The sequence below is a fragment of the Aricia agestis genome, chromosome 16, assembly GCF_905147365.1.
Source record: "Aricia agestis chromosome 16, ilAriAges1.1, whole genome shotgun sequence".
NCBI lineage: Eukaryota > Metazoa > Arthropoda > Insecta > Lepidoptera > Lycaenidae > Aricia > Aricia agestis.
In genome coordinates this window covers 2,441,476-2,702,868 of record NC_056421.1, presented here as the reverse complement: position 1 = coordinate 2,702,868, position 261,393 = coordinate 2,441,476, and the positions used below count along the sequence as shown (strand labels likewise).

The window sequence follows — 261,393 nt, the reverse complement described above, 5'->3', positions numbered from 1 at the left end:
AAAAATATCCACAGCCAAACGTATAACCTCCTCTTTCTTGGAAGTCGGATTAAAAAAATTATCTACGAACTTCTTTAAATTTATCTACGAACATATAATTTACTTTGGAAACCCAGATCTATTTAATATAGGTAGGTACTTATTTTTCTAACTTTGAAACCTACAAAAGGTTTGCAACATCTGAATAAAAAAATCGCTTACCTGCCATTTTCAGGTTTACACTTAGTGAAGCTACTCGAAATTAACTTAAAACAACGTAGCCTTCCGTCAACAACAATAGTTTGGGTTCAATTAAATAAATTAAGTTAATACAAGCGTAAAAACCAAAAAAAAACCATAAAGCTTTTTGAACGTGGCGAATGACACGGTAGCCGTGTCATCTACTCCTATGGCGTAAGACACGGCTCACGTGTCACGGGAAAATTGTATGCCGCCACGACTGAAAGTCTTCAAAAAGATGCGTCGCATTGAATCGGTTAAATGATGTGCACTGCACTGAATTTTAGTCAGAAGTAAGATCATCACACATAATATAGTCTGTCAAAAAAGTAAAGAAATTAAAAAGTGGCAACATCGTAGTATCATCCCTTTTTTTCTTAGATTTATTTGAAAGGGATGATGTTGCCACTTTTTCTGGGAGTCCCCAGTACACGGAACTAACTTTTTTCTGATACATACAACTTTACCACTTTGTGAGTGCCTTGTTTACGATGAGTCCGACAAACTTTTCTATGCGAAAAATTTCGACGCTACTGCGTTTTCGAATGCTTGACTCCTGCAATTGTCGATATGACGTCACCATGGCTCCTCGTACATACAACTTTCATTTTTTTGGAATTTGTTTAATAAAGTTAATTTAAAAACTGTGGTCAACTTGTCCGACAAGAATCACGCTGAGTCTGGAGTGTCCGACACTCCAAAAATGTCGCTATTACGTCACTGTGACTCTTCGTACATACAACTTTAATTTTTTCAAATTTGTTTAATAAAGCTAATTTAAAAACTATGGTCAACTTGTCCGACAAGAATCACGCTGCGTATGGAGAGTCCGACAGCCCAAAGATGTTGATATTACGTCACTATGGCTCTTCGTACATACATGTCGGACAAAAATTAAGTTATATCGGAGCTGAGCTACGATTATTTTAGTATATTTATTTTTGCATATTATGTTTACAAAATCAATAGTAATTAACATTACTTTATGAAGCTATCCTTAACAAACAGGCGTAGAAAGGGTATATTAATCTGTTGGATATATATTTCTCACTAACTATTGCCCACGACTTCGTCCGCGTCAAATTTGAATAATTTTTTCATACATATTTTCACACTGGGTTTAACTCTCATCCGACTAAAATATAGCCAGACTTGAGACTATATTTCATTAGACAGTGGTTTTCAAAAGGCCGGATGCAATATTAGGCAATTATAATTATTTTTCTTGTGTATTAATGTGTTGTGGGTAAAATGACTCTAGGGTGTTGTTTCCATAACATAATGTCAATTATTTCCACTGCAGTATGCAAAGTAGTATGATGCCCGACGCCACCAGCTTTCGGCAGAATTTTCAATCCAGCTTTTAATCTACCCGACTACCGGTACTTCCCGACTCATTATAGAAGTACAGCTGCAGGAATGTTTTATAGAATACCTACTAGCTGTCCCGGTAAACTTCGTGTCACTTTAAAAACCTTCCCTGGACTTCTACGAATATTTTAAGACTAAAATCAGCCCAATCCGTTCAGCCGTTTTCGACTTTTAGCGCGACTAACACATTTGAAAATCTATTTTTATATATAAGAAGATATACTTATAAGAAGATTAACTATTTACTTATACAAAAATATGAAAAAATCAAAACGGCCCTCTTTAAGAAATTCGAGAAAAAATGGTTTTGCATTTTTTTGCAAAAGCAAAATAAATAGTTAAAAAACTCACGCGGCGCGTAGATTGTATGTTAAATGGCTAAGTCTTCTCTAAAATGTACGAATAACTAAAATTAAAAATAAATGATGAGATGAATAATTAATTTTTCTTGTATCTACAGGTTGTAACATAAGTGATAATACTTTAGTTAGGGTATACATCATGTGTTCCTTGTATAAAGTTCACTCTGAAAAGAGCAGGGCTGATAGACCAAAAAAATTTTTTTTGTGATTTGCGCGCCCTGGCGTATAGATTTCCCCATACAAAAGTGAAAAAAAAATCTCTTTCAGCGCTACTACTTTCACAGTAAATTCTAATACACGGAACTCATACACAGTACACACCCTAAAGTATTATCACTTAGTATTGTTATACCCTATATACTAATATTATTAAGTTGAAGTGTTTGTGTATTTGAAAGTGCTAATCTCAGGAACTGCTTATTCGATTTGAAAAAATATTTTTGTGTTGGATAGGTCATTTATCGAGGAAGGCTTTAAGCTAATAAATAACGCCGTTTAATTGTATTTTCCTGAATATTCATGTTATGATTGAATTTACGTTTAGTAGAAAATACGAACTTAAAATGCCTAATATCTCGGCTCCGATATAGTTTAGCCATATGTCCCCCGTAATACAGTTTACTCCCCTTGATATGTTCTTTCATAATATGCCGGTTCGGTGAGTGGCCGCGAGATTTGAAAATGACGCCAATATTACCCAAACCCCTTTAAAGTTGCATGTACGGGGAGACATAATGACGTCACATCAACATTTTTGGGCTGGTCGAAACTCCAATATGCAGCGTGATTCTTGTCGGACAAGTTGACCACAGTTTTTACATTAATTTATTAAACAAATTTGAATAAAATTAAAGATGTATGTACGAAGAGCCATAGTGACGTAATATCAACATCTTTGGGCTGTCGGACACTCCATACGCAGCGCGATTCTTGTCGGACAAGTTGACCATAGTTTTTAAATTAACTTTATTAAACAAATTCGAAAAAATTAAAGTTGTATGTACGAAGAGTCATAGTGACGTCATAGCGACATCTTTGGAGTGTCGGACACTCCAGACGCAGCGTGATTCTTGTCGGACAAGTTGACCACAGTTTTTAAATTAACTTTATTAAACAAATTCGAAAAAATTAAAGTTGTATGTACGAAGAGTCATAGTGACGTCATAGCGACATCTTTGGAGTGTCGGACACTCCAGACGCAACGTGATTCTTGTCGGACAAGTTGACGACAGTTTTTAAATTAACTTTATTAAACAAATTCCAAAAAATGAAAGTTGTATGTACGAGGAGCTATGGTGACGTCATATCGACAATTCCAGGAGTCAAGCATTCGAAAACGCAGCAGCGCCGAAATTTTTCGCATAGAAAAGTTTGTCGGACTCATCGTAAACAAGGCACTCACAAAGTGGTAAATTTGTATGTATCAGAAAAAAGTTAGTTCCGTGTACTGGGGACTATTTTTGGACGACTATAGACAGTAGTAAGTTGAGTTATGCTTAAACACTCAACGTTTGACGTTTGTGTAGAAAAATATAATAAATAAAACTTCAACAAATTGATACTAAAACAAAAAACAAATGCAGCTTATAAATGGACGCTGTTAAGCATTTGTGTATCATCCCACAAAAAATATGTATAAAGAACTTTCTTTACGGCCAACGCTAAAACTCGCGCGGGCGCACGCCTCGCGTGTTTATGATGAAAAATAGTATGAGCAGCGCGACGGAGCGCGGTCGCGGACGACGGACTGTCACTCGCTCGACGGACGGGCGCGGCGGGCACACGGCGCGGGCGCACGCTTTTCGCAATCGACGTTGTTTCCGTTGACGTCTTTTTGCCAAATAAGGGCGTTTGTGCACTAAACGGAATTTTACCATCCGGCGCGGCGTCCCGATTTCTTACGTTTTAATATGGTAAACGTGAAAGTTATGAACGCCGGACGGTAAAATTCCGTGTAGTGCACAAACGCCCTAATAAATCAGTAAATAATACATGGTAATCTACTCGACACAAATGTACACGCTCGAGATAAAAATTATACTAGCAGCGCTAAATGAGATGGGCGCACGCGACGGGTGCCCGCTCGCGGATGCGTAGCCCGCGGCGGTCTTCCGACGCGTGCGCCCGCTCCCGCGCCCGCCCGTGTTTTAGCGTTGGCGCTTAGAATTATTTAGATCATATTATAGAACAAGACTGCATTCGTAACTCAATATTTTGTTTGTGGGTAAATACATAAAATGCTTAACAGCGACCAAATAGCAATAACGCTAGCTTGACTAAACTATGAATAATATTTAGTTACTCGCTGCATAATATTGATTAACCCCTCAAGCCCCGTAAGGACACCGGTGACCGGGCCGTTTGTTCTGCGCCATGGGAGTAAAGTTTTTTTTTAGGTTACAGATGTATAGTTATTTGAAAAGTGCTTGCCCCGCTGTCGCGTACCTTCCTGTGATGAAAAGTAGTAATTTCCTGCATTCTACTCTTTTGGCTATGTCAAAATATAAAGGTGCCGGTTGGCAGCGGGCGACATGAAGCAACCGCAGACGACATGTCGTCGCGACACTACTGCCTGCCTAGCATACGCCAAGGAGATATCTCACTCTCGAGATAATTAAAAACTACTCGTCTCATAATGTCAAAATCTCGACATTATCTCGACAAAACTCTATAAAAATGTGTTTTTCGATGATAGATCTACGCGAGAAAAAATGTTTATCATGCTAGGGTCAATAGAGATGAAGAGACAAACCATCAAACATCGAGAAAACATGTAGAGTGAGATATCTCGTTGGCGTATGCTAGACAGGCTGGTCTGTATGTATTTCTATGAAATACCCTCCGCAGCTAGCGACACTTATTCATAGAAATACATATAGTCTGTCAAAAAAGTCATGAAATTAAAAAGTGGCAACATTGTAGTGTCATCCATTTTTTCTTAGATTGATTTGAAGGGGATGACACTACGATGTTGCCACTTTTTAATTTCATGACTTTTTCACCAATAGTGTCGCGACGACACGTCGTCTGCTGCCGCTTCATGTAGCCGGTTTCCAACTTGTACCTCTATTGCGATAAATTATTTTGACTGATTTCATCTTTAATTTAACCTTACCCGTACTTATTTGACTATCGCAAGGGAAAGCTGTCTTTTCCGCAATGAAAATCAGTCTATGTAGAGATATTATTCTAGAGCCTAAGCTACTACTTTTTAAAATTAAAATCCGTTTCGCAGTTTTGTCGTGAAGTAGCAAACATACTCACGCCTTTACAATATCAGTGTGATTATTATTAATTTATTACATTACTATATTACACAACGAATCCCCATAATATTATGGTACCATCCAATGATAATTTATGTTACTAACGTAACTAGATTGGAAGTTTACGGTAGCAACGCGTTGCCACTTCGAAGATGCCTGCAGGCATATCTCACATACATAATGACATAACGAATATATGACTTGACATTGTCTTTTGAACAAAAAAGTGGTTACGCATTTCTGAGAATCTTTTGTAAGACATTGCTACTCTAGTATTTTAGAAACTCATTGGTACCATCGAAGAAATTGATTCACAGGCAGTGGGCTCACCTATGACATTTGGTCAGGTTATGTCAATTTAATGTTCGGCTAGGTTTAACATAACGCGACCAGATTACGTAGGTCTGCCGTCTGCTTAAAAATCAACATCTCAGAGCGTGTAGCTAAGATGTTTTCTTTTTCGCTTCTTTATAAAATCGCTAATCAAAATGTTCAGATTTAGGAATTGACATAAGACGAGTCGAATGTAAACTTAATAATATTAACGAACGCTAATGTCAATTCCATACGTTTTGATCGACGATTCTTTATAGAAGAGATAAAGAAAAGGGTAGTTAAAGGGCGTGATAGTACCATCGAGGAAATTGATTCCTAGGCAGTTGACGGACCAAGTCATGTGGTCGGCTAATGTCAATTCAATGTTACTTGTGATCGGTTGGCTGGGTTTGACGTAACGCGATCAAATTACTTAGGTCCGCCATCTGCTTGGGATCAACTTCTCTGATAGTAAAGTTACGCTTCGGGGTTTTTCCTCATGAGTTCGAGGTCCGCTTCCATCATCTCTTTGACGAGCTGTTCGAAGGTTGTCTTCGGTGTCCAGCCTAGTATCCGTTTCGCCTTAGCCGGGTCACCCAGCAGGAGATCCTGAAAGGAGAAAATATTTAAACTCATATATTGAAAGATTCTTTGATAGCTAACATTTTAAACTTTCGCGTTGCAAACTTATTAATCGGGACTTAACGCGACTTATTCAAATAGTATTCGAAGTCGAAGATCAGAGCGCCCGGTGCAAACGAAGACGTCGCGCTCCTGCAGTCCCCTCGTGACCACGGCCGAAACGTCGAGAAAAAGTATGTACTCATTATTACTATTTAGTATTTGAATAAGTCGCGTTAAGTCCCGATTAATAAGTTTTAATTCTTTGATAGTATTTTTGACTTCATTCTTAAAAACATATTTTATTAAAATATACTGGTCTACAACAACTTTTATAAATTCCTCAAGACTCTTCGGTGGGTTACGACTTACGAAGTCCTTCGTTTCAACACTTCGAAGTTAACTTCATGCAAGCAGGCTGTGGCCGACGTCATGTCGTCGACGTGTTACATACCACGGAAAAGGTAGGAAATACATCGTGTTGTTGCTTACGCTTCTGCAATCTGCCCCCTAGGCGCTGTCTTCATCTGTGCCCGCAACACTCCACCATACTTCGGCACGCTACTCACCACTTCTGTGGGTCGGAAGTACTTCGGGTTGACCCGCACTCGCAGCTGGCCGCTGTCAGCATCGTGTCCTCGCTCGTCACTACCCGTCCCGCTCCACACTAGGCGGCGGCCGACGCACGCGAACGCTCTCTCGACGAATTCCCGCACGCTGTGCGTCTCGCCCGTCGCCACGACGAAGTCCTCGGGGGTTTCTTGCTGCAGCATCAGCCACATCGCCTTAGATAATAATTAAAATTAGTTCAAATTCTGGACAAAAATTTACGTTAATGCTGGGGTTGACTAGAGTTCTTAAGTAGCTTAAGTTTTTAAATTAAATTCTTAGGTGGGATTAAATTCTTAGACCCAATTTCACCAACCTCTGTTTGTTAAATCCTAACAAGGTATTACTTAACGGACCTTGGAAAATTAAACAGACTGTTAAAATACTTATGTCCCACAGTAAAAATTTAACAGCGGATTAGTAAATGCAATGTTAAGTGAACAACGAGTGAACAACTATCAATTCGTTCATTCTTGTTATAAGGCGACGAAATTGCAATGTACAAGATTAATACGACATGTTTGCTGCAATGTGTCACTTTCTTCCTTATTAGTATAATAGTAGATAAAGCGACCAAATTAAAATATCACTGATCGCATACATTTGTTACGCTTCTTAATTTACCAGGTTAATAATTATTATCTGTCAAAGCTGAAAACATGAATCATAATACAAACTTTTATTTACATATTTTGGTTTGGTAATTTTTATACAAGTTAGTATATTTGCAATGTCAAGGAAAATCCGAAGGCTGAATTTTTGACAAAGTGAAAATAAATAATTATTCATAACTATGAAAATAATTATTAATAAGGACGTAGCGGAAACATGGCGGAAAGACTCAAAAGTCAAAACAGATTCTTTTATTGATATTGCATACCTATTATTGTCTTTGAAAGTTGTTATTTTGAAATGTTAAATATTTAACGGACCTCCACAGCAGCAGGCTTACTATCAACGCATAATACGATTTATTTTAGGACCTAAACTGAATGGCATTTGATATTTCGTACCATCAACTTCGTTTTACGAACCAATTTAGGTCGACACCTAAACTAAGCCGCATTTGAATATCATTCGTTCTTTTTCTAAGTAAATTCGTACCATCACCTTACTCTAACTGACGTTCCAGCCTAAACAAAATCGCTCAACTGTCAAAACTTGCGATTCAAAACAAGTTAGTAATTTTGATGCTGATTTTGATTCTTTTGTTGTTAGTTTTAATTTTTACTTGTTTAAAGTGAAAAAAGCAGTGAATTTAAGTGTCGCGAGATTGGTCGCGAGGTAAAAACATGAATTGGTATCAAATAGCATTGATTTCGATAGTTCTACTAAAAGTTAAAGTGCAGTTTTATTCGTAGGATGTGTGACGAGGAATTGATACTTTTCGAGTTCTTGGAAGCCGATAGTGAGGAAAACTCTATGAGGAGAAGGAGACTCGACGCTCGAGCACAATTCGACCCATTCGATTTGGAAGATAATGAATTTATAAAACGTTATCGTCTTTCCAAAGAATTGGTAGTCGGATTGTGCGACGAGATAAGACCGGCGATGAAAGCGCCAAGGAGGTCCACAGATATATCTGTAGAAACAAAGGTAAGGCCAATATGCAATATGCAAAACCTATGTCACACAATTAGTTGCTTTAAATGTGTCCTATTTCTCACTTTGATACGTAAGAACTTGGTAAGTATCTATAAAGCAGTAAGTACTATTATTTTTTTTAGGTTTTAACAGCGTTATCATTCTACGCAACTGGCTCCTACCAAAGACCCGTAGGAGATATAAGTGCGCACTCAATGGCACAACAGACAGTTTCTTCAGTGATTGCTCAAGTGACTGCGTGTATAGACTCTGTTGAAATGCGAAAAAAATACATCACTTTCCCAAAGAGCAATGACGAAAGAAATGAAATTAGAGTAAGGTAAGTAAATAAATAGACATTTTATGAAATAAGTCGTAATTTTCATTTTATAGTAACTAACATACTTATTTAATTTTTCAGGTTTTATCACAAATTTGGCATACCAGGTGTTGTGGGATGCATTGACTGCACACAAATTGCAATAGTCAGGCCGAATAGAAATGAGGAGCGTTATTTTTGTAGAAAACACTATCATTCCCTTAATGTCCAACTTGTAAGTAATACCATAATATCCTAATATTTTCTTTCTTAATATAATAAAATAACAGGAACATACTTTCTAATTAATCTCACATCAACTTATGTTTTATATTCTAAAAATTATCACACCTAGTCTAGTTTCAACTTAAAAAGAAAACAAACAAGAAACCATCTTAAGATATTGAATACATAGAAAATATTAAAGTTCACTTAGATCTATAATAATACTTTGTATAATAAAACTTTAAATAATTTCAGACCGATTAGTCAAATTATCAATTAAAAAACAATTTCTTAATTTTCTAATCTTACACAGGCACATAGGAACAAAAAATCAACAATATCTATAACTCAAAACTGTATAAAAAACTGCTTTTCCCTACTAGCTTTCCACCTCAAATTTCATAAAGAACCTGAAGAAAAATATGTTATTCTTCCTTGGATATCAAAATACATATCAACTTAAAATTTCATCAAAATCGGTTCGTCCGTTCTGGCGTTAAAACACAGCATACAATTTAACACACATTTACTTTAGTATTAGTTTGTGAGTGTCGTAGAGTCTGTTAATCTAATAAAAACCTTTTAATTTAGTATTTTTCTTTGAATTGCAGATTTGTGATGCAGATATGCAAATTATAAGTGTGGACGCTAGTTTCGGTGGAGCTACACACGATTCTTTCATTTGGAATGACCACCCTATAAAACAACATCTTGAGAATTTACAAGAATCAACTTGGTTGCTAGGTAAGTGAGAAATATAAATCATGAAACAATTTATTCATTGGTGACATTTGATAGATATGTAATATGTATTATTATTTTCAGGTGATTCTGGATATCCCCTAAGGAAATATTTAATGACCCCGATTGTCAATGCTATCCCGAACACACCTGAAAGCCATTACACAGACATGCATGTTCGGGCTAGGAATGTCATCGAGAGAACTATTGGTCTCCTAAAAGCATGCTTTCGCTGCCTTCTCGTGCATAGAGTTCTCCATTACAAGCCACGGGTTGCTGCGTCTATTGTAAATGCTTGTGTTATATTACACAACATTTGTAATAGAGCCAATCTTCCTGCACCACAATTAAGTAGTAGGGAAATAATGGAGGAATCACAGATGCAATTAGCCGGGTCCACACCAAACGATCCATCTTGGAGCGGCGATCTCGCGATCCGCGATCCAGGATCGAGGAGCGTGGAGCGTGGAGCGCGTTAGACCGATCCAAGAACTTGGAAACTGCGATCCTAATATGCGCTCCAAGCGATCCGAAGGCGATCCGTTATTCAAGTTAGTCAGTATCTTGCACGATATGGAGTCACACGTACAGCGGCGGCTCCTTCTGTATCCTCCCGCCAGAGACCGCATTTTTTTCTTTAGATCTTCTATTGGCTTGTTCCCCATTTTGCGAGAAATCTGAGCCAAAGCTCTCTTGCACCTCTATTCGTAAAATAGTAATAATATCTTTTGGGTCCGATAAACATTTAAACTCCTTATAAAGCGATATCAGACGACGACTTTGAAATATCCATGGTATGATGGATCGCTCGAATCACATAACCGTCCACACCGCGCGCGCCACGTAACTGAGGCACCTTTGAAGCGGGCAAGAAAACCGACAACGAACGGATCGCGAGCGCCAGGGAGCGCGCGCTCCAAAACTTGCGCATGGATCGCGCGCGGCACGTCCACACCAAACGCTCCGTGCAACGCGCTTCATGCCGCGCGCGATCGGAGCGCGTTGGATCGTCTGGTGTGGACCCGGCTATTAGGTGTTGCATTTGAAGATCAACCAAATACCAGTAGTAATAACCAGGCACTTCAACAAGGAGTTGCTACAAGGAACCAGTTAATTCTTCGGTTGTGGGAAGCTCGCCGTTCCTGAAATATAAAATTATAATTTATTTTTACATATAGTTTTTATTTAGGTATATTTATATTGTTTTAGTTTTTAAATGAATTATAGAGTGGAAAGACCCTGATTATTTTTTCTACTACTTATTTTTACACTATATACTTATTACACTATACTATAAACAATATTAAATATTACCGTGATCGCAAAACTTCTTTTATTTCTCTGAGCTCCTGAACCAATTGCTCCAGCAAAGTGCTTCTACGCTCCTCCATTTCAGCTCGTCTATTTGACATTTGCACAAGCAAACGCCGAGCTGCTTGCTGCGTCATAGGTGGCTCCGCAGGCACCCTCCGGCGGCGGGGGGAGAAGATTCTCCGCGGCGGGTGGGTGGTGCGCTCGCGGCGCGCGGTGGGCGACCTGCGCGGAGGAGTCTGCGGCGCGCCCGCCGAGGGCGACTCCTCGGCCTGCGCTGCACCCGTTGCGTGTGCTGTACCTTCAGGACCGGGAGCATCATTTGGTGGAGGCATTATTGTGCTGGATGGTCCTGGCACAGGTTCTGGCATTAAAATGCTCTGAGACACCTCAGAACTTTCTACAGCCTGTGTAATTATTATCAAGGGTGTCTCACTCATCTCAGCATCAGTTATTCCAACTTCAGTGACCTGAAAGTATTTTTTTTAAATAAATAGATCAACAACAATAAAATCTAAGTTTTTCATCTGATAAGTATATTGGTACCTTCACTAACACAACTATTTTATTTAATAATTATTAAATAATAAATAACTATAACTACACAAACAAGTTGGATATAAGTAGTTGTAATATTTGTTGCCACTTGTCACACATTTTCTGTTGTGGTGCACACAAAAGTTGTAAATGAAAATAATAAACAAATAAAGGTAATTATACCTCTTCAAATGGCTCCACTCTTGCTCCTGGTACACCTTGACCAAAGTCTTCTCCCAACAAGTTTAAAAAATTTTTTTCTATTTCATTCATTTCCCTGACTTGGGATGGGCCACCTCCGGTCCGCTGCTGGGAAACCCTCAGCGCTGCTGTCATTTTTTTTAATTTTGATTTGTAATCATTCCAATACTGAAAATTAAGCATAAAATTAGCATCATAATTCATTATTTGTATACCATAATAATAAATTAATAACAATATCACTTTTACAGAATACTTGAATGTTGTCCTCTTTGGAATAGTTCAAATTCTTATGCTATGATTACACTTTATGTTTGACTTATAAAGTAGGTAATTTAAATACTGTATGTATGTATGACTATGTACCGTCGAGAAAATTGATTCCTAGGTAGTTGACGGACCTAAGTAATCTTGTCGGCTTATGTCAATTCAATGATCGTCGGATGAGTTTGACTTAACGCGACCAAATTACTTAGGTCCGCCATCTGCCTAGGAATCAACTTCTCTGATAGTACATACATATTATATACTTACATATTACATAGGTACCTATAGGCTATAGGTACTCAGTAAAATACTTACTTTGCACCATCCTTTCCAGTCCTTTATGGCTCCATCTCCATGAGAATTTAAAGTTTGCGTAATTTCCTCCCACATTCTCTTAGAGAATTCCCTAGCTTGAGCAGTTTTATTGAAACCTGTGGCAATATGCCTATTTCTATTTAGGAATTCCCACAACTGCTCAAGCTGGGCGTATGTGACCCTGCGACGCGAAGGAATTCCACTGTAAAAAAAAAACACTTTAACCACTTGAAAACACCCAGTCGGTATGCAGTCCCGGCTTGAAAAAGTTTAGATAAGAACTATACTGTTTATGCGTTTGTATTAAACACATGAAATCGCATTTTATGAATAACTAAATATATTTTAATAACTTACCTCATTATTATTTCAATCTTTTACACAAACAATCACAACTTATATACTTAATGTAGTATTCTCACTATTCTATTTGTTTACAATATTTCGAAGTCGCCGCCACCAATTCTACGCTACACTCACGTCCAGGGTTGCCAGGTCATTTTCAAATAAATACCGAACAAACAAAAATTAATTTTATTTTGTTTTTAGGATTTGTTGTTGTAGTGGCAACAGATATACACAATCTGTGAAAATTTAGAAGTCTAGCTATATAATAGCGGTTCTTGAGATACAGCTTGGAGACAGACAGACGGACAAACAACGAAGTCTTAGTAATACCCCTAGGTTCCCGTTTTTACCCTTTGGGTCCGTACCCATGGAATGGAACCCTAAAAAAGAGTTATAATAATAAGAAATAAAATAATAATTATTAACTTATAATACAAAAATACCGAACCGTTCGGTAGAATACCGAACACCTGGCAACCCCGCTCCCGTCACGAATTGTCACACAACACCCGTTCAAAAACTTGATAAAATTTTGTGTCCGGTACAAGAACTATAAATAAAATATTTTTTTTTTATAATATGTAAGTATATCATTAGAAAATTTGTGTCACTTTATAACTAGAATTTATAAAATAATACCAACTGTATACAATATTATGAAAACGATACAAAGTTTTAGAACGCGGCATTCGAATCAAGAGAAACAGCCTATTCATTATTCTCGTTGTCTCTTTCCCACTTCGACCTTGGGATTGCGGATCAGAGACAAAATGTGTTTTTTTCAACGATTTCGTTCGTTCTTTTCGGCTCCGTAACGTTTCAATTGAGGCGCGGTTTTAATAAGGTGATGGTACGAATGTTAGCGATTTTGTTTAGGAACCCAAATTAAACTGCTCTGAATTTGAGTCGTCTTTTAAAAGTTGATAGTAGGCCTGCAGGAATTAAATTTAACACCGTGTTAGGTGATTTAACATGACATTAGGGCATGGTGGAACGCTCGATAGCTCTAACAGGCCATTAACTGATTTAACAAGCCATTATTTATTTAACATTGCTTGATGAATGAAACTGGGTCTTAGTTAACTTTATTTTACAAATCTATTGTAATGCTGAACTTGCAAATAAATCTTTCTATTTGAGGTTCTATTAATAATTTTGATTATTATGGCCGCGACGCGGCCTAAGAAATGACTGTTTACTCAACGGGTATTTTTTCATTAAGTTAACTGAATACTCTCTCTAGTCTAGTCTCTAATCTAGTCTTGGCGACACTCCTAAGACTAAAAAGGTCAATGACCGCTACCGCCTCGATTCGCTGGGTACACTATAGCCTCATGAGTCATGGCATACCAGCTATCTCTTACCTCAACATAATCCTTAGCGTGTCCCCAATCTCTCTTGCTATCCAAGTTCCCCAGCTCAAGACAGTCCATCAGCCCGAGCTCTATCTTGGCGACTCCCCTGGTGATCTTCCTGGTGACAAAGTTCTCCCCTCGTCGCGGGCTCTCGTGGTTGAAGAGGACGCCGTTGCAAGCAAACATGTTGTATGCCTCTCGGTAGTTCACTACAATCCAGTAGCCGTAGAGTTTCGCGCACGCTGGAATAGATGATTGAGGTATTTTTCTATATAAAATAAGGGGGAAAACGAGCAAACGGGCCACCTGATGGAAAGCAACTACCATCGCCCATGGACAATCGCAACATTAGAAGAGCTGCAGGTGCGTTGCCGGTTTGTTTTGGGCGAAGCCCCCCGCATAGTAATCAAACCTCACGCGAAAACTGAATGTATTGTTTTTCTTGAGATATTCACATCAAATCAATAACTTAGTATTTTCTTAAAACATGATACAAAAACGCAACACTAACGACGCGAAGCCGTTTTGTTTTAAGCAACCGATTCTTGGCGCGGGGGGAAGGGGGGGGGGGGACGGAGCTCCCCAATTAGGGGGGTTCGGGGGGCGAAACCCCCCCCCCCCCATAGTAATTAAACCTCCCACGAAAACTGAATGTGTTGTTTTCCTTGAGATATTCACATCAAATAAGTAACTTAGTATTTTCTTAAAACATGAGAAAAAAACGCAACACTAACGAAGCGAAGCCGTTTTGTTTTAAGCAACCGATTCTTGGAGCGGGGGGAAGGCGGAGCCCTCCAAGTAGGGGGGTTCAGGGGGCGAAGCCCCCGCATAGTAATTAAACCTCACACAAAAACTGAATGTGTTGTTTTCCTTGAGATATTCACATCAAATATGTAACTTAGTATTTTCTTAAAACATGAGAAAAAACGCAACACTAACGACGCAAAGCCGTTTTTGTTTCGAGTAACCGATTCTTAGAGCGGGGGGAAGGGGGGCGCAGCCTCCCATGTAGGGGGGTTCGGGGGGCGAAGCCCCCCGCATTGTGTTTAAACCTCACACAAAAACTGAATGTGTTGTCCTTGAGATATTCACATCAAATAAGTAACTTAGTATTGTCTTAAAACATGAGAAAAAAACGCAACACTAACGACGCGAAGCCGTTTTGTTTTAAGCAACCGATTCTTGGAGCGGGAGAAGAGGGGGGCGGAGCTCCCCAAATAAGGGGGTTCGGGGGGCGAAGCCCCCCGCATAGTAATTAAACCTCACACAAAAACAGATTGTGCTGTTTTCCTTGAGATATTCACATCAAAGTTTAGTTTTAAGCAACTATTTTCGGGAAAGGAGGGCTCGGATGCCCAAGCCCACGCATAGAATACAAATATCACTCGAAAACTAAATGTGTAGCGTTTAAAATAATTTCGCTATTATTTTCACTTAAATAACTTATCACTCTTAAAAAAGAAGATATCGGAGAGCAAAGCACCCTCCGACGAAATGAAACGTTCGAAAAGTAACAAAATGTGTAAGTAGGTTAAATTAGAACGACTTCGTTATTATATTATTCATCCTCATGTTGTTTCTGGCCCCTTTTAATTACTGATCTGCCTGAACTCGTTCAGAACGCAAATTTGCCATTAGAATGCGATGTTTTCATTATCAGCCTATCGCTGGTCACCAGTGTGGTTAACGCGTGAGGAAGCTCGTCGCACATCACAATATTGGGATCTGCTTCGACGACCGTTGTTATTTCATTTCCCGCTCGCCATTGTAAATAGATAGGAGTAGAATGAGGTAATATTTTTTTCGTGGGTATTTAACTTTTTTTTTTCAAATGACCTCACTTTGTTATAGCCAGAATCGGCAGTTAAAAAAAACATGAAATTAATAAAGTCGAAAAAAAAATTAAGAGTGGGTCGCACCAGAGGCGTGGTTATATTTACAGTTATGGCTAACTTAACTTTTACCTTAACTTTGACCACAGAATTTGACAGATGTCTGAATTTGCGTTTTTTTCTTTTGTTAAGGCTACAGTTAATGGAGTTGAGACTTGAGAGTATAAAAAATGAATGACTTATCCGTAAAAATCTACAGGAAAAATATTTGCTATGACAAAACTGTGCGCCATAGTTACGATTATTATTCATTACGGTTACAATAATTATTATTTTCACGAAAACTTTTCAATATAAGTTTGAGCGGTTATGGTTATCGTTAAATAAGGCGTCCATTATTGACTTTAACCAAAGATTTTGCGTTGTAGTTATAGTTTAAGTTACAGTTATGGTGCAACCCACCCTAAGGGTTATTTTAGTGGTATTATAATATTACATAATATTGTCTCCGTCATCACACTCTTAGGTAGGCGATTCACGCAGGAGCAATTCAAAAGAAGAAGTATTCCTTGTTCTATAGTCTATCGAAATGTCAATGTCAAATGTCAAAACTTGTTAGGAAATGTGGGTATTTGATAAAAATATATTTGTTTTTGTGTCAAATTGAACTTGGAAAGTGTCATCATAGTGTTTTTATTTTTACAAATACGTGATAATTCGGCTATTATGGATATATGTTGTCGATTCAAAACCCTTATTTTATTTAGATCTACGTGTTATTATGCCAAAAATACCGAATCTTCGTAACAAACAGGTAAGAACATTTTGTATGGGGATAATTAAATTGTCGTTATTGGCATATAACTCGCAACTTTTTCATTATTTCTCATCTTTAAAACCTTCCCTGGACTTCTACGAACATTTTAAGTCTTAAATCAGCCCAATCCGTTCAGCCGTTTTCGAGTTTTAGCGCGACTAACACATTTGAAAATCCATTTTTATATATATATAGATAACTGGCGACACCTATTTCTATGACCGTATTGGATCCAATCTCTCAGCAAATGTCAAAAATGTATGATCAAGGAAGAAATGAATTATATGTCTATGTTACATTATCCAATATCATTGACTCAATGATCTCGGATCCAATATATATGATAATCTAATATCCCCCTTATACCAAAATGCCCATGATCCTTTCTCTGATAGTACTTTGAAAAACATGGTCGCCAATAAAATTTTAATTACTAGGCTAATTATGACATCTCTTAGCCTAGTTATATAGCTATGTATATTTACCATCATGAGTCATGACCCAGTAATAAGACCTCGTAATAAAATACTAGCTAGTTTGTTGATATATTCGGCTATCTAATCACCACGCCATTTTAATAGGTAACTCGTGTTTAAGGTTATAAAGTAGTTAAGTAATAAAGTAGGTACCTAAACATTATTTATCAAAATTGCATAAATGTTCAACAAAAAAAAAATACAATTTTTGACACGATATACCCGGAGGCTACATAGCGGCACCTAGCGACAAATAGAATTTCATTATTCAGTAGAAAGGCGCTTGCGGTGCAGTGGGTTGATCGTGCCCGTAACTTTGCCTAAGCGGGGAGTGGAGCACCATTGGGTTTTTGTGGGTAGTTCCTCGGAGAGTCCCACATACCCCGGCCGATGTCCCCAATCCGCCGGGAATGCGTAATGCATTTCCCCATGTAAAAAAAAGGGTAGAAAGGCGTCTTTTCTTTCTGGGCCACTTCCACCACCACCATCCCGTAGAGCTCCGAGGTGGAGGCTTGGTAGATCCTCGTTTTCTTCTCCAGGCCAGCAGCCCGCACCACATCCAGCAGCCTCTGGCTTTGGAATTACACTCACCATAAGGCGACCTCGGGTAAAATGGCGTCTTCTCTGTCTGTGGCACTTCCACGACTTTCCCGTAGAGCTCCGAGGTGGAGGCCTGGTATATCTTCGTCTGCTTCTCAAGGCCAGCAGCCCGCACCGCCTCCAGTAGTCGCAGGGTGCCCAGGGCGTCCACCTGCGCGGTGTACTCGCTCAGCTCAAACGACACTTTGACGTGGGACTGGGCACCCAGATTGTAGATCTCTTTCGGTCGCACCTGGAATGGAATTGGTGATGAGTTTAGACTTTAGACTTACGATGAGACTTAACTAGAACTTGACTAGTACTTCATCACGCCTAAATTGGTTTGTCGTGCGGGAATCGTACATTTTTAAGGGATATAAATTATAAACTATCCTATGTCCATTTTCATGTAAGTAGAGGTAAGTAAAGTAAGGTAGGATAATAAGCTATACCTAGACTATAGTGTACCATGAGAATAGAAGTTGCCCAAAATTTTGTTGCGCCATTTATGGTAAGGGAACCGTACATTTTCGAGGGATAAAAACTGTTCTATATATACTTTTTGCTAAATAGATATATTTACCGATTATACATAATATTTGTAAAAGTATTAAGTACTTACATAAAAAAATAAAAATACATATCTTCATCCTTCATAGAAAAATTACATAATGACTTATTACATTAGCGAGGAATGAGGATACACATAACACATAATGTGCCGGAAATGAATTAAAAAAACCATTTCACAGTCGTGACTCCGATGTTAGTGTGAACTGTGAAAACGTACATTGTATGGAGCGGAAATTCCAAATTGTGTACACAATATATTCGTCACATACAAACCGCAATTATTACACCGCGATCAGCATGGCATCCACAGAAAGAAGTTTATTTTTTCGGCATAATAGACATACTGCCGCACTTAGAAACGAATATTAATTACATATATTAAATTAGATATTTCACAAAAAAATTGTCCACAAAAAGGCCTATGATCCTTCACGTGGTCTACTTCTTATCTGATCCAAATAACAGAAAAAATGCTCTAGTGGTTCGTGAGATAAACCCTTTCAAATAATTTCCCCCTTTTTTTCCACATTTTCCTCTATTTCTTCGCTCCTATTAGTGTTAGCGTGATAAAATATAGTCTTCCTCGTTAACTGGGCTATCTAACACTGTTTTTTTTATTGTACCAGCAGTTCCTGAGATTAGCGCGTTCAAATAAGCTCCCTTTTAAATAATTTCCCCCGTTTTTTCCACATTTACCTCTATTTCTTCGCTCCTATTAGTCTTAGCGTGATAAAATATAGCATATAGCCTTCCTCGATATATGGACTATCTAACACTGAAATAATTTTTCAAATCGGACCAGTACTTCCTGAGATTAGCGCGTTCAAACAAACAAACAAAGAAACTAACTAACACACTCTTCCGCTTCATAATATTAGTATATAGTATAGAAGTTAGTATATTAGTCCAGGGTCGATAATTTTTAAAACCAAAAAAAATCATAATAGGATGAAACCCATTAGAAAAGCAGGGAAATATGATAAAAATGAAAGGAAAAATAATTTACGGGCGATCTGAGGTTGGGAAGGGGATGGGGGTGAGTTTTTAAAGGTAAAAAACGGTTTTTCTCGATTTCCGGCAAAACTAAAAGTCCTATCGAAAAAAGTCATATTGGAAAGTTGTAGATAATAAAAAGATCTAAAACTTTTGTATTTACACTTTTTTCACATAACCTCAAAATTTATGTGAAAAATTCAAAAAACCAAGTTTTTGGTTTTTTATTTCTATCTTTTACAAAAATTTTTATTTTTTAACGAAATTTTGTGAAAACTTACCTTTTTATGTCCCAAATACGCTGTAATTTATTTAATTAAAAATATTTATTTTTTCACCTTATTTTGAATTAATATCGAAAAAACACCGTAATTTTCAATCGAAAATTCACCCGTCAAAATATCAGCTTTTTTCAAAAAGTTGGTGTGGTTTCTGTTCGTTGGAATCTCTACTTTCCGATGGTAAAAAAAAAAAATATGTTAGTATGGTAAATCTTCTCAGAAAATGCAAAAATAAAAAAAAAACTTGAATTCGAAAAATTTTTTTTAATTATTATAAATAATTTCATCTAAAAAATGTGATTGCTGCAATTTGTTTCAATTAAAAAGTTGATTTATTTAATTCTAATTACATTTATTTTTAGTTTTGCCGGAAATCGAGAAAATCCGTTTTTTACCCTTAAAAACTCACCCCCATCCCCTTCCCAACCTCAGATCGCCCGTAAATTATTTTTCCTTTCATTTTTATCATATTTCCCTCCTTTTCTAATGGGTTTCATTCTATTATAATTTTTTTTCACTTTTCATTATTTTTAAAGGCTTCTACCCTGGTCTATATAGTATAGAAGTATATATTAAAATATGAAGACTTTGATATATAAGCCCCATACAATATATTTTGTCACTCTTCATTAAAAATTTAATCATCATTAAATTACTCTGTATGGGCAAAATATTGATAATAATAGATAATTGAGACTATATCGGTAAATTACAATAATTGATTTAATGATTTTGATATTCAATATTAATAGTTAATACCATCCTTTACAAAACTAATCAATCAAATATCTTTTACGATAACATCGCGTTTCCTTTGAATTTGGATTTTCGTTAAACCTGTAACACACTTCCAAGAAAAAGAGGCGTGTCCTCTTTTAAATATAAATATCTACTCTGAGGATATAGATTATAGACGATGTAACATTTTAAACTTTCGCGTTGCATTATAATTAAACTTTTTAATCGGGACTTAACGCGACTTATTTAAGTAGTAATGCTACTACGAGTACATACTTTTTCTCGACGTTTCGACTAACTGTACAGTAGTACAGTTAGTGTTGTGTGTCGCAGTGAACCTACTGACTTTCAGTGTATTGGAACACAAATATTGGACAACTCGAGGGTAGTCGTAGAACCGACCGCCCGGTGCAAACGAAGACGTCGCGCTCCTGCAGTCCCCTCGTGACCACGGCCGTTGCAACACGGCCGAAACGTCGAGAAAAAGTATGTACTCGTAGTAGCATTACTACTTAAATAAGTCGCGTTAAGTCCCGATTAAAAAGTTTAATTATAGACGATGTAGTTACACAAATCACAATCATTTGTCTCATTATCATTATCATTTTGTTCCATTTACAGAGTGCGAGGTTAAGAGACACGTCATGGCGATATCTTCGAATTCCGTTGGTGATGATGGCATCAGTCGCAAAATGATTATCCCGATCCTTGACCTAATTTCACCCGTCCTTTTGCATATTTTCAATTATTGTATATCCACTTGTTCCTTTCCTAATACTTGGAAATCTGCCCACATTATTCCCTTACCAAAATCCATTCGTCCTAAAGTTGCTTCTGATTTCCGTCCAATATCAATCCTCCCTTTCCTATCCAAAGTACTAGAGCGACTCATATATCACCAACTTATAAATCACGTTACCGAAAATAACCTCCTTAGCGCCTACCAGTCCGGATTTCGTAAGGGCCATAGTACCACTTCGGCCCTGGTTAAGGTGGCAGACGACATTCGATCTGGTATGGATAATAAGAAGCTTACCATTCTTACTTTACTTGATTTCAGTAACGCGTTCAATTCTATCGACCATGATGTACTTGTTGGTCTGTTAGCGTCTCTTAATCTTTCTCCTTCTGTGATTCAATTACTTCGGAATTACCTTGGGGGTCGTCGGCAGAGAGTAAAAATTTCGGAATCTTTTTCAGACTGGACCGATACTACTGCCGGTGTTCCTCAGGGTGGCGTCCTTTCTCCATTACTTTTCGCGCTTTTTATTAATTTTATCACACTGATTATTTCTGCTTATTTTCATTTGTACGCAGATGATCTGCAAATTTATACCCAGTCAACTCTGGATGCATTACCTGCAGCTGTGGATGTTATAAACCGTGACTTATCAGCTATATGTAACTGGAGCAAAGAACATGGACTTCTGATCAACCCCGTTAAGTCGCAGTTAATAATACTGGGCAGTCCAGGGCTTGTATCGAGAATTGACTGGGCCACTCTACCTTCAGTGACTATGAATGGTATAATAATACCATACAGTAAGATTGTTAAGAATCTTGGCGTTTACTTTGATGAGCATCTATCCTGGTCATATCAACTGAAGGAGATTAGTAGGAAAGTTTACTCAACGTGGCATTCTCTGAAGCGACTTCGGTATTTACTGCCGGTACCTACTAAAGTAGCCTTGGCAGAATCACTATTTTTGCCCCTTTTCGACTACGCGGATGCTTGCTTTATCAACTTGACCGAAGACCAACTTAACAAACTTGAGCGTCTTCAGAATCTTTCAATTAGGTTTATTTTTGGCTTGCGCAAATTTGATCGCGTATCTGAGTTCCGCAAGAGGCTCAAATGGTTACCCATCCGCTTTCGTCGCAATGCCCGTGCACTCTCCTTCCTTTATAACATCCTATTTGATTCCAACAGTCCTAAATACCTAAAAGAAATCTTTAACTTCCGTTCCCCCGACAGGCATGAGCTGCGTCCTTCAAAAAAAATCCTTCTTGATATCCCTATTCACCACACCAAGTATTTCCACTCATCCTATACCATACAATCCGTCTTACTCTGGAACTCTCTCCCCACCAATATAAGACTATCAAAAACATTAAACACATTCAAGTCATCCCTGAAAGAATACTATCTCAATACCTCTTCGTAATATCATTACATTAATTGATTTGGAACTGTGCATAATTTTCATGTGTTATTTTACGCAAATCATATACCTAGTATTTATCTTATGTTATCTACAATATTAAATACTCAGTAATTATATATGTAATAGTATTATTGATAAAATATTTATTTTATAATATTTTGCGTGTAGTATTGTATTATATTGTAATATATATTATATTACTATTATAACATATATTATATATGTAAGTATTTTATTTATTATTTATGATTGTATTTATATATTGTTATTGATAGTGTTTAGTTTTAATCTTTTATTTCTAATCTTTTTATACTTTAAGCACAACGCCCTTTTCTCCAGCAATTTGTTTCTATCTTTCAAAGGTTGCCTGGAAGAAATTGCTATGTAGTAATAAGGCCGCCTTTGTGTGCTCTCGCCATTTTATGTCTTTTTATTTTATGTATATTGTTATTGTAACTGTGATTGTGCACAATAAAGTATTCATTCATTCATTCATTATCAGTAGGATATCTACTAGTGATTTTTTCGGGATAAAAAGCATGTCCTTTCCCCAAACTCATATTATCTCCACTTCAGCAAAATCGGTACATTGTTTTGGGCTTTAATATTTGGGTTATAATATTAGTATTGATACCGGCTACTCTTATGGACTACATCAGTTTGACAAAATTTGATGAAAAACATTGTGTGTATAGGCTATAAGGATAAAATTATCAAGAATATGATAACATATTCAACTAACCTGTTTAGTCACTGATTACAATCTGAACATTAGTTAATAAATGTTAGCATATGAGTGACAATAATATAATATTCACAGGAAAACTAAATAAAAATATATCATGTGACTCATAATAATATGAAAGACAGACAACAAAATAGTAATAAAAAGTTATTAAAGAATTTATGTTGGAATAGATATCTGCAGCTTCATAGGTATGGAAATCTCCAAAAGTAATAAAAAGTTACATTCTATGGTCAACTTCCTATGGCAAAAAATTATTTCAAATCTCATTAAAACTGTCCCATTATCCATACAGCAATTTGCTGTCAGGATATAGACAGAAAACAGCAGAATTGTGTTATTTTGTTCGCATATTTTGACAATGTAACTATGTCAGTAATAACTGAATAAATAATTTAATATTTAATTAATTCAATTATTCATAAAGGCTACATTATGTGACAATTTAGTTTTTCAAGGTTGCGGTAAAAAAGTTGTCACATATTGTGTTAGCTGTGATGACATGCATTTTTAAGCCATCTAAAACCTTGATGCAAATAGAACCTAATAAATAATCATTATTATCTCTAAGCAATAGTAACTAAACAACACATCATTACTTTTATTGCCTTTTGTAGGTCAGTCTGTTTCCATCTATCAGTTTTGCGTCCATACTTCTTTCCATTAGCTTATGGTTTTTCCTTTCTGTTATACACCAAGTTTGGCATCCGTAAGTCAGTAACGAGAGAGTATTTTTTTGTCATTTGTCGCATTGGTATTTTTTAATTTTTCACAAAAGTAACAGATGTAATCTACGAATAATAAAAACTAAGGAAGAGTAACTCCGTCAAAAAACATGCTCCAAAATACTTGTCAAAAAAGTGTACCTTAGGTACACATTTCAATACATTTGCAATATTTAGGTGGCCTTGAGCGGTATAAAAGCTGACGTTACATGACAGTTCGAATGGAACCAAATTTAAAACGGTAATAGTATGGGAGTTACGTTTCCTTAGTTTTTATTATTCATAGGATGTAATGGAAAAATCCTTAAATGGCGCTGGACTGGACACATAACTACATACTTGTTAGATCCCATAGGATCTAACAAGGAAATGTGGACCAAAGATGTAACAGAATGATACCCGAGAAACAGTAAGAGGAAACAAGGAAGGCAACTTAATAGGTGGAAAGATGATCTACCAAGGAACCAACAATGAAATAAAATTATAGTGTAAATTGTAAATGTAAAAATATTTGTTGTTAATAAAGGCCTATCTTATCTTATCTCACTAAAAAATAAACATAGTGTTTTATATTTAACTAAGCTAACACAAGTAATGAGAATGTATGCTCCAGCTGGGCTACCATGGCCACCAGTAGAAATGCGAAAGTATAGACAAACTGTGGACATAAACTTAAGGTACCGTTCCAATCTTTTTTCGTTTCCGAAAAATTCAATTAAAATGCCACTTTATGACAGACTATAGTCCTAAAAATTGAAATAATATCCTACTTTATGACATACACTATAGTCCGCCATAAAGTGGCATTTTAATTGAATTTTTGTCGGTAGCGATTAGCCGCAGTAAATATCGGAACGGCACCTTAAGTTTATGTCCACAGTTTGTCTATACTTTCGCATTTCTACCGGTGGCCATGCTAGGGGTACTGGTAGTACAAAAAGAATGTATTTTTTAGTTGTAAAGGAAATCTAGAAATTAGCACATTGAACTATTGTTACTGGTTTTTTTCACCCGGGAACAGGTATGTATTAATGTTTTTAACAGGTCTGCATTAAAACAGGTATGTCTACATGCAATGTGGCGCGACTATAGAAATATATGAGACTGATGTTAATTTTGTAGACTGATCTAAAAAGAAGTTATTTTTTTTGGCTATTACAGGCTTCTTGTAAATAATAATTCAGTTTAAAATCTAGTTTAACTTACCTTTGTGATAATACTGATAAGGCATGTTGTGTCAGTCAGGTCCCCATAGTGTAAATGCATCTGCCCTCCCGTGTGGCACGCTGGCTTTCCATACAAATGTTGTATTCTACCTGTTGTAGTATGAGAGAGTTGATAACTGTTTCTGCAGTATATACTAATAAGTTAAAGAAAAAATTGTTTAGGCCTATTTGTATAAAGTTTTGCACAACCATAAAGTAGACCAAGAAGAAGGGTATTATAGGCAAATTTTCGATCACTGTAAACTGTCAATTTGTAGAATTTGTTTTGATAAAGTTGCAGGCTATATAATATTATATTTTATTTATACCTGTATTAAATGACGAAGATCTTCTGAGTATACCATGGACTTCATACCCTTTTTCTATTAAAAATTCTGCTAAGTACGAGCCATCCTAGAACAACGTATATAAGATTCAAAATTATTTCTTGAATATAGTACTTAATATTACAGTTTTAGGTAAAAATCAAGCGAAGTGTTTGTAAAAAATGCATTTATAATGCGAACGTACCTGTCCGGTTATTCCGGTTATTAGTGCTATTTTCTCGTTGTTATTCATTGTGGATCCTTCGCCGGACATTGTAGAAATGCGTGTTGATGCCGATTGCCAGTTATAGCACAAGTATTGGTAAAGCGATCGCCCAATACGAACCGGTACACTGATAAGCTTATCAGACACTCAAAATACTGTTGTACGGCTTATAAAAAGTACACGTATAAAATATTTATATCAAAAATAGTTATACTATTTCAAAATGTAATAAAGCATCTTATAATTTTCTTATTTTTAATGCGAATGTCGAAGGAATGAAGAAAACAAAATTTTGTTTGGAATTTGGATGAGATTTATGAATTTTGATTTTTATTTGACATTGACAAAAGGTTTTTTTAACATCAGTCATAATCAAAAGGCAAAAGCCAATTAAGGCCGAGCCGGCCGCAATTATTTTACTGACCCACAATGATATTTTACTTATACAGATATGTTACGTCCATACTATTTTCCGGCTTAAATCTCTTCCAAACAATTTTCAAATTCAAAATTGCAAACATTGACAAATTTGACAGATAAGTGAAACAAAAGATACAAAAAATTTACATTTTTTGTATCTTTTGCATTTACATAAAAGAGACAGTTCTATTTTTAAAAGTCGAATCGTACCGCTGTCTCTTTCTTCGCCTGAGCCATGACGAAAATTCGATTTTTTCCAGATTGTTTGAAAAAATAATTGAAAATGTAAATAATCGAGGTATTTATTGCAATCTCATTGCAATCAAGACATGTGGTAAGCCGTAAGAGATTCCATGTGTTTTGTTTACTTTCGAGTCATAATTGGTACATTTTCGATACACGCACGACGTCATTTTCAATTTATTTAGGTAAGACAAGACGCAGCACGTTCGTGACTGCGCTCGATGTGGACTAAACAACAGACGGCCCAATTGGGCCGTATTTGAATCTTCACAATGCGCACGGTAGTAACATATCTGCTTTGAGTTTTTCATCATTGCCGACCCACAAAAATTCAAATAAAATGTCACTTTATGACTTAAAATTTTTATTTTCTACCGACATTGAATAGCAACCCATACCGCCACTGCTTTTTATTAGTTAGGCTTAGGCGTAGAGCAAAATGAAACCTATAGCGATTGCGTTATATATTGCATCTCGTTCTATTCCTGTTTCGCATTGGTTTCGCAGATATTTCGCAGTTCACAGCGTCGGTGGACTAGAGGCGTTAGGTAACGATATTTTTGGGTTCCGCATTCGTATTACATAATATGGGTTTTGAAACTAATATTTTTTAAAGTTGTATGAAAACTGAAAAGGTTGGTTGTTAGTTGTATGAAAAGACGAAGAAGAAGACAAATGTAACTGTCAGTTGTTTAGCTTGACAGTTGACATTTTGAACTTTACTGTTTGATTGGCGATTCAGTTTTGATTAGCCGTTTTTTATGTGTTTTTGATCAATTTTTAGTATAGAACGAATAGTTTTATAAAAATTAAAAGTTATTATGATGCGCAGTACAACAAATCAGTGATTAAAATCAGAGTACCTGTATTGTAATCATAGTGCTAGAGCCTAGAGTTGAATCTATGTACACAGTGTCAAAAAACTATTCCGCATTTTAATTCAGTAGGTACTCCAGTGTGTAAGTGATAATGCCAGACATAAAGATAACGCCACTCGGGGCAGGCCAGGATGTCGGCAGAAGCTGCATTTTGCTCTCGATGGGAGGGAAGAACATAATGTTGGACTGCGGCATGCACATGGGTTACAACGACGAAAGACGATTTCCGGACTTTTCGTACATTGTCCCCGAAGGTCCCATCACAAGTCAAATAGATTGCGTCATTATTTCACACTTCCATCTCGATCATTGCGGCGCTTTGCCGTACATGTCCGAAATGGTGGGATATACCGGGCCTATCTACATGACGCATCCTACAAAGGCGATAGCGCCGATTCTACTCGAAGACATGAGGAAAGTCGCCGTCGAGAGGAAGGGGGAGTCCAACTTTTTCACATCACAGATGATCAAGGATTGCATAAAAAAAGTCACAGCGGTCACATTGCATCAGTCTGTAATGGTTGATAATGAATTAGAGATTAAGGCATACTACGCTGGGCATGTTTTGGGAGCTGCCATGTTTTGGATAAGAGTTGGCTCCCAATCGGTCGTGTACACAGGAGATTATAACATGACTCCCGACAGGCACTTGGGGGCTGCATGGATTGATAAATGTAGACCGGATTTGTTAATCTCAGAGTCTACATACGCTACTACTATAAGAGATTCCAAAAGATGCAGAGAGAGGGACTTTCTAAAGAAAGTTCATGAATGTGTTGAGAAGGGTGGAAAGGTTTTGATTCCAGTTTTTGCCTTAGGTAGAGCACAGGAGCTGTGCATTCTATTAGAAACATACTGGGAACGCATGAACTTAAAGTACCCTGTTTACTTTGCCCTTGGTCTGACTGAAAAAGCAAATAACTACTACAAAATGTTTATCACATGGACCAATCAGAAGATACGTAAAACTTTTGTACAGAGGAACATGTTTGATTTTAAACACATTAAGCCATTTGACAAATCCTACATAGACAATCCGGGGGCAATGGTAGTTTTTGCTACACCGGGCATGTTGCATGCCGGTCTCTCTCTCAACATATTCAAAAAGTGGGCACCCTACGAACAGAACATGCTAATCATGCCCGGATTTTGTGTCCAAGGCACAGTAGGCCACAAAATTTTAAATGGAGCAAAGAAAGTGGAGTTTGAGAATAGACAAGTTGTTGAAGTTAAAATGGCAGTAGAATATATGTCATTCTCGGCCCATGCTGATGCTAAGGGCATCATGCAGTTGATACAATACTGTGAACCAAAGAATGTGTTGCTTGTGCATGGTGAGGCGGCCAAAATGGAGTTCTTGAAGGAGAAAATTGAACAAGAGTTCAAAATAAGCTGCTTTATGCCAGCCAATGGGGAAACCTGCACAATAAACACACCTACAAAAATTCCAATAGATGTCTCTTTAAGGTTGTTAAAAGCAGAGGCTGTTAGATACAACGCCCAACCACCGGATCCAAAACGGAGAAGAGTGGTCCACGGGGTCCTTTGCGTTAGAGAAAATAGACTCTCATTCTTAGATATAGATGAAATCTGTGATGAAATAGGTATAAATAGGCATGTCGTTCGTTTTACTAGCACAGTGCGTTTTGATGATCCAGGGCCAGCTGTGAAGACTGCTGAAAAGCTGAAGAATCTTCTGGCTGAGAAGATGCAGGGTTGGTCCATCACCGTTGCCGATGGTAATATATCAGTGGAATCTGTTCTCATTAAAGTAGAAGGGGACGAAGATAACACAAAGAGCATCTATGTGTCGTGGACCAATCAGGATGAAGATTTGGGTAGTTATATTTTGGGTTTGCTGCAGTCAATGGTACAGTAAAAGTGATTATTTGTTAACAGTTTATTTTAATAAATAATATGTTTAAATATGTTTGGTTTTTAAGAGCACCATGTTACGTCTGCATTGCATTTTCCCTGGTACCAAAGATACAGCAGTTGGTTCATCTTGTTGAGTCCTTTAATTTTTTCATCAGTGCTGGCATTTTGTACCTGTAACAAATTAACGTGACTATGGAATAACTTAAACAAGCTGTTTTATTCCAATGTAATGTGGATGTAAACAGAAAAAATGATGACTAATTATTGTGATAATACCAGTAGCGGTGTTAGGGGTGGGGGCGACCGCCCAGGGCGCCGGAAAAAAGGGGCGTCGAACGCAAACAAGAGGGGCGCCGAAGAAATTTCGCTCAGGGCACTGGTAGTGCTAAAACCGGCCCTGGATACTACTATTATTTATTATCATGTACTCATTTTATAAATATTTTATTCCAAAAAATCATCGTAAAAAATTTCGAAAATCGGTTCACAAACAGCGGAGTAATCGTTGAACATACAAAAAAAAAATATATATCCACAGCCGAACATATGACCTCCTCGTTTTTTGGAAGTTCGTTAAAAACTCGTAAGCAGTTTTACTCGTAACTTAATTCCGAATTTCGATATTCCTTCGCAAGCAAAGCACTTGCTTAGCAATAAACATTAATTTCGTTTCATGTGCTGTTGGCCTATTTTGAATTTGTCGTTTATTTAATCTTATCACTAACTCCCTGATAAGAATTTAACAATCGTAACCTAGTTAAAATAATAACTGAGGCAAGAAAATTTAAACTGTTTATAGTCCAACGAATAACAAGCAAAAATTATACTGGAATACTTAACTTTTTCCGTCCCATGTAATTAGCGTTGAGGTTGGTTAGGTTTGTGTTAGCTAAGGGTTTTAAAAGAAGGATTAAGGATATAAGTTTATAGAAGGGTCAGGTCTGTTGCAGCTTTACATTTAATGTATCGAGTCGACTGATAACAAGAATCGTCATTTTGAAGTCGAAAGAGATTTAATAATCTCTTTGAAGCTTTCTGTAGGATAAGGACCTACTAAGGACTCATGAATATTACGTTTTTTTTTAATGAAATAAGGGGGCAAACGAGCAAACGGGTCACCTGATGGGAAGCAACTTCCGTCGCTCATGGACACTCGCAGCATCAGAAGAGCTGCGGGTGCGTTGCCGGCCTTTTAAGAGGGAATAGGGTAATAGGGGAGGGTAGGGATGGGAAGGGAAGGGAAAAGGGGAGGGTAGGGAAGGAAATAGGGGGTAGGGGATTGGGCCTCCGGTAAACTCACTCACTCGGCGAAACACAGCGCAAGCGCTGTTTCACGCCGGTTTTCTGTGAGAACGTGGTATTTCTCCGGTCGAGCCGGCCCATTCGTGCCGAAGCATGGCTCTCCCACGTATACCTAAGTACTTGGTGTCTACTTGTAGTTTGTACCATTCTGAACTAAAGTTAATCTTGATCATTATAACTAGTTAGTTGATAGTTCATCCTTTGAAACATCAAAGAAGAGGTGATAGTTTGAGTTTTTTAAAAGTAGAAAGTGGACTACGAGCTACTAAAAAGTAAAATCTGTTTTGTAAATATGTAATTATTGTGAGAGTGTATGAAAGTGGAGCCATTTCAAGAGAATGTCTCATGACTCATGAGTCATGAGTCGTGACTCGTGACATGTATCTGATACCGGATTGGAGCAAGTGGAAATCCAACAAAGAGTTTACCATTTTCGGCGGAAACAATCTCCTGAAGTCTCCTCTATGAAGATATTCCTTGTGAGCACCAAGCAGGCTACTCTTCAGCCTGCTCGTCATGCAGGGTTTGCAGAGACCACAGATCAGGGACTCCTCGCAGTTCTCTCTGCATGTGGTGGAGCAGACTTCGCTCCACACCGCTATGTTCTTCTGGGATGATACCATGTTTTGAGTCGCTCGGTCTTCACTGAAAGGTAACGTTTTAAAATTTAGTTAATGGAGGAAATGCTGACTTCCAGACTAATAATAATAGTAACTCCCACACCCTTTTCGGTGACGGTGGCCGGTTTCATGGCAACCATGCCAGTTACGCAGGAGTAATTTTATAGTGCCCCAGTGTGTTCGCAGTACACAAGAGCACTCTCTATTCCTACTCTCATAAGCCAGTGGGACGGAAGACCGACACGACTGGCGAGAGATCAGGCGCAGGTCCAACTTTTTACATGCACATCCGACGCATGGATCATTTTACTTGTCAGACAATCAGGTGGTTAGGACAATGCCAGCCTGCATAGTCCTAAACAGAAACACATTATTTCCAATCTTAGAAATAACGAGTTTCCAACGCGGGAATCCAAACCCACGGGCCACGACCGGACTTGAGTCAAGACTCAAGAGCCACGCTCTAAACCACTGGACCACGGAGGTGTTTTCCTGACTAATATTATAAATTGCGAAAGTTTGTCTGTCTATTAATATCGTGATTATATACCTAAGCGTGAAGATTGCATAAACAGCTGAACCGATTTAGATGTAATTTGGTAACGAGATACTTTGAGCGTCAGGAAAGGACATAGGATAGCTTTTGTTACGCAAAAATGTAGGGTACGCTTCTCGTGCGAAAAGCCAATTTCGGCGCTGCGGGTTAAACGAATATAATATTATGTACCTTGAAATAGGTAGCACAGTTAATATTTCTATACTTTATATTAAAAATGCAAAACTGTATAGGTAGTGTGTATAGTTAAAAGTTGTACTTACCTTATCCTTCACAAATCACAGTTCACACTTAAACCGCTGAACCGATTAATACTTATGTGATGCTTTGCGTCCCAAAAATAGACATAGGATATTAAATAACTAGGTAAGTATGTATCTACTTTTAATGATTTAAAAATTTACGGTTCCCTAACGAATGAAGTCGAATAAACGTATTCAATGTAAAACTATAGTACCCTAGTTATGAGTTCAACTACCCTTGAAAATCAAATCAAAAATGGATATTTCACGATTTAGATAAGAATGCCGGGGTAAAGGTCGCATAGCATCGCAATCTCATATGGCATTCTGGGAGGGCTGAAATTGGGCCGCCCACGCGGTGCGTTATGACAGTACTTCGTGGAATACACTAGAATAGAGCCTGGACGCTACTGCCCATATATAATAAGAATATTTCGGCGCCCCACCGAATAATCGGACAATCGTAAAAATGAAAATGTTCAGGAGAGCCGAAAAACTGAAATTGTTAATAACTCCGTCAAAAAAAAAGCATCAAAGACATTTTATATCTCAAATGAAAGCTAATTTTTTTGCCTATCTTGCTATCTTAACAATATTTAGTTACCACCGAAGGTTTTTTTTAAATAAAGCAAAACGCAACTTATCGTTCTGGAGTAGGTCAAGCTCTGATCATTATTGTCTATTGCATGATTAATCGGGTAATTTTGCGTTTTGACATAAATAAAATGCACATATAATATCTCATTGCAATATTATTCGGGGAAATTGTTTGGGATAAGAGTATTGGTAAACACCTATTACTTAACACAATGATTTTCTACTATAGTTAAATTAAAAATAATATGTATTTTTGTTTTAATACATTCATTATCTGATGACATAAATGACAATTTTCTTGCAATTGAAACAGCTGTTAGTTCAAAAAAATATACTCTGGAGACTGGCTCTATCATTTTAATAGTACTTATAATCATTGCAGTTAATTAAAATGTTAATCATAACCCTCATCGCCACCGGAGTACCAGAATTGGTGTCACAATAATCAATTTTATATTATGTTCTAATAAAATGAATGATAATGGCAGTAAATTGCTTTAGACGGTCTTCTGAGAGCATCTTAGGCCTTTCTTATATGACGGTGCTTTAATCGTCGACTTCTGTTTACATCGTAATACAGTTCAATGTAATCAGGATCAAAACTATGTTAAAAACTTCTCAAGTTACAATACAATACAATATTTACACAACACACTATAACAACACATTTTATAGTAGCTAGCAATCGCATTCCTAAGTAAATACTGAATTGTGTAAAATAAAAATATGAGGAAGGACTTTACCACTTGATGTCTTCCAAAACGACCGCTGGTCGTTGTTACGCCTATGACGACTTAAGAAATCCAAAAAAGCTAGCCAGGGACTTCTTATTCTTTTTAATGAAGAAAGTCTGACAATTCCTGACTCCCTTGGATCCTGTCCTCTGCGATGACTGATCTGATGCTGGTCTGAGACTGGAGGCTGGAGGTGAGTGGACTGAGATGATCACCGTGATATGATGGTCGTCCGACTCAGATTCTACAAGTTGTCCAAAATAAAACCCAACCAATATGCCTTTATGCCCCAAAGGTGCAACGAAGACGCCCTCTGTAGGCTATTACATACATAGTACATCAGAGATAAGATAGGGAGAAAATTTCTGTTGTGGTATCGCTGGACACAGAGGGGGCCTTCGACAATACTTGGTGGCCAGCTGTAAAGGTTCGGTTAGCTGAAGTTAGGTGTCTGGGGAATCTGAGGCGAGTGATCAGCGCCTACCTGAGTGGAAGGAGTGTGAAAGTGTGATGCGCAGGAGTGGAAGTGTGCAATAGGCAGCAATTTATTTACCCGAATAGTCATGCAATAGTCGTTTATCGTCAATTCGTTTTGACATATTTTTTCGCAATAGCCTATTGCCCAGTTTTTGGTGTAAAATACAATTTTAAGTATTGTTATGGAATAAACACATAATTTTTTATATCTTTGTAAATATTCACAGAAAAATTCTGAAAAAAATTCACATGATGTATTTTGACTTCTAGATGCCAAAATTCGCATAACAGCAAAAACCCCACAATAGCACATTGTCTGATTATTCGGTGGGGGCGTCGATTTAAACAATTACAAGACGCCTGATAGACAAGGACAATGGTTGTTAAGCATTGTTTAACTATTTTATGGGAAAAGGGGTTATGATTTGATTAATAATATTAATCACCTATATTATTAATCAAATCAATCGAATATAAGTAACCTTTGGCACTTTTACATTGATGACTTTACTGTATTCAAAATTATTGTATGGTCTAGTTCAGGGGTCGGCAGACCGCGGCTCGCGAGCCGCATGCGGCTCTTCCATACATGGGCGTACCCAGGTTCTGGGCCAGGGGGGGGCAGATTACCCAGGTTCTGGGCCAGGGGGGGGCAAATTACGCAGATTCTGGGCCAGGGGGGGGGGCAAATCAGATTTTTTATAAGCTAGGTGTATATAAAGAATAAAAACCTGCCTGCTGCTGCTGCTGCTGCCATCTATAAATGAATCAGATTAAAAGTAAATTAAGAAGCAAATTAACCGACGACAATTATTTACAGTCGTGGCTTCAATTAACAAAAACGAGTAATTACTTGCCAGTCATACCTAGGCAGGCTTTCGAAATTCGAAAGCAATGCAAGGACCCCAACTAAAATCTAAAACTAAAAAATATAATAATGTATATTAATTAATGAGTGTTATTGTAATTAGTAATTAATTTTTTTTTAAACTGTAAATGTAGCTTTGTAGAGTGAAGCAAATTAGACTCTAATTATTATTATGTACTAGAGTTAGGTATAAAATGTACGTAGCGGCTCTTTGAAGGTATGGGAAAATCTACAAACTTGATATTTGGCTCATCTGATTGGTAAGTCTGCCGACCCCTGGTCTAGTTGAAATTTGAAATGAGAACTTTCATGGCTATTTCGACATTTGCATGCAAGTTCACCATAGCCCCTTTGAACCCATCATAGGTAGGTACTATTTTAGATGTGATACGAAATACGGAGAGGTTTAGGACTTTAGGTATGTGTCTCAGTCCCAGCACCCTCCTATTATAATATAAGGTAGGTTAAGTAATTATTAGGTTAGTCATTAAACATATTTCGCGAAACAGCTCATCTTTTTATTATTCTCCCTAAGCCTGACATTGCATTAAGCGGGGAATTGACCGCCGGGCGAAAAATCCAAAGAAATCAATGCCGATGCTGATCTATCATTTGTTACAAAGAAGATTGAGTCCATGAGTCCACGACAGAGCTGCTGCCCTCTATCTATTCGACTGACTTGCCTGTTCTGTGTGTGTTCAATAGGGGGCAAGCGCCAGACTTGTGCCAGACCGGGCGGCCCGCAGGTAGCCCGGTAGTGAATTCCCCGCTTTATGCCATGACATCTCACAGCTCAGGCTCAGCGCAGCGATGCTATTGAAACTTAATACCTAACACATTCCTCGCAACATATCCTCCGGCGGAAACGCAGCCTTATACTGTATCTACTATCTAACACTGTGTACAACTTACAATTTCCCCGGCTGCACATGCGAAGCCACCCCCGTGATGCTGTACAGGCTATACAGCACCTGCTCGTACAGTAGCTGGTTGGGCGGGTAGTGCGCGGAGCTGAGGTTGGGAGACATGTTGGCCTCCAGCAGGTAGACCTTCAGACCCTCGTCCACCACCAGGTCGAAGCGCATCATCTCGAAGAAGTGGTCCGGTGACGGGTATTTCTTGAGCTGGAGAAAACAAGTCGTGATTTTTTGTCCACTGTGTAAGTAGGAGTGCAAAGAGCAACATTATTTTATGATTTGTATGGGCAAGCGCTTCAGTGCAGCGTCAAAATTTTTTCATACAAAAGCTGAAAAAAAAGTTACTTTTTCAGCGCTGCTACTTTCTCATCAGACTTAGATATAGGGGACTCATACACACCCTAAAGTATTATCAGGTATTATCATTTTGTTTTGTTACACCCTGTATACTTAGTAGGATTTTAAAAACTCCTCCGTGGTTCAGTGGTTATAAGCCTGACTCTTTGCGTCGTTGGTTCGATTCCTACGACAGTACGTACAACATGTTTCCAAGTTTAAGACAATACAGGCTGAACACCTGACTTTCAGGAAAGTAAAATTGGTCTTGCGAAGAATTTCAGTTACAATTTACAACATAGTAAGCCTAAAGAGAGTACAATCTTACGTTCTTACGCTGCCGCCCTTAGGCCGTGGTTTATAACGGCCTATTACCTATATAAATCCGGAGCTAGTTTTTATGTAAAGAACCAAAAAAATAATCTCCAGCTTCCAACCAGTTTCAATGAAACCGGCTGCTATCACCAAAACCGCTTAGTAACGACAAAAATATCCCGCGAATGGATCGCGCTCGCAGTTCGCAGGGACGTCCCTTACATATTCAGAAGCCTCCTCGTGGATGCCCTCATTCCTTGGCCTTGCCCTTATTCAATGTCAGCCCTAACCTCGGCCCTTATTCTCCTTATTACTGTGTCCTCACGCGTTTACTTTGCATAGCTGATAAGTTTTACGCTAATGGTTTTGATTGTATAATATTATTTTAGTTAAGATTACGTATGTTGAAACGAAAACTGTATAATTATATACCTAGTATGATATAGGACCTAGATACAATTCTGAATCAAAATCATAAGAGAGATCTCAATGCTAAGATTGCGCTCCGGCCACATTCCATCAAACGTTTTTAAATTTATGATAGGTATGGTTGACTCTCCAAATTGTGCATTATGTGGAACACCTGAACATGTACAACATGTATTGATGGAGTATGGTCGGGGCGAATCCCGACGTAGTAGCCTCGGTGATTGTCTTTTAGGAAATATAGGAGTCTGTAATAGTTTTCTAGTCTCACCTAATTCAAGGGAAGCCCGTATCCTACTAGACTTATATTTAGATTTCGTTGTAAGTAATATTTAGGTATAGATAGTATATATTATAATGTTATGGTTGATTTGTTTATAAGCTTTATGGGGGTGGCATTGTCGGTCACCGACAAAACCCCTTAAATAAATTGAAAAAAAAAATAATAATAAGAGAGATCTCAATATCTTCACAGCAACAGCTAAATAAACCAGTACGAATAATAATTAAGCACTTTAGTACAATATTATAAATTATAATACAATAAGACGTAACTATAACAAAAGTATGATAGATATATTCATACTGTTATTATAGTTACTTAGTAATTACTTATTCTTATTGATTTTAAGCTATTCGTCTTCTGTAAAAATTTACAGTTGATGTAAAGATATTGTTAGACTGTTCTATCTTTATCTACAACCAAATCCCCTTTTTGGAAGTCCGTAAAAACTAAAAGTGAACGAATATACCAGCTAGCAACACAGTCGCACTTTACAAACATGTGACTTGTCTCATTACTCACCGCCTGTATAACATGATGTTCTTTTTTCAGAAGCACTTCTGTGATGGCCGCCTCTACTTCCTCCCACATTCTGGTCACGTCCCCACCCTGAAACAACGGGTCAATGTACCCACGATATGAATTAAACTTTTATTTGACACGTAAAACACTTGTCAGTCATTGACCGTGAATAAGAGGAAAAGTGAAAAATGTGCTTTAAATATTTCATAAGCGTACGTGTGCCGAGGTCAATGTCTCGGTTGCTATGCGGTAGAGATAGCTTGCAAAATTTTGGTTTTGCACAGTTAGTCAGAACCTTCAAGAAAAGAGCGTAGGTATCACCTTCTTAAAAGGCTGGAACCATGTGTCCATGGGCGACGGTAGTTGCTTTACATCAGGTGACCCGTTTGCTCGTTTGACCCTAATTTTTTAAAAACAAAACGTACCTAGAGACAGAAACTGTGTGCAGAAAAGTTACACTCACACCTGTATGCTAAAATATACTATTATAACACACGTGTTCAAGTGTATATGTCGCAGCCGACTGGTTTAAATAGCCGTTCAATCAAACAGCTAGCCCTTTGACTGAACAACGCCATTCAATCACACGGCTATACGTCGTTAAGCCGACTTGTTGACTACAACGTTCAACACTACAGCTAGACGACGCTTAGCCAACTGGTTTAATGGCAAATTAACTAGGGCAACCATTAGCTTAATATGTAATTTGGGAGAATAGGAAAACTTTTTGTATTTTATTGAAAGATTAAGTTTAAGGGGTGACCAAAAGTTTAATGCAATAAGTAAAAAAAAATCTGAGGCGTGTTTTGTTGCGGTCGCCGGTTGCTGCCGCAGCACGGTCACAGTTCTAACCTAACCTACTTTTGGACTTTCTGGATTGTATTTGTTTTTGTTTTGGCGGGGGGCTGCGCCCCCCGAGCCCCCTTTTTGTTTGACGACGGTCGCCGGCTGCTGCCGCAGCACGCTCGCTGCGCTCGCTCGGCTCCCTCTGTGTTGTGGTCTAAGTTCTAATCTAACTTAACCAACTTTTGGACTTTCTGGTATGTGTTTGTTTTTGTTTTGACGGGGGGCTGTGCCCCCCGAACCCCCCTTTCCAGTGGGCTGCGTCCATCCATTTCATAAACCCGTAATTTCTCCTGGAATATTTGTTGAAATTTTGATTCACTCGTATGTGCCTCTACAATTTTTGTCTCTTTAATAACACTTGTAACTTTTATTAACTACTTTCTTTCCGAAAAACAACCACAAACACCAACAACCACCTGCCTGCCTGTAGTTGACGCCATATTGTAAATAAAACGCACCTAGCGCCGCAGCGGTGCGCGCTGAACTAATAATAATAATAATGTTTATTCGACAATATGACACAGCATTACACTACAATATTAAATTACACGTTACAATACAAGGAAAGGAAATTAAAAACATCACATACTTACGCAAAAGACACAAAATTATAAAAAAAGAGAAAATAAAAAAGAAGGAATAATACATGAGACACGGTGATAAGACAGTAGGTAACGTAAGGACGTAAACTATGGGGACATCTTCATAGTGCTTATGGGTTAGCCATACGAGTAGTGTCGTGTTATGTCTATTGTAGAATAGGATACCACTCAGGCTTATTACCGTGGTGTACACCACAGTGCCTGGTGTTATGTGGTTCCTAATAACAGTCATCTAGAAATAGGGACAGATATGCACTCAGCGTTAACATTTTAACCTAAAAAATTGTATTTTAAATATTACTTATATAATTATTATTATACATTCTATAAAGTCACATAATACGATGATATCAAATTATGAAAATAAAATAACAAATAAATAAACAGGTATTATTTAAGAAGCAACGCGCGTGACTCATTGCTAGCTAAGCTATGGCATGATTTACGGCTATTCCAGCCCCCCGCCGCCCGTGCCCCTCGTAAAACCCGTGCACTCACTATAACTACTTCAATTAGACGGCGGCTTTTGAATCAGCTGTAGTGTTGAACGTTTTGAGCGACTAAAATATTCAATATAAAAAGCTAGACGTGTGATTGAATGGCGTTGTTCAGTCAAAGGGCTAGCTGTTTGATTGAACGGCTATTTAAACCAGTCGGCTGCGACATATACATAATATATTATCTGAATGGTATACTGTCTGTTGGAATGTTAGTTGTTACTTGTTACCTACTTGTTACCTCCAAACATTTGGCACCAAACTGAATTTGATTAAATTTGGTGTAAAGATGGGGATACTTTGAATTCTAGGTTATGGGCTTATAGGGTATTCCGTATTTATACCTGAAAACGAAACGGTTACGCGAAACAAAGTTGTGTTCAATAATTTTACACTAGCTATTTGACCGAGCTTTGCTCGGTATTCGATAAATCACGAATAAAGTTACATTTTCTAAAAATTATTCCTAGCTAGATCGATTTATCGCCCCCGAAACCCCCTATATACTAAATTTCATGAAATATATATATACAAGAATTGAATTGCTCGTTTAAAGATATAAGATATTTATTACGTCAGATATTTGGCCTATAATATTTTCCTTTTTTTTTTTTTAGTCGGGAAATGCCATTATGCATCCCCGGCAGTGCTGGGGAAGACAACCGGGGTATGTGGGACTCGCTGCGGCCGATGAGATGGTAAGTGACCGCAGCTCTACCCACTAAAACCCGACCGTGTTCCTTTCTGCGCCGCTACTCGCAGAACCACGGGAAATGTGGGGCCACCGCAGTTCTATCAGCGGGCGTCTGCCTGGTCGTCGGCAGACACGTCTGATCGAGGGTGTTCAGACACCCTCCAGGCCTAACAGAGACCCTACTAGGGCTTGTTTAGGTCATTCCTCTGTGTTTACGTCGCGATGCACTGGAACACATAGCGCGTCGCGACCCGCTCGGGGGCTCTGTACAATGGACATCGGCGTCCCCACACCGATGCCCCGAGCTCCCCGGCTATGGCGGAACGTTTCGGTCGTCATTATTGACCCTACGTCGCCTTGGCCGGCTACGTCTTCGAGGGTCGAGCGCCTCCCGCTCGCGTATGCGCTCGGCCTCCTCTTTGGCGGCCATTACATGCTGAGCAAAGTCTTCAACCGCCCTCCATCCTTGATTGCTGCCCAGCATCGAGCGAACCAATGCTGGGAGCGAGGTGTCATATCCGATGGCGGCCGTGAGGGCCGCACGTTGTCCATTCCAAGAGGGACAGACCGATACAGTGTGCTCGGTCGTGTCCCTGTCTTCGTCACAGTGGTGGCATCTTGGGGTCTCTTCCCTTCCGACGATCTCGCACAGGTACCGACCGAAGCACCCGTGCCCGGTCAGCACCTGTGTGAGGCGAAATGAGAGAGTTCCATCCTTGCGATCAAGCCACTGTCTGAGTACTGGGCGGATGGCCAGAACTAAGTCCACGCTGGCTTGCGGCTCTTCTAGCCGCTCTTGCCACAAATCAATTGCCATGTCTCTCGCATCGCTCCTCCACCGACGTACGGCATCCGGTAGGGGGTTGCTGCCCCCCGCGCGGACCGCAGCGCAACGCCAGAATACATCGGCGAGGGCACGCGCATCCAAATCCCAGGGGATGGCCCCCGCGAGCAGGCAAGCCGCATCTTTGGAGATTGTGCGGTAGCCGCGGACTGCCCGGATGGCCATCACCCTTTGTAGTCTTTCTAGCGCGAGACTGTTTTCCTTGCGCAATCGGTCTGCCCAGATCGGCGCCCCGTACATTAAGCCATTGAGCGCACGACTCCCAAATAAAGTCGCCTGCAACTCAGGCTTGGACCCCCGAGATTTGGGAGCAGCGAGGCCAGGGCACCTGCCGATTTTGACACCTTCGTTTGGAACTGTTTGAAATGCTCCCTAAAAGTCCATCTTCCGTCCAGGACGAGACCCAGGTAAGTCATAGATGGAGTGACTTTTATCTGGATCCCGCCAACTACTATCTCCAGTCCGGGTGGTGGAGGGTTCCGGGGCCTGTGGAAGCACATAGCCTCGGACTTTTCCAGGGCCACTGTCAGTCCTAGTCCGTGGATCTGACGGACGATCTGAGCGACTCCAGCCGTCGCGCGGACCACTGCCTCATGATATGTCTTGCCGCGGCTGATGGCAAGAGTGTCATCCGCATAACAAATTATCTCGACGCTTGGTATATCGGCGCCAGAGAGCACTTCGTCGTATCCTAAGTTCCACAGGGGTGGTCCAATAGCTGACCCCTGTGGAACGCCGCAGTCCACCTCTTCTTCCTCCCATCCATCTTGGGTTGGAAACTGCACGGAGTCTTCAAAGAGTCTAGTACATCATTGACATAATATTAAGTAGATAATCATGCGTTTAACTAATACAATATACCTATTTCCTACTTGCAGTGCCGGATCAAGCCAGCGCGGGGCCCACAGCAAATTCTGCCACGATTTTTGCGTTTCTAAGTTCACGATGTTTATTTATTTTTTTACCATTTTTCAGGCATCTTGGGTCATATTATAAATACCTTGCTAACATAAATATATTTACACTTAAACTAACACTAAACACGTATTGTCTGCGACGTGGGGCGCGACCTGTTTGGAAGTCGTCCTCGGAATCTCTAAGACGACTCCAATCGGCCAGAGTTTAATGATAACAATAAAAATCGTAACACAACACGGATCATAATATTATGACTTTCAATATTTTTAAAAGCCATTGTGTGTTTGACTCAACGACCGGCCCCAAAATGTGTGTGCACGAATGAGCCAACCTGAAATCGAAGTATGCTAGTACGTTGTATTGTCAGCCCTGATTTTATCATGCTCAATACTTTTACGCTTTTTTTTATGGGAGCCTCCCTTTAATATTTATCTTATTTAATTATTAATTATTAAAGTACAAATATAATTAAGGATGCTGTGAAAGTTTCAAGTGCCTAGCAGCTGCCATTATTGATTACGATCAAAAAAAAAAAATTACGTTTGATGTATGGGAGCCCCCTTAAATATTTATTTTATTTTTAGTATTTTTTGTTATAGCGGCAATAGAAATGCACAATCTGTGAAAATTTCAGAAGTCTAGCTATAGCGGTTCTTGAGATACAACCTGGAGACAGACAGACAGATGGACAGACAGACGGACAGACATCGAAGTCTCAGTAATACATACATAAAAATGGGACCCTTTTTACCCTTTGGGTACGGAACCCTAAAAAGGCCTTCCAAGGCGCTCGTAGCATTTGCTACGCTTACTATATCCGCCACTTCCTGCTCAATACGTGTAATTAGCTAGCATTAGCGACTGTACAGCTTCGGGGTCGCGTGTCCGGCTCCGGTGTACTTAGACAAGTTGCATTCGATAATTTTGACTTCTAAGGGTCAATTCAGACCGACACAACACGACCAAAGCGACGTGTAATGCATTTCTGTACTGTTGACAGATTTCAATTATTGCGTGAGACGTCTTGCAAATTTGTCAAATCCATACTTTAATAGAAATGCATCTACGCGTCACGTTGCGGTCTGAATTGACCCTAAGTGAGAAATGATACACATTGTACGGAGTTTCGACGTAGCGCGTTGCATGTTAGTGACATGGCCCACAAATCTCTCAAGTATTTATTTGTTCGGCGTTGAAATTATCGAGTGCGACTTGTCCAAGGGCCCTGTCCGGGCAGTGCAGCGTGAAATCGTGACAACACCGCTGGATATACGCTAATCCTATTGTAGAGTGGATACATGTTACATGACAAACGTAGGGTTCAATTGCATGTATTTATTGCAATGGGCGGCGCTAGTTCTTGATCCAATGTAGTGACATTTGAGTGATTATGGATCAGATGTATTCGCAGAAAATGAGTAAGTACACAGATAGTAATGGAAATATAGTAAACTAGCTGTTGCCCGCGACTTCGTCCGCGTGGACTTCAGTTTATAGCGCGCGGTGTCAATAAAATTGGTGTCAAAAGCTTTTTCGGAACCCTGGTACTGGTAATCAAAATACCCAAAACAGCCGTGTAGTGTGCACATAATATGTTTTTTTTAATTAAACTTTTTTATACCAAGCTTATTTAGGGTTACACAACTTAGCTGCATTACACAACTTTAGCTTTGCCCAATACCCATAAACTATTTAGTATTTATTATTGGTAGTCTATTGTTTCTGATATCTATGTTGGTACGTGAGTTATTTAATAACATACTATAACAATTGAAAGAATCTAAATATTAACTCAATATGGTACCACCTCTTATAGAAATACATATGAGCAAGCGATAGCGCGATCTAGGCGACTCTTGGCGCCATCTGTTCTAGTTTTTGGAACTAACTTAATTTGAACAAATTTACGCATAAACACCTATAATATAGGTACATAGAAGTAGCCTATGTCCTTTCTCAGGCTTTAGACTATCTGTGTACAAAATTTCATTACAATCGGTTCAGTGGTTTTGGCGCTGTTGTTTTTGAATTTGATATCTAAGTTGGTAGGTGAGTTATTAGTTAGTAACGTGTATAACAATCGAAAGAATCGAAAAGTCTAACTCAACATGGTACCACCTCTTATAGAAATACGCATGAGCAAGCAATAGCGCGATCTAGGGGACTCTTGGCGCCATCTGTTTTGAGTTTTTGGAACTAACTTAATTTGACCAAATTTACGCATTTTCACCCCCTTACAACCCCTTTTTCCAGTTAAAAAATAGCCTATGTCCTTTTTCAGGCTTCAGACTATCTGTGTACAAAATTTCATTACAATCGGTTCAGTAGTTTTGGCGTGAAAGCGAGACAGACAGACAGACAGACAGAGATACTTTCGCATTTATAATATTAGTATAGATAACTACGGTACCATGCAGTTTCCTTAAAAAACAAGACTACTATGCCGTAGATTCAAAATAAAAAATAAATAAATAGAATAAAAATGGTTTTATTTCTTAAATAGATTTTAAGAAAATGCTTTCAGAATGTTGATACTACGGTGCCTACCACCGGTTCGGGAACTATTTTGGCGAGAAAAACCGGCGTAAGAACTTTGTTTACCAAAAAAAGAGATAAAAAATTAATCTTTTAATTTATTCAGAATATTAAAACTAAAGTTGTAAAGGCTGTTAACTATCTGTCCATTACTATCTGTGTAGTTTGTACTTATTCCTTCTGCGAATACATTTGATACAGTCAAAAACGGTACTCTTTTTATACTTAAATAATGACATATTATTTAAAAATCTAATTTTACGTAGTTGCAACAACCACAGCGCCTTAAGGACGATTCATAAAGTATTCCGCGGCCGTATTTACCACTATTCAAAGGCGTTGGACAAATTCAATGTTTTGTAGCTTGATCTCAGAAACGAAAGGTTCTCGGAAGGCAATAAGAATAATATTACGCTCTCTGATGTTGTCGCGAATTCCCATACACATTTTCTCATTGCCAGAAAGGATGTCTTGAAAATATTATGTAAGTACCTATTTTGGCTATAGTTTAAAGGATATACATTTTTACGACGACTAGACGTTTTCCCCAAATTCGTTTATCAATTATCAAACATAAGCAACCCATTTTTCAGGATAAAACTATTCTGTCCTTTCTCAGAACTCTAAGTATCTCAATATATTATCTTATATCTTTAAACGACCAATTCTTGTATATACGTGGGTCACACTGAAAGAGTTTAGAACTAGCTAGTTAGAAACATTACTAATGAAAACTTTTTTTTAAAATTACAATTTTAGAACTCTTTGGTAACATAATTTGGTATATTACATTTATTTGTCATTTGTTTTGGTGAATTGGCGGCAAATCTAAAACCCTTGTTACACGTGAAAATGAACTTAACGCGAAAAAATTTTAAGTTAATGATTTTTTATGACTTTCGTTGTGGGCTTACTCAGTAACAAAGCTTTGATAGGCTGCTATTACTATTTCATAATGAAGCCCCATCTCGTGTCACTATTTACAATTGGTTTAGGTAACGAGTTTAAACGTGGACGTAGCAATCTGACTGATGATCCGCGTGAGGGACGTCCTTTAACAGCGACTACTAAAGTTAACATTAGTGTTGTGCGACGCATGATAGAGGGAGATAAAAGAGTGACCTACCAGCAGATACGGGCAAGCCTAGGCATTGCTATGAGTCAAGTTCAACAAATATTACAAACATTTATGCGTCAGGAAGCTTTGTACCAGATGTAATCCCCATACTTCAATCGACGACCAGAAACGTCTTCGCATGGACTGGTGTCGCCAAATGTTAGATAAGTTCAACGGCGGTGACTCAAATGCTGTATTTGACAACCTCACAGGTGATGAAAGCTGGATATATTGCTTCGAACCCGAAACCAAAAGACAATCAGCTCAAGGGGTGTTTCCTTTCGAGGTTTGGCCTACTAAGGTAAAGAAAGGAAGAAGTCAAGGCAAAAGGATGATTGCCTCATTATTTGGTCGGAAATGTAATTTTGCGACAGTTGTGCTAGAAGATGAAAGGATAGTTACTGCAAAATGGTATGTCAATCGCTGTGTGCCTGTCGTCTTGGAAATATTTCGACAGCAGCGCCCTCGAAGCAGGACACTCCTTCACCACAACAATGCTTCAGCGCACTCCGCGAGACGGACTGTTGTATATTTGACTATGGCACGTGTTGAGATATTGAGTCATACGCCATATAGTCCTGGCCTAGCGCCCTGCGGCTTTAATTTGTTCCCAAGAAATAAAGATAAAATTCGAGGTACTCGCTTTGCGAGCCCTAAAGATGCGATGAAAACGTACGAAAATGCCACAGAAGAGTCCCCTAAGGAAGACTGGGCCCACTGCTTTTTTCGGTGATTCCATCGAATGTGACGTTGTGTAGAGAGGAGCGGAGATAACTTCTAAAAACAATAAAAGTATTGGCAACTTTCTACATTAAGCCGTTTTTCATTTTCTAAACATTTTCAGTGTTACCTAAGTATATAATTGGAATCTCGGAATCGGCTCCAACGATTTTCATAAAATTTAGTATATAGGGGGTTTCGGGGGGCGATAAATCGATCTAGTTAGGAATAATTTATAGAAAATGTCATTTTATTCGTGTTTTATCGAATACTGAGCAAAGCTCGGTCAAATAGCTATTATTAATTTTCATCAAAATCAGTATTCGCTCGCCATGGACGACATCGTTGCTCGGAAACAAGACAGCAAGCTGCAAAATAAACGAATGCGAACGAGATACATACATACAAAAACTGCCTGGAATTTCCAAGCCCATTGGATATTCGTCAATTTGTATTTGCAACATTGAGCGATATGAAATATCTGGAGCAATTAGAATCAATATCGCCGAAATAATTGCCGCAATTTATTGATATTGCTCCATATTGCTCCACTAATAATTGCTCCAGATCGGTCCTCTTAAAAAGCCGCATTCAGATAATATTTTAAGTAACTAGCTGTCCCGGTTGCTTAGCCATATAAAATATTAAACTATTAATACTGTACACGTAACATACACCAGATAATATCGCCCATATTATTTTATTGAAGTTACTAAATCATTATGTTACCATGGCAACGTCGATCGCTATCCCGTCGCACAAACAATGGTCGCCGTCAGTCTCTACTTGTAATAATTTACTAATATTTATTCAACAAAATGCACTAAATCAACATAAAAAGTACCCAGTAGCCGATTCTCAGACCTACTGAATATGCATATAAAATTTGGTAAAATTCAGTATGTAAAGCCGTTTCAGAGGAGTACGGTGACTAACATTGTGACACGAGAATTTTCTATTATATAAGAAGATGATGATTAAACTTCAATTTAATGAAGAGTTTGACATTTATAATATGTACGGGGCTTATATTGTCAAAATCTTCATTTAATTACAATTAAGTAATTAAATTAATATTCGTCTCTGAATGTTAGAGGAAGTGGAACAGACATTTAACGATTACTCAACTTAAAATGAAGATTTTGAAATTTATTAGCTCCGCTAGTCAACTAAACACTTACTTTCTTTACTTTAAACATTAAGGGCCTGTTTTACCATTTCCTGATAAGTGCCGGATATGCTATCCATAACTTATTTGTCAGATACTCCATACTCCATCTGTAAAAAAAATGTGGATAGGCTATCCGGCACTTATCAGAAAGTTCCTGATAAGTGCCTATGCCTATGGATCTTATGACATATGGGACTTATCTGACAGATAGAGTATAGAGTATCTGTCAGATAAGTTGTGGATAGCTTAGCCAGCACTTATCAGAAAGTGGTGAAACAGCAAAGTGATATTTTTACCTTAGAAGTAACATAATGGTCGAAAGCCTCCTTCATGCTGAAGCCCAGGGCGGTGTAGGGGTGTGCCAGGGACGGTACCTCCCAGGTGGGAAGGTAGTCGTCCCCCACCACGTACTTGTCCACCACATTCGGGTCAAACGGATAATACTTCGCCGGACAGTATCTGTAATAACATTACAAATAATTACAACCCCAGACAGTGTCTGGCGCTCCCTCATTGATGAGTTTCCAGAGGCGATAGTTCGTGTTCGCAAGGTTTATGCCCTTAACAAAGATTTAATACATTCGTAGATGAAGTTGCTCAGGTCAGAGATTTTTAGGGGCGAAAAATCGAGAATTAACCTTTATAATCGAAGTCCATGAATAACAAATACAACCGTAGACAAAGTTAAATAAAAATCACAGCTGATGTAGTCAGGGAATGTCTGAATTATCAGCGGGGCTAAAATGGTCACATTTAGCAATTCCTCTCAATGAATTCAGCAAATGAATTGTCAAAACTGTCAAACTGACAAATGTCAAATCAGTACAAAAGTACAGAAGTGAATTGCAAGCAGAGTTGCATTTTGCGATTGTAGAAAAATGAATCATATTATGATTCATATCATGATTCTTCAAAGCGACCATTTTAGCCCAGCTGATCATAGTTAATTTTCCAGAGACTAAAGTTAACAAAAGTGCATTTGCAAGGGAAACCCTCAGGCCTCAAGGCTCAAGTAATTAATTAAATGATCATGATATTTGATATCTGTGCCACGGGGTAATGCAAAAATGATGGGCTTCTTACAAACCAGCTGTCGTGGTAAAAAATCGATCATCATAAAGTTTTCACCATATAGGCCTATAGGCTATAAGGCCGCTGTCAATCCTGGCGACACAGGAGATACAGTGGTGGGAATGTGTGGTGGGCCAAAGCCCGTTTAAAAAAAAAAAAAAAAAAAAAAAAGGCTATAAGGTACGAGTACAGAAGCTTTGTAATATGACTGGATTATTGTAATAATAGGTGCAGATGTAATCTGTGGCTATAAAATATCCTATTCTAAAAACATACATACACGACTGCTTCCATTGGTGTAGCTCAAACTACATCTCAAACAGTAAACCACTGCCATTATCAATAAACCGTTTGGCAATAAACTAAAAACGATATTTGGCAATTTATCAGGACTATTGGCTCACCTGAACAGCACATCGCCCTTATACCAATACGCTCGCAAAGGATTCACCGATGTGAGCACCACGTACACGCCAATGTCGAACTTATGCCCATCCACTAGGTACGGTTTTTGCACGTACTCCTGCACGAAGCTCTCGCCGCTGGTCAGGTCTATGTTGGTCACGTTTTTCAAATATACACCTCTATGCTGGTTGTGTTTCTCCAGGAACAGCGCATCTTTATTTATGGCGGCGTACTTTAAAAATGCCTCCTTATTTTGCGGGATTTTAAACGCTTTCGGAATATATTTGGAGTCGGTCGTCGCTAGATCGACTTTATTCGTGATAAATCCGGTGCCAGGAAAATGGTTGACTTTCTGATTGGGGCCTAATCTTTGTAGATCTGTGTATAGAACTCTGAACGGGTAATCGTGGGACCATAGGAGGTTCCAGGGCTCCTTGTTCGTGACTTTCTCGTACCCGACTCTATCTAGGACTAGGTGGACGTGTTTTAGGAGACCGTTCGGGTTGTCCACGTCGTTGTAGGCAGAATACACCCAGTAGGTCCTTCTAGTCGATGTCTGCTCCTTGTGCACGTGCCTTCTGTTTTGGGCGTTTATTATTTCTAGGGCGATGGCCAGACACACTCCGATGACACACGTTAATAGAAATATATTTTTATTCTTGTCGAATCTTATCGTGTCGAGTAATCTGTCCCGTCTGGCCGGCCCGTCAGTGGAATTATTCTGCTCAATTATTTTCGTAGTTTCCTGAAAACGGAACATGTGTATCGTTATTTATATCATCGTTTATATCGTAACATTTGACACCCGGGTGACCCGGGATGGGAGGATCTTTCGTCTCTAAATACCATTTATTAATGTCCTTGTCTTAAATAATGGCATATTTAATTCGTATTTAAGTCGGAAATGATCACGCAATTATTTAGTCTTTATCATTTTAAGTCAGCATCAAAATATATAGATGGAAGTCTCTTAAATGATTATTCACCTCTAAAAAGCGGTAACTACTAACTGTGATAATTATTTCCAAAATAAAATCAAGTTGAATAAACTTTCTACGAGTTGAGCGTACTTTTCCATTGTCAATGGTCGGTTAACATTATTACGATCCACTCTCTCAATCTAGTGCTGGAATACAATTCACTGTATTCCAGTTCCCCTTTTACAGTATCCCAGTAGCAATCCAGGATCACTGCGTTAGAATAATGTAAACCCGCTATGAGGTGTATAATATTTTAATTTGTGGTTTATATACAAGATGTTACAGTGATTTCCCAGAGGTAGATTAGAGATTAATATCTTCAGAAGCGATATTTTCTAACCCCTGCCCGACTGTATAACTCTATACATAAAAGTTTAATTGTACTTAACAGGCCTTGGCTTAGGCATAGAATTTTTATAATTATCGTTGAGAGTTAGTAACATTGATGTAAATCATCCATTTATCTACTAATTATACTGTACAGTAATATCATAAAGTTTGTCGGTCTGTTAGATATTCTAAATCCTGAAATATTATGAAAATAATTTAACCTAAATCGATTTAAATGACATTTAGTATCTAGTTATACTAGATACACTTTCCCCAAAGGAAAATAGTGCGGGTCGCTTATGATAAACGATTTTTCGCGCGAAAAAGTTGCCAAAGCTCTCTCTAAAGACTTAATTTTTATAATAAACAATATTACAAATAAATAAAACTTGGTAACTTATGCTTTTTTTTAAAAAAAGGTAATACTCACCTCATTATCACTATCCTTATCCATTACTAGTAAATAAAAAACACAACTATCTGTCACTATGGTTACGGAAATCTGCGTACGCGCAGACCTAAAGTATAACCTGTTTAGAAAGAGATAGAATACACAGGTTGCATGACGAGAAAGAGATGAGAATAACTTTCTAAATGATGGTGGTGGTATTTAAGGTCACATCATTGTGTGTATGTGTGTAGCATAGTAAGTATGTTTGCTCAGTACATTTTGCCTTGCGCGGCTATTCCCTATCAACTCTTGCTAAAATTCTACAGGAATCGTGCAAAATGTACGGTATATTTTATCAAGATTTGTTAAGGCATTTTAAAATCCGAGCCTTAAAATGCAAATCAATAATATTAAATTCAAAGAATTCTGTTTAATTAAATAGAAGTTCATTAAATTACCTTTGTACTTAAATGTTACACTAAAGTGTACTCTTTAGATTAAGAAGGTCTTAAGGTTGAAAATTGTTTATAACTTATTATATTCACTAATTGCATTTTTTAAATTATACTTACTCATCTATCCATACTTTCATACTTAATATAATATTATAAATGCGAAAGTTTGTCTGTCTGTCTGTCTGTTACCTCTTCACGCCCAAACCGCTGAACCGATTTTGCTGAAATTTGGCATGGAGATACTTTGAGACCCGGGAAAGGACATATGATACTTTTTATCCCGGAAAAATGTACGGTTCCCGCGTGATAAACTATTTTTGGCGCAACAGAGTTGCGGGCATCATCTAGTTCTTTATACTTGATGAGTAATTATAAGTATATAATATACAGGGTGTAACAAAAATAAGTGATAATACTTTAGGGTGTGTACGTGTTCCTTGTACAGACTGTACAGAGTTCACTGTGAAAGTAGCAGCGCTGAAAGACCAAACATTTTTTTGACTTTTGTATGGGGAAACTCGTGAGTCGTGACGCTCGGGCCCTTGCCCATACAAAAGTGAAAAAAAATTTTTGTCTTTCAGCACTGCCACTTTCACAGTGAATTCTCTACAAGGAACACGTACACACCCGTATTATTACTTATTTTTGTTACACACTGTATAGTAAGATAAGTAATATTCTGCATATCCATTCATCGTTACATTAACATATATGTTATGGTATCGCGGCATTTACAGTCAGAATTTGACGTTCATTTCTGAAATTCATGGTCAGTAATTCTACTACATCAATCCAACATTAATATTGCTTCGATACAGTTCAATGCACTCTCTCTATACTAAACGTCAAACCAAAGAAAAACGCGTACTGATTGGTCAACTTTAAACCACGTTTGACGTACTTATATGAGAATATAATAATACGAGCTTTTGCCCGCGGCTTCGCTCGCGTTAAGAAGTATTATTATATACAAACTTTCATCCCCTATTTGAACCCCTTGGGGTTGGAATTTATCAAAATCCTTTCTTAGCGGACGCCTACGTCATAACATCTACCTGCATGCCAAATTTCAGCCCGATCCGTCCAGTAGTTTGGGCTGTGCGTTGATAGATCACTATGTCAATCAGTCAGTCAGTCACCTTTGAGTTTTATATTATATATAGATTATCTTCATTGCTGTTTTACGAGTATGTGATCCGCAGGATGATTTTGTATCTAGCCTAGCAACAAGCTAAAACTGAGAAGTTATTACTCTTTAGGTAATTAGTCTTTAGTTATTATCTAATCTAATCTAATATATTAGGTCTACCAGAATTTGATAGCAATTTTTGACAGCAGATTTTTAAAAATTATCGTTCATCATTGGATAAAATTTTATATTTGCATGTTTAACACACAGAATCAGCCGCTATAAAAAAGGATCAAAATGTTTTATTCCAATTACCATAATATTATTGCTAGAGTCAATTTATTTTCTCACTTTTGCCATCAGATTCTGGTAGACCGTCGTAGTACCGTCGAACACATTGGTTCATAGGCAAGCACACATCATTTGGTCATGTCAATTCAATGTTAATAATTGTGATCTGTCGGCTGGGTTTGACTTAACGCGACTAAATTACGTAGGTCCGTTGCCTATGTGTTAACTTCTCTGATAGTACAATTTTCGCCCGTTGCATTGCCGTCACATAAGATACGCCCCTCCGATAACGAAGCTGTATTCATGCGGGATTAAACGTTAGAATCTAGGTACAGGATTGCGACGCCACAAAGTACCTAGATTTAGGTACACCTAGGTCATCAATGCCATAGTTGTGGTGATGATGCATAGGATTGCATCAGTACATTCCATCTGTAACGCCGCGATCACACGTAACGAGTATAGGCGAGTTCGTTGTAGTGGTGGAAACTTCTTGGAATTTTCCTGTGTCCCGGATAATCACATGGAACTTTCAAGAAAACTTTTTTAATTTATTTTCCAGACTAAGGGCCTGTTTCACCACTTTCTGATAAAGTGCCGAATAGGCTATTAACAACTTTTTTGACAGATTCCCCATACTTGATCTGTCAAGTTAATTGGTGGATAGCCTATTCGTCACTTACCAGGAAGTGGTAAAACAGGCCCTATAGGCTGGTATTATTACGAAGTTGTCTTAACGTCGACCTCGTCTCGGGGGCTGCTGTCCGTCATGTGTGCGCTGCGACGACACAGCGCGCAGTATGAACACTATGAACACAAGAAGATACACATTAAATTGACAGATTTGCCGCAAGAGGCGTGCGGCTGCCTTTTCTAATTTTTAATTACTACGCCTCCTCCACGTTGTAATGTGAACAGAGTCTAACTGCCGCACTCAGAGTGGAACATTAAGGCTGCGTCCCCATCAGACACGGCGCGGCGCCGGCACCGTGTTACGGCACGACGCCGCCACCGTGACACGGTGCGGCGCCGTACCGTATCACGGTGGCGGCGTCGTGCCGTAACACGGTGCCGGCGCCGCGCCGTGTCTGATGGGGACGCAGCCTAAGGGAGATCGCAGACGACAGACTTTTTGTGCGATCGAGTCTGCGGCGCCCATACATTCGGCATAGCGCGGCCATGCCGACTGTATGAGCGCCGCATACTCGATCGCACAGAAAGTCTGTCGTCTGCGATCTATCTTTACTTAAATGTAATTAATTCAAAATTTTGACATAAGCCTCATACATTATGTGCCAAACTCATTAAATTAAAGGTTAATCCTTATTAAATGTCTCTGAGTACGGCGGTAAGAGTTTATTTTACTTATGGCTACTCGAAACGTGTACAAGACATAACTGTAGGTCGCGAGAAATATACTCCACTTAGCGCCGACACGACTAATCCAATTGTCTCCAGCGGTGTTAGGGATCGGCGCGGATTATATGCACTTTGAACTACTTGCCGTTTCTTTAAACACGTTTTTATTGGTGTGAACTAAATAATAAACTATGGTTTATTCCAGTCAAGTTATAGAGGAAAGTCACTTATAGAAATAGATTTATTGGCTGGTAGGCGGAATTAGGATTATGTCAAGTCAATGGAAGTTGTCACCTGTTACCTGGCTTGACATAAGGGTCAATTCAGACCGCAACGCGACGCGTAGATGCATTTCTATTTTGTATGGATTTGACAGATTTGCACGACGTCTCACGGAATTGAAAAAATCCATACTTACAAAATTATAAATCATCTACGCGTCGCGTTGCGGTCTTAATTGACCCTAACACGACCAAATAACATAGGTCCGTCATCAGTTTATGAATCTGTGGCGGTAACCACAATTAGCACCACATTCCTGCATCGCGTTATCGAAGTTTTCTAAGTGCATACCGATATTTAAACGACAGTTGAAATGTATCACGTGGGCTCCGGCCTGACCAAGCAAAACACCTCGCTCGGTCGGAAGATCTTCCTTTAGCGTCACATTATGTATATCCCACAAATCAATTTCTCTGATAGTACATCCCAAATCGTTGCGGTGCGTCACAGACGTTCCAACGATTTTCAACGACGCAACAACAAAACAATGCGGCCATGCCAATATATACATGCCAATAATATTAACACAATTTAATATTATTGTAATTTTTGTGTTCTTTATTTCTTTGTGTATTTTTGTAGTAGCACAATAGACATAACGATAGTAGTGTTATATTGTTTTTTTTTTATCAAATAAGGGGGCAAACGAGCAAACTGGTCACCTGATGGAAAGCAACTTCCGTCGCCCATGGACACTCGCAGCATCAGAAGAGCTGCAGGTGCGTTGCCGGCCTTTTAAATGGGAATAGGATAATTATAGGGGAGAGTAGGGACGGGAAAGAGAGGGAAAAGGGGAGGATAGGGAAGGGAATTGGGCCTCCGGTAAACTCACTGACTCGGCGAAACACAGCGCAAGCGCTATTTCACGCCGGTTTTCTGTGAGAACGTGGTATTTCTCCGGTCGAGCCGGCCCATTCGTGCCGAAGCATGGCTCTCCCACGTATATAATAACTTTATTTTGACAATCGTGTTGTGTGATTGTCAAAATAAACTTAGTCTTAAGCTAGTCACACACAGAGCAGGTATTATGTAAAGATATATATTATAGCACGATACATCTCAATACATCTTTCTATAGAAATCGTCAGGAGACCACACACAGCAGCTATAATGTATATTTTTACATCTTCGTATCTTAAGATACCGAGCTATATGAAAATATATATTTACATTTTGATACATCTAAATACATCTCAATATATTTCTGTATATTACGATAACTCTCTTCTCTTCATAGGTGTTCAAAAATTTCTGTGATTATATTATTATTATGGACTAGCGACCCGCCCCGGCGTCGCACGGGTACAAAATATATAGCCACTGAAAAAATGATTAAAATCGATAGCATATGTTCCTTCACGTGCTCTACTTCTTATCTGTGCCAAATAACATAAAAATTGTTCCAGTAGTTCGCGAGATAAGCCCTTTCAAATAATTTCCCCCGTTTTTTCCATATTCTCCTATAAAATTAGGCTTAGCGTGATAAAAAGCGTGGCCTATAGCCTTCCTCAATAAATGGGCTAACACTGAAAGAATTTTTCAAATTGGACCAGTAGTTCCTGAGATTAGCGCGTTCAAGTTATAATTTTCCCCGTTTTTTTCCACATTTTCCTCTATTTCTTCGCTCCTATTAGTCTTAGCGTGATAGAATATAGCCAATAGCCTTCCTCGATAAATGGGCTATCTAACACTGGAAGAATCATCAAAATCATATAATAGAAGTAGATTAAAGGGAACAAAGGGACATGAGCGAAAAAAAGCGACTTTGTCTATACATCATATAATAAAACGGTAGAAATGAAAATTCTGTACATTATGGCGCATTTTCACTGGTCGATAGGGCCCGCATGCGGGGTGCGGGAGATCATGCCACGACCAATAGACATGCGCCATTCGTTGTCATAGACTCCCCGTATGCTGTTACATACCGTACGAGTTAACGATTAATGAAAATGCGCCCTTAAAGATATTCAAAAAATAATAAGCGGGGGGTGTCACTACATTGCTATAGAAGCCAAAACTGTGGTTAGTTTTTTGTCTGTCTGTCTGTATGTTTATTCCAGCATCACAAGAAAATTACTGATCCGATTTGAATGTGATTTTCGCAGATATATTTGTCTTCTTCCAACTTAAAATCTGGTGTATAAAATCCCCCCTCCCCTCTTAGGGGATAAAAAAGGGGGTAGGATTTTGTATTAACTGATAAAGTAGAAATACTTTAAATGGCGAAACAACTTTTGCCGGGACAGCTAATGTATAGATGATAGACAGAGACACACGGTGTTACCACCTCAGCACAGCACTTCACAGCAGGCACTGCAGGCAGTCTGTTCCCCAGAGCCTTAATTTTTAATCAAATATCTTCAATTCACATCGTTCTGTTATGAGTACATATTGTAACATTTTGCGCGCATCATAATCACAATCCGAATCATCTCCTGATAAACTATCTAGTAAATCTTAATATTAAGTAACTCGAAGTGTCCATAGTATCACGATTTACGATATTAAAAATATAAGAACAGCCTGTATAACACCTCAGCAGCTGAAATGTGCGTCAAGCGGGGCGGCTACCATTGAAATGTAGCGAAAGATACATTACATTACCTGTTGTGTGTGTGATAGATTAATATAATGTAAAGATATACATCCCGGGATGTAATGAACATTAATATACATTACCTGCTCTGTCTGTGACACGCTTTCTTTTTCTAAATTATTAATTTTAAATGATCAACTAGATGACGCCCGTAACTCCGTTGCGCCAAAATTCGTTTATCGCTCAGGAATGATTCATTTTGCCAGGATAAAAAGTATCCTATGTCCTTTCCCGGGACACAAAGTATCTCCATACAAAGTTTCAGCAAAATCGGTTCAGCTTTTGGGGTGTAAATAGATAGACACACTTTATATAAGCATTTATTTTATTGGATATCAAATAGACATACTGTCACATTCGTACTACAATATTTCTATTCTATTCTCATAAACAAATTACTAAATAATTGGCCAAGTGCTAGTCGGACTCGCGCACGAAGGGTTCCGTATCATTATGGAGAAAAATTAGGCCAAAATTAGTGACGTTAACACAAAACTAAGGATTGTGTGAAAAATTCAAGTACCTACCTGTTGCTATTGTTGATATAGAGCAAAAGAGGCCAAAAAAATCACGTTTATTGTATGGGAGCCCCTCCTCCAATATACACAATCTGTGAAAATTTCAACTCTCTAGCTATTACCGTTCTTGAGTTACAGCCTGGAGACATACAGACGGACAGAAGGACAGACAACGAAGTCTTAGTAATTGGGTGCCGTTTTTACCCTTTGAGTAGGGAACCCTAAAAAGTAGCCACTGAAGGGCAAAGATCTAATATTCTCCACCCACAACAGAAAATATTAGGTTCTAAATATGATGTATATTTTATATCCTGCACAAAGAAAAGTAGGTTGATATTTTTATCCTAGTGGATCAAATCATATATTTTGTGGCAAATCGGTAAAAGGGACTCAGAACAGATTATTCTTTGAAGATTTGACCAACGACAAAGTCTTAAAATAGAGCTTGTTCTGTTCCCATTTGTTACAGTAAATGGAGGCAAAAATCCACATACTTAATACAATAAGGGTCTGTTTCACCACTTCCTGATAAAGTGCCGGATAGGCTATCTACAACTTTTTTTTACAGATTCTCCATACTCTATCTGTCAAGTTAAGTGGTGGATAGCCTATCCGGCACTTATAGTCCTTCCTACTATTATAATATTATAAAGGCGAAAGTTTGTTTGGATGTATGGATGTATGGATGAATGGATGTTTGTTACTCTTTCACGCAAAAACTACTGGATGGATTTTGATGAAACTTTACAATTCTATACATCTATATTATTTATTATTATTATTATTATCTAAAATTATAATGATTCATGAGAATGGCTGAACCGATTTGGCTGATTTTAGTCTTGTGGAAGGAGAGAAGTGATACTCTTTTTTTTTTTTTTTTTTTTTTTTTAAATGAAATAAGGGGGCAAACGAGCAAACGGGTCACCTGATGGAAAGCAACTTCCGTCGCCCATGGACACTCGCAGCATCAGAAGAGCTGCAAGTGCGTTGCCGGCCTTTTAAAAGGGAATAGGGTAATAGGGGAGGGTAGGGTAGGGAAGGGAAGGGAAGGGAATAGTTGAGGGTAGGGAAGGGAATAGGGTAGGGGTTAGAGGATTGGGCCTCCGGTAAACTCACTCACTCGGCGAAACACAGCGCAAGCGCTGTTTCACGCCGGTTTTCTGTGAGAACGTGGTATTTATCCGGTCGAGCCGGCCCATTCGTGCCGAAGCATGGCTCTCCCACGTATACTCGTACTCGTACGAATTACGAAATTCACCGCATCATCTAGTATTTCATAAGTTCACAAAAGTTTATTATTAGCGCGCTATGAGTACGTAGCCTGTATAAATAATCCGTACTAATATTATAAATGCGAAAGGGTGTCTATCTGTCTGTCCATCCGACTGTCTGTCTGTTACCTCTTCACGCCCGAACCGCTGAACCAATTTTGCTGAAATTTGGCATGGAGATACTTTGAATCCCGGGAAAGGACATAAAATACTTTTTATCCCGGAAAATGTACGGTTTCCGCGCGAATAACGAATTTTGGCGCAACGGAGTTTAGTTGTATTTCATTAGATCCTAGTATTTCATATAAGTTCATAGTAGTTTATTATTAGCACACTATGAGTACAATATGAGTATGTACTCGTAACATAAATATAATAATAGAATAATAAATCAGCGAGGAAGTACGTGGGACGAACAAGCAATATGTACAGCATGCGTGAGCACTGCCTTGAACTTAATTAGTTCTAGATTCAGAATGAGCTGGCACTTTAACCAAGACCTTTTATTTATAGCTTCTCTATTGAACCGCCGATAAAAATGTATCTATGGAATTGAATTGCGTTCATTAATATTATGAAGTTGACTTTCGACTCGTCAATCCCTTCGAATAATATGGAAATGTAACTCATACACTCATACATCAACCGTTTTGACACTAAAATATTATGACAATAGCTACAAAATACTAACATTCAAGGACATAAAGCCGTTGACAATAATTGTCAGTTGTCACTTGTATCAAAACACAAAATTGTGTACCGAATACATGCATAAAGTATGCATGTACCTATTCGGGTCACATTTTGTAGACTCGCGGACAAAATTTTTGACACAGTTTATACTCGTCCTTAGTTTTTATTATTCGTAGGCAGCGCAGGCGCGGTCGCAGCCTGAAATTTTGGGGGGGGGGTCACTCAGTAGTCACTACACTTTTTTTTTATCTGCGAACTCGGACGGTTCTGGGTTTTATTTTATTGTCAATTTTACCTTACATTTTGGGGGTGTCATGTCCCCTGTGACCCCCCCCCCCCCTTCGGACCGTGCCTGAGGCAGCGGCAGGGCCCCCGCTACCATATGTGCAGTGTGTGCAATGCACACGGGCGCCATCGTCTAGGGGCGCCAAAACCAAGGAGCCAAAAAATTTGCCTAAAGGGACGCCAAAATCCTTTTTTTGCACACAGGCGCCAGTACGGTTACGGGGGCCCTATTCGTAGGTCAATTCCATACGTTTTGATCGGCGATTCTATAAAGAAGCGATAAAGAAAACATCTTGGCTACAGGCTTTGGTGTATTGCGTAAAGTTATAAGTGTTATAACGTATACTTATTAGATTATAATTTGCTAGATTTCATGAGGATCTGTGAAAACCATAAGCAATTTTCAGCAACAACGTAGTATATTTATTAATTCGTTTTAATTTATTATTATTAGATAGTTTTTTTTTTAAATTTTTAATATTATTATCTGGTTTAACAATATTTATAGCTGGTATTTCTGCTAATTATGAGTTTGCCCTTTCCCGTGTACTAGATTCTCAAGTAGTAGCACAATTTATTTTTTTGAAATATGTAGTAATTTTCCCCGTTTCTTCCACATTTTCTTCTGATTCTTCGCTCCTATTGGTTGTACCGTGATGTTATACTTATAGTTTAAAGTCTCCTCGATAAATGGACTATCCAACACAAAAAGTGTTGATAAAAAAATCGGCCAAGTGCGAGTTCGTCTCGCGCACGAAGGGTTCTGTACCATTATAGAGCAAAAATATGAAAAATGTGTGTTTTTGCATGAAATGAAATGCCCTTAAATATTTATTTTTTTCCTTTTTAGTATTTGTTGTTATAGCGGCAACAGATATACACAATCTGTGAAAATTTCAGAAGTCTAGCTATAGTGGTTCTTGAGATACAGCCTGGAGACAGACAGACGGACAGACATCGAAGTCTTAGTAATTGAGTCCCGTTTTTACCTTTTGGGTACGGAACCCTAAAAATGAAATCATAAAGTACGGTAGTTTTTAGGGTTCCGTAGTCACCAAGGAACCCTTATAGTTTAGGTCTGTCCGTCCGTCTGTCCGTCTGTCTGTCCGTCTGTCTGTCCGTCTGTCTGTCTGACTATAGGACCTACAATGCTGTAATTTGGCATGAATGCACATATTAATGATGCCGACAAAATGGTATATATATGAAATCTTAAAAAACTTTTTTTTTTATGGTACCTTCCCTACACATCAAGCGGGGATGAATTTTTTTTTCGCGTCGACCCCATCGTGTTGCGGGTCGTTGGATAGGTTTTTTTAAAATATTATGAATATTTATAGATCATTTTCCGATTTATGAATCCGTTTGTAAAATATTAAGTTTTAAAGTAGAAAAAATCGTTAGAGTCCAGTGTCCCCCCCTTCTACCAGCTAAACGGTTGCTTCTGGAAATGTGAAAAAATTCACGGGAGTAGTAGAGTAGTATGCTGAATTTAAAAGGAAAACCATCACGGCTTAGACTTCATAAGTTATTGAGTAATAGTCGATAACTTATGAAGTCTAAGTATTCGGCTAAGTATAAAGGAACTTTTCGTTCAAATTAGTTTGAAAGTAACTGAGATGATGTTGTTAGTAGTGTAAAACATGTTATAAATGCACATTCATTGACCATATAAAAATAAAAAAAACTAGCGGTATTATGGTACGGCTCGATAGTCCATTTATCGAGGAGACTTTAAACTATATAACATCACGGTACGACCAATAGGAGCGAAGAATCAGAAGAAAATCTGGAAGAAACGGGGAAAATTACTATTTATTTTAATTTGTGTTGGTCGCGTTTGTATGCTGCGCGTTACTCTTTATAATTTTGCCTAACTATATTCACAATTTTAAATACATAAGTATTTAATCGAACCACCAATGATTTAACTCAGAGTACAGTGTAGAATTCCTATAATTTCTAGAACCGCAGCAACTGCCATTGAAATAGTCATAAACATTAACGACCCCGTGTTTACTGAGATAAACTATAAACATGTAGACGAGGCAATAATAAAACCAATCATATTAATGTGTCGCGTCGCGTGTTGTGGGGTGTTGCGTGTGTTAGCGCCTGTTAGAGGCTGGATAGCGAGGTGGTGGCTTTGTACAGATGCAATAATCTAAAATTATACTTAACCTGTAGGCTGTAGCCTGTAGCGTATCTTAGATCTAGTCTATATTATAATATTGTTAAAATGATTATTTTTTTGATCACCCTTTGCTATGTTATAGTGTTAGAATAGAATTTTGAATAGAATTTATTCAATATTTAGTCTTCTTGGAAACAACAAATTTGGAGTTCTGACAAATCTGTTTGAGATACAGAGACGCTGTAATAATTAACGTACGATTAAAATAAATAGTAAATTGCTGAAAGCTGCTTGTAATCTTTAATAATAATTGGTTAATTATCTTAACGGAGAGACCTAAAGCGACTTTAAAGTATAATTAAGTCTTTTAAGAAGTAAAGGTAAAATATACTCTTCAGTTTCACCAGCGAAAATAGACTTGAGGTTTCACAGAAAATGTGGCCTAGTACACTTTACGTGGTAATAAGGCACGTTTGTATAACATTTTAGAAAGGTTCGGTGACTTATTTGAATCTGTTGCTCTTCTATCGCTGAGAAAATAACCCAACTAAAATAAACCCAGTCACAATCCGCGTTGCATCGTGTTAGCGCGTGTTGGCGCGTGTTGTGGGGAGTTGGGCGTGTTGGCTTTATCTCGCTGCGATTGTTTGTTGTAGACGCCAGACAGGCCGACGGGCGCCTGAGCGGTTACCGCATGGTATGTTACTGGGAAATTGAGAGAAGTATATTATTTCATTTCTGAAAACTTTATTCTTTGCATTAAAAAATCTGATAGTTTTTCCTGTTTGAAAGAATTTTAATAAGTAGAAGTTTTAATACACTCGCAGAAAATTATAAGAATTCTACTTGGACAATATAGAGGTATGCCTGTAGAATATACAGGATGTAACAAAACTTAGTGATAATACTTTAGGTTTAGGGTATGTACGTGTTCCTTGTAGAGAGTTCACTGTGAAAGTAGCAGCGCTGAAAGACCAATTTTTTTCACTTTTGTATGGGAAGCGCCCCAGCATCACAACACGAGTTTTTCCGTACAAAAATGAAAAAAAATTGTGGTGTAATTTTATAGTGCCCAAGTGTGTGCGCAGTACACAAAAGCACTCTCTATTCCTTTTACTCTCATAACCCTGTGGGACAGATATTATAATATAATATGTGCTTGGTGTAATTAAAATAATGTAGAGTTCTTCTTGTCTGATCTGTTAGCTTTTCAATAATTATTGACTTCCATCCAGCCATCCACTCTGAATTTCATCAATCATCCACTTTGAATTTGGAAGTTGGAACTTAATAATGGACAGATAATATTTTTATAACCTACAACTTCTTACCAGCCTGCTCTTCTAAACTTCTAACACAATCTTACCAGCCAGTCTTAGATAAATAGCCTGCAAATATCTTACTTCTCTAAACAACCAGCATTTTTTGGCAAACTTTACTTTTTAGGGTTCCGTACCCAAAGGTTAAAAACGGGACGTGTTTTTTTTACCCTATTTTGCTGGTCATCAATAATGTTGCAGTTAGGCACTTGACATTTTCAGAAAATCTTTGATTACTCGTTTATTTGTACTTTAATAATTAATAATGACATTCAAATAAAATAAAAAATAAATAAAAATAAAATAAAAATAACTTTATTAAACATGTGAAAGGGACAGAACACAGCCAGAGTTAAATAACAATAAAACAAGGAATTCAAGTAAATTGACATGACGCATACAACATTTAACTACCTACTTAAAATTAAACTCGGTTATGGCTGTGCAATGCACACACCGCATGTTTAAAGGGGTAATCCACTCAGGCATCGACCGCGGCAAGCCGTAGCGCCTGATCTTCCGTGGCCCCCTGTCAGTCTGTGATCCCACAAACGGCACTCTCTTATAACCTATAAATTTTTAAGGGGGCTCCTATACAAAAAAAAAAACAATTTTTGGCCTATTTTTGCTTTATAACGGTACGGAATCCTTTTTACGCGAGTTTGACTCGCACTTTCACCGATTACTTAATTATTCTAGTAATAAAAAAAAATGATATAATAAGGTTGTTTTTATCCCAATAAAATAAAAAATTAAATAAAGCCCTTAACTTTTTGCCAGCTGAGCCAGCACAATCTGGCAGCTACATACGTGACGGGAGGCTGGCGCGGGCGGCGTCGCGGCGTCTGCGGAGTCATTGATCGCACGCACCGAACCCGCGCGACTCACCGGCGCCTATTGTCATCGAAAGTTCGAGAGGAGTACAGTCGGCATTTAGTATATATAAATGTTTTCCAGAAAGAAAAAAATATTAATATAAATATTGACGACCTATGTGGCTCAGTCGGTGGGCTGTTGGTAGCTCAAGCCGGGGGTCGCGGGTTCGAAATTTCGAATCCCGCCTATGGAACAAAAAGTTTTCAAAGTTCCTGGGTTTCCATCCATGATGTGTATTAAATATTTGTATCATAAAATCTTAAATATATGTATAGTATAAAAGTATTAAAAATATTTCCGTTGTCTGGTACTTGTAACACAAGTCCTTCAGGTACATTAGCATGGGGCCAGACTGATGTGGTGTGAAGCGTCCATAGATATTATTATTATGTACTCACGACGGCACTTACTGCCGCACTCAGTGACATTTAATTATGATTAATCTTCAAGTTAATGAAGACTTTGACAGATCATAATGGCTCATGTCAAAATCTTTATTTATTAATACTTTAGTAAGTAATTTATATTCGCTTCTGAATGCGGCAATACCGCAATAAGTGTAATTTAAATAAACTACTTACATTTACTGAAATCAATTAAAGATTTTTCCAGCTTGAAATAGTTAACTAGGACCAAAAAGATTTTTAGAGTTTTCGTCTAAAAACGTGAAATGGTTCATAATATATTTTGACCTGCACTGTACCAGTCCTAAATATTTCAAAATTTAACTAAGTATATAAATTATACAAGTAAATAATTTCTTCTAAACAAAGATTTATCATTCCTAAAGCTCCCGAAATTTTTTGTCTTGTCAATGTCAAAATTATTGTGTGCTAAATAAAGAATTTGAAAATCATTTTATTAAATCAGTTAATTAGTTACAATACGTTTTAATTTTTCTAATCATAAGTTTATTGGGCTTACTATTTCAGAACATCTATTAGGATCATCTCTACTGCAATACTTACATGACTTTACTCAGCACATCTTAGTCAGCAGCATGTCAGCAGGGTCGGGAAAATTCATGGGAAAAATATGATAATGCATTCCATAGCTCACTGTACCCACATGTAAACATTTCAAACAGACTAAGTTGGATGTTCAATTGGTATTCGCCATAAAACTTGTCTGATAGTGAACTCAAATAGTTATGGCTAAATATTTAAAGTTTTTGAAGGCCGTAGAATTAATAAAGCTTAGATAATATGTTTACGATGTATTTTCATCAAAATAAAATTACAAAACGCTTTGCTCAGAAAATATGCAAGGCTGGTCAGAACTTTTACAGACGTATACGGGGTGTAACACAACTTAGTGATAACGTGATAATAGGTGTGTATGGGTGGCCTATACAGTGTGTAACAAAAATAAGTGATAATACTTTAGGGTGTGTACGTGTTCCTGGTAAAGAGTTCACTGTGAAAGTAGCAGCGCTGAAAGACGAAAAAATTTTTCACTTTTGTATGGGCAAGGGCTCGAGCGTTACGAGTTTCCCCATACAAAAGTGAAAAATATTTTTGGTCTTTCAGCGCTGCTACTTTCACAGTGAACTCTCTACAAGGAACACGTACACACCCTAAAGTATTATCACTTATTTTTGTTACCCCCTGTATACAGGCCGATCCGGGCAATTTGTATGGGTATGAAGACGGCATTTTTTTAAAGTTCCCAGCATTGTTCTCATAGAAAAAAGTTATTCATTTTGACGGGCTCATTTGATTGTTTTAAGGATAACGGTGTTCACCCTAACAACCTGTAGAGTTCGCTGTGAAGGTATCAGCGCTGAAAGAGTAAAAATTCATGATGCGGGGGCGCTCGTTCATACAAATCCCAAAATAAAAAATCGGCAAAGTGCGAGTCGGACTCACGCACGAAGGGTTCCGTACCGGTAATCTGTATAGAGCTAATAACAATATTAAAATAAAATAAAAAATTTAGGGGGGCTCCCATACAAAAAAACACAATTTTTGATCTAATTTTGCTCTATAATGGTACGGAACCCTTCGTGCGCGAGTCCAACTCGCACTTGGTCGATTTTTGTATAATATACTATACTAAATGACGCCCACAACTCTGTTGCGCCAAAACTAGTTTATCGCGCGGGAACCGTACATTTTTTTGGGATAAAAGTATCCTATGTTCTTTCCCAAGACTGAAAGTATGATCCATACCAAATTTCAGCAAAATCGGTTCAACGGTTTGAGCGTGAAGAGGTAACAGACATACACACTTTCGCATTTATAATATTAGTATGGATCTTTGGCAACCGAAGCTTAATGCTACAAAAACTTGGCACAAAAAGTTTTAAGTCGTTATTCTGTCTCAAGGCTGTATGTTATCTAATTTGTATTTACTTAAAATATGTAAACTGCCCCAGTTCTGAATATGTACAAGTTGAAGTTGACTTTCGAATAATTTAATCACAACTTAGTAAAATATCTGATACTTGCAATTTTTTGCTTATACGTAACATACCAGCAGCATCAGTTATTTTCATTTCGTTTTCAGACATTTTTCGACTACATTAAAATGACGCCTTCATTGTTTGCCTAGTCATGTTATATAATATCTAATATTGGATACATGACTAGGTAAACACTAGCTTTGCAAATAGTATGTAGAAAAGTATAAAAATATAGAAAAGCTCTATTAGATAACTCTCGATGTTTCGATTAAAAAGCATCTGGTATTGCAGGGTAAATGAAAGATTTAGTAATAATTATGAAAAAGTTGATTTATTATTTATTATAATTATAATAATTATTATAATACAGTTTACAATAATTACAAGCGATCACCGAATGGGGTGAAAGAAAACGGCGTATTAAATTATTAGGGCGCCTCCGCACGCGCGGCGCGGCGGCTGCGGCTGCGGCGTCGCGGTGCGGTGCGATGCGGCGCGATGCGGCGCGATGCAGCGCGGCAGGCGACGCCGCAGCGGGCGAACGTCCAAACACACGCGGAGGCTAGGATATAGTCTTTCGCGGAACAAATATAAATGGATAAATCTGGCGTAAGCGGGAGGTCGGGGGTTATGTACATCACGGGCAGTCACACTCCTCGACCACCATCTCGGGCAGGTCGCGCTTGATGATGTTGGCGTCGTCGCCGAAGTAGATGAGCGACAGCGCGGAGAAGCGCACGGGCGCGCAGCACGTGCTGCGCCCGAGCGCCGCCGCCTCCACGATCTGCACAAACAAAGTACTCAGTAAATGTCGCACCGTGCACGTACTAGCAGGAGAACGTATGCAAGAACCCTTACAACTTTATTCTTGTTTTGTTTTTAACTATTTAAATGTTAAGTTGTTAGAATTTTGAATAACATTGTGTTTCTACAGTGGCTTGATGTTTAATGTGTATGCACTCTTAACAGCATCGACGCAATGCAACATATCTTATGTAGGTACTTGGTACGTTTGTTATAATAATCTCTAATTGTAAATCCAAATTGTGACTAAAACTGAACATTCACGGAAAAAAACTAAACTGTCCTACAAGGAAAATTCAGCAACAAATGTTAGTGAAAATGTCCACCAAAAGAAAAGTTCACAAAAATGAGCCTCTCGCCTTGATGGCTTTTGGCGTACAAAAACCTGGTCGTCGAATTTTTTTTGTAAATATTGAGCAAATATTTTTAAGCTCTACTGCATTATAGATAGCATCACACTCGATAGATGCTAGATATAGGCTAGACGGCTACTGAGGCCGATATAGACGTGTGGATAAGAGGAGATCGCTGCGATACGATCGTCGACGTATCAGCTGAGGACCTCGCATGTGAACTGGTTAAGTGGTACTCGACGATTGACAGGCTGGACTGGCTTTGATATTCTGAATTATATTTATTCAGGGCTTCAATGGCCTTTTAATTTAAGAAGCAATTAAAATGACGATATCAATAATATCATTTAAATCATAGTATTAATCGTATAGAACGACAATCTGCCTCGGGCAGTCATATTATCAGTTCAATTACAATTTGTGCCCAGGTAAGTAAGTTATGCACCGTACTAGTTTGCTAAAATTACTCTATATTATTGTATTATGTATGAATATTTGTATTCAAGTTTAATAATTTACTATATTTTATTATCCGTTAAATCTGTTAACTTATAATGTCGCAGTCAGCTAACATAATATATATTTATTCAACCTAATAAAAAACATCTGTTTCAGACTATTCATTTCTGCACTCCGTACAATAGCTCTAACGTACTAGAAATATTTCACATAACATCTTTCTAATGGTTGACTGGAATCTGAATGAACCCTGAAAAGAATGCGACGTCTCTACGTGCAGTACGTCAACGGCCCCGCCTTATTCATCGGAAATTAAACCGTGCAGAGCTTTTAGGTAATTATGATTTAATTAGCGCTGCAGTACGGAAATATCAATCAGTCTTCTGATTGGATAACACGGGGCTGGTGAAAAGACGGCCCGCTGGCATCATCATCATCATCAAAATAGCACAAAACTATAATAATAGACTAGATATTGTCCGAAATTTTGTTGTACAGAAATAGGTTCGCGGCGTGGGGACGCTATTTTTTTGAGGATAAAAACTATGCTATGTTCTTTCTTGAGAAGTTGAGACTCTAAAGTATTTCCATACAAAGTTTTTGCATAATTGGTTTAGTGGTTTAAGCGTAAAGAGGTAATAGACACACTTTTGCATTAACCATGTCTTTTACAACATAACTTATGTACGAAACTTTTCTCGCGCATTAAGGAATAATTATTAGATCTTGTAAAACCATGAGTAAGGAATATTCAGGAGGTTCAAATAGCTATTTAAAGACTCATCATTGGCAGACACGGTTTCATTCATAGCTTACTTTAGCATTCAGGGAACGATCTATGAATGAAATATAGGCTCTCCAAAATGACGGCATAGTGGTAATATGACGTCACGACTGCGTGGGCAGATGCGTACATATTTGACGGCGCCGCAATGATTAATGCTTATACAGATATGTTACGTCCATACTATTTTCCGGCTTAAATCTCTTCCGAACAATTTTCAAATTCAAAATTGCAGACATTGACTAATTTGACAGATGAGTGCAACAAAAGATACGAAAAACCATTTACGTAAAAGAGACAGTTCTATTTTAAAACGAGCTATGACGAAAATTCGATTTTTTCCAGATTGTTCGAAAAAATAATTGAAAATGTAAATAATCGAGGTATTTATTGCAATCAAGACATGTGGTAAGAGATTCCATGTGTTTTGTTTACTTTCGAGTCATAATTGGTACATTTTCGATACACGCACGACGTCATTTTCAATTTATTTAGGTAAGACAAGACGCGGCACATTCGTGACTGCGCTCGATGCAGACTAAACAACAGACGGCCCAATTGGGCCGTATTTGAAGCTTCACAACGCGCGCGGTAGTAACATTATGTTGTTTTTAGGTTTGAGTATTTCATCATTGCGGCGCCGGCATTTCGTAAGAGTCTCTTTTATTAAACGATCGGAATTTCCAGATTTATAATGCGAGATTTGTATGATCAGCATCGTTATGTATGTTATATAAATATAATATAAGCATTTCATATTAAGAGCTTAGGATTTTCTGGTGATTTGTTTGGAACAGCGAACAACTTTTTCTTTGAAGACAGGCTCTTCTAGTCTTACTCGTATTGGGGCAATAGTTATTTAAATATGTTGTTTATTGAGTATTTTTGTCAAACGAGCTATCGACTCATGTACTCGTTGCCAAGTTCATAAACAAAAAAGTATTGCTGTGTCATGTCACTTGCGATCTGCGAAGCCTAAAGTCCCCCATCATGGCCGCATGATTGGCAAACTGTGATTGCGAAGCACGTATTATCGATATTGTGTTGCGTTCCATACGTTTATTTTAATGAACTTAACATAAGATGACATAATGGCTAAAGAATCTGTTATACCCATAAAGTTAATATACCTAGCGGAATAGAGAAACAAAGGCCTGAGCAAGAGGGATGTCACTATCAGTAACACTACTGCGTGGTAAAAAGAGACGTGTGATACATGACAGCAGCACTCTTTTTTTGACGTCCAGTCGGCACGCGCCGCACGTTGACAATTTAATCTCATAGAAATCATGTTCAATCATGCTTGTGTAAGTGTATACGTACACATATTTTTCACACAGATGAAACCAATTTCACCGGACAGCTCGAGATTGTTGCTCTATTCTGCTAGGTATATTAACTTTATGGTTATACCTGAGATGTGAATATACCTGCGAATGATAGCTGTTTAGGGGGTCGCAGGCGCCGCGGCAGTAGTTGGCGTAGTAGCCCTCGGGCGCCACGATCCAGCTGTCCCAGCCGAGCGCGCGGAAGCTCACGTAGTAGGTCTGCCGGCAGCAGCTGCCCGATGCTGCCGCGTCGCAGTCTAGCGCGCGGCGCGAGCGGGCTCGGCGCGGGCGCACGCGAAGCCGCAGCAGCGGGCGCGCCGCAGCGCCGCCGCCGAGCCGCAGCCGAACGCGCCCGCCGCAGCCGCTGCAGTCGACCAGCAGCCGCAGCGGGCCGTGCGCGCCGTTTGCCGCCCAGCGCCGCGCCGCGTCCGTCACGTCCAGCCGCTGCCAGCCGCGACCGCCGTTGCGACCTCCTGTATGAGGGTACGTTAGTGGTAACCGGAGCTTAATTCTATACAAATTTATAACAGGCAGTTCAACACCCCGAGCGGCTGTCGTCAATGTAATGTCTTGTGTAATAAACAAAGTTTTTTAAAAGGTCATTGGAAAATGCATCTCAGATTGCACGTTATTAAATGTGATCTGTCCTAAGCAACTGATCGCATATCATTGAATATCCCCAATTACAAAAGTCATTCAGAGTTCAGACGGTTCGAGCTAAGGTCGTGGATAAGTCCTAGGAATTCCGAGAAATGTTGTTTAGTATGTAATGCAGGGGTGAACGTTACTGGGGTCACCCTGGCCTTACCCGGGCATCGATTTTACTTTAATGATAAATGAAGGGCGATATCTTATTGGTTACTCCGTATTTTAATGAAAAATACCCGCGATTCAAACAATTGTTGCGCAGATAACGTGACACATAAAAACCAAGCTTGCTCCTTGCTTGTTTAACGTTCGGGCTATGTTCAGCCGAGGTGCGCTAGGCACAGCACCTGGCATTGCATTTGATGGTGCTGCTTGCATTCTGCTTCTTCTCGCTCTTATAAATAATGGTTCAGAGTTAAAGAAAAGAAGTATAGAGAGTTTGACCTTGTAGCGCAGTGTCTTTTTAATGCTTTCTCTCTCCAGCAAACGTAGATTCTAAGTGTAAGAAAGGGACAGCATACCGCCGGCCACGGTGGCGCCGGCAAGCTCCCCGACGCTGGAGTTCCCGCGGACCGTGAAGGCCCACAGCGTATAGCGGAGGCGGCGCGCGCGGGGGCTGGCCTCAGCCCGCACCATCAGCTCCGCTCCGGCCACAGACATCTCCGACTCCGCCTCCTGGCCCAGCCGGAACTCGATCAGACGCTGGCCATTCAGCGTCTCTCCTGCGAAAAAATCCACCTTCAAACTCATGGTATCCTGGTGGTGGTGGTGGTGGCCTGATCAGGAGTATAAAAATCCTCATTGCGGGAAAATTCAAGAGGTTCGATGCTGCAGTTAAAACTTTCGTCAAAACAGCACGCATCACGCAACGCGTTGAACTCAAATTATTACAATAAATATCAGGTTTTTTATCCTCCCAGTCAGGTTTCAAGTCCTTATATACCTAAAGTCCTACCTAAAGGCGAAATTACTCAACCAGCGGCGGTTAAATCGTGAAGGAAGGGTAGGGGCCGGGTGCACTCGTTTGGCGCCTATGGCTTTAGGCTCCGCTTGCAAGGTCAAAGCAGATATTCGGTTTTTAAATACATCTGAATATGGGCCCCGATTCTTGTTCGCGGTACCGTGTGAACACCGACTTGGGAATGTAAAACAGCCTAATGATAATGTTACTTAAAATGTAAAAAAAGTTGAAAATCCGACTGAACCATCGCTGGATCCCTATACATTATTCTAGGTAAATAAAGTTTGAGCTACGCAAGATTTAACGCTTTCATCCCACGGAGAGTCGGATGTCCCACGATGTATCGGCGTACTCATGATGAGCACGGCCTCTCTTCAGAAGCATGTTGTGTTGTATCTGTAACAAAATGAAAAATGGCGGTTAATAGTCAAGTCTTCGAAGAGATACTTGAGAAAGGGCTATGATAAAGTTAATCCTATGACAGATCAGTTAGCGTTACAATTCTGAATCACGCTATCAAAGATAACTTGTATCATAAGCTAAAAATACCATTTAATATTAATGAATGGTTCCTCGATTCAATCTCTACAGATTATCTCATTTTATTTGGGCATTTCGTTTCGTACCACTTCCCGTGTTTCACAAGTTCGAGTGCGTGGGCCGAAACGTCTTTGAAAGACACGATTTGAGAATTCAATTGAGGCGATAAGATCCAAAACAATTGAACAGAAATAGATTTCCTGAAATCAAATACTTGACCTTTGAGAAGCCTTTAACGTCCTAAAGGTGCGTAACTCAAGATTCAGTCACACGTATGTTTAATAATAATCGGCTAAGTGCGAGTCGGACTCGTGCAAGAAGGGTTCCGTGCCGTTATAGAGGAAAAATAGGCGAAAAATTGTGAGTACTGTATGTACAGTATGGGAGCCCTTAATTTTTTATTACGCATACTTCAATATTTAATATTATCCTTAATTTTTTTTATGAAAGAAGGGGGCAAACGAGCAAACGGGTCACCTGATGGAAAGCAACTTCCGTCGCCCATGGACACTCGCAGCATCAGAAAAGCTGCAGGTGCGTTGCCGGCCTTTTAAGAGGGAATAGGGTAATAGGGGAGGGTAGGAGGGGGTAGGGAAGGAAATATGGGAGGGTAGGGAAGGGAAAAGGGTAGGGGATTAGGCCTCCGTTAAACTCACTCACTTGGCGAAACACAGCGCAAGCGCTGTGTCACGCCGAATTTCTGTGTGCCCGTGGTATTTCTCCGGTCGAGCCGGCCTTTTCGTGCCGAAGCTTAGCTCTCCCACGTCTCAAAATGTTCTAGAATACGGTAGTCCAAAGCCGAGACCTACTTTATTTGTTTACATAATCAAAATTAAAGAGGCCAACAATCGATAACTTACATAAGACTGCATATGGCGACATTTCGATCCGCTGCAGTGAATTATTCAGCCATGGCTAATTTTAACCTGGGGTGGCCTTCGCGCACCATACAGTACTGATTGAAAGGTGCTGGATTTGTAAAGACCTATTTAATATAGGTTATTGCGGTAGTTATGAAAGTTTATAGCTTTTTAGTGAAAAACACCTAGGTTGCTTGTAAAGTTTTCTTGAGAATTTGCATGTGTTACTATTTGGTGTTAACCTTGTTTCAAGATAAAGATTTTCTAACATTTATTACATAGTCCCAAAAATGTCCCTTCTATTCTCTTCTATTCTGTGCTTCTGCGGTTAGAGTTGATCTTTGCTTATGATTTGAAAATATAAAGTAAATCGAAGTAGATCAAAATCATGTAAGCTTAGTTTCGAAAACTCTTTTAATCCTTTTGTAACTCAATCGCTACGACGTTTGGAGACCTAGATTGTAAGATAAATAATTAAAGGCAGACCTAAATAAAGGCAATAAGAAATTCTGTATCAGTTCGTACATCTAATATTCATGGAGCTCGTCGTAAAGAAATGACAATAATACAAGTGTATGTTGGCCCCGATACATAAACAAATACGTCGAGTGAAATAACTCTTAAACTCGAAACAGGTCGCCAAGTACGTGGGGTAGATGCTTGGTTAAAGGATCGTGCGTGACATACGGCTAAAATCAATTACGAATATTTTGGGATATCTACTGATGTAAGATTAAACATCTTACCTGAAACATAATATATTAAAAAATAAAAGCGTAGCAACTTAGTTGCGCAGAAACGCAGTTGTTAAAAAAACAGTACTTTAACTTTATAATAACGTATTGATATGAAAAGTTATAGAAATAAAAATGAAAATTACCACCCTATCTCCTTTACCGGGATTCAATGTACGCCTTGCCAAATTCCATAAAGTTAATATACCAAGCGGAATAGAGAAACAAAGGCCTGAGCAAAAAAGGATGTCACTATCAGTAACACTGCGTGGTAAAAAGAGACGTGTGATACATGACAGCAGCACTCTTTTTTGACGTCCAGTCGGCACGTGCCGCACGTTGACAATTTAAATCTCATAGATATCATGTTCAATCATGCTTGTGTAAGTGTATACGTACACATATTTTTCATACAGATGAAAACCAATTTCGGTTTCGTTTGACAGCTCGAGATTGTTGCTCTCTTCCGCTAGGTATATTAACTTTATGCCAAATTCTATCAAAATTGCTTCAGCGGTTTGATTTGATTTGATAAATATGACACTCCACCTCTAAAACGCCTAGCATTGATTTGAAAGAATGTATTAATATTTTGCCTTATTAACTCGGATGTGCAGTGTGCATAGCCTGTAAAGTTTGAAGACCGTAAAGGTTCATAGAGATACCCTTGGATGCCAAGGCCGTTAAATATCAAAACCTATGTAGTGCCGATTACTCAGTACTCTCAATTTACCTAAGTGGTCTTAGGTCATATTATATACTATGGCTTTCGGCATAAGCAATATTTATCAGTTCTAAAACGCCAAAATTATTAAAGTGTTTGTTCAGAGAATATGCGCCATAGTAAATTCATTACAGTTTATTCAATTATTCACTATTAATATCGAGTGCGTTTGTGTCCCATTTTCGAATAATTTGGGGCTTATGGCGCTTTAAACTGAACGGCCTAAACTAAATAGATAATTATATCGAGACTTCGCCTGCAGGCTAACTCACGTTAGTTAATATTTTTAACACTTGTAAAGTTTAGTGTAAATTAACAGCGAGTCAACAGTGCAAGTGGTGTTATGAATTGGTTAATTTGTATTTTATCTTTTGCTGTGAAGATTAATTACAATTTACAAACTATACGTGCGTTAGACGTTAGTTTAAATTATAATTAGAGGTAAGTGCTTCGCCCAATTCTTGTTCCGCGAATCTCAGTTTGCTGCAATGGCGCTTAGGTAACGTTCACACGGCACATTCCTGCACGTTTCCTGCACGTTTCCTGCACGTTTTCTTGCAGTATACGTCTTACCGAATAAACAGTTAACAGTTAAGTGGCGCATAAAATGTATATGTCGCAGCCAACTGGTTTAAATAGCCGTTCAATCAAACAACTATTTCTTTGACTGAACAACGCCTTTTACACCTCTTCTAACGCCAAATTAGTTCAACGCTCACCACCACCACTAGGTGCGTTTTGTTTACAATATGGCGTCAACTAACCGGTGTTTTGTAATTGTATTGAGATATTTTTCATAAATATACGTAACGAGTATTATTAAAGAGACAGAAACTATGGGGGCACATACGAGTGAATAAAAATTTAAACTAATATTCGAGGAGAAATTACGGGATTATGAAATGCATCACCAAGGTATTTATTGCAAATGTGTTCAAAATAAGTTATTAATCTGCTTGTTATCATTACGCTTGTGTAATAATAGCACTAAACTAATGGTCACTTTAGTTAATTTACCATTTAACCAGTTGGCTAAGCGGCATCTAGCTGTAGTGTTGCACGTTGCAGTCAACAAGTTGGTTAAACGACGTACAGCCGTGTGATTGAATGGCATTGTTCAGTCAAAGGCCTAGTTGGTTGATTGAATGCCTTTTTAACCAGTCGACTGCGACATATATAGAACCATTTACACGTCGATTGTACTGCACGATTTGTTGCAGTACAATCAATGTACGAATGTTAAGACGTATAAGTACTGCAAAAAGACGCGCAGGATTGTGCCGTGTGAACCAAGGCTAAGGATTCGAAAACAAGCGTGCAAGGGTCCTAATAATAGTGCTCCTAATAGTAAATTACTTTAGATATTAAAATACTCGTATTAAGAATAAGAATAAGAATGGATTTATTTTTAGCATCACACAATACATCATAATATAAGTATACAGTTCGGTTTATTACGTAACTTCGTAATTCTTGGAACTGACCCTGATCGTGATTTTACTCATATAGAAAGTCAACCGGTGTGTGGGCTCGTATAAATGTTGTTTATTTTAGTTTAAAAGGGCTGCCTGTTATTTAAAGGTCAGTAATTATTTATTCCGGGTTTTTCACCGATTACTGTGAGGTTTAAGTGTGACGCATGCGGTCAAGAATAAGTTTGAGGTTGTTTTAGTAGCGTTGTACGGAACCCCTTTCTCGGGAAGTAGACTCACACTTGACTGTATATTTAAGGCTGTTAGTAACTTAGTACACAGTATCTGATGAAGAACATTGTTAATCAAAATTATTTTTGATCACATAATTTTTATTCAAAGTTCAATTTTAACAAAATTCTTTCTGAAAGTCGAAACTATATGGTGCCTACCACCGGTTCGGGAACTATAGTCCGGCGAGTAGTACCGGCGTAAGAAATTCGCACGGTGGCCCCGTGCGAATTTCTTACCGTTTACCAAAAAAGATGGAAAATTTATCTTTTCAAAAAATAATTCAATGATGGAAAATTTATCTTTTCAAAAAATAATTCAATATTATGACTTATGGCCATTAAGAATAAAAAATATTTGAGTAGTTTTTAAAACAGTTATGATCGATCTAAGTCGTGAATTATCGAAAATCAATAGGTAACTTATTTTCTTGCAAATAAGAAAAGTGTCAATCTGACTTGGAAAACTCCGAAACCTTCGAACAATAATAAGTTACATGCGTCTTAAAAAAAACTTTAAGAAAGTTTAGTTTGTAGCTTTTACTTTTACTTTTAGATGTGGCTTAGTCGCGAATCAAAGACTGCCGAGTTCTTGAAAAAATTATTTTGAACCTTTTTGAATCACTTCTTAGAATTTTAAACTTATGATCCTTAATTAAGATTTAACCACTAATCTACAGGGCTGGCTTGACCGGAGAAATACCACGTTCGCACAGAAAACCGGCGTGAAACAGCGCTTGCGCTGTGTTTTCCCGAGTGAGTGAGTTTACTGGAGGCCCAATCCCCTACCCTATTCCTTGCCTACCCTCCCCTATTCCCTTCCCTTCCCTTCCCATCCCTACCTTCCCCTATTACCCTATTCTCCCTTAAAAGGCCGGCAACGCACCTGCAGCTCTTCTGATGCTACGAGTGTCCATGGGCGACAGAAGTTGCTTTCCATCAGGTGACCCGTTTGCTCGTTTGCCCCTTTATTTCATTAAAAAATCTACATTAACTAATCCAGTAATTTCATTTAGGCTTAGCTTTCAACACTGGGGCTCGCGTGCGGCCATGTCCACTAACGTTTTTACCGGTCTTATGTTTCATGCCTAAGAATGCCCACAAAATGTCGCATTTTCAGGGTTCCGTAGCCAGATGTGTATAAAATATTCCGTTGACTGTCTGTTCGTCCATCCGTATAGCCCCTAGCTATACGCAAGAAGTAATGAGCATAGAAGGAATATAAAAAAGCTTGAGTATATCTTTTTGTTTCACAAAACATAAAAGGCAAAACATTATATTAATGAAACAAAAACATATCGGTGCCTCTTAAGAGGGCGACTAACGCAAAAAATCAAATATCATCCTTCTCTCCTCACACTCACGCCCGTCGCCCGTCGCATATGAAATGCCAGGTGAAAAAGGACGACGCCGAATTATCGCCAAGTTAGTTTTTTCTTAATAACTCGATAAATAAATAACATTTTAAAAATTTAAAAAATCCACTAGGTCGGGGTTTTCAATGTTATTATATAATTAACTAGCTTTTGCCCGCGGCTTCGCTTGCGTGGAATTCTAAAATCGCGTAAAATACGAATATTCTTGCAAATCTCCTTTGGAAACATGATGTTTATTCAAGACCAAAAGTAGCCTATATGTTACACTTCATCCTTTCAACTAAGTCTATACCAAAAATCAAGTCGATTGGTTGCTTCGTTGGGCTGCGAGGAAAGGACAAACAAACAAACACTTTCACATCTATACATATAAGAAAACTGTACAAATGACAATTATGTACAAAGAAGAAGAATTAAAACTCAGTAGTAACGTCGCAACACGTATTTGCTTGGCAACATTACCAGGAGGAAAGGGGGGGGGGGGGGGGTGGGGGCACAGCAGCAACAAAGTTTGATACAAATTCTGACCCCCTCTGTAGTCCCCTTAAAGGGGTGGGGGGAGGGATATTTATACACTCGATGTTAAGTTGTAAGAAGACAAATATGTCTCTGAAAACCGTATTCAAATCGGATCAGTAGTTTTCGTGTGATGCTGGAACAAACATACAGACAGACAGACAAAAAACTAACCACAGTTTTGGCTTCCATAGCGATGTAGTGACAGTCCCTGCTTATTATTTTTTTAATATCTTTAATGTACAGAATTGTCATTTCTACAGTTTTATTATATGTATAGATTTATACAATGTGTTAAAATATTAACTTAGTGTAATGCAATGGTTATGGCAATAAATGAATAATTCTTAAAAATTAGATGCATCTTTGTGATTCTTTTCTATCGAGAAAATTTTAAGATATCGTGTTTCCGCTAAATCGGATCCTCGAAAATATAATGTAGTACTTATCTATGTTTAAAAAAGGAAACAATTCGGGGCTTATTTTCAAGTATCAAAATGAATTATAAAATCGACAATTTTGCCTGCCTAGACAGGTTAAAGGTTCAGTGATTATTTGTTACTCAAGATCTAGCGACACCCAGATTTCTGTCGCTGGCTAAGAGTACCTATATTTGTTGCTTTACCATACAACTATTTTACCATAGACTAAACATGCTTTCATACGGAACCTTACGTGCGTTATTATGAATCGCACCTAGCTGTTTTTTCTCCATTCATGAAATTAACGAATTGTGTTAATACTTTAATGTGAAACAACACGTTTTAAGGTAAACGGTCGTCCTTGGAATTGTTTTGTAAGCCATTTACAGATGTTTTAAATAACTTTAAAATTTTAAGGCATTTCTTATTAACCTAGGGCGGCCATGAGTTTTCGATGGATCGTTTTGATCCGTCGTAAATGAACTAGTTTGTTGCCAACGTAAGAAAACCTCATAGAGGCCTGCATATACAGGGAGCCCGACCAAATCAGTCGGACTCTGTAGCTTATTTCTCGAGATTTGACCATAACCTATGAAATAATCTAATTGAAGCATTAGGGTCAATTCAGACCGCAACGCGACGCGTAGATGCATTTGCGTGAGATGTCATGCAAATCTGTCAATTCATAACAAATTTAAAAATGCATCAACGCGTTCCGTTGCGGTTTGAATTTTAATATATCATGTTACCTATTTAATTTTGCTTTAATAACGAAGACGTTTTTTGTTAAGAAGACAGCAGTTCTAAGTTTAAGTTTCTAAGTTTTTGAAGAAATAAGATTTTATTAAAAGTCTTCTTTTTTGGCTAGGCTGTTGCCGAGATTATTATAACAATCGGAAACCATAACTCCATAACCAAGGTCCTAGAAAAAATTTAAAAGAGCTTTCGTTGACCATGAACTTATCTATTTTTTAAATAATCTAAATTATATAATATATTTAGCTATTTCATTACACAAGATAAGAGTAAGAATGTCTGCAATTAATAGTTATTAGGAGCTCCATCAGATAATTAAAAAAAAACTATTATCTGATGGAGCTGAAAATAACTACAAAAGTAGCATACGGAAATACTTTTAGCTATTATGATGAGGAAAAATTTTTCTATTGAGGATAATGTGATTAATCTTGATCCAGAATAAATCAATCCTCTATCAATATATTGTATAATACCAACATACTTATGCTTTCATCCATTCATACGATAAAAATGCCGTTGAAATTATTTTTATGGTATTTATTTTCTTCTATTTATTGCCAAAATTGAGACACCAAATTTAGGTTGGGTAATAAGACATTAATCTGACGACATATTTTCCACGTTTTAAGATAAATAATTAAATTTAATACACGTTTTCAAACACATTTGTTGTGCTTTAAAACGTGTAGAATATTAATTATTTTCACGCGTGTGGGGCAAGAAATTTCGATTATTTATTAAAACAAATTCTAACCACCGTATTTAAAGAGATAAAATGATAATCTAACATTGATTTAAACATGATTTTGATATATTTTAGACGTGAGAGAGCCATGCATCGGCACGAATGGGCCGGCTCGACCGGAGAAATACCACGTTCTCACAGAAAACCGGCGTGAAACAGCGCTTGCACTGTGTTTCACCGAGTGAGTGAGTTTACCGGAGGCCCAATCCCCTACCCTATTTCCTTTCCTACCCTCCCCTATTCCCTTCCCTTCCCATCCCTACCCTATTCGCTCATAAAAGGCCGGCAACGCACCTGCTGCAGCTCTTCTGATGCTGCGAGAGACCATGGGCGACGGAAGTTGCTTTCCATCAGGTGACCCGTTTGCTCGTTTACCCCCTAATTTCATTTAAAAAAATCTACACAATTTTTGTAAAATTTTGCATTAAATAATTTAATAATCATTAAATATGCCCAGCTGACTGTATCCGTGAGACTATGAATGTAACAATTTTCTTCTAAATGATTGATTCATTGTAGACATAAGACTTAATGGTATATTTTATACCCTATAGTGGCTACCATCAGGTGCCTAAGCTCATTTGTCTAACGGAACAGCCGGCGCCGCCGTAACCCACTTATGTATAATATTAAATGAATTAAGCAACTTGTACTGTTTCATTAATACTATTTATGAACGGCATTTCGCTACTTAACTATCATCATCATCACCAGTTTCTGGAAAATGCATCTACAGACTACATAATACAAGGTGTAACAAAACTAAGTGATAATACTTCAGGTTGTGCATGGGTTACCTATACATAGTTCGCTGTGAGAGTTGCAGCGCCGAAAGAGTAACATTTTTTTTCCTTCGTATGGAAAAATTCATGACGCTCGGACGTTTGCCCATACAAATCACAAAAAATGCCCTTTCTGCGCTGCTACTTTCACAGTGAACTGTATTTAATGGGGAGCCCCTGAAGCAGGGGTCGGCAAGCAATTTTAGGTGGGGTCCGGATACTGTGGAAAAATTTTAACGAGGTCCAGAAAAAACACACTTAATATTATTTTAATTAATACGTATTACCTAGAGATGAAAATTCCCCGGAAAGTTTCCATTTCTAAGGAATATTTCCTGAAAACTTCCTGAAAACTTCCAAATTTGGAAGTTTTGAAAACTGTCATTTATCTTATAAAGACAGTTGTGACGTTTAACACTAAAAATAGGTACTTTTTATAGATTTTATTAAATTGAACATACTATAGGCACAGTATAGCCATATTAGTCCCTATGTCATATTGCTATACTGTGCTATAGGTATAAAATATGTGATATGAAAGCAGATTTGTCTACTTTATTATTCAGTCGCATGATTTAGACCTTTTTATTATAAATATTTATCTAAGATAACATTATTTTCAAACATATATTGCTCAGGATTGACTTTGCTTTACGCTTTTCGATTTTTTATATTAAGTATATTTTTCTTTGAAACATAATATAAAATTGTATTTTTTTAATAAAAACTAGAATAGTTTTCTAATAGTAATAAGTACAGAAAATAACATTTTTTGAAGTATAAGTGTCTCTATTAAGGGTCGAATTAACGGCTAAACTTCTTTCTAAAGTCAATCACCTGATTTGATCTTACTCATACTTACATAAAAAAAAATTACGTATTGAATTGAGTACCTCATTTGTTTTCGTCGGTAAAAATTACTATTTTATAGAAGAAAAACCATTTTTTTAAAATTGGGAAATGTTCCTGAAAGTTTACAAAATTTCGGAAACTTTGGAAGTTTTCACGGAAATTTTCCGGTAAACTTCCTGAAACTTTCCAAAGTTTCGGAAACTTTCCGAAATTTTCAACACTACCGAAATATCCACCTATTGCCTACCGCAGCTGCCCTAAAGTGTTAGATAGTTACAATAGTTATTTAAAATTTATTAATTGTTTCCCTTATAAATCTTACCAACGTTATAATTTGTAGTTTATTAATCAAACATAAAAATTATATTTAATGATGAACTTCGTTTTTGTGAAGCTTGGTCTACTTGGCTAATAATATAGAATTATTCTTAGCAATCCTATTTTTAATAAAGAATTAATTAACTTGTTTTTAAAACCTAATTTAAGAAATTCAGTTTAGTTTAAGTCAAAAATATTTAAGTTAAAAGAATATTTTTCAATGTTTTTATAAGGATGCTCGAAGTAAGCCAAAGAAATAATGGGTAGCAAAAAGTATATTATTCATCTTAGTTGTACAATTTGCCAAGCCTATGCTTAGATAGTAGTTTTGGTGCAAATTATAAAAGTCTATATACATATATAAAACTCAAAGGTGACTGACTGACTGATTAACATAGTGATCTATCAACGCACAGCCCAAACCACTGGACGCATCGGGCTGAAATTTGGCATGCAGGTAGATGTTATTTTGATAAATTCCAACCCGAAGGGGTTCAAATAGGCGATGAAAGTTTGTATATAATAATACTTCTTAACGCGAGCGACGCCGCGGGCAAAAGCTCGTTGTACATAAAAACCAAATAAAAACTAACATAACAATGAAATAAACATTAGTTCATTATAACGTTGCAGTTTTGATATTTTCTAAAAATGTTTGTGAAAAACACAATCTTCATTTTATAGCGAGCATAAAAGTAACTTGCATATACTAACTCACAAACAGCTGTTTAACTAATTGAAAAAACTTTTTCATCAGTTTATAATGTACTTAGAAAATATTTATTTTACCCATCAATCCCCAAGCGGCAGCTGGCTGCCGCATAACAAATGAAGATCTATTGTATCTGCGATACCCATGATGAAGGTGCTACTAAACCATTTTGCATTGCTTATAATATTTGAGAAATTAAAAGTCTTAACGATAAATAAGGTTGCAGGCCTTACCAATTGCTTTTTAGCATTACAAATTAAAACATTTCTATGATCTTTGACAAGAAATATACTATACAGTTTTATTAGAGTAATAAATATTCCTCCTTAAAAAAATATTTCCAAAAAATTATTTTATAAGTTAATGCACCGAAATACAAACAATTTATCCTAATACCTTATATTCCACTATCCTACCAAATGAATCCTACCTTTAAATAAATATCCTACCTTTTATGTCCAGTCGTGAGCGACGTAAAAAGTTGTCCACACGGGCGGCGGGCGGTCTCTCCCGTGGTTCGCGCGAGACTGCCGTCGCCGGGGAATCCCCGCCTTATATACCCTGGCGCTGGTGATTCATGGATGCAACCCCTAAACACCCGGTTATTTAGGGGTTGCATTTGTACTATGAAAGAAATTGATTCCTAGCCAATTGACGACCTGCGACATTTGGTTGGATTGTGTCAATTCCATGTTAGGGTCAAGTCAGACCGCAACGCGACACGTAGATGCATTCCTAAAGGGGTATGAAGGTTTTTATACAGTGTGTAACAAAAATAAGTGATAATACTTTAGGGTGTGTACTTGTTCCTTGTAGAGAGTTCACTGTGAAAGTAGCAGCTCTGAAAGACGATTTTTTTTTTACTTTTGTATGGGCAAGGCCCCGAGCGTCACGAGTTTCCCCATACAAAAGTGAAAATTTTTTTCGGTATTTCAGCGCTGCTACTTTCACAGTGAACTCTCTACAAGGAACATGTACACACCTTAAATTATTATCACTTATTTTTGTTACACCCTGTATAGAGCCTGGCCGACCTACTAACTGTCCGCCATTGTGTTTTTCCGCGTTCACGTATTTTTTTTTCAAAAATGGATAGCTAACATCAATACAAACAAAAAATAATCTTAGACAAAACCGCGTAAAGTGTCACATTTGGAAGATTTGAGCTGCCAAAGTTGCAATATCTTAAATTGGTAAAACTTTGGCAGCTCATATCTTCGAAATGTGACACTTTACATGGTTTTGTCCAAGATTATTTTTTGTTTGAATTGATGTTAGTTGGGCTGGCCACGTTAGCCGTATGCTTCCCGACCGCTGCACGCTGGGCAAAGATATCGACAGAGTGGGTACCTGAAGATGGAAGACGCAACCGTGGCCGGCCTAGGAAAAGATGGCGTGATGAGCTGGTGGCGTACCAGACGGGCTGGCCAATGGTGGCGCCGGAGCGAGACAAGTGGAAGACCCTGGGGGAGGCCTTTGCCCAGCAGTGGGATAGCATAGGCTAACAAAAAAAAATGATGTTAGCTATCCAAAACACAACACAATACAGTAGATCGGCCAAAATCTTCATACCCCTATGTACTAAATTGGCAGTTTTCAGTTGCGTGAGACATCTTACAAATCTGTCAAATCCATACAAATTTAGAAATGCATCTACGCCGTACGCGTCGCCTTGCGGTCTGAATTGACCGCGGCAGTTGATGGACCTGCGTCAATTGGTTGGATTATGTCAATTCAATGTTAGGGTTGATTCAGACCGCAACGTGACGCGTAGATGCATTTCTAAATTAGTATGGATTTGACAGATTTGCAAGACGTCTGACGCGATTGAAATCTGTCAAATCCATACAAATTTAGAAATGCATCTACGCGTCACGTTGCGGTCTGAATCAACCCTTAGTCGTGATCTGACGGTCGGGTTTGACGTAACGCGACCAAATTTAGTAGGTCCCCCATCTGCCTAGGAATCAATTTCTCTGAATATACATGCATGTATATGTATGCTTTTATACTCGTATGAAATTAGAGTGGTTAGTTTTTAAGTGTCAGACAGACCGCTTATTTTCTAGCAGTGATCGATAGTAATTATCTGATATAGAATCAGCAGAAAATACATTAACTGATGCATCCGGATTTCTGAATACGGAAATCGTGTAGCCGGCCAGCCCAAATGATATAATAATAATATCTATGGACGCTTCATACCACGTCAGTCTGGCCCCGTGCTAAATACCTGAAGGACTTGTGTTACCAGACAACGGAAATATATTTAATACTTTTATACTATACGTATAAAAAAATATAATTACGTATAAAAAAAATAGAACGCCTCCGTGGTCTAGTGGTACTCGGAGGTCGTGGGTTCGATTCCCGCGTTGGAAACATGTTATTTCCAAGTTTGGTTAGGACAATGCAGGCTGATCACCTGATTGTCTGACAAGTAAGATGATCCATGCGTCGGATGGGCATGTAAAAAGTCGGCCCTGCGCCTGATCTCTCGCCGGTCGTGTCGGTCTGCCGTCTTACTGGGTTATGAGAGTAAAGGAATAGAGAGTGCTCTTGTGTACTGCGCACACACTTGGTCACTATAAAATTACTCCTGCGTAGCTGGCCTGGTTTCAATAAAACCGGCCACCGTCACCGAAACCGGTGTGGGAGCTATTATTATTATTACTATACGCATATTTAAGATTATTATTATATCATAAAAATATTTTATACACATGCATGACCCAGGAACTTTTTTTTAACTTTTTGTTCCGTCGGCGGGATTCGAACCCGCGACACCCGGCATGAGCTACCAAACAGCCCACCAACTGAGCCACAGAGGTCGTCACTTCGTCGATATCACGCCTTAAACTTCATAGATATGGCGGGACGACGTCTGCCGGGCCCGCTAGTTAATTATAATATTAATCATTCAATAATAACAATCATCATATAAGAAACAATCAACAAACCTTATTATCAAAGCCAATAATAGGAAAACGTGTGCAAACAGCTACGGCGTAGCGCCACGTGCTACGACGTGCTACGCGCTACGATGGAGCTACGCAGCTACGGACATTGTTGTCCACGCTGTGCCTTTTTCTGTTCGTCAAGGGCATGCGTTATAGCGCAGTCACGTGAGGCATGCCCGTGACGCATGCCCTCTGACCGTATCCAAAACTTCAAATATGACAATATTGGCGTTGCGTTTCTTGACGCATTCAATTATTGAATGCGCCAATATGAAAGTTGATGACGAAAATTGACGATGAAAGTGCACAGTGTGGACATAGGTAATAATATTTTTTATTCTGCGGCAAAGCGAAAAGGAATTTATGTGTGAATAATGAATATATATTATATAATCTTTATTTTTATATTACATATCTTTATTATACAGGCTGTAACAAAACATAGTGATAATACTTGAGGGTGTGTATGAGTCCCGCGTATAGAGTTTAGTGTATTTTTTTTTACTTTTGTATGGGAAAACTCATGACATTGGGGCGCTTGCCCATACAAAACACAAAAAATGGTCTTTCAGCGCTGCTACTTTCACAACGAACTATATATATATATATATATATATATATATATATATATATATATATATATATATATATATATATATATATATATATATATATATATATATATATATATATATATATATATATATATATATATATATATATATATATATATATATATATATATATATATATATATGGGAACATGCACACCCTAAAGTATTATCACTTAGTTTTGTTACACCCTGTATATTGTATCAATTCAACATCGAGATTCCAAACAATAATGACACGAATATTATGATTTGATATGATCATCAAATGTTGTTCTAAAGTGAGAATCGAACCCCCGTCTTCCGAGTCAAGCCACTAGACGAGAAAGGCGTTAAACATTATAAAACTCTTAAGTGGCTTCTTCACGTTGGCCTATGATGGACCAATACAAGCGATTACAAACATATAGAATATTCGTCCTTAATTGCCCATCGACGTCGATTACGGGCAGACTTACGCAATCCTGTGGGGTGAGCCAAAATCTTTTCGTTTTCGCTTCGTTATAGAATCGCCGATGAAAATGTATGGAATTGACATAAGCGTTCGTTAATATGACGTTGACGTTCGACTCGTCTTATGTCAATTCCATACATTTTGCTCAGCGATTCTATAACGAAGCGAAAAAGAAAAAGTTTCGGCTAAATCGCCTGGTGACAATCATGTTCAACATAAAGATGCCTCTAAAGTACTGCAATAAGCTTTGACAGACAAGACACTTTCGCATTTATAATATTAATATGGGTTTGACAAATCAAACTCATACTAATATTATAAATGCGAAAGTATCTTGTCTATAGGGCCAATCATGTTCAACATGAAGATGACTCTTAAATAATTGCAATAAGCTTTGTCAAACCCATACTTAATATTATAAATGCGAAAGCGTGTCTGTTTGTCTCTATGTATGCCTGTTATCTCTCTTACCAAACCGCTCAACCGATTTTGGTGAAATTTTGTATGGGAATACTTTCAGACCCGGGAAAGGACATAGGATACTTTTATCCCGGATAAATGAACGGTTCCCACTCGATAAACGAATTTTGGCGCAACGGAGTTGCGGGCGTCATCTAGAAACTCATATTAGTAACAACCGTTGAGAAAGCCAAGTGGAAATTAGATCTGACTCCGCGCCAAGTTCAACAATACGATTAGCGCTGTTTGATATTAATTACCGGGGGTTAAAGACTCGCAGACTACGGCTTCGCGCAAAACCGGCGCTAAAAGCTGCGTCAACATTATGTGCAGGTGATCTTGTCCAAACGCGTGCAGACATACTGACAAACTTCCATGCATTTTCGCAGTTTTACTAAACTATAAAAGCTAAACACTGGATTTTATTATTATTAGATTATATTTAACAAGAATGCACGCTAATGAATAACTTTAATATGCCATTCAATAAAACATAAAGATAGCAAATTATTTTAGTTTGGGTTGCACCAGAGGCGTGGTTAAAGTTAAAGTTATGGTCAAAGTTATGGTTATAGTTAAGGCTAACTTTAACTTTAACCACAGAATTTGACAGAAGACATTGCTGGTCCGACAAGGCTTTATAAGAACGTGGGCGTAGGCGCTGCTGGTAAAGGACAACCATAGGAGAACTGTCAAAAATGGCGTTTTTGTATGATGACAGCGTTAGTTCCTTTTTGCGCCACGTGTATCTAAAGTCGAGCTCAAGGTTATGGTTAAATATGGCGTTCATTTTTTACTTTAACCAAAGATTTGACATTTTGCATTGTTTTATAAGGTATATAGTTAAAGTTACAGTTATAGTTAAAGTAAGTTGGTGCAACCCACCCTTAAATTAACAAACCATTTATTGATGTAAATAATTAGAAGTAGGAACTATTGCTTCAAAGACCCTTGCTTTCTTCTTATAACAAAATGATTATCATTATAGTTTAAGTTTTGCTTTGATGTTTGAGATTTCACGGCACTGCCTCTGCTAATTCAAGCAAAAATGCGACAGGCCTCGGGACATTTCTTTTTTCGAAAAAAGTCAAATAGTAATTTAAAATGTACATTAGGCTTGATCCTTCTCAATCTCAATGTCTGCTCTTTTACATATTATATAAACCACTAACATAAATGGAAAACAAATAAACAAACACAATGAAGAGCACAGTATTTTAGTAACCTCAATACTTTAAATTGTTATTGTAGATTTTTAGTATGCTCTAGAAATATTTTGTTAGACCTAAAATAACAAGACATAGATCCATTTTATGTTAACATCACTTACGTACCCAAGAACTAGTAATAATAATAGTATTTTCGTAAAGACGATATGTGGGTTAGATCAGCTCATAAAAAGTAAAACATCCAATTCTATTAAACTTTGACGATGTTATTTTAGTAATGTGATTTTCAGAGCTGTGTATCTAGAATGATCTGGAAACTGAAACAGATATCAGATGGTTAATTTTTTTGTTAGAATTCCGTTTCCATTAGACATATTACTGATACGTGATGTATCTCAAAAATTTATAGTACCGGAGCCCTAGAACAATTTTTTTTTATACTATCAAGCTTTTTTGAGAGTAGCTTCATTTTGATAAGACGAACAACATTTTTATTTGCGAAAACGACAAAACTTACAGAGCCCTATAATGGAACACTAACGAGCTGATTTTTTGTATATATTGATAGATTAATAGTCATATAATTTAATTTAAGTGTCCTACAAATAAAACAGTCCATATTTTAGGACCATCAATTCAAAGTATAAAATCCTTTTTAATTATGTTAGCTACCACTTCAAGATTTTTCGCAGATAAAAATGTTGTTCCTCTTATCAAATGAAGCTACTCACAAAAAATAGCTTGAATAATAAAAAAAAATGTTCTTGGGTTTGATTTGATTTGATAGTCCATAACTCACCACGAACGTTTTGTAAAGTTCCGAGAGGATTGACCAGCTTGGCGGCGAACACGTAGATTTTTGCTTGCTTCGAGCATATTGGCTGTTTATAATGTTAGCCTAATATTTTAGTAGAGCATTTACGTGCTTGCTTCGAGCTTGATGTGATTTTATATTTTTTGCTTGACATGGCGTTATGACGGTACTGACTGCCGTGCTGGATCAAGTGCTTGACGGATACATTAAACTTATTGAGCAAGCTACACAAGTCTACGTGCTTGCCGTCAAGCTGCTTGATCGTCTGGAAATCCCTTGCATATTTATTTAACGAGATTCTTTTGTTTAAATGCTGACATTATCGTAAGTGTTAACAACAGTTTATCATCATCAGCTCGCTGCAAAATTTTGGGGCTATTATAAATTCCTCAATTTACTTATATTATTTTCCATATATACAATTATTTAGGTTTCTCCCTACACTGTTCACATTTTTCATCCGCTTTTGGCATTACCGTCCACAACCATTAAAATACTACACTCTACAGTAATGTCCAAATAGGTAAGAGTCAGTACACATCGTGACGCGGTGTGGCGGAATTTTGAGATGGCTATTTACGCGCGGCCCCACTCACGTAAATATACTATCCTACAGGATATAAAATACGAAAGATAGAAAGTGTCTTTCCCGTTGTCTATACCTGCATCAATTGGACATTCAAACCTTTTTTTATATCAAGTAAGAAGACTATCTTAGATAGCAAAAACACATAATAAGCTTAATATTAAGTTACCTCTTTTTATATCAGGTAAAATGCATAAGAATATTATGTCATATTGTAGTTCGAGTTTCGATTAAATAAAATTTCGAACTGCTATCTTGGAAATGTTCTGTGAACCAACCTTAAGGGTCAAACTCAGACTGCAACGCGACGCGTAGATGCATTTCTAAATGCATGGATGAATGACAGATTTTGCAAGACATCTCACGCGATTTAAATGTGTCAAATCCATACAAATTTAGAAATGCATCTACGCGTCGCGTTCCGGTCTGAATCAACCCTTAGTGTTTTTAAGTCTGAAGACAAATAAGATGTTTTGAGCGGCGCCGGGCAGTCGCGTCCTGCTTGGGTCTCTGCCAATCATTGATTGAGCCTGCGTATTTATCCGCGCGTTTTATCTAACTTGGCTTAGTTGAGTGAATTTGGGAGTTTCGACTTTTATCTATATCTATACTAATATTATATAGAGGTAAACTTTGTTTGTTTGTTTAATTGTAATGAATAGGCTCAAAAACTACTGGACCGATTTAAAAAATTATTTCGAAAGCTACATTATTTACGAGTAATATAGGCTACTTTTTATTTTGGAAAATATAGGGTTCCGTAAGATATTTCAGTTTTTCGGAAACAACCAGAAAATTTACTTATTTTGCGTACGCTGCCTAAACTATAAAAGATAGAATTATACAATGTTCTAAGTAAATGTAGATCTTATAAATATCTACAAAAATGTCTACGACACACTATACCTATGTCCAGTGAGGCACAACAACCATTTTTTGATTTAAAAACTTAATTTCTTTTTGGACTACATTTAAACGCCTTTATTTTACTCATGCTAATAAGCCTTATCAAAATAAATTATTTTATCACTAAGTACAATTTATGTAGATTGTATTCGGTCTTTGAATGATTAAAATTGGACGTTTGGTTTAGAAGTTATGGCGAAATTAAAATATTGCAATTTACGCCCGTTTCGAAGTGGGCGCTACCAATGCGGGGCGCTCGCTCGCTCGCGCTATCACTACATAATATTTAATATTATTTATATATTAATATTAAAGTATTTCGCCCATATTATTATTTTATTGAAGTGACTAAATAAGTATAGCACCATGGCAACGTCCATCGCTATTCCGTCGCACAAACAATGGTCCGGACTCCGGACGCCGCGCCGTCAATCTCGAGTTGTAGTAATTTACTATTATTTATTGCACTTATCAATATAAAAAGTAGCCAGTAGCCGATTCTCAGACCCACTGAATATGCATATATAAGATTTGGTAAAAATCAGTAACTCCGTTTCGGAGGAGTACGGTAACTAATATTGTGACACGAGAATTTTATATAATATTAAGATATAAGATTACGAAACAAAGTCGCTTTTTTCCCTCATGTCCTTTTGTTCGGATTTTGATGCGGTTTTCTTTAATAGATAGACTGATTCAAGAGGAAGGTTTATAAGTATACGCACATAACATTCATTAAATAGTGGAGAAATACTGTTATTGTTGGGGTTTCTAATGTGCAGTGATGTCGTAAATAATTCCTTTTTTTTCCGCTTACATTGCAAACGCAGGCTGACCCCTACAAGATTTATCAAAATAATGTACCAAGTATTGTACACATTGAAAAGGTCTACAGTAAACTCCGCGATGGTATATGTACTTATATCTCTTATGGATATCCCACAATAACATTTTTTTGTCATTTACTTTTAACTTCAAATAATAGCTAATTTTCGAAGCGATTTTAACCAATACAGCAATAATTCTTATTCAATTAAATACTTTAAATACATTATTGATTATGGCCTTTTACAGCATATTAAGATTTTAAATGAATATTTTCGAAGATATTACAGATTTAAAAATTGCGGGACGTAGCTTTTGCGGTAGTAGGTACCGACCAATGCGGGCCACGGGTAGTAATGAACATAAATTATTTAAAATCAAAACTACTGAATTGATTTTAATCATTTTTTCAGTGACATAGGCTATAATATATTTTATACCCGTGCGAAGCCGGGACGGGTCGCTAGTCTATATATATAAAAATGGATTTTGAAATGTGTTAGTCGCGCTAAAACTCGAAAACAGCTGGACGGATTGGGCTCATTTTAGTCTTAAAATATTCGTAGAAGTCCAGGGAAGGTTTTAAAATGACACGAAGTTCACCGGGACAGCTAGTCTTATATATAAAAATGGATTTCCAAATGTGTTAGTAACGCTAAAACTCGAAAACGGCTGAATGGATTGGGCTAATTTTAGTCTTAAAATATTCGTAGAAGTCCAGGGAAAGTTTTAAAGTGACACGAAGTTCACCGGGACAGCTAGTTTGGAATAAAATTAAGTAATATTTTTTATAGCTAAGCTATGGCTTGGTTAGCATATGTCCGTGCGAGTTAGTCAGTTCTTATGCATTAGTAGCTTTGACTTATTCAAAACAGATTGTTTAATTTGGAAATAACCTAAGGAAATAATTTTTATTTTTTTCATATAATAATATTTTATAATTAGACGTTTTATGTTTTGAAGAAGAATGGAAGGAGATTCTTATATTAATCCTGGGCCGATAGCTTTATTGTTCAGTGGCTTAGGCTGTATTGACAGAGCGCGGTCGTAACCTTTATGTCTTAGTTTCAAAAAGAGGTCATGTTTGGGCAAGGCGGGTTTTCAATAGGCCCTAAAAATTTCACAAAAAATATAGCTGGTTTTTGCAAGACTGGGCTAGCGCTCGATCAGGGAATTTAAAAATTTATTACAGCAACCCAAAAACATACAAAATATAGCTTGCATTGTGTTTTCTCAGAGAGTAGGCTTAGTGGTGGCTCAAAGGTGATAAGCTATTTAAACCTATCTGGAACTACTAAAGTTAAAAGTTGAGTTTACTGTATGTATATTGTAGTCTACATAATTTTTGTCAATAGCTACAAATTATAGGTTATAGGTCACGTTGAGCTTCGTCGTATGCTATGCACATGCGGTTTTGCTCGATAGTTTTACTCCAAATCGAGAATAATTACTGTGTTGACCGCAAAACGGACAGTTCGAAGGCTCGTATCGAGCCGCCCGAAGGCTCGCATCGAGCCTGCTTCATGATATTAAATATATCGATTTAGAATAAAACTATCGAGCAATGCTGAATCCCGAGCCGCGGGTTTTGCTCGACGTTATTGCTCGATCCAGACCCTCCATACCCTGATGTGGGTATGGAGGGAGGTGCACACACATACAGTACCTATATAATATTATAAAAGCCTTCTTTCTAATGGAGGGTAAAAACCGTAAGCCAGGCGGCCAAGCCGCGGCGGCCAGGCCGCTGCGGCCATCGAGATATATACTTTAGTATGAAACCGCCATAGACGACGCGAAACCTGGCCGCAACGCGACCTGCGGCCACACCATACATTCGATGGCCGCTAGTGCGCGCCCGGGCTAAATGAATACTTAGCAGTATGGTGCTCCTCCTAAATATCGTACTCCAAGAGACACAAGGGAAATGAAAATAATATATTTATGTTACTGTATATTTGAACGTCACAAAATCTACCACAACACCAGTGGATACATTTCCGCTACAATAGTAAACATTTAGGTTTCTACAAAATTGTAAATACTCTAGAAAACGTATAGTAACGACTTGTAGGACAATCGTTAGAAGATATATAATTAAGATTACATAGCCAAGAAGTTACATAATATTATATTACGTAGATTTAAATACTAGGGTACTCAATACAATGGTCTTTCTCAGCGTAAATAAATTTTCTTATCTCCTGGAGTTAATTCCAAATAGGCCTTGATTTTGACAGTAATATCAGTTAGAAATATTTGTAAATACAAGAATGTATTCTTAAATGTATATTAATAAATACATTAGAAAATTTCAAGGAGAGAAGAACTCTAGGAGAAACTAACAAATTAATCTTATATCTTTAAACGAGCAATTCTTGAATATATGTGTATTGATACCTCTTTTTTGAAGTCGGTTATATATATATATATATATATATATATATATATATATATATATATATATATATATATATATATATATATAAATGGAATCTCGGAATCGGCTCCAACGATTTACATGAAATTTTGTATATAGGGGGTTTCGGGGGAGATAAATCGATCTAGCTAGGAATCATTTTCATCAAATACCGAGCAAAGCTCGGTCAAATAGCTAGTTATTATTATTGGCGTAGTCATAATAACCGACTTCAAAAAAGAGGTATCAATTCGACCCATATGTATGTAATATTTCACGAACTACCCAGTTTTCGTACATATTACTCTATATCAGCGTCTGAACAAAAATGTGCCGAACAAAAGTGTATGTTTGTATGTTTGTTTTCCCATATCTCCGGAACTACAAGTCCGATTTAAGTAATTATTTTTTGTTTTTCAACTCTGTTGTTCAACTTAGGGAATACTGTAAGTTTAATCAAAATCGGTTCAGTAGTTTTTGAGATAGAGCATTTTAATTATTTATTACATACAATTTTGAAGTCAGTTATATCTTTTTCAAATACTATTATTTCTTACTCAGCACAAAGTTTCCAAAGCGGTTGTTGCAGTATAACAACAAAGCTTGAAGGATTTGCTAAACTGGGACTGGGCGCATCATATTACAATCCCTACCACTGGACAAAAATAACCACAGAATGGGCCTTCAAAAAGGTGTGGACTCGTGGCCAACTAAGGATGGCGTAGAAGCGACAGGAAAATAAGACTTTTGGGGAGACTTTGACACAGGGCCGGTTTTAGCATCAGCGCCCTGGGTGAGGATTCTTCGGCGCCCAGGGTGCTGGCAGTGCTGAAAAAATTGGCGCCCGTATTATTTGCCTTCAGCGTAAGGGACGCTGCTATAATCCTGGACCCTGGGCGGTCGCCCAGCGTCGCCTTCCCCTAACGCTGCTATTGCTTTGGCAGCATAGGCTCTTAAAAAATTAGGCCAATAGTTGAAAAAACGTACGATTGGATAGTTTGCCCTATAGAATAACACATTTAATAATAATTAATTAGATCCATAAACATTTATAAATCTTAACATACAATATTTGTGTAATAACATCAATACTTTTGTGCTTTAATACTTTAATACTATTTGGTTGTGCAGACACCTATTAGATAGGTTGAATAATATATCTCTATAATCTATTAATTAATAATAAAATACTTTTCTTCATACCCTACTTGAATATTGTCACAAAGTATAATATAAATATTACGTAAATGTAAAGTATACTGAATAAAGCATGAATATACAATTTTTAAAATATTTTTGTGCGATTACATTTGCAAACAAAAATTTTAATTTAAATAATAACAGCTTTAAGATCAAATCCTTTGCACTTTAAGAGTGCCTTCAGTCGCGCTGCTGCCGCACTACTGGCGACTTAAGGGCCCTCTTTCCCTAAATTAGCAGGTCGATTGTCTGTCAGTGCGAATATCGACGTAAATGACATTAAAATAACATTCATAACAGCGCGCCTTGTACGGTGGCGGTTTTTTCAGAAATAGGAGAAAAAACCTTTTTAAGGCTTAATATAATACATATTTCAAAAAAGTAAAAAAACCAAATTATTAACTTATGTATTGCAAAGCAGTAGATATTTTTTATATATTCTTTTGATAAATAATGAAGGAGTAAAGTGGTTTCATTCAACGATTTGGAGGTGATTTGGTTTTTTATTTCTTTATTACGTGATACCGATAGAAAAAATATGGCAAAACCAAATTACGTATCATATCATGTAGATTACTAATTATTTTTTTCAGGTATAATTTTAAAAGTTAAAAGTTGTTTCATCTGCACGCTTTTTTCGAAAGAGCAGCCTTAATGTGAAGGCACTCTGAAGGTGCCCATACACGGGACAATTGGTCGTTTCGATCGATCGTCAAGAAAATCGTCCAATCGATCTTTTGAACGTAAAATCGTTTGCGATGTTGCTACACACGTACAATTTGTCGTTTGATCTTAACATCGAGGAGATAAATCGTTACGATAATTGTCCCGTGTATGGCCACCTTTACCAAGCTAAACTAAACTTATGTACTTATAAAACTGTGATGTAACTGTATAATATTATCAATATTGTTACCATTTCTTCATCAAGTAAACTGTACTTTGAAGCGCTAGTCGCTGACACCGATAAAATTGGACATTATTAAAGTCATCATAACATAAAAACAATAAGACTAATAAAATATCATAGTCTTATTTGAAGAGTGGACAAAAGTTGGACAATAACATTTGTAATATTATGTATGTTATGTGAGACGTCTCAGTCAGAAAGAGAGGCAGTGACAATTGAAATATGATAATTAAGAGCTCACCTGACTCTAAAAATCAAACATCGTCCTTCTCTCATCACACTCACGCCCGTCTTTCATATGCCAGGTGAAAAAGGACCGCGCGGAATCATCTACGAGTTAGTTTTACTTGAATAAAAGACGAACTATAATGATTATGAAAAAAGTGTTTTGAGCAAATTTAGGTTTTATCAATACCTTTTTAGATATTAAAAAATATTAAAGAAAAGATAGCAAACTTCGAAGATCCAAGCAAAAATGTGTCTAAAACAAGGTTTTTTGTAAAAAAGAAACTATCGAGCATTTTTTGAGTAATCGTGTTTTCGTCTTGAGCATTTAATCTTTATGAACTGAAGTTACTTGTGTCAAAAAATCTGTTTTTTAGACCTTACAGATTTTGAGATCTAGGTTAAAGTATGTAGTCAAGTTAGGGTCATATGGGCTCTTAAATTACGATCCAAACTATCAATTACAAAATTTATTTAAAATTTCAAGTCATGGATGAAAAATTAAGTTTTGTTACTCGCCATGTAGAGTCGGATCATAGTAACAGAAAAATTTAATTTACATGTAATTGGTTTCTCTTTTGTTTAAATTGTAAAACATATATACAAGCATACTGTATACTCTTTAAGGAAGTCAGATAAAAAGTAACAAAATAACATAAGAAAGATATCAGAAATATGACGCATGGGATAATATAGGAATAGTCATTGTGTATATTCTTTACTTGTCTTATGTTCAGTGGAACATCATGACTGGTGTCGAATCCAGGCTCTAAGTCAAGCCATGCAGTAGTAATAGGCTTGGCTTTAGGTTCGTGAAAAAAAAGAGCGAGGGTAACATATGATGTACTAAGAGTAACTAGAGCGTCAAGATGCGCTGGCAGCTCTAGTGTCATGACGCGTTAAGAGTCATTCAGGTGTCATGACGCTATAACTTTAACTAGAGTGTCATGACGCGCTATGGGTAATTCGGGCGTCAGGACGCGCTTACGATAACTCGAGAGGTAAGACGCGATAGGATATCCGGGCGCTCTAAAGGTAATTTTTGGACGTCATGACGCGCTTATGGTGACTTGAGCATCTTGACGCGATAAAGGTAATTTTGGGCGACATGACGCGTTTATGGTGACTCGAGCGTCATGACACACTAAAGGGTATTCGGGCGTCATGACACATTAAAGGTTAGCGTCATGCATGACGCGCTTAGGGTAGCTCGAGCGTCATGACGCACAACGAGTCGTGGGGCGGGGGCACGTTGAAGACGGGTGCTCCGCTGGCGTCGCAGTACTCGCTGTAGCGCACTTTGTGCAGCACCTTCAGCCCCAGGCTGCTGCAGATGCGCTGGGAATACGCCCCCGTCGCGTCCACTTTGAACAGCTGGAAATGGAAATAAATTGTTAGTTAAACCTTGCTATAAATAAACAAGGCTTTGGGCAAGATCCAAATGCTATTAAAGGTTAGACACAGCAGAAACAGTGAAGTTCCCAGTTCCCAGGTTTAGCATGGACGTTGTAATACGACGTCCATGCTAAACCTGGCTTATAGCCTTTGTGGTAAGTTGTTTTCAGTGAAAAAGACAGCCGCAATGTGATCGCACCGGATCAGATATTTCACAAATTACAATAAATAAATTATATCGGTTATCGGTAGCGCGGTTAAGGATACGATGTTTTCAAGTTGCGTTACTTTTGCATACCGCTTCTTTCTTTTAAGACGTTTCTAATAACATTTAAATATCTGATTATAATCAAATTAAAAGGCTACTACCGGCATTGCTGTACGCTAAATAAGGAATTGTTTATATTTCCAGTATACCTTAAATCCATGATCCATGGCCGTCTGTATGCTCCTCCTCATCAGCTCCTTGGCCAGGCCGCGTCCCCGGGCGGCGCCGGAGACGCTGATGATGCGGCATTCCAGGATGCTGTCCACCTGGTAAGTGCTGAACAGGTCCAGGTCGCGGGTCACCGTGTACAGGATTGTAAAGATCTGGAATATGAAGGTTAGATTTGGATTAGAAGGAAAGTAGAAACACAATTCTTCTGATTAATTTCGTTGGGAAAGTTTTAGTATGTCCCTCGGGCTTCCTGCGATCATATCAAATGGTTTTCGTGGTTGGATACCGCTGTCGATTCTGGTAACACAGGAGACACAGTGGTGGGAAAGTGTGGTGGGCCAACACCATATAAAAAAAGAATAAACACGTTATTTTAATACATAGTGAGGGTTTGTTGTATATAATGCGAAAAGACTTTTTCCCCAATCTAATATTTGCGATGCCTTTTCTCATGATACGAATTTCATATCAAATCCAATTGCTAAAAAGCTCGGCATGGCGGCAGGTGCAAGTGTCAAAAAATATTTTTAGTTTTCATTACTTTAAAGCCACTAGGTGCTTCGTACAGGTTAGGTCGGTCCCGTTTAAGTTAATTTGCAGTTAGTTAGGAAATAGTCATCAATATAATCGAGATTCGAGAAAGTTATAAGGAAAAATTGCATAATATTATGTACTTATATTGTACTATTTGATCGAACTAAATTATGAATGTAAAGAAAATAACCATTTGGAAACTGTATACAAAACAATAATGATAACATTTGACCTTTCACACTCAGCGCTTATATCAGAACAAGACAGCAACAGACATACTAGTGTTTTCTAAAATCTGTGTATTTTACCAATAATAAGTTTATTATAGTAAAAATAATAATAAAAAATGGCTCGGTGTGTTATCCAAAGGTGTTGCTGTTTAAGCATAAAAGATGGACTTGAAGCATTCGCGTATATTAAAATTGTAAGTACAAATTGACAGTTTCATCCATACCGGCAGAATCGGGCGAATGATAATAGTTTTGATAAATATTATTATTATTATATCATTAATTACTTATAATATGTTAAATATTATGTGTTTTGAAAAGTTTTATTAAAATAATTTGCATTGGTACAATAGTCAACACACATCAGCAAGATTTTAAGCTGAATCAGCTCTCGTCAACCTAAATATTATGTTGATCATATTGTGTTTGGCTGGCTAAATGACTTCATATTGTAGATAATAATATGTACTTGTAACTTAAGCAATTCCAACACCTAAATAATGCGAATTCAGCATACTATTTAAAGTTATTTGCAAAACTGTTGTACTGAACGAATAACTATTATTAAAATTGTATATCTAACAATTCCTTAGTTCAACAAACATACTACAACTTTTTAAAGGAAAACCATCACCTAAATTACTTTTAGGAACATCATTTATTCTAAATAAAACCCAATTTAATCTGTTATGTTCATATAATTCAGAACACATAAAAATCATCAAGTGCTAACTTAGCATGGACTAAACTTTGGCACAGTGAATGGTAACTCAGTTTATAAACAATAATAATAAACAATCGGCAAAGAGCGAGTCGGATTCGCGCACATAGGGTTCCTTACCGATATATTGCAACATAATTAAGCTCCGGCTTAGGAATTGCACTCTAGGAGTTGACAAGCTACTAAAGAAAAAAAAAGAAAAAAACAACTGGCTTCAATTATGAGTCGACGGAGCCCTACTTCTGGGTGGTTCACAAAAAATAACCACGATGGCTAAGGCTAAATAATCTAGCCTAACCCAATTAAGTCGTATTGGGCCAACATTACTATTAATTATTTAAAAATCATTAATAAATTTATCAACCCATACAATTACAATACAGTAGTAAATTTTGATAATTTTTCTTAATTTTTATCAAGAAACCTTATGAATAATAAAATCTTTCACCATATCTCATCATAATTACCAAAAATCTTTGTCGCTAACACAGAAATAGATCAAGATATATCTGTGGTCGCTAAAGAGTAAAGAGCGAGCGCAAAGGAGTGAGTGCGGCGTTAGATGAGGAGGCCCCAACATGTTTTTCAGTAAAACAGAGAAACAAAAAGAAAATAAAGTTATTTTTTTTTTAATTAAATAAGGGGGCAAACGAGCTAACGGGTCACCTGATGGTAAGCAACTACCGTCGCCCATGGACACTCGCAACATCAGAAGAGCTGCAGGTACGTTGCCGGCCTTTTAAGAGGGAATACGCTCTTTTCTTAAAGGTTTACAAGTCGTATAGGTTCGGAAATACTGCTGGTTCGTTCCAGAGTTTTACAGTGCGCGGTAGTTGCACGATTTGTCAATTTGTAGACTTGTTTTGATAATAGAAATTGATTTTATTGTGGTGCACCTTTCGATATCGTTTTTAGAAATTCCGTTGTAAGATTGTCAAATTTAGAGTGCAAGTTAGTATTTTTGATAAACAATTTAAATCTTAGTTTTACAAATAATATATCCGATGTATGAACCATATTTTTGGTGTGAATTCGGTTATAAAGGTCGTCTCGTTTTGTATGATGTTTAAGTTTTTTTGGAAGGAGATGTTCAGTTAATCAATTGTTTTTTATGATCAGCATTAGTTTTTCTGGTATGCATTCAGTTAATTAGCGGAGTTAAGGTAGTGTGCTGAAAAATTATTCTGGTGTGCATTTAATAATATCCCTAAAAGAATGCGAAAGTGTGGCGAAAGATTAGATGTTGATAAATTTTTAAAAGACGTCTTAAAAAGTTTTTAGCCACTAAATTATTAGAAGAGAATTTTTTCAGATGATAAGCTACACAACTGTCTTGTACCTGACGGGAGGTTTCTACGCCCAGTACCAAAACACGGGACAGGTAGACGTACCGGTGACCACAGCGGCCATCCTCTGCAGTTTCACGGGGGATTTCGTCATGACGTTACTACATATTTACTCGCTGCGAAAGGTAAATAGAGCACTTATAGGCTATTACGATTAATGAAGGCTTGGATGAAACCACTTCAAGGCAGGCAAAGTTTTTTTTGACTCATGTCATGTTCATCCCTTTGTCACCTTTGTCGAAACCCATACATTTTATTTACGAACTTCGACGTCGAAACTTATTGAATACATCTTGACTAAATGTCCAGACATTTGGTTTATTCGACGCATGGTTCTGTAGACTATATCATAATCTGACAATTATTAAATTGTGATCAGCCTTCATTGACTCAACTCCTAACCAAACTTGGAAACAACATTTTTGTTGAAATGAAATGAAAATGAAATGAAAAATATTTATTTCTAAGTAGGTAAACAAAGTTAACACTTTTAGAACGTCGTGTCTACATGAGGCTTACCACCGGTTCGGAAACTAACCCGGCGAGAAGAACCAGCGTAAGAAACTCGCACGGGGCCACCTTTTACCAAAAAGGTGGAAAATAACAATAATAGCTTAAGCTAAATTACACTAAGTATGTAAAAATGTGGTACCATTAATTATATTATAGAAGCGGCCTATGGTTTGTCAGCTCATTTTTCCCAAGGTGTGCTATCATTGAGAAAATCAGTTACCTTATAATAAGCCTTAGCACACAAACGATCTTTAACAATTTTTTTAAATTTATTAATTGAAAGATTTTGGACGTTGGTTGTTGTTGTTGTTAGTTCCATAGCGAGAATCTAAGTAACAACTTTTGATTTCAGAGCAAGTTTTTAAGCCCGTCACAGACTTAGCTATAATATATATTAATATTTTTATAGCTAGGCATATTACTATATATTTTCTATACTAATTTTCGCGTGACCGCACACTCAGCTATAATATTATATATTTCTGGTAGCTACTATAATATCTATTATAGTAGATATATTAATAAATATTATAGCTAAGTCTGTGACGAGCTTTAAGCTATTGCATAGTTTCTATCGCGGGCTTTGAGCGCGGCGACCGAATCAAGAAATTTCGTAACGAAAAAAAACCTTACACCCCCACTCGTGCAGCGTTGCCAGATTTCGGCTCGATGTTTGTGTGCGTGCGACTAGACGTGTGCGAATTATAATTACATAATTTGATAAAAATGGTATGCAATAGCTTTACCGCGGCAGTCCCCGAGTGCAACACGTATTTTTTTTCTTTATTCTAGAATATTCTACCCCTCATCCACGTATATCTGTACTACGTGGTGCTGACTCTGGTGGTGATGATCGTCGGTCTACCGTTCTACTTCTACTACGTGGTGTTGGGACCCGAACCGGCGTTGGCTCTGTACAACACCTGGGCTATTGTGGGTACCGCCGTGGTCGCCTGGACTTGCATAGGCAAGTAGTAAATTATAGTAAACTAAAATAAATAATGACCATAACTCCGTTAATATAAGCTAGATGACGCCTGCAACTCCGTTGCGCCAAAATTAGTGTATCGCGCGGGAACCGTACATTTTTTCAGTATAAAAAGTAACCTGTGTCCTTTCCCGGAACTCAAAGTATCTCCATACAAAATTTCAGCAAAATCGGTTAGAGGTTTGAGCGTGAGGAGGTAATACAAACAGACACACTTTCGCATTTATAATATAAGTATGGATAGAAACGTCATATTATTTTATTCAAACTACTATTACAAATACGAAAGTGTCTCTATCTGTCTGTTACATCTTCAGGTGCAAACATCTTAATTGAGTTTTCTGAAATTTGGTAAGGAGATGCATATAATATAATACATATATGTTATATATAAAATTCTCGTGTCACAATGTTAGGCCGCGTACTCCTCCGCAACGGCTTTACTGATTTTAACCAAATTTTATATGCATATTCAGTGGGTCTGAGAATCGGCTACTGGGTACTTATTATATTGATAAGTGCATTTGTTGAATAAATAATAGTAAATTATTACAACTCGAGACTGACGGCGACCATTGTTTGTGCGACGGGATAGCGATGGACGTTGCCATGGTGACATACTTATTTAGTCACTGCAATAAAATAATACGGGCGAAATACTTTATATGGCAAAGAAACGTTTGCCGGGACAGCTAGTAATAATATAATACTTTCATCTCAGAAAAATGTACGGTTCCGACGCGATAAACGAACTCTAGCGCAATTGCGAGAGTCGTCTAGCTAATAATTATAAGCGGACCATTTACTTTAGTCTTGCTAAAACTAAAGATGATATCAAAAGTTAAGCTGAGGCCTTCGGTATATTAACTTGTGTGTGGCATAATTAAAAAATATCACAACGACTTCAAAAGAAGACGACGCCGCCGTGGCCGGCCTCGAAAAATGGCGCCATGAGCTAGCTGCTAGACAAATACGAGCCAGACTGGCCTAAGCTAGATAGCAATGATATAGCAATTTAGCTATGTAAGGTGCGCCCAATTCATATTTTGTAATATGACTACTTTCATAGCCAACGGCTGTGTAAAAATGGCTACGGCTGCGTTAGATCAAGGAGAGTAAAAGACATTTGGAAGAGACCTTTGCTTAGCGTGGGACGTGGGCTCTTTAAATAAAAATAATGTTTTTTTTAATTATTTTGCAGGTCTCCACATCCTACTAGCGTTCGCGGTATACAGCTATGGGGTGGTGGTCACTAAACTCAGGAGGCGGGAACTCCGGGCCAAGACGGAAACGGAGATGAGGCGGGTTAGCGTTTAGACACGAAATATATTATTATGTGTGTGTGTTATGGTGTCATGTTTTGATTTTATTTTGACGTATTACTAAGTTTTATAACTAACCCCAGGCAATAATAATAGCATGAATACTAATACATATTATAAATGAATATTAAATCTTGCACTTTTGTAAGTACACTGATATAAATTATAATATTTTATGTAGTCCATTTTGACTTATAATTACACCGCTATCTATTTATTTGTGAACTCTCCTGCCTTGCAGGGTTGCCTGGTAGAGATCGCTCATAGCGATAAGGCCGCCCTTGCCCACATTAATGTCTTAGTTATTAAGTATTTTAAGTCTGTTTTTATATCCATTTATATGTGAGCAATAAAGTGTTTATCTATCGAGAAAGGTAGTGTATTACGTTTTTCCGATTTACTTCGAGATATAATATTAAATCTCATTATACAAAATGACAGTACCTTATTGTACTTGGGGTCGGAGGACTTTCGCATTTTGTCGATCGATTTCTCGATGTCTCCGGGTCACAAGATGCCGTTCAGCGCCACTCCCACAATCTGGAAATATACGAAACATCACAATAATACTTTGAAGACATTTACAAATCATAATCATAATAAAACAAAACGTTGACGTGGGAGATGGGCCGGCTCGACCGGAGAAATACCACGGGCTCACAGAAAACCGGCGTGAAACAGCGCTTGCGCTGTGTTTCGCCGAGTGAGTGAGTTTACCGGAGGTCCAATCCCCTACCCTTTTCCCTTCCCTACCCACCCCTATTTCCTTCCCTACCCTCCCTTATTACCCTATTCCCTCTTAAAAGGCCGGCAACGCATCTGCAGCTCTTCTGATGCCGCGAGTGTCCATGGGCGACGGAAGTTGCTTTCCATCAGGTGACCCGTTTGCTCGTTTGCCACCTTATTTCATAAAAAAAAAACTTTATTTTTTTTAAATATACGACAACGTAGCAAGTGCGTAGCAGCGCGTAGCAAGCGCGTAGATGCATGTAGCTGCGTAGTATTGATTCGGTAATTACCAAATAACTAAATAAGCTACCTATATCATTTTGACCTTACTTTAAGTGCCGTCCACACGGCCAGCGAGTTAAGTTGGCGGGGAGAGGGAGACGCAGCGGGAGGAGCTTCCTCTACTTGACTGACCAACAAATAGAATTGAATTCTATTTGCGTCAACTTACTACTTAAGAGCTATAGCTGTCTCCCTTACCTCAAGCCTATACCGCAGAACGCGATAGAGACAACTGCAGAAAATCCAGAAAATCAACGATTCGTTGTCCCCTGGGCCTCTATCATGAGCTCTTAAATCCATTCTTTTTACGTCCTTATCTGACTGTATAAGGACGTAAAGTGAATGGATTTAAGAGCTCATAATAGGGCCCCTGATTCCTTCTCCAAAACTTAACCGATTTAACACGTTCAGACCGGGGTGTACCACCGGTGAAGCACGGAGTACTCGCTGACAGGGCGGGGTGTACCACCGGTGGCCACATCACACCTGACTTTTAATGTACTAAGAAATTCGTGCCGCCTTGAAAGCGAGTATTGTAATTACCGTTCCCGCCCTGTAAAATCGACAAAATTTCATAGTGTAGCTCAGGAGATGGATATTATTTCGGGAAGTAAAAAAAAACAGGATTGAAAAATTATACCTACTTATTAGAAACAAAATATGACAAAATCACGATAAATGGTACGAAATGCAAATTATTTCTACTGGATGAAATTAAAAAAATGTTTATTTATAGGAAAACTAAATCAAACATGAAAAAAATTATAAAGACATTGATAGTACAAGACGAAAATTATTTTTGATGAGTCACATGCAGAGCAAAACGTATTCACGCGTTTTGATTTTTTTCTGGCCATAGCCGCAGATTCGGTTGTTGTAATACGGTCGTAACAAGGCCTGCATCTCTTTCGAGTATTTCTAAGCATACCTTCGGTTTTCTCTGACTTATGTTTTGGCTTCCGTTGAACAATCGGCTCACCTTCCTCTGCAGCATCATCGGGTCGATTATCAGTGCTAGACTTGCTAATCATCTCTTTTATAATTTGTTCCCAGAATTCTAAAATACTTAGTTTCTTTCCTTCTCCAAACTTCTGCCAAGCATTTAATAACAATTTCGGTGATAAGTTTGCGGTACCACTTTAGGGTTTTTCTAAGGCTGGTATAGTACGAAGCCATCTGATCTGATACATATCCACGCGTGATGAGTGATGAGCACAGCCGTAGCTAGAGGGGGGCATTGGGGGCAATGCCCTACTTTAAAATCATAATGCCCTTCCTTAAAAATACCAAAATCCAAGAAAATCAATCAATTATGATTATTTTTTTATTTCTGCCCTACCTGTAACCAATGCTGCCCTACCTCAAATCTGACTCTAGCTACAGCCCTGGTGATGAGACAAAACAATTGACCTATTATAGGATTGTGAGATCGTTAGAAAGAGAGATAATGCATAATTCATGCATAATCGTTGGCTGCGTCTACCGGTGGCGCACCCCGCCCGGCAGGTCTTTCGGTTTATGGGGCGGTGATGTACCACCGGTGGCCACATGAACATTTGCCCCGTTTGGATATCATATACCAGTTCATGAGGTCCCGGTCTGAACGTGTTAAGTACTTTTTTCATTAAAGATTAAAAAAAGGCTTGAGCTGTGTTCCTATGTTTTGCTTTTTTTTGTATAATCTAGCCAAATCTGTTTTCTGGACGTTTGAACACAGCGGAAAATCTGGCCATTTTTTTAGGTTTTTGAACGTTCATATCTTATTTAATAATAATTAAATTATGAAAAAAAAGAAAACATAGGGACATTGTATTAGTGGCCGTAGATATTCAGGAAAAAAATTATAACTCTACTAGCATTATCCAGGGAGGAAACAGGGGACAACGTTTGAATGGAAAAAATGGCGGTGTGGAATCCTCTTAACTCGTCGGCGTCCAAACGATTGTTTGTGCATAACTCGCAACACCCGGCAAGTTAACTCGCTACTTAATTTATGGATCTGTAAATCGGCCAAAAAATCTTAGCTAGATAAACTAAGGGTCAATTCAGACCGCAACCGACGCGTAGATGCATTTCAAAATTTGTATGGATTTGAAAGATTATATTAGGGGGAGCCCAAGAGGGAATTTCGCGACATGCTCGAGCGTGTCAGATTAAGCTTGAATAGCTTGAATAGGCTTCCGACATATGTCTTATCATGGTATAGTAATCTAATTTGTCACGTGGTGGGTTAAAAAAAGGTTATTTTCCAATATTGAAATGTCATCGGATCTGTCAGATTAAGATAGGGGATGTTTAGTATACCCTAAAGAAGCTTCCATATAAACCACTGACGATTTAAAGGGTGGGTGAACTTGTAGGGACATTTTGAAATATAAGTACAAAAATAAAGATTCATGTTTTCCTAACTAAGCTTCGCAGATATTTTATGTTGCACTAAACTAAATGATTTATGCCTGTTTTCACCAACCGCCTCCTAACGCTAAGTAGTCCCCTAGCGGCCATTAAGGGTACATATCCTTCAAGATTTCTCGAATTTTTGTGTCACGTTCGTCCTTAAGTTCCTCGTAAGAACTTTTGCAAAAAATTACTTTTTTTTTAAATGTGTTTGTTTTAAGAGATATTTGACCCGCAAAGATCGCTAGGGAACACTTAGCTTTAGGAGAACGTTGGTGAAAACAGGCATTAGTCCTTGTTGTCTAAAATCTTGTTATAATTTATTTAGGTAAATTATTAGGTAAGTAATTTTCTGAATATATTTTCTTTTTTATAACTTTAAAATGCCTGCAGTAAAAAACCTACTAGGTCTCCATGAGGCTCGAGTAACTACACAATTAATAGCTCTCTGGGCTCCCCTACTATGAGTAACTTTTTAGTGTGTGTGCAGTACACGTGGTACCATTACCGTATCATCATCAATCGCAGCAATAGACAGGCCGTCGGCGATGGTGGCCGCGCAGAGCCGCTCGAGGGCCGCATGGGGCTCGCCGCGCCGGCACAGCCCGACCGCGCGGTTGAGCGGCTCGTCTGCGAAGAAGCTGTCGCGTAGATGTCGAATCACTGCCTCGCTCATGTCCGGGGTTATCGCGGTGTAGCGCGCCATGGCTGGAACTGAATAAGGATGCTATATTACTGCAACTTGCCATGCAAAGCCATGGCGGTAAGGGTCTTTAGTCAACACTTCAAAAATTTAGGAGTGATAATATGCCGTCAACTGCACAATTCTACTATCCTACTAATATTATAGGTCTAAAGGTGAAAGTTTATATGTATTTATGGATGTTTGTTACTCTTTCACGCAAAAATACTATAATATAGCTTATACATAATATAGCTTATACATCGGAATAACACATAGGCTACAATTTTAACCGATTTTCAAAATGGAAGAGGGGTTATGTTCGTTTTTTTTATGTTCAACGATTACTCCGCCGATTGTGAACCGATTTTCTTTTGTTGTATAGGTTATCATACCAATTTGGTACCACGTTCATAAAAGTGATGACCTGATGAAGGGATCCATAAATAAGTAATCGAGGGAACTCCTCAAAAATTATATGGTAACATATTGTGGTGACTTCGGTTTCGTGAGCATTAGGTATGCTAAGCATATTATGCTACCAACAAGTAGGATTTTGCACCGATGACCGAGGTATACCATGGGTGGGAAGGTGCTGATAGAACTCCTGACTCTTTATAGATACAAGTTTAGGAGTTTCGACGTTGTTTTAAGAATGGAAAGCATATGCTACTATGCAAATTACATTCATCATCATCATCATTACCATAAATCATTATAGGACCATGTATCATCCCGTTTTGACCCTATTATTGGTAGTTTTCATAGTCTTTTATAATATATCACTTAAACAGCGGGTAACACCGCGGGGCACAGCTAGTGTTTCCAAGCGAAATTATTGTGCCTGGCAAACCTCTGAATCGATTTAGATCGATAGCAGCATCACACATCGTACCGAGATCCCCCGGATCATGTTGACGTCCCTACTAAGTATATTATCTAGTACTTTGATCTATAAAAATTAAAAATAATAAAACGAATTTTTGCCATTTCTTTGCAATACAATATTTTTACAACTAAAAATTATAAATTTTTTATTCTTTATAAAAAATCCTAGCTTATAAAAAATCTGATTTGCCCCCCCCCCCCCCTGGCCCAGAATCTGTATAATTGCCCCCCCCCCCTGGCCCAGAACCTGGGTAATTTGCCCCCCCCTGGCCCAGAACCTGGGTACGCCCATGGCATCACATATTTAAGACTAATATAAAAACAATAAATCTAATCCTACTATCCTACTAATATTATAAAGGCGAAAGTTTGTTTGGATGTATGGATGTATGGATGTGTGGATGTATGGATGTTTGTTACTCTTTCACGCAAAAACTACTGAACGGATTTTAATGAAACTTTACAATATTATATCTTATATATCAGAATAACACATAGGCTACAATTTTAACCGACTTTTGAAATGGAGGAGGTGTTATGTTCATTTTTTTATCTTCGACGATTACTCCGCCGTTTGTGAACCGATTTTCAAAATTTTTCTTTTGGTGTATAGGTTATCATTTCAATTTGGTATCATATTCATAAAAGTGGTGACCTGATGAAAAGATCCATAACTAATCGAGGGAACTCCTCAAAATTTATATGGAAGTATGTGGTGACTTCGGTTTCGTGAGCAGTATTCTAAGCATATGCTACCAACAAGTAAGATTTTGCTTCAATGTATACCATGGTTCGGAAGGTGCTGAGAGAACTCCTGATTCTTTATAGAAACAAGTTTGGGAGTTTCGACGTTGTTTTAAGAGCGTGTGGCGACTCTGTCGCAACTGTAGTTTAAGTTTTATAATGTATAGATTAATTATAGATAGCAACACTAGATAATTTGTTTAATGTTGGCCATCTGCAATTATTATGTCGGCAATACTGCCACGCTTGGCGTCACGTCTTGGCTTGGCGTGACACAACAATAATAATGATACACATAGACAGTCGTTACAGATTTTGAAAGTGATTAGTGAAACAAGTACGTTTACAACTTTTGTGGACTTTTGTGAATTGTAATGTACCAATTTAGAGCTGTTGCACGGAATACTGAACACGTTTAATAAAATCAGTGGTGTGATTGTGTAAAGAAGACTTTTCTTTTGCCCTATCACCCCAAAGTGGTGACCCCGACGTGATCACCTCAAAGTGGTGACCGCCTTCGTTAGTCAAGCCTACTTTTCCGGCACTGGTGATACCTAACTCCTGGCTCAATTGCTACACGACGCTTCCATTCGGACTTCGGGAACAGGAACTACACCTGCCCGCTACACTCCGTGCCTCGGCGTTAGCTGTAAAACGTGCGGGCGAAGCCAATTTTCGCCGACGCAAACAGGACCATTTCACCGGAATTAGACTCAAGAATTAATTTCCTGCAAAGTTCTACGTTTTCCCAGCTGAAACACATCAATCCAGTCATTCTCAGCAGAATTTGGAAAAAAATCTGTGAAGCATTCAGGAAGTTTCAGACTGGTCGCGCCATCTTTCGGTGTCTATTGAAACTTTCTCCTCGGCAATCGACGGCATCGGTACGTCTGTCATCCTATCTGACGTTTGTCATCATATCTGACGTCTGTCATCCTATCTGACGTCTGACATCTGTCAAAGACTCACAAACGTAAACAAACACTCGTGAAAAAGTGCAAAGTGTTTTTCGACTTTTGTTTTCACTTTTAATTATGTTTTTTTTTTAGGAAATTACAGTGAGTATTCAGTTTTAAGTTACAACAACATTATTTCGGTAAGCTTTTTTGATATTTTACTTATTTAACGAATTATTATCGGAGTTGTTATAGCTCGAAACTAACTTTTGTTTTCTAACGTTATACTCATATTTTTCCTCATTATTTGCCGCATTTCGGTGAGGGTACGCTTTTTACCTTAATTTGTTGTGTGTTTTCATGGTTTTTGCCTGATTTATATTATGTTTTGGTTTTCGGATATTTCACAAACATAAGTTTTGTTTTTACACTGTTTCGCTGTAAATATTACATTTTGTTTGCCTTACCTGCTAACTATATTAACAGGCAAGCTTGCCAGTGGTTTTGGATATTATTATTATTTTTTTAACATAATTTGGTAAATCTAATTGTAAAACTTAATTTTTTTTTTTTCAAAGGTGTTACTCTTTTTTGAAAAATTGTTTATTGGTGTAACTTATAGCTACTTATACTTACTTACAGTAACTATATTTTTGTTTCAGCGTTGCCACACCAAATTTTTTAAATACTAATTTTGGGTTTATTTGGTTTTGTTTTTCTGCACTGCATGTCTGTGATCTTTGGTTGTGGTTTCTAATAATTACTAACAATGGCTGAAACTCCTCAAGATATCATTCTTCGTTTGGAGGCCGAGAAGGCAGCTCTACAGCAACGGCTAGAACGCCAAAACAAACCGGAAATTTGCAAAGTCTCCGTAAAGCTCCCTCCATTTTGGCCGAACAAGCCTAAAGTTTGGTTTGCTCAAGTAGAGGCTCAATTTGAGCTCTCTGGAATCAAATCCGATACCACGATGTTCAATTACATCATTTCGCAGCTAGACCAGAAATTAGCTGGAGAGGTGGATGATATTATCACTGCTCCTCCAACCGACGGTACCAAGTACTTGAAACTGAAGGAGGAATTAATCCGACGTCTTTCAATGTCCGAAGAACAACGGGTACGCCAACTTGTCGGAGAGGAAGAACTAGGCGACAGAAAACCCTCTCAGTTTCTTCGGCACCTCCGCTCCCTCTCGAACAATGCCCTCACAGACGAGAGCATTCTGAGACAGTTGTGGATGAGACGCCTACCCCAGCAAGTACAGGCTATTTTAGTCTCACAGACTGACCTGACTCTAGAGAAACTGGCAGATCTGGCCGACAAGGTCATTGAGATTGCCGGGCCAAGCAAAGTTTTTTCTTGCTCTTCGCCGGCCTCATCATTTTCTTCTACTGTGTTCGACACACTTCTGGCAAGGGTTGACGAGCTAAGTAAGCAGGTTGCTTCCTTAACTCACCAGAGGCCTGGACGTTCACGCAGCCGCAACGCATCTGCTGGTCGTCGCTCTCGCACTTCGACACCTGGTGCTCCCGGAAAAATGTGTTGGTACCATAAAAAATTCAACACCAAGGCAGCCAAATGCATCCAACCTTGCAGCTGGTCAGCGCCGCAGGGAAATGGCAGCAACAGTCAGTAGAGGCGGCCACTGATTGTTACCAACCCAGCCGCCAGACTAGACTCTTTGTCACTGATCAGAAGTCTAAGCACCAGTACCTCATCGACACTGGCTCAGACCTCTGCTGTTTCCCTCGGCGGCTTCTTAAAGGTCGGTTTACTGATAATGAGTACAACCTCAGCGCTGCGAACGGTAGCTCAATCAAGACGTACGGAAGTATTTCCATGCATCTGAACTTGGGCCTTCGTCGCGACTTCCATTGGAATTTTGTCATCGCTGACGTTAGTACTCCTATCATTGGTTCTGACTTTCTTAGTTACTATAACCTTTTGCCAGATTGCCGACTCAAGCGTCTTGTCGACGGGAATTCTAAATTATTTGTGTCTGCTGTCACGGCTCAGGTTTCACAGGACAGTGTCAAGGCTGTAGCCTGCAACGACTCAGTTTTTACACAGGTGCTCGCTGAGTTTCCTGAGATCACACGTCCTCCTGGCTTACCCCGAGTTGTGAAGCACAACACCGTCCATTTCATCCAAACTACTGATGGTCCTCCTGTATCGTATCGTCCTCGCCGTTTGGCTCCACACAAACTTATTTCTGCCAAAAAGGAGTTTGAGGACATGATGAAATGCGGGATCGCAAGGCCATCTAAAAGTGATTGGGCCGCTCCTTTGCAGATGGTGCTCAAGAAGGATGGCTTGTGGCGACCTTGTGGCGACTACCGGGGCTTGAATGCCAGGACTGTCCCGGACAAGTATCCGGTTCGTCACATCAATGATTTTACGCACAATCTTTCTGGTGCCAAAATTTTCAGTACCCTCGACCTGGTGAAAGCCTACCATCAGATCCCCGTCTTCAAGGACGATATTCCGAAGACGGCCATCGTGACTCCGTTTGGCCTCTTCGAATTTCCTTACATGACCTTTGGTCTTCGTAATGCTGGTCAGACCTTTCAGAGATTTATCGATGAGGTCACACGGGGTCTCGATTTCTGTTTTCCATACATCGATGATATTTTGGTCTTTTCACCAGACGAGGATACTCACAAGAAGCACCTACGCACTCTGTTTGGACGCCTCCAAGAATATGGAGTGATTTTAAACCCGTCCAAGTGCGTCCTTGGCGCCAGCGAGGTAGTGTTCCTCGGCTATTCCATATGCGCCGATGGCACGCGCCCACCCCAGGACCGTATTCAGGCCCTGATAGATTTTAAGCCTCCTGAGGATGCCCAAGGAATGCGCAGGTTTCTTGGCATGCTCAATTACTACAGGCGTTTTATCCCTGACGCCGCAAAATTTCAGGCTCCGCTTATCGAGACTTTGGCCGCTACCAAGAGTAAGGGTTCCAAACCATATCCCTGGACGCCTGAACTGCTGAAGAATTTCGAGGACTGTAAGAAAAGCCTTTCAGACGCGACAATCCTTCACCATCCTGTTGCTGATGCACCCTTAGGTTTGTTTACCGATGCATCAAGCCTTCATGTCGGTGCTTGCCTCCAACAGTTGGTTAACGGAAATTGGGTCCCACTTGCTTTCTTTAGCAAGAAGTTGACCCCTAAACAGTGTGAGTGGCCGGCTTATTACCGCGAACTTTTGGCCGTGTACGAAAGTGTACAGCATTTTCGACACGTTGTGGAAGTCCAACATGTGACAATTTTCACTGACCACAAGCCATTGCTGTACGCTTTCGTACAACGTCGCGAGAAGCTTCCCCCACCACAACTTAACCAACTGTCTTTTATTAGTCAGTTTACGACGGACATTAAATATATACGAGGCGAGGACAATATTGTCGCTGACGCAATGTCTCGGGTAGAAGCCATTTCCTTAGAGCAAGAATATGAGGCTCTTGCCGCTTCCCAAGGAGCAGACGAGGAGTTGACCCAATTACTTGGCAATTCCAGTCTTAATTTGGTAAAATTACGCGTACCTGGCACAAGCTACTCCCTGTTTTGCGATCTTGCGACCGGCAAGCCTCGGCCGTATGTACCCCGTGACTTGCGTCGCACGATATTCAACAAACTACATAACCTGAGTCATCCTAGCATTAGGGGCTCAGCTCGTCTCGTAGCTGACCGTTACGTGTGGCCCTCCATAAACAAAGATTGTAGAGAGTGGGCCCGCACTTGCGAAGCTTGTCAGCGTTGCAAGATATCTAGACATGTTTCTGCTCCCTTAGGCACCTTCGACACTCCATCCGGTCGGTTCTCTCACATCCATATGGATATTATTGGACCGTTACCGATTTGCTCTGAGTATCGCTATTGCCTTACAGCAATCGATCGGGTTACTAGGTGGCCTGAAGTCTGGCCTATGCGTACCATCACAGCCGAAGAAGTTGTTGACACTTTTACAAGGGAGTGGATACCTCGTTTCGGCATTCCGTCGATTATAACCACGGATCGCGGTACTCAGTTTGAGTCCGACCTGTTCTGTCGTCTCTTGCAGAATTTCGCTGCGAAACGCATTCGTACAACGGCCTTCCATCCGAGCGCCAACGGAATGATAGAGCGCGTCCACCGCCAATTAAAGGCATCCCTAATGTGCCATGGCAATTCCTGGATCAAGGCTCTTCCGCTCGTCTTACTTGGAATACGCTCGGCTTTCAAAGAAGACTTGAAGGCCACAGCTGCTGAAATGGTTTACGGTGAAACCCTTCGTCTTCCTGGAGAAATACTGGTTCCAGTGGCTGAATCGAACAAATTCGAGGACCCTGCCGACTTTGTGGTGAAACTCCGGAGCCACATGGCATCCATCCGACCCGTTCCAGCTTCACGACACTCGGTTCCATCTACGTTTATTTTTAAAGACTTGGCTACTTCTTCGCACGTATTTTTGCGAGACGATACTGTCCGTCGCCCCTTACAGCCCCCTTACAATGGTCCTTATCAAGTCCTTGAACGGGCCACTGACGGCAAAACTATCACCATTGATGTTAAGGGCAGGACCGTTGTTGTCAGCGTCGACAGACTCAAACCAGCCTATGTCGACAATTCTCCAACTTTAGATTCTTCACCACCGACTTCTCCGATATCTCAGCAACCATCTCCAAACACAGCAGTTTCTGTACCTACATCTTCCACAAATAAATTAGCACCATCTCCAAACACAGATCAGCCTAAACAGCCGTACACCACAAGGTCTGGCAGACGTGTACGTTTTAAAAAGTTCGACGATTATTATGCTTAGTTATTAATAGTAACCTTTCAATTTCGTCGGGTTACCTTTCTCCGTGGGGGGGTGGTGTGGCGACTCTGTCGCAACTGTAGTTTAAGTTTTATAATGTATAGATTAATTATAGATAGCAACACTAGATAATTTGTTTAATGTTGGCCATCTGCAATTATTATGTCGGCAATACTGCCACGCTTGGCGTCACGTCTTGGCTTGGCGTGACACAACAATAATAATGATACACATAGACAGTCGTTACAGATTTTGAAAGTGATTAGTGAAACAAGTACGTTTACAACTTTTGTGGACTTTTGTGAATTGTAATGTACCAATTTAGAGCTGTTGCACGGAATACTGAACACGTTTAATAAAATCAGTGGTGTGATTGTGTAAAGAAGACTTTTCTTTTGCCCTATCACCCCAAAAGCGGAAAGCATATGCTACTATGCAAATTACCTTCATCTTAATAATCATCATTACAATAAACCCTTATAGAACCAAGTGTCGTCCCGTTTTGAGTTTTGACCCTATTATTAATATTTTTCATAGTCTTTTATGATATATCACTTAAACCGCGGGCAACACCGCGAGGCACAGCTAGTTCCACAATAATTTAGTACAAAACTTACGAGCATACAATGTGCAAAAAAATTTATTGTAATTGGTGGTACATGTAGCACTTATATTATGTGATATGAGAACACAATATGTGCATAATAATATGTATTTTAAAATATAACATGAATATGAAAGCTTAATAATATGCAGCAGTTTCTCTGTACTACGTACCTAATATTTTCTCTGTCGTAACATTATAGTTAGGTATATTCCGTGCCTGAGCTGTGTCGTTTATCAAGCTGAGGGTCGTCAGACGTAAGTACAATAAGTCTGTGACAGAAACTTTTACAGTCGCCTGTTGACTAATGAACGTTACTACAGTCTACGTTGTATGTGTTTATATTTAATGAGGGTAAGAGTTTTCAACTTTAACTCGACTCTGGCTGTGACTCTGACGAAGTCAAAAAGAATACCTAGGTAGTTTTAGGGAGATATTAATATCTATGTAAAGATAGATGAGATGGATTGCACATACAAAATGATAAAAACAAAAGAAACGTGTTTGGTGATAATAATAATTAATGTACCTACGTCTTTTACTTTATTACATAAATAATAAATATCCATAAAATAACGTCAAATTATATCCAAAAAAGTGGGAAAAGCGTAGCCCGATCGATGAGACGTTGACGGGCACGGGATAATAAATGAAAGACAAATTCCAATAACAAAAAGGAATTCCGACGATATTAAAGGTCCGTGCTGGGTCAAGGTCGGGCCGACCCGGGTAGCTGGATGTAGCCAGACGGCCGTATAAAACCGGATAAGGTCGGATTCCGCCAGATAAAGCCGGATTCAGCCGGATGTTCTAATTAATAATAATAATAATAATATCTATGGACGCTTCACAAATCACACCACGTCAGTCTGGCCCCGTGCTAAGTACCTGAAGGACTTGTGTTACAGGTACCAGACAACGGAAATATATTTAATACTTTTATACTATACATATATTTAAGATTTTTATTATATCATACACATATTTAATACACATCCAGACCCGGGAACATTGAAAACTTTTTGTTCCGTCGGCAAGATTCGAACCCGCGACCCCCGGCTTGAGCTACCAACGTGCTCACCACTGAGCCAAAGAGGTCTAATTGCATGTCTGGCCTAAATAATGTGTGTCCGGCCTGGGCGAAAACACCCTTTTGCCCGTTCATATTCTACAATGGTCAATGTTCGTCTTTTTTTCGGCGCCAATTCGGCGGCACTCATAATAGGTACTCGGACAAGGTATGCAACTGAGTTTCCGCCGCGTAATTTCGGCTCTTATCGTGTGTCATAACTCATATCAGCCGGCCTTTTCAGCCTGTAATAATCCGGCTTTACTGATCGGCTATTATGTTTGGCCGACAAAAACTGTTGAAGAATCGAATGAAATTGTGAAGCTAAGCGATGGAAAGAAATTGAAATAAGTAGGTGAATTTTTTGACACCTCGAGGGGATTAAGTTCGCTCACTATATTATTGCAATCGGGTACCGGCTAACTAAAGTTAAATATTTTTAACTTTAGTTAACCCTAAGTTTGATATTATCATGGTATCTCTAAGTTTATGAAATTATAAAAGCATCTCAAGATAATCGTTCATTTTCCCGCGATATAAAGTATACTCCCCCGTGGTCTACTTTATGTCTAGTCTATTTATCAAAGGACTTTCGGAGCCTATATCACAAAATATAAATAAACGAACTTCTTCATAATGAGTTTAGACAATAGAGTGTTCCTTGTGTTTATGCCAGACATAACTTTATAAACCCAAGTTTAATTAGCACAGATAAGCGGAAATTAACCGAAGTTCTTAGTAGAGGTCTGTGGTGATAATTTGTGAATATATGTAGGTATGTAATATCTATGTAAGTTGTATGTATGTATGTATGTAGACCCCGTCCTAAGCGTCGTTATTAATATCATTATATTATGCGGTTCGTTGGGTCAGCGAGGGATAGAGCAATAAACGAAGCAATTTTCTAACATAGCCTTTATGTCTCACAACATAAAGCTGAATATCGTATAAACTGAACGTATTTGGTAAATTAACAACAACATAGTCCATTCAGAGTTAATTTACCTTTGACAGAACCTTTATGGCAAAGACATAACGCTTATTCTCCTAGAAACTCCGATGTAAATTACTGTAAACGGGTAATATTTTTTGGGTACGTTAAGGTTAGTTTAGGGTTTAATTCGTTAGAGGAAAGTTATTCAAAGAAGATTCATTAATAATAATTAAACCTTAAACCGAGGGCCTGTCCACGTGTCCACGTTACGACGTCGTTAACGTGGAACGGCACGGTAACGTGGCACGGTACGTTATCGTGACGTGAAAATTTACGACAACGTAACGTAAAAATGCACGTCACGATGTAGCAATATTGTACGTCACCATGCCTTGTAAAACTGCTACATTCTTCACTACTTATCTAGATATGGACCGTACAATACGTATTCTGCTTTTGCTATTGTTAAGAAGACGGAGAGAGAGATATAAAGAAAAAAGACGTAAAAAGTTGCTACATCGTGACGTTAATTTTCACGTCACGTTGACGTACATTTTCACGTCACGATAACGTACCGTGCTACGTTACCGCACCGTTCCACGTTGACGACGTCGTGACGTATAGATGTGGACAGGCCGTTAGTTTAAAAAACTTATAAGTAATGATTGAGCATCTTAAAATACTCGTACATATGAAAAGTGTAAAGAAGGTAAGTTTTGAGTGTGTTATTCCGCGGTAAAGCTATTAAATAGCATTAGCACACTAACACTTGCCGAAGTCCGGCAACGGCGCATCGACCGGCACGGTTGGAGGGGGTGTTAGGTTTTTTCGTTACGAAATTTCTTGATTCGGTCGCCGCACTCAAACACACGCGATAATAGCTATATGCAATCGCTTAAAAGGTGTTGAGAAAATTAATTGTTTCTGTTTTTTTTTATTAAATAAGGGGGCAAACGAGCAAACGGGTCACCTGATGGTAAGCAACTACCGTCGCCCATGAACACTCGCAACATCAGAAGAGCTGCAGGTGCGTTGCCAGCCTTTTTAAGGAAGGTTTGAAGGTTTGCAGGTCGTATCGGTCCGGAAATACTGCTGGTGACAGTTCATTCCAGAGTTTTACAGTGCGCGGCAGAAAGTTACGCGAAAAACGCACTGTGGAAGACTGCCACTCATCAAGGTGATGAGGATGGTATGTTTTTCGCGTGGGACGATAGCGAAAAGTTGCAGATGGTATGATTCCGAACAATTCCTCAGAGCACTCCCCGTGATACAACCGATAGAGGATGCAGAGTGAAGCTACATCTCGGTGTAATTCCAGGGGGTCCAAGCTGTTTGAAACACTGTACTCATTATTCTGTATTATTCATTTCAGCTTTTGACCACAAAAACCATAACATATCTATAAACTTACATTAAATAAAATCGACACAACAGAATCAATAAAGAGGCGCTAACTGGATTGGTTTATGGAGCTATAACAACCCCGCTTTATAGTCTGTTAATAAATTTCGTACATCGACGAGATCGGGAGGGATGAAAGGCCGCCCCGACATAATCAGATTCTAACTTTTTATGAAATAAAATGAGTTGACGAATGGCCTGATGGAAAGCGATTGTTATTTAAACGGGGTTTAGTCCCAATTTCATTAACGACTGTTGAAGTTAACGCTCGAATTACTCGTAGTATCACGTTACCTATTTCGTTTTTGTTATGAATGAAAGGAAGATAATATATGATAATATTTTAAAAAGTGTGTCTGTCTGTCGGTCTGTTACCTCTTCACGCCTAAACCGCTGAACCGATGACCGTGCGTCATCTAGTAATGTCACAGAATAGATAATAGTACAAGTGTAATGTATAATAGGTATAACAGCTATGATACTATCAGAGAAGTTGATTCATAGACAGATTGCCTGGCAGATGACGGACCTACGTAATTTGGTCGAGTAATTATGTCAATGATTTGACATTTAACACAACCTAATTACGTAGCGTAATTTGGTTGCGTCTCAACCACATTACGCTAATTATAATTTGGTTGCGTCTGGGTCTGCCTAGCAGACTATGGATCAATTATTTCTTCGATGGTACATAAATTAAATCGTAAATTGTATTTTTCCGTGGCTTAGAATGGCGTGGTTTGGATCGGATGAAGGGAGAATACCGAATAACATTTATTAAATGTTATTAAAATCTGTGTGGGAACCTAACTACTTACAATATATACGTGGGAGAGCCATGCTTCGGCACGAATGGGCCGGCTCGACCGGAGAAATACCACGTTCTCACAGAAAACCGGCATGAAACAGCGCTTGCGCTGTGTTTCGCCGAGTGAGTGAGTTTACCGGAGGGCCAATTCCCTTTCCTATCCTCCCCTTTTCCCTTCCCTTCCCATCCCTGCCCTCCCCTATTACCCTATTCCCTCTTAAAAGGCCGGCAACGCACCTGCAGCTCTTCTGATGCTGCGAGTGTCCATGGGCGACGGAAGTTGCTTTCCATCAGGTGACCCGTTTGCTCGTTTGCCCCCTTCTTTCATAAAAAAAAAAAATACAAACGGCGAATAGAGGCACAAAAATGAAATTCTGTAACACGTTTTTTGTTTTTACCTTACGTAAAATAAAAGCGTATCTGTGCCACGTGTTTTTGGCGTAGTTAAAAAGAAGTTAAGAGAAGAAACGATAAGAAACTGGCAATTTCCTTCACAATATTATTGGAGCCAGCGTTATAAAAGCTTTTGACGTGAAATGGCTAAAACGTTAAACTTTAGAGGAAGCGGCTCTACCAACTTCCGGTGGATCGGAAATTGGTACCAACTTTTTATAAGTTTATGTCACGACCAGACGACTAATTTAGGAATCTTTACTAATTTTATAAAGTAGATGGGTAACGCCCGCAACTCCTTTGCGTCAAAATTGGTTTAGCGCAGGAACCTTGCGTTTTTCCGGGATAAAAAGTATCCTATGTCCTGTCCCGGGACTCAAAGTATCTCTATACCAAATTTCAGCAAAATCGGTTCAGCGGTTTGGACGTGAAGACGTAACATAATATTAGTAAGTAGCTATGGATGTCTGTTAATATCTCCTTACGTTACACCGCTTATTCAATTTTGATGACATGCCATGATTTGCTATGAAGATACGTTTACTCTCCGAAAAGGACATGGGATTTAATCTCGGAAAAATGTACGGTTTATGCACTCATTATAAACGGTTTTCGGCAATCGGCATCTCGTTAAATAAAGTGGCATGCCTAAATTAAAATTATTTTTGTCTGTTTAAATTAAGCTATATCCAGCTATATGTACTAGATTTATAACATAAAAGTTATAATAAATTCCACAAAAATACCAAGCATACGATTGAAACAAAAGATACGAAAAATACTTCCTTATTTATTCGAATTCCGAATCAGATAACTGAAGAAATAAATGAATCTCGCAATAATTGAATGAAAGCTATGATCTTCGATCAAAATTCAACATCAAAGAAATTGCATTTGATAACAACATTATTGATATCAATCAATCAATCAACTGCAACATATCAATAATTATAATTGCATCGTGATAACTCACCGTGCACTCGACTCGGCTGCTCCCTGCGCACTGCCGCCCTAGCCGCCCTAGCCGCCGAACCCGCCCGCCCAACATAGATTATTCAACAGATGCCCCATTTAATACCAAAACACTATAATATCATGAACTTCTCTAGTTCCGGCTACTTTTTGTTACGAACTTTTGTCATGAAATTTTATCTAGGTATTCATGCGGTCTAGGTAATGAAATTAATATTGTCATTCGTTTTGGACGTTATTTTTTAAATATTTTCAAGATGTTAAAATTTGCGTTATCTTTTGATTGATATTTATGTACTTACTTTACTGAATATAATATTATCTCATATGTAACTTGTAAGTAATAACATATTTTCTACATCGGTTGGTTCAGCCCCATAAAACGTTTTAAATTTATATATCTACAATTTTCGTATACCCCGCGCTTTTAGGAACAAAATATATAACCTATCTTATTCCCTGACCCTTCTCAAAATCCATTAATTATTTTTTTCATAAGAGTACCTAACATCAATATAGACAAGGATAGGGCTAAGACATAGGCTAGATTATTGGATTTCCCGTCTCCCTATGTAGGGAGGGATGAGGCAATAATTGACAAACAAAGGCACTATTACTGTCCACAATCAGTGGCGTCGCTACCACCCTGGGTCGCCTAACCCCCTAGAAATTTACATACGCTTAGAAGTTTTCCTAAATATAGAATATTTGAATGTCCCATAGATTTAGTAATCCAATCCTTATCAGTATATTAAACGCACCTGCTGCTCTTATAATGTTGCGAGTGTCCGTGGGCGACGGTAGTTGTTTTCCATCAGGTGACCCGTTTGCTCGTTTGCCCCCTTATGTTATATTTTAAAAAATAGTGTCCTGTTTTCGAAAGTAGGATAGTTACCCCAATTAGCGCTGCTGATTAGTTAACATTCTAAGGTGAGCTAATCAAAAATGTTATTTGAGTACTGACACAGGCCGAAGAATCTTAATGCAGCGTCTACACGTTGCCCAAAACAACAAAACAGGCGATGACAAACCTAAAGTGGGGCTGAAGAAGACCCAAAGTCTCGGGGGATATTCGTCTATGATCGCTCATGATCGGCGTTAATTATGCAGCTTCGCAATCATAATTATTATCCATCATGGCCCAACGTGACGAGGGACCTTTAGGTATATGCCGACGCGTCGCGACGAGAAGAAGATTCAAGGACAAAGCTATACAAATTGAGTAGTAAAGTAGTTAATTCTTGTTCTATTTAACTATTACATACCAACCTCGTCACTTTGATGAGTGGCAGTCGCCAGACTTGCGTGTTTCGCGTAAATTTCTGCCGCGCACTGTAAAACTCTGGAACGAACTGTCACCAGCAGTATTTACGGACCTATACGACCTGCAAACCTTCAAAAAGAGAGCGTATTCCCTCTTAAAAGGCCGGTAACGCACCTGCAGCTCTTCTGATGTTGCGAGTGTCCATGGGCGACGGTAGTTGCTTACCATCAGGTGACCCGTTTGCTCGTTCACCCTTTTATTTTATAAAATAAAAACGTAGATAATTAGATATACTTAAATAAAATATAAACTTAATTATTTTGAAATCACCAAAAAGGCGCTAAGGCACTTTAATTTTCTATTCTCATAAATACTGAACACTTAGAGTTTAGCGTCATTTCAGCGAATCAATATTCCGAGACACTGTCTGTGGAATCCCAAGTGGCTTGTTAGGACGTCTCGCACTTAGCCGCCTGACGCACTCTGCACTAATTGCTGTGTTGTTAGAGTTACTCCGCATCTATAGCAGCTATACTCAACCTGCGGCCCACCGGGACTTTGTCATATAGACATAGATCAAGATAGATACCGCATATCGCTCCATTTATATGAAAACGAGCGTGCCACATTTTTATAGCTACTGTGACGTACCGATGATAAGAAAAGTGCCCATAGGCCAACGTTTCTATTTCAATTTCTACAGCTCAATACGGCACTTTTAGGCATTTAGGCATTTTTAGAATTCCGATTGATGTCCGATTCCGATAGCAGACGAAAGAACTGGGGCCTTACTCCCGAAACTGATATCCATTTCGATTTTCGATTTCAACGGTTTTTGACACTTTAGACATCTAAAATAGCGCTATTTTAGATGTCCAAAGCATGTCTAAAGTGTCAAAAACCGTTGAAATCGAAAATCGAAATCGATATCAGTTTCGGGAGTAAGGCCCCAGACTTTCAAAAGACGAGCATAGCTCGTCATTTTGGAGCGCGATGTGGCACGCGAAGTACACATGCGGTATCTATCATGATCTATATCTGTGGTGGCCCGCGTGAAGTTAAAACATTTTGAAATACACGCCTACCGGCAAAATAGTGCAGTCGTCGTGAAGGTTGTGAAAACTTTTCCACCTTTAAATCGCTAATTTTAAAAAACATTATTTTTAACCTTAAATAATTTTGGTAAAGACCAAAACGTGTTTTTGGCTCGTATAAAAAAAGGTTAAGTAGCACTGGAGTCTGAAAAGTGACAATCGAAACGACGTGACTACGAGAATTCCACCCGGAGCACCTGTTGGCTGTGGCAGGCATCATTACTGCACATTCAAAAAAGTGTTCCGTTAACAATTATTATTTTTTACTTTTAGTGGACATCTTTGTTTAACCAGATGACCTCATCAAAGACATTAAGTACATCTGAGGTAGCTTCCGAGGGTATCAAATCTTCATGAAATTATGATACGGCAATAAATATAATAATACGGCATTCTCGTAACAGTCGGCCTAGTCCAGAGAAATGAGCAGGTCAATACGTCTGGGGCCAACCATGTGCGGATTTCCTCGCGATGTTTTCATTCACCATACGAGCGTCAGTATTATGTACTTGAGATCAGAAAATGTCTCATTGGTACCTGACACTACACGCCTCCACCCGGGATCGAACCAGGGGCCGTACCACGAAACTGTTTTGATGCTCAAACAATCGTACGAGAATGGCGCGTCCCACCCTAACAAACGTGAAATGACGTTGTTAAAGCAGGACGCGGCAATCTCATCTGATTGTTTGAGTCTCAAAACCGTATCGTGATACGGGCCCTGCACTAGCTCGAGTGCGAACGGTCTTCCCACTAGGCTCGCTCAATTCATGAAATAGGGTTTGTTTTATAAAACACAGTCTTGCATTATAACAATTCTTTATTACCGCATTCTCGTGTCTAACACTTCAAAACATAATGGTCACAAACGCAAAGTAAGTATATTTCTTCCAAATTTCTGCTTTACATTTGTAGGCTTGCAAGGATGGTTTGGCGCGTGGATAACAACCATAGCTTCATGATAACAATTGTCATGGTGTTGAGGATGCAACTGCTGTGTAATTGTAATGGGACATTGCAGCTTCGTTCCTTGTTCGATGCAGTCCATTTCTTATCAAAATACAAATCATAAAATGTCAGACAACTTATATTTAAAATTCGTCTAATACATCTTATATCTTATATTCTTATATAATTATATAAAACTCAAAGGTGACTGACATGGTGATCTATCAACGCACAGCCAAAACCACTGGACGGATCGGGCTGAAATTTGGCATGTAGGTAGATGTTATGACGTAGGCATCCGCTAAGAAAGGATTTTGATCAATTATACCCCCAAGGGGTCAAAATAGGGGATGAAAGTTTGTATATAATAATAATTGCTAACGCGAGCGAAGCCGCGGGCAAAAACTCGTTTTTGGTATAAATTGTCAGAAAATTGACTGGATAGGAAGAGGAGGCTACATTCATTTTGAGTAGAAAATAATGGATCTACTGTTACAAAATTTAAACACCTAAAGTAATAAATTAACTTTAGGTGTTTAACTTTTGTAACAGTAACAGTAACCTCCAGGACCCCTCATTTACGCCCATGCCCAAAATGCGGTTTTGTATCCACATGACAATGTCACCCACGCGCCAAACCATTCCTGTAAGCCAATATACACTGAGTTTATATCCACATGACAATGTCACCCACGCGCCAAACCATTCCTGTAAGCCAATATACACTGTTTTTCAAAATTACAGTGCCTCTGAGAATCTATGAGAGTTGGCCTCAATCCTTATATCATCGCAATAAAGGTTAGAGGTTGTACAAATCTGAACGGTCTATATAAACAACAGATCTACATTTTACACATACAATAGAGAGCATTACAAATATAAGGCATTGCATCACAGCCGAAAAGTCGGCTTTTGCCTCCCACGGTAGGCTTAAAAAAAAAATAAGACTTGCAAAAAAAATATGCACAAAAGCTCTCTTATTTGCCGTAGCGTAGTTAATCTTGACATAAACATTAAGATTTTTTTACATTATTTTGTCATTGTTAAGTCTCATAACATTATGCTAAAGCATAATCCAACGTGCCAGATCAGGATGGCAATATAATGTAAGACTTTATTTGTATAAATACTTTTATTAGCTCTTTAATTTGCTAAATAGAAATACTTTAATTTAATACTATATTAAAGTATTTCTATTTAGCAAATTGTACCATCGAGGAAATTGATTCCTAGGCAGTTGACGGACCTACGACGTTTGGTCAGCTTATGTCAATTCAATGTTAGCTGTGATCGGTCTGATGGGTTTGACATAACGCTACCAAATTACTTAGGTCCGCCATCTGCCTAGGAATCAACTTCTCTGATCCCATTTTAACTTACAAATCATAACAAAATTTACTAACACTACCTACCGTGGGAAGCTTATAATATAATAATATTTACAGTTTAACATCTATTTTAAGACTTTACCAAAGCATAAAACGACACATTATATAATCTTGAAATTCATAAGTAAATTTTAAAAGATGATTTAAGTGATGATTTAAGAATTTTATAACCTAAGACATTGTTCCGAGCTAATAAAAGTATTTATACAAATAAAGTCTTACATTATATTGCCATCCTTATCTAGCACGTTGGAATTATCAATTGACAGAAAAGGACAGCAAAGTATGCAATGTAATGATTGGATAAATATTTTTATTTTCAGGGCAATTAAGTATTTTCTATAACATAATATCACTTCTACGTACTTAAAATTATTAAATCAATGAATATATTAATTCTTATATGTATTAAAATATTTAAAAATAATGTAATAATATAAAATTATAAAGTAATATTTTAACTTTTAAAGAATTTCTTCTATTACAACTTGAAAGGCCAATATAGGATATTATTTTATCGCATAGAATGAGTTGCAAGGTCCTGATATTTAGTAGAATAAATTATCTTTACGCCTAACCCATTATATTTTAACAATACATGTTTTTTTACAATAATTATTATAAATTATCTAAAAACAGGACATCAAATACAGGTTATTATTTATTCAGTTTCCAGCCGACACACAATGTGCGCTTATATAATTTTGGACGTAGCGGTATTATCGTGGACGTCCGCGGTAAAACGATAACATAGGGAAGTAAAATGTATGAAAATATATGAAGACTTTTTTAAATTTCCGTCGACGATAACTTTTTAACGTGCACGTTAGAGGACATCAGGTCGTCTACACTCTTCTGAACCGCACAAAACGTCCGCGGTGTGTAAAATCAAAAGGGCATTTTTTTTTATGAAAAAAGGGGGCAAACGAGCAAACGGGTCACCTGATGGAAAGCAACTCCGTCGCCCATGGACACTCGCAGCATCAGAAGAGCTGCAAGTGCGTTGCCGGCCTTTTAAGAGGGAATAGGGTCATAGGGGAGGGTAGGGAAGGGAAGGGAAGGGAATAGTTGAGGGTAGGGAAGGGAATAGGGTAGGAGTTAGGGGATTGGGCCTCCGGTAAACTCACTCACTCGGCGAAACACAGCGCAAGCGCTGTTTCACGTCGGTTTTCTGTGAGAACGTGGTATTTCTTTTTTAACGTACCTAACGTCCTCGATAACGTGACGTCCAGAATTATAAAAGCGCACATGTATTACAATCCTGAACTAAGCAACTCAATTAGAAGCAACTTTTCTATTTTATAGAAAATCATAAGCTAAATTTACCTCAGAGCGAAGCTGCTATGAAACAGCAGATTTTTGATATATTATGACGTATAGTTGCTTCCATAGTAATTACTTACACTACGTTGAGTTTCAGTGAGCATTTTGTTAGTGTATCGCTTAGGCCGTAATATGTAATATTTAAAACAAAATTATAATATTTCGTATGTGTTTTGTTTAATACTGAGATGCTTTTTGTATGTTCAAAAAATGCTCATCGCATCGCTCTCCGATGTGAACAGGCAAAATATTATATTTCTATATAAAATTCTCGTCTCACAATGTTAGTTACGGTACTCCTCCGAAACGGCTTTACTGATTTTTACCAAATTTTATATGGATATTCAATAGGTCTGAGAATCGGCTACTGGGTACTTTTTATATTGATAAGTGCATTTGTTGAATAAATAATTGTAAATTATTACGACTCGAGACTGACGGCGACCATTGTTTGTGCGACGGGATAGCGATTGACGTTGTCATGGTGACATACTTATTAAGTCACTTCAATAAAATAATAATATGGGCGAAATACTTTATATGGCAAAACAACATTTGCCGGGACAGCTTTCTGTATTTCTGTAACAAGCTATAAGTTAAAAAAAAAACTATAACCCGACTACGTAAAATATGAAATTTAAAAAAATATCCAGGTCTATGGTCCCATGCGGCATCCATACTAATATTAGAAATGGGAAAGTGTATATGTCTGTTACCTCTTTACGCCCAAACCACTGAACCGATTTTGCTAAAATTTGGTATGGAGATAGATAATTTGAGTCTCGGGAAAGGATACCTTTTATCCCGGAAAAATGTACGGTTCCCGCGCGATAAACGAGTTTTGGTGCAACGGAGTTGCGGGCGTCATCTAGTCTAGTAAATCTAGTAACACTTCTTTCATTCAAATAGGACCAATAGTTTAGTCGCTACATACAGTACTCCAAAATTAATAATGCGCATGAATTACCGTGAATAATGACCGTATTGCAAAACCTACAGCAATATCACGACGAACTTTGACTAATACATGTATCTTAAACGCAATGCAATTAGAAAATGCAATGTCGTCTACCGTCGCTCGGGAAATACGACCATTGTCGTAAAATTTCGAAAATTTCTATGCGCATTATCACTGTGAGCACGTACATAGAGTGGCAACATCACTAACATAATTTCAGCCTCGCCGTAGTCGGTTAAAAATGAGAATTATCGAAATATAAACAAGGTTACGTTCAAATAGCATCAGTTTTTTCTGGCGTTATGTCTATAGTTATACCACCTACCCCATCCTTGTTATAGGGGTCATTGTTGAACGTGATGGTGATCCTAGCATCAGGATTGATATTGTCTCCGGGTTCCGTGTCCTTCAGCTGAAGTAAACCCTTGTCTACGGTGTTGGTACCGTTGAGGTAGTGGACTGGATAGTGGCTTTTCAATTCCCGCATTAGCCTGAAGTTCATGTGGCAGAATTTGCATCTGGAAATAAAAGAAATAAAAATATCAGTCCTTACGTGATTTTTTTTTTGGTACTATTAACTCCTGAATCTTGGCTATTTATAGATGTATTTTTTTTACAAAATAAGGTGGGTTGACGTACATTTCACGTCACGTCAACGTACCGTGCCACGTTACCGCACCGTTCCACGTTGACGACGTCGTGATGTGGAGATGTGGGCAGGCCGTAAAGGTACTTACTGGTAGAGGTTCTGTCCGACGTGTCCTCTCATGTGTTTGACCAGGTCGTTGCTCTGTGTGAAGGCGCGGTCGCAGTGACTGCACTGGTACGGTTTCTCGCCAGTGTGGATGCGGTAGTGGCGCTTCAGGTGGTCCTTGCTTGTGAAGCTGGAAATGGTATAATAGATGAGGAGCATTTAGACGTGGGAGACCCATGCACGAATGGGCCGGCTCGACCGGAGAAATACCACGTTCTCATAGAAAACCGGCGTGAAACAGCGCTTGCGCTGTGTTTCGCCGAGTGAGTGAGTTTACCGGAGGCCCAATCACCTACCCTGCCCTATTCCCATCCCTTAACATCCCTACCCTCCCCTATTACCCTATTTCCTCTTAAAAGGCCGGCAACGCACCTGCAGCTCTTCTGATGCTGCGAGTGTCCATGGGCGCCAGAAGTTGCTTTCCATCAGGGGAGAGTTTTTTCGTTTGCTCCCTTAATTCATTTTAAATAGAAACCTACATGATGTTAAGTCACGCAAAATTTTGACTTTTTGAAGACTGTTTCTCGCTTTTTTAGGGTTCCGTACACAAAGGGTAAAAACGGAACTATACTATTCCGTCTGTCTTGTCTGTCTCCAGGCTGTATCTCAAGACTCTCACTCAGACTCGCACTTGGCCTATTTTCTTATCAGAAACCTTGAAGAACGAAGCTAGATTATGTTGCGACGCATCGTCGCCAATGTTTACCACATCTGCAATGCAAACTATATGCCATCAAAACAATAGGAGACGGGCAGTGGCAGGGCAAGACTTAAATTTGATGTGGGCAAGATAGATCTTGCGAGGCCCCCTAAAATATATTTTGCGAGGCCCCCTGAAGGATGACGCAAGAAGACGGATTTTTAGAGAGAAAGATTTTTTTGCTACTCAAACTTTTATTTATAAAACTTCTTTTAATGAATATTTGATAATCAAAACTCATAAATCCTTTAAAAAAACCGAGTCCAAGGGGCACTAGGCCCCTTAGACCGCGAGGCCGCGGTCGCCCACACCGCCCACGCCTTACGCCGCCTATGGAGACGTGGACAGCGCAGCAAGCAAGTGCAATGACTATTATAATTTATAATTGATTTTAATAATATCCAAATCCAAATGGTACGGAAAAATGAACACTTGCAAAGTAAAAGGAGGGGAAGTAAGTTATCTTCATACAAAGGAACCGCGCGCAGCTTGTATGTGTGCGCCATAGCACAATAGACATAACTACCGTTCGACTGCAAAGAAACGGACAGGTTTCAATATCTGTCAAATTCGTCGGGTTTCACTAGGATTATGAACGGATTGTGCCTCGCGCTGGCTGATATAATTTATTTTTAAATATTTAAAATAAAGATTTCAAAATTGGATTCTGACAATTTTAATCGCATGTGCCAAAACATACGACCAAAGAGGAACACGTCCATCGAATATGTCATATTTTTAAATTTGTAGGTAACAGTTAACAGCCCTAGCGACGATTTTCGTCATGATACGTCAAATTTAAAAATTTCAACATCAGTTCTAAGTCGGCATACTCTATCATTCTGTCTACTCTGGCCATAGTATCAATGCGTCGCCACGTATGGCACACAACAAAATCTCGGCGAGTTTTAGAGGCTGGTACCGCCGAGATTTTGTTGTGTGCCATACGTGGTGACGCATTAATACTATGGCGCACACATAAAAGCCGCGCGCGGTGCCTTTGTATGAAGATAACTTACTTCCCCTCCTTTTACTATGACACTTGCCTCATATTACAATTGTCGCAGGCGAAGGGCCTGATGCCCAAGTGTATCAGCTTGTGTTTCTTCAGTGAGTTGGGTTTGGTGAATGCGGAGTCACATTCCGTGCACTTGTACGGATGGGCTCCAGTGTGAGTTGTCATGTGACCCATCATTTGACCTGCAATTGTCAATACTAGCTTAAATTAAAGGCCTGTTTCACCATCCTGATAAGTGCCGGATAGGCTATCCGCAACTTATCTGACAGATGCTCCATACTCTATCTGTCAGGTTAAGTTGTGGATAGCCTATCTAACACTTATCAGAAAAAGGTGAAACAGGCCCTTAATAGTATTATGTCATTGGCGATTGGGGGTAAGATTACACGGAGATCAAGCCCATACAGTATGCTGTGGTCATGACGCGAACTGCATGAGTTCAATTTTAACGCCGGTGGTAGGCATCATGTAGACTTTCAGAGAACATTTGCAAAAATTTATTCTAAACAAAAAAATATTGAATTTGAATTTGAACAGTAATAATTTCAAACAAATTCCAGGTTGTATAAGTTTCGTATAACATAATAAGGTTCTTCTTCTTCTTCTTTTAGATCAGCGCATTCAATTAGGCCGCCTACCGCCGTCACATTGACGTTACGATAAAGTCTCATGACGCAAATGTGCAAATTTCTCTCTCAACATGCCTAAAAAAATAATTATTCTTTGAATTGGAGACATGAGTGGAAGAACCAGATAGCTAACATTTCATAACACAAGGACAATTACTCATTTTTTCCATTGTAATTGGAACAAACCTTGTTACTCACGTACTTCATCATCTGCCTAATATATTCTGGCTATACATAGAATCGACATTTGCTTGACTTAACCCAGCCCTAAAGCCTCCATAATATATGGAAAATAAACACCAATTTTGTATCCGTTACTTACCTCCTTTATCCACTAACGTCTTTAATTATTAGAAGAAATTAAAAGTTTTGACAATTATTTAACATATTGAGAATTATTAAATTCTTAACAAACCTTTGGTAGTAAAAGTTTTTGGGCATAGTTTGCAGGAGAATGGTTTAATACCACTGTGTCGCTTGAGATGTTGCCGCAGGTTTGAACTGTTGTTGAAACCCTTCCCACACTCTGAGCACAGGTATGGTATCTCCCCTGTATGTATTCTTATGTGATCTTTCAAATTGCATATTTGAGAAAATGCTGCAAAAGAAAAAGTAGTTTTGACATGTAACATTATAATATTAGATAGGAACTTTTAACCCATCAAAACCGGAGGCCACCGGAGGCCACCGGAGGCCGAGTAACAATTGAATAGCTATTGTGTCTTTGATACCCACAATCAAGGTATTAAAATATTTTCTTTGTATTTAACTTTACATAAAAATAATTACATTTCAAGTCATTTCTATATTAACTGTCTACCCTTAGGGGTAATACAAAATGGACACAAAAATCTAATTAGACCATTTCTATAAACTTTAGTAACAACTTTTGCTCAATATTTTTATAGCTTTTAGAATTTTCCTGATTGTAAACACCAATAATAAAAGGGATTAAAAGATTGCTACCTTTGGAGCAGTGTGGACAGATGTGTGGTTTGTCTCCGTTATGTTTTCTCATGTGACTCTGAAACTGGTCTTGGCGGGAGTATGTCTTAGAACACTTTGGGCACTTGTAGGGCTGTATGACAGAATGAAGTTTGATATGCCTCCTCAATATTGTCTTCCGTGTAAAACTTTTATCGCAGTGGTCGCACTTGAAAGGCTTAGCATCTTGCATGTAAACATTATGCGTCCTGAGATGAGACAAAAACGCCTTCTCTTTTCTAAATGATTCTGGACATTCGGAACACTTAAATTCAGCATTTTCCTGTTTTATGTTTGCTAGTAGATCATTCTGCAGTAAAGAGTCATAATCTTCATTTTTACAGTGTGTCCCCAAATGTTTTTTGTATGAAGACTCTTTACTAAAACTCTTGGTACAGGTAGGGCATTTGTATTTACTGCTTTTATGTGCGAGCACATGTTTGAGAAACTTTTTTTCTTGGGTGAATACTTTCTCACATACTTCGCAAACTAGCTGCTCTGGCGCATTTTCGTTTTTTGGTATAACATCATCTAGTAAATCATATGAGTCGAAATAGCTGTGACTCCAATCGTCTATGTCCGTGTCTTGCTCATTTTTAACAGGTGTTGCTGCTACCAATAGCTTCTTTAGTTCTGCCTCCACACTCACAGCTTGAGTACGAAAAGTATAAACCAATTGAAGAATTTTAGCACATTCATCGCACAAGCACTGCGGTAATCCATCTTCTTTGGATATCTAAAAGAAGCGAACATATAAAAACGAAAATGAATTAAAGCTCAATCTGTATCCGTAAAAAGTATGGGGCAAGGAATTAATAATAGAGGTAAATATTATCAGACCCAACTTACACTAAGAGCAGTAGTTGCCTCGAGAATGTCGGCTAGTTTAAGTGTGCAGTTTTCCTCTATTTTAACTGGCCCAAACAAATCAATTAAGGACAAATTATTCCTCATACATGTTCGACAAGTTCTCGTTATATCCACCATCTTCTATGTGTCGTTACATTAAAACTAGTAATATGGTATAAAATGTAGTGCTTGTATTATTATTTTATTCACGAGTTACTCAATAAAACCAATTAGAATTGCAGAAAATGCTTAGAAATTACAATTTACAACTCAAAACAATGAAAATATGACATTATTGACATCTGTAATTTCTTGTCAGCTATTTTTTTTTGCGCCCACGGCGCAGGCCGCAGGCTATGGTCTTGCAGACTGCAGTCTTTCGACCATAGGTACCGGCCGTACCGCCTAATCCAAACTCCAAGCTGTCCACACTCCAAACTCCAAGTTTGAACTTTGAACAGTTGGAGTTTTGTCGGGAATGTGAAAGAGTGATGTTGTGTTTTTGTATTATTTTCCTAAAATTTTGTTAATGGGGTTTTAATGTAAAATATTGGTAGGATATTAACCATTAGACATTCGTTATCGTGCACAAGTCAAGTGTAGGAAAGTGATGCAATATCCAGAAACGAGCTATTTTGTGTTCCCTCCAAAACTCCATCGAAAGTTTCAATAAAGCGCCTACCACTTTACTAAATCGACAGACTAGACTCCTTGACTGTATTGACTTTTTACTTCGACTTTGACTAGACTTTTGACCAGGGCTTCATAACGTTATCGAATACCCGAAAAAATATCGTTACGTACCGGTATTTTCATAATGGTAGCCAGATAACGGTATTTTTTATCGATAGCTAGTAACATAACCAAAAAATATCGTTATAAAAATACTGGTAAATATAACGATATTTTCTGGTATCAGGTATGCGTCGTGCACCAAATCTCACTCGCAGCCCAACTTCCGAATTCCGAGCACCAGTTTTTACATACGTGGGAAAGCCATGCTTCGGCACGAATAGGCCGGCTTGACCGGAGAAATACCACGTTCTCACAGAAAACCGGCGTGAAATAGCGCTTGCGCTGTGTTTCACCGTGTGAGTGAGTTTACCGGAGGCCCAATCCCCTCCCCTATTCCCTTCCCTTCTCTTCCCTACCCTCCCCTATTACCCTATTCCCTCTTAAAAGGCCGGCAACGCACCTGCAGCTCTTCTGATATTGCGAGTGTCCATGGGCGACGGAAGTTGCTCCCCATCAGGTGACCCGTTTGCTCGTTTGCCCCCTTATTTTCATTAAAAAAAAACTTTGACTTAACAAGTCAAGATGGTGCTGCAATTTGTTTAGTCAATGAATGCTTTCTATCCAAGGTACCTATGTCCGTATTTATTTACTTGTTTAAATTGTGGCGAATGCGGGGGATGGGCAAAATATGGATAATTATTTGTATGTCTTAGTATTTATTACTAGAATTATAAGTTTAATACATATATATTTTGTAGACTGTAGTTAAAAATATTTTTATTTATAATACAACACATTTAAAAAAGGAAGCACAAAGTTATATGATAGCATTTACAAAATATGTAGGTATTATAACACGGAGAATATTTTAAGGAGCGTAGCCCGTCGGATCAGAGGCGCTTTGCACATGACGGGGCTGGGCGGACCGGTCAATTTCACCGCGAACGATAGCACAAAGGGAATCCTACAATATGTATTACCAACCGGACCAAGGGCTGAAAGACCGCTCCGCAGGTCCCCGGCGGGCTCTGGCAGAGCGGCATGTCCGTGGCTGCCCGCCGTGGATCACACATATCAGTTTACATGCAGTAACGCAGACGGCGCGGCGGCGCGAGGCGGCTGCTAGCTCTATTCTCTCTATCTCCACTAGAACGAACGTCCTGAACTGACTGCCTCCACTCGTCGTGTGTTTTGTGTACCTACGCGGCGAGGGCAGCTGCAGACACCGACGGACAGACGCGGTCTTTATTCCTTCGTGGACAAAAAGCCCGCCTCGCCCCGTCATCTGCAAAACAACAGAGTCCGCCCGGCAGCCAGCGCACGGTGCACGTGCTAACAATACAATGATTAACTATACAAACCATAAATTAGTAATATTTGAACAAAGATACTAAGCACTGAACTACTGGAGTACTGACCATGTCATTCTCATTAGACGTCATTTTTCCTATAATATATACCTACTGGTCACCAGACACATCTAGTTTCATTTTGTGCATACTGCATACTGAATTGACTGATTAAATTAAGTACTTATTTTACAAAAGGTAACGTTATCAAAGAACATACATATATTTACCGTTATAAATCCTATTTACCGTTATAACATTTACCGGTATTAATTCCAATTTTTACCGTTATTTCTAGTATCGGGTAAATTTTCATACCGTTATCTATGCCCTTGAAGCAATAACGTTATGAAAAAATACCGGTATTTGAAGCCCTGCTTTTGACCTGACCTGACGATATAAAGAAAAAACGATGTTGAAAATTGTACCTATGCAACAATACTGTTTTCCCGGCATTTATAATACTTGACACTGGCCATAGTCATATAAGAAGAAAAAAAAGCTTGGACAACTGCAGTGTTCCTGTTATTCCTTCCGCTAGTTCCTTACCTTTTACTTGTCTGTGGCACAACATACGCAAAATTGTGTCAAGTTGCCAAGGAAAAAAAAAAAAAAAAAAAAAACTGCAGTGAGCAGTCAACTGTCAAATTGTCATCTTTGATCTTTCGGTTTTGCTTTCGGTTTTTGTTGACAGTTTATCTATTTTTAAACTTTATTTTCCTCATATTTCCCTTGACTCGTCAATAAAATATAAAAATAAAATGGACGACATTATATTTATTGGAGATTGGGTGAAAGATAGAGTTTTGGGATCGGGCAGTTTTGGCACAGTGGTACTTTGGCGGCATAAAAATAATGAACAGAAACTCGCGATCAAAACTTGTAAATGGGGCGATGAGCTCACAGCCAAACACAGAGAGCGATGGACAAAGGAAGTGGAAATGTTGCAGCAGTGCAGGCACCCAAACATCGTCAGTACAAAGGAATTGCCTCCAGAATTCGTCGTTGGCCTAGTGCGAGCGAATCCGTCGAAACTTCCTATTCTCTGCATGGAGTACTGTAGCGGCGGGGATCTCCGGCAAGTACTCAACAAACCCGACTCGTGCGGAGGACTGAAAGAGCCCCAGGTTCGTAAAATACTCGGTGATATCGGTAACGCAATGAGCTTTCTGCACAAAAACAAAATTACCCACCGCGATTTAAAACCTGAGAATATTGTCCTTCACACACCGGAAGGCCCGGATGAGAAGAGTGGCAGAGTCACCTACAAAATCATAGACCTTGGATATGCTAAAGAGTTAGACTCTCACTCTATTTGTGCTAGTTTTGTTGGTACCCTGCAATATTTGGCACCTGAGCTATTTTACAGTGAATCCTACAGTAATTCAGTGGATTTCTGGTCCTTTGGTCTTCTAGCTTTTGAAATTATCTGTGGTGTGAGACCCTTTTTGCCATTTAAGGCACCAGTTGAGTGGATGCCATTAGTGAAAAAGAAAACTCATGATCATATTTGCATCTATGAAACATTTCATGGAGATATTGAATATTCAAATTGCTTATTTCCTGAAAATCATATTTCTAAACCCTTGAAGGCGCACTTAGAGGAATGGCTAAAAATCGCTTTGGAGTGGGAGCCGAGACTGCGAGGAAGAATGCCTGGAACTAAGTCGAGTACAAGCAAAGTTACTTTTAATATACCCTCAGAGGAGAAAGCTGTCCCCAACAATATTGTCATGTTTGATCAATTAGAAAAAATGTTAGCCACTAAAATTATCAAGATTTTTAGTGTCTCCACTGTATCTCAACTGGCATATCAGATATCAGACTCCACTACTGTGGCAATTTTAAAGTCATGGATAGCGAAAGACATCAACATTGATGTCACTGATCAAATTATAGTCAGTCGTACATATCTCAGTGTACCGGACGAAGATGCTGCTGAAAAATACTGGCACGAAGACAATAATGTTATGCTGTACTTGTATAGCAAGGATAGATTTATCAGAGAGAATTCTATTCCTATAGTGCCAAAAGCAGTGCAGCGTTGTCTGGAGCACCACAAGGCATTATATAATTTTAAGAACAGTCAAAACTTATACAGGAATGCATTGTACTTTGTTATGACACAGATGGAAAACTATGATAGCCTTATTAATGGGATCTTTGCTAGATCTGAATCATTGAAAAATGAAAGTAAACAATTGCTCATGAAATTCAATTCTGTGGACAAAAGCTTAGGAAAGCTACTTGCTAAAATTGAGACCATTTCAAAAATGATCGATTTAGGCAAGAACCATATTGAGAACTTAAAAGCGAACAGTGTCGGTACAAACTTTTTGGGAGGATTCTCCAAAATCTTTAAAATGTATGACGACATGATTGATAAAACAACAAAACTTGAGAGTGCATGGGCGCAGCTGTCCACCAGACTGCAGTCAGCTGCGAGAAGAAGCAATGAATCAGTTTCCGGGGACTTGAGTAAATTTGTTGCAAAATATAATTACCAAGCTATATTTACAACAGCCTATAAAACATATTTGTCGCACAAGAAAAGTGATTTCTACAATGACAACAAGGAAAAAGAGAAGCAGTGTCCAGAAATCGTCAAGGTGTGCTACGACTGTCTCAAGTTGAGGGACAGAGTGTTGCAGGAATTACAGGCTCAGGTGTTTGTACTGAAGCTTAAGGATTTGAGCATAGAATTTTCCAAGATATCAGACATTATTACCAATGCCAATAACACAACTGACAAATTGGGACAAGATTTTATGACCCTATCTGACGAGTTTTCAACATGCATCTGGTCTACTATAAGTATTCTAGTAAGCGATGCTGAAAATATGTCTGAACTTCCATACAGTGTTGTGAATTTCCAGAAGAAAGATTTTAAGTTAGATAACACACCAAAAAGTTTGTATGATTCAGTCCAAAGTAATTTTAGCGATGGAATGTTGTCTTCCCTGGTCACAGAAAGTTTAAATCTACGCCAGACTCATGTTAATCTTTGTGATAAGTTAAATGCCCAAAAGGAATTGTTAAAAAAGTCAGTGTATGATTTTAGCTTTCTGAAAAATGATTCTTGATTTTAGGCTCTATTTAGGCAAGAAAAAAAATCTATTTCTGTAGTAATGTATTAACTGTTAAACTGTTTTAAAAATGGATTTTTTTTTACAAAGTTGAACTAAGTATATTATAAGTTTTTATTGCATTTAATGTAAAAATTTAAAACATTATGGTGCCTTATAAATTATGATTATATAGCAATAAATATTAAATATATAATATTAGATGTTAATAACTCCTTATATTATATTTTCAGTAGCTTATTCTAGTCAAGGATATATTTGTTACCATAATACAAAATTATATTCATCTTTAACAAGTAAGATAAATAAATAAAATACAGTATTCCTTTGTTCTTATTTAATTACTCATTTGTTACATAACAAAGTAATACTCATGCAATTAAATAAATCGTAAATCGTTTAAATGTACGTGTTAGGAATGCAAGATCCAGTGAACTGTTCAAGCCATTCTTGGAATTGGTCTATAACTTCTTGTAATCTCGTGAGATCAGCTGGAGTGGCCAAGTACTCTGACGGCACGAATCTAGGGTCAGGAATACCGCTGGCGTGCAGCCATATTGCAAACATGGCGTCGTTTATATTGGCCACAGATCGTCTGCAGATCCTGGCTGATGTCACGCAGACGTTAACCAACGCCTTCATAGTACCCGACGTGACGTATTTCGGCCGCTCCTTCCGGGCGGCCAGAAAATAATCTCGCAAAAGTATTTCGGCCTCCACATCTATGACCACTTTAATTCCAGCAACGGTGTCCAAATAAAACGCAACGCTTCTCAAAATATCTTCATCCTCGAACATTTGAACGGGCTCAATGGCCTGCTGGAGAATGAAAGCCGATAGTTCATCGTCGTGTTCACCGAAGTCACCCCGGCAAATGTTCTGAAAGACGCTGTTTACGTTGTGTATCATCATTTTCTTGAGGTCCATGCCGTGGGCCCAAACTGCGCACTTCAGCTTCGCATTACTTATTATATCATGCAATACTTCTCCCGTTTCTATTGCCGTTATTACGGAATGGACGACCTTTTGGCTCAAAGCTTGCAGCGGTAATGGTATGACGCAAACGCCAGAGGATGCAGCTAGCAATGCCGTGGTCGCTGAGGTGGTGGACGTCCCTAGAACGATGTGCCTATCGGCCAATTTTGCAGCGTGCATCATCAACTTTCCTACATATTCGGTGTCGTGGCCCGAGGCTAGAAAGTGTATTATCGGAGACGAATTTACTCTAAAAGCTTTGACGCTAGCTACACTCATAAGTAGGTTTATTTTTACATTCATAAAAGAATTAAGAGGGCGAATATTCAACCCTATGCTGATAGCCAGACTGTAGATGAATTTCCAAGGGATACCCTCGCATTTGGAGTATAATTCTTCTATATCTGGGCAGACGGGGGATATTAATATAAGTGGTAAATCAACAATTTCTTCGACGGACCATACAAAAGAAGTTTTTTTCAAAACGACTACATGGATATTGTACATGGCCCCTAATTTTAATTCATGAATCAGATCGTCTAGAATTATTAACCTCTTACAAAACCCGTTATCTCGATTCACTTGAAACAAGGCAGTGACTTGGTCGCAATATTTTCTCAGTCCCTTCTTTTCGTACAAAGTACTTCTGCATACGAAACATTTTGGCGGTGTTTTTGTCACATGATGCAAAATTATTTCGTTGCCTTCGCATTCCTCGGGACACGACCAAACTGTGTAATAAAGGTAATCGCTCGGTTTTGAAACATCTATAAGAAGACCAGTATACGCAACGATACTGTTGTATGTTGCCTCTTTGTTATTTAGTAAAAATGCCGGCATACATCTTAATCTTATTTTTATGATAACTTGCGAAAATCCAACAAGATTACATAAAGCGCTGTTATCTATGCACGACTTGAGACATGCGTAGAATATTTCTGTGCAATATTTTTGCCACATCAACGGCTCTCGCAATAAAAAATCCCCTAATTCAGGGGAAAAATCTATTATGTCCATGACGTCTAGGCGTAGTAAGTATTGCACAGGTGGAAACTTACGTAATAACGTATGATCTTCATTATATTTTTCAAAGAATTTAACACAAATGTTTTTCATATCATGAAAAAATCCCCTTTGATCAAAATATAGCAATATTTTTAGTTGTGTATTCATATTTTGCATTTAAAATAGTAGCAGTACTTACTAAAATATTAATTTACGTTTTTTCGAGTTTGAATTTTGTTTGAATTCTTACTTGTTTAAATTACTTTTTGCGCCAATTGCATCCGCGCTCTTGTTTTTTGAAAATTCTAAATTTAAATAATAATTGTATCAAGCTCATAATAAGGCTATTAGTTTTTTTAATTAAAGTTTAATACTTACTTCAATGATGAAAAACTCAAAGCAGATATGTTACTACCACGCGCGTTGTGAAGATTCAAATACGGCCCAATTGGGCCGTCCGTTGTTTAGTCTGCATCGAGCGCAGTCACAAACGTGCCGCGTGTAAATTGAAAATGACGTCGTACGTGTTTCGAAGATGTACCAATTATGACTCGAAAGTAAACAAAACACATGGAATCTCTTATCACATGTCTTGATTGCAATAAGTACCTCGATTATTTACATTTTCAATTATTTTTTCGAACAATCTGGAAAAAATCGAATTTTCGTCATAGCTCAGGCGAAGAAAGAGACAGCGATACGATTCAACGTTTAAAAATAGAACTGTATCTTTTATGTAAATTGTTTTTCGTATCTTTTGTTTCACTTATCTGTCAAATTTGTCAATGTTTGCAATTTTGAATTTGAAAATTGTTCGGAAGACGTTTAAGCCGGAAAATAGTATGGACGTAACATATCTGTATAAGTAGAATATCATTGACTTACTTAATCACAATCTAAGTTAAATAATTATTAAGTATTATTTTTAATGGTTATGACTTATGTAACTTGGGCTTACAAGTTTATTACAGTGCCTAGTGGAATGATTCTACCAAATGGAGCTAATTTATTATTTGTAGTAGGTCTTTGAGTTTTTCATATACTTAAGTAATATTATTGTAGGAGGTAAGTACGCCGTACGACATTCCTTCGACTTTGATGGTATGTCGTCTTATACAATACCTAAATCCAAGCTGCATTATCATCCCTGTAGTTGTCAGTGGTGTAAGGATTCTTAAGTTCTTCATCATAGTCAAAAAATATACAATCCTTCTGTTACCGATTTAGCGGAAACATAAGTAACTATAGTATGCAGCGAATAGTATGTCATCTTAAGCCGACGCGACGTCTAGCAGAGTAGACAGAATTATGTCTATTGTGCGTCTAGTATGTCATCTTACTAAATGAGTAATATAGTGCCAATGTCAAGGCCAGGGGACTCAGCCCATTGCTTTTTGCTAAGTCTGCGACGCCATTCCTCGAGCACTTACTTTTTAGTACTTAGTCTTGATCAACACTCAAGAAATAGGTAGGTACTAGGTACCTAACGAGTAACGACCACAGATAACGAGTGAACGACTAACGAAAAAAACGATAAAAACAGCGTTACCTGACCACAGAAATGAATGTTTCTGTGGTTAGGAGTTAGGACATAGGACCATCCTACTTATATTATGATATTTAGGTAAGTAGGTATATTTTGTTAACTGGTTACAAACAGCCACTCGATTACATTACGACATTTTTATTACAAATTGAATTAGAATACCTGCTTGTAAACCATAAAATATTATTAATTTACACAAAAATACAAGATACTAATTAAAAACGCATAAATGTGATGAGATAAAACATTCGCGGACGATTTTTCTGTGAATGCCACACGTAAGTTTTTCTTATAAATGTTAAAAAAGAGATCCCAGAATGCGACGTTTCTTTGGAAGGGTCGCGAGATGACTGTCAAGTTGGAGTCGATCTGCAGACACGGCACCGTGTTGGCGGTCAGCGGCGGCCATGACACCGGCAGCAGCTCCGTGCGAACAGGCGTTGGATTCCTGGAATGACGATTGACGAACACAATAAAATGTAAAATTAGAGTCTACTCTCTACACTTGTAACATACCTAATACATTATACGAGTAATATTCTTTACAGTTTATAGTTATCACTTATCATTATATTTAGTAAGTATACCTAGAACTTTCATAAATATGAAATTTTATTTTATACGTGGGAGAGCCATGCTTCGGCACGAATGGGCCGGCTCGACCGGAGAAATACCACGTTCTCACAGAAAACCGGCGTGAAACAGCGCTTGCGCTGTGTTTCGCCGAGTGAGTGAGTTTAACGGAGGCCCAATTCCCTTCCCTATACTCCCCTATTCCCTTCCTTTCCCATCCCTACCCTCCCCTATTACCCTATTCCCTCTTAAAAGGCCGGCAACGCACCTGCAGCTCTTCTGATGCTGCGAGTGTCCATGGGCGACGGAAGTTGCTTTCCATCAGGTGACCCGTTTGCTCGTTTGCCCCCTTCTTTCATAAAAAAAAAATATGTTCACATACTTATAGGCATAAAGTCGTAGGCATAGATACGTTTTTAGTTTGTTAATAGTACTTTTATTGTAATAGGCTGTATTTTTATGTGTTCCAAATAAATAAATAAATAATTCTTAATATTGATCAATGATCATCATTAGCAAAATATGTAGCAACATTTTAGAATGTCAATGATATTTTAAATTAAATAATCTTACCCATATTTTATAAAGTTCGTCCACAATTTTGTGAAAATTTTCATCACTCCTAATTCCTCTTCTGTGGCCTTATCTGATTCCTCGCCGAAATAAAACATATACGCTAATTCCTCAGTATGAGCTGCCCCTTTTTCTGTTACGTTGTGCATTATTCTGCGATTTTGTATCGACCTATCACTATTGTAGCTAAACAGGTATTGGAATACTGTTGTATTCCTGCGTCTGCTATATTTTACCAGTCCTCGCTGCATAGGATGGACGAAATCGTAGTCGGAGAGGAATTCTATTGTAGCGTTTGTGTTCTGCTCAATGTTGTTAGCATCCTCGTAGTAGAAGCGTCGAACTCTTTCGTATGCCTTGTCATTTTCTTTAAAATCAAACTTTAAGTTCAACTCGTACTCCAATATATCCGATTTACTCATCAGGGCCTTGTATGAATCACCATAGATGCAAAAGATACATTCACGGCTAGTGATACCACCCAGAATGTTCATATCGTGAACATTATTAGCTTCAGACGCCTCAGGGTGCTCGCTTATATAACGGAAAACACCCTCAAACTTCTTTTCTATACATACCTTCCAATCCATAGATTTCGATATATTTACAATAAACTCTGGGTTTATTTTAGCTAAAAATGACATCGCTTTATAAAAATCTGTAGTTTTGAAGCCTAATTTATCAGCAATATCCAGGATGGCAGTATTATTAGGAGGAACAATAAATCGAGGATGTGTGGCAGTTCCACTTTGCAGTATAGCTTGCTGGAAAAGTCTAGGCTGCTTGGTTCTTAGATGTGCATCTACGCACATGCTGCCCGAACTGTGACCACCTATCGTAATTTTTTGAGGATCACCTCCGAAAGCCCGAATATTATCCCTCACCCATTTAATCGCTGTGTACTGGTCTTTCAACGCTTGATTTCCGGCTATTTCAGGATGGTTGGTGCAGAAAAATCCGTAGGGACCGAGTCTGTAGTTTAAAGTTACCATAATGATTCCGTGTTGAACCAGGTATTTGGGTCCATACAAAGATTTTCTTTTATGTCCGTGCTTGTTGTCTCCTCCGAATATATAGACGAAAACTGCTTTATTATCATTATCTGTATTGGGAACGTATACATTGACGCGTAAGCATTCAATGGTTCCATCATAAATACCGTCGTCTTCTATAAATTGGGGACATATTATTGAATCATCATTGGCTTCGAATACCTTGTTGAATTTTGGGTAAGGGAGAGAAGCCTGTACAAAAAAAAACAAAAAAATATTATTATGTTAATTTAATGCCGTAGATCTTAATTTATACTCATAGGAACTATCACATACCCCAAAGGGATTGCTGGCGTTGACTCTGGCGTACGGTATGCCAAGGAACATGACATAGTCCCCGTCGTCGGCCGGCACACCCTGTATGCTGCCCACTTCTGTGTGGACCAGCAGCCTTAGCTCCACATTGCTTATGATCAGCAGCAATATGACCGCACACGTAAACATTTTGCTTAACCGAACAATGAAAATTATACTTACGATACTAACGACATTATGAAAAAACGTACCATAAAATGTGTTATCTATTATAATTAACGGTAAACTTTATAGTTTTAACACGAAATATTTTTAATGATCTAAAATAATGATTAAATATATATTTATACTTATGCTTTAGCTAAATCGATAAACAAAGAATGAGTGAATAGATTAGGAGTGAAAGTTTTACCAGTTGACCAGATTATTGCCACAGTTTACCCCTCAGCTTTTTATTTAATTTTTAATCCTAATTTAGATTGTAGTTCATGGAAAAAATTGTTTGTTATAAAACATTTTTGTTATAATAAAAGGCCTTACTCTGTTTAGTAACGTTAAATAAAATGTTCACGTATTCGGCCATACTGTTAGTGATCATAAGTCATGTGGAGCTGAGGCTGCTGGTCCACACGGAGGTGGGCAGCATACAGGGTGTGCCGGCCGACGACGGGGACTATGTCATGTTCCTGGGCATACCGTATGCCAGAGTGAACGTCAGCAATCCATTTGGAGTAAGTCCATACTACCCTAAAAAGTCTCCAAACTTCAAACGTTCAGTCACGATTCATGAATTTATCACAGATTTCTTAAACATTAAAGAGCAATATTTTGTTTATCGAAATTCCCAATTGATATAAGGCCGATCTTTTTCAGGCATCTATTCCCCATGAAAAATTCGATAAACTTTTTGAAGCATTCAATGATTCAGCAATATGTCCACAGATGCAGCAACTTTACTCTAAAACCAACCACCTCTATGGTGGGAGCCTAGACTGTTTAAAACTAAATGTATATGTGCCTAACTCGAAAACAATGGACAAAGCTGTTTATCTTTATATTTTTGGGGGCAGGTTTGTTCATGGTCATAGTCGAAAGAGCTCATATGGACCCAAATACCTTGTGCGTCACGATATAATAGTAGTTACTATTAATTATAGACTTGGTCCCTACGGTTTCATGTGTATGGATATTCCTGAAATACCCGGTAATCAAGGACTGTGGGACCAGTACAAAGCCATTAAATGGGTACGAGATCATATTCGAGCATTTGGGGGAAACCCCCAAAAAATTACCATCGGTGGTCACAGCTCGGGTGCTTTAGTAGTTGACATGCACCTGCTGACGAAGCAGCCCAGATTGTTTCAACAAGTTATACTACAAAGTGGAACTGCCACAAATCCTGGTTTTGTTGTTCCTTCTAATACAAAGGCACTCATTAGTATTGCTGAAAAGCTCGGATTTATAACAAACGATACATATACTGCTCTATCATTCTTAGCTAAAGCAGATCCCGAAACTATTATCAAAGCAACTACTGATGAATATAATTGGAAGCCTTGTATCGAGAAAGAATTTGAAGGAGTCGCACCTTTTGTCGTCGAAAATCCAGAATTTTCAGGAGAAACTAATATCGACGGAGTCAATATACTCGGTGGATTTACATTCAAAGAATGCATTTACAGCTTGTATAGTCCAACATATAAAAAATTAATAAGTGAGCCGGATGTAATTCTAAGTAGCATTAATCGAAAGTTTAATTTTAAGAATGACAGTAACTTCATAAATGTAGTTAAGCACTTCTACTTAGGAGACGATACAGATCGTAAAAGTAATAAATATAAAATTGTTGACTTTCTTTCCGATTTCGATTTTGTTTATCCTATACAAAGGCAGTTCAAAAAGTATGCAAGACACAAAAACACAAACGTATATCTCTACATGTTCTCTTATGAAGGTCATCTAAATAGAATGAAAAGGCTCTTCAACATCACTGATGCCGGAGCAACTCACTTTGATGAGCTGGGGTATATTTTCACAGTGTATTACATTCCAGACATACCAAACAGCAATGATCAACGTAAAATCGACCAAATGACTACGTTGTGGACCAACTTCATTAAATACGGGTAAGATAAATTAATATATTTGTTTGACTATGTAGCATTCATCTCGGGTCTATTAATGCCAACCCACACGTACCACAACCACACGACATTATGTATTATTGATAAGAAGAAGACGACGGCGATGTCAGCGTAATCGTCGAAATAGAATTTATTGGGTACATCCTTTATTATGGTAAACAAAAGTCAAAGCCAATTTCGTACTGATCTATACTAATATTATAAAGCGGAAGAGTTTGTTTGAACGCCACGTTGTGGTACGTGTACGTGTGGGTTGGCCCTTAGGGCCAACCCACACGTACCACAACCACACGTTGCAGTCGTTGTCGACCACTTGTAAAATACCGACCACATCGCAATCACGTCGCAACCACGTCGCACCCACGTCGCAACCACATCGCAACCACAACGTTGCGTCGATGCAACGACACGCCGCCCGCGCTCTTCCAAAGCAAAAGTTGGTAGTTGGTACTGAGTGACGGGTACGCCATTTAGTACGAAACGTTACTCACGAATGCGTTTCGTTACGTACTCGCATTTTTCGTTGCCGTATATTTTTTATTTAATGTTTTTTTTTAAATATAATAATAATATTATTATTATTAAGTTTTTTTAGGGTTCACTATCACTATCACTATTCAGTTCCTTTAACAAGTAGTCAAATGTGTTTGTGTTCATTCTAATTTTTTTTTAAACTTTATCTTGAATCTTCGCAGTATAAGATAATCAGTACGAAATTGGCTTGACTTTTGTTTACCATAATAAAGGATGTACCCAATAAATTCTATTTCGACGATTACGCTGACATCGCCGTCGTCTTCTTCTTATCAATAATACATAATTATAGCAAGGATAGCAACAATAAAGTGTTCTCTTCGAAATCCACGACTTTGGGCAAGACGTGTTTCCGCTATAAAAGCCGGAGTCGAACTACAATAGTTCGACTTGCACATGACGCAACCACGTCGTAACCACATCGCAACCACGTCGCAACCACATCGCAACGTCATTTTGTCGGTACCACAACGCAACCACAAAATGCTGCAGCGACACCATTCACACGTAACCACAGCTCGACGACATTTTGTCGTTGCGATGTCGTGTGGTTGTGGACTGTGGTACGTGTGGGTTGGCACTAAAGCTCAAAGCGATAATATGTCTAACAAATCGGATTACATACTTCACAAAATAGCCTAGCAAAATTAAGGAATTCAGACCAAATAATTAATGTAGTTTTGAAAGTTGGTACAGTTGTTCCTAAAGGAGTCCAGATGAATATGTCGCAGGCACATTGTATAATTAGCCATATTAAATTACGGCTAGCCGTTTTAAAAAAACGGCGCCGTTTTGTAATGCGGCGTGTCGACGTTTAGCCGGATTGTAATTGCGATACGTTCTTCAATAAGGCGGCCCACGTTTAGCCGCATCGTAGTCCTACGTAAGTTATAGGGTGACCATGATTGCAAAATAAAACAATGCTGCAATGAGTGGCCTTCATTAAATTTTGTTAAGCACTCAGAGAATAAGCAAAAAATTCTGGATTTATCTTTTGTTTTATGACGGTCGCCGGCTGCTGCCGCAGCACGCTCGCTTCGCTCGCTCGGCTCCCTCTGTGTTGTGGTCTAAGTTCTAACCTAACCTAACCTACTTTTGGACTTTCTGGATTGTGTTTGTTTTTGTTTTGGCGGGAGGCTGCGCCCCCCGTCCCCCGCTTCGGTATCCGTGGTAAGTAGGCCTTCCGTTAAGTCTTTATTAATTAATAAAATAAATAAATTAATAATGAAATGAAATGAAATACTGAAATGTTTTCTCTGCTGACCGAATGTATAATCTTGCCGACCAAGTAATTATTCTGCCGAGTGACTATTATTTTGCAGATACATAATAAAAGTCGCTGCCAGTTATGTGTTTAAATTGCTGACCATTTTCATGATTTTTTACAGAACACGAATTGCAGCCTGATTTTAATTATTGCTAACAAAATTTTTGTATGCTGGCAAAATGATGTATTAGCTGTTATTTCTTGCAAACCAAATTTTTAAATGGCATACACAAAATTTAATTACTTCTCATATATTAATCTGTGACACGTCACACGGGCAGCGCCACGAGTGTTAAGAAACGAATTACGAAACTAAAACTGTCAAAAAGGCGACTAGTCTCTAACCAATGACATAAGAAACACTTCTTATGTCATTGTCTGTAGCCTTATTACATTACGGCTAGCCGTATTGAATAACGTATAGCGCCGAATGTATTCCGGCGGTTTTTTATTCAGCCGCATTCAATCCGGCTAAACGTCGACACGCCGCATTACAAAACCGCGCCGTTTTTTAAAACGGCTAGCCGTAATGTAATACGGCTAAATATACAAGCCGCCTGCGACAAATATACTAAAATCCCCGAGGGAGGGACACAGCCGGCGGTGGGGGAGGGGGGCAAGGTCTCTTTTTTAAGGTTTTTCCTTGTGACTCGAAAATTATTTATAATATCTCTTTAGTGACTTCTACATTAATTATCTACATTAAATTTTCTATAAATTACGAACAAACCTTTTTACTGTACGATGATTACTTTAGGAAATACAGAGTATTAAAAGGACTGTTTTTCCATACAAACGTATTCCCCAATTCACTCCCTGGACAATGCGTCTCGACAAAATATTTTTAAACAATATTAGGATCTGTTAAAGCTTTGCATCTACGTTCGTCTTTTTTTTCTAAATTTACTAATAAATAAAAAAATATGACCCTTTAAAAATCGCAAAAAATGAATACCATAAAACAAATTTGAAAGATCTTTAAGACAAAATAAAAATGCATAGACTCACTCTTCCTGAAGATATTTTTAAAAAAGTAATTAGATAGGCTCTATTTTGAAGGAGGAATCAGAGGACTACGTTACCTCTATTTAATGTAGGTATCTAGATACAGTAAACAGAGGTAACGTGTCGACTGTCGATGTTGTTTCGATCGACGAGTCGATGGAAACTTAGAACCAATCACGACCTTGGATCCTCCAGCTCCTAACGCGTTGTTAAATTCAATTTTTTTGCCAGTGGTTGTTCTGCAAAATCCAGTTGCCGAAAAGCGGACATTAAGTGTAGTCTTATTAACGGCTACCTTCCTAGGTACACACTCCTGTGTGTACTAATGGAGCCCCCATCGATGTTAATGATAAAAATGACGAAGATGAAATACAATTTCATGGATAAGTCGGCATACTCGTGTTCTTGTTTTCATCACCATTAATAAATACTCTGTAGTCTGTACTACCTTAAGTAATGATCGTACAGTAAAAATGTTAAGAATTAATTTAAAAGGAAATTTAATGTAGATAATTAATGTAGAAGTCACTAAAGAGATATTATTTATAATTTTCGAGTCACAAGCAAAAACCTTGAAAAAGAGACCTTTCCCCCCTCTCCCACCGCTGGCCTGTGTCCCTCCCTCGGGGACTTTTAGTATATTCATACCTTAAGTGTAACTGTAGCCACTTTCAAAACTACATTAATTATTTGGTCTGATCGACGATTTTGAAACTAATTGTCGACTAAAAAGGACCGGTTCGCGGCGTGGCGTAGCTTGTAAAGTCTTTGCGACTATCTTTGACTAAAAATTATAGTAGAGGAGGTGGTGCTCATTTTGAAAAGCCACCCATACATACGAATTTTGATCGTCAGCTGCTTCAGAACGGGTGGAATAAAAATTGAGAGTATCTCAAAGTTGTTGTTGTATGACTTTGCAACAAATAGCATCACCTCCCCTACTATTACGGAAAAAGTTATAGAAGGTTTTAGTGCAACTCTTAGTGCTTTTAACTTGACTGTTTCTTTAGAAATAAAAATATTTTTTATGATGTTCATAAGAATTACTTATGTGTGAAGGTAATCACGATTTAAAGAATAATAATTAGGTATGTTTTATTGTAACACTAGCTGTCCCGGCAAACGTTTCTATGCCATATAAAGTATTTCACCCATTTTATTTTTGAAGTGACTAGATAAGTATGTCACCATGGCAACGACCATCGCTATCCCGTCGCACAAACAATGGTCGCCGTCAGTCTCGAGTTGTAATAATTTACTATTATTTATTCAACAAATGCACTTATGAATATAATAAGTACCCAGTAGCCGATTCTCAGACCCACTGAATATGCATATAAAATTTGGTTAAAATCAGTAAAGCCGTTGCGGAGGAGTACGCGGCCTAACATTGTGACACGAAGTTTATTAACATCTACGAATAATAAAAACTAAGGAATCGTAACTCCCATACTATTACCGTTTTAAATTTGGTTCCTTTTGATCTGTCATGTAACGTCAGCCTAGTACCGCTCAAGGTCACCTAAATATTGCAAATGTATTGAAATGTGTACCTAAGGCTGGCTTCTCACGGCGTGTGATATCACAAGCCGCGCCGCCACAATAGACATATAATTCCGTCTACTCTGGCGCCGCGCCGAGCCAGCTATTACGAGCGAGCACGAGCCACCCCTTCTCAATTGCATTTCAATCTATGCCGCTAATTTTATTATAATAAGTTTAATTCCTTTATTTTGATAACAGATGCCGCTGCTTGGCAGCTACATCGCGCTATAGCTAGCACGAAGACATTTGTTATAGGTATAAGGTGATTAACTAGTATGAAGTTATTTCCATTCACACTCACTCTTGGTGTTGTAGAATTATCATACCAGAGCGATTTTAGTCCCAGGGTAGCCGTACAGATGGATTTCGTGATGTTGTGCTCGAACAGAAGCGTCATTCTTCCACCAGTACGAGTGGAAACATAATAATAATTATTATTGTGAATTATAAAAGTAGTATAGCATTACGGGGAACTGGGAAGATTTTAAGCAATTATTATTGTTCGGAATCGTACATCCTGCAAGCTTTCGTCATTATTCCACGCGAAAAACATACCATCATCAATCCTCATCACCTTGGTGAGTGGCAGTCTTCCACCGTGCATTTTTTGCGTAACATCCTGCCATGCACTGTAAAACTCAGGAATGAACTGCCACCAGTATTTGAGGACCAATACACGCCATAGGAATTTAGTCCCAGCCCCCAGGGTATCCCACCCTGGGACTTAAATCCCTCTGGCGTGATAATCCTACAACACCAAGAATGAGTGTAAGTGAAAAGAGTTTCATATTAGTTAATCACCTATAATAAAAATCTTCGTGCTATCTGCGTGCGTGCTTAGCGCGATATAGCCGCCAAGCAGCGGCGTCTGTTATCAAATAAATGAATTACACTTAATTTAATTATTAGTGGCATAGATTGAAATGCAACCTAATTGCCTAGTGAATAAAGTTGCATTTCATTAAAATTTACTTATTGAACGTAGTGACTTAGAGCAAAATGATATCTATTTTCGTGTTAATAAAGTTTCATTTACTTAAATTTTTGTCGGCATGGCGCGGCTTGTGATATCACGCGCCGTGAGAAGGGGTGGCTCGTGCTCGCCTGTTTGCTCAAGCCGCGCCTTTGAAGTTACCGACTTTAATCGGATCGGGACACGCCTGCACGAGCCGCGCTGCGCCATCCCTTCACACGGCGCGTGGCTCGAGCGGGCGCGGCGCGGCTCGTGGTAGCACGCGCCGTGAGAACGCAACCACGCCACCACTTTCTTTGGGACGCGTGGCTCGAGCTGGCGCGTAATATTAAACGCGCCTGCTCGAGCCAGCACGAGCCACCTCTTCACACGGCGCGTGGCTCGAGCGGGCGCGGCGCGGCTTGCGATAATACGCGCCGTGAGAAGGCACCATAAGGTACACTTTTTTGACAAGTATTGTGGAGCATGTTTTTTGACGAAGTTACTTTTCCTTAGTTTTTATTATTCGTAGATTAACATTATAAAACAGCACACATCATGTTATATCATGATCAAGACTTGATGTGACTCAAGTATAATAGGATACTTACATAATATTAATTATTATGGAATTATGGAATAAATAATAATATGTCATTCAGGAACCCAACGCCTGTTCGCACGGAGCTGCTGCCGGTGTCATGGCCGCCGCTGACCACCGACACGGTGCCGTGTCTGCAGATCGACTCCAACTTGACCGTCATCTCGCGACCCTTCCATAGTAACATGGCTTTCTGGGACCTGTTTTATGACGCGAACTTAGATAAGCTTAAGATAGTGTCGAAAAAACCATAAATTATGTGTTAACGATCAGATAAGTAGTTGTCCGAGAACAAATATAAAAAAATATATATATATCCTCCTCCTTTTCAGAAGTCGGTTAAAAAGTACCCAGTTATTTCTTACTACATCAGCTATCTGCCAAAAAAAGTCCCGTCAAAATCGTTCAAGCCAATTCAGAGATTAGCCGGAACAAACAGACAGACAGACAGACATACAGACAAAACATATAAAAAATGTTGATTTGGTGTATGTAGCGTATATACACATTCATATACATGTAGTAAAAATCAGCCAAGTGCGAGTCCGAGTTCTGTACCGTTATAGAGCGAAAATAAGGAAAAAAAATGTGTTTTTTGTATGGCAGCCCCCCTTAATTATTTATTTTATTTTAATTTTATTATTTAATATTTAAAATATATAACTACACATACCTATAATTGAGGATTTTGTGAAAAATTCTAAAAAAAGTGTCTATATGTTGCCATTATGGATATTTAATACGCAGGAGTAGTTTTATAGTTTTCGGTCTTTGAGGGTAACATAATATACTTAATATAAATTTATAACGTAATACGACTTTATTGAAGTACTTATCGTTTATTTGATTTTATTGAGTAGCTTTTGTGTGTGATTTTTCCTCTGTTATCGTATTATTAGTGGTAACTGGTATAGGTACATTAACGGCCGTTACCAATATTTGATCTATCTCTGGTTTTGCCGTACTAGAGATAGGAATAGCTCATAATTGACATAAAATATATGTCTCTAATGTCTAATGTGAGCTATTAATATCTCTAGTAGGGCAAAACCAGATATAGATCAAATATTGGGAACGGCCGTAAAGCAGCAAAGGCTTCTATTTTTTTATAATACATTTGAATATCAATTTAGTTGATAAATATGTTAATTAGCTTAGATCCGTCATACATATTGATGAAATGTTAGACATATTAGAATTATATTTAAGACATTTAGTGTAGCGTCTTCTATTGAGGAGGTCAAATTGTTTTAACCGTTGAAATAAGTTTTTTAAAGAAGCCACAAAAATGTTTACGTGTGCGGTCATATTGCTGCTGGTCATAAGCCATGTGGAACTGAGGCTGCTGGTCCACACGGAAGTGGGCAGCATACAGGGTGTGCCGGCCGACGACGGGGACTATGTCATGTTCCTGGGCATACCGTACGCCAGAGTCAACGCCAGCAATCCCTTTGGGGTAAGTACGTACACATTTAAAATTGTCTTATATCCAAAAAATAATAATTAATGAAGTAATTATTATTATAAACACACTAAAAAGGTCATATAACACTGAATATAAAACCATAATCAATATGCAATAATTTTAAAGACTAATAAATTTTTGCAGGCTTCCATTCCCCATGAGAAATTTGACAAAGTTTTTGAAGCATTCAACGATTCAGTAATGTGTCCACAAATTAGAGAAATTTACTTAGGAGGTGGCGACCCGTATAAAGGTGCTCTGGACTGTTTGCATCTCAATGTATATGTACCCAATACGGAGACAACAGACAAAGCTGTTTATGTTTATATTTTTGGGGGAAAGCACGATCATGGTCGAAGCCAAAGAGACTTATATGGACCTAAATATCTTGTCCGTCACGATGTTATAGTAGTTACTTTTAATTATAGACTTGGACCCTACGGTTTCATGTGTATGGACATTCCTGAAATACCCGGCAATCAGGGACTATGGGATCAGTACAAAGCCATTAAGTGGGTTAGAGATAATATTCAAGCCTTTGGAGGTAATCCACAAAGAATTACCATCGGTGGTCACAGCTCAGGTGCTATGACAGCTGACATGCATCTATTGACCAAACAGCCTAGACTGTTTCAGCAAGCCATACTGCAAAGTGGAAGTGCTACAATTCCTGGTTTTGTTAGACCTTCTGACAAAACGGCACTCATCGATATTGCTGAAAAGATCGGATTCAAAACTAACGACACATATGCTGCCCTCTCATTTCTAGCCAAAGCAGATCCCGAAACGGTTATTAAAACAACAGCTAAATATGAATATGAATGGGCTTCGTGTGTCGAAAAAGAATTTGATGGGGTCGTTCCATATATCGATGAAAACCCCGAGTTATCGGAAGGAATAAATATTGATGGTCTTAACATACTAAGCGGGTTTACAGAACGAGAATGCATTTATACCTTGTATAGTCCCTCGTACGCGTTTTTATTAAAATCCGAAGATATACTTCGGTCTGATTTAGGTTTTAAGTTTAATTTACAAAATCATAGTAACGTCTTAGATATAATAAAGCACTTCTATCTTGGAGACCACGCAAACGGTGAAATTAATAAATACGAAGTTGTCGATTTTCTTACTGACTTCGATTTCGTTTATCCCTTACAACGGCAGTTGATCAAATATGCAAAGCACAAGGATACAAATGTATATCAATATTTGTTTTCTTATGAAGGTCATCTAAATAGAATGAAAAGGTATTACAATATAACCGAACCCGGAACGACGCACTCCGATGAACTGGGATATATTTTTACCATTGATTTCCTTCCGGATGTACCAAACACCGATGACCAGCATAAAATTGACCAAATTACAACGTTATGGACCAATTTCATGAAATACGGGTAAGACATAATATTATTATCTTTTTTAGAACTTAAGCTAAAAACTTAACTTAATAGGAAGAGCCACATTAAAATATAACGTCTGTAAGTTACAATAATATATTTATAAGTTAAAATAACATATAAATAATATTATGTAAGTATACAAAGTTTTGCTCTTGTCTGTCGACCAACTTTTCTTTAGTGAAGAATTTATATAACTATAACATCTAGATAGATACACAAATTGTCGATCTCTTTCTATTTATGATAATCATTGCCTTCAGAAAATGATTGCGTAAAGCAGTGATTTTAAAAACTATAATTTACATTTTACCAAACCAAACAAAAGATAAAATCTAAATAGTTTTAAGAGGCCGCGTGCCACCGAAATTCTCATACATACATAATACCAAAATCATTTTTTCATATGAAAATATTTAACATGTTTGAGTTATTTTTCAGCTTAAAATAGTAATTACCTAGGTTCCTGCACAAAAATTTACTACAAAATATTTAAACTCTAAAAAATATAGTAAAACACTAAAAAATATATAAATAAATAGTAAATTTACGACAAAATATTTTAACTCAAAAAAATATTTTTTAGTATTTAAATATTTTGTAGTAAATTTTTGTGCAGGAACGGGTCGCGGCACATACCATCTTCGCCGCGATGAGCCCCACATATCCGAAGCCCCCATCCCCTGCGTCGAATGCGTTAATGCATTTCTCTGCGTGAAAAAAAAAAAGGAACCTAGGAAATTACTATTTTAAGCTGAAAAATAACTCAAACATGTTAAATATTTTCGTATGAGAATTTCGATGGCACCCGGCCTTTGACGTTTTATAGGATAAAAAGAGTTTATTTAAAACGTGAAAATTATGTAATTTCAGGAACCCAACGCCTGTTCGCACGGATCTGCTGCCGGTGTCATGGCCGCCGCTGACCGCCGACACGGTGCCGTGTCTGCAGATCGACTCCAACTTGACCGTCATCTCGCGACCTTTCCACAGAAACATGGCATTCTGGGACCTGTTTTATGCCGCGCATTTAGATAAGCTTAGTATTATATAGCGCCTGAAAAGAAAACATTAGCAAATAGTTAAATCAAGGTGATAATATATATTGGCGTGAATATATGCTCAACTGCTTTAAATTTTTTCGGCTGTTGTGTTTCATTTCTGTAAGACTTGTCACTCGGAGACGGAGTAAAAGATGCAAAATAAACTGACGAAAATGAACAAAAACTAAGTACTTATATATCTTCATAATTTTGCAAATCTAGTTTATAGTATAATTATTATAATTAAGTACTTACTTAAATAGATCTACTATTATGATCCTAAATAAGGATTTAAAAAAGAGTATTGTACAACATACGAGTATTATTAATCTATCTGCGGTACTAGGCGGTACTTAAATATTTTGATTAAGAACAATATTACATTAAAATTGTTATTAATTGCTTCAATTCCAGGTCTTACGTATTTAACATTTTCATATACTTAATACGAGTAAAAAGTCATTTGTGTACCTTATTAATTAATGTTTTTTTACCTTTTTTACCTAGATGCTAATATCAGCTGTTTACAGATTTATTTTTACTAAGCCATTCGATAATATTATTGTGTAGATTAATCGTCATTTTCTGCGTCCGAAAACGTATTTGTGCTATCTATAGATTGTTTTAGCCGGCCCCTAGACGTTTTATATACTTATATTTTTTTTATCGTCAACCATATTTATTTTATCGTCAACATCACTCATCGCGTAATATTTTATTCATCGTCTAGGGTTGATATCGAACATCGCGCGCCTTCAATCTAATTACATGCAATCATACATGGTGCATTCAGAACATGTAATACGTATTCGATTTTCTTGTATCTTTGCTCCCCTTGTTCGGTGCTTCCTTTGAACACCTTAAAAGTTAGTATCTTCAATTATTAATTATACAAGCAACTAGAACATCCTTCAATGGTAACGCTGCAATCTATGCAAAAAAATTCAGAATGTGCGGAAAGAAAACAGGTTTTTAAGTGTGCTTTTATTTTTGTTACATTGAATGTTAATCGGCCTACCAATCACTTGTTAATTAGTTGAATACTGAATTAAAACGACGAGACTCACTGATAAGACATATTTCGCCGTCAGTTTTTCTAGTGAGCAGGTTCTTTTATTTAATAATAAATTTAGTTCTACTAAGCCCGCAATAGAATGTTCACGTGTGCGGTCATACTGCTGGTGATCATAAGCCATGTGGAGCTAAGGCTGATGGTCCACACGGAAGTGGGCAGCATACAGGGTGTGCCGGCCGACGACGGGGACTATGTCATGTTCCTGGGCATACCGTACGCCAGAGTCAACGCCAGCAATCCCTTTGGGGTGAGCACATACATTTTTAAGATAGTGTTACGATTATTTTATGGTAAGTAAATTAAAATCTATATTTGACGTTTAAAGTTTTTATTTAACAATTTAAAACGTTTCTAGGCATCAATCCCGTGCGAAAAATTCGATAAAGTTTACGAGGCGTTCTCGGAACCAGAAATATGTCCACAGATGAGGGAAGTGTACGTCCCAGTAGATGACCCGTATGGTGGCAAATTGGATTGTTTAAATCTCAATGTATATGTACCTAATACGGATACGAGAGACAGAGCTGTTTATATCTATATTTTTGGGGGCAAGTTCGTTCATGGCCATGGTGGGAGGAGCTACTATGGACCAAAATACCTTGTCCGTCACGATATTATAGTGGTTACTTTCAATTATAGACTGGGCCCCTATGGTTTCATGTGTACGGACATACCCGAAATACCCGGCAATCAAGGACTATGGGACCAGTACAAGGCTATTAAATGGGTGAAAGAAAATATTAGAGCATTTGGGGGCAATCCTCAAAAAATTACCATAGGCGGTCACAGCTCAGGTGCTATGGTAGTCAACATGCATCTGTTAACTAAGCAGCCCAGAATGTTTCAGCAAGCTATACTGCAAAGTGGAACTGCCACGAGTCCAGGTTTTCTCGCTCCTTCTAATAAAAATGTACTCATAAATATTTCTAAAAAACTCGGTTTTAGAACTAACGACACATATGCTGCTCTGTCATTTTTGACTAAAGTTAGTCCCGAAACTCTTATCAAATCAACAACAAATGAATATGAATGGTTCCCATGTGTCGAAAAAGAATTCGATGGAGTTTTACGTTTTATAGATGAAAACCCTGAATTATCACAAGGAATAAATATTGATGGACTAAACATACTAGGCGGGTTTGCAGAAAGAGAATGCATTTATAGCTTATACAGTTCCTCCTACGCGCCATTGTTCAGGCAGCAACAAGTGGTACGAACTGACATGGAGTTTAAGTTCAATTTTCAGAATCACAGTAACCTCATCGATATAGTGCAGCATTTCTACCTGGGAGATGATAGAAACTTTACAACGAATAAGTACAAAGTTGTCGATTTTCTTTCCGATTTCGATTTCATTTATCCCGTACAACGAGAAATGATCAAGTATGCTAAGCATAAGAACACAAATGTATATCTCTACAAGTTTTCTTATGATGGTCACCTGAATAGGTTTAAAAGGCTTTACAATGTGACTGAAGCTGGTGCGGTTCACTCCGATGAGCTGGGTTATATTTTTACCATATATTTAATTCCGGATATACCAAATAAATATGACCAACGTATAATTGAGGAAATGACGACGTTGTGGACCAATTTCATTAAATACGGGTAAGAAAATAGCATTACTGAATAATCATTTTAATTTTAAGACATAAACAGGAAACATTTGGTAGATTATAATATTACTAGCTGTCCCGGCAAACGTTGTTATGCCATAAAAATTATTTCGCCCATATTATTTTATTGAAGTGACTAAATAAGTATGGCACCATGATGGTAGCGTGCAGCGTCCATCGCTATCCCACCGCACAAACAATGGTCGCCGTCAGTCTCGAATTGTAGATAATAATTTACTTTTTTTTTTCAACAAATGCACTTATCAATTTAAAAAGTAGGCAGTAGCCGATTCTCAGACTAAAATTTGGCAAAAATCAGTAAAGCCGTTTCCGAGGAGTACGGTTACTAACATTGTGAAACGAGAATTTTATACAGGGTGTAACAAAAATAAGTGATAATACTTCAGGGTGTGTACGTGTTCCTTGTAGAGAGTTCACTGTGAAAGTAGCAGCGCTGAAAGACGAAAATTTTTTTTCACTTTTGTATGGGCAAGGGCCCGAGCGTCACGAGTTTCCCCATACAAAAGTGAAAAAAAATGTGGTCTTTCAGCCCTGATACTTTCACAGTGAACTCTCTACAAGGAACACGTACACACCCTAAAGTGTTATCACTTATTTTTGTTACATCCTGTATAATATGTAAGTAAGTACTACAAATTAAGCCTACATGAGTTAAAATAAGATTAACAAACAGAAAATTATAATTGATACTTGAATCTATTTTTTGCTTGCAATGGTTTTGATATTGAAACGTTATTTATGAATAATGACATACTTACTTAATTAAAATTGTAATTAATTAATTATTATTATTCCTAATTAATAACATTACATTAAGCGCATAAAATTTGGTGTCACTCAAGGATGTGTAAATAAGACACAATAATTCTAGTACCTACTTCATTTTTGAAATTATATCTTAATTTTTAGAATGTTCGTCATTCCAGGAATCCAACGCCTGTTCGCACGGAGCTGCTGCCGGTGTCATGGCCGCCGCTGACCGCCAACACGGTGCCGTGTCTGCAGATCGACTCCAACTTGACCGTCATCTCGCGACCCTTCCACAGTAACATGGCTTTCTGGGATCTGTTTTATGACGCGCATTTAGATAAGCTTAGAATAGCGCCTGCGAAAAAGTAATCGGCAAATAATTTATTATGTATCAAGCTAAATAATATAATAATTAATTACTGTTTAGAAAATGTATTCCATGTTTTTTTTTGTTTTTTTAAATATAAAATAAGGGGGCAAACGAGCAAACGGGTCACCTGATGGAAAGCAACTTCCGTCGCCCATGGACACTCGCAGCATCAGAAGAGCTGCAAGTGCGTTGCCAGCCTTTTAAGAGGGAACAGGGTAATAGGGGAGGGTAAGGAAAGAAAGGGAAAGGAATAGGGGAGAGTAGAAAAGGGAAGGGAAGGGAATAGGGGAGAGGGTAGGGAAGGGAATAGGGTAGGGGATTGGGCCTCCGGTAAACTCACTCACTCGGCGAAACACAGCGCAAGCGCTGTTTCACGCCGGTTTTCTGTGAGAACGTGGTATTTCTCCGGTCGAGCCGGCCCATTCGTGCCAAAGCATGGCTCTCCCACGTATAAATAAAGATTTTCTGAACGTTAATTATTAGATTATAAATGTTAATTATAATGTTTATAATATTAGGTAACAATTAACATTAGTAATTTAGGTATAGTCTGTCAAGGAAGTGAAAAAATTAAAAAGTGGAAACATCGTAGTGTCATCCCTTTCAAATCAATCTAAGAAAAAGAAACCGGCCAAGTGCGAGTTGGACTCGCCCATGAAGGGTTCCGCAGCAACAATAAGGTTTATTATGAAATTAAAAGGTTTTTGATTTATTTTTATATTTCAGTTGATTTAGTGAAAGTTAAATTAAGGTTTACCATTTGTGACGTATAAAAAAAACTACTTGCTAGATCTCGTTCAAACCAATTTTCGTTGATAGTTTTTATAGTAATGTACATCATATATTTTTTTAGCATTATTAAGCCCCTACTTTAGAAGTTAGGGGGGGGGGGGGCACACATTTTACCACTTTGGAAGAGTCTATCTCGCAAACTATTCAGGTTAGAAAAAAATGATATGAGAAACCTCACTAGATTTTTGAAGACCTATCCATAGATACCCCACACGCATAGGTTAAATGAAAAAAAAATTGTTTCAGTTGTACCTATGGGGACCCCTAAAATTTTTAATAATTTTTCATTTTTGTATCAAAATCTTAATGCGGTTCACAGACTACATCTACTTACCAAGTTTCAATAGTATAACTCTAATAATTTCGGAGAAAAGTGGCTGTGACATACGGACGGACAGACAGACAGACCGACATGACGAATCTATAAGGGTTCCGTTTTTGCCATTTGGCTACGGAACCCTAAAAAGGGATGACACTACGATGTTGCCACTTTATAATTTCTTCACTTTCTTGACAGACTATACGTTAATACTTAATAGGTGCCATCAGCCATGTAAATTTTCGATCATCTTCATCATACGCCTACAAATAAGTTACGTCACAGATTGCAACATAATACACCTACAGGCTATAACAGCGCCTACACCCGGCAGCGAATTTAATGTCTTTGCCTACGCAGTGTTTGTAAATCTGTGCTCCCTTTGAAGGTCGAATTTGAAATTGGAAGCCTAGAACATCAGAACGGAAACGCCACAACCAATACGCAAAATATTGCCTACTCCGTGTTCATTCATTGCAACCGGGTACAATCGCGACATTAAACGTATTTAAATAATATTCAATAATATGTTATTATTATACATAATATATTTTTTGTACTTAATTGTGATTTGTTTATTAGATCTAGGTGATGTATTAGGTTATATTTGAAGTGCTGCTGTAGGTATAATAATCAGTAACGGATTAACCCTTAATCGAATTAAGCAATTGCCTATAGGGCATCACGTCTGAGGGGGCACCAGAAGGACAAAAATCATCCTTAGGGCATCACGTCTCACTCTCACGTCACCAAAAACCACACCAAAAAAAATTCTAGGAAAAAAGTAGCAAATAAGTAAAAACTAATATTTTTAGATGGTAAAAGTTTGGTACACAGGCATGGATTACTTTGGGCATTAAGTAGTCTTAATCCGTCACTGATAATAATTTTGAAAAGGTTTTTTATGAGAAGTATTTAATTATTATTAAGCTTTTTTTAACATGGGGAAATGCTTTACGCATCCCTGCAAATTGGGAATATCGGCCGGGGTATGTAGGACTCCTGTGTAGTATACCCACTAAAACCCCATGGTGCTCCTGCACTGCTCGCTTAAGGCAGAGTTCCGGGTACGATAGAACCTACCGTAACTCTACCAGCGATCATCCACATTTTGCAGACCCATCACCACTCCGCTACACGGGGGGCCGTGATGCGCAGGAACACCTTGCGCATCACGGCTCTGTCTCGGTGCAATGGGCGGCGGTGTCCCCACAGTCCACACCACCGCCCCGGGTACCCGGCTAATGTAAGTCGCCGCGGCCACTCCGTCGCGTGCGTCTTCTTCTCGGAATTATTATAAACCTAGAGTCTGCTGCTGCTATTTATGGTCTTTATAATTTTTATCTATTATTTTATGTTGCATTTGAGTAATGAGAATTTATTTGCACGACGTTCGAGGGTTTTAGGTAACAACTTAGACAATCAAGGTATCACACATTTTCTCAATTCAAAATTCAGTAGTCCTTGCATGTGTTTATTTGTTTAAATAATAATTGGTGTACTCACTACTCATATAATATCAATCCAGAATTTCCACAAGGTTTGACACATTGTTATTTATTTCTTAATTTTAACTTACATCATTTTTTCCGCATAAAATATTGACTCTATAAAATAAAGGTTAGCGGTTGGTTGGCACTTGGCGTATGTAACTACCGTTTACTATCTAAGTGCTTTAGTAAATATAATATAATATTTAAGTACCTTTACACCTACGAATGGATGGATGGAATGGTTATAAATATTATATTTGTAACTAAGATAAAAAATGATACGTTCATGTTAAATATTTTTAAGGTTCTATAATAATTATTATAAAATTTAGAAGAAGCTAAAAATTTACAAATCCCGAACCTTATCAGGCATAGTAAACGTAGATTGAACAAGATTCAAGATACAATGATAACGTTAAGATAAAGATACAAGGTGATATATTGCAAGACGTAATATGGAGGCAAAAATAGTTTACTACTACATTTTTATTTTTTATTAAAAACCTTCGTAAAGATTAAAAGAAATAAAATGTCCACATTCAAAAATATAACCATCTCTTTTATAGAAGTTAGTAAAAATGACGATTCTAAGGATAGAATAAATTTTTGTTAATTTCAGAAATAACGTTTAAACATTATAATATATAATAATTTAAAATTTACTCTTTTTTTGTACAAATTTTTGTACAAAAAAGAGTAAATTTAAAAGTCTTCGTAAAGATTAAAAGAAATAAAATGTCCACATTCAAAAATATAACCACCTCATTCTAAGGATAGAGTAAATTTTTGTTACTTTCAGAAATAACTTTTAAACATTATAATAATTTAAAATTTACTCTTTTTTGTACAAATTGAGGTCTAACTTTTCATTGTTATTAACTGATTTAAAGAAATTTTAGTTGGATTATTCTACTTAAAATAGTCTGAACTTCCAATAAAAAAGTAACGAAACAGAATAAAGTGTCCACAAAATAGTTCATCGTTATAGGTAAAGTGTAACTATATACGAGTAAAACTAAATGAAACTAATAATATTAGAATCTTGAATTTCAGCCGGAAGATCTTATTTTGATAGAACACCTGTTATACGGGACTTGTGTCATAAATCCTAAAAATGGAATTACGTAAATTTGGACGCTCGTTTCTGTAAAGGTGGAAACAAAAATAGAATGTTACCGTCCTCATGGAGCTTCCCGAAGTAACGACCATGCTGAATGATATACGGATCCTTTACAAATGATTTTAAAACGTAATTAAATTAAAATAGATTACAAAATTATACACGATAAGAGAATAATACAAATGAAATATAAGATGTAAAGGTTAAGTTCCTAATAATTATGTACTTACTTAGTTAAAAGTTACTAAGTAACTGTCATGTAACGTCAGCCTGATACCGCTGAAGGCCACCTAAATATTGCAAACTAGCTGTTGCCCGCGACTTCGTCCGCGTTAGTATAGTAGATCACGTCCCAAGTATTATTTATCTATACTAATATTATAAATGCGAAAGTATCTCTGTCTGTCTGTCTGTCTCGCTTTCACGCCAAAACTACTGAACCGATTGCAATGAAATTTTGTACACAGTTATTCTAGAGTCTGAGAAACGACATAGGCTACATTTTGATGTGGGAAAATATCTTATTTCCATGAAAATATCGATGATTTTTTTTTACTGTGTATTTATTTATTTGTAAGATCATTTTATTAGTTACCTATTACTTATTAGTTATTACTAATAACAGGTTGTTTACCTAATTAAAAATTATAGCGCGCAAACTATTCCAAAGCAATCATGTTCATGAGGTCTTCGAAATCCATGATGATGGAGAACGAATCATCCGTTTAAAAGTAATACCACAGACGAGTAGTTAATCGACTGTACGACGTGAAAGTGGAGCTATGTATTAATTGGAAAATTAATTAATAGTTAAATAATGTAAACAAATATATTTTCAGCAACTATTCAACCGTACATGCAAAATAAAAATGGAAAATGAAGATATTGTATTTCATTATCAAAGAAAATTTTAATATGTAATAATATATTATACATAATATTTACTAGATGACGCCCGCAACTCCGTTGTGCCATAACTCTTTAGTCGCGCGGGTTCGGAAACCGTACATTTTCCGGAGACAAAAAGTATCCTATGTCCAGTGGCGTAACTATAGGGCTGGCAAAATGCCACGGGCCTCCGGCCCAAAAGGGAAACATTTTTTAAGTACATATTGTTTTATTATTAACGTGACGATTTTTACTGATAGAGCCCCATCAATTTGCCACGGGTCCCGGATCTTATAGTTACGCCACTGCCTATGTCCTTTTTCGGAACTCTTAAGGATATTATGGAGTTATCCATGCCAAATTTCAGCAAAATCTGTTCAGCTAAACTGCTGAACAGATTTTGCTTTAAGAGGTAACAGACAGACACACTTTCGCACTTATAATATTATTAGTAAATTAGTAATATCAGTAATTATTATATTAGTATGATAATAGTATAAATGCAAAAGTGAATATTGAAGGAATAAGTACTGGTATTGTTTTGAAATATTGAACCGACAATAATTTTATTTGTTATTTTTTATTATATCGTTTTTTAAATTACAATATATTATTATACATAATGAAACAATGATATTAAAAATAACTTGCACGTGATATTTTAGAAATATTAATGCGAGATTTAGATTTAAGCATGATTAATAATCGGCATGTTGATTTCGATACGTTTCCCAATTCCGTCTCAGAAACGAATAAAACGTTAATTCACGATTCGAAGATTGAGAATTTTTGCACCCTACAACGCAACAGTACCTCGTACCGCCCGCCCATATTTTCCTATTTCAGAGCATTTTTTAACGTTTTCAACGTGTTTTCATTAAAACTAGTAAACCGTATTTCACAGCTGATCGCACTCTGACGAACACGTGTTGCCTGAATCTGCCACTCGCCGCGCCACTAGAGATACCCAAGAGCCCTATACTGGTTAAATTTCTCGACCAGCCTCTTCTTTCTAGACTTTTAACTTTTAATATGAATATTAATGTGCCTTTATTATTTTAAGGTTTTAGTTTGTACTACATAATAGTTATATATGGGAAACCTATTATTGGCTTTATTGTTTGTTAAACGCTCTATGTAATTTTTTTTAAGTATGTAAGCTGTTGGTTTTCATAATAAATAAATAAATAAATAAATAAAATTAATTCGCATTGCGCCTGGCGCGCTCATCCCGGTGGTCCTGGGTTCGAGTCCCGCAGGCGGAACAAAAAGTTTTCAATGTTCCTGGGTCTTGGATGTGTATTAAAATAATATTTCAAAAATCTTAAATATATTTTATGTTTAATATTATAAAAAATCCAGAAATATATTGATGCAATGTACATTTTAGTTCTAATACGATTCAACAGATGGCGTTTTATTTTTTACTTCATTGTAACATAGAACTAATCATACTTATTAGTTATTATGTTTTTGTTTATAGTTTTTAATACGTTAGAATATTATGTTTAGTAATATTATCTCTTGGTATAATAATAACCAATCTATCTTATCTTAAAGAACTCCTACTGCATTTCTAAGGAGTTCGAGTGTACCGTGTTGGCTTATATTCCATCCAGAAAATATATCAATGCAATCAACATTTTAATTCTAATATATGAAAACAGATGGCGTTTTATTTTTTACTTCATTATTGTAACAGAACTAATCATACCTACTTTATTATATATTATTGTTTTTATTCATAACTAGCTGTTGCCCACGACTTCGTCCGCGTGGACTTTAGTTTATACCGCGGTGTCAACAAAATTTGTGTCAAATTTAAAAACTTTTTAAAACCCTGGTAAGTGGTACCCCTCTTAGGGCCGCGCTACACCGGAATGGCAGCGCTGAAAGTGCTCGCCTCGCCGCTGCCATTCCGGTGTAGCGCGGCCCTTAATTAATCAAAATACCCAAAAACAGCTGTGCAGTGTGCACATAATCTATACTAATATTATAAATGCGAAAGTATCTCTGTCTGTCTGTCTGTCTGTCTCGCTTTCACGCCAAACGCCAAAACTACCGAACCGATTGTAATGAAATTTTGTATACAGATAGTCTAAAGCCTGAGAAAGGACATAGGCTACTTTTTTACTGGAAAAAAGGGTTGTAAGGGTCGTAAATTTGTTCAAAAAATTCATAATAGATGGCGCCGTGCGTCTTCTACATCGCGCTGACGCTTGCTCAAAAGTCTTTCTATAAGAGGTGGTATCATCTTACATTTAAGTCTCGAATTTTTTCGATTGTTATATCTATTCTACGATATTAAATAACTCAGTACTTTATCTGTGCAGGCAGTGACGTAACCTTAAGACCAAATTTCACCAACGACTGTTAAAGTAAATGCTCGAATTAGTATCACGTTAGCTGTTTCGTTTTTCATATGAATGAAAGAGAAGACAGGACATTTTAACAAGCTGTTAACACTAACAGACGTTGGTGAAATTGGGGCTAAACCTATCAATGATAAATAGTTTATGGGTAAAGTTGTGTAATTGGGGGGCTAAATAAGCTTTAAAATTTGGCATAAAATATAAAGTTTAATATAAAAAATTAAGTACTTATTGTGTACACACTGCACAGCTGTATTGATTTAAGGGGTACCAGGGTTTTTTTTTATAAAAGCTTTTGACACCAATTTTGTTGACATCGCGCGCTATAAACTGAAGTCCACGCGGACGAAGTCGCGGGCAACAGCTAGTTGTACATAAATATTCAATGTATAGCATTGACTTTCCTACGATTTTATTATATATAGATGTTCCGCGTGGCTTCGCTCGCGTAATTTAGGAACTTATTGCGACCGTACATTTTTCCATTCGTGCCGAAGCATGGCTCTCCCACGTCTAAAAACTATTTTCTCTTATATCTTATATTATCTATAACTTACTAGTTGTTGCCCGCGACTTCGTCCGCGTGGACTTTAGTTTATAGCGCGCGGTGTCAACAAAATTTGTGTCAAATTTAAAAACTTTTTAAAACCCTGGTAAGTGGTACCCCTCTTAGGGCCGCGCTACACCGGATTGGCAGCGCTGAAAGTGCTCGCCTCGCCGCTGCCATTCCGGTGTGGCGCGGCCCTTAATTAATCAAAATACCCAAAAACAGCTGTGCAGTGTGCACATAATCTATACTAATATTATAAATGCGAAAGTATCTCTGTCTGTCTGTCAGTCTCGCTTTCACGCCAAACGCCAAAACTACCGAACCGATTGTAATGAAATTTTGTATACAGATAGTCTAATCGAAAAAAATCGAAACTTAAATGTAAGATGATACCACCTCTTATAGAAAGACTTTTGAGCAAGCGTCAGCGCGATGTAGAAGACGCACGGCGCCATCTATTATTAATTTTTGGATTTTGGAATTTGAACAAATTTACGCATTTTCACCCCCTGACAACCCTTTTTTCAGTAAAAAAGTAGCCTATGTCCTTTCTCAGACTCTAGAATAACTGTGTACAAAATTTCATTGCAATCGGTTCAGTAGTTTTGGCGTGAAAGCGAGACAGACAGACAGACAGACAGACAGACAGAGATACTTTCGCATTTATAATATTAGTATGGATATCTAACACTGAAAGAATTTTTCAAATCGGACCAGTAGTTCCTGAGATTAGCGCGTTCAAACAAACAAACAAACAAACTCTGCAGAATTATAATATTAGTATAGATGTATTGAAAGTGTGTGTACCTAGGTAACCTAGGTACGCATTTTTGACAAGTATTGTAAAACATGTTCCTTGACGGAGTTACCTTTCCTTAGTTTTTATTATTCTTAGCAGTTAATCTATACTAATATTATAAATGCGAAAGTATCTCTGTCTGTCTGTCTGTCTGTCTGTCTGTCTGTCTGTCTCGCTTTCACGCCAAAACTACCGAACCGATTGTAATGAAATTTTGTATACAGATAGTCTAAAGCCTGAGAAAGGACATAGGCTACTTTTTTACTGGAAAAAAGGGTTGTAAGGGGGTGAAAATACGAAAATTTGTTCAAATTAAGTTAGTTCCAAAAATTCATACTAGATGGCGCCGTGCGTCTCTTACATCGCGCTAACGCTTGCCCAACATCTTTCTATAAGACGTGATATCATCATACAGTTAGGTTCCGATTTTTTTCGATTTATTACGTTATTTAATAAGTCAGTACTTTATAATATAAAGTACTGACTTATTAAATAACGTGTATATAATATAAAGTTTATATTATATACAGTGACGTAACCTTAAACCTATCAATGATAAATAGTTTATCGGTAAAGTTGTGTAATTGGGGGGCTAAATAAGCTTTAAAATTTGGCATAAAATATAAAGTTTAATTTAAAAAAATTAAATATTATGTGCACACTGCACAGCTGTTTTGATTTAAGGCGTACCAGGTTTTTTTTATAAAAGCTTTTGACACCAATTTTGTTGACATCGCGCGCTATAAACTGAAGTCCACGCGGACGAAGTCGCGGGCAACAGCTAGTGTAATAAATATTTGCCTCTGAGTGCTTCCTACAAGCTTTCCGAAGTCATAACCATGATCCATTGATGGTGGTTATGAATTCGGTACCTACAGATCCTTCACAAATGAATTTAAGGCGCAATGAAATGAAAATATCTAAGAATAAGTAACAAGTTCTGCGTGAGAAAATACTACACAGGTTATTTGCGTATGAAAATAGTTGGATCGAAAATAGGTGTAGGAAATACACCTGAATAATCGCATAATATTATTAACTAGTCACGACGATTTCTTTCTAAAACGCTGTTGGAGACATACCTACAATAAAAAACGTGGTGTAATGAAGAATAATAGTACTCAAAGAGAGATGCTTCAGTTTCTTAAAGTTTAGCTTTATTACTTACTAGACACATTGTCATTGAAGGGGAAGAAAAACACTAGAAGAAGGACAAAATGTCTTAAATGGCTTAATTCCAAATCTGCAATTGAGGACGAAGCAGATTTGAATATAACATGAGCTGGCATAAGCCTAAGGACCTGCCTTGACACACCTTCGTTAGTAATAACGTCTATATTTATATTATTCATCATATTTTCTCTAAATTATTGCGATGAACTTGCAACGGTGACTCTCGTTGGATATTTTATTGCGCATCTTGTTTCTTTGCACATAATTGAGTTTAAGCAAACTGCGCGAATTATAATGAGGACCACGCCTTTGATTTATAGGATGGAGAATTAATGATCATAAATTAAACGACGCAATGACTCAGAAAACAAAAAGAAAGATAAAATGTGGATAGACGTATTTAGATTTGTTTATATTTTGTGCGTAATACTACAATGGAATCGATCAGAAATAGCGACATCGCGTCTCATTTGTATTCCGCGGATCTCCGCAGCACTTACGATTATTTATAGGCCGCGGCACGAGCGGAAGAGACGCGAATTAATTCACAATAAATTACATGGGAAATACTACAATAGTGTTTTCATCGCGAGTGTACATGAACGAAGCGGGTGGGCGGAGTGAGCGTATTTTTTAAGCGGAATTCGGCGCGCGGGCGGTAATCTGCGCGGGCCGGGCGTCGCGCGCATGCGCCGCGCACTCCATGCCCGACCACGACACGTACAAGCTGCGGCCCCGCGCCGCGCGCTCCCGCGAGCCGCGCGCGCGCCGCACGCCGCAGCCCCTCAGCAAGTACCGCCGGAAGACGGCCAACGCGCGGGAGCGCAGCCGCATGCGGGAGATCAACCGCGCGTTCGAGACGCTGCGGCGCGCGGTGCCGGCCGCGGAGATAACGGGCACGCCGGTGCCGTGCGAGAAGCTGACGAAGATCACGACTCTGCGGCTGGCGATGAAGTATATCTCGGCGCTGTCGGCGGCGCTGCGGGCCTCGAGCCCGGAGCCCGAGAGCTGGTCGTCGCCGCCGGCGTCGGAGTTCTCGGAGCTGTCCCCGGGCCAGGACACCACGTCGGAGTACGCCGAGGACTCGCTCTCGCCGTTCGACTCGTTCTTCGCGGAGTTCGAGTATGAATACGACGCTGACAGAACTTTCGCGTGATAGTGTTGTGGACCGAGTGCTGACGCTGCCATATTAACGTTACATAGTTTATTTGAGTGTGTGGATGAGATTATTTATAAATTATTTTTTTAAATAAATAGTTCTTGTTAAGTATTATTTTTATTTGCGACGGTGGAAACGTGGCTGAGGAGGTAAAATGTAAATATTTTTTTTTATTGTGAAACAAAAACTCTTAATTTATTCTTATAGCAATTTCCAAATCTTGACAACTCTATTATATGGTCCAAGCCACGAGACGAGCAACAAAAGTCTGTATTAAATTGCAACATTTATTTTGTGACTAGTCTCGTGGTTTTAAGTTTTGTTGAAAAACAGTAGGCTGAAGAGGCTCAAGTTTCTACGTTTTGAAATTAAGCAATATTTAATTCATACTTCTGTACGAGCGTACTTCAATATTAATCTCTAATTATTAAGTAGTACATAATATTATCATATTTAATTCATTTTATTGGAAACTTGATTTTTACGTCTATTCATAGTTTTCGATAAAACAGAGTGCAGAGAGTTGTCACTAAAAGTGATATTACGCTATTTTACTTTACTCCATCCTCACTTTGTAAGAAACGTATAGTTTATAAATTGTAATATACATCTAAGAGCAAACGAAACTTGGAATAAATCATGCAACGCTGTGACAAAATTAGAGGTGGCTGAAATAAACGATCCGTGTGGTCGAGATCTATAGATCGCTACATATCCCTTATAAGGAATAGGGATGAAAAGATGTAAATTATTGAATACTAAATTGAAGTACATATTTAGATTTTAGGAACCACCGAAACACTTTTAAATACTTTTAATGTTATGTACTAAAGAAAATTTAAGTCTATGCACTTTTGACGCGAAAGCGGCGAAATCACTCTACTATACTCGGTGTCGGTAGATGTAACAAAGCCCTTAGTCTTTCTGAATCTACTGACAGTACAATACAGTCACGGAAGATGGAGTCGGCAATGGGCCATGCCCACACAAGCCCACCGACTATTGTCTAACATCCTGGCCCACATTCATTTTTATGTGTCAAATTATATTCAATCAAGTGTAACGATGACTACTTTAACGATGTCGTGGGTAGAAAGCTTCACAACTCTACATGACAAGCAAAAGAGGGGGGGGGGGGGGATCATATTGACGTCCCTACTAAGTATATTATCTAGTACTATCATTTTTTTAAATAACGAATTTTTGCCATTTGTTTGCAATACATTATTAATTATTTACTTATTCTTTATAAACACCTAGCTTATAAAAAATCTGATTTGCCCCCCCCTGGCCCAGAATCAGCGTAATTTGCCCCCCCCCCCGAACCTGGGTACGCCCATGCTGTCCCAACTGATGATGATTAAAATTTAAAACATAAAAACTAGATAAATACCTTCAATTAAATAGTTATTTTTTCGTTTTTGTCTGCGCGGACTTTGGTCCACCACACATTCCCACCGCCGTATCTCCTGTGTCGCCAGGATCGACAGCGGTATCCGACCACGAAAATCCTTTGATATGATCTCAGGAAGTCCGATGGACATGCTTAAACTGTCTTAGGTCCCGCAAAAAATAATATTCAGAAGAACATAGGAGTCGAGTAGGAAGTAAAAAGTAATAGGAGGAATATTATGTAAACTGGACTGCGGGACTAAGGAGCCGAGAGAGTGACCTCTAATACATTATTTTCCCAGAAATCGCCAATAAAGGTGGTCCGTTTTTCGTTCTTTCCTTAAGTTGTGCTTTTTTTCTGAGAAAATTAAGAATTTCCTATCTATCCTTATGCTGTTTATGTTTCCGCTACAGTTTTCTTTTTGGTATACTTACTTGGGCTACGTGTTTCCCCTAAATGTTACACCTCCGTGCGTCATATAATGGTGCTTCGTGCTTGCCGTTTACGGTAGAGACAATCGCTTATTTACATAAATGAATCAGTGCCCAAAGTTTTTCAAGGTAAATTTTAAATCTAGAACTTTATTGCTAAGGCTTTCTTGGAGATTTACTCGTGACGATAATAAAACGAAAATTGACGAAAAAAACTGTATAGGGCGATTCCGCTAGAGACGACCCTCAACACGAATTTTTAAAGTATAGTATTTGTTACATTTTTTTATTGAATTATAAATAAAAAGATGTATATTTACTAGCAAAAGAACTTTTATGAGTAAAAATTGTAATTTGAATGATTTAGAGCATTTTGAAATGAAATCATCTAACGGCGCGAGAAAAACTGCTTATGCCACACATGATCATTTTTAATCTAAATCACTAGCTCGAAGTTGAATTTCGTTACATAATATTGACTGTTATAATATAAGTTTCTATTTTGTTGCAAAAAAAAACATCAATTTTGAAATAGTTTTCAAACATTATTAAAGGAAAATTGCCGTGGTTGCACCCGCGATAAAAAAGGTACAAAAGTTTAGTTTTCTCGCTAAAATATGTTGTTAATAATTTAAAACTTTGTGAAAGTAAGGAGAAATGTGGGAGAAATTAGAATTAATCATTGTAACAAACTATTTTATTATTTTTAATAAAAAAAGAAACCTTTAAAGTGGTTGCGCCCGCGATCGAAGCAGTACAATTGGAAATGCAACATATTATTTTTGACTATTCTAGTGATTTTCGTCTTATTTCATATTATTAAGGTAAACAATATCGTTAGATTATATTTGTTATTATTACTTTACATGTAATTACAAGATTTATAAAAAATTGAATGGAGTCACATCGTGTTTTATATTTTTCGAAATATTTCATGTATTACTTAACAGATGTTTCAAAATGATGATTTATATTCTTTTATTTTTAAATATTTTAGAAGAAATGCTACAAATGACAGGAAAAATCATAAATATTTAATATTTTTCTTTGAAAAAAATATTTTTACTTATAATTCGCCCATATTCTTTTAAATTATAAATATTAATTTTGAATTAAAGGTATGCTTTAGTTCGGTTTTATAACAATACATCGAAAAAGGTTTGCTTAAGTTACATTATTTAATTGTTTTTAGTGATTTAGATGATTTCTTTTCTCAGATCGATAAATGACTGATAATTAAAAAATAATGAAATTTTAAATAGTATTATTACAATTTACTAATAATATTATGTATTGCATATCAAAAATGTAGAAATTAGTCGCAGACTTATGAATAAATTCAATTTCTTTAGACTCGTTGCACCCGCGATATTCTAATGTTGCACCCGCGATCGGAAAAATTGTTAATAATTCCTAGTACTAATTACTTAAATTAATTGTATCTAGTTAAATAATTTCTTTGTCTTATACACTTTTGAAATATGGGTTAATAAATTACTAAAAGTTCCACAATTAGCAGTATTCTCAAATGAACTCGTCCGAGTTCTTAATAGAGGACCAATTTGGTTGCACCCGCGATAGCACTTCAAACATGTTTTGTGGCTTTTCTTAGATTTAATTTTAGTTTTCATTTACAATTTATGATTGACACTAGTTAAAATGTATCCCTTCAAAAGATAATTTATTAATAAATGTGTTTTATTTTGTCAGTAGGACGCTTTAAGTGCGTCAAAATGTTGCACCCGCGATAATGGAATCGCCCTATAGTAAAGTGTTGTAGCGGCACAAACCAATCGCTATTTCCAAGTTTCTAAGATCGATGCGATATAAACGATTTTCATGAAATTTAGTATATAGGGGGTTTCGGAGGCGATAAATCGATCTAGCTAGAAATCATTTTCAGAAAATGTCTTTTTATTCGTGTTTTATCGATAATTGATAAACTGAAAAATATGACTCTTCCTGACATCTATTGGCGAATAATAATACTTACCATTTTTTTTTGTTGTCAACTAATTGTTTTAACGACCAGCAGATGGCGTTATTAAGTAATACAAAGTCAATGAATGTTTGCTACACCGAGCAAAGCTCGGTCGTCCAGCTTGCTTAGCACGGGGATTGAAATTTGTTTCCGATCTTCGTAGACAAAATATATCTATAGTTTTTTTGATAAAAGATCCTACGTTTAAGTAAATAAGGTCGTAGATTCATTGTCAATGTTATTTTATTTTGAAGTGCATTTTGTGAACTGTTTTATTACCCATTGTTTAGCGTGGGAAAATTGATAATTCCACCCTCAAAGAATCTACATCGCCAAAGTGCTAGACAAATTTTGTAACATTTTCTAAAATGTTTATAAATCCGAGCTCGCAAAACAATAAGTCGTAAAAGTTGCTCGAAAAATTTACATAAAAATTATTATTGTTGCCGATGAATCTACGACCTTATTTTTTAAATCAGGAACTATTTTCCAAGAAACTATAGTTATTTCTTGTCTTTATCTATTTCTTCTAGATCGACAATCCCCGTGCTAGGACAGCAGGTACTAATATATAATGTCGTAGTCGACTGGTTAAAATAGCAATTCAATCAAACGGCTGGCCCTTTGAATTTTTGAACAACGCCATTCAATCACACGGCTATGCTACAGCGTAATAAAGATATAATTCGTATATATACGAATACGTATATAAAATTCTCGTGTCACAATGTTAGTCACCGTACTCCTCCGAAACGGCTTCACCGATTTTTACATGCATATTCGGTAGGTCTGAGAATCGGCTACTGGCTATTTTTTATATTGATATGTGCATTTGTTGATTATATAATAGTAAATTATTACAACTCGAGACTAACGGCGACCATTGTTTGTGCGACGGGACGGGAGTACGGGACGGGATCGGGGATATAAGCTCGAAGCTGGGTTCACAGCAGCTAGACAGCTGCTGTGAACCCAGAACCGTCCGAGGGCGCAGATAAAAAAAATTGTGTAGTGACTACTGAGTGACCCCCCCCAAAATTTCAGGCTGCGACCGCGCCTGAAGGGCTCAGAAATAAATAAAAGAGATATTCTTTTAGGGAATCAAGAAGTGTGCATCGAAGGGCAGGCTCCAGCACAGAAGATGCAAGTTCCCAACTTCTCATAATTTGACCCGTAAAACCGATAAACGGCCGATAGGGCCATGAATTGGATTAGTATAGTAGGTACACACCCGTAAATCTGCTAGAGTGATCTTAAAAAATCCTTTCAAATGCATCGCTGGCTACGAAACAATTATTTTTAATCTCGCAGCGGGAATTATTCAAGACACTACACAATCCTAATTAGTCACGCCAAATGTAACTCAGTTTCCTTGTTATTCTACGGATAATAATTTTAATAGTGGGGTCGATGGCACGCAAATGGAGCAAAGTTTTTACCTGAGATACATTCATACTAATATTATAAATACGAAAGTGTGTCTGTCTGACTGTCTGTTACCTCTTCACACCCAAACAGCTGAACCGATTTTGCTGGGTATGGTCTTCGAGTCCCGGGAACGGTCATAGGATACTTTTCCCGAAAAATGTACGGTTCTCGCGTGATAAACTAATTTTGGCGCGACTGAGTTGTAGGCGTCATCTAATCTAAAACTCTACCTCAGATGATGACGATAGGAGTAAAGTAGGTACTACCAAATATTGTAGAGTTGTTACGTAGGTATATTAATTATAAAATTACCTACAAGAGGTATGGTATGCCGTAAGGCGTAAGATGCCTGAAAAAATAAACATACATGGCAAGAATACAGTATAGAACGGTATAGATTATAGAATCTAAAACTCTTCCTGAGTTTTTAAGAAGGGAGTACGACAGTACTCCCTTCTTAAAGCAGGCGCGGTCTGAAGGGGGGGGGGGGGTCACAGGGACATGACCCTCCCCCCAAAATCTAAGTTCAAATTGAAAAATCTCCAAATCTTACCAAATAATAAAAGGAAATTTCTAGCTATCCCCTAACCACCACTGCGTCCTTAGACCTTAGACAGCTGTCAACCCAGAACCGTCCGTGGGCGCAGATAAAAAAAATATATTAGTGTAGTGATTAGTGAGTGACCCCCCCCAAAATTTCAGGCTGCGACCGCGCCTGTCTTAAATACAGTACATAACTCTAAACTTTAGAGTTATATGAAATTTCTAACACAGTGTCGTACTCCCTTCTTAAAACCTGAGGCAGAGTTTTAGATTCTATACCATTCTATACCTACTGTATTCTTGACATCTGACATGTATGTTTATTTCTTCAGGCATCTAACGCCTTACGGCATACCATACCTCATGTATGTAATGTTATAAAATTATACGTAAGTAACAACTCTACAATATTTGGTAGTACCTACTTTATTCCTATCGTCATCATCAATAGTCATCGTCTTGTTGCATTTAATCACTACAAAGCTGATTATATTTATTATATATTTTACAAAGAAATAGAGTTATAAATATAATAAATATCTACCTTCTACTTTCTTGTTGGTAAGTCTTCCAGTATATAAAAACGTAGCTCATCAAGTCATCATACAACAAGTCGGACAAATAAAATTTTAAATTAAGTTGCCATATTTCTCCACAGACTAAAAAGCATAAAAATGCAGATCTTATGCAACGATATGTAATAAAGATCCAAGCGGTATCCCATATGCCCATTTTGGCTGTAGCTTTCCCGCCAAGTACGGCGGCCATGACAGTATGTGATTAAACAAGACATACAGTCCGTTCAGATTTATTACACCTGTGACAAAACCTTTATTCCAGAGGCATAAAGACCATTTTCTATTTAAACGCATTATACAGGTCGACCGCGAAACTTTTTTTTTGTGACAGCAACATTCTATTCATCATGTAAATTGTAAATAGAGTTTAGATTACCACACATATAAGGTAAGGACCGTATAAATATATAGCTATAATATGGAGTTATGACTTCTGTCAGTCTTTAATTACATAATAATTTAAGCCTTTGCTCTGAATAGTGTTTTATATATATTATAGCGTTTTCGGCATCTGAACTGCCCCGGGGCAGGGTGGGCCGACAGGAAACGGAAACATCCGAAGGACTTAGACTACGTATTGCACTAGTACTATCAAGGTCTATGCAATACGTAGTTTACATAGAGTATACATTATAGCAAGCTATAGAGTGCTTCTAACAAGGTATGAACTGTAAGCACGAGTGTGAACATATTTTCCTAGATGCGTCTTACGATGGCGCATGGAACATCACTAGACTTGCGTTATACGTTTGACAAGTATCTATAGAACTTCTGCTTACGATCGGCACAACGGGGAACGAGCGATTAGAGTGCTTCTAACAAGGTATGAACTGTGAGCACGAGTGTGAACATATTTTCCTAGATGCGTCTTACGATGGCGCATGGAACATCACTAGACTTGCGTTATACGTTTGACAAGTATCTATAGAACTTCTGCTTACGATCGGCACAACGGGGAACGAGCGATGCGCGCGCTCTATAGATTGCTAATGTATACTCTAAGGTAGTTTATGTTCTTAATTTAAACTAAAACGGATGTTTCCGTATCCTGTCGGCCCACCCTGACCCGGGGCAGTTTAGAATTTCAGATGCCGAAAACGCTAAATTATTACTTAGATGTACTTAGACAAGAGTTTACCTTGACTGGTTGATTGGAAAAACGCCATGATTTTCCAAGAAAAGTTAAAAACAAAACGGTCACTTGAGAAATAACGACTGAGCTCCCAAATTATTTACTTAATTCGATGTAACGTGTATTGAACTAACGTCATCAATATCAGTTTTAAAATAAAAGCACAAACTACATAATATAATATAATTTCTCTACATTTAAACAGTTTTCAACAAGTTTTTCATATACTTAATGTCATTGGTTTTCAAACGAATTCTTTACTTACTCAATCGCAGGACGTGACCAAAAACTAGAGTTCAAAGAAATTTAAATAGTTTTTCAAATTATTTCATATCTGAACTTTCAAACAACCTTAGATTTGCGTTACATAAATATTACAAAAATATAACACAATAATAATATTACTTATATAATACGGTACTGACGAAAGTCGAAACTCGAAAAATATTTTATGGTGACAATTTATTCGAATTTCAAAAGATACGCAATGTTTGTTTAAATTTCAAAAATCGAACTTGATTTTTTCTGTAATGCGAAAACACTGAATTAGGCAAAGAGCTTGTTTACGATGGCCAATCGCATTTATTTCTTGTTTCTGATTGCGGTATTGTTTGCGTGGGCATAGCGCCCTGTCAAAAGTACCATAAAGGCACTTTACTGACTCATTTTTTTATTTAAATATCCAGATTTGGTCTTCGCAAAGTTTAAGTCCTTATCTTTTTGGGATAAAGTTACGTTAGCTTTACATTTAAAGGTTTGTTGCCCTAAACATGAAATATATCATACATTTCTTTTTAGAGGGCCAAGTTTTTTTTTTATGTTTACGACTTTAAAAAGTCTAATACTTTATGACATCAGCCACAAGTTTTAAACATACAAACAAAAATATTGTAGAACAACAAATAGGTCTTCAGAGTTTGTGAGATATGTCATACTCTACATAAAATAATATATTATTATTATGTGTCATACAGTACACTCTACTCGAACTAAGAAGTCATTAAAAATTCTACGTATGATGATTGTTATTCTATTAATAGATTTTTAATCAATTATTGAGAAGCGTAACCTACAAAAACAGGAAAACGTAGCATTCAATAAATACTTACGTCTACCTAAACATAGCATGCACCTATATACAGTGTGTTAATGTAAACACCGTTATCCTTGAAACTTGCTTCAAACCATCAAATGAGCCCGTCAAAATGAACAACTTTTTCTAGGAGAACAATGCTGCCCCTCTATCATGAGCTCTTAAAGCCAGCCAGAGTACTGACTGGCTCGCATTTTGGTACCATGACCTCTATTTTCCAGCCAGTCAGTGGTCACGTGACTCAAAACTCATTTCTCCATTGTTAACTGAGTAATAATTTCGTATCATTTGGTATCATGACAACACTTCTGACATAAGCTCGCTTGCTTTTACGTCAAATACAGCAATTCAATAAACACCAACCAACGAGTAGCTTTTACTGAATAGTTTACATTTTAGTAATTTTATTACATACTTTTTAGTCTTAAATTATATTGCTATTTAGTTGGTTAGTTACTTAATAAGTTATATTTTAGTCTATAGCATATATTTTAGTGAAAATAATTCGTTATTAAAACCAAAAAACTAAACATTCGAAGTGTCCAAATTTTTGGAAAACGATTAAGTATTCTCAAGTTAATCACGAAGTGATACATAAGTAAAGACGTAGAGACCTTAGTAATCCATTTAGTGTTAGTGAGGTTTCAGAATAATAACATAAGTGAGGTGTAGTATATTAGTACAATATACCTATATGTCTAGTCAACAATAAGGTTTGCATTTGTGCGATGAGCTAAGACTGCATTGATTTAGTACACAAGAAACACATACAAGGTATAAGGAACACAAGTGTTGTGTATAATTACTGTAAAACAAGTATGAATTTTCACCAAAAACCTACAGGTACAATCTTATAGTTGCATTGTAGGTTTTTGTGTTATTTCACAAACTATTTCCTTGTAAACCTGAAGTATTTTGGTATATGCATGATAAACACTGCACCAAAGAGGTAAATTCAATATTAAGTACTTACTTTTAACAAGAATTTTCAGAACACAACCTTTTAAACTTTAGATGTATGTATAACATGCTCCGGATAAACATTGACACACCTAAACTAATAGAAAAGTTAAATAATTGATAATATCATAGAATCCCAATTAGCTAAATTCTCATATGAGCACTTTTTCATTTATAACTTCTTCTCTTGACTACAATATGGTATTATATGATGGGAATAGTGTAAATCACTAAATTTTACTCAAAAACAAAAACCTACATTATAGTACTTTTCCAAAAAAGACTTACTTAATAAGAATTGCATAACAAACATATGGAACTTATTGTTCATAAAACATAATATTATCATAGGAACATATATTATTATGTATTACCAAAAATACTTTTGTACTTACCTCAATAATAATAATAAGTAAGTATTAGTTTTATATTAAATTAAAACTTAAAATACATGAGGACTTACTATGTACTTCTTAGGAACCTATCTTAGGAGCATTTCGTACAATCTTTTGATTGCAGTAGGTCTTTGTGTTATTTCACAAACTATTTCCTTGTAAACCATGCATGATAAACGCTGCACCAAAGAGGTAAATTCAAAGGTATTACTTTCTCAATAACAAGAATTTTGAGAACACAACCTTTGAAACTTTAGATTCATATATATATTCACGAATAAATATTAACACACACACATACACCTAAACTACTAGAAAAGTTAAATCATTGATAATATAAAATCCAAATTAGCTAAATTCTCATATGCACTTTTTCATTTATAACTTCTCTTGACTACAATATGATATAATATACAATGGGAATAGTCACTAAAACTCAAAAATATAATCCTACATTACTTATAGTACTTTTTCCAAAAAGACATAACAAAAATTGCATAACAAACATACTTATTGTTCAAAAAACATAATATTTTCATTGGAACTTATATTATTATTACCAAAAATACTTTTGTACCTCAATAATAATAATATTAGTTTTATATTATTACATTAAAATTTAAAATACATGAGGACTTTAGTAAGTCCTCATGTATTATACATTTTAAAAAGATGTGGTCGTTTTAGGGACCTATCAGACAGAGTGGTCATGCGTTGAAGCATTTGCGTTGGTGACTGAGGAGCAATTCTGACACATTCAGAACTCCTCCTGTGTGAGTATATAGAGATACTCACACGGGAGGCATTCTACAACATAATACAACACAAAGAACACAAAACCCTTGACCGCTCTCTGTCTGAGATATCCCAGGCAATTTCCCATAGTTGCAACTTGCAATGCAGTTTTTAATTGTTATTGGTTTGCCAAATAAAAGTCTGAAATTATAATATTGTTTTTATCTTTCATCAAAAGTTTGTATTTGAACTCCTTTAATAATAATAAATTAATATTTACACAAGGGATATTTGATTCATCTTCTTTGATTTTAAGTGACAAGACCTTGTTTAAGATTTCCGCTGTATAAATATTTTTATAAGTATAATATAAAAGAGATTTACCACTTGCCTATCTGATACTAGGTTGATAATAAGATGTAAGACAAATATAGTACCTATTGATGAAAGCTGTGTATGAATATGTATCTAAGGTAGGTATATTTAAGTGAGAAAATAAATGAAAAAACATTTAAAAACGAGTATTTATTAAATTTCTTTTAATTAAAGCTTTTGAGTGAATATATATTATCTTCCTAGGACTTTGTCATCATTACACTTGCAATTCTTTATTATAAAATGTAGTACTTATAGTATCTCAGTGTTAGCAATCATCCTTTATCCTGAAAAATATTTGGTTCAGCGTACACAATACTAATAATGTAAAATGCCTTACAAGGCACGAAAAGGGGATTATTAAACTTATAAATTGCCTGTTTATGTTACATAATGAATAAATGGCTCATAAATAGTTACAATAATACCTATTTGAAAGCTCAAAAAAACGTAGGTGTTCAAGAATGAGTTCAAGTTCAACAAACTATGTTCAACTCATGACATCAACTCTGTTGTAATGCATGTAATTGTAATCCAGAAGTTTGATGCATTTCTAAGACTTTTTTATGGTAGATTATTTAGCGTAGGTATCAAATAGGTATAGGATATAATAAACTTATCAATTTCTTGCATATAACATAATCTCTTTATACTTAATAACAATATTTAATAATCTTTTTTTTTGTCTCCTTCTTCTTCTTTTTTTTAATTGCCGACTCAGTTAGTTGCCAATGTCAGAGAATTCTTTCTCCTCTAGATCGCCATGCTTGTGATAATATAAACATGAAGGAGTGTTATTTTCTCAGTGTTTTCATAAAGGGCTTATAAAATACCAAAAAAATATAAATAAAACCATTTACACATTTATAATAATTACCTTTAAATACAATAAATCGGTGCAAAAGTAACTATTCCTACATTGACCACGTTATATATTAGAAAATAGTATATTTTATAATAAAAAATATCAATTTTTTTTTAACTATATTTTCATCTTGATTTACAATTTTTCCGTTAGTCGTTATGGCTAAGCCATTTCAATTCCTAAAAAAAAAAACAATTCCGTGAGTCAAATTTGACGTTCGTGTTTGACATTTCTTAATCCAGTTCAGAGACAATTATTACAGGTTACAACCATTCAGAAGTAAAAGTTGTTATGATGCGAAAAAAGAACAATTTACTTTACAAGTGTTTTCTGAGCTGCGCGGATTAGCTCAGGTTTTGACAAAGTTAATGATAAGGCCCCTGGGAACTCAAAAAAAATGCCGTCCTCATACCCGTACATACGGATTAGAACTTTATTGCTAATGCTTTATTGGATGCCCGGATCGATAATTTGTATGAGTATGAAGACGGATTTTTTGACGGGTTTATTTGATGGTTTCAAGTATAACGGTAAGTATATAAACAAAGTTATTAAAAGTACCTATCAATTAAATCATATTAGCTTAAACTGATAATAATATTTCAAGTAAAATTATTAATTTAATATATCCAGTATTTTAAACAATCAACCTCCACCTCGATACGAAACTTCATCAAATGGTTCGGACTTCAACGTGAAGAGGTAACAGACAGACACTTACATCAATAATATTAGTATGGAATCAATTAGTAAATACAATAAATCTTAGCAAATGGACCATGAACCCAAAACCACAACAATACGAAGATAAGAGAAAACGGACAATTGCAAATCGACGACGCTTTCCAAGCACCGAAATAAGCTTAAATCACACGCCCGGCCCTTTGCGGAGCTTCACACGAGCGGCGGTAAAGCAAGCCTTAAGAGGATACACCAGGGGCTAGACAAATGAAAAAAAAGTACGTGTAATATCTATAGATGTCTCCCTTACCTCAAGCCTATACCGCAAAACGCGATAGAGACAACTGCAGAAAATCCAGAAAATCAACGATTCGTGGTCCCCTGATTCCTTCTCCAAAACTTAACCGATTAAAGTATTTTTTTCATTAAAGATTAAAAAAAGGCTTGAGATGTGTTCCTATGTTTCGCTTTTTTTTGTATATTCTAGCCAAATCTGTTTTCTGGACGTTTGAACACAGCGGAAAATCTGGCCATTTGTTTGGGTTTTTGAGCGTTCATATCTTATTTAATAATTAAATTATGAAAAAAAAAAAGGAAACATAGGGACATTGTATTAGTGGCCGTAGATATGCAGGAAAAAAATTATAACACTACTAGCATTATCCAGGGAGGAAACAACGTTTGTATGGATAAAAGGGCGGTGTGGACTCCTCTTAAAACTAACTACTACAGACTACTATTCAGTAGTCTGTGTCAAAATTTACAGTAACTATAGGTCTACCAGAATCTGATGGCAAAAAGTGAGAAAATAAATTGACTCTAGCGATACCGGGGTAATTGGAATAAAACATTTTGATCCTTTATTTTCCTTATACTTAACGGCTTATTCTGTGTGTAAAACATGCAAGCATAAAATTTATCCAATGATCAGGTACTTATATTTTTTTGAAAATCTGCCATCATAATTTGCCATCAGATTCTGGTAGACCTATAGCAAGTGTTGGGATCACAAAATTTTTGAAGAGGAAGGGGAATGCGAGCTGTCGTTTATTGTAATTTGTACATACCTAGGTACTAGTTACTATGTAACAAAGGAATGTAAATATTAGCAGAGCCTCTGGCCCTGCTGATCAAATTATAATGGATTTCGTAGCAAGCAATTCTCAAAATCGACGCAGGCGCCTAGGCAGTATTAACAATGCACCAAAAAAAAAATTTACTTGCTACGGCACGTTCAGATATGCGCGTTTTCTGCTGTAGCATTTGGGAAAGTGTTTTCTCAAATTCAACTGCAGAAACCGCGAGCTGTTTTCGCGCGCGCAATAAATGCGCACGTCTGAACGCGCCTTTAGCCCCTTACGGTAAGGATCGCGTCGGTCAGTCGCTTCGTAGGTCATTTAATACGCAGTGTTTATTTACACCCAAATTAACTTTTTCAATTAACAGTTTTAATAAATTAATTAATTTATTACACCAAAGAAAGCCACTGTCCTTAATTATTCCTGCATTCAATATACCCAAAGCTGATTACATCAAAATTCTTTTAATGACAAAAATATTATCCACAGCTTAACATAGTACCCCCTTTTTTGAAGTCGGTTAAGAAATTATATTGTATAATTAATTATTAATAATATAAAGTACGATTTGTAAACAAAAACTGTTAAGTAGTAGGTGTTTTACATAATCTTTGCCACAATATGCAAAAACTAACAAAAAAAAATCCAAGGTCCTTTGCCATATTTTGATAAGTATTCCATTTCCAAAAATTTTTATTTCCTAAGGGCCTGTTTCACCACTTCCTGATAAAGTGCCGGATAGGGCATCCGCAACTTTTTTGGCAGCTTCTCTATACTCCATCTGTCAAGATAAGTGGTGGATAGCCTATCCGGCACTTATCAGGTCGAAGTGGTGAAACAGGCCCTTAGCTAAGTAGTAAGTATCGGCAAAGTTCCAAGTGGTTAAAACGTAATTCAAAAAGGCAATTTTTCCTCGTATGTACTAAATGGTCTTGTGATGTAACTCATTAGAATTGCTAATACAACATTGTACTAAATCGCGAATGGCATAGAATCTTAATTCAATTACTCATTACTTTGCAAAAACATAATTAGATTAAGAATGCCTTAAATAGAGAGGATGTATGATCTTTTCTGTCAAAGAATGTTAATAACTGGATTGATTACTCAGCTTTTGGGTGCAACCATGAAATTATACGTGTGTTTGTTTTGTACAACATAAAGCCTCGTCCACATTAGTTCGTGTTTATAGTTTGTTTATTACCTAATATACAATTTCCTTCATAATCGAGGATATAAATAAAATTAGTGTTATTTGTTAAACAACAAAGTAAACCAACAGCCTACGACATTAATTTATAGCAATAGTTGCTAACTTGCTACTGATACACACATTTAAAGTAATTTATGTAGCGTACAGCTAATAATACACACATAAATATAGAGTAGAAAAACAAGTACACAAAACATTTAGTAATCGTAAGTAAAACAAGTAAAAACTAGTAAGCTTCTATTTGTTTCTTTTCTTACAGTAGACTTTTTACGGGAATATTGTCCTTTTACAGCATAGAAGGTTACCATCGTGTTCGTTTAGAATTTAAACTATGTACTGCCAAAAAATATTATCAAAAGCTGTACAGTCGTTTTTAGGTAAAGAAGTAACAAACGCACACTTCTACAAATTTTTGCCTTCATGAATTAGTGTAATTAATCGACGATACCTATAATAGGTAAAGCTTCTATAAGAAAATGTATGGCTTTGAGCGGACTCTATATAATATATCCCTATCGTGATCTAAAATAGAGATCAAGACAAAATAGATAATATAGAGTTATTAAGTAAGATCAAAACTTCGAGTTACTCCACATTCATTCATTTAGACGATCTTTCTTTATAACCTTCGCAATCGCTTGTTGTCCGAACAATTTATGTATGCTTCTATTTATTACAATTTACAATAAATAAAAATGGCAAAAACATACAAAATACACCGATTTTAAGAGCTCACCTGACTCTAAAAATTAAACATCGTCCTTCTCTCTTCACACTCACGCCCGTCTTTCATATGCCAGGTGAAAAAGGACGGCGCGGAATCATCGCCGAGTTAGTTTTACTTGAATAAAAGACGAACTATAATGATTATGAAAAAAGTGTTTTGAGCATATTTAGGTTTTATCAATACCTTTTTAGATATTAAAAAATATTAAAGAAAAGACAGCAAACTTCGAAGATCCAAGCAAAAATGTGTCTAAAACAAGGTTTTTTGTAAAAAAGAAACTATCGAGCATTTTTTGAGTAATCGTGTTTTCGTCTTGGGCATATTTTAATCTTTATAAACTGAAGTTACTTGTGTCAAAAAATCAGTTTTCTAGACCTTACAGATTTTGAGATCTAGGTTAAAGTATGTAGTCAAGTTAGGGTCATATGGGCTCTTAAGCACCAATATGACCGCGCCTCTACCGCAGCAGGCGCCTAGCCCGTCCATCTAGAATCTAGATAGTTAGTACCTAGTGTGAGAAAAATGTCCTAGCCCTCACCTAGATAGCGCTTCGCAGTATGACCCTATATGTCGCGACATGTCAACTATGATATACAACATAGCAATATCACTGTTTGTTCACATGACCTACTGAATTGGGTTAGAATCTAGATTTATATTAAATTCTATGTCGATATTTGGCGAGGTGTTTTAGGTAGGCTATAACATGGCCTGTTAAATAAGCTAAGGGCCATACCCGCTTAAACAAGACTTAGATTAGATATTATGTAAGTAAGTACAAGTAAACGTATGTAAACTCTTTTTTATGTGTTTCCATATCTGAATGAAAAACGGTGAATAGTTTGTTACCTCCTTACGCTATAATTGATTTTGATGGGTAAAATATGTAGCTGGTACCATCGAGAAAATTGATTCCTAAGCAGTTGACGGACCTACGTCATTTGATCGGCTTGTGTCAATTCAATGTTAGCTGTGATCTGTCGAATAGGTTTGACTTAACCACAATAGACATAACGACCAGTAGTTCGACTGCAAAGAAACGGACAGGTTTCAATATCTGTCAAATTCGTCGGGTTTCACTAGGATTATGAACGGAATGTGCCTCGCGCTGGCTGATAATAATTTATTTTTAAATATTTAAAATAAAGATTTCAAAATTGGATTCTGACAATTTTAATCGCATGTGCCAAAACACAAACAACAATACGACCAAAGAGGAACACATCCAGCAAATATGTCATAGTTTTAAATTCGTATGTAACAAGTTAACAACCCTAGCGACGATTTTCGTCATAATACGTCAAATTTAAAAATTTCAACATCAGCATAGCTAGCACAAGCACGTAGACAAACGAAAGAAACTAAATTTTGACAGTTTTACCGGAAAAACATTGGAGTAAAAGTTTCTTTCCTATCTCGATATCTTTCGCTTTTGAAAATCTATAAGTCAAGCATGACGATCCGCTTTTGACATTTAGTTTCTTGATTCTGTTTTTATTTTTATTATGGCACTTGGCTATAAAACCATGGCCAGTGTCGAATAAATGGCGGCAAATTCAAAAAATCGATGTATAGCAACCCTGTCTATAGCCGGAATTATAGTTTTGATCTACAAACTACGAATAATAAAGTTCCTTAGTTTTTATTATTCGTATTTCGTAGATCAAAACTATAATTCTGGCTATAGACAAGGTTGCTACACGTCGATTTTTTGAATTTGCCGCCATTTACTCGACACTGGCCATGGTTTTATAGCCGAGGTGCCATAATTAAAAAAAAAGAACCAAGAAACTAAATGTCAAAAAAAAAATAATTGCCGTTGCTTTAATGGTTGCTATGGAAAGAGTTTCTTGTCTTTGTCCACTGAAACTCAAGTCGATGGGTGGTGCCATGCTCGGGAATTAGATATGTAGACATGGGAAAGAAACTGCCATTACTTTCTTCCGAAGAATCGACTGGGAAACCCCGTGCTAGCTACGCAGTTCTAAGTCGGCATACTCTATCATTCTGTCTACTCTGATTTAACGCAACCAAATTACTTCCGCCATCTGCCTAGGAATCAACTTCTCTGATAGTACTTTGGTCTTGATAAAATAAGATGAGTTGGCTGACAGCAGTAGTTGCATGTGGGCTCAACCATAAATAATAAATGCTTAACACAGAGAGAAAAGTGCGCAAGATGAACAATTTCTGATGTCCTATCTACGTCGAACCATAGATTTGCAAGTAAAATTCAGAAAATTATAGATACATATAAATTTATAGTATTTTCAATTTTAAAATTTTCCCAAGTGACATATTTTTTCATTTATCGCCTCGCCAAAATTGAAGATAGGGTAAGCGCTCAGAATTTAGTCAGCAATATTTGCCCTGTCCCTGATCGTTAACCTGACCCTAGTCGTTAACTCCTCAGTCCTCGCAGCACAGAGATCGTACCTTCGTATTCGTCTAACTAGCGAATGCATTTTGACTAAAGGTTGGTGGAGTGTGCTTCGAATATAAAGCTCTCAATATAAAGGCATTGCGCCAGCTTCATAGGCCACATTACAGCTCGACAAAGCTTTAAATGAACGTGGCGAAATACGGAACTAACGCTGCCATCATACAATAACTTCATTTTTGACAGTCCTCCTTTACCAGCAGCGCTCCCGCCGACGTTCATATAAAGCCTTGTCGCACTGTAGAGTCTTTCTGTGGGTGGTTGGTCCGTGCTTGACCATAAATTGGAATCAAAATTCCATACTTTACACCGTGTAGAGTACACGTTGGTCCATTGCGTTGGCTCTATGGGTTGGCCCAATAATCCAATGTACAGCGGGCTTTAAGCAATGAATGAAAGTAAGATAACGATGATCACAAGCCCACGCAAGGCCAGGGGCGACCACTAGTGTAGTGGGCGGTGATAGAAAGTTATATAAACTATTGGTTATCCTGACAATACATTGTACGTACATCAGGTAATTATATGAGTCACAGTATGGACTTGGGATCTATTAGTATTTATATCATAAATTTTTGCTCTAACCCAGGATATATGTCAGTATGGGCCGGTACACAAAAACACGGCACGACGTCGTACGGCGTCGTACGGCGCCGTGTCGGACGCGCGTCGAAAAAAACCACGGCACGGCGTCGTACGGCGTCGTACGACGTCGTGCCATAGAAACTCGTCTTGAATTTCTAGGTGAGTTTCTACGGAACGACGTCGTACAACGCCGTACGGCGTCGTGCCGTGGTTTTTTACGAGGCGCGTCCGACACGGCGTCGTACGACGTCGTGCCGTGTTTTTGTGTCCCGGCCCTGAGTCATTACAATTTGGCTGTCTCCCGCTTTGCTTGGAAAGGGAAACTAGATATCTCCTACTCCTCCTACATTTCTTCTGATTAATTTCGTTGCGGGTCCCAAGACAGATTTAGCTTGTCACTCGAACACCCCTGAGGGTTTTCGTGGTTACCACTGTTGATCCCGGCGACACAGGAGTTGCAGTGGTGGGAATGTGTGGTGGGCCAATTGCCCGTAAAAAATACCCAGGATACTTTTTATCACATAAAAATGTAGGGTTCCCGCACGATCAACGAGTTTCTGCACAACGGAGTTGCGGACATCAGCTAGTCCAGTAATTCTCAAAGTGTGCCCCGCGGAGCCCTAGGGTTCCGCAAAGACCTTGTTATAGGGACTCCGCGAGCGATACGTAAATTGCTTTTAGAAAAGTCATCACTCATCGGACACCAGCATGGAGACAATTTATTCAAAGACAAAACCTTTTTTGGGACTGGGGTCCGTCAAAAATGTTACCTCCAAAAGGGGCTCCGTCACCAAAAAAGTTTGAGAACGGCTGAAATACTCTAGTACCTATTAAATAGAAAAATAAAAAAAAATACGTAGTAGAGCCATGCTTCGGCACGAATGGGCCGCCTCGACCGGAGAAATACCACGGGCTCACAGAAAACCGGCGTGAAACAACGCTTGCGCTTTGTTTCGCCGAGTGAGTGAGTTTATCGGAGGCCCAATCCCCTACCCTATTCCCTTCCCTACCCTTCCCTACCCTTCCCTATTCCCTTCCTTACCCTCACCTTACACCTATTCCCTCTTAAAAGGCCGGCAACGCACCTAAAGCTCTTCTGATGTTGCGAGTGTCCATGGGCGACGGAAGTTGTTTTCCATCAGGAGACCCGTTTGCTCGTTTGCCCCCTTATTTCATAAAAAAAATATAATCTATCCAGTTGTAAAAACTAATAAAAATAAAGTGCGCACTATTTTTTCCGTTTTACATTTTCGAGCACACGAACAGACTCCAAGAATTTAATTGATACCGTAGTCCGTAAGCTTTATGATTCGTGAACATTACCAAGCTAAACATATTTTATAGAGATCCGTTGAAATATTAAAACATAAAAAAATAATTGTACTTACTACTAACTTACTGCAACTTACAGCTGTACGACTTTTTATTTAATCGTAGTGTACGGCAAAAAATATTGAGGAGTTTGAAAACTGACTTTTTCATTAAAAAATTATATCTTTAAAAAATTATTAAAAATAAAAACTCTGTATATAAATAAGTAATTATAATCACCAAAGACGCTTGGTGACTCGAAATTCGAATGGAGCTCAGAGAATAATGGCAGTAATTAGTAAAACAGTACAAAAAAACTACGGAACTCAAATAAAAATAGAAAATTCTACTCACATAATATTTTAAAATTATTTTTAGATCAACAATTAAGACGTTTGTAGTTTATCGCCATATCGTCACGGACTATAAGCAAATGAGAACTATATGGTCGAAACCAGTGTTTTTCAACCTTATTTATGGTAAGTATAAAAAAAATTCACAACCACGATTGTATGCAAAATTACACTTCTTAAAAGGTCCGTCACAAAAAAATTAAGAGAACCGCTAAAATGGACAATTTGTACACTTTAACTAATTAAGTTATAACAAGCTAAATATTTCATAATTCATACTATGTGGTTTCGGTTAAACGTTCACGACATTTCGTGATCGGTTCGTGCCAATCACGTCTGTTATGGTCATGTGGTCATTTTTGTGATCGTTTCTAAATAGATCTTGAAGATCGTGAGCTTGTACACGTATGTGACGAAACCATAGACTTAGAAATGGACTGAGCAACACGATTAAATTTATCACTCGCTAAAGCTTAAACGGCGAATCGAGGCACACAACTTTATATTTTGCACGAAATCCTGTGTCTCTATCTTTTGACTCTCCTTTTTTTATACAGCGAGAAAATGATTTTTATTTGCGGGGATGGGGGTCCTATTCCCCAAGTAAGTAGGTCCCTCTCAAACTCGGTGGTACTCCACTATGCGCCCTAGGCGGGCAGCGGCGCCGCCGCCTGCTACCGCGCAGGCTTTTCTTTTTACCCTTTTAGGTCTCCAAGGCTAAGCAAAGGCCCCTAAAGGGCTTGCGAGAGCCATTTCTGTCTTTGCCATAATGATACTATACATAACTTGATTATACTTACCTAAGAAGGAGAGGAAGCTATCGTGCGGTCCATACTAACTGTCTTGTAGCCTGTAGGTCCAGTGTAGCTCTACCGTGAATTTAAAGCTATAGTATTTATCGATACTCGATACCGACTACGTAAATATTTAGTATGGCGATTTTGGTTCCGCAAGTAACCGCTAGAGGCGCTGTAAAATTTGCCATACTTAAAATGTACGGTAGTCGGTATCGAGTATCGAAAAATACTATAGCTTTAAACTCATTGTAGAGCTACTCAGGTACTTACTGTAGTAAAGACACAGACAAGTGACAACTATAGCTGAAAGCTCGATTAACATTTTTACACTTTCCTGTCCTTATTTTTTCTTTCTTTTTCTTACTATACAATTGGATGATGAACGCTCTATACATTATAAGTCTATGGATTAACAAACTTTAGTTTGCGACGACGATAAAAACTAAGGTAACTTTTATTCTAAGGAGATAGAGTTTCGATTGCCGTGCTATGATAAATTATCTATGTTCTGTATGTTTGTACGTCTTGTCCACCTGACATTGTCGTATTAGGAATTGTGAACTAAACGAAGTTGGGTAAGACCTAGAGTCCGAGACCCATGATCTCATGAACTAGACAACCGCAACCCTTTGACAAAGTTCGAAGTGCATTATAATATTTATTATTTAATAACAAATACATAATATCTCTCTCAGTAGTTACTAAGAGAGAGATAAAGAAAGCCAGAGACGCATTGGGCACCCTTTTTCGTTATGTCCTACCATCGAAGAAATCGATTCAAAATTCAAAGAAATATATTATGTCGGACCAACGTCATTAATCATTAACATTATACTCATTAGTCATTACTCATTTCCTCAGGGCAAAATGTCTGGTTTCCGCGCTATTAACTAATTTCAGCGCAAGGAAATTGCGAGCAACGTAGTATTTGAATTTAACATTTTTTCACACGACACTACAAGTTAAGGAAATAAGTTAGTTGTAAAATATGCATTTATTCTGATTATGTCATAGTGTCTACCTACGTTTGTTACTTTATTGGCTGCGACTTATAACTACTAGCCTACTAAAATCAAAGTTAGATTTGCTATATTTGGAGGGCACTGGCCAATAATTTCATTTATAAAAACAGTAGATAAATAACTACTGACTGCTTAATGGATATCCATATTCCATATAACTATAATGTCTGTCTGCTACCTATATTCACGATTAAACCGTTTAACCAATTTGATGGAATTTGTTTACTAGGAGGAGATACTTTGAGACCAGGAAAAAATCTCGTTCTTGTGAATACGAGCCTAATTTGAAGTCTTGGCATGCCCAAGGCCCAAGCATGATACGTCTATAAAGTTGAATTTGTTTGTTTGGATCGAATAAGCTCCGGAACCTACTGGGCCGATTTTGCTAAAATTCAGAATAAAATACAAATACTGTCAAAATCATAACCTTCCTTTTGTTTTGCCGTAGTCGGGTAACAAAGTAGATAGTCTTTTTTATCGTGGGGAAATGTGCGACTATCGTAGGATACCGTTTTATGCGGGCGAAGCCGTACGCAGTTTATATAACAGTATACTTAGTAAGTACTTATACAATAAATTAAGTATGTACAATATATAACGCTAAGCAGGTACAAATCAATCAGAGTTCACATCAGTGTCGCCGGTGCGAGCTGCGAGCTACGGTCATTCGCCGTATATGGCCTGATGCCTGGGCCGCACTGACTCACAGTACTGGATTTAGATTAGGTATTAGGAGTTAGGACGAGCGCTCACTTGAGAGGGCCACGACAATCTTAAGACAGGCCCACCACACATTCCCACCACTGCAACTCCTGTGTCGCCGGGATCAACAGTAACCAACCACGAAAACCCTTTAATATGATCTCAGGGATGCCCGAGGGCCCAGGGACAAACTTAATCTATCTTGGGACCCGCAAAGATCACAAGAAAGATAGAGTAGGAGATATCCAATTTCCCTCCCCAAGCAAAGCGGGAGTCGGCCAAATTGTAATGACAATCCTAATCAGCGTTGCCAGACGTCCCGATTTTTTCATCAAAATTAAATGTCCCGCGCGGGACAGGCTCAGTCCCGCTTTTCGGGGACAGCCCGAACGTACATGCCAGCTGAGAAAGAAAGGGGCGTAATGAAGATAAGAGTGTGGGAGATAGAGGGGTGGATTTTCTTTGGCTACTTTTGCTATCTATTGTCACGTAAAAGTAATTTTAATGCAAATAAAAAGATAAAAATTCAAAAAACTTTTGATTTTATACCTTTTTTTTACGTTGTCCCGCTTTTGACTGAAGAATCCCACTTTTTCACTAAAAAAGTTCCAAAGTCCCGACTTGGCACAAAAAAATCTGGCAACGCTGATCATAATCTTAATTTTGAAGTAGGTACCATAAAAATTGTACTTAAGTGTTTTTGACAAGGAACTCACATTGAGTGAGCTGTTAGTTGTTAGCAACTTTAAAAGAGTAGGAGCTTATTAGGTAAGTACTGAAATAGCTGTTGAGGTTAAGGCGAATTTTGAAAAAGAGGAACCAACAATTATTTACTACTTTTTAGGGTTCCGTACCCAAAGGGTAAAAACGGGACCCTATTACTAAGACTTCGTTGTCTGTCCGTCTGCCTGTCTGTCTGTCTGTCGCTAGGCTGTATCTCAAGAACCGCTATAGCTAGACTTCGGAAATTTTCACAGATTGTGTATATCTGTTGCCGCTATAACAACAAATAATTTTAATATTTATGGGGGGCTCCCATAGAACAAACATGATTTTTTTAGCCTTTTTTGCTCGATATCAATAATGGCAACAGGTAGGCACTTGAAATTTTCACATAGGCCTTAAATATATATGTGTACTTAAATAATTAATTATAATGTTTAAATAAAATAAAAATTTAACCCATACAAAAAACACAATTTTTAGCCTATTTTTGCTCTATGACGGTACGGAACCCTACGTGCGCGAGTCCGACAGGCACTTGGCCGATTTTTAGTTATTTTTTAAGAATTTTACTGTTTTTACCTTGCAAGAGTTGCAAGTCAGTTTCAATTTTTGTTCAAAATAATAAATTATTATTATTAAGTATCAAGTTTAATGAAACTGTAAACTCTAGTGCAAAAAAAAAAACACAGGGTGCAAAACGTGTATACGTAACTTACGTACATTGTACCTACGTATAAAACGAGCATTTATTTTGAGGCCATGTCGCAACTTGTGGCGCCTCCGACTTGGTTTATAAATTAATTAATTGATGTCGTTAATTTTATAACAAATTGTCGAATTCCCCCGCCGGCATAATTATTTAATTTGTATCAAGTTTTAACAAATTGGTAAATAACCACAAAATTAAAAGCAATTGAAGTGAAGAAGAAATGTTCAAAATATGATGTTCAAGTTTGAAGTACATAAACATGATGTTTTGTTTATAAATCGAATTCCAGAACACAAGTTTCAAAATTTGAAAATCAGCTCAGAAATTGATTCATTGAGCAGATTGCGGACTTCTATAAAATCTCTAGGAACTACCCACTAAACCCCATGGTGCTCCACTCACCGCTTAGGCAAAGCTACGGGCACGATCAACCCACCGCAACTTTACCAACTGTTATCTGTGCCAGACCCATAAAAACATGTGCAGGCTTTTCTAGGTCGCCTCGCGAGGTGGCCTAGAAAAGCCCACACGTGGGCCGCGATGTGCAGGAGCACCATGCGCATCACGTCTCTCTCTGGAACTCGGTGCAATGGGCGGCGGTGTACCCACACTACCACCCCGAGTATCCCGGCGAAGGCAAGGCGCTGCGGCCGGTCCGTGGTGCGCGTCTTCTCCTCGGCTGTCTCAAGGGGTCTAACGCCTCCCCTTCTCTTCTGCGCTCGGCCTGATTTGCAGTGATGACATCCTGGGCAAAGTCATTCACCGCCTGCCACGCAATCTCGCTACTCAACATTGCCCGGATTATTGCTGGCAGGGAGAGATCCACTCAGGTTAGTTATCCGCCTATGAATCAATTCATACCTACTTAAAATTGTCAATACAATACTTTACCTTTTTTTTCAGATTTAATAACCGATTTAAAGTTCATAATAATTTGTGCAAATCCCGATATTAAAGACCTTCACTGTTAAATTCTGATTACTGTCATTTAAAGCTCTTAATTTGTGGTACATTCGAATACAGGTTCTTTTAATTTCAAACCTGATAATCAAAACGTCTCAAAAGTACCATAGTTTGGTACTACTCATATATATTCTGTGCCATAGTCCAGGATACCGTGTATCACATCCTACATGATAAACAACAATGCAGCCTAGCCCAGAGAATAGAGATAATACTAGGCTACTCGACTGCGCTAGGTAGGGTTAGAAATTTAGATGTAGTACGCTGTACGTCTATGAAGTATGAACTACCTACAATGTTATGATGTATGTCGGTATCAGGTAGGTATCACAAAAATCTTTAAAAAAACATCATCATAATAATGAAGACATCAGTGGAAGAAGCAGGTAAGTAACAGTTAAAAAATGTTGACGTGGGAGAGCCATGTTTCGGCACGAATGGGCCGGCTTGACCGGAGAAATACCAGCCCCATTTAAATATTAATTTTATTTTGTTTTCAGTACTTATTAGTTGTTATAGCGGCAACAGATATACACAATCTGTGAAAATTTCAGAACCGGTTCTTGAGATACAGCCTGGAGACAGACAGACGGACAGACAGACGGACAGACGGACAGACGGACAGACAGACAGACAGACAGACAGACAGACAGACAGACAGACAGACAGACAGACGGACAGACAGACGGACGGACGGACAGACAACGGAGCCTTAGTAATACGGTCCCCTTTTTACCCTTTGGGTACGGAACCTAAAAATGAGTAATTGTCCCATATTTAGCTCGGCCGCACATTGTCCGAATTCTGATCAGAAACAGTTGAATTTCGCCGGACCACCCGCGCCACCCCGCACACTATCCGAAATATCCTTCCGGCGAGTTCGAGCTCACTCGGCTCAGTACAAAATGTAAGAGACAGCACGGACGTTCAACTGTTTCTGATCAGAAATTTCGGACAATGTGCGGCCGGGCTTAAAACTTTTTAATAGGGACTTTACGCGACTTATTCTTGTAGTAATGCTACTACGAGTACATACGTAAGTACATAAATTGTCCCTGTTAAGAAATGTTAGTACTTACCACTCACGTCTTTCATTTATGGATTTTCCTATCATCGGATTATGCTTCTACATAGCTATCTAAATTCTAAGGGATCCTATCCTTATGTTTAAGATTTTTGACAATAAATGACGCAAATAGACATAACACTTTACACCACTGCCAACTGCAGTACCCTTTATCGTACAGTCACGTATCCACAAAACATGGTTTTATTTGCCAAAATCTGACATTTACGCCGTACTTTGTCCAAAACGAGCAACAATTAGTGGGCAAAAGATATATTTTTAAGGAGAAAATCGTGTCGGAGTCGGTGACCAAATATGGCGCGATGATATCTGCCGACTGGCGCCCAAAACTTACTGCCACATAAACTGTGAACTTGGCGAAAACTTGAACTTGGAGTCTGGAGGTTTTGCCATTGCCTGATACGAAATACTTAGGTTACTTTTTCTTCTTATTCTATTTAACGACAGATCACGGGGCCCTTGTCGGTGGAGCTGCCACCATTTCTCCCCGTCCACTTTCAGCTCTCTACAAGCTAATATGATATTAGTAATTCTCTAATAGTTAACTTACATAGTTTAAACGCAGCGTATAACTATAAACTATTTAAGGTCTAGTACTGTCTTTGTAGGTCGTAATGACTTTTCTAATATACCAGACAAAGACAAACAGTCATAATGTAGTAATTAGTATAGGTTTCTTAGTATTCGCTAATTATTGAATATTTTATTACTTAGGTACGTTAATATTCTGCAAATTTAATTCGTCGCAAGTCTACAATTTATGTGGTATATTAACATAAAATGATTCACAACGGTGCGCAGAGGTCAGGATTTCGTCGGTGCTGTCAGGATCACAAATTGTTTGTGGCACGTCCACCGATTACGCCGTTCGCACCGAAAAAAATGAAATAAAATTCACTAATTGCTTAATCCAAAATTAAATGCACTAAAAATCATACGTCTTCTGGATTGATAGAAGTAGCTGTGCTTCTCGTGGTCACAGATGTATAATATCAGTGCTTTTCATCAAAACCGGTCCGTTCGGCATCCGTCCGATCGTCTGTCTTCAGGCATTTATCTCAAAAACCGCTTTAATTAAACCGCTGCCATATTTTATTGTGTTAATCAACGTACAATACTAAAAATAAAGGTCTTACAAAAACATAGATAATATCAGTATTCATCTACGGAACCCTGAACGTCTTATGAAACAACCAAGCCTTTACTTACGTATACAAAGTGCTTGCTTCATGTATCGTGACATTTTTAATTTAGTGACGACAATGATTTACTGTTGTAAATCTCTGCATGAAGCGTCCAATCAGCACTTGTCTTGCCATTTAGGGAGCCGGTCGACCCTATACTGACTTTCGAAATTATTCTCGAGTCCTTAATGACTTGCGAACTTTGAACTTTTTTATTTTGGGTCGCACATTTTTGGAACACAATCCAGTACAATTTTGTATTGTAATCTGTAACGGGGTTGCACCAACTTACTTTAACTACATACGAGTATATGTATATATTCTGTAACTTTAACTATAACTTTAACTACAATGCAAAATGTCAAATCTTTGGTTAAAGTCAATAATGGACGCCATGTTTAACGATAACCGATTGAAGCTCGACAAGGCTTTAAATGAATTATGAACTTGGCGAAAAAAGGTCATCATACAAAAACGCAATTTTTGTCGGGCCAGCTTTCATCTGTCAAATAGTATAAATACCTTTACAGTCAGATTAATAAAAGTCACTTTTCATGATTTTTTGTTTCAATATACCGACCATCTTCTCGAAACCGGTATGCGCCTTTCGCCCCAACACCGGAGCATCCTCAGGATGTGGACTCTACGAACAATAACAAACAAACAAAAATTAAGCTATGGATATAATTCCGCAAAGTCGCCTGATTCTATCTTATATCTTTAAATGAGCAATTCTTGTATATATATATATATATATATATATATATATATATATATATATATATATATATATATATATATATACAAGAATTGCTCATTTAAAGATATAAGATAGAATCAGAATATATATATATATATAGATAGAATCTCGGAATCGGCTCCAACGATTTTCATGAAATTTAGTCTATAGGGGGTTTCGGGGGCGATAAATCGATCTAGCTAGGAATCATTTTTAGAAAATGTTATTTTATTCGTGTTTTTTATTCGTGTTTTATCGAATACCGAGCGAAGCTCGGTCAAATAGCTAGTTAGCTATTAATATACAATCAAACTGCTAGTTTGTTTGTCTTCATATGGCATAGGTACTTAATATTATACTAAAACGTAGACTAAAACGGAATATTTAAAAGGGAGTGCCTCCGCTGCCGGCGCCGGTTGCCGAAATGGCTGCCGGGCGCCGGCGCCGTTTTTCGAAGTTTTCCGAAGTTACGCGATGTTTGCGGAATAGGCTGCCGGCGCCTATTCGGAAAACATCGCTTGTCAATTGACAGAATATGATCAAAAAAATATCCACAGCTGAATATATAACCTCCTCGTTTTTTGGAAGTCGGTTAAAAAAAACATCAGTCTTGAGCTAAATGACGAATGATAGACGTGGGACTTGGGAGAGCCATGCTTCGGCATGAATGGGGCGGCTCGACCGGAGAAATACCACGTTCTCACAGAAAACCGGCGTGAAACAGCACGTGCGCTGTGTTTCGCCGAGTGAGTGAGTTTACCGGAGGCCCAATCCCTTACCCTATTCCCTTCCCTACCCTTCCCTATTCCCTTCCTTTTCCTCCCATATTCCTTCTTAAAAGGCCGGCAACGCACCTGCAGCTCTTCTGATGCTGCGAGTGTCCATGGGCGACGGAAGTTGCTTTTCATCAGGTGACCCGTTTGCTCGTTTGCCCCCTTATTTCATAAAAAAAAAGACTATGAAAAGTATAGACCGTACAAACAATGGTACAAATAATAAGGTCATAATGAGAGGATGCATATTTTAATGGTAGTGATGATGATGATGATAAATGTGATATATATATGAGTAGCATAAAGTAGGTACCTACTTTTGCTTCTTTAAGGTTTGCGCACACTTTGTCGGCGCGTGCCGGGGCGTGCCGGGGTGGGTCGGGGCGCAGCGCAGCGCAAAATGCGCTATAGCACACTATTGCCGGGTCGGGTCGCATCGCATTGACGGATTTAAACGCTCACTGTGCCGGGGAGGGTCGGCGCGCAACGCATTGACGGATTTTGAGCCGAGGCTTGTCGGGCCTTGCTATAGCACACTGTTACCGGGGCGCAGCAGGTCTTGTCGGGCCGTGTCGCATTGACGGAAATCCGCCGAGCAAAAATCCGCGCCGATGCGTCCCGGCACAGTGTGCGATTATCTCTTGTATGGAGGCGGATTTCTGTGATGCCCCGGCACGTTAAGCCCGGGCACGGCCCGTCTTAATATGCTCACTCCTTTAAACAACGCTGGAACTCTAACATGTATAAAGCTAAAGTAAATTAAGCTTTAAATAATAATTTTCAAAACCGTGTAATTATTGTGAAAGAGTGACGCTGTGTTTTTGTATTATTTTCCCTAAATTGTGTTATTTTGGTTTTTAATGTATAATGTTGGTAGAATATTAACCATTAAATATTCGATGTCGCGCACAAGGGTGGGCAAGTGATACAACTTCAAGAAATGTGCTTGTGTTCCCTCCAAAACTCCATCGAATGTTTTAGTAAAGGGTCTACCACTTTACTAAAACAACTGCCTTGACTCGTTGACTTTACTGACTACTTTTTTAGGCATTTACTAGACTTTCGACTTGACGATAATCTGGAAAAACTACTTAAATTTTGTAAACTTTTTACGAATATTTTTTTCCCCGCCATATTTTATTTATTTATTTATTTATTTCTTTGACACACCAACAAGGAAATACATTAGAAAAGATCTTGACAAGAAAACATACAATTGTAGAATAAAGATTAATGTTTCCTAAATTACAGGTGTAGTTCTACATGCACAAATCTTACACACATTATCTTAAGATCTAATAACTATGATGGATCTAAAATGGCAATAAATAAGCAATAATCACATATAAACAAGCCACAATGTGAGAAAGAAAAGAACAGAGAAGGGTTAACACAAAAACAAAACAAAATTGTATGTAGCTTAAAAAGTTAAACATCATTAACAACCTAACGCGACAAACCAACAATAATTTTTTTAAACTTAGCCAATTTATTTGAGAAGATACAAGTATCCCTAGTATTTGACAAACTGTTATAAGAACTGCACATCCTTTTAATCGGCGAAAATTGACCCAAATTAGTTTTGGCTGATTTAATGTAAAAAGGTTTGTATTTATTTTTTCTTGGTAAACGATTTGGTACATTTAATTTTATTCGTTTCAGGAGTTCTTTATTATCAATAGTGCCGTTTACAAGTTTGTGCAGGAAAATTAGATCGAAATACTGTCTACGATCATGAAGCGAAACCATCCGAAAGTAAGTAATCAAGTCTGTCTTTATAATGTGGCAATTTTTTTGCTAAGCCCTGCTTAAAGGATAAATACCATAAAAAGCGTTTTTGTACTCGTTCAATGCGATTGGAATAGACAGCGTAATGGGGGTTCCATGCAGGACTGCAGTACTCTAGTTTGCTGCGAACTAATGCATAGTATAAAGTGATTATTGTGAGTGGATTATGAAAGTCAGCAGCATTACGTTTTATAAATCCTAGGGTTTTCAAGCTATGGGAGACAATGCTATTAACGTGTCTATTCATTTGCAGTTTTGAATCCAAAGTTATACCAAGGTCACGTATTTCTCGAACTTGAGAGAGAGGATAAGTATTGATTTTGTAAACAGTATGTAGGAGCTTTATTTTGCGGGAAAAGCGCATGTGATAACATTTACTAGAATTTAAGCTCATTAGATTATTTTTACACCATATGGATAAGTTATCTAAATCACTTTGGAGTTCAAGCGTATCTTGAAGTGAGGTAATTGTTTTAACAATTTTAAGATCGTCTGCAAAGAGGTAAAATTTGGTATAAGTAAATAAAACACATGCATATATCGTTTATAAAAATATTGAAAAGCAGAGGTCCCAACCGAGAACCTTGTGGAACTCCGGATAGTGTTGCAAAAGGGACTGATTTATATCCATTGACAATTACAGTTGAGGTTCTACCTCGTAAGTAAGATCTAAGCCAGCGCAACATAGGGCCTCCGAATCCAAATCTGTGCAACTTAATCAAGAGCACATCGTGGGGGACTCTGTCGAATGCTTTGCTGAAATCCGTATAGATTACATCTACATAATTTTCAGCATCGACAGAGTCCATCAGACTGTCAATAAAAGATACCATATTAGTTGTTGTAGATCTGTTATTGAAAAAACCGTGCTGATTATCAGAGATGTAAGGTTTCACATGCCAAGAAAGCGCAGGGTAAACTAATTTTTCAAAGACCATAGCGAAAGTCGGCAGAATAGAGATAGGCCTATAGTTTTTAATATTGCACCTGTCACCATCTTTGTGAAGTGGCAAAACGTGGGCATGCTTCCACACTTTTGGAAAGTTGCCACTTTTTAAAGAAGAGTTGAAAATGTGAAATAGTGGTGCCGAGAGACACTTAGCACAGTGTTTAATAAAAATTGGTGGAATACCGTCGGCACCCGCGCCTTTTTTTATATCCAATTTGATTAGAGCTTTGTGAATTTCAGAATGGGTAATAGATACTAGATTTAAACAATTTGTATTAATTTGGTCAAATTCTTTGTCTGGTTCCGAGTCACTCCGTGTGATGGTGTTATAGGAATTTGAAAAATTGTTTGCAAACAAATTACAGATGTCGTGGCCATTTGAGGCAGTGCTATCAGCCAAGAACATAGAAGAGGGGATACCAGTAATTGATTGTTTTTTCGACTTAACGTAAGCCCAGAATGTTTTAGGGTTAGATTGTATAGACGTCTCCATACTCTCCATATATCGTTTATATTGTAATGTTTGTAGATTCTTGCATCGATCCCTCAGCAATTCAAAAGATAACCGATCTCGAGGGTTCTGGTATTTTTTAAAGCGAATTCTAAATTTGTTTTTTTCCTTGAGGAGTCGAATTAGATCGTGGCCGAACCAAATAGGATATGAATTCTTTTTGTTATTTAAAGTACGTTTCGGTACATGTTTCTCGATTAAGTCATTTAATTTAAAGTAAAAATATTTTACTTGACACTGGCCTTGGTTAAAAATCCGAGCGCCATAATAAGAAAAAAAAATGACATTGACAGATGACAGCGAGATCAAAAATGACTTTTCAATTTTTTCATGACATATTTACTGTTTGTGAACTTTGAAATGTGAACTCGTCAACAAAATTAAAGTAAAAACCTATGTTAATTATTATAATGAGTTGACGTGGGTCTAAGTAAACAATATATTAACATATATGCATTCCAACCTTCACTATCATAAGTAAATTGCCGGCAATAATGTCGGGTGCGTCACTGAAGTTCGGTTCTATTTTATCTTTTTGCGTCGTCTTATACGCGATCTTCTATCGTAAAGATGACTTGGGTGACATGCGATTATCGCCGGTGAAAGAACATCTGCTACATTTGGAGAGCGAAAACAAAGTGGCAAGTGGAATTAGGCAGCCGAAGGTGGCTTTAGGTTATGGCGCCTGCCACGATCTATTCGTCAACGCGACCTCTTTGTTAGATCCAGAGGATTTAAAAGGCATTCCAAAGCATTTTAACGAGCTAACGAACAAAGAAGAGTTTATTAAGAGTTTCACTTACTTCTTCAAGCATGGAGCAGCAGCTGAGTATGTGTTTAATTTATAAATCGTTTTAAATTTCGTTATTAACAACCAATGAATTATTCACTGAATGAAATAGACAATATGTATATTTATTGGAACAGTTTAAAACAAGTCCATTTTCCACCTTTTTCATGATTTGTAAAACTCGATGAACATTTTCGTTTTTCAGGCGTTTCATGTCTAACAGCAAATTGTTTGACCAGCTCGTAGAAGATGCTCTAAAATTACCTGACACAAGATGGGCCATTGGGGGCAATGCCCCACTAATGGCAAAGAGATTCTTTCTCGAAGGCTGGAGGGTGCTGCTCGGCGCGAAAATGAGTGATAAACTAAAATCTTACATTCCCAATGAAATAAGTATTGTCGGTGGTGATGATGTTGATAAGGATGATGTACACATGATACTCGAATATAAAACTGATGAGCAGTTTGGAGCTTACAGGTCTCCTCGAGCAAACAGATACATCATGCACAATGATGTTAATAACCCACTGCTGAGTTCCTTAGAGAAGCTCGGGGAAAGCTTGCCCAAGTTCAGCCCTAACTTACTAGTCATAAGCGGCTTGCAGATGATGGACAACTTCCCATTCACTAAAGATGGAAGAGGTAAAAAGAGTTTACAATCTCTATTGTGACAATTTATAATTCTGTTTATAGAGATAGCTATATATTTTATATACTTCTCACAGTCTTTTTTTAAATATAAACATTAATTTGAAAAAAAATTATGTTTCAGATCTGAGGGCAGAGAGACTTAATCTAGTTAGAGAGCAAATTTTGTCCCAACCGTTGACTACACTAGCCCACTTTGAGATGGCAAGCTATGTTGATATAGAGCTGCTGCTACATTTGACAACTAAGGTTTTGCCTTACGTAGATTCTGTCGGTATGAACGAACAGGAGTTATCCAATCTGAACAGTGTTTTAGAACACGGAGAAGTGATATTCGTAGCTGACTCCAACCCCAGAGTTGCAACAGCATTGGATCAAATGCGTAACACTTTTAATATGATAAGAAAAAAGAACAAAGACTTTGGTAGCAAAAGAAAGCTAACCCGTATTCATGTTCACACTTTAGCTTACCAAGCTATATTGACAGTGAAAGACTCAGCTTGGAGGAGAACTAAAGCTGCAGCAGCGAAGGCATCATTGACAGCCCATAGATATGTGTGCGACAGTCAAAATATTGCATTGGGCAAATCTAAGTTGCTTCTTGATGACAGTTTTTCAACAACAACGGACAACGATAATAATAGTCGAGTATTTTTTGAGCCAACAAAACCTGTTTCCTGTTGGGACGAAGTGTTGGATGGAGACGAGGTGGAGATATGCGTGGCACCAGTTTTGATTTGCACTGAAGCACAGCTGACTGCGGGAGCGGGAGACAATATTTCAGCAGCGGGACTAGTCTTACAAGTTGAAAAATAGATAGTGTAGCTACAAGACACAATGTTTAAATATGATTAACTTATTTAGTAGTGTAATCTTGTCATTTTATGCTTTTACATTTTATAATAATAATTATAAGGTTTATAAGAACTGTGGAATTATAATTTTTAAATCTTTAGACCAAGAATTGATAGAATTTAAATATTTATTAATATTCATACATTCCTGAAACAATAGTTATTTTTGAATAAACTATTTATCAAAATGCTGTATTTTTTTCCCAGGCTACATTTTAAGTTCCTATTGTGTAGTGAGTGCTAAACCGAAAAAATAATAATAATAACTTCCAAAAACGAAAGAAGATATTTTTCATAAAATTACTTGATTTTGTCCTACTTTTGTTTTTTACATGGCCCTCTGCCCAGCAGACTAAATACTCTCTATGCTTAATGTAAAGGATATTATAAGGATGTATTCAAAAACGAAAAAAACTGTTGGCTGTGGTATTTTTTTTATTTATTATAAGTACTATGTATTAATACCAATACTTATTTGGTTTTGGAGTACAATAGGTACAACATAGTATAGTATTAGTAATTTCATTCATAGATTTACCAATAATTTTACAATGTTTCAAAACATGGCTGATAAAAAAGGTAAAATACTTAAGTTACCCTGTGTACACTGCAGAAAAAATATTATTATAATATTTTGTCCCAAGAACATCATGAAGTATATATTTCATTATGTTCTTGGGAAAAAATTGTAAAGGTTAGAATATAAATGGCATTTTTTTATTTATGCGTGACTAATAACTAGTGGAATAATTCTATTGAGGAAATAAACGGACTTTTGAATTTTTTAAGGGACAACATAATTTATTGACAATTTAAACACTAAACCCAATTATTATGATTGAATATAAATAGATTGGAGTTAGCATACTATAAATATTATATTAGTAGAAGAGATAGTGTTAACTGTTAACATAATTATTGTTAACAAGTTTGGCACTGTGTATTACCTATATAATTATTATTTAACATAAACAGTTTCATATTGTTTTGTAAATAAGCTGATTACATAAAATTAATAATCTGGAACTATCATTAACTAAGATGGTATAGTAAACAGCATGGATTTAGAAAATATAAATTCCAATATCATAATCATACAGTAACCTAAAATTTTTCTAATAGGATCTTATATCTAATTATTATTATTTGCATAGTGTATAATATTATGTACAAATAAACAAGAAAACTAACATTAATAATTCTAAGAACCAAGTTTTGTTAAATTATTACAATAATTTAAACAAAAATAAATAATTCGTAAACACCAGACTCAATGAAAAGACATGCATAATTAATATGAGAACATTCCATCTTGGATAACAAAATCTTAACCACTAAAATATGTGAATCAGTCTTTAAATGTTCTATCTACTGTTTAAATTTAATCATCATCTGAGAACTTTATCTTTTTATTAGGTTTCTCAGCATTGTGGTCGTATAAGCCACTCCGTACAAATCTTTTGGCGGCTTCTACATCGAGTTTGGGTCTGGAGTTTCTGCTCTTTATTTCTTGCCACTTTATCATGCGTTCTTTTACTCGTTGGAGCTCGTGCTTGATGGGATGGTCATTAGTATCCACACCCTGGATGCGAAGTTGTATGAAGTAAAGGGAATTGAGTGTGTACACCATGAACAAATCGTATTCTATGCGATCCGGCACGGTCATTTTATTATAAACACTTTTGAGCGGTAACAATTTGTCAAGGACGTTTTGTACTTTAATTAAATTCTCTTTCAGCTCCTCACATGTGCTCGTGTATTCTTCGTCCTTCGCTAATTCACCGTATTGAAGATTCCACTCCATTGTTTGTTGTTTGGGTTTACTTAGTGATTTACAGCTAACCGGATGATTATTTTCCTTTAAAATTAATTAAATTTTTGAACACGTTTGTGCTTTGCAAAAATTTATTTCGCTGCAACTGCTAAGGGCAACTGTCAAGCAGTGTTGCCAACTTTTTTTTTACTAACCCACCAAATTCAGCAGCGTAAACCACCAGAAACCGCTAAAACCTAAATGGCCTCTCAAACCACCAGAATTCCACTAAATAACTTAAAGACAACAACAACCTATCTGAATATAATTTGAAAATAATACAACAACGTCATTGTTATTATGAAATAATTATTTTTGTTACTACAAAAAGGAAAACTTTAGTTACCTATGTATAAGTAGGTACTTAACTAAAGAGTAAAGATGAACGTCTTTAGAGGAATCATTGTCATTTAGTTGTTCAGTTTGTGAAGAATAAATTTCTTTAGTTCTAATTTTTGTAATACGGTATTTAGTGGTATTATGTTGTTATTACAGCATTTGCCTTCGCGTGCTTACCTTGCACAAAGAAAGGCGATCAAACTTCATCCGGTTTCTCTGTTAAGTTTTGACAACATTCATCATGCTAAATAATCGCTCTATATCAGCGTTAGAATGCGGCAAAACGAATAAAGATAATAATAATATAATTAAGTTTCCAGTGTGCGTCTTCAAGGGTTAGAAACATAATAAAAAAAACTAGTGGTTTAACGTCGAAGCCACCACTAACTTATATAATCTAATCCACTAAGAAGTCCACTAGCCACTAAAACCAATTTTTTCCCGCCGAAAGGTACGTCTAAACCACCAGATCTAGTGGAAATTCCACTAAGTTGGCAACACTGCTGTCAAGTGTCAAATTGTGGTCAAATTTTATGTCAAATTCAAACGTCAATAAAAATCGTCGTTGAATACCAGACTCACAGATTACAGAATACCAGACTGCATGCAGCACAAAATTAATCTGCAGAGTGCACATCCAATTTATAATTTTTCGTTCTGAAATTTGCATTGACATAGGACTTAGGAGTTTAGATCAAGACCTTAGTTTAGCTGAGATAGCGGTCGTAGGAGTATTAGTGTTCTGTGTAGCGGTCACGACTCACGCGTTCAAGCGTTCTGCGTTCGTAATCTACGTTCCGCGTTCGAGTCAAGCGGTCAGTCACACAGAAGTACTGACCTCCATTAGCGTACTTGTATAATGGAGGTCAGTGCACAGAAGCAATAATTATGGTGCGGACTGCGGTCACACTGACCTCCATTATACAAGTACGCTGGACTCATGAATTATTTATGATACCCTTTGAAATGACTGCTGATTTTTGTGTCTATTTGAAGCGGAATCAGCGCCCCCAATGCGGGGGAAGAGAAGTAAATTTGACGTAAAAATGACGTTTGAAAGTCGCCTTATTGGCGCTGATAGCAGTAGTGGGATTACTTGGAACCTTCTTAAATGCTTCAAGGAACTAATACTAGTTTCTTTCTACAACCAATAGGTAGCGATTAAGCGGCCATTAGCAAGTTACGTCAGATTTAGTTCTTTGCCCCCGCATTGGGAGCGCTGATTCCACTTTAAATAGGCACAAAAAGCAGGTGAGTATCTTGGGTCCAGCGTACTTGTATAATGGAGGTCAGTGTGCGGTCAGAACACCCCCTGTGTGACGTAATATATCACGAGCGCAAACTCTCTGTTTGATGGGCCTTGGGCGTATCATAAAGCCGGCGCCAGACATGGGCTTCAAACTTTGAGCAAACTTTGCACAAATATGAAAATTATTTGATCACATGACTGGCGCCCGCCTATTTGAAAATATCAAAGAGAATATAATCACTACGGAAAATATTATTAAAAAATAAAACAAACATTAGTAATAATTACATTATAGTTTATTAAAAGCACAAATAATATTTTGTAATTAGTAATGTGTACTTCACAATATTGAAAACTATTGTCAATACATTGAGTTTTAAAATTTATAAAGACCTATAGGCTACTGGATTTTTAACCGAATAAACTACATCATTCATCCAAATACTCGAAAGGTTCTGGTGGTTCCGGTTCTTTTTCTTCTTCGGTTTTCGGGCCAAAGGCAGCAACCGGTTCCACAAGGGCTTGCTCACCCTCGCCTGTGTGATTAAGCATGACAATGCCGCCAATGGTGACGTCCTTGAGCGGCGTATAGCCAGAACCGTCGACGATGGATATTCCCTTCAACTGTTGCCGCACAATCCTGGCTGGATTGGTGAGGATTTCGAAATTCGGCTCTGGTTCTTTCTTCTCCTTGGTATCTTTATCTTCACCTTCCTTGCCTTCCTTATCATCCTTCTTCGAATCCTTTGAGGTACTCGCCTCCTTTTCAGCTTTGGCGTGTACCGTTATGTTCGGGTTGGGCGACTTGGTGGACTTCTTATCGTCTTCATCGACTTCCATTTTGGACGCCGATGCGCTGCTAGATGACGCCGAATCGGTGCCGTGCGCGCGCCTCCTGGCACGAGCGGCGGCGATACTCAAAACGGCAGTGGTGACTCTCTCCCTCTCCTCACGTTTCTTCTCTTCCAATGGAGCCGGGTAGGCGTAGAGCGAGGGCTTAGAATTGGACTTCAAGTCCAGCAGAGGCATCTTCAAATCTGAGTTGAGTGCTATCAGGCAGGTGGGAGTAAATGCGAGGGAAAGGCAATGGGCGAGTGGGAACCAATACCAGTATTGCGTGAAAACTAACATGCCCACAACAGCCAACATGTTCATGTGTCCTGTTCTGTTCTGTAGTGACACAGTCACGTTACGACCGCCGGCGTCTATGATGCCCTGGGCAAGAATGGCGCCAAACTTCGCCATAACGTCTTCATGCTTGTTTGAAATGACTTGGGCATACAGTTGACGGAAATATGTAACTTTCGGGCAGAGCACTTCAGTCTGCTGAATCAATATCATAGCTGAAGCGATGAGGGCGCCTTGTCTTACGAAGTTGACAGGATCGAATTTGACCATCGGCTCCAAAAGACCGATCGCTTCGCGGTTACCGGTGCCAGCACAGGCAATTCCTAGAGCCATGGCAGCTCCATAACGGACATGAGGGTTGTAGGACTCTGCTAGCAGAGATACCACTGATGGGCACTGTTCTGGTGTTCTGAACAAAAGGAAGCCAAGCGCGGTGACGGCGGCACGACGGACGTCATCATTTACATCTGACACAGCAACATGCAGCAATGTACGAATGGAGTCATTGTTTCCGGTTCCACAGTATGCTGTAGCAATAGTGTAGCAGCCAGCTCTTCTTAGTAGTGGATCTTTGTCTCTTAACAATTGTTGTACCAAAGCATCAGCTTCCTCCAAACGGCCATACATTGTAAACGCAATACCAACAGCTAAGCCTCTCAAGATTTTCTCGTGCTGAGTCTCTTGAGCATATGCCACCATATCCTCAATAGCTGCTGCATGACACGATCCCAGCATCACCATGCCCATTGCTATACCAGCTGCTTCACCAGTTACTGCATCATCTTGGTAGAGATTGAATTTGAGTTGTTCATATACATCTTGCCGGTGTGTTCCCATAGCCGCTAGACCCAAACCAAGGCATCCACCATGGCGAACCATCTCATTTTGTGCATCTTTTAGTTGAGTTAAAAGATAGTCAATGATATTGGCTCCATGGTTGGCATGAATCAAACCTAATGCATATAGACCACCACCCTCCGAATAGCCTGAAGATGGCCCAGCTTCTTTAGGTAGATATGACTGCATGAGTGCTAAAGATTCATTTTCATGTCCTCTGTGAATAACTCCAAGTGATGCTGTCACAGTTAGCTTAGCCCAATTGGTAGCTCTCGCCAGCCATTCCAAATTATCCCTTAAAAATGTGTCACTGGTTGTTCCGGCATGCATAAATGCATTTGCTATGACTGTGGCTGTGTGGCAAATTGACACTCGAATAGCGTCTTTTGTGTTCTTTAAAATAAGCATATCTGCATGATTTGACCTAATTAAGAATTGTAATTGTAATGCTATTGAAACATCACCACCCAGTATAGATATTAACTTCTCTACTCTCCTTTGGTGCTCCTTCTCATCAGCATTTAAGCTTTCTATATCTCTTTCTGGTTTTTTAGTTTCCTCTGAAGCTGCCGGCTGGTCTACTTCCATTGAAGATTCAGGGAAAGGCCCCCCTTGTGGCTGGGGCTTGCCACCTAAAGCACTAGGTATTGGTGCAGTAATTCTTAGAGCTTGGAGCACTCTTCCAAGGAACTGTTGTGTGGCCGAGTCATATAAATCAAATGCAATTTGATAGGCCATTAATACTGACTCCTGGGGTCCATGGGTAAGTTTGTCCAGAATTTCTGCCACAGAAAGTGCATCATCCAGGAAAATTAGACACTGGCACATATTGACATAGTCGGGGACATTCAATCCTCTGTACAAGTTGACAAGTGACCTCAGAACTGTGCTGCGGAAGCCTTTGTTTTGAAGAAGACTCATTGCCACTGTAAAAGCATACTGAAGCATTCCTGAAATAAATACAATGTGAACATAAATAAAAAATATCTAACATAGAAAGAGATCCTCAAGGTATTTAACTTAAGGCATAGAGCAGAAGTGGTGTATAAAAAACAGAAAATTTTACTATTATTCCTTCTTAAAAAAACCCTAAAAATATGACTCTACTAACTAAGTGAGTCTGTTCCATGAAATAAAGTTTTTCATTCAATTCATTTAAACCAATACCAGTTTAACTTTGCAAGATCATTATATTTTGTAGTTCAATTAACCTCTCAAATACTGGGATGTCAAAATTCTATTGAGCCTCAAATAGGGCATTCTATGGCATCATTTAAATTTTTCTAAAATTTTTTTTCAAGCTTAACAAAATTGCGCCAATCAGGAACTAATTTAGTGTGTTCTTTTTGTAGCCAACTTCATACTCTTAAAAATAATGCATAGAAAAAACGAAATTAAATATTATACACACTAAAATAAGTTACAAAACAGTGTGAGGTCGAGTGCATCAGGTGGCTCAATATAGAGCCGGTGGTACACAGAGGTATTTTTACAGGTGGCTCGTTATGGTGTTGGTGGGGTTCAAGCGGTTAATGTAGAATGATGTAATACTTAAATTCATTTGTGATAATGAACAAAGATTTTTTTATGTTACGAACACTAACACCTCTAATACTAGTCTATACTTTGTTATTATAAACAAATTTTCATATTCGTTAGTGAAAAGGGGTTACATACCAGGTATATCATCAGATTTCATGATAACTTCCTCGAATATGTCCATTCTCCTCGTCTCCAGGGCCAAGCCCAACGCCTGTCTGTACTGGCCATCTTCCAGACATCTCTGGAACATCCGGTTGACGATGGCCTCCAACCGAGGGTCGACTGGCTCCGCAGTTTGGTCCACGAACAATATCTTTCGTTTCTGGGTGTAGAAGTCGATCGCCTTAGCGATCGTTGTGTCAACATATTCGTTTCTCGCGTTGACATCAAAGAGGTCACCAGCCCCAAGCGCGTACGTTAGCGAATCTTCAAACGCACCAAGGTGGTAGTAAACTTTACTTGCCACTAAAGCGGCCAACTGATGCTGCGAGAACACTTTGTCTTCGTGAAGAATCTCAATCTTTTCAATGGACTCCGATATCTCCGGCCAAAACTCGTCGACGATATTGTCTAATCTCTTCAAAGCAAACTCTTTTACTTCATGTATCGGTTCGTCTAGCAGGGATATGATCCCCGCGGCTGAAGTAATATTCATTTTCGTTAATTTTCGATAACTTTTATGATATAATAAGTTTTCTTTGTTAATTAAATTTATGCGATTCACAATTTCGATTCACCACAAATCTCCTTCACGATGAATTGACAATTTTGTTGTGTAAATTTGTCTCTGGAAATTGTAGATAAAAAAGGAATATTGTCTTTGGTTTGTCACCGAGATTTCCGAACGGCAAAAGTTAAAAATTTAAAAACTTAAAATTTGTAAGTATAAAAATTCAAAACTCGCCAAAAATACAGTTTATCAATGTTACTATATTATTATATACTAAACAAACAAAACGTAGTGTTCTCTAAAAATTTCATGTTATAAATTATGGTAAATGACTAGTAGATTGGACAGTACTAGTCATTGGAAAAAGCACAAAAACACCATATTTATTAATGTTGCTGTAAAAACTTACTGTTTTTCAGTAATATTTGTGTAAAAACTGACTGTTTTTCTTTTACTTTAAAAACAGGAAATTTTTAAAGCAACATTAATAAATATTGTGTTTTTTGTGCTTTTTCCAATGACTGGTACTGTCCAACCTACTATACTAGTCATTTATCTTATGTATTTCTGAACGACATTGACATTTGAGAGCTCTGGTGATATTGGTGATAATAATCTGTGGTGATTGCCGATTGGTATTGAGTTGTCAACTTTCTGTCAAAATCAGGGATTTTTATGTCATGCAACAATAGCACGTAGTACGAAACACAGATTACTAGTATATATTTGGTACGAAACAGCTGCTTGCAGTGTAATAAAACATTTTTAACATAATTTAACAAAATGTTGGACCTATTTAGCATCTTCAGCAAAGGCGGTATTGTGCTGTGGTGTTTTCAAAGCACGAGTGAAATTTTTTCGCCGTCTGTGAACGCTCTCATTCGAAATGTAATCTTACAAGTAAGTTCCATGGTTTCATTACTAATCAAAATTCAGAAATGATAGACGTGTACTTGTGACTCGATTGTATTGGTACAGTTCAAAGTCATTGGCACACAATATATCCCTTGAATGTTGAAATAAATCACCTGTTTCATAAACAGGATAACCTTCATATTTACTTATTTAACCACTTTACTTCCACATAATTTTATTCCTACTGATAAAACGCACAAACAGGAATCAAATCAAGGCTTTAATATCAAATTCACTACTATATCTAATTAGATTTGTACTGCTATTTATACTGTAAACAAAATATTTGATAACATAATACTCTAAGATAAATTCTTATCAAATCATAATTCCGCAAAAGAGCACTTCAGGTATTTGTCTCAGGGACGTTTGGCAACAGTCCATACAACAAGGAATAGTAAAGAAATGCACATTTTTATATAGTATTTTTTTTCATACTTGTTTCAGGAGCGTTCTAGCAACAGTACATACAACCATAATGCGTTAAGTCTCCAATACAAGTTGGATAATGAGTTTGAACTCGTGTTTGTTGTGGCGTATCAACGTATCCTACAATTGTCATACATAGACAAGTTTCTAAATGATATTCACCTGGAATTCAGGGACAAATACAAAAATGAACTTACCAGCGGCTGGCATAACATAGATTTCGATTTCAAAACCACTTTCGATAGCATTTTGAAACAATGTGAACAGTGGGGTATGTATATGTTATATTGTGTAATTATTTAATAACTTTATCTGCTTAAGATTGAGTAATGTTAGTGTAATTTGTTTGAAGTACAAAAGCAAATACTCTTTAAACATATGAAGATATATGTCTACAATAATTATTATTGTTATAGATTTTCTTGTCCTTGTGTACATGACTAATAACAAGCTATATTAAATTACAGCTAAGTCACAAGAGAAACTTCCAAAACAAATGAGAACTTTTGAGGACTCCCAGAAGTCAAAGAAAACTGTTGCGTCCATGATTGAGCGTAAAGGAGACGAGAAATCTAAAAAGTCTGGTATGTTGAAAACACTTACCTTTAAATATTATGCCTACAAATTACAAGAAATCTTTTTAAGTAATCAAAAATAAATTAGTTAATGGAATCAGGCATTACTTTACGGAAATCCATAGTTTAAATTTAGTTTGTTAATATTTTTAGCAACATCCGTTAAGTTAGTTGTTCGTAGAGTCCACATCCTGAGTATGCTCCGGTGTTGGGGCGAAATGCGTGTCGAGGTTTTCAACCTGCATGGTGGTGAGGGGCCTTGCACGGATTTGCCAACATTATAGCTTGTGTGGTGGTGGTGTTTGCAAGTTCTTGCATGCGAGTGTACGCATAGGCAGTGTGGGGGGAGGGAGGTGCTGTACGCATGCCTATGCGTACACTCACTCATTTACTTAAAGGTGGAAGTTGTTTTCGCGGAATATTGCTAAAAATATTAAGAAACTAAATTTAAAAATAAATTAACCAGATTTCTTGTGATTTATAGGCGTAAAATCTATCTGGAATTGTACTATCAGAGAAGTTGAATCCTAAGCAGATGGTGGACTTAAGTAATTTAGCCATGTTATGTCAAAAACACTGACCAAATGACATAGGTCCATCAACTGCCTAGGAATCAATTTCCTCAATGGTACATTTTGCTGGCACCAATCAAAAGCCTATGTAAGGTAAATGTGTCGAAGTCCGTCTGGGAGGTAAGTCCGTCTAGCGGCAATAACTTCCATATTTGAACGACTAGTTTCATATGGCTCAGTGGGTAAAACAATATTGCAAAGTTAGTTTGACCTAAGAAACAGACATGTCGCTACTAACTACCTGTTACGAAAAAAACGATCTCAATTTTTTTTTCCGTTTTGTACTCGCAGTCGGAGTGTAAGTCTCTGCCAAAAAAATTAAAGAAAGTGGATATATGAAGGAGTTTTTGGAGTTTCTTGGATTACATAATTTAGTGATCCTTTTACTTATTACTGGTGTTCGATTCGTTATTATCGCTTTAATTTCGTTATTATCACCTGCAACATGTGTCTAACCTAAAATTGCAATAATTGGGAAGTCCGTCTAGTTTTCATAAGGAAAGGCCGTCATATGCCGGTCTTGCCTCGAATCAGATATTGTCAACATTTTCAAATATACATGTCTTTATTGTTAATTTGCATTTAAACTTAGGACTACTAAATCATAGCATTGCCCAAATTTTACTGCACGAAAAGAGCATACAATAGGGGCTGATAAAAATGGCAAAAGTTATAAACAACAAATTAAAAAAGAAGGGTTTGGTTTTTTCAACATTCCCGAAACCAACAATTATTTGAGATAATCAAAATTTGAAAAAAGATCCTTAAAGAGCAGAAAATTTCTTTAAAAAAATCCTACCTCCCGGACCAACAAACCTTATAATTTTAATTGAGCGGCGAAAATAATGGTAAAAGTGCGTAACTTTCGCGAGTATGGCCTTAATCTGCTACGTAAACTAAAAAGTTATTTTAACTAACTAAATATTAATATTACGGAATAAAAAAAATAGGTACTAAGTAGACGTATCAATAACAATAATCAAATCAAAATTAAGTAGGTGAGTACCTATGTTGAAAAATGTCTCATCCCATAAATGAAGATGAAGCAAAGTTGTAGATTTTACCGGCACTAATTAATATAATTTTGTTGTAATAAACATTTATGTTTATACTTAGTGTTTAATTTAAAAAAAAAATTACTATAATTTTAATGAAAATGTTTGCAACCACTTAGACTTACGATATGCCGGACTTGCCTTAAAATGATATAAAATTAATTTTCTCTGGAATGCGAACCGTATTACCGAAAACTTAAACACATATTTGAATGGCCGTTTTGCGGCTAGGCTCGGTAACGGTGTCTCCGTTGCCATGCATTTTACTTCACAAGTTATGGCTATACTGCTGCTAGACGGACTTACCTCAAACTGTAAGGGAAGTCCGTCTACACGCCGAGTTTTAAAAATACCACGTAAGTAAAAAAATACGGCAACTAAGATTATTTTTAGATCATTATAGGTCTAATTAATATATAGCCTATAATTTCCGATAACACAAGTAACCTTAAAAAGCGAATCTCAAGTCAAAAAATTATGTTAAACTTTAATTTTAGAAAAGTATGCCGGACTTCGACACATTGACCTTATTTAAATATTGTCTTAGAATAAACTACCATACATACATTTTTTCAAAAATTGTGTACATACAAAATTATTAAGTATTGTGTTTTTCCAGTGAAAATTGTGGAAAACAAATCCATTACTAATGGCACCAATGAAAGTGTTTCGGACATGGAGGACGAAGTCATCGCTGCCAACCGGGCCAAGCTTGCACAAAAATTGGCCAAAACTAAGAAGGAGACTAAGTATGTTGTATTGTATCAGATTCTATAAGAGAAGTAGATTCCTAGGCAGATGGGTGACCTACGTAGTTTGGTCGCGTTACGTCAAACCCAGCCGACAGATCACAATTATAAACATTGAATTGACATGATCCGATCAAATAACTTTGGTCTGCAAACTGCCTAAGAATCAATTTCCTCGATGGTACTACTTTTTGGTACGATTTTTATTATATTTCAAGAAGCAATACAATAAAACACAGGTAACAGATAAAGTATGAGGGCGTCCGCTGCGTTGAGCGTGTGCCCGCCGCGCCTGCCCGTCGCGGGCGACCGCGCCGTGCGCTCGCCATAGTAATCGTGCCGGCTGACACGATTCCTATGGCGAGCGCACAGCGCGGGCGCCCGCGACAGCCACAGGTTCAACGCAGCGAACGCCTGAACCAAAAAATATTTTTATGAGGTGACCAGTATACATGACTTTTAGGACATGTCTATTGTGTCATCAAATGTATGAAACAAAAAAAAAAAACACTAAATAATCCACAGTTTTGTTGAATTTCATTTTATGTTGCTAGAAAATCAGCTCTACATGTTATATTGTTTCTTTACATGGCCCTATTTTTACGTCCAAAATTAACAAAATTAAAGTGATTCCTTGAGGTGATCTCTAAAAAAAATATGCCACTGCAATATCTATCTATCTAGACTTGGGGCAGTGTGTCGAACCAAGTTCGAGTTACAAAAGAAATATGTTTTTAGGAAGTCCCCCAAGAGCCCGAAGCCCACTGAGCGTGTGAAGAAGCCGCGTGTGTGGGAACTGGGTGGCAATAACCGTGACCTGCCGTCGCTGGACTTCAGCACCGATAAGGAGGGTGATGTGGAAGTCGTGCAGGATACGCAGGTATTCCGCACCGGAAAATAAAATTAGATTTTCTTTTCCTTTTTCTTCTGATCAATTTCTTTTAGGACCCCAGAATGGTTTATCTACTTTTTACTTTACCCTCGGCCTCGGGCTCCATGAGATTATATCTAAGGGTTTTAGTTTTACGTTTTTAAAAACCTGTAAATGGTCGAAGACTTTAAGAATATCTAATACCAACGAGAGTCAGGTCGAAACTCCAATACCTTTGTGGACATTATGCCACAAACTGTGTTTACTCATAAACATTACTCATCATTCTAAGCAATTTTCTAATTTCAAAATTAAAATAGCTATTTTTACTGTGGAGGATTACATGAAGTTCCATTTTAAATTTTAAGAGCGATTTGATTTTGGTGCTGTATTGCCATCATTTAACACTTCTAGACACTTGGCAAGTCACACCACTTTATTTTTTGTTGATTATTTTTTTCTATTTGTTTCTTCAAATACTTCATCAGATCGTGGGTCAAATGGCCGGTGCTATCCGTGACCTGGAGGTGGAGTCGGGCAGCAGCAGCGAGGACGAGGTGGAGGACAAGCCCAGCCCCAAGAAGAGTGGCGGCATGTTTGGGATATTCAAAGGTATGTAGTGAACCATGTTTAATGCTGCGTTTCCATGCTTGCCAAGGCTTGACCAGCGTCCACAAGCACAAGCGTGTAAAGAAAGTATCTGGCTTGGCTTGCGTGAGCTTGTGGACGCTTGTATCCAATCCGGAGTAGTGTCGGTTTTTGGACACAGATCAAAGGGCGTTTGCGGCAAGCGCTTGCGACGCGTTCACACGTTGGCGCGCACTTAGTAGCCGCTGTGAAAGGTTAAACGTTCGGTGTCCGCCATGCTTGGATGTACGTAATACACTGACGCATTCACAAGCGTGTAAACGACTTCTAAATGCCAAGCGAGATTTGTGGACACTTGTGCCTTGTGGATGCTTGGCGAGCATGGAAACGCAGCATGACATTGTCTTCCAAGCATATTGGTTTTATGTCTTCTGTTAGAAAAATAGTTTACCATATAAAGTAAAAAGATACAATTTGGTTAGTAATTAACTAATTACCATATTATAGTTATATATTGTTACTTATAATAACGCCTCAACATCTACTCCAGAGGTTTTCTGACAACAAAAGCCAAGGCCCTTTATCATTTTCGATTAGCTTTCCCTATCCTGCCAAAAAACCCGCTACTTAAATAACATTGATAGAAGGGCATGGACGTAAAAGAGTTGTCTCCGGTCCTTGTAGCTATTGTTAGAAACAGTTTCTAACAATTTCATTATCCAGCTTTGGATTTATGTATAGGCAGTATAGTGCGGCAGCGTCCTATGGCGTCCTAGGGGGGTGGGGGGGCTGGCAGTGTCCTAGTGTCCTAAGATGGTGACAGAGTTCGTACATAGGGGCAGCAAAATTAAAAAGGCCTATAGTCTATACCATAAAGTTAATATACCTAGCGGAATAGAGCAACAATCTCGAGCTGTCAAACGTAACCGAAATTGGTTTCATCTGTGTGTAAAAATATGTGTAAGTATACACTTACACAAGCATGATTGAACATGATTTCTATGAGATTAAATTGTCAACGTGCGGCATGTGCTGACTGGACGTCAAAAAACAGTGCTGCTGTCATGTATCACACGTCTCTTTTTACCACGCAGTGTTACTGATAGTGACATCTCTCTTGCTCAGGCCTTTGTTTCTCTATTCCGCTAGGTATATTAACTATATGGTCTATACTCATAAAAATTATAAATCCGGCCCTGTGATTATCCCAGGTCTGGTGGGCTCCAAGGCGCTCACGGAGGAGTCAATGCGGCCGGTGCTGGACAAGCTGCGCGACCACCTCATAGGCAAGAACGTGGCCGCCGACATCGCCAACAAGCTGTGCGACTCGGTAGCTGTTAAGCTGGAGGGGAAGGTACGAATATTTTTATTAAAACTTAGGCTGTAAGAAAACCTAGGCCCGTATACGGGCCTAAGGCTGGTATACGAAGTTAGTACTTAAGATGCGACCCGGTCTCAAGACGCGGTTCGACTGTGATTGGTCCAAATTTTGACAGCCAACCAATCACAGAGCCTGAACCGTGTCTTGAGACCGAGATGCATCTTGAGTACCGACTATTTATACTAGCCTTAGTGATAATACTTAAGGGTGTGTATGTGTTCCTTGTAGAGGGTTCATTGTGAAAGTAGCAGCGCACGGGATCCATATCCACCCTAAAGTATTATTACTTAGTTTTGTTACAGCCTGTATTTGTGGTTTCTTTATGTTGTTTCATAGTGCAAAACACGTATTGGCACACTAGCTGCAGTAGGTACTATTTACGGCCGTTCCCAATATTCAATCTATATCTGGTTTGACATACAACCGATCGCAGCTAACATTGAATTGACATAAAATATATGTCTCTTATGTCTAATGTGAGCTATTCCTATCTCTAGTAGGGCAAAACCAGAGATAGATCAAATAAATAAACCGGCGTGAAACAGCGCTTGCGCTGTGTTTCGCCGAGTGAGTGAGTTTACCGGAGGCCCAATCCCCTACCCCCCTAGAAATGCCGCAGTTGAAAAACAATTTGTTACCCCAGGAGGGTACCAACTGCGTTGGAGAATCCCTCTCTGGACGTCCAGGCTCAGGAACTCCTGGAACTGAACGTGGACGTCCAGGCTGCCCCTCGTATTCTGAGGAGGGCAAACTGCGCTCCAATCTGCTCGGGGCAAGAGCAAACACACAAAGGCACCCCCCTCGATATTAAACATGGACTTTTGTAATATCAGGGGATTACACTCCAACCTTAATGCTGTCCATTACCACCTTGAGACGGCAAAGCCGGCTTTGCTCTCTTTAACCGAGACGCAGATATCATCTCCGAGTGACACATTTCCTTTCCCACCCAGGGTATTACCTCGAGCACTCCTTTCTACCCAAAGCTGGAGTGTGTGTGTATATCAGAGATGATATCAGCTCTCGCCGCCTCAGCAATCTTGAGGTCATGGACCTATCAAACTTATGGCTCCGCATAGATTGCGACGACCACCCTCGCGTCTATGCGTGTCTATATAGGTCCCATAGTGGTGACCCCGAGACGGACCGACTCTTGGAGCACCTGCAAGCTGCTTCAGATTTTGTGCAGCAGCATATCCCATCCGCAGAGATCATAATACTTGGCGACTTTAATGCCCACCACGCCGACTGGCTCAATTCCAGTAAAACTGATCATGCGGGGAGATCTGTCTGCAACTTTGCCCTTGCGAACGACTTGACACAACTGGTTACTACGCCTACGCGAATCCCAGATGTGGATGGTCAGAATCCTTTCTTGTTGGACCTCCTACTGACTTCAAATCCTGACGGCTACCAAATATCCGTAACCGCACCACTTGGTTCATCGGATCATTGCCTTGTTAGGAGTTCTGTGCCACTTACGACGGTGTTTAGACAGCGCGCTGTTAAGTACCGTCGTGTGTGGCACTACAAGTCAGCAGACTAGGATGGGATGCGGTCGTTTTTGCATCCTATCCTTGGGGGCACGTGTGCTTCTCGCCGGATGATTCCGACAACACTGCCAACTCTGTTGCCGATGTGGTGATGCAGGGGATGGAACTTTTCATTCCGACCTCTGTAGTGCCAACTGGCGGCAGATTTCGTCCCTGGTTTGGTTCATCTCCCAAAAAAGCTTCTCGCCGGAAGCAGGAGGCTTACCAATCCTGGGCCAACGCAGTGTCTGCTCGGGATTTAAATACCAGCACATATAAAAAGGAGTACAACCTTGCCTCTAGGTCCCTCAAGAAAGAGATTACTCGGGCAAAGCAACAGCACGTCAATAGAATTGGCAAGAGACTTGAGTGCCTCCCCTCGGGAACCCGTGCATTCTGGTCTCTGGCCAAAGCTATTGAAGGAAATTTCTGCAAGCCAACCCTACCATCCCTACACGTAGGAAATGGATCGTTGGCCCAGGACGCAAAGGACAAAGCCGATCTTCTGGGCAAGCTCTTTGCGTCAAACTCGACCCTGGATGACAGGGGGCAGAAACCGCCGACCATACCGCGATGCACGAGCATCATGTCGGATATTCGGTTTCATCAGCGCTCAGTGCGAAAAGCTTGTTTCCTTGATATCCAAAAGTCGAGTGGGCCTGACGGAATCCCGCCTATTGTGTTGAAAAAGTGTGCTCCAGAGTTGGCTCCGGTCTTGACGCGTCTTTTTCGGCTCTCCTATTCCAATGGCATCGTCCCGGCTTCCTGGCAGACAGCCTTGGTGCACCCGATCCCCAAAAAAGGTGACCGCTCAAATCCTTCCAACTACAGACCAATCGCTATAACCTCTCTCTTCTCGAAGATAATGGAATCCATTATCAATAGCCAGCTTCTTCGATACTTGGACGGCCAGGGATTGCTAAGCGACAAACAATACGGGTTCCGTAAGGGTCGCTCGGCTGGTGATCTCTTGGCATACCTGACTCATCGTTGGGCTCAGGCAATTGAGTCGAAGGGAGAGGCATTGGCTGTTAGTTTGGACATTGCGAAGGCCTTTGATCGGGTTTGGCATAAAGCGCTGCTATCAAAGCTTCCATCATACGGCCTGCCCGAGAAATTATGTAAGTGGGTCACTAGTTTCTTAGCAGACAGAAGCATAAAGGTCGTAGTTGACGGCGAATGCTCGGAAACTCAGTCTGTTAATGCTGGTGTCCCTCAGGGCTGTGTGCTATCGCCTACTCTATTCATACTACATATCAATGACATGTTACAAACCAACGGCATTCATTGCTATGCGGATGATAGTACAGGTGATGCTGTATATACCGGCTCCCCTAATATTTCTCGGCAAAATGTCACTGAGAGTCGAAACGAACTTGTGTCTAAGGTGGAGAATTCATTGGAGAAGGTCTCTGAATGGGGTAGACGTAACTTAGTCCAATTCAACCCCACCAAGACACAAGTCTGCGCGTTCACCACTAAAAAGTCACCAATGGTCGTTTATCCTCGTTTCGAGGCACATCTTTAACCATCTCCCCTAGCATTGAGATACTTGGCGTCAACATATCGAGCGAAGTCCAGTTCCGATATCATCTTGAGGGTAAGGCCAAATTAGCCTCGAAGAAGCTTGGTGTACTTAACATAGCGAGACAGTACTTCAGTCCGGACCAACGCCTACAACTCTACAAGGCGCAGGTTCGGCCTCATATGGAATATTGTTCTCATCTCTGGGCAGGGGCGCCAAAATACCAACTGCTCCCTCTGGATCGTATCCAACGAAGGGCTGCTCGAATTGTTGACTGCCATAGTGTTTCAAACAGCTTGGACCCCCTGGAATTACGCCGAGATGTAGCTTCACTCTGCATCCTCTATCGGTTGTATCACGGGGAGTGCTCTGAGGAATTGTTCGGAATCATACCACCTGCAACTTTTCGCTATCGTCCCACGCGAAAAACATACCATCCTCATCACCTTGATGAGTGGCAGTCTTCCACAGTGCGTTTTTCGCGCAACTTTCTGCCGCGCACTGTAAAACTCTGGAATGAACTGTCACCAGCAGTATTTCCAGACCGATACGACCTGCAAACCTTCAAGAAAAGAGCGTATTCCCTCTTAAAAGGCCGGCAACGCACCTGCAGCTCTTCTGATGTTGCGAGTGTCCATGGGCGACGGTAGTTGCTTACCATCAGGTGACCCGTTTGCTCGTTTGCCCCCTTATTTAATTAAAAAAATATATATATTGGGAACGGCCGTTAATTGGTATCTTTCGTTTATTGTAATTGATTTTTTGGAATGGAATTTATTGTTGTTATATTCGAAACACTTGTTTCAAATCTTTTGATGCCTATGTGTATGTCCTCCTTTTATATTCTTTAGTTATAGAAAGCCTTACGTGAGGTGAAAAGAAATATCGTTAGACACAATTAATTTTTACCGATTTAAATTCACGTATTTCATGTGAAACTTGCGTATTTTAGATTCTAATTTACAATAACTATCTCTATTCTCAGGTACTCGGTACATTCGATAGCGTGGCTAAAACAATCCGCGCTACACTCACGGAGTCCCTCGTACAGATATTGTCGCCCAAACGCCGTGTCGACATACTGAGAGACTGTCTGCATGCTAAGGAGCAGGGAAGACCCTATGTCATGTCATTCTGTGGGGTGAGTCTCAATAATTTTGACTGCGGCTTCGTCCGTGTAAATAGAAACCTTGTTAAAAAATATCTGATCCCATTTTTTACTTATGAATCTTATATTTTCCCGTTAAGTATAATTTTAGATTATTCTTAGCAGGTACCTTTACCTGGGTTTGACAAAACGAGACCAAATTACGTAGTTCCATAGTCTGCCTATGAATCAAGTGTAATAAATAATTTTACCCGTGCCATTCAGTTTCTACGTAACGTACGAACGCACGCGCATAATATTTTTTTGTTCAAAGTTTCTAATTATATTCTCGACGACTTATAATGTTTTCTTAGATAAAAAACCTAATACACAATTTTGTAGGTAAACGGTGTAGGCAAGTCCACCAACCTCGCTAAGATCTGCTTCTGGCTGATCGAGAACAACCTGTCCGTACTGATCGCGGCGTGCGACACGTTCCGCGCCGGCGCTGTCGAGCAGTTGCGCACGCACGTGCGGCGCCTGCTAGCGCTGCACCCGCCACAGGTGCACAACCGCACCATGGTACACCTCTACGAGCGCGGCTACGGTACGTACACATAGTATATATACGCACGCGCGTCCGCTAATCCGTACATACACGCACGCTCGCAAGCGCGTACGCACACATTAATACAATCACGCACACGTATAAAAATCCGAGCACGTACGTGTCACTTGTCAGTTGTCACTCTATGTACGCATGCGTGACAACTAAGTACTAACACATACTGATAGTTCATAATGTGCAGGAATATTATTACCAAATTCAACTCATAATGAAATAGTTTTTGAGCTATGAGTGATAAAGGTGTCTCCAAATGGTTTGTGTAAGGTGCTGCTCGCCAGTCACTTGGCTTGACATGCCACCGCTTGTCTAAATTTATTTAACCCGGCGTCTAGCCTTTCCAATAATAAAAGAGGCTTGCATTGTTCTATGATACCGGTGGCTCATAGACCAAATGCAAGATAATAAAAGATCTTGACATAAAATGATAAGTTATGACTTGATTTAACAAATACTAATTCCAATTCCAGGCAAAGACGCGGCCGGCATCGCGATGGAGGCCATCAAATACGCGGCGGACTCCAAAATCGACGTGGTATTAATCGACACAGCTGGCCGTATGCAGGACAACGAACCATTAATGCGAGCGCTCGCTAAACTCATCAAGGTGAATGAACCGGATTTGGTTCTCTTTGTTGGTGAGGCTTTAGTTGGCAACGAAGCAGTCGATCAGCTGGTTAAGTTCAACCAGGCGTTGGCTGATCACAGTTCTTCTACTAACCCTCACGTCATAGACGGTATTGTGCTCACTAAATTCGATACCATCGATGATAAAGTAGGCGCCGCCATATCTATGACCTATATCACTGGACAACCGATAGTATTCGTTGGCACCGGTCAGACTTACACCGATTTGAAGGCACTGAACGCTAATGCCGTTGTCAATGCGTTAATGAAGTAAATGAAGAATAAAAATATTTCCATAGTATAAACTGTAATCGAATTTTCGTAAATTTTATGCAATTGCTTATTTAACAGATTTACGTGTTTTGGACTTAGTCGTGTTCGTTGAACTTTTTGCGATTTCTTGATAAAATTTCTGATTTACATAATGTCTTAAAGATTTTTGACTAAAGGTTTGGGCTTGCTCACAAAAAGCAAACGAATACGACAGTATTTTCAAGCCGTATCATACAATAATTTGTCACAAAGAATTTCCAATCTTGCAACATGATCCCACAGATTACAAATTGTTTTTTCATTGTTCAATCTTAAAAAATTTCTACACAGCTATTGTAAGTATTACAAAATCTATCACATTCATAAAATATGAATTGATTACAGGAATGTCCTAATGTTTCCCAAATCATGTGAAACCTACTTTTGTGTCATACACTTTCATGTCAATTGTATATTGTTAATATCTTTTCTCATTTCAATATTAGTATTGTGAATGTCCTAAAAATCTAGTATTTATTTTAGAGCACTATCCTATTCTATTCCTTAAGTAGTAACTTTTCTGCCATCTTAACATAGATAATATAATATGGTGACGGTTTTTTATTACTGAATTTATTTTCTTATGATTGTTTCGATGAAATTTATTTTTATATTGCCGCATGTAGTAATAATGATACTCGTAATAATTATGTATTAATTTTAATTACCTACCTGTCTATGCTCTGTGTAAGTAGTGGCTTTACTGAAGCTTTCTATATTTTCCCCTAAAAGGACCAGGTAATTTAGCAGCAAAAGATATAATATTTTGCTATAACATTTGATATCATAATATGTTTCAATTCAAAGTGCCTTTAACCAGCAGAAATAAAGGCATGTTATTCCACAATATTACGTCACTGCCTTATTATATCACGACGAATAGAGTATTGGAATATTCCATTAATATATTATTTAGTTACAATTTACATTATATAATTATTGATATAGATTTATAATATAATTTGTATATTATTATGTTTGTTGAATATTGAATTGTGAAGTCCACAAATTAATGTGGATTAACGTGGGTACCTGTTATTTTAAATAAATTTTTGAACATGAATAATTATTATTTTATTGACATATTCATCTATAGGCCAAGGATATTAATTAAGGAATCAACTATGGACAACATATTTTATTTATTATTCTTAACATTCATCATATTAAACTTACAACTATTCATTATAATTAACGTATTTTTTTAACTGGAGACATGATATGTCCAAGTTATTAAAAATTAAAAAAAATAACTGAAATTATAAAAAAGACTCAACAAATAGGGAATATGCATAAAAAATAAAATGGCCTGATTCTTTCTTTTCCTGAGCTTTTAAGGTCCTAGTATTACACTCAATTCGTTATTTTCTAATTTAATATGGTATTTAATTATTTAAAACATAAATCAAAAAGTGAAAAATTTACGCGCGAAATTAAATTTCCAAAATGGTCGAAATAAAACGTGACGTCATAGGGCATGTCCTGTCACTGTCAGCAATATACCTCATGCTTGTCAGTTGTCACCTATCAAGTCACCTGTGGGCTGCGATTTAATTTCATACGATTTTGATACATTCAGGTTGTGTTGGAGATAAAAATTGGTTGTATTCTAGCTTAGTTTTTTTTAATTTTAATCCCAAGAAATACTAAGCGTCATCAACAGCAATGACGGACAACGGTTTTGTGAAAGCACAGTCGGATAATCTTCCAAAAATAGATGCATTCATGATGAGAACATATTTTGCGTCAAACCCGGATTTTACATCTGCTGAGGTTAAGGGAGTAAAAGCTGCAAGGTAATTATTGTAAAACATTGTATTTTTAATCTAGTAAATTTGTTTTTTATGCATACATGCACTTATAAAATTATTTCCCTCAATATAACCTCAAATGTTGTTTATATTCATTGTAGGTACTTTATTAGAATTAGATCTAATATTATATAGGATTTTATGTGTGTGAAATTGTCAGTGTTCATACTATAACCCTAGGTACTTACTTCTCCATCAAATATTTATGAAGTAGATCAATCACATGTTTTTATGTATTAGTATTTAGTAGGTAAGTAAACCTAGATTATTGCTTGTTACAGATCTCAACGAGAATCATATGGCGATTCAGCTGTAGGATATGTACAAATAAAACGAGAGGGAAACTTATGTGTAGTAAAAGCTCGCATCACACCAGAGCACAATGTTCGTCAGAAGTCATATGCAGTTCAAGCTATATGTGATGAAGCTGAAGAAACTGTTATTTCTGTAGAATGTCTGGATTGCGCAGCACACTTAGGTATAATCTCTTTTACTTTGTGTTTGAGGGTGATAAAATACTGTTATCTAAATAAAACTCTTGATAGTCATTGGGTTTGTATAACCATAAATATTGTCAAATTATGAGGTCACAAATTATAGCAGCATTAGGTTAACGATTACTACCAGAGTTACATTATTATGTAAGAAACAATTTTATTATTTTGTTTTAGGAGGATGTAAACATGCTGATGCATTTTTAGCATGGCTTCACCGACGTAGTGAAGATCCGCCAAGTACAAGCATTGAGTGCTATTGGAAAAAATCCAGGCTTTCTTCAATTGGTACTAGCTTGAAGTTTATTAAAGCAAAAGATATTTGCAAAACACCTAAACATAATCCTGCACCAAATTCCTCGAGCACTGGCAATTTTCTATCAGTGGTAAAAAATAATTGTGTGACTGTTGGTGATACAAATAATCATCTGATGAAATTTTATCAATCTCCAAACAATGTAGAGAAACTATCAATCCACCATTTAATTCTTGCAAGCAAGGCTACAAACCCTGTTGAGTTTGTTGAATATTGTAAACTGGTGATGAGTACAGAAGCATGCGAACAAGCTGAATTGATAACTAAAGATCAAAATGACTGTCCATTATGGCATGAGCTAAGATATGGGAGAATCACAGCTTCTAAGGCATATGAGGCAGCACATTGCAAAGTTCTGGATGGTTCCTTAATGGAGAACATATTGGGAGCAAACAAACTAAAGGACACAGAAGCTATGAAAAGGGGACGATTTTTAGAAAGTCAGGTATTGACAGAAGTAGAGAAAATTAAACAAATAAAAATAAATAAGTGCGGGTTGAAATTAAATGCGGCTCATCCTATAATGGGTGCTTCTCCAGATGGGGAAAGTACTGTGTACAGTATAGAAATTAAATGCCCATCATCAGAAAAAGCGATGAGCCGTTATATTGACAGCAATAGTGAAGTGGCTCCAAAATATATGGCGCAGCTACAACTTCAGATGCATTTTTCTAAAAAAACTAAGGGTCTTTTTTGTGTTGCTCATAACAATTTTGAAACCTCTAAAAGAGTAACTATAATAGAGGTGGATTATAGAAAACAACTATGTGAAACAATTATAGAAAAATGCACACTGTTTTGGCATCAAGCCATTTTCCCAAAAATATGTACCATCAAGGAAATTGATTCCTAGGCAGTTGACAGACCAACGTCATTTGGTCGGATCATGTCAATTCAATGTTAATTGTGATCTGTCAGCTGGGTTTGACGTATCACGACCAAACTACGTGGGTCCTCCATCTGCCTAGGAATCAACTTCTCTGATAGTAGATTGTAAAAATTGTAAAAACTTATAAAATATGTATATTTATCTGAAATAAAACAAATGTATTCTTAATTCATTTTTTTATTAAAACATCCTGAATATTTACCAAACCACATGCTAATGTTATTGCATCATCAATGACAGGTATTAAATTATGGTCTACACAAGCATGAGGCAGCAACATATGAAACTCTCTTAATCTATTTATTACTCGTTCAACATGAATTCTCAAAGCTGCTATTCGCTTTGACTGCTTTACTTCATCTTTGGTGCTAGGTTTAGATTGTGAAACAGAAGGTGGCCGGATGAGGGTACAGTCCCTAGCTTCCAGTAAATGTGACAAGTCTTTGAACCCTCTGTCAGCCATCACTGCTTTTTTTGGAGGTAAACAGTCCAAGTAACCACAGTCTTGCACTATTGTGACATCTGTAGCTCTTCCACCATATCCATCAGATATAAAATTAATCAACCCATCTGGTGTACATGAAATTAAATACTTCAATGTATTACATTTTTTGTACTGTGACCAAGTAAGTGATTGCTGGACTGCATCAGAAGGTTTTTCAATTTGGATTTCAAAGCAATCAATAATAGAAATAACATTTGAATACCTAGCTCTGAATGATATAGGTAAATTTTTATATACCTCAGTTGGTGTTGGCCACACAATCAAGTCTTTCATTTTTGATGCGATAAGAGGTAAACTTTTATTGAATATTCTACTGATAGTGCTCTGTGAGTAGCCAAAATGCAAAGCAAGTATGCTGAATGATTCATTTAACTTCAATTTCTTAAGTGTTATTAATATGTCTACAGTTGAAAGTGGAATGTTTTCACTTAAAAGTTTTATTATATGGTATGACTGTTTAGGTAATCCTAGTAACATTTTGGGTTCTCTATCTATGGCACTTAAAATACTACTGCGCATTACATTTTTAAAATGTTTTTCATCATCTGAATCTTCTGATTCATCTTGCACACAATAACTTAAGTCCAATGAGCTACAGGGTTCATAATCATGAGATATCTGTGAAGAAATAGAAGAAATAGATGTACTATCAGAATTAGTTGCAAATAATTTTCTTTTTACAACAGTTTTCACAGGTTTTATTGGTGAAGTTCCAATATTTTGTGATGGAAGGGGAAAAGGAGATAAAGCTACATTTGTCTTTTTTGTAGTTAAATTAACTTGAATGGCTTTACTTCTGAAGTTTGATCTCATATTTATTTGCACACACTTGTCACTAAGTAAGATTTCTGTATTAGTAGAGACTTCAACATGGGAGGTACTGGGCTCTAATACAGAAACATCCATAAGAGAGGTACTAGGCCTCACTAGATAATTTTCAGAGCCTTCACTATAGGAAGTACTTGGTCCGGCATCACAATAACTTGTTTGTGAAGTTTCACTTCCTAAAACATTTTCTCTGTTGACTTCAGGTTCAGAGAGAGCTTTATTTATAAGTGATAATCTTCTTTTCTTAACAGCATACATTCCCTCCTGTGGTGATGGAATATTTCGTTTTTGGCATTGAAATTTATGAGGCACAACAACAAAGGATTATTTAATAGTAATTTAACTTTTTCGCCTTGTTCTTTCATGAGCTTGTATTTTATATAATTTACTGTATCTTCCTCGATCTGAAATAAACACAACACTTGGTGAAGCATCTTGGGATACCTAAGTAGAAATAATAAATAACTTTACATATAGGTAAGTACATAGAAAATAGTTTTTTAAGTATATGCAGAGCTTAGATGAAGAATCTTCTAAGATGTTATGACATAAATAAGGTTATGAACTTAAAGAAAGTTGTTAACCTTTGGATTTCTACAAAACTACACGATGTTATTTGTCCAAATGTAATATAAGTAAGTACTTACATTAAAATGGTCTTCACAACAATGTTGACGCGATATTGGAGATACATTATCCCTTCGCATAACCTTACACCATTTTTTACGGATGTTTGCATCTCTTGGAACAGCAAAAAATACTTTATTTGGTGTACTTTTTATGGTGTTCGGACACATTGGTACCATACAATATCTATAAAATGGTTTTTTTTCGTCTTCCATTATTACGCGATATTTTAAGAACACTTTGTTAATTATCAAACCTCTCAATGAAAACAACAATAAACCCCGCGTTCCACTTTGAGCTAAAACGATAAAAATGCCCCCTATTTTGTGTGTTTTGATCGCTATAACACGAAGTGGAACGCGGGTAACTGACAGGACGTGCCCTATGACGTCACGCCTCAAGCGCGCGAGAAATATGAGCGTTTGAACTTGTCAAATGAAACCAATATTTTTAAGATTTTATTAAAAAATAATTACTACTCTTACAGCTATGTTTATTCTTTTTTCTTTATCAAAATGAAGTGAATATTGAATAAAAATAATAAAAAAATGGTCTGCATATTCCCTATTGACCTTACAAAGCGGAAGTAGTCTATAATTTGAATATAAGTTATTCAAATGAAGTATGGATTATTTCCGTCGTAACTGGTAACCTTACCTTGAATGTGTTTATTTTTCTGACTAAATAATAAAAAAATCAGCATGTGAATTCGTCACAAATTAACAAACAGATTTATATTTGCATAATGGTGCTACATTAACTCAACATAAACATCACGGTTTAGCCCACATCGTCTGCCATTCTATAGAAAAACTGAGTCGACAAGTATTAGCAGATCGGTTTTGCGGTACTCTTATAAATTTTTATAAATCAATTATTGACTCGAGCGGTAACAAATTTTTAAGTAAACCTTCACTTACAAAATAGTATTAGTAAGATCAAATATCACAGACTTGTTGAACTATTTACATTATTTTCAACAAAACTCATAACATTTGTTTGGCATTCAACAAAAAACTTATTTTATATCCTTAGGTACGTCACTTCTGTCATGAGCAAAAAGATGTACAGTGCTCCCAAAGCATAAAGTTAATATATAGTGCGTCAAGAAAGTGACAAAATTAAAACGTGGCAACATCGTAGTGTCATCCCTTTCAAATCAGTCAAGAAAAAAAGGGATGACACTACGATGTTGCCACTTTTTAATTTCTTCACTTTCTTGACGCACTATACCTAACGGAATAAAGAAACAAAGCCCTGAGCAAGCGAGATGTCACTCGCACACACACAACACGCAGTGTTACACATCAGTAACACTGCGTGGTAGAAAGAGACGTGTGATACACGACAGCAGCACTCTTTTTTTGACGTCCAGTCGGCACGTGCCGCACGTTGATAATTTAATCTCATAGAAATTATGTTCAATCATGCTTGTGTACACATATTTTTACACACAGATGAAACCAATTTCGGTTTCGTTTGACAGCTCGAGATTGTTGCTCTATTCCGCTAGGTATATTAACTTTATGTCCCAAAGTGATAATGCGCATAGATCGTAATTTTTGGCAACGGTCGTATTTCCCGAGTGTCGGAAGAGTCGCTGCAAGCGCTGTTTTAAACTTAACTAGCGCTTTGTAGCGACGTAGAGGCGCCTGACGTTGCTTGGACGTTACCATAGTAACGCCACGATGGCTTCCCGGTGAGTTAGCGACGGCTGTCCGCTGTCGCTAACAACCGGCTATAATAATTATGATATAAATTACTTATATTTCCTTTGAACAAGGTTCAAAATGCAAGTGCATTGTTTGGGGCTCTTACGTTTCATACATTCGGGTGTTTTCGTGATTACGACAATAATTAGCGAAGATTTGCATACGCATTATTAATTTGGGTTATAAAATTTTTTGTTCTTGTCTTTCAAGCAACTTTTATAACATATCAGACTAGCACAAAACATTGTCGCTTTAAAAAAAATAAATTATGGCTTTATTTGGCAATGACTTGATAATTCGATAAATGAGAATAAAAGCTAAGAATAAACAAAAAGATTTAAGCACCATTTAAACTAAAAACTTTAAAAAAATACAAATTCTTCTCAGTACAAAAATATTTTGTCGTCATGATGTATGTAAGTTCTTTACTTTCTCATCCCCATACCGCGGCCTGAAAACAAGAAAAAATAATTACAAAAACTTAATAAACGCACATTACCTACATATTTACTGCCTGTACATTTTGGATTCTAGACTTTAGTTAAAATACTATAATACTAAAACTAGCACAAGAGTTTCTTACTTAAAACTGCACCACTTTAAACTTAAGATGCATATAATGTCAATCTCAAAGTTATACGATGCGCGGGCTGTGTCCCGTTTCGAGGTTTTTTGACTGTAGTTTATCTATTCAAAAGTTTGTTGATTGGGTAATGTTTCAGGGAGAATCAAGAACACTATACTGTTCTCGGCGAAACATGGCGGTAGCGGTCATTGACTCCCTGTCAAAAACTTGTCATTTTCTATATAAAGCCGCGATTGACAACATCTGACACTTCATTGTAAACAGAAAATGACAAGTTTTTGACAGGGAGTCAATGACCGCTACCGCCATGTTTCGCCGAGTAAGTATAGTGAATTGATAAACTCTCGTAAAAATACCTCTGGAAACGGGCATTATTACAGATGCAGAATATCTTCTTATCTATAAAATTCGTGTCACAATGTTAGTTACCGTAGGTACTCTACCGTAGTACCGTAGGTAGGCTTTACTGATTTTTACCAAATTTTATATGCATATTCAGTACTGTCTGAGAATCGGCTACTGACTACTTTTTACATTGATAAGTGCATTTGTTGAATAAATAATAGAAAATTATTACAACTCGAGACTGACGGCGACCATTGTTTGTGCGACGGGATAGCGATGGACGTTGCCATCAGCCATGGTCACGGCCGTAGCTGGGGGGGGGGGGGGGGGGGGGGGGGCATTGTGGGGCTATGCCCTACCTTAAAATCATAATGCCCAATCTTAAAAAATACCAAAATCCAAGAAAATCAATCAATTATGATTTTTTTTTACTTCCGCCCTACCTGTAACCTATGCTGCCCTACCTCAAATCTGACTCTAGCTACAGCCCTGGCCATGGTGACATACTTATTTAGTCACTTCAATAAAATAATATGGGCGAAATACTTTATATGGCAAAACAACATTTGCTAGGACAGCTAGTTTTATAATAAACGAGCTTTTGCCCGCGGCTTCGCTCGCGTTAGCAAATATTATTATATACAAACTTTCATCCCCTATTTTGACACCTTGGGGGTAGAATTGGTCAAAATCCTTTCTTAGCGGACGCCTACGTCATAACATCTACCTACATGCCAAATTTCAGCCCGATCCGTCCAGTGGTTTTGGCTGTGCGTTGATAGATCACCATATCAGTCAGTCACCTTTGAGTTTTATATATAAAGATATGCCCAGAGTTTCTGTGAAGTAAACTACAAGACAAGTTTGTTCACAAATCTTACCTTTCCCGGCGCGCAGCGGTAGACTGGGAAAGTCGTCTTCAGTCAGTTCTGGAGCTTGATTTATCTTAGTCGAATCTGCAAATATTTATCTAGTCAACATTCAAATTCTTTGTTATACATCCAATAATAGAATAATTATTAATAATAAGATTTTTTTTAAGTTTTGAAAGAAGAAATAACTTATCATAGATGACTGCAAATATGGCTTTGTTTTCAAAACACTTAACAACTAAAAAAGCGTTTTTTTGTAATGTAATATATTTATAACAAAATATAATGCATACTTACAATCGGTTTTCGGCATTCGCAGCGGCACGTGAACTCGGGAAGATTTAGAAGCTGTAGCTGTTAACAAAAGAAAGTTTTTACAAACAGAGTATAACATTTATATTGTACCTATATAAAGCCGTTGACAATAATCCGGGAGTTGGCAACTTTTTAAAAATAGTTTTAAGCGCTTCAGTTGTTTACAATAATACCTGTAAATTAATATTTTATTCATTATTATGCCCTAGAATGAGTAAAAAAATATTTTAAATACTGAATTCAAAATATGTCACAAAAACGCGGCATTATGGTTATGTGATGTATGACGTCATCGTTCATGAAACAAAACAAGTGTAGACAGAGCAAAAGTGAGTTAAAGTGTTTAACCTAACAACTGTCAATTTTGTTTGACACGAACGAGGACGTCACTACTTCAGATTAGCGTTTCCAATCACGTGGCTTACAGTTAATAAATCCATTTTTTTTTCAATGTAAAATAAAATAAATCAATAATTATTTTTTTGGTATTTGTATTGTTTTAGAGTTTTTATCAATAAATCTATAAAATTTAATAATTATTTTAAAATACATGTACTTTATGCATGTATTCGGGTCACATTTTGTAGACTCGTGGCCAAATTTTTTGACACACTTACTCTTCCTAAGATTTTATTATTCGTAGTGTATATGTATATAAGTGATAATTTAAATAGATAGTAATATATTTTCGGTACATACCAGAACGTGTGGAGTTGAAGGACGTATCAATAGAGTCATTCATCGTTGTATTGCAGGAACTTGGTACCTGAAATATTAAGTATAATAATAATTGCTCCCACACCGGTTTCGGTGACGGTGGCCGGTTTCATTGAAACCAGGCCAGCTACGCAAGAGTAATTTTATAGTGCCCAAGTGTGTGCGCAGTACACAAGAGCACTCTCTATTTCTTTAATTATGTATGTGGATATTGTATATAATATTTAGTTACAAAATTGTAAACTTTATTTTAAAAGATTAATTTTTTTCTCACTTTTTTTGGTAAAAAAGTGGGCCCTGTGCGAGTTTCTTACGCCGGTTCTTCTCGCCGGGTTAGTTTCCGAACCGGTGGTAGGCATCAGGACTTTCTGAAAACATTTATTTTAAATTTATTCAGAAATAAAAAATTTTTGATTTGATTTGATTTACTCTCATAACCCAGTGGGACGGAAGACCGACATGACCGGCGAGAGATCAGACGCAGGACCGACTTTTTACATGCCCATCCAACGCATGGATTATCTTACTTGTCAGACAATCAGGTGATCAGCCTCCTGCATTGTCCTAACCAAACTATGAAATAACATGTTTCCAACGCGGGAATCGAACCCACGGCCTCCGAGTCAAGAGCCGCGCTCTATACCACTAGACCCATAGAACTAGAACGTTAGAAAAGGCATTTCATACAATCGTCAGATCGTCTCGAAATGAGTGAGCTCACTCATCTGAGAGTCATCATTATTTGAAACATATTAACGAACAAGAAATTAAAAACTCTTTTTTATATTAAATAACTGGCGACACCTATTTCTATGACCGTATTGGATCCAATCTCTCAGCAAATGTCAAAAATCTATGATCAAGGATGAAATGAATCATATGTCTATATTACATTATCCAATATCATTGACTATTGGATCTCGGATCCAATATATATGATAATCTAATATCCCCCTTAGGACGCGGTGACAGTCGGACGTGTTTAATTCATTGATTACCGCGTTGTTTTTAGCTACATTTCGCTCCAGAATGCCGTCGTGTGCCTTTCGACAGTGTAGTAACAACACGAGGAATACAAATAAAGCCAAAGGTGTAATATTTCACACGTAATTACTAAGATTTTATTAATATTTAAATTATTGTCTTCCATTTTAAGAGAAAAATCAAAGCGAAACGTAAAATGAGCGAAAGTGAAAGTAGTATATGCAACTACTGTAAGACAAAAAAGGACGACAATATTTTCTCGATACACATTTTGCATGCAAAAACATTGCTACAGTTTTGACGGCATACGTCGTAGTATTTTGATATCGTTGACTAGACCACGGAGGCGTTTTAAGTTTTTAGGGTTCCGTACCCAAAGGGTAAAAACAGGACCTTATTACTAAGACTTCGTTGTCTGTCTCCAGGCTGTAACTCAAGAACGGTAATAGCTAGAGAGTAGAGATTTTCACAGATTATGTATATCTGTTGGCTGTTGCCGCTATAACAAATACTAAAATCAAAATAAAATTAAAATTTAAGGGGGGCTCCATACAACAAACGAGATTTTTTTGGCCTTTTTTGCTCTATATCAATAATGAAAAGGTAGGTACTTGAATTTTTCTCATAGTCCTTAATTATATGTGTACTCTAATATTTAATAATAATCCATACTAATATTATAATTGCGAAAGTGTGTATGTCTGTCTGTCTGTTACCTCTTCACGGCCAAACCGCTGAACCGATTTTGCTGAAACTTGGTATGGGGATATTTTGAGTCCCGGGAAAGGACATAGGCTATTTTTTTATCCTGGAAAAATGTACGGTTCCGTCACGATAAACAAGTTTTGGCGCAACGGAGTTGCGGGCATTTTCTAGTTTTAAAATAAAATAAAAAATTAGGGGGGCTCCCATACAAAAAAATACAAATTTTGGCCTAATTTTGCTCTATAATGGTACGGAACCCTTTGTGTGCGAGTCCGTTTTTCACTTGGCCGTTTTTTGTTGCATATTATTTTTTTATTTTTTTTTATTATCGTGCACAGGAAAACATAACAATAATATAACAGTTTACACAGAAAGACGACACAAGGGATCTGCTTATTTCTAAAAAGAAATCTCTTCCAGCAGCCCTACGGAGAGAGTACTACATGTAAAAAAATTCTATTATAAATGAGAAAGTGTGTCTGTCTGTTACCTCTTCACGCCTTTATCATTAAACCGACTTTGATGAAATCAGTATAATCGTACGAGTATAAAGTGAGTAAAGTTGCGTACGAAGAGCCTCATAAGTCATTAAAAAACTATCTCTTAATTTTTCGTAAGCATACTTATATCCGATGATATTTAACCTAGGATTAACTTAACATTAATCTAGCGAGTAGACACGAAAGTGCAATTCATCAACGATATCAAAATACTTAGATACGACGTATGCCGTCAAAACTGTAGCAATATTTTTGCATGCAAAATGTGAAAATATTGTCGTCCTTTTTTGTCTTACAGTAATATCATATACTACTTTCTCTTTCGCTCATTTTACGCTTCGCTTTGATTTTTCTCTTATTTAAATAATAATAAAATCTTAGGCTGGTTTTACAGTCACGCGTTTCGGCAGCGCCGTCGGAGCGCGCGCGCTCGGATATGTATGGGGGTAGTAGTTGCGTTTTAAAGTCCGCGCGCTTGAGCAGCGCCGTTCGTCCATACGTTTGTTACAGCTTCGAACGCGCGCGCTCCAACGGCGCTGCGAAACGCGTGACTGTAAAACCAGCCTTAGTAATTACGTGTGAAATATTACACCTTTGTCTTTATTTGTATTCCTTGTTTTGTTACTGCACTGTCGGAAGGCACATGACGGCATTCTGGAGCGAAATGTAGCGAAAAACAACGCGGTAATTAGTGAATTAAACACGTCCGGCGGTAACCGCGTCCTAAGGCACACTGCTCTCAGATGAGTGAGCTCACTCATTTCGAGGGCGACACATTTTCGCGCTGACGATTGTATGGAATGCCTTTTCTAACGTTCTAATTCTATGCAATACATTACAATTTCAGACAACTGTTACTATAAAATATACTTACTCTGCCAGCGATGGCCGGTGTCAGTCTTCCCAACTTCCTCTCTTGCAGTTCTTGAATACTCTGAAATTAAACATTTCATTTTGTTAATTTTTAGCAATTGTCTTTCAAATGCTAGGTTATTAGTTTATAAACATTTATGTTTTTACTTAAAACGGGACATTTGATAACTGATGTCAAATAAGTATTTAAATCATAATTAACCAAAATAGAATACACCCCCGAAACTGATAAGTGATATCAAACTGAAACCAAACTGATACGATATTGATTGGTTCCAACAATTTCCAAATCAATCCGCAGCACGATCAAGCGCTATTTTAGATGTCTAAAGCGTCAAAAACTGTTGAAATCGAACAGGCTCGTGTCAAAATCGTATCCGTTTGGTTTCAGTTTGATATCAGTCCTCCAGTGAGCTTGAGGTCAAAACGTTCCATACCTCCAAATCAAAGTCACTGGGCACATGCTTGCCGGGCACAATCTCAACGTCAGCGAGCCCGCAGCACAGATCCAGCACGGTGTAGCTCCAGCGCTTGGCCCGGGACTGGGTGCACTCCACAGACTTGTCCGTCTCCTCATGATGCTGGTGAGCATAACAGAATAAATAAGTTTATTATCACATTGAAATTGATAAACTGTCTGGACAAATTACTAACATTAAAGGCGAGACCGCACTAAGCGCGCGCGCTAATATCGCGTCGCTCCACAGCGTAGTGTTGGCTAGTGCGATCTCGCCTTAATATGTGCTTATACTACTACTAACAGTTTAAAAAAAATAGTTTATATAAATATTAGAAATAATATTCATAAAAACTAATTTAATTAAAAATTTATATACTTAGGTACATATATAAATAATATACATGTATAATATAAATTTATATAAAATAATATATAATATATTATGTATAATTCAAATAAAATTAAAAATAAATATCTCCAACTACAATTCGGTAGTCTTGTTATTTTTTATTGTTTTGGCACATGATAACAGAAAGACCATATTTTGTATGGAAGTTGGAACAGACAGACAAACTTTCGCATTTAGAAGATAGCTTACCTCACATCCAATACCAGGACTGTATTTGAAGCTATCCTTCTTCAGCTGTGCAAGAGCTAAAGACTCCTTCGGTAGTCCCTCGTTTGAGTGCCGTTTCAGTGCATTTGCCAACGTAAACAGCAACGTATCCAGCTTATAAACACGGAAAAGTGTCTCGTCCTCACCTAAATAAAATAGATTGAAGGTGATCACACATAGGCACAGGAGAAAGAAAGATAGAAGATAGAAAGAGAGGAGAGGAAGTCTTTGGGGGAGGCCTTTGCCAAGCAGCCTGATTTTAATGATTGCTAACAAAATCTTTGTATGCTGACAAAATTATTTATTAGCTGTTATTTCTTACAAACCAAATTTTTAATTACTTCTCTTTTATAATTTAAGTGAATAAATGCAATTTTTCTTGTAAATTATGTACTTGTCTTATTTTGCTCCTTGAATTTACAATAAAAAAAGTAGGTACTAATGGGATAGGAATTAGTTTTTGGTTTTACAAATAACATAAAATTCTAATATTTTATTTCAAGTCCGTATCGATTTATATTTGTTTTGGTCGATGTTTTTAAGCAGCTCACCTCACTATGGAGTTTAATCTGCCTGGAATTTTTTATACAGAAGCAAAATCGGCACATGTTTCCATTTAAATTTTGAGGAGTTCCTTTGATTACTTATGGATCCCATTACCAAATTTCTACCTTGGTAACCATAACGCTAAGTACTAATTATATGATATTTTAAAATAACAAAAGGATTTTCACAAAATCATTCATCAAACGACAGTATATTGACCAAAGGCATCTGTCTCAACCTAAAATACTATGAAAAGTACTAATAATTGGGTCAAAATACAATGATGCGTGGTGTGAGGGTAGTGATGATGATGACGAATAATCTAATATGCTTAGTAGCATATGCATTCAGTTCTTAAAACAACACCGAAACCTCCAATTTACATGTATCTTCAAGGAGGTTGGAGGTCTGTTCACCACCTTCGAACCATGGTGCAAAATCTTACTTTCTGGTAAAATTTGCCCGAAGTACTTCATATAAAACCAAAATCTATGGTGATCACAGACTAAGAAGAGATTGATGGTGATTTTGAGGAGTTCCCTCGATTACTCCTGGATCCCATCAACAGGTCACCACTTTTATGAACATGGTACCAATCCACTATCATACCCTATACAACAAAACAAACATTTTGAAAATCGGTCTACAAACGGCGGAGTTATCGCTGCACATACTTACATAAAATAAATATATATCCACATCCACAGCTAAACATAGAACCTCCTCCTTTTTGGAAGTCGGTTAAAAATGAACAGTATTTTCTTTATTTATTCTTTTAAATACGTACATTATGAAAACTTTTCGCAAAACCTATTTTAAAAAGACTGAATGCCTAAATTTAATACGTCATAATCACATTTTGATGCTGAAAAACAGTATAGATAAGTACTGTTTAAAACAGTATATTAGTTGGCAACCCTAAGTGTGAAAGCAAATTAGGTGAACCGTGAATAGCCATAAAGTGTGCTTTGTGTTTGTATGTAGATATCACGATAAGCGTTTTGACAATCTATACAATATTTATTATGTAGGTACTCTGGTACTATGAACTATCAGTGAAGTTGATTCACAGGCAGGGGGCTTACCCACATAATTTAGTCGCGTTATGTTAAACCCTGGCACAATCATTAATGAATAATGACAATAAAGCACGACGCTTAAAGCGCAAAATACCGCAAGATATACTACAGTAATATATATTGCTGTTTAAAAAAGAGGATGTGACACAGGTCACATACCGAGCGCGCCAACAACAGCACCAACCAAAATACTGCTGAATGTCCCATACTCAGGAGACAGATTGTAGTAAACAAAGGAAAGAAAAGAAAAAAGTTAAACCCAGCTGACTGATCGCGACTAACATTGAATTGGCAGAACCGGGCCAAATGACGTAGGTCGGTTATAATGAAATATTTTGGCAGGGTATAGTCCAAAAAGTCACAATGGAAGAACAAGTCAAATACTTCCGGAAGGAATACCTACCAGCTCGATAACACATCTGCATGATGAAATCCTGCACCTGCTCGACTTTGTCGGGCATGGTGAATATCGGAGGCAGCACCCTGGTGGCCTGCTTCTTCTGTTTCAGGTAGTCAATGATATTGGCCAGGATCTGGATCTGATCGCTGGGGTTGTCCTCGTCAGGCATCTGCAGACCCAACTCCTCGCAGCCGATTTTCACATCGTAGGTGTAGCCAAGGGGAATTTTACCTGGAAATGTTGTAGGTTTAAATGTTTTGTGTTGTTTATTGTGTGGTGTATCTATACCTATATAATCTATACTAATATTATAATTCTGCAGAGTTTGTTTGTTTGTTTGAACGCGCTAATCTCAGGAACTTCTGGTTCGATTTGAAAAATTATTTCAGTGTTAGATAGCCCATTGATAGAGGAAGGCTATAGGCTATATTTTATTATGCAAAGAATTATAGGAGCGAAGAAATAGAGGAAAATGTGGAAAAAACGGGGGAAATTATATGAAAGGGCTTATTTGAACGCGCTAATCTCAGGAAGTACTGGTCCGATTTGAAAAATTCTTTCAGTGTTAGATAGCCCATTTATCGAGGAAGGCTATAGGCTATATTTTATCACGCTAAGCCTAATAAGACCGTAGAAATAGAGGAAAATGTGGAAAAAACGAAGGAAATTATTTGAAAGGGCTTATTTGAACGCGCTAATCTAAGGAACTACTGGTCCGATTTGAAAAATTCTTTCAGTGTTAGATAGCCTATTTATCGAGAAAGGCTATAGGCTATATTTTATCATGCTAAGACTAAGAGCGAAGAAATAGAGGAAAATGTGGAAAAAACGGGGAAATTATTTGAAAGGGCTTATTTGAACGCGCTAATATGAGAAACTACTGGTCCGATTTGAAAAATTATTTCAGTGTTAGATAGCCTACTTATCGAGAAAGGCTATAGGCTATATTTTATCATGCTAAGACTAAGAGCGAAGAAATAGAGGAAAATGTGGAAAAAAACGGGGGAAATTATTTGAAAGGGCTTATTTGAACGCGCTAATCTGAGGAACTACTGGTCCGATTTGAAAAATTATTTCAGTGTTAGATAGCCTATTTATCGAGAAAGGCTATAGGCTATATTTTATCACGCTAAGATAGAAGCTAATAATAGAGGAAAATGTGGAAGGAAACGGGGGAAATTATATGAAATTGCTTATTATCTTAATAACTACTGGAGCAATTTTTATGCTGTTTGTCAAACATGAAGAATAGACCACGTGAAGGGACATAGGCTATTTTTTGCGGAAAATGTACGGTTGCGTGAAATTCCTAAATAACGCAAACGAAGCCGCGCGGAACATCTATCTATACTAATATTATAATTCTGCAGAGTTTGTTTGTTTGAACGCGCTAATCTCAGTAACTACTGGCCCGATTTGAAAAATTATTTTACTGTTGGATAGCCCATTGGTCGAGGAAGGCTATAGGCTATACTTCATCACGCTAAGACTTATAGGAGCGAATAAATAAAGGAAAATGTGGAAAAGGCGGGGGAAATTATATGAAAGGGCTTATTTGAAGTTTGAACGCGCTAATCTCAGGAACTACTGGTCCGATTTAAAAAATCTTTCAGTGTTAGATAGCCCATTCATCGAGAAAGGCTATAGGCTATATTTTATCTCGCTAAGACTAATAGGAGCTAAGAAATAGAGGAAAATGTGGAAAAAACGTGGGAAATTATATGAAAGGGCTTATTTGAACGCGCTAATCTCAGGAACTACTGGTCCGATTTGAAAAATTCTTTCAGTGTTAGAATAGTCCATTTCTCGAGGAAGGCTATACGCTATATTTTATCACGCTAAGACTAATAAGAGCAAAGAAATAGAGGAAAATGTAAAAAAACGGAGGGAAATTATTTGAAATTGCTTATTATCTTAAGAACTACTGGAGCAATTTTTATGTTATTTGGCAAACATGAAGAATAGACCACGTGAAGGGACAGAGGCTATTTTTGCGGAAAAATGTACGGTTGCGTGAAATTCCTAAATTACGCAAGCAAAGCCGCGCGGAACATCTATATATAATAAAATCGTAGGAAAGTCAATTCTGTACATTGAATATTTTTGTACAATAAATAATACTTGGGATGTGATCTACTATGCTAACGCGGACGAAGTCGCGGGCTACAGCTAGTATAATAATAAAATCGTAGGAAAGTCAATTCTGTACATTGAATATTTCTGTACAGTAAATAATACTTGGAATGTGAATGTGATCCACTTGCTAACGCGGACGAAGTCGCGGGCAACAGCTAGTAATAATAATAATATGGACGCTTCATACCACTTCAGTCTGGCCCCGTGGTAAGTACCTGAAGGACTTGTGTTACAGTGTACCAGACAATGGAAATATTTTTAATACTTTTATACTATACACATATTTAAGATTTTTATTAAATGATACACATATTTAATACACATCCATGACCCAGGAACATTTAAAACTTTTTTTTGTTCCGTCGGTGGGATTCGAACCCACGACCCCCAGCTTGGGCGCTGACCACGCGCTCAACCACTGAGCCTCAGAGGTCGTCAAATATTATAAAGCTGAAGAGTTTGCCATTTTGTTTCTTTGCTTGAACGCGATAATCTCAGGAACTACTGGGACGTAAAGAAAAATTATTTTTGTTGGATAGTCCACTTATCAGGAAGGCTTTAGGCTACACAACATAACCCTGCGACAAATAGGACCGAAGAATCAGAGGAAAATGTGGAAAAAACCAATTGAATTATTGTTTGTACGTGTTAATCACACAAACTACTGGACTGATATTTTTTGGGTATGTACAATGCTATATCATAGCAGGCGAAGCCACGCTGAACGCCTAGTATGTGATATTAAAAAAATTGTTGGCATTAAAGTCGTATGATAAGTAACATAAGTAGTATGATAAGTGATGTAATTTATACATAAAAAATGTCGTAAAACGTAGACCGCATTTTTTATGTTATACCATAAGCATATCTAAACAGGAAACCAAGGCTTGGTTTCTTGTTTCTCACAACACGTTTAATAGAAAGTCTTGTTTATAAGTACATCATTGTTAATGAATCATTATGTAATATGATTCTGTGCATGCAACACAATCTGGCTTATGAACATTTTCTTAGAATAATTGGCCATTATAGTAGCTAAACTCAAGTGTCTTAATACTACGAAAAAAAGATTAGGTTTTTAATAGGTCACTTATTAAAAATCACATTGCCGCATAATATAATACAATGTGAAGACTGAAGAGACCCTTAAAGCCAGTCTACACGGAGCGTTGCATCAGCGTTGCGTCGACGCAGCGCTGCCGTTGCGTTATTTTACATACAAATAACCAAAATGTAACACACATGACGGACAGCAGCCCCCGAGACGAAGCGGAAGTGTTAACGTTAACACTGCTTCGTAATAACGCTGCGATGACGCAGCGCCCGTGTGGCCGGCCATGGGTCAAACGGCAGTGCTGCGTCGACGCAACGCGCCTTGTGGACTGGCTCTTAATGATCCGTAAAAGAACGCGGCTTATCAGTGGTGCAGGTATTCGCTGCTCGCATAGCAAGTCGCAAGAACTTCAAGCTTCTTTGCCGCAAGCTACCGCAAATGACAAAAATCAAATAAAATGCTACTTTGTGACAGACTATAAGTTTAATTTTCTACCGACATTGGTCTGGTGACGCATGCCGCCGCTGCTTTGTAGTGGCATAGAGCAAAATTAAACCTACAGCCTTTATTATAAAGTAGTATTTTATTTGATTTTTTGTGGGTCGCTTACCATGTTGATCGGAATGGTACCTTAAGGCGAGGTGAAACCCCATTTTGTTATTTCTTGACACCCGATTTACTTAGTTCCAATATAATAACGAAATGTAAAAAATTATGAGATACAGAGCACAATATTTAAAAGGATTTAAGCCATAAACATTTTCATAAAAAATAATACTTTCGCTGTAATTAATTTACAAACTCACCTCTGAAAAAACTCTTTGTCATTGAAATAGAATAGAATAGAAAATACTTTATTTGTACAACTTAAAACTAAACTTAAACTATAAATATAAGTATTAACAAGAATAACTTACATTTTATTTTAATAAATTGTTAATGAATCTATTTTAAAAAGGTCTGAACCGAACAATCTTTTTTCTTAATATTTATATTTTAGAAAGATATTTAAAAAAACATGAAAAATAGAGAAGATCCTCCCCCAGAAAGTACAATTGTATGCTTAGCTAAAATTAATCTTATTGCGATGTGTACACACTTGGTCTTTGGTTGCTTGCAAGGTTATCGTTTTGGACTGAGATAAGACCTCGCCTTAAGGATTCTTGGTGTCACTAACATAATATTTTGGCTTCTTACCCGGATTTATAACTTGATGATAAATATCCTTAACCCCGTCTCGTAGATTGAATCTCAACAAAGTGCTCTCCCCAATCAGATACGCCATATTCGTTTTACAATAACTATTCACATCCATCAAATAAAAGTCCTCTTCGAGTATGCCTGAAATAATAATAAAGTTGAATACACTATAGCAAAAATAAAAAAGAAACGGGTAAAATAGAGGTAAAGGTAATCAAGGTGCCTAAAGCACCAATGGTTTCAACAGCATGCAATATCTATCACAGGGGTCACCAATTAGTTTCACTTGGAGTCCGTTTTAATTTATATTATAATTTAATTTTATTACATATTTATTATTTATTATATAAAGTAGACCCTAGACATTGATAAGAGTTTCAGAGAATAGAGGAAAATAAAATAATGTAGAGTTCCTGTCACTGGATAGGAATCTCTGAACCGCCAACATCAGTTCATCACATCTGCTTATAATCCGTGGATTGATCGCAGATAAGAAAAAAAAATTATATAAAGTAAATTTGGAGTGAAATATTGGTGCAAGCTATATATATTGGCATTCAATCCTGGAGATGTTGAAGTCCTAAGATGAACGAAAATCGTCTTCAAACATGCTTGGTACGCACACAATGGGTCGGCGCTCCGGATGCAGACCACGGTCCGCCATTTGTTGACCCCTGATCTATCATAACTTTTCAAGATTGATATGGACTATAAAGGTAAATTTTTAAACTTCTAATAAAACACAATTTTTCGTGCACTTTTTCCACTATATGTGCACGAAAAATTGTGTTTTATTAGTGTTCAACATGGATTTCCACCAAGAACCGACAGTACAATCAATTACATATATTTTTTAACTTCCTTTTTATCCCAAATCATTAAACTTCCTTTTTATCTAACTAATTTTAAGTAGTAAAGAAAAATAACTCATTTGTTGATGCCTCAAAATTATCTTTTGGATGGACTATTATTTTCTTGAATGTATCTTATACCTCATAATGTAATAGTTATTTAAAAGTTATGTATGTTTTTATGATTTATCAGCTATAAGTTGCTGAACTCACTTTAATGAACTTTTCAACAAAAATTACTTAATCCAATTAACAAAAAAGATGATAAAAGATTTTCTACTCACTGCCATCAAGAGTGCGGGTTTTCACCATGTTTATAATATCCTCTTTTTCATTCTTCTCAGCTTCATCCCTTTCTCGTTCTTGATTCTCTATGTGAGACAGGGGTACACCGAGAGATGTGAACTTTTCATCATTGGTAATTTTCTTTTTGGCTTCTTTAGCCATATTTTCAAATTTCGCCCGGACCGCTGGTGGTGCATCCTAAATATTAATTTGATTATTATTATGATACTTTGAAGATGTTGTGACAGCACATAGAGCACCACAATTATATATTAAATATATAGTATTAATGTCTTGTTTAAATTTAGAATTATACGTCAGTAGTTTTTAATTTGGAACATCTATAGGGAAAGGGACTGTTAACCCTTACTACAGTTTTTTCAACCTATCGTGGGTAACAGTGCTTCACCCACCAGTGACGAGATTGTAATTTTGTAAACTGTGATTAGTTATTAGAAACATTGGTTGTAATCTCCATTTTCTGCACCAATAAAGTTATTATTATTATTATATGAATGACAAGAATTTGTCCACAAATTAATGCACAATATGCATGTCAAGCAAACAACACACCATTTTTCAGGATGGCCCTAACCAAAAGCATCTTCATGCTAAAGTTTATTCAAAGTTTTCAGTGGTTTAATCCGTCCATTGTGGGTATCGCAGACACAACAGGTAGATTTTCAACTGTTACGCTGGCTGCCACTTGGGGCTTGATAGGTTAACCCGTCGATCATGAAAAAACGAGACTCAATAGAATTTCTATTGTGTCTCGGTCACCGGTGACCGTATGGGGCTTGATGAATAATTTAAGAGGTAACAGACACACTTTCACATTTAAATATCATCTGTCCAAAACACATTACTTATTGCTGATCAAATCGAGCTTGTGCTGAGTCAATACCACACCAGTGGCAGTGCAGCAACGGTATCGGCCAATTTAAGCACAGTTACCGCAGCGTTTTGGAATTTGTTTTCAAAACACAAAGCTTTACCATGAAGTTACGCTTCTACTGATTTTATGCTCGATGGGACAGCATAAGGTGTTTCTACGAATTTCGAGTTCTTTGTCAGCAAAACTTACCTTCCACGACGGTCCGGCTGCAGTGGCTACTTCAGCGGTACTCTCGTAATGTACGCCTTTCTTTTTCTGTTCTTCCCGAAAACTTTGCATGTAGAAGAAGAATGCATTTTTTGGTGCTTTCTTCGGCATTTTATGTTTCGTAAGGAAAAAGTTGTCTGTGAATTTCGTTGAAAGCTTGTGTAAAACTGAATATACCGTACTCAATCAAATAACAAGCCAAAGAAAAGGTACGTAATTCGACTTGATTCCGAATTTCCGAATTCCGACTCAGAGGCACAGAGTATTTTATTATGCTCCGAGGTCTACGACAGCTCCGACGGCTCCGAGTTCCGACCAACGAATACGTTACACAGATTACTAGCAGTGATTTACTAGTTTAAATTTGGAATACTATACCACAGATTACTTACTATACTCACAAGGAGAAGTAGCGGAACTTCATAGAAAAAAGTGTACGGTACCCCTCAAATTCTTTAGTACCTGTGTAGGGGCAGAGCGCGCTGAAGTGAAGTGACGTCAGCTGGCGGGAAATTTAAAATTCTACAATTCTCTATAGTGGGAAATTTGAATTTTTAGCTGGGTGGGGTGACGATACTCTTTAATAATAAATCCGAAAGAATGGAACTATCAGAATATATTATACCACATTTGAATTGGAATAATATATTCTGACAGATCCATTCTTACAGTTATCGCATAAAAACAAATAGAAATAAAACAGATTTATACAATTTTTCAAAATTTTTATTTATTCCAAAGGAAACATTCATTGACTTCCGGTTAGCCATATGAAAATATATAAATCATAATTGCGTGAAATTCAATAACAATATAACACATTAGGATTATGATCAATTTCTATATTTATTTGTTTAACGCACAAGAAAAACAGTTTCGAAGCACTTCGAGGTCGATTTTTCAATATAAACAAAACACAAACACACAACAACATAAACATGGCAGGAGTCTATTTTTCAATATTTAAAGTGTCTCAACTTCTAACTGGCATAAAAACATACACAGGGTTTTACGGAGGACATAATATTATAGTCAAATAAATACAATTGAGTATTTTGTGAACATTTCAAGTGCCTAGCTGTTGCCATTATTGATATCTAGCAATAAAGGCCAAAAAAATCAGGTTTGTTGTATGGGAAAATTATTTTTTTTAGAATTTGTTGTTACAGCGGCAACGGAAATACACTATCTGTGAAAATTACAGATGTATAGCTGTAGCCGTTCTTGAGAGACAGACTGGAGACAGACAGTCAGACAGACAGACATCGAATTTTAGTAATAGGGTCCCGTTTTTACCCTTGGGGTACGGAACCCTAAAAAGGCACTACTATAAATATATATTGTATACTAAGATCTGTAACGATAAATTAAGGGAAATTGAATTCCCTCATAAATTAGGTTTATGTTGTGATGCAGAGTGTGGGAATAAAAATGAAGAACATTTATCTCACATAGATAAGTTCTATTTTAAAATTATAAGTACACTACAAGAGGCTTCTATATGTAGCAACAGTTTTAACGACTGTAGTAACGTTAAGAGACGTACAAAAAATATTATAGGATGGAACAAATATGTTAGGCTCGCCCACCGGAATGCAAGACAAAATTTTCTGAATTGGGTTCAATGTGGACGGCCGCGGGTTGGTAATATTTACAATAAAATGAGGGAGTCTAGAATTTTATTTAAGAAAAAGTTAAAATACTGTCAAAAAAATGAGGAAATAATTAAAATGAATAATATTGCTGCTAAACATAAAAATAAAGACTTTCGGGGATTTTGGCGAGAAACAAAAAAGATGAGCCCTAAGTCTAGTATTCCGGTGAGTGTTGACAGTATTTGTGAGCCTAAAAATATTGCTAATTTGTTTAGGTCTCACTTTACAGTTAAAAATATTACACCGCCGCTGAATAATGCTGATGCAGGGACCGTCGTTTCTGGGGATTTTGAACGTTTTACCACCAAAGAAGTTTTAATGACTATTAAACAAATGACAAGAGGGAAGTCCCCAGGACACGACGGCCTCAGCATTGAGCATTTTCATCACGCGGGTCCTCATATACCGAGGCTTTTAGGAGTGCTATTTACTATTTGTAAAAGGCACTCCTATCTGCCTACTGAACTAATGAGGACAATTGTAGTACCAGTGGTTAAAAACAAGACTGGAGATATTTCTGATAAGGCCAATTACAGACCTATCTCACTAGCCACTGTTACGGCTAAAGTACTTGATGGTTTGCTTGAGAGACAACTTAAACAACATCTTGACATACACGATGCACAGTTTGGGTTTAGGCCAAAGCTGTCCACAGAATGTGCAATTCTGTCTCTTAAACATATCATCAAGTATTATACCAGCAGAAAAACATGTGTGTATGGTGCTTTTCTGGACCTGTCGAAGGCGTTTGATCTGGTTTGCTATGATGTCCTCTGGTCTAAAATGTCCAAGTGTGGTGTTCCATCTGACACAGTTAAACTATTTAAATACTGGTACGGGCATCAGACAAACCAGGTCAGGTGGCTTGGACACTTGTCCGATGAATATACGTTGGACTGTGGACTGAGACAGGGTGGGTTGTCCTCGCCAACGCTCTTCAATCTCTATGTGAATGAATTGATTGATGAACTTAGCAATACACAGGTCGGATGCTCCCTTGACGGCCATATTGTCAATAGCATTAGCTACGCAGACGATATGGTGTTGCTGAGTCCATCAATCTCGGCTCTAAGGAGATTGATTGGTGTGTGCGAGAGATACGCATTGTTACATGGCCTCGTCTACAACGTTAAGAAAAGCCAGCTGGTTATATTTAAAACTAAAGGTTGTAACTTAGACTCGGTGCCAACTGTAACTCTGAATGGAGGGGCTCTTACTAGGGTGTCGTCTTTCAAGTATCTTGGCCATATGGTGACTGAGGACTTGAAAGACGACTGTGACATTGAAAGGGAACGGAGGGCGATGGCAGTCCGATGCAACATGTTGGCCCGCAGATTTGCACGATGTAGTAAAGAAGTTAAATTAACTCTCTTCAGAGCTTTTTGTCAATCTATGTATACGTGCAATCTGTGGGTTGACTACACGCAGCGGGCTTACAACGCTCTCCGAGTCCAATATAATAATGCACTAAGAGTGATGTTGGGGCTTCCGCGATTCTGCAGCGCGTCAAATATGTTTGCTCAAACTCACACTGATGGCTTTCAAGCCGTCATAAGAAAGCGAGTAGCTTCTTTGATGAGCAGAGTTCGCGCAAGCACCAACACTATTCTTAGGGTGATAAGCGACAAAGTAGAGTGTCCAATCATGCGTCATTGGGTGCATATTCATGTTTACGTGCCCAGTGCTGCTGGTAGGCCACGTAGATATTTTAACTAATAATATAATTCCTGAGTACTAACATAGTTTGTAATAAAATAATTATTGTATTTACTAACAGCTTATGGACTCCGGTCTGAAATAAACATTTTTATTTTTTTTTTATTTATTTTTAAATAAAATAAAAATTATGTAACACTTTTTAGTTTATTCATAAGAATATTAATTTTGTTTTTGCCGAAGAAGTCAGTTCTAATTTTTTGTTTGAAAATAATTTATTTTTCTCTTTTTTACGGCTAGTCAACAAGGAACCCTTATAGTTTCGGTCTGTCCGTCTGTCTGTCCTTCTGTCTGTCCGTCTGTCTGTCCGTCTGTCTGTCCGTCTGTCTGTCCGTCTATCTGTCCGTCTGTCTGTCCGCGGTTTTTCTCAGAGACTATAAGGCCTACAAAGTTGTAATTCGGCATGAATCTTAATCAAACCGACCAAAATAATGGTAAGTATATAAAACCTTTAATTTTTTTTGTGGCACCTTCGATACACATTAAGCGGGCGGGGGTGATTTATTTTTTCCGCGTCCACCCCACCGTGTGGAGTGTCGTTGGATAGGTTTTTAAAAATATTATGAGTATTCAATATTCCCCAAATGAATCGGAAAATGGTCTCATTTTCCGATTCATTTGTGAAATATGAAGTTTTAAAGATTTAGGGATCCATTTGTGAAATATGAAGTTTTAAAGTGGAACAAATCAATAAAGTTAGAGTCTAGTGGACCCCCCTACAACCAGCTAAACGGTTGCTTCTGTAAATGTAAAAATATTCACGGGGGTAAGAAATATGCTGAATTTTAAAGGAAAACTATCACGGCTAAGAAGACATTCATGAGTTATTGAGTAATAGTCGATCAACTAAAAAAACTGTATTCGTAGAAGTACAAAGGAAATTTTCGTTCAAACTTCAAATTCCTTTGAATATAACTGAGATGATGTTGTTAGTAGTGTAAAACACGTTATAAGTGTGCATTCAGTAACTATACAAAAATTATCAAAAACTAGCGGTACTACGGAACCCTATATTGCGCGTGGTCCGACACGCACTTGGCTGGTTTTTTTTCGTGTCCATCCCAAAACATTTTCATTTCAAAAATCATTTTCCATTTTCGGGGTCCATTTGTGAAATATAAAGTTCTAACGTGGAAAAATACATTAGAGTCCAGTGCCCCGCCCTCCCATTCTACTGTGGATGTGTCTAATTGAAATGTGAAAAAATTCACGGGAGTAGCAAAGATGCTGAATTTAAAAGGAAAACACTCACGGCTAAGAACACTTAACAAGTTATTTAGTAATAGTCGATGACATAAACAAAATGTATAAAAAGTATAAAGAAAGGGGTACGAAGATTTTGGCCGACCTACTTTCGCTAAATGTGTTTTTTCGCGTTCATGAATATTTTTGTCAAAAATGGATAGCTAATATCAATACAAACAAAAAATAATCTTAGACAAAACCACGTAAACAGTCACATTTCGAAGATATGAGCTGCTAAAGTTTTACCAATTTAAGATATTGCAACTTTGGCAGCTCAAATCTTTGAAATGTGACAGCTTACGCGGTTTTGTCCAAGATTATTTTTTGTTTGTATTGATGTTAGCTATCCATTTTTGAAAAAAATATTCGTGAACACGAAAAAACGCATTTAGCGGACAGTAGGTCGGCCAGGCTCCATACAAAAATCTTCATACCCCTTTTTCGCTAAAATTCCTTTAAATGTTACTGAGATGGTAGAAAATAGGGTATTTGACAACATTTAAAATAAATTATAATTTATGGTCATCCTAATAAATTATAGGTAAATTAAACGTATTTCAATTTATTTTCATTAAAATAATATGTATTTTCAGAGGATTTCGTAAGAAAAGTCGAATAAAATTGTCTTTGTTTTTTCGGTGATAGAAACGCTCTCTCATTGGTTGCAATCGTAGTGACGTCACACGCAAGTAAACAAAGCTTCTTGACTGGAGTTTAGTACGCCGTTTACGTGATAAATAGTGTTTGATTAGATTTTTATGTGATTATTCACAATTTTCATACAATTTCTAGTACAAATATTAACTACGTTACTCACAACAGCTATAATAATATCTAAGATGGACTCCAATTACGTGCGAGCAGATAACAGCAACCTACCTAAGATCGATCCATTCATGGTAGAACTATTTTTTAAAAACAATGCAGTTTATTATGCTTCTGAAGTAAGAAATATAAAAACAGTAGTGTAAGTACCACTCGATAATTATAAATTTGGGTTTTGTACAATACATCATTCGTGTATTTTAGGTTATTTAATGAAAATATTCAGTGCCTTTTCTGTTTTATTTGCAGGTCTGCAAGAGAGTCGTACGGTGATGATGCCGTTGGCTACGTTCAACTGTACCGCGACAATGGGATTTGTACAGTAAAATGCAAAATGTGCCCGGAACATAAAGTGCGCACCAAAGCTTACAATGTTACCCTGGTCGTAAATGAAAATGACGGTGTGATAATAAGCTGTGAGTGCCATGACTGTGCGGCTTCAGCTGGCGGATGTAAACACGCGGTAGCCTTTTTGATGTGGGTCCATCGTCGCAGCGAGGAACCAGCATGTACATCGGTCGAGTGTTACTGGAAGAAGCCTGTTCTGTCTAGAGTAGGAACCACTTTAAAGTTCATCACTATAGAACAAATGACCAAGACCCCTGTTCCACACAGACCTAGCACATCAGCACTATACGAAGATTTTATTTTAGAAGCCAAAAAGAGAAAAATTAACAACTGTGAATTGCTAAAATTTCAAGATGATTTTGTGCATAGTGACATTATGAAATACTCATTACATAGTTTTATGATAAATCTACCTCAAGAAACTAAAAATGATATAGACATGCTCTTAGGCGTAACGAAAAGTACATTCACAAGTGACATTATCAAAAGTGTAGAAGAAGCAACAAGGCAGCAGAATAAAAGTAGCTTATGGTATGAGATGCGGTATGGCCGCATAACTGCTTCAAAGGCCCATGAAGCTAGTGTCTGCCACACACCTGATGGAACATTAGTGGCCACTATAATGGGTGCGAAAATTCCTGATACAGTGGCCATGAAAAGAGGTAGAAAATTAGAACTTTCCGTCCGTAAGACTGTAAGCAAGAAATTGAAAAAAAAAATAACTTCCTGTGGGCTTTATATCTGTAAAGACAATCCTGTGATTGCTGCATCTCCTGACGGTGTAATGAAAGATGCTGTTATAGAAATAAAGTGTCCTACTAAGACCAAATCTAAAGGAAATTATATAAAAAATGGCATCCTTTCTGAAAAATGTAGAGCGCAGGTGCAACTGCAAATGTATGCAACTGGTCTGCAAAAATGTTATTTTTGTGTAGCGGACAGTAACTTCGAGCAGACACAAAAAGTTGACATCATTTTAGAATACTATGATGATGATTATGTAAATAACTTATTAAATAAATTAGATTCATTTTGGAAACACAATATATACCCCATATTACTATGTAATACAAATATATGTGAGTGAGCAATAAAAAACATTTTATAAAGGTAAAAATATATTATTTCATTTTGATTCCTTAACTAGCTAGCCACATTATTTAATTAGAGAATCCTGCAAATTAATTAGTGCACCAGCAATAATAATAATATGGTCAAGGAAACGACGCATATTTGTATTTATAACTGAATGTTGCTTTAACATGTGAAATTCCCTTAATCGTCTTATGACTCTTTCAATATGAATTCGTAAGCTTGCAATGATTTTAGTTTGTCGAACTTCAGATTTAGTCAATTTTGCACCAGCACTTACACTAGGTGGTCTTAATAATTTCATTCCTTTTGCATGAAGTAAAGGTTCAAGGTGCTTAAAGCCTCTGTCAGCCAAGATGTAAGTTCCTGGCTCTAACCCATTTATAAAGCTACAGTTTTCTACTATGGTGACATCACTGGTTCTGCCACCGAACCCTTGTGATACATAATTGACTAAACCATTAGGTGTACATGAAATTAAATACTTCACAGTATTCCCTTTTTTGTAGTCTGACCATGTTAATGCCTGATATAAAGCCTTGGAGGGTTTCTGTATATCGATTTCCAGACAATCAATGATACAACTGACATTGTAATAATTGTGCCTGAATGCAATTGGGAGATTCTTTTTTATGTTTTTTTTGTCTAAAGCAACAATAAATTTGTTTAATACACTACTTAATATTGGGATATTAGACAAAAATATTTTACTTGCATATGATAGAGATATTCCAAAATTATCTTCTAATTCTGAAAATGTGCTATTTAGTCTAATTTTCTTTAAACAAAGTAAAATATGTTCAATTTTTATATTAGTGTGCTTATGAATTAACTGAATCAAAAAATAACAGTCTTTGGAAATACCAATATACATTGTAGGTTTGTTTTCAATCAAACGCATAGTATTTTTAAGGCACTGCATTTTTTCCATATCTTCAGTCTCGGTGGCAAAACTCTCGGAGTCAGTCACTTTTGATGATGATGATGTAGTTGTAAGTACAAAAGGAGACAAATGGCCACTTTCCAAACAAGATATTTCACTGTCTGATCTTTCATCTTCAAGGACAATCTTTTTCTTCACTGCGTTAACAGCTCCTGAGTGTGATGGATGAAGACGACATGGTTCAATTTTCAAGGGTGAAGTGAAACTGGATGTTGTACACACTTTGGACGGTGAGGTAGAAATACTTTTATTTTGTGATCGTACTTGCACAGCTTTGCTCCTAAAATGTTTAGTCACTTTCGTTGTTATTTGAACAGATTTTTCAACGGTTACTACAGTTTCAGTAGAAGTTTCTTTGTCTAGAGTTTTTGGTATTTCTGAAAAGACAAACGCACAATATTGATTATTTCATACAACAAATTTTTAAGTTTCAGTATTATGTCATAATAAATACATAAATGGCATGTACCTTCCAGCATAACAGTATCTTGTACTATAATACTGTCATGTTGTTGATTCATACTTTCAATATCCGTTTCAGTAGTGCTTTGACTTTCCAAACATTCCGCAACAAGACTTTTTCTTTGCCTTTTAAGGGACGTATCTCGAGAAGGTCCAGCTTGAGGGGACAGTCGTCTCTTGCGATCCTCTTGACAATGAAATTTTGTCGGTACAGCCTCATCTGTCAAAAATATCTTCTGACTGAAGCCCATTTTGTATTTCAAGTAGTTTGTTGTATCTTTTTCCATCTGTAATAAAATAATACATAATAATATTAAAGGTTTTTTTGTTTTGATTGATGATCTTTTTCCCATAGTGCCCCGTTTCCTTTAGGCCAACCGATACCTCTATTTATTGTATTAGTAGTTATTGTATTTTGGATTCAGTACCTATGACATGGTATGTTTATATTTCTCTAAGACCCAACTATGACCTACTTATATCTAATTTACAAACATTTGCCAATGTTATATGTACCGTACCGTACGGTACCTATTTATCAATGTTGTGTTTGACACAAAAGACAATAATATTACTATCAACAGTCAACAATATGCGACAATATTTTCAAAACATAATACCTACATTAAGTAGGTTATTATTATGATAATCTGGTAAGTATAAAATTCTAGATAACTTCTGTCTAGTGTCTTATTAACTTAATTTTAATACTTACTTACATCAAAGTGATCTTCACACATAAAAATGTTTGAATGCGATAAAACACTCTTTGGGTCTCTTCGAGCTAATTGTAACCACATTTTTCGTCTTTTGGGATTAGTTGGAACAGAAACGAATATTTTTTCTGGAGTTTTTAAAGACGTATTTTTACATTCTGGCACTGCACACCATTTATACACCATTATCACGGATTAATTAAAGAAAAACCACGGAAAAACAGCTTAGCTCTTTTGATTATAACTTTGTTTACTTGCCAGTGACGTCATCGACGTCATGTGATCGTCGCCATTTTCTAAATAGCGTTTTTCGCGCGACTTGGAGAATTTAAACTTTAATATTCATTTTCTTTGCTAATACAAAATATTTCCCGGAAATATTAATACAATATGTTTATTTCATAACAAAGAATAGTTTAAAAATATTTTTCAAAAATTGTCAAATACCCTATTAAAACTAGCGTTACTACGGAACCCTATATTGCGCGTGGTCGGTTTTTTTAGTTATATAGATGTCCATTACGCATATTGTACGCAGTCAGTGGTGAATAATTTTATCTATGTGTACATAACTACCACAAAAGTTAACTGTACCTGGGTGTATTTAAAAAAAAATACACATTATTTTGATGTGATTGATTGATGGCCATGAGAAGTACCAATAATAGGGTCATGAATCATGATTGACGGTGCGTGCAGCGTGGCATAATATCTTTATGGTGATGATGATGACAATTGATGAAATTGATATATTGGCATATTATTATGCTTAAATTAGTCGTTTAAATGCTGAAATCCCTGAACATCTATCTATGAGGAATTGAGGATTGAAAAGTTCTGTACAGCACCTTCGGAACCAAGGTATACATTTTTGCAGAATGTTACTTTTTGGCAGTACATAATATATGCTTGAAATCCTTCAGAAAAAGTCAAAATCACTATAACGGTAATACCCCTGTACATGTTTTCTTACAAATTTTAAGGAGTTGCCTCGATTCGTCGTGGATCGCATCATCAGATCATAACTTTTGTGAACGTGGTACCAAATATCAACCATGTCCTACACAACAACAGAGTGTCTTAAAAATCGGTCTACAAATAGTGGAGTTATCCGCGAACAAACATAACTAAATAAAGAACATACTATCGAATTGAGAACCCTCCTCTTATTTTGGAAGTCGGTTCAAAATAAAAAGAGGATTCCCTTCACAAATTCGTTTATTTTATAATCAACTTTTGCTACGGAATCAGTAAAATATTTGATATGAGTTAATTATAAAACTTAATTTACCAATCGGTAAGTTCTTAATATATTAAAAACAGAAAACTCAAAAAAACAAATTAGCTTGAAAATAATAATTTTAATAGATACCAAGTGTCGTATCGCACAAAACAGTAGTAAGGAAATGCGCGAGAGCGCGCACGCTGGTTGCCTAAGCGACAGTGTAACTACGACTGATCGAAAAAACCGTTACTATCCACCATATTAGGTATGATTTACAGCGGGGATAAGCGACAACGCGTCAAGTGTTTGTTTAGGCTAACCACATTTAAAATTAATTAATAATTATTTCAGCAATTGGTATCCAAGTAACAAAATTAATAAATAAAACGGCAGGTTAAAAGTTACCAAGCGCCACCTATTATCTTAGTTTCGGCGAGTGAAATTTACTATATCGAATTTTCGATATGATTACGGTTTGTTAAAAAATACTTAACGACAGAAAAAATATCTCAAGGGTTTGTAAAAGAGTCCGAAATACCATAAATAAATAAATGTATTTTAGGTAAAACGTCCTAAGTACCTAATTAATACCATCAGTGGACTTTTTTAAAAGGTGTCAAAAGGTTGTCACTTGGTCGCCGAAAACTAAAAAAAATCCCGTTTTCACGGAGTTCCTAAGCGACATCAAAAGTGCTCGTGGGACATGGGACTAAGACCAATCGATAGAGAAAAATTCGCTGATTCCGAATATATAAATAACTCATTTTGACCCCTAGTGTCGCTTGGTAACTTTTGCCTTTCCACCGTCGATATATATAAATCATAATAATATTTACGTGTTTTTTACACTGTACTTAATATAAAGTATCAAAATCTTTTATAGTGACTGGATACAGTGTGGCCATAAGAGGCCACACCGGAAACAAGTGGCGACTCTATTAATGTCGTGACTTTTTTGACGGGCTATAAGCAATGAATAAGGAAACAGATGGAAGCGACATAACTACAAAAATGTGTGGCCGGCGCCATATTGCCAAGAACTAAACATGGCGGTCTATAGTGATGGGACACTCGGTTGATATTTGTAGAGGATATCGATAAGTAAGATGTTATAAGTGAGCTATTAAGGTTAAAATCTTTTAAATAAATGATCAGATTCTTCACCTTATATTTTTTAAATTCGATAAAAAAGTACATCACTAAGCATCAAATCTACTAATTTCTATGTTGATTAAATAATATCGAATGCCATGTTATATTACTATTCTATCACAAATCTTATTTATTGTCTAATGGAGAATGTTACTAGGTGTGCCAAATTGCAAAATTTGTCACAGTAAAGCCTGTATGTATACAAATACACTAGTTTTTGTTGCAGTCAAAAATACCTAGTAGTTTTGATTTTATAGGCATTCAAAGTTTCGAAAAACATCGAGTCCCGCTAACAGTCCCGCGACCGCTTGTGACGTCATAGCACAATTGCGCCTCCCGGGCCCCATACAAGAAACGTGATTTTTTAGCTTTTTTTGCTCTATCTCAATAACGGCAACAGGTAGGCACTTGAAATTTTCATCAAGACCTTAATTATATGTGTACTTTAATAATTAATAATAATATTATAATAAAATAAGAAATGAAGGGGGGCTCCCATACAAAAATCATAATTTTTGGCCTATTTTGCTTTATAACCGTATGTGTATTCATGAGCGAGTCCGATTAGTAAAACAAATACAAATAAATAATCGGCCAAGTGCGAGTCGGACTCGCGCACGAAGGGTTCCGTACCGCTACAGTGATTTTTGTATGGGAGCCCCCCTTAAATTTATATTTTATTTTAATATTAATATTAAAGTACACATATTATTAAGGTCTTGGTGAAAATTCCAAGTGCCTACCTGTTGCCGTTATTGATAAAGAGCAAAAAAAGCTAAAAAATCACGTTAATTGTTTGAATAATGTTATGTAATTTTGATTATTAGTATTCCATATTCTCTGTCAAAAATAAAAAATACTAGTGAAAGAATTACTTCGTTATACCACAGAATATATATTAGTAGTTAATTAGTTATACGTCAATTAGTTTCCGACCTATAATAAAACAATTAATTGGCCGCCTGGTTACCGTGTGACTTCATCGTACACCTCGCTCAGTGAGTGAGTGTTTTTTTATTTTATTATAATATTATTATTAATTATTAAAGTACACATATAATTAAGGCCTTGGTGAAAATTTCAAGTGCCTTCCTGTTGCCGTTATTGAGAGAGCAAAAAAAGCCAAAAAATCACGTTTCTTGTATGGGGCCCGGGAGGCGCAATTGTGCTATGACGTCACACCGTAATCGGGCGCCCGCGTCGTACAGTCACAACTTGTTTTGCTTATAAATCGGAAACTAATTAACGTATCCAAGTAATTCTTTCACTAATATTCTTTATTTTTGACAGAGAATGTGGACTGCTAACAATCAAAATTAGGTAACATTCTCCATTATTAACTAAATTAGCACATACGAAGTCAAGCCATCGGTAAAATAACAAACATTTTAGTAAAAATATAAACGTACCGATCCAAGGACAAACTTTTTTAAATTTCTTCACTTTTTTGACGGACTATAAATTAATTTAAAAAAAAGCAAATTGGTCGAAAAATTTGACCGATATATCGATATTTTTTTCGCGATATATCGAGACCGATATTAATATTTTTTCAAATATCGATGTATCGATATATCGATATTTTCTTTCAATTTTGACAACCCTATAATACGACACTTTGACAGTTTACGTACCTCGGAGAACCGGAACATAAAATGGCGGACCGGCCACAGTATTTTGACTTGGTAGAGACCATTATGCCACGTCCACTTATAAAAGTCAATGGC

The 261,393-nt window shown here is 37.6% G+C and overlaps 21 protein-coding genes, 2 long non-coding RNA genes and 1 pseudogene across 29 annotated transcripts; 13 read left to right on the top strand and 11 right to left on the bottom strand.

Moving 5' to 3' along the window:
• Positions 1-5,919: 5,919 nt before the first annotated feature.
• LOC121734966 (GDP-mannose 4,6 dehydratase) lies at positions 5,920-25,887 on the bottom strand. 2 transcript variants are annotated; one of them, XM_042125630.1, is made up of 8 exons: positions 25,750-25,887; positions 25,627-25,704; positions 25,425-25,509; positions 25,097-25,206; positions 17,683-17,923; positions 13,976-14,208; positions 6,724-6,939; positions 5,920-6,142 (listed from the first exon to the last, which is right to left on the bottom strand). In XM_042125630.1, the coding sequence occupies exons 2-8, from the start codon at positions 25,693-25,695 to the stop codon at positions 6,011-6,013; spliced, it is 1,086 nt and encodes a 361-aa protein (XP_041981564.1). In that variant the 5' UTR covers positions 25,696-25,704; positions 25,750-25,887; the 3' UTR covers positions 5,920-6,010. The 2 variants fall into 2 exon arrangements, with proteins under 2 accessions (XP_041981564.1, XP_041981563.1); XM_042125629.1 differs by having other exon boundaries at positions 25,627-25,887.
• On the top strand, positions 8,057-11,450 carry LOC121734965 (putative nuclease HARBI1). Its single transcript, XM_042125628.1, has 5 exons — positions 8,057-8,359; positions 8,491-8,687; positions 8,769-8,901; positions 9,503-9,635; positions 11,029-11,450. The coding sequence occupies exons 1-5, from the start codon at positions 8,126-8,128 to the stop codon at positions 11,325-11,327; spliced, it is 996 nt and encodes a 331-aa protein (XP_041981562.1). The 5' UTR covers positions 8,057-8,125; the 3' UTR covers positions 11,328-11,450.
• A 1,157-nt stretch (positions 25,888-27,044) lies between the features above and the next one.
• On the top strand, positions 27,045-29,114 carry LOC121734749 (integrator complex subunit 11). The gene has a single exon (XM_042125358.1). It carries the CDS (start codon positions 27,280-27,282, stop codon positions 29,065-29,067), a length of 1,788 nt encoding a protein of 595 aa, XP_041981292.1. The 5' UTR covers positions 27,045-27,279; the 3' UTR covers positions 29,068-29,114.
• A 12-nt stretch (positions 29,115-29,126) lies between these two features.
• On the bottom strand, positions 29,127-50,478 carry LOC121734750 (probable tubulin polyglutamylase ttll-15). Its single transcript, XM_042125359.1, has 7 exons — positions 50,422-50,478; positions 48,681-49,426; positions 47,502-47,664; positions 37,262-37,348; positions 35,375-35,586; positions 30,797-31,013; positions 29,127-29,237 (listed from the first exon to the last, which is right to left on the bottom strand). The coding sequence occupies exons 1-7, from the start codon at positions 50,443-50,445 to the stop codon at positions 29,127-29,129; spliced, it is 1,560 nt and encodes a 519-aa protein (XP_041981293.1). The 5' UTR covers positions 50,446-50,478.
• Positions 50,479-66,501: 16,023 nt separating this feature from the next.
• On the bottom strand, positions 66,502-82,894 carry LOC121734688 (inhibin beta chain). 2 transcript variants are annotated; one of them, XM_042125287.1, is made up of 5 exons: positions 82,829-82,894; positions 71,631-71,733; positions 70,898-71,098; positions 69,831-70,201; positions 66,502-66,784 (listed from the first exon to the last, which is right to left on the bottom strand). In XM_042125287.1, the coding sequence occupies exons 3-5, from the start codon at positions 71,034-71,036 to the stop codon at positions 66,638-66,640; spliced, it is 657 nt and encodes a 218-aa protein (XP_041981221.1). In that variant the 5' UTR covers positions 71,037-71,098; positions 71,631-71,733; positions 82,829-82,894; the 3' UTR covers positions 66,502-66,637. The 2 variants fall into 2 exon arrangements, with proteins under 2 accessions (XP_041981221.1, XP_041981220.1); XM_042125286.1 differs by having other exon boundaries at positions 70,898-71,733.
• A 13,659-nt stretch (positions 82,895-96,553) lies between these two features.
• On the bottom strand, positions 96,554-121,022 carry LOC121734739 (annotated as a pseudogene).
• On the top strand, positions 98,585-103,427 carry LOC121734740. The gene is made up of 4 exons (XM_042125344.1): positions 98,585-98,709; positions 100,549-100,707; positions 101,888-102,062; positions 103,285-103,427. The coding sequence occupies exons 1-4, from the start codon at positions 98,632-98,634 to the stop codon at positions 103,398-103,400; spliced, it is 528 nt and encodes a 175-aa protein (XP_041981278.1). The 5' UTR covers positions 98,585-98,631; the 3' UTR covers positions 103,401-103,427.
• A 7,104-nt stretch (positions 121,023-128,126) lies between the features above and the next one.
• Positions 128,127-133,175, bottom strand: LOC121734737 (gastrula zinc finger protein XlCGF57.1-like). The gene is made up of 6 exons (XM_042125343.1): positions 132,914-133,175; positions 132,047-132,800; positions 131,496-131,678; positions 130,480-130,633; positions 128,717-128,863; positions 128,127-128,497 (listed from the first exon to the last, which is right to left on the bottom strand). Exons 1-6 carry the CDS (start codon positions 133,049-133,051, stop codon positions 128,254-128,256), a joined length of 1,620 nt encoding a protein of 539 aa, XP_041981277.1. The 5' UTR covers positions 133,052-133,175; the 3' UTR covers positions 128,127-128,253.
• A 2,506-nt stretch (positions 133,176-135,681) lies between these two features.
• On the top strand, positions 135,682-138,153 carry LOC121734780 (inhibitor of nuclear factor kappa-B kinase subunit alpha). The gene has a single exon (XM_042125395.1). The coding sequence runs from the start codon at positions 135,759-135,761 to the stop codon at positions 138,078-138,080; it is 2,322 nt and encodes a 773-aa protein (XP_041981329.1). The 5' UTR covers positions 135,682-135,758; the 3' UTR covers positions 138,081-138,153.
• Positions 138,154-138,373: 220 nt separating this feature from the next.
• Positions 138,374-140,174, bottom strand: LOC121735001. The gene has a single exon (XM_042125669.1). The coding sequence runs from the start codon at positions 140,172-140,174 to the stop codon at positions 138,483-138,485; it is 1,692 nt and encodes a 563-aa protein (XP_041981603.1). The 3' UTR covers positions 138,374-138,482.
• Positions 140,175-141,706: 1,532 nt separating this feature from the next.
• On the bottom strand, positions 141,707-144,288 carry LOC121734910 (acetylcholinesterase-like). The gene is made up of 3 exons (XM_042125540.1): positions 144,084-144,288; positions 142,756-143,999; positions 141,707-142,057 (listed from the first exon to the last, which is right to left on the bottom strand). The coding sequence occupies exons 1-3, from the start codon at positions 144,249-144,251 to the stop codon at positions 141,796-141,798; spliced, it is 1,674 nt and encodes a 557-aa protein (XP_041981474.1). The 5' UTR covers positions 144,252-144,288; the 3' UTR covers positions 141,707-141,795.
• A 333-nt stretch (positions 144,289-144,621) lies between these two features.
• Positions 144,622-152,443, top strand: LOC121734873 (acetylcholinesterase-like). The gene is made up of 3 exons (XM_042125510.1): positions 144,622-144,793; positions 144,936-146,188; positions 152,172-152,443. The coding sequence occupies exons 1-3, from the start codon at positions 144,626-144,628 to the stop codon at positions 152,362-152,364; spliced, it is 1,614 nt and encodes a 537-aa protein (XP_041981444.1). The 5' UTR covers positions 144,622-144,625; the 3' UTR covers positions 152,365-152,443.
• Positions 152,444-153,228: 785 nt separating this feature from the next.
• Positions 153,229-156,199, top strand: LOC121734874 (acetylcholinesterase-like). The gene is made up of 3 exons (XM_042125511.1): positions 153,229-153,566; positions 153,720-154,975; positions 155,852-156,199. Exons 1-3 carry the CDS (start codon positions 153,399-153,401, stop codon positions 156,030-156,032), a joined length of 1,605 nt encoding a protein of 534 aa, XP_041981445.1. The 5' UTR covers positions 153,229-153,398; the 3' UTR covers positions 156,033-156,199.
• Positions 156,200-157,190: 991 nt separating this feature from the next.
• On the top strand, positions 157,191-159,857 carry LOC121734875 (juvenile hormone esterase-like). The gene is made up of 3 exons (XM_042125512.1): positions 157,191-157,343; positions 157,452-158,704; positions 159,660-159,857. Exons 1-3 carry the CDS (start codon positions 157,233-157,235, stop codon positions 159,850-159,852), a joined length of 1,557 nt encoding a protein of 518 aa, XP_041981446.1. The 5' UTR covers positions 157,191-157,232; the 3' UTR covers positions 159,853-159,857.
• Positions 159,858-169,889: 10,032 nt separating this feature from the next.
• On the top strand, positions 169,890-170,626 carry LOC121734695 (helix-loop-helix protein delilah-like). The gene has a single exon (XM_042125293.1). The coding sequence runs from the start codon at positions 170,063-170,065 to the stop codon at positions 170,513-170,515; it is 453 nt and encodes a 150-aa protein (XP_041981227.1). The 5' UTR covers positions 169,890-170,062; the 3' UTR covers positions 170,516-170,626.
• A 4,138-nt stretch (positions 170,627-174,764) lies between these two features.
• LOC121734902 lies at positions 174,765-186,398 on the top strand. The gene is made up of 4 exons (XR_006036799.1): positions 174,765-174,884; positions 176,187-176,189; positions 179,147-179,155; positions 186,387-186,398. It is a non-coding gene; the product is annotated as an uncharacterized LOC121734902 (long non-coding RNA).
• A 16,705-nt stretch (positions 186,399-203,103) lies between these two features.
• Positions 203,104-205,246, top strand: LOC121734800 (ADP-dependent glucokinase). The gene is made up of 3 exons (XM_042125416.1): positions 203,104-203,595; positions 203,762-204,198; positions 204,329-205,246. The coding sequence occupies exons 1-3, from the start codon at positions 203,261-203,263 to the stop codon at positions 205,018-205,020; spliced, it is 1,464 nt and encodes a 487-aa protein (XP_041981350.1). The 5' UTR covers positions 203,104-203,260; the 3' UTR covers positions 205,021-205,246.
• Positions 205,247-208,739: 3,493 nt separating this feature from the next.
• LOC121734652 (26S proteasome non-ATPase regulatory subunit 1) lies at positions 208,740-212,728 on the bottom strand. Its single transcript, XM_042125249.1, has 2 exons — positions 212,102-212,728; positions 208,740-211,374 (listed from the first exon to the last, which is right to left on the bottom strand). Exons 1-2 carry the CDS (start codon positions 212,619-212,621, stop codon positions 208,889-208,891), a joined length of 3,006 nt encoding a protein of 1,001 aa, XP_041981183.1. The 5' UTR covers positions 212,622-212,728; the 3' UTR covers positions 208,740-208,888.
• Positions 212,729-213,315: 587 nt separating this feature from the next.
• Positions 213,316-226,545, top strand: LOC121734655 (signal recognition particle receptor subunit alpha homolog). The gene is made up of 11 exons (XM_042125251.1): positions 213,316-213,334; positions 213,366-213,536; positions 213,999-214,251; positions 214,448-214,564; positions 216,802-216,931; positions 217,670-217,811; positions 218,291-218,414; positions 219,602-219,744; positions 223,814-223,969; positions 224,318-224,522; positions 225,011-226,545. Exons 2-11 carry the CDS (start codon positions 213,420-213,422, stop codon positions 225,439-225,441), a joined length of 1,818 nt encoding a protein of 605 aa, XP_041981185.1. The 5' UTR covers positions 213,316-213,334; positions 213,366-213,419; the 3' UTR covers positions 225,442-226,545.
• A 218-nt stretch (positions 226,546-226,763) lies between these two features.
• LOC121734660 lies at positions 226,764-228,971 on the top strand. Of its 2 annotated transcripts, none has more exons than XM_042125259.1 (3): positions 226,764-227,275; positions 227,572-227,768; positions 228,337-228,971. In XM_042125259.1, the coding sequence occupies exons 1-3, from the start codon at positions 227,145-227,147 to the stop codon at positions 228,951-228,953; spliced, it is 945 nt and encodes a 314-aa protein (XP_041981193.1). In that variant the 5' UTR covers positions 226,764-227,144; the 3' UTR covers positions 228,954-228,971. The 2 variants fall into 2 exon arrangements, with proteins under 2 accessions (XP_041981193.1, XP_041981192.1); XM_042125258.1 differs by having other exon boundaries at positions 227,962-228,971.
• Positions 228,972-229,154: 183 nt separating this feature from the next.
• Positions 229,155-231,383, bottom strand: LOC121734658. Its single transcript, XM_042125257.1, has 2 exons — positions 230,970-231,383; positions 229,155-230,726 (listed from the first exon to the last, which is right to left on the bottom strand). The coding sequence occupies exon 2, from the start codon at positions 230,578-230,580 to the stop codon at positions 229,159-229,161; it is 1,422 nt and encodes a 473-aa protein (XP_041981191.1). The 5' UTR covers positions 230,581-230,726; positions 230,970-231,383; the 3' UTR covers positions 229,155-229,158.
• A 1,407-nt stretch (positions 231,384-232,790) lies between these two features.
• LOC121734661 (protein maelstrom homolog) lies at positions 232,791-248,540 on the bottom strand. 2 transcript variants are annotated; one of them, XM_042125261.1, is made up of 12 exons: positions 248,501-248,527; positions 248,270-248,424; positions 247,185-247,383; positions 246,047-246,190; positions 241,663-241,890; positions 239,617-239,780; positions 238,996-239,139; positions 238,560-238,619; positions 235,479-235,545; positions 234,762-234,818; positions 234,474-234,548; positions 232,791-233,112 (listed from the first exon to the last, which is right to left on the bottom strand). In XM_042125261.1, the coding sequence occupies exons 2-12, from the start codon at positions 248,396-248,398 to the stop codon at positions 233,087-233,089; spliced, it is 1,293 nt and encodes a 430-aa protein (XP_041981195.1). In that variant the 5' UTR covers positions 248,399-248,424; positions 248,501-248,527; the 3' UTR covers positions 232,791-233,086. The 2 variants fall into 2 exon arrangements, with proteins under 2 accessions (XP_041981195.1, XP_041981194.1); XM_042125260.1 differs by having other exon boundaries at positions 248,270-248,540.
• Positions 248,541-253,464: 4,924 nt separating this feature from the next.
• On the top strand, positions 253,465-254,599 carry LOC121734668. Its single transcript, XR_006036776.1, has 2 exons — positions 253,465-253,870; positions 253,978-254,599. It is a non-coding gene; the product is annotated as an uncharacterized LOC121734668 (long non-coding RNA).
• A 502-nt stretch (positions 254,600-255,101) lies between these two features.
• LOC121734656 lies at positions 255,102-257,663 on the bottom strand. Of its 3 annotated transcripts, XM_042125254.1 has the most exons (4): positions 257,293-257,663; positions 256,581-256,860; positions 256,017-256,488; positions 255,806-255,861 (listed from the first exon to the last, which is right to left on the bottom strand). In XM_042125254.1, coding segments are annotated over exons 1-4 (936 nt in total). In that variant the 5' UTR covers positions 257,476-257,663; the 3' UTR covers positions 255,806-255,860. The 3 variants fall into 3 exon arrangements, with proteins under 3 accessions (XP_041981187.1, XP_041981186.1, XP_041981188.1); XM_042125253.1 differs by having other exon boundaries at positions 255,102-256,488; positions 257,289-257,663; XM_042125252.1 differs by having other exon boundaries at positions 255,102-256,488.
• Between the last annotated feature and the right edge of the window lie 3,730 nt (positions 257,664-261,393).

Bases quoted from the DNA above. Each gene is read 5' to 3' on its own strand.
- LOC121734737 (XM_042125343.1), bottom strand. From the start codon at position 133,051: ATGGTGGATATAACGAGAACTTGTCGAACATGTATGAGGAATAATTTG. The intron at 131,679-132,046 runs GTAGCAATCTTT...TTTCTTTTGCAG, and splicing joins CTGTCCACACTGCTCCAAAG to CATTTTCTCAAATATGCAAT. The intron at 128,864-130,479 runs GCAAGTGTCATA...TACCATTTCCAG, and splicing joins TGCGACAATTGTAATATGAG to CTTCACAAGCAAGGACCACC.
- LOC121734660 (XM_042125258.1), top strand. From the start codon at position 227,145: ATGACGGACAACGGTTTTGTGAAAGCACAGTCGGATAATCTTCCAAAA. The intron at 227,276-227,571 runs GTAATTATTGTA...TGCTTGTTACAG, and splicing joins AAGGGAGTAAAAGCTGCAAG to ATCTCAACGAGAATCATATG. The intron at 227,769-227,961 runs GTATAATCTCTT...ATTTTGTTTTAG, and splicing joins GGATTGCGCAGCACACTTAG to GAGGATGTAAACATGCTGAT.
- LOC121734652 (XM_042125249.1), bottom strand. From the start codon at position 212,621: ATGAATATTACTTCAGCCGCGGGGATCATATCCCTGCTAGACGAACCG. The intron at 211,375-212,101 runs GTATGTAACCCC...TATTTATTTCAG, and splicing joins GAAATCTGATGATATACCTG to GAATGCTTCAGTATGCTTTT.
- LOC121734740 (XM_042125344.1), top strand. From the start codon at position 98,632: ATGGCTCGGTGTGTTATCCAAAGGTGTTGCTGTTTAAGCATAAAAGAT. The intron at 100,708-101,887 runs GTAAATAGAGCA...TCTTTATTCTAG, and splicing joins ATATTTACTCGCTGCGAAAG to AATATTCTACCCCTCATCCA. The intron at 102,063-103,284 runs GCAAGTAGTAAA...ATTATTTTGCAG, and splicing joins GGTCGCCTGGACTTGCATAG to GTCTCCACATCCTACTAGCG.
- LOC121734695 (XM_042125293.1), top strand. From the start codon at position 170,063: ATGCCCGACCACGACACGTACAAGCTGCGGCCCCGCGCCGCGCGCTCC.
- LOC121734780 (XM_042125395.1), top strand. From the start codon at position 135,759: ATGGACGACATTATATTTATTGGAGATTGGGTGAAAGATAGAGTTTTG.
- LOC121734750 (XM_042125359.1), bottom strand. From the start codon at position 50,445: ATGGATAAGGATAGTGATAATGAG. The intron at 49,427-50,421 runs GTGAGTATTACC...TTCCGTTTTCAG, and splicing joins ATAAGGATAGTGATAATGAG to GAAACTACGAAAATAATTGA. The intron at 37,349-47,501 runs GTAAAAATATCA...CCGTTGTTTCAG, and splicing joins ACCATTATGTTACTTCTAAG to GGTGGGGACGTGACCAGAAT.
- LOC121734688 (XM_042125286.1), bottom strand. From the start codon at position 71,126: ATGAGTTTGAAGGTGGATTTTTTCGCAGGAGAGACGCTGAATGGCCAG. The intron at 70,202-70,897 runs GTATGCTGTCCC...ACCCTCATACAG, and splicing joins CGGCGCCACCGTGGCCGGCG to GAGGTCGCAACGGCGGTCGC. The intron at 66,785-69,830 runs GTATATTCACAT...TTGTTTGTGCAG, and splicing joins TAAACAGCTATCATTCGCAG to ATCGTGGAGGCGGCGGCGCT.
- LOC121734656 (XM_042125252.1), bottom strand. From the start codon at position 257,475: ATGGTGTATAAATGGTGTGCAGTGCCAGAATGTAAAAATACGTCTTTA. The intron at 256,861-257,292 runs GTAAGTAAGTAT...ATTTTATTACAG, and splicing joins TGTGTGAAGATCACTTTGAT to ATGGAAAAAGATACAACAAA. The intron at 256,489-256,580 runs GTACATGCCATT...TTGTCTTTTCAG, and splicing joins AGATACTGTTATGCTGGAAG to AAATACCAAAAACTCTAGAC.
- LOC121734910 (XM_042125540.1), bottom strand. From the start codon at position 144,251: ATGTTTACGTGTGCGGTCATATTGCTGCTGATCATAAGCAATGTGGAG. The intron at 144,000-144,083 runs GTATGTGATAGT...TTTTTTGTACAG, and splicing joins ACGCCAGCAATCCCTTTGGG to GCTTCTCTCCCTTACCCAAA. The intron at 142,058-142,755 runs GTAAGATTATTT...TCGTCATTCCAG, and splicing joins ACGAACTTTATAAAATATGG to GAATCCAACGCCTGTTCGCA.
- LOC121734800 (XM_042125416.1), top strand. From the start codon at position 203,261: ATGTCGGGTGCGTCACTGAAGTTCGGTTCTATTTTATCTTTTTGCGTC. The intron at 203,596-203,761 runs GTATGTGTTTAA...TTCGTTTTTCAG, and splicing joins AAGCATGGAGCAGCAGCTGA to GCGTTTCATGTCTAACAGCA. The intron at 204,199-204,328 runs GTAAAAAGAGTT...ATTATGTTTCAG, and splicing joins ATTCACTAAAGATGGAAGAG to ATCTGAGGGCAGAGAGACTT.
- LOC121734874 (XM_042125511.1), top strand. From the start codon at position 153,399: ATGTTTACGTGTGCGGTCATATTGCTGCTGGTCATAAGCCATGTGGAA. The intron at 153,567-153,719 runs GTAAGTACGTAC...AAATTTTTGCAG, and splicing joins ACGCCAGCAATCCCTTTGGG to GCTTCCATTCCCCATGAGAA. The intron at 154,976-155,851 runs GTAAGACATAAT...ATGTAATTTCAG, and splicing joins ACCAATTTCATGAAATACGG to GAACCCAACGCCTGTTCGCA.
- LOC121734873 (XM_042125510.1), top strand. From the start codon at position 144,626: ATGTTCACGTATTCGGCCATACTGTTAGTGATCATAAGTCATGTGGAG. The intron at 144,794-144,935 runs GTAAGTCCATAC...GATCTTTTTCAG, and splicing joins ACGTCAGCAATCCATTTGGA to GCATCTATTCCCCATGAAAA. The intron at 146,189-152,171 runs GTAAGATAAATT...TATGTCATTCAG, and splicing joins ACCAACTTCATTAAATACGG to GAACCCAACGCCTGTTCGCA.
- LOC121734661 (XM_042125260.1), bottom strand. From the start codon at position 248,398: ATGCCGAAGAAAGCACCAAAAAATGCATTCTTCTTCTACATGCAAAGT. The intron at 246,191-247,184 runs GTGAGTAGAAAA...TTATTATTTCAG, and splicing joins AACCCGCACTCTTGATGGCA to GCATACTCGAAGAGGACTTT. The intron at 234,819-235,478 runs GTATGTACCGAA...TTTTGTTAACAG, and splicing joins CTTCAACTCCACACGTTCTG to CTACAGCTTCTAAATCTTCC.
- LOC121734966 (XM_042125629.1), bottom strand. From the start codon at position 25,695: ATGTCCGGCGAAGGATCCACAATGAATAACAACGAGAAAATAGCACTA. The intron at 17,924-25,096 runs GTAAGTTAAACT...ATTCCATTCCAG, and splicing joins TTATCAGTATTATCACAAAG to GTGCGACCGAAAGAGATCTA. The intron at 14,209-17,682 runs GTGAGTGTAATT...CATCTATTCCAG, and splicing joins TTACCCGAGGTCGCCTTATG to CGTGCGCGAAACTCTACGGC.
- LOC121734965 (XM_042125628.1), top strand. From the start codon at position 8,126: ATGTGTGACGAGGAATTGATACTTTTCGAGTTCTTGGAAGCCGATAGT. The intron at 8,902-9,502 runs GTAAGTAATACC...TTTGAATTGCAG, and splicing joins ATTCCCTTAATGTCCAACTT to ATTTGTGATGCAGATATGCA. The intron at 9,636-11,028 runs GTAAGTGAGAAA...CCTCCATTTCAG, and splicing joins AGAATCAACTTGGTTGCTAG to CTCGTCTATTTGACATTTGC.
- LOC121734658 (XM_042125257.1), bottom strand. From the start codon at position 230,580: ATGTATGCTGTTAAGAAAAGAAGATTATCACTTATAAATAAAGCTCTC.
- LOC121734875 (XM_042125512.1), top strand. From the start codon at position 157,233: ATGGTCCACACGGAAGTGGGCAGCATACAGGGTGTGCCGGCCGACGAC. The intron at 157,344-157,451 runs GTGAGCACATAC...AAACGTTTCTAG, and splicing joins ACGCCAGCAATCCCTTTGGG to GCATCAATCCCGTGCGAAAA. The intron at 158,705-159,659 runs GTAAGAAAATAG...TCGTCATTCCAG, and splicing joins ACCAATTTCATTAAATACGG to GAATCCAACGCCTGTTCGCA.
- LOC121734655 (XM_042125251.1), top strand. From the start codon at position 213,420: ATGTTGGACCTATTTAGCATCTTCAGCAAAGGCGGTATTGTGCTGTGG. The intron at 213,537-213,998 runs GTAAGTTCCATG...TACTTGTTTCAG, and splicing joins TTCGAAATGTAATCTTACAA to GAGCGTTCTAGCAACAGTAC. The intron at 217,812-218,290 runs GTATTCCGCACC...ATACTTCATCAG, and splicing joins AAGTCGTGCAGGATACGCAG to ATCGTGGGTCAAATGGCCGG.
- LOC121734749 (XM_042125358.1), top strand. From the start codon at position 27,280: ATGCCAGACATAAAGATAACGCCACTCGGGGCAGGCCAGGATGTCGGC.
- LOC121735001 (XM_042125669.1), bottom strand. From the start codon at position 140,174: ATGAAAAACATTTGTGTTAAATTCTTTGAAAAATATAATGAAGATCAT.